General features: G+C 42.8%; 4 protein-coding genes across 10 annotated transcripts; 2 read left to right on the top strand and 2 right to left on the bottom strand.

Annotated features, from left to right (window-relative positions):
• Positions 1-2,911: 2,911 nt before the first annotated feature.
• RBP4 (retinol binding protein 4) lies at positions 2,912-11,369 on the top strand. 2 transcript variants are annotated; one of them, XM_036880145.2, is made up of 6 exons: positions 2,912-2,935; positions 3,230-3,356; positions 3,460-3,596; positions 3,749-3,855; positions 9,435-9,647; positions 11,078-11,369. In XM_036880145.2, exons 2-6 carry the CDS (start codon positions 3,246-3,248, stop codon positions 11,101-11,103), a joined length of 594 nt encoding a protein of 197 aa, XP_036736040.1. In that variant the 5' UTR covers positions 2,912-2,935; positions 3,230-3,245; the 3' UTR covers positions 11,104-11,369. The 2 variants fall into 2 exon arrangements, with proteins under 2 accessions (XP_036736040.1, XP_036736039.1); XM_036880144.2 differs by lacking the exon at positions 2,912-2,935 and adding an exon at positions 3,037-3,139.
• Positions 11,370-14,111: 2,742 nt separating this feature from the next.
• FFAR4 (free fatty acid receptor 4) lies at positions 14,112-35,019 on the bottom strand. Its single transcript, XM_036880154.2, has 3 exons — positions 33,259-35,019; positions 24,892-25,020; positions 14,112-14,780 (listed from the first exon to the last, which is right to left on the bottom strand). The coding sequence occupies exons 1-3, from the start codon at positions 33,823-33,825 to the stop codon at positions 14,391-14,393; spliced, it is 1,086 nt and encodes a 361-aa protein (XP_036736049.2). The 5' UTR covers positions 33,826-35,019; the 3' UTR covers positions 14,112-14,390.
• Positions 35,020-55,863: 20,844 nt separating this feature from the next.
• Positions 55,864-74,215, bottom strand: CEP55 (centrosomal protein 55). Of its 2 annotated transcripts, XM_057506101.1 has the most exons (10): positions 74,082-74,213; positions 73,824-73,966; positions 71,474-71,668; positions 69,367-69,642; positions 66,915-66,983; positions 62,085-62,241; positions 60,482-60,795; positions 59,190-59,261; positions 58,378-58,503; positions 55,864-56,991 (listed from the first exon to the last, which is right to left on the bottom strand). In XM_057506101.1, exons 3-10 carry the CDS (start codon positions 71,654-71,656, stop codon positions 56,791-56,793), a joined length of 1,398 nt encoding a protein of 465 aa, XP_057362084.1. In that variant the 5' UTR covers positions 71,657-71,668; positions 73,824-73,966; positions 74,082-74,213; the 3' UTR covers positions 55,864-56,790. The 2 variants fall into 2 exon arrangements, with proteins under 2 accessions (XP_057362084.1, XP_057362083.1); XM_057506100.1 differs by having other exon boundaries at positions 73,824-74,215.
• Positions 74,216-96,045: 21,830 nt separating this feature from the next.
• MYOF (myoferlin) lies at positions 96,046-255,954 on the top strand. 5 transcript variants are annotated; one of them, XM_036880107.2, is made up of 55 exons: positions 96,048-96,339; positions 114,408-114,463; positions 119,481-119,572; positions 133,532-133,640; positions 136,079-136,157; positions 158,666-158,832; positions 159,492-159,620; positions 162,167-162,229; positions 162,313-162,363; positions 163,523-163,553; positions 164,030-164,145; positions 164,800-164,929; positions 168,040-168,143; positions 169,600-169,668; positions 169,763-169,806; positions 171,021-171,103; positions 172,866-172,904; positions 176,194-176,318; positions 177,437-177,553; positions 185,463-185,640; positions 194,579-194,703; positions 196,409-196,515; positions 198,823-199,015; positions 200,153-200,308; positions 202,927-203,058; positions 205,665-205,828; positions 208,061-208,175; positions 209,652-209,757; positions 210,900-211,045; positions 213,015-213,188; positions 214,092-214,200; positions 215,367-215,444; positions 218,024-218,205; positions 218,296-218,454; positions 218,576-218,674; positions 219,628-219,789; positions 221,697-221,862; positions 224,347-224,423; positions 226,738-226,794; positions 228,243-228,254; positions 229,515-229,613; positions 231,441-231,566; positions 233,438-233,593; positions 234,035-234,126; positions 237,562-237,732; positions 238,439-238,587; positions 240,654-240,793; positions 242,901-242,989; positions 243,077-243,172; positions 246,548-246,689; positions 248,952-249,051; positions 251,198-251,388; positions 253,122-253,231; positions 253,606-253,753; positions 255,196-255,954. In XM_036880107.2, the coding sequence occupies exons 1-55, from the start codon at positions 96,252-96,254 to the stop codon at positions 255,232-255,234; spliced, it is 6,237 nt and encodes a 2,078-aa protein (XP_036736002.2). In that variant the 5' UTR covers positions 96,048-96,251; the 3' UTR covers positions 255,235-255,954. The 5 variants fall into 5 exon arrangements, 4 of the variants coding, with proteins under 4 accessions (XP_036736002.2, XP_036736003.2, XP_036736004.2 ...); XR_005023687.2 differs by lacking the exon at positions 255,196-255,954 and having other exon boundaries at positions 96,046-96,339; positions 251,198-251,404; positions 253,606-253,652; XM_036880108.2 differs by lacking the exon at positions 172,866-172,904.
• The last annotated feature ends 4,484 nt before the right edge of the window (positions 255,955-260,438 follow it).

The raw sequence follows: 260,438 nt of genomic DNA, 5'->3' as shown, positions 1-260,438 counted from the left end.
TTTTTCATTTTTCTTGGCCTCTCTGTGAGGATGTGGATGTAAATGTCAGTTTGTACAAAATGGAGCTGGCTGAAAATGTTTACTTTTTATGAGGGTAAGGACATACATTTCTTGCATTAGCTCCTTTCAATTATGGTAAAATATTTTTCAATATTTCATAGGAGGTAGTGAGTTTTTGGCTGCTGTATGAGTTAAGGTAGCACTAACTTCTGTTATAGATAATCCTCCCAAATCTCAGCAACTTAATCCAATGGAAGTTTATTTCTCAATCACATGAAGTTGATCACTGGCAGGGTCCCAGACTGATGGAGGCTCTACCAGCCAACAGAGAGAGCAAGGACAACTGGACAGGCAGCTTTTATAAGCCCTGTCTGGGAGTGACACACAGCGCTTTGTCCCATTCCATTGACCAGAACTTAAGGACTTCCTAGAGCTGTGGGAAGTGAGGAGGTGCCCTTTGGCAGGCCAGCCTCTTTCCAACAACTGTATACCATAGAAAGGGAGCATGCATTTTTTGGTGAAGGATAGCTAGCCACCTCTGCTATAAGGGCGAAGTCTTGAGAAATTGTATTTTAGAAAGAGTAACCTCCGACCGGGTCTTTTTATATAAATACTTTGTGAAGCTTACCTAAAGTGACTAATTTCAGTAAAACAAATTAAATCAGTGTCTATTGATTGAGCACCTACTATGTGTACATCTCTTGATAAATCCCATGGAAAAGTTGGGGATGGGTGGGTAGCTACCAAGATGAATGAAACATGGTTTGTCTCTCCAGGAAGCATGGCAAGACAATGAACTTTTGTGTATATTACATACAATCCATAAATGTGATTTAAAACATACTTCTGGAAAAAAAGGAAAATGTTTGCAAAAAGAATATTTGTTTTCTTGTCTGATTAAACATTTTCACTGTAGGAAAATTTGGAAAATACACTGTACAAATCCAAAAAACCCTTTAAATGTCCCTAATCCTATCACACAGAAGCAATCATTGAATATTTTTCCTGTTGATATTATACATATCTATATTTAAATATTGTGAGGATAAATGTCAAAGCATTGAAATAAAACACATCAGTTGACCTATATTCAGATATTTATAATCATGAAGAAATTCAAGAGAGAATGCCAAAATAAACTGTTTTTCTGCGCTGGTAGCTGGAACACCAGGGGTCATGATTTATCATTGAGAGAGACGGAAGGTACAACAGCTACACCAACTTTTAAGCATCTAACAAGTGAAAGCATCCTGCTGCAAAAATAATCACCATAAAAATGCATTGAAATCTCCTACATTTATTCGACATATGGTGTGTGCAACGACTACCAGAATACATTTTAGGAGAAATGGTGCAAAGGGCTGGGGGTATTAGGAGAACTTCTGGCAGTAATAACTGTCCAAAGGTAATTAAGCTCAGTCAAGAGCTCCCTTACACTGGAAGTGCTGGAGAAGCTGGAAGATTCATACTCTGAAATGCTGAAGAGGAGATCTAAAGAGATTGGACAGCAGATAGATGCTCCAGTCTTTTCCCACCTACACTGCATAGATATATCTCATACATGGCTACCCACATGCTCCCTGCAAAGCAGCTCTGGAACAGATCTTATTTGAGCTGTTTGGGATTACACATCTGTGATAAAACTGGCCTAATCAGATGATCTCCTGGTTAGCTGGTTGGCCAGAAACGGGGCTTTCCTGGCTCTGAGGGAGTAAGGAGTTAGTGCATCATTACTGGTACTCCAGAGACACCCTTCCCCACTTTAATGGGGAGCAGGAGTGGAAGAGAAGGTAGAAAGTGGAAGCAGAGAACCAAGAAGATAGATGTCCAGAGTTGAAAGGTGACAGAAGCCACAGGTGTCTTCTCAGGAGGCTCAGAAGTAACCCCAATGCCAGTAAAGGGCTGGTCTGTGGACCATCCACTCCTTTCTCTGTTTGGCAGCCTCCCTTCTCTGCCCCCACCCTCTCTTATTCCAGGTCTGGCTGCAGCAGAATAGTCCGAATTCATCTTGGTTCTTTCCAATTTGGGCCGTCGACACACAGCTGACACCATATGGAAGGCGTCTTACGAAAAGATATTTCTTTGCCATGTCACTAATTCTGATTTACTCAACAGCTGCACCTTCTGACTGCTTACATCAGATTAGAGGAACTCTTCAACTCTGAATACTGAGAAAAGTAATGGTCTGTAAATTGTGCCATCACGTAGGCAAAAATCATCTTACTAGTCATAGCATTTTGACTTAATTGACCATTGACGTTAAAGAATTTTGTTCACCTCCCCCTTCTTGTCCACTGGTCAGCCAACTCACCTTAGCCGTTGTGAAAACAAAACAAAACTCCGCCATGGCTTTGAAATAAAATTGCATTATAAACAATTGGTAGGTGTGTTTCACCTGAAAGTGGTCTGAGCAAAGTGCCACAGAGTAAGTAGACGACCACCGAGGTTGCTGAAGTATTTCCTGTCCTGACCAGGGTTGCGTTTCTGGAGAATATTTAACAGGGAGAATTTTAATGCTTCTCAAGATGTTGAAACTAAAGAACAAATATTGACCCAGAGGGCACCACAACTCTCCTGAAAAAGAGTAAAATACATCCTTTATAAAATGAAAAACGATTTGGCTGAAATGTTCCCCAACCCCCTGCACAACGGGGCCTCAGAGGGCGGAGGGGCAGCAGGCGGCATCGCAGCTGCCCTGTCGCCCTGGGAGGCCACGGCCGTCCGCCAGGCCGACGGGAGCACCCAGCCAGAGCGAGCGGGCCCCAAGGGCCCCCCCCAGGCCGCAGCTGGCGGCTGCTGGCACAAGTGCCGGGGAGCCAGGCCAGGGCCTGTTCCCGTGGATCGAGGCCACCCCGCGCGGCAGCCCCAAAGAGCCCCGGGCGGCTCTGGAGGTGAGGCTGTCGCCCAAAGAGACTCTCCCTGCGCCCCGGCGGCGGTGAGTCAGGGCGCGTTATGCAAGTGCCGGCCCGCCGGCCCCCGGCGCCCCCCCCAACCGCGGTCTTTCACCCCCGCGCGGTTACGAAAGCCCGACCCCCTCCCCCCGGGGCTATAAAGCGGCCGCGCGGCCCCCATCGGCGCGCTCGCCTCTCTGGCTCCCGCGCGCCCGGACGCCGCGGCCGGCCTGCGCGCATCTCGGGTGGTGAGCGGCGGGCGGCGGCCGGGCGGGGGCGGCGGGGGCAGGGGGCGGGCGGGACGGCTGCCCGGCGCTCACCGCGCGCGGTTCCCGCAGGGCGGACTCGGGCGAGATGGAGTGGGTGTGGGCGCTCGTGCTGCTGGCGGCGCTGGGCAGCGCCCGGGCGGAGCGCGACTGCCGGGTGAGCAGCTTCCGAGTCAAGGAGAACTTCGACAAGGCTCGCGTAGGTATCGGCGCGGGGGCCCCGGGGGTCGCCGGGCCCCCGCCCTCCCCACTCCCGGCAGCCGGCAGCGCGGACACCCAACCTGTCCCCATCTTCGCCGCAGTTCTCCGGGACCTGGTACGCCATGGCCAAGAAAGACCCCGAGGGCCTCTTTCTGCAGGACAACATCATCGCCGAGTTCTCCGTGGACGAGAGTGGCCAGATGAGCGCCACGGCCAAGGGCCGAGTCCGTCTTCTGAAGTCAGTAGCCCTCGGGCGGCAGAGCCCTTTGCACTGCAGGGTCCCCCTGGCTGAGCGCCAAACTCTCACCGGGGAGGGAAGGGAGCAGCGGGTGCGGTGGAGGGAGGAAGCGCGTGGCCAGGCCTGGCTCAGGATCCCCTTGGCTTTTGCAGTAACTGGGACGTGTGCGCAGACATGGTGGGCACCTTCACAGACACTGAGGACCCTGCCAAGTTCAAAATGAAGTACTGGGGCGTAGCATCCTTTCTCCAGAAAGGAAGTGAGTAGTAAACTCGGTGGGACTGTCTCAGGGGCTGGAGGGCATACCTGGCCAAAGCGCTCGGTTTCTTCTCTAGTGGCACCCTTGGAAAGAAGCAGGACCCCTCAGCAGGTCCTGAGGTTAAGGGGGTGAGATTGGGACTAGCTCGGGCCCCTCTGTGCTTCCACCCCTTCCCTCAGCTCAAAAACTTGGCCCAAAATTAAAAGGACCTTTGAGCTTGTCAAGTGGACTCCTCCTGCTATTTTCCTGTTGAGCCTCTGTGCCAGACAGAGTGTGTAGCCACCTCTGTGCTTAGAGCTCCCACCTCTCCAAGACCCAACCCACATCACCCCTCAACCTGGTTTTGCATTTCCTTTGTTTTTTTGGGCTAAATTCCTGAGACAGCTTGACTACTTGGGGCCCCAGCAGAGGCCTGATCCAAGGATATAGGGAGCCTGCTGGTGCATACAGCGGGCTCACTCCCAGGTGCCCTGCCTGCAGAGGCTGAGATTCAGAGTCAGGCACAGAATCACAGGGCAATGACCTCTTCCCTTTCTCCCAAGCACCAAAACTCAAATGAGGGTCAGGGTGTTGAGGACTCTCAGAAGAGTATCCTAAAATTTGACCTGATTGTGAGAGCACGTTCTTTCTACTTTATCCCTCATTTCTCCCAAGTTTCAATTCTGGAGTCTACTTGGCACCTAGAGAGTAATGCAAACCAGGGGGTACACATATCATGGGATTGTAGAGATGGAGAGTTAGCCCTGCAAAGGGGATTCAGTATACAGATGAATAAGCTGAGGCCAAGAGAAGGTAGTGCTTTGTGCATGGTCATGCAACAAGTTTAAGAGCCAGTGTCAGAAGCCAAGGGTTCCAACTCCCAGGCCAGGATTAGGTGGCCCTGAACAGCAGGGACTCCTAATACAGACCAACTTTTACAAAGTAAATTGTTTGAGCTCTCCTGTGAGATAGGCTGCAGGGGGTCATTCAGGGAGTGGAGGTGGGTAGGGGGAGGACTCTCTTAGCTTGGTGATTCAGGTCAGATATGTCCTTATGTAGCCCATCTGCACGTGGAACACGCACCTTGACTCCCTCTAAAGTTGTGTGTTAGATGAAATTGCATTTTTAAAATCAAATTGCATCTTCAGTATTGATTTATATGGTACAGATGGAGATACTGTTCAACAAGGGGAGAAAAGCTTTATCCTTAGAAGTAATGCAAATTATTTCAAGTAATGCAGTGAACCTTCTAAAGTGATTCATTTACTGTAAAAATATAGGTTCCAGAAAAATCAATACTAGGGGGCACAAGATTACTAATATTTAGAAAGTGTAAACACATCATGCTCTGGAGAATTCTGAGATGCACTTCTTAAAGGACTAGGATTCTGTTGGTAATTGGTTTGGGGAGGGTGGGAGAGCATCCAATGAGGAGGTAGGATTTTGCCTCTTGCCTCCTCCTCCCCCTACCAAACCAGATTATTTCTGCTATTACCTCTTGTACATTGAGATTCTCTTTAGTATTTCACTTGGAGAGAAAAACAACAACATTAAAATCTTGAAAGAGATTGCTACAGATGTTGAGTAAAATAACTACAACATGGAAGGCTTAAGGATAAATTCTGTGTTACGTTACCTTTCAGAAAAGAAGCAGTGCATCTAATGGTTAAGCATGCAGGGTTAGAGTTAGATTGCCTGAGTTCAAATGCTAATGAAACCTACTACCTGTGGGACCTTGGATATGTTCCTTATCCTCTCTGTGCCCTGGTTTCCTGATCTGCAAAACAAGGCAATCATAGCACCAAACTCATGGAGTCAGTCATCTTAAGAGGATGCAGTTGAGTTAGCATGCAAAAGCACTTGGAATAGTGCCAGCAACATACATTCTCTGTAAGTGGGTGATGTTATTACTGCTTAGTTATCTCCCCAGTCATAAAATAATACCTTTATCTTCTGGGTTCAGGATGGGAGGACCCACAGAGGCTATCAGGTTCAAGTCCCTCATTTTACAAGTAAAGAAAATGAGGTCCACCTTAGAGCAGTGACTTGCTCAGGGATACAAGCTGATTAGTAGCACTTAGTGACACCTCTTTGCTCAGGGGATATAAAAGGGTGTGAACCATCCCTCTGTTTTCCAGGTCTCCCATAAACTGTATGATTGGTATCTGCCTGTGTTTTACATGCTTTCTTGGGTGGGGGGCGGTGGGGGCTTACAAACTGCTTACATTCCTCATGTTGATTTCTTTCTTCCTTGACGGTGGTCTGGTATTAAATGCTGACTTGGTCAGGAGGATTTGAAGGCCTCAGAGAGTGGCCATCAATCTTGGTCTGCATTTCACCAAATATGTTTAAAATGAGGCATGAATATGCAGACAAAATAACTCAGGAACAAATGCTCATTACATTTGCTGTCAAATTATTTTAAAATTAAATTTAAGAAATCTCTATGGTTGAGTATTAGGTTTCAGTGTCAAGACTCTGGCATGGCTTGCTGCCCCAGCCCTGGGCATGCTCTGCACCATCCTCCCTCTGCCCCAGCTCCAGCAGCAGTGAGCGGGACGTCTCAGGTGTTCATTCAGGACACCACCATCAGCCTTGGTGGAATACAGGCTTCACCATTGACTAGCTTCTCTGAACTTCGATTTCCTTATCTGTGAAATGAGGATAAAGAATAGTCTCAATTTCATAATATTGCTAGGACGATTAAGAAAATGCATGAGAAATGCATAATAAGGGTTCAACATACATTAGCCATGATCATCATTGCTCTGGGCCCTCCCAGAAAGACCTGGACAAAGACTCTCCTTTGTCCATCTTCCAGATGAAGTCTCATTCTGCTGGGAAAAGGGCCATTGTCAGGCTGAATTACGAATGCAGGCCTGATTTGTCTACGTCCCTGGACCACTTACATCTAGATTAGCCAGGGCGCTTGTTAAAAATGTGGATTTGTGGGCCAAACCCAGACTTCCTGAATCAGAAATGCTTGAAGTGGGGTCTCACAGCCTACATTTTTAGTATGATTGCTGCGCCATGAAGCTTGAGAGCCACAGCCCTAGATAACTCAATCCAAAGGACTATCTCAGCTTCCTTGGGTCTCAAGGCCTCAGACTCCACTCACTTTGTCAGGGCCTATTGAGGTGTTTTGGGCAAATAGTCAGAAGCTACATCACACCCACTGTGTGGCTCGGCTGGACTCTTAGACCTGAGAACTGCAGGGAGCATCTCACCTGGGTTTGTCACTTCAGAGGCTTGCAGGACACAGGTGTAGCGCACTGAAGGAACATGTGCCAAGCCCACTGCAGTGAGTGTCAGCTTTTTAAGGGAACCAAGTCACCAGAGAGAGCTCCCTCCACCGAGTGTTTTCTTTGCTTATTTGACTTGCAGTCAAAACCTCTGAACTGGTCTGTGTGGGTACAGGGTAGACGCAGCTGCAACGTAACCCCACTTCCTGGGCTGGTAGAGGGGAGTAGGGGCTCCCAGCCATACGGCCTTGATCCTTCTGTGTGCAGAAATGTTTGGGGGTATTTGGCCATCCAGGGAGACCCACCCAGCTGCTGGGAATGAGGAGAGTGGAAGACCGAGCTCAGTTTTTTGAGCAGCGCTCAGAAAGTTCATCTCTTGTCTTGGGAGGGAGAGTCTGGTAAAGATTTATAGTCTTCGTCTTTGAACAATTTAGCCAAAAAGAGCCTGGAGATAAACCAAACCAACCTAGGCCTTCTTGTAAAGTCAAGAACAGTAGTCAGTTTTCCTAATCCAAGCATTGAGAATTACTGAGCTCCTATGTCAGAATTCACATTCTGGCAACAATTCTGGAAATAAGTGTTAAGCTGCAGATTTGCTGAGCTAATAGCTGCCTTGATCATGAATAGGGGTAACATTTCAAAGGAGAACGCTCTTGTGTCTGAGGGGTGGGCTGCTGGGGCACCTGTGACTGATGCCGTGAGACCCATACCAGGGAGAAAAGGACTTCATTGGCCAGGAGGACTCTGCCCAGATGCTCTGGACATGTAAGGGGAGCTGGCAGTTAGGTTGCAGCCCAGCAGGCAGCCTGTGGTTTCTGTTTCTGGCCTGCCTGCCGAATAACTGCATGGCGGCTGCTTGAGCAGTCATATGTCTGGGCACTCCCACCCCGGCCTCTGACACTGTCCCCACGGGAAACCCTGGGAGGTGCAGGGGTGGCTCATTCTTCCTCCTGGTGGGCCTGGAGGGAGCTGAAGAGGTCTCCACCAGTCACTACGTGCAGCTCTCCTGCAAGCTGAGGCCGGCACACTGGGGTTCTCAGAGCCACGAGGCACACCCAGGACTGACTTGGGGCGAGCATGAGAGACCTCCCTGAATGCTCTAATGCTGGGGGTCCAGGCTCCTCCACATTCCTCATGGAACCCGACACAGAGCAGAAACCATCACTTGCTTCATGACCAGGGTGTGAGATGGAGACACAAAGGCTTTTTATTTCCCGTTTTTTTCCTGTCTCCCAGTTTACTTACTGCCTGGAGGCAGTGTGGTATAGAGGTTAGGTGTGTGGGATCTGGAGTCAGATTGAATCCCAGTTTAGTCCTGCCCTCTGTGATCCCAGGTGAACTATTTAGTTTCTCTGGGTCTCAGTTCTTCACCTGAGAAATCGGGGTAATAGTGTGCTCTTTGGGGCTGACCTGAGGAATAACTGGGAAAACACAGGAGGTGTCTACACAGGGACCGCTGGTGCACAGTGAAGTGCTCAGAGAGTCTTAGTCATGGTTATGTGGCAACGAGAATGCTAAATTAAGTAGAGATGTAGCACTTTTTACCAAAAATACAGTATTTGGGTAAACCTGAGCATTGTTGTTTCTCTCACATACATTCTCATTAATGTTATTTCCCATCCTGCCTTTGCTGACATTTTTGCCACCTTCATTTATACGTGCTCTTCATGGCTTACATTCCAGACTTCAGAGTAAATATAATCGAAATTCTTCAAGGGCTCAGCTCTGCCTCTATCAGGGGAGCTCTGCAGAGTTACAAGATGCCGGGGGGTGGGCATCTCGTGCCCCTAAGGCAAAAACTAGTCTCTTTTTGTTTCTGCATGGAGAAGTGAGTCAGGTTAGACTAACCTGAAATATAACAACCAGAAATAGAAAAGCCGTGGGACTGAGAGCAGGAGTTAGGGTTAGTGAGCAGAGCGGGAACTGCCAAAGGTCAGGGCAGGGGACACAGCCTGCTCGTGAGGCTAACTATGTAGGGCTGTCAGCCACCAGCTGCACAGGCAGGAATATTGCTGGAAGGTGGCTGGGGAAGACAGTGGTACAATGGCCTGTTCTGTGGTTTTGATGGCCCTGCCTTCTCAGTTATTTGGAAAGAAGCAATCACATTGATTGTCAGGGTGAGAGATCATCATTGAAAGTGAATGAGGACCCCCTCCACTCCAGGAGTTTTTCCTTGAAGGAGACCCTTTCTCCTTTTCCCAGTTTCATAAAAGCTGTCACAATTCTCTGCAGTGTCTTGTTTCCTAATGAAACAAGCCAGTTTCAGGAAGTCTGATCTCTTGGGCCTGGTAGTGTGGTTTCTTGACACCTGAGCCCACCAAGGGAGGGACAATGGCCCCGTGGCTCTCTGGCTTGCAGATGATGACCACTGGATCATCGACACGGACTACGACACCTATGCTGTGCAGTACTCCTGCCGCCTCCTCAACCTTGATGGCACCTGTGCCGACAGCTACTCCTTCGTGTTTGCCCGCAACCCCAACGGCCTTCTGCCGGAAGTGCAGAAAATCGTGAGGCAGAAGCAGGAGGAGCTGTGCCTGGCCAGGCAGTACAGGCTCATCGTTCACAATGGTGAGTGGCTGGGCAGGCCCAGGGCACTGGGTGGCTCTCTCTGAGGGTAGTGGGCAGTGAGCTTGGGCCCGCATACCAGTGAGATGTGCTGCATCTGCATGCAAGGGAAAAAGGGGAGTCTTAGGAGCCCCCTCTGAGTCCAAGTCTTGGCCCTTCTTGACTGCACCTTTCACTGGCCTTATCATGGAGCTGATGCAGAAGGAGTGGGCAAAACCCTTTTTCCAAAACCCTGGCAATTTTAATTAAGTAAAACTGCAGGGGACACTCTCTTCCTTTTTATCTGCTCTGTTAGGCCTTTTGTGCTCACATGATCTTGCTCCTGGGGCTACATTCCCCAAAAATCATTTTGATTGAATTAATATTATTTGGGGATTGAATGGCCCCAGTGAAGAGCTGGGTGACGAATGTGGCCATTGGTGTAAAAGTTAAAGAGAGACATCACCATAGCAAGTTCAAATGGGAATGATTTCAGCAAATGCTTTTCTCTAATACAGAACTAAGTAAGCATTACATTGAAGAGCTGGTTTTCCTCATTTACACTTTTGAGATCTCCTACAACAGCCATTGAGTCTTTTTATGGATATTATCCTTGTCTGATCTTGATTTAAAAATCATTAATGTTCTGGAGCAAGTGCCCAGTCTATTTTGAAATGACACACACTCCCATGGAAAACTAGGTTTCAAAATCCAAACAGGGCAATTCTGAGATGTAGAAAAAAGAGAACAAAACTGAATTTTGCTATTGGCCACCTAACCAGCTAATCCACACTCCACCCAACAGAGAGGAACCCAGACTAAAACCAAAAAATAATAATATTTGGATGCTTCACTCTGGGGCAGCCTAAATGCAAGGCTGGTAAAGGATTTCACCACAGTCAGGCTCCATGCCAAGCCTTCTACCTGCATCAACTCCCTTATTGCTCAGAGACACCTTATGAAGTAGATTTTCTCATTATCCAGCTTTAGGAAGGTTCCCACGATCTCCAGTAGTTAGCTGAGTTGGATGCAAAGCAGGGTTGTTTTGTGACCCCAAAGCCCCTTGTGGCACTGCCTGGTGACACATGACATAGGACACGGTGAACATTGTACAAAACCACTAATAGAGTGGCTGAAGTCAGGCTGACTTGGCCATTTTCTGAAATAGGAGGATGTGCCCCCAACCCTTTGAAAGGCATTGAGGCAAATGTAGGGCAAGAACACTATTTCATAAAGCAGATCCTAAGCTCTTGGTCCCCAATTTCCCCCAGAGAAATTCAAAGGGTTTTAGAAACAGCCTTCAGGATGTTTATGAATTACAACCACGTCTAGCCGTAACCTTACAAGAAGCATCTGGAAAAAGCCGAGCCCTAAGGCCATCAGCATTATCACTATCTACATTTAACACTGAATCCATCTTTCTGTCATTAATGGCTTTGTTTTCTATATTCCAGGTTACTGTGATGGCAGATTAGTATGAAACATTTTGTAGGAACAGGAGGATGTCAAGTTTCATTTGAAAACTTCCCATTAACTCACTCAGCCTTCAAATGTATCTTAGGAGTGTAGTTTGCCCCCCTCACCCCACCTCCCTTAAATATATGTAAAACCTTCCATATGCATAAAAATATGTGTGGGGATAAGTGAATCTGTTTGCACTCAAGTGGATGTCTTTACTAGTTTTCTAAGGAATCATTTGAGGCTTAGGATTCCAGACTTTGATTCATTAAAATATACTCACCTGTTTCCTATGATTTTGGTTTGTATTTGTGTTTGCAGCTGTGAAAGTGACAAGTCCCGCAAATGGTCAGGTAGGGTGAACTCTGTATACCAGGAGAGATTCTTTCCTCCCTGCTCCGTGTGCCCTTTGGTCTGTTCTGCCTAATCTCCATTAATGACGGTGGCTTTTCCCAACTTCCTGAGAAAAGAGATTCCCCATTAACCCAGGAAGGCTTCAACTACCAGCCTGGCCAAGGCATGGAGGACAAAACAGGAGGCGAGTGCAGGCCAGGCCAGGGAGCCAAGGCCTCAGTGGGCTGTCGGCCCAGGAGGGGGACAGGATGGTGGGCTCCCTGACTGGGAGGTGTGGGTTGGGGTGAGCTCTAGGCAACATCCCCAGCCCTTCATTGACTCTAGCACTTAATTCATTTCTTATTTCAAGTATGGCCCAAAAGGCTAAGAAAGAGGAGGCCATGGGCTTCCCTGGGGGAATTGGGAGATGGATGCCTGTCTGTGAGAGGGCCAGGGCGCCCCCTCCCTGGAGAGCAGGGAAGGGCTTGGGGAAGGAGCAGGGCAGGGGCAGAACGCCAGCCCACACCCTGAGCAGCGCCTGGGCGCACTACTGAGAGCCACATGCAAATCCTTTGCCTCAGTTTACCAGGAGTCCCAGGAGCCACAGTTTGTCACCTTGAAAAGGCATCAAGGCTTTGGCACCAGGGAATCTTGATTTATCAAAATCCAGCTTGGCACATATTAGCTGTGTGATTTGGGGTGCGTCTTATGGTTTCTCTGAGCCTCAGTCTTCTCTTGGGAGACATGGGGAAACAGTATCTGCCTGATGGGCCTCACCAGGGCACTGGTAATGCCTGGCTGATACCACGGACCGTGTCAGGAAGAGGAAGTGCACCTCTCCCTGCATGCGGAGAGCTCTCCCGGGTGCCTGCATATCATGGGGCCACGGAGGCTCCTGGGTGCCACCTCAGTGCACTTCCTTCTCCCACCAAAGAGGGCGGAGACAGGTGACCGGGTGGGAGGTCTTTGCCTGTCATGGAACAGCGGGCTGTCAGAACTGGCTCTTTAGCTTCGGTTTGATAAGCCGGGAGACCCATTAGATAGCCACACATCACTTCAGAAAACAGTTTAATTGACCAAATCTATTAACTAGAGATGAACAAAAGATCCCTGACCTCTTTTCTCAAGCTTGTGATCACCACAGATCTTACTTCAAAAGCAAGCTACTCAAGAAATCCCACAAGCAATGGTGACCACAGGTGCTGGTTTACTTGGCCACAAAGATTTGTTGAGCACCTATTGTGTGCCAGGCCCTGAACTACTGCACATTCCAGCCACTGGCCATTGGTGTGTTCCTGGGTTGGTTCCATATTTTTCTCTCTTTCTGTCTCTCCTCTCCCAGGAATATTAAATAAAACCATAGATCTGTAAACATTACCTGATCACTCCCAGCATTGTATCCTCAGGCCCAAGCTCCACATCCCTGCACCCAGCTGCCTACTCTCTATCTGGATCCCACTGGGGTTTCAAACTCATATGCCCCAAATGAAGCGCTCAGCTCTCCCACCTCCCAGTCTTCTCCTGGCCCTCCCCATTTCTGTTGCTTCCCCTACCAACCAACCACTGTCAGGAATCACCCTTGAATCCTCTCCTTCCCTCACCTTCTACATCCTTTCCTTTGATAGATCGTGTGTGCTCTGCCTCCCCAAAGGATGTTCCAAGATCATTTCTCACAGTTCCCCTTTGATGCCCTCCACCTCCAATCTTTCTTTTGGACTTCAGTAGCTACCTAACTGTTCTCCATTTTTGTTCTTGCTCCTTAAAGTCCATTCCCTGCAGAGCAGCCAAAGTAATACTTAAAAAACACCTATCAGGTCTTACCTGTCTCCAATCGCAAACCTTCAGCGGCTACCCGTTGAACACAGAATAAACTCCCTACAATGGCTTCCCAGACCCTCCATAATCCCACCCTGTCGCTTCTCCGGTTTGAATTCCATTCAATTCTCTGGTGGCCTCCTGAAGAGTGCTCCTCTGTCCCAGCATTAAGAGCAGTTCCTAGCGACCCAGTTAACAGCTTGCTTTGCTTTTCCAGTCTTCTTTCTGCCCCACAAGTACACCAGGCTCTGCACCAGCCCCATTCCTCTGGATTCACATCATTGGCTCTTCCTGGTGGTTTACCTTTTGGCCCAATTATCACCCCTTGGAAAGGTCTTCCTAGACTCTTCCCTACCCCATCTAAATTGCCATCACTGTCCTATTTTCTTCATGATGCTAATTCACTCTATAGTGCTGTATTATTTATTGACTTCTGCTTAGCTTTTCTCCCCCAATTAGAAGTAAGCTCCATGAGGGCAGGGGCCATGGCTGTCTGGCTCCCTGCTGTATTCCCAGCACCAAGAACACTAGCCATGGCGTGTGCTTAAGAGGCGTGTGCTTAAGTGGATCAGTGAAGGGAATCACTCATGCTCTCATTTGCAAACATTTTGGAGTCATCCTATCTGCTCTCTGATACCATGACACAGCGTCTCCTAAAGGGGTCCGTGGCATTTCCTATAAATGAAAAGATAAAACCACCTTTAATGGTTCCTTAGGAATTCCTCAAACACTCTTGACATTAATAAACGATCCTGAGGCCTTGCAAATCCAGGCTGGGGACCTAGAGTGGCCATGACCCTTCAGAGGAGAAATCTTGATCCTGGATCTGTTCCTCTTCAGAAACCAGCAAAGTGTGGCTTTACATGTAGGAGATGTCATTGCTGAATGGTTATAAATAAAATTTTATTAAATTCAACCATATTACAAACACACTGAAAAAGTTCATATTTAAAGGAACCCATAACAAATCCTTGGGTAAAGGATAAAGCTGTTACACTGACTGATCACCTCTTAATTTACTGGTGCCATAAATGCGTAATTGCATAGCTTATATTTTCTTAAAGCAGGTACACTGGTGTGATGGTCCAGGAATTAACTCCCTGTGAATATGTACCATGGCTTGCCAGAGGGTGACAAACTCTGACTATAGAGAAAAGTTAATTAGTTAGAAATAATAGACAGGTCATTTTTTCTGACAGATGTGTCTGTAAACATGGCTCCCTTTTCAAGGAAGATGAAACAGTGAAAGATTTTCCTCCATTCATTCCTAAACAGTGACATGTTGTAGAGAATGGGGTTTAGGGCCGAATTGGCAAATGTGAAGGCCACTACCCAGAAGAAGAGGGTCGGCCAGATGACCAGGTCCTGCTTGAAGTTCTGGATCAAGATGAGGAGGATGATGATGATGATCGGGCTCCACATGGTGAAGAAGGAGGCCATGAGCAGGAAGAGGGTGCGGAAGAGCCGCAAGTCCTGCTGGGACACGCGGATCTGGTGACTCTCCGAGTATGCCAGGCTCACCGTGAGCCTTTTCCTTGATGCCTTTGTGATCTGCAGGGACACAAAACAGAGCTGGAGTTACAGTTTACTGCGGGACGTCAGGGGCTTTGATTTTAGAGAGGCAGGGGGCGCAGGAGCTGGAATCTGCCATCCCTCCTGCACTGGGACCATTTGGCTGGGAGACTTGTGTGAAGAGAGCGCCCTTCTCAGAGGCCTGGCACACTGCCAACACCTAGGATGTGATGGAGAAATGGGGTGCCTGGCTGGTCTCCTGAGAAATAAGGCAGAAAACATCCACATTGTAAATGGGGTGAATGAGGGGAAGTGAGAAGCCTGAATTGGATGGTCTAGAAAAGAGAGAATGAGAACAAAGCACATTGCTATAGTCTGAATGTGTCCCCACCAAATTCATATGCTGAGACATAATCCCCAAGGTTATGGTATTAGGGGGTGGGGTCTTTGGAAGGTGATTGGGTAATGAGGACAAAGCCTTCATGAATGGGGTTAATGCCCCATGAAAGAAGCCCAAGAGAGCCCCTGCGGCCTTTGCACCACGTGAAGTGAGGCAGCAGTCTGCAGCCCAGAGGAGGGCCGTCCCCAGCCAGCCATGCTGCCTTGCTCACCTCAGACCTCCCGTCCTCAGAGCTGTGAGAATGTATGAGCCAGCCAGACTATGGTATTTTGTTATGGCGGCCCAAAGAGTTATTTCGCCTTCTGTGCCCTCCATGTCCATTGCCCAGAAATGGCCAAAGTGAACCGTTTCCTGTTCTACCACCAGCTACTTGGAGATCAGAGGCGATGACCAACAGAAGGGTATGATCATCTCACATGGGCCACCATGCAAGAGATCGGGGGCACCAACAGAGCAGCCCACCCTTCTCCTCCCAGTCTAACTCCCATCCTGTGCTGTGGGGAGAGGGAAGCATTCAACTGACCATGACATTGATGGTTTAAAATAAGCAGGCATAACAAAAGTGACTGGAAAGTTCTGGAATGGGACCTAGGTGACATTAGAGCTCTGCCCCACTCAACCAGGAGTTGATCAGAGTGCTGCTAGTGACATTTGTCAAAAAATCAAAATTGTTTCATATTTATGGCCTCAGTTGAGAGGTGACAATTGGGGGTAAACATCCTCATGTGTATCTCTGTGCACCTAGGTTCATGTATAGGTAGAAAAGAAATTCCCCAGAATGGAACTAGCAGTTTGGAACCTCTAGTATTTTGTACAAATGAGCAGGGCCAGCATTATAGTGGAGGGGTTGTAGGCAAGGTTAAGCGCCCTGGTTAAGTGGGTTCAAAGGCAGTTCTGCACTCTCCACTTAGGAGCCCTTACAGGCACTGCTCCCTGGCTCCCCTGCCCTGTCTGAGGGTCTTGCTTTCTGCATCAATCAAAGAGGCTGGTTGTTATTTGTAGGTGGAACGGCCTATCAACTGAGGCAAGATGACCATATTAAAATAAAGCCCTGCATGTCTCTCATCCCACGGTCCCACGTGAAAACGTTTGGAACATACCAACATGTGTAACACCTCAGAACCCTAGCGTTGGAGCTGAGTGGGGCCCTGCAGCATTTCTCAGCACGTCTCAGACTTTACTGTGCCTGTGAGACATACAGCATTACCTTGTTTAAATGTAGATTCTAACTCGGCAGGTCCAGGGTGGGGCTGAGGTTCAGCATTTCTGACAAGCCCCTGTGTGCGGCTGCTGGTCCAAGGACTGCCCTTTGAGTAACCAGGACCCACCCCACATTTTCCTCACACTTTTATAGGTGAGGAAATAGGCCTCCTGAGAGAGGGGTTAGCCAAACAGCTTTGAAAACAGGAAACTCGGAGGTGTCCACTTCAGAAAACAAAAGCGCTATGGAAGCTGAGTCTATGAAATAGAAGACGGGGCTGCCATTCCAGGGTGTCTTCTGGGCCCAGGGTGGTAGGCCAGCTGGGTGAATCTGACCTCCCTAAAGACTTTAAAGAGCCCAGTGCTTGAGCGCTGGCCCCTTGGGGATACACAGCGCATCCTGCTCTTGTGCCTAATTCTAATTGTCCTCTAGGCACAAACAGAAGGCAGAAGGCTGGCTGTCTCTGCTCAGCTTCAATGGTAGGAAGAGGTGGGGGAGGTGGGGGGTGAGCAGGGGCTGGAGATGGGGTAGGGAGGGAGGTAGTCAGGCTGGTGCACAGCTAGCCTGGGATGTGGTGGGGCACTGTATCCATTAGCCTGCTATGCTTTGTTCCAGCCTGTGACCTCCAACCCAGGGAAGAGATCCAATTCAGACCATCGTGGCCATGTTTGTGGTCCTTGCTAATGCCCATTTACTTAGTCTGGCCCTGGGGCCTTCTGCTTTTCCTGCAGGAGCAGCCCGCTGGCCACACAGTGGATGCTTACATGTCTGGAGACTTTAATGACCACAAATCTCATCATTAGCTCTATGCTGGCCTTCTGGGACTATTCCCGCAAGATTCTTGAATCTCAAGAGCAGAAGTGATTATAAAGTAGTTAGCCTTATTCACAATTTAGGCAAGTTTAACTCCCAGATCAGAATGGCTTACAATATTTTCTTTTGAATACTTCTAACTATCTGATTACAGGACAGCTGTTTAATTGTCTTATGAAAAATGTAATTGCTTCTGTGTAGTTTAGGGGCACCTCTTGGTGATGGAGACCAGGGCAACAGATGCTGAGTTAAAAGACCCCCTTTCCTCCCCACCCACTACCCAGGGACAAGAACAACAGGAATCGGGGTCACTAAGCATTATACAGGGCTCCCTTTGTGACAGGCATGATGCTGTATTTTGTCTTAGAAATTGTCACATCTAATCTTCATAACCGCTCTTTGTACTTTTGCTATTATTATCCTCACTTCAGAGATGAGGAAATTGAATCTCAGGACATTTGAGTAATTTATTGAAGGTCACTCCATGATGATAAATGGTCAAAGCCCCATCTGTGAAAATTTAGCTCAGCTGAGCTGAAGGTTGGCCACATCATAAAAGGCTCCAACGGGGTTGATATCCTCTTCAGCCTCCCCTCCACTGCCTGCTCTACAGGGTGGGGTAGCTCAGGAGACATGGCCCACCATCTCAGACCCGTATGCTGGAGGTCACCTTCATACATCCAAGTCTGTACTGCACAGTATCAAAGTTAAAGAGTATGCGGGTGAAAGCTGGTCAAGACTACCTGGGCCCATAGACCTGGAAGAGTAACAGCTGGGCAAGTGGGCAGGCTGCAGGGGAAATGGCACTCCCTCCTGGTAGGGGAGTCCCTCTGGGCCTAAATGCAGCCTGGTAGGCACAGGAGGGATGATTCACAGCAGCCTCATCACTTGCGCTGTCCACATTTCTCTTCCAAGAAGGATGGAGTCCCTGGTATTGTGTCCTATACATAATGTTTGGAATGGATTATGTTGACAGGCATTCATATTTATTGGACACTTACTATGTGCCAGGCCCTGTACATACCACTTAGCTTATCTCTTTAAATTCTCCCAATGATTCTGTGATGTACACACTTGGATGACTGCCATTTTACAAATGAGGAAACAGGCTCAGAGAGGTTGAGGAATTTGCCCTAAAGCATCCAGCTGAGTAGTTGCAGAGCTGGGCTTCAAACCGTGACAGTCTAACTCCAGCCCATGCTCTTAATCTTAAACTAGTTCCTACTCACCCTCTGCTATCTCCATCACTGGAACTCCTTCTGCCAAGCTTAGGACTCGAAGGACTAACACCAGGAACTCTGGGAAGGCTTCCTGGTTCATCCTCCCACCCCACCCTGGCATCCTGTAGGGCTTTATTCCAGGTGTTCACGCGGCACTTGCCACATATACTGTGTGACAGACCTTGAAGCATTCTTCTTACCCCTAGCCCCCACCAGGCTGCAGGCTCCCTGCCAGCTGGGCAGCCCTGTGGCTTCTGTGGCCCCCGAGCTCTTATAAGCGCCTGACAATGACTGGCAGCAAAGAGGCTGACTGGCCTGGCTCATGGGCCAAGTGAGTAAGTGGTTAGGTCTGTTTTTAGTACTGACTGCTGCTACCATTTCCTCTGTCCACAGTTCCCACAACTTTCAGAGAGTGAGAAGGAAAATGGGCCCATTATAAACAAATGTGGCTCCTTCCCTGTTCCCCTCACTACATTAAATGACAAGACTAATCAACTTTCATCCAGGATTTAAAATGTCTCTGGAATTGTGCAGAATGCTTCGTGTGCTGTAAAATTTAATTAAATGCTCAATTATCATTTGGGGATTAACTTTAATCCCTAAAACAAGCCTATGGGGTAGGTTCTGTCTTTACCCCATTTTGGGGACAAGTGACAGGCTCTGCGACATGAAGGCACTTGCTCAGGGCCTCATAGTCAAGTTGGGGGCTGGGGTGATTACCTCAGCAGGAGGCAACCAAGCCCTTCACAGCTGGGGCACGCAGCCACGGGGAGGACGGCACTCCCAGAGGGCGGCCCATGGCTGCCCGCATCAGTCACCCAGCACCTGATCCGACGCAGATGCCCTGGGCCCCATTTCCAACGCTCTGATTCTGTGGGTCTGAGCGGGGCAGGGCCGGATGTACCGGAGGTCTCCCCTTCTCAGCAGTTCCCCAGGTGATTCTCACTCACTCAGGTAAGGGAACCACTGATCTGGAGTTTCTCCCCAATCCTTTGAAGAGAGTCCATTTATTATTTTTATTTTATCAAATGTACATCACAGTGGTTCAACAGCCCCCTTCCCCTTAGTAACCACTAGTCACTTCTCAGTGGCTGTGAGTCTAATGTTGTTTTGTTCCTTCTGTTTTGCTTTGTTTTTATACTCCACAAATAAGTGAAATCATACGGCATTTGTCTTTCTCTGCCTGGCTTATTTCACTGAGCAGAGTCCATTTTTAAACTGTCTTTTTGAGACTCGCTGCCTTCACTCCTGCACGAGTGTCTGCAGGCCATGAGGGAGCCTCTCCCTGCCTCACACCTCTTTGCCACACCATATGCCAGCCATGCTGCTGACAAGGATGTGCTGGGAGAGGTCACTCTCCACCAGCACAACTTGGGCCCCTGGGGGTTGGGTCTTCTGTGGGGGCTGCTTGGTCACCCAGCACCCTCCTGATTAGAATCGTCAGACAACAGACTCCATCGCTCCAGAGGGCCCACCTCCCTTTCCGTCACCAGCAAGCAGGTCCCAGAGCTGGGGAAGAGGGCCAGGCCTGGAGTAAGGGCTGCATGTTCACTGGGTAACACTTTCACGCTGAGCTGAAACAGATTTCCATTTTGCAGTTAAGTGCTGAGACAGGTGAGGGTTTTCCAAGTTCAAGCCACTCACTCTCTCATTCAACAAATATTTATCAAGCCCCTACTACGTGCCAAGCACTCTTACAGGTGCTGGATATTCAGCAAGCAACAAGGGAGCCCTGCCACCATGCATTTCCACTCCAGTGAGTATGTGGGCAATGGGAGGCAGAACAAGAAACATACAAACTGTCAGAAAGGGTAGAAGCGTCTCATCTTGCCATGGCAATGGTTGCTGGGTGACAGTGTAAATGAAGCCCTAACAGCTAGTATTGCCAGCCTGATCAAAGGCACGTGGGAGTGGCAAGGAGACTATTACCCTGGGAAACTGTTGATTGGGAAAAGCCACTGAAGATGTATAGCATGCCTGAGTCATAAGGAAAGAGGAAGCAGGGAGGGCAGAAGCGTGCTGAAGGCCAATGTCCTGAGCATATCAAGTGGCTCTGGCAGGGAAGCGCCCAGGTGAAGCCTGCTCTCAATCCTTGCCCAGGACAGAACCAGTGACCAGGGTGTGGACTTTAGAGCAGCAGTTCCCAAAGAGATTCCATGGGGTACCAGTCCAGAGAGATGCTCTGTGGGGAAAAGGAGGTCTGTAGTAAGATTTAGGAATGCTGCCTACTCTATTCCTGTGTTGGAGAGTCTCGATGTACATTAGCACAGTAAAGGCTCTGAGAAGTCCTGCAGCAAAGAAACCCATTTAACTTTGATTAACCCAGCATTTCCCAAACTCATTTGATCATGGAACATTCCATGGAGTTCTAGAGAGTGCTTTAGGGGACACTTTGCTTTAGAGAAATAAAAGGTCAGGAGATTTGAAAAAGGCACTTCTCAGGCCTACAGATGGAACCTGAGTCAGAGAAACAGTGATAGGTGAGAGGTGGGGCTGGTGGAAAAGGGGTGGGTAGCATAGTTCTGTGTCCTATGGCTTTAAATGATTTGCTATTTGTGTCTTTAGGAATATAGCTGATTAACACTGATACTCAATTGATTTCCTGGGGTTATGCTCTGGACAGAAAAAGCTCAGCAGTAAAGCCGATTCAGTGTCTCTCAGTTACAGATGTCCTCAGAGGGACAGAGATGCCAGCTCTGAGGGCCTGCCCAGATACTCCATCCAGCAGGGAGCTTACCGGCTTCCACGTCACCAGCCTGGCACACCCCTAGGCACAAAGTGAGGACAGATGTCATGGTACTCCTCAGAAATGGGCCATAGTCAGTTTTCTGCTAGTGGGGTGCATAGAAATTTTTTAGGTCTTAAATTTGCATTAGTGCTGTGATTTTCAAAATCACATTAGATTTCTTTCATATTAAAGTCTAACAGTCTGTTCAAAATATTAACATATCACACTCTCATTTTGTTGTGTTAAACAATCCAGAAGGCCCACTTGGCTCCTGAGAAAACTGAGGCCCACTTTAGTTAAGGGACTTGCCAAAGGTCACACAGTAATAAAGTTGGATTAGCATTCAGGTCTTATGCCTCTTTGTCCAGTGATTTTTCCTACCCCCAAAGGAGAAGATGTTATTGGCTCTTTCAATATGATCCAAGGTTTGTGTTTTACTCATTCAATTTGAATGAGTGTTTATTGAGCACCTACCTTGAATATGCCAGGCTCTGTTCTAAGCATGGGTCTACAGCAATAAACAAAGTCTTTCCTCACATTTTAGTGGTTGAGACAGATGATATACAAATAAATACACACAAATGGAATATGATGGGGTTGTAAGTGCTTGGAAGAGAAATCAGTGTAATGGGCTAGAGAATGATGGAGAGTCCCTCTGGGGAGGAGCCTTTTGAGCTGGTGGGGAGCGGAAGCTGGTCAAGAGTGAGCAATGAAATGGTGGAGTGACCCACATAGAAATCTGGGGAAGAGAAAGCCAGGAGAGGAAATGGTAGGTGCAAAGGCCCTGAGGCAACAGTATGTTGGCAAGTGCAAGGAACATTCCCAGGTGAACATGCACATGAAGGAGGAGAAGATGGTGAGGGAGAGGCGCAGGTGGAGGCCAGATCGATCACATAAGGCTGTAAGATGAGGCTTCAGGTTTTGCTCTATGTGTCGGGGAAGGGATGGGATCCGAATTATATCTTTGACTCATGAGTCAGAGTATCCTTTCATAACTGTGAGTCATCACAGATACTCTGTTTCATCCAGGAGCTGTCCTGGGGTCTGTGATAGGAAGAAGTGAAGGCTGGCCATGGGTTTATATGCAATGCGTCTGGAAAGCAATGAACTGTAGTTTCGAGGCAGATGGATAAGAGGACACCCTCCTCAACTCAGCAGGGCTCCCAGGGTCTCCTCAAATATCTCCAGGTGGGTCCTGGACTAAGCAAAAGATGGAGGGGGCTGGGAGACCTTTCCAGAGAATAAGCCAATCCTCCCTCAGAAGGCAGCTGAAAAGTAAGAGGCTTGAGTGGAAAGGGGCAGACCAGAGCTTTCTTGGCCTCTGAAGGAATCAGGGTGGTACTGCCCAAGGAGAGGTCATTCAGACCCTGCTGCCAGCATCTGGTCCGCCCCGAGCTCGCCAGCCAGCCCTGCTACAGGGCTGATTCCTTGCTCCTGCCATGCTCCAAGTCTGGGCCCTGCTGTTTCTTCTTTCAAAACTCTCAGTGGTAGCTTTCCCAGCATTCTCTGAGAAAAGGATTAGAGGAACAGCCTTGGGTAACAAGTAACAACAGACACAATCTATTCATCCCCTGCTATAGGCAGGCATGACCCTGGAGTACCACCAGTCATGACTCCTACCTGTCTCACAGCAGTCTCACACTGTTGGAGTTAGGATCACCACTTCTCAGATGAGGGAACTGAAGTTCAGAGAAGGTAAGTAACTTGATGAAGGCCACCCAGCAAGTAGGTGGCAGATCCAGGACTCAAAGCCGGGTTACCAACATAACCCTTTCATGTCTCCATGTCTGTCTCTCACCTTTTGCTCCTCTGTTATCCCCCATTCATTCCTTACATTTGAGTAGCATTTAACAATTTGCCAAGTGTTTTCACACTGAGTCCCAGCATTGCTCCATCTTGTTTCAGGGTTTGAGGCATTGGCTAGCAGGGCTGTTGTCTGTCTCCTTCTTCCCTTTTGTGTTGAAGCTCCTTCCAGAGAGAGACTGTGACTTGCTCACTCTTGACCAATCTCCACTCCCCACCAGTACTTTGCTCAGAGCAGATCCCTAACAAATGTCTGAGGAATTAAAGTGTTGGGACTCTGGGGCCAGGTGGCTTGGGCTTAAATCCTGATACTGTTGCTGCTTATGAGCTGTGTGACTTTGGGCAAATTACTTAACCCCTCTGTTCCTTGGTTTCCTCAACTGTAATTCTTATTAGGATTGAATACATTAGTTCCTGACACATTGTAAGCACTACATAAATATTTGTTAAATAATTTAATTAAAATATCATTCTACATTTTTCTTCCTTTTTCCTCACTTCCTTTCTTTTAACATAATGGTAAAGGCCTGCACTTATATAACATTTACACATGCCAGGCCTCTGTTTCAACCACTTTATAGACCTTAACTCCAGGCCTGAATCTGCATCATATCCTTGAACAAGCCCCAGGCAGGGTATCACTCAAGGAGATCGCAGGTCAACTGGTGGGAACAGTCTAGGGAATAATCTGGGTGGCCATCTCCTACAGCACCTAGGGATAAGTGAACTCGATGGAGGTTGGCCTGGCTTTGGGTTCTGAGCATCTAAGAAGGTTACAAATCCTCAGCTACAAAGACAGGGCTGTAAAAGTGGCCAGACAGCAAGCAGGACCTACAGGGCCCCACTTCAATAAGTTTGTTTGCCAGATGACACATAATATGCAATAAAACCAAGATTCAACAATCGTAAACCTCTGAGAGTACTCAAAAGTTTTGCATTAAACTTTCTAAAATGAGCATGCCTGCAGGTACATGATGTTTGCTTGGGCCAGCAACATACATGTAAATGGACTTACCTCAAGAAATAGGAAACAGACTGCTAGGGCTTTTTTAGGTCCCTGTACATATTTACTTCAAAGAGCAAGATCATTTCTTGTTTCAGCACACTTTTGAAAAGCACATTCCCTGGCAGTGAGGGTAGTGATTGGAAGGTAACAGGAGAGGGCTTTGGGTAATATTCTGTTTCTCATTCTGTTTCTCGGAGTGTGGTCAGTATGTGAGCTGTGCGTGTCTGCTGGTGGGCTTTTCTGTATGTACATTATACTTCAGTAAAAAGGTTTCGAAAGTGTACATTCTCTATCACTCACGTTGTTTGTGATGGGAAACAATGGACACAGCCCAAAAGCCCATAAAATAAATTACATCACATCTTTATGACAGAAGACAATGAAGCCATTAAAATAATGAGATAGAGATATAGGAACTAATACGGCAATAGGTTACAGTATAGAGTTAAATGAAAAATGAAAGTTATAAGCAGATGTATTATCTCAAATCTGAAAACAGAAAATAAAACACTGAGTTGAACCAGGGTGAATAGTTGATATTTAACCATCTTATATGGTTCCTCATATATATATATGACATATATATATGTGTGTGTGTGTGACATATATATATATGTATATATGCACACACACATATACACATACACATATAGCATAAAAGTATGTATATATGTAAGTTTATAAGAAAAATAATTGCTAACAATGGGAGTAAATTTTTAGTTTCTGTGTTACACATTTCTATATGTCTTAATTTAATTGTTACAATGAGCTTATATTACTTTACTGATCAGCACTGCTACTACTACTAATAATAACCACAATCACAAAGATAGAACTTTTAAAAGAGAATACCAAACTCTCATTCCTCAGGGTTGCAGAGGAGGTAGATCTGGAGTGTACTCTAAGCCAACTTCCATCTGGAAAATGTTAAGATTCCACCTGAAATATCCTGACCCTGAGTGACAGTCAGCAAACATACCTGTAAAATTTTGGAGTAACTGATCACAATAAGCAGTCCTGGAACCAAGAAGTTCAAAGTAACAAATGACACATCCCAGGAGATTTCTCCGGCAACATTGGGCCACACCAGTGTGCAAACTGGGATTTCCTAGTTAAGAAAGAAGAGAACATCATTGACATGGTGGTCTCTTTCGTGGCCTGTAGTTCAGTCCCAGTTGGGGGTTACCTAACAGAACCCCTCACCTTGCCCACACAAACCCATTTACAAGTCATTTGCCTCTGACTTTCAGAATAACCATATTTATTATTTCCATTTTCCAGGGGAGGCAGTTGGGTCCCAGGGTCACAGACTGGTCCACTCCCAGCTGTGACTCCAGGGCCAGTACCCTTTCCACTTCCCAGCACTGGGTGCAAAGAGCCTCTGAGCATTCTCTTCTAAGTCCTTCATTTCACAGGTGAAAAAACTGACCCCTGAAAGGTCCTATAGAATAGAAGTGACGTGCTACACACAAGCATATAAAAGCAGGAACAAGGTTTTAGTGTAGTCACACTACATACACTGAAGGCAAAAGAGTCTATGTTAAGGCATTAAGTGTTCATTTGGGGGATGTTCATATGTCTAAAATATGCCAAGCTGCATCAAAGAAGGCCATGGCTTACTCCAAGACAATACTGGTGCCCAGACTCGGCAACTGTCCTCACATGCCTCTCTGCCAGTGGGGCACACTGGGGCCGCAAAGCAAACGCACCACACAACTCCATCATTTCAAGACATGAGACCACTGGAACGTGACCAAAGAGGGTGACCTTGCTGCTATCACTACGTTGTATTGAATTCAAATGTTTGACACTACTTACAAACCCCAAAGCATCTGGGGACCTTACTGGATAGTTACTAAGAGCTGCTGCAGAAATTTCTTCCAATGAGTAAATAGTTCAAGGAAAAGAGATCTCTCTCTCCTGCCAGACACAAACTTCCTGTCCCCGCTTGACTATAGGAACAAAACTATTTGAATACAAGATGCCCTAAACCCTTGCAGACATGTAGAACAGACATTAAAGAGCACACTATGTGTTAAAAGACTACGTTATTGATTTTTGGTGGACAAGGCATCTTAACCAATGTCCAGAAGTGGCATTATTACCCATGGTGCCATTACTTCATTCACCAATATTTACTGAATGCTACACTAAGCAAAGGCAAAGAATTGTTATCATTTCCCAACATGTATCATAACTGGGTAGTCAAGCTCAAAATCCAGTCAAATAGTCACTTCTTTTCCTATCCAGTAGTAATGGGAAATAGTAACATCTAATATTCACTGGACATTTATTCTGAGCCGGGAAACACTTTACATATATTATCTCATTGAATGTTCACAACCGCTTTATTGGAATCCATGGTACTGTTTGCTCCATTATGCAGAGGAGGAAACTAAGGCTTAGAAACATCCTTCTGAAATAATAAAGGTTCAGTTCTTTTTAATCATACAATATTTCCCCCAAAGAGCTAAGTGGTTATAGAAGTTATCCAGGCATCTGCAAGAACACACTAAGGCAAGTCAAGCAGGGAAAAATGCTTTAATTATATTTGTACCTTGTAAGGAAGGTGAGAATATTGCTTCCTTTTCCTGTTTTGATTAGATGGCTTACAAATGTACTAGGCATTCCAAAAGCTTGTTCCTCCATCCCCATCCCCACTGTCCACACCTGATGGGAGCAAGTTTATTAGATCTTTTCACATTTTGGTGATTGGAAAGAAACTAGTGTCTCTCAAGGATCTTCTGACTATTGGCAGGGTGGTGACCACAGCTCTTTAGCTAAGGCACGCAGCCATGGCTTGTACTCGGGCCTCTGGCCCATGGGCCCTTATTCCAGTAACTGGTGGGTTACACGGACTAGCCGGTGTGCTGGGCAGCAATGGGAAGAACCCGATGCCAGCCCTGAATGTGACTTGGCCTCTAATTCCTATACTTGAGATGGGAAAATGTACAAGGCAGGCAGAAAAACAGATGACCCCAAAACCATTTCTTAAAACCCTCAATAGAACTCAACTCTTTCCAAAAATCCTTTCCATAATGTAGGCCCAAATCTCCACAGGTTTAGCAACACTGTGAAGAGGAAGGTGTAAGAGCAAGGCGTTTTCTCTATATTAGAGGCAAAAATGTAGATACCTTAGGGGCATACCTGTTTTCATTCAGTATTATTGGAAAAAATGTATAGGTGTGAGTGAACAAATACACACTATGCATGCACCCACCCCTGCCACCCCTCACACACCCACACACACATAGTAGGCACAGAAAAAAGACTAGAATGATATACTCCAGAAAATTAACCGTGTCTGTTTCTTGATGGGACTCAGTTATTTTTATTCTTTTGGCTTATCTGAATTTTCTAAAATTTCCATGATGTTCTTATATTATTTTGATAAGAGCAAAAAAATCACAATAAATGTTAATTTTTAAGAGAAATGATGATTAAACTTGAAACATAGATTACCATAGTAGCTTTGAAAACCAGCCAGCTGTTCTCTCAACAAAAACAATGAACCCAGCCAGGAAGCCTCCCAAATCCAGGACTCTGAGGAAGGCTCTCAGCTTTCAATCTGTGGCACTTACTCCAGGCACATAGTGTGATAAGGACGTAAGATAGATCTCTGCACAGCAGCCCCACACATGAACTAAGGGACGGGGGGCTACCTTGTGTGAACTAAATGCTCTTTAGAAAGCTTTATATGGTATCATTGGTTAAATACAGTGTTTATTCTCATTAAAAAATAAACAAACAGGCAACAGGTCCACCATCAGAGATCTGACTTGGTGTTACAATTTTGTTTCTGTGGGAAGATCCATTTGTCTTGAATTGTTTTGATTCTAGGTTTTCTCTCCTAGGCTGTAACTTAGGAAGGAGCTTGGCAATGAGTCAAATCTACAAGGTGGGGGAGTGAGCATTATAATATTCTCTGTACTTTTTCTGCACATTTGGAACGATTCCTGATTTTGAAAAGGAAATTTGAACGCCAAAAATCCTAGGCCTGCTGTGCTACTGAGCTACAGTGGTAGAGCTGGCCCAGTCAACGACAGTGTTCTTTAATTCATTTGCACGGTGGTCACTCACCGACTCAAGCCACGGTGGCTGAGCCACAGCACTGCCCCAGTGGGGGTGGGGTGGGGACTGTGCTCCTCTCAGGGAGGGAGAAAAGCTTTGGCAACTTCAGAGCAGGGCAGCAAGCAGGAAGTGCCCAGAGAGCCACAGGTGAGGGGAGAGCAGAGGCACCAGGGAACCCGGGAGGGGCTGTGTGGGATGTGCCTGGAAGGAGAGGCCTTCAGCCAGGTGAGCTCAGTGTCCGGACCAGCAGGTGTGAAGGCAGGAGGCTCCGTACAAGGGTATTAAGGGTGGCCCAGTGTGACTTGTGTCCCCACCCCAGTGATCTCACCCTTCCCATGGCTCCTTTGTGCAGATGCTACTGCAGTTCAGCTGCTCCAGCTCAGTCTTCTCCTGAGCCCCACGCTCACCCCACTGCCCTGAGGACACCTCTGCGGCATGCCTCCCAGGCGGCCCAAGCCTCCAATGTCCCACCCCGAAGGTTCCCCCTCCTGCAGTCACTGACTCAAGGCCTGGAGCTGCCATTCCCCAAGCTGTCAGAACTTGAGTACTGACCTTCTGCCTTCTCCTTCCTACCTCCCCACTCAGAGGGAACCTCGACTTCTGCCTTACTAGCTACCCAACCCACCCACATATCTCACTCTTACTGGCCCGCCCACTCACAGACCAGGCCGTCTCTCATCTCCTAAGTCCAAACTCCCTAAAGGAGAGTACCTGGTCCTTCTGCAGCTGGCCTCCCACCAGCCTTCCAGCGCCATCTCTTGCCCCAAAATGTGGGCTATTTCCTCTGCCTTTAATGTCCCTCCAACCCCCACATCCGGGTCTGGTTAACTGCCTCTCAACGTCACACTCAGTCAAGATACCACTCATTCTCTCTAAGGCTCCCGTGTGGACGGGGCCATCTATCTACAGGTGCTGCTCAGTGCTGACTCCTCCCCACACGGGAGTCCAGCTGTTTCCTGTCAGCTTCTAGCCATTCTTCCTGGAGTGCCCCTGGGGACCCCTTTGTAAATTGTTTTCCCTGCTCCCCCTCTTCAAACAAAATGGAAGATTTCTCGGTCATTTTAAGGAACTGGGAAACCTAGTTGTATATCTCCTCACCTATCAGCTTCCCAACAACAACGAAAAAGAAAATGTCACCAAAACTTCAATAAAAAGAAAAAATCAATGCAAAAGATGGACTTACTGTCTCATATCTTAAAAGTATCCTCTAATATTAACAAAGGTGAGTGAAATGTGTCTCCTCAGCCAGTCCATACTCAACAGAAACGCAGTGGCCTTCCTGGCCGGGGATTTAGTGGGGGCCAGGCAAAGCAGAGGGACAAGCGCTCCGAGGGAGTGTGAAGTCCCGGGAGACTCAAGCTACGTTCCCATTCCACCTCTTGCTTCTCTGTCACTTTAGGCATTTCCTCCTTTAGAAAATAAACATAAGGACACCTACTTGAGGGGTTACTATGAGGACTGGTTGTGCCAGAGTCTGGGACCATCTGTGCACTCAATACATGCATCTCTGTGAAGAGGAGAGTGTCTTGGTCATGGGGCTCACGGTAGGGGTTGTGGGGAGGGGTGCTCAGTAAATGTTTGTAGAATAAAAGGGCAGCACATTCTGGCCAGGGTGGACAGTCGTCCCCACCTGCCAATGAGGGTGGGGGCCACCCTTCTGGGGCCACGGCACACACAGGCAGGAATCCCTTTGGAACAAGCTGAGCTGACCTGGCTGACATGTCTAAGTTGCTAGGATGTGTCAGTCCTCTTAAAATGGCAGTGTATTATTTTACAGCAATGAGAAAAATTACAGTGTTTGAAGAATGTTTAAAATATTTATAACCAAAGATAAAGAAACTAATAATAGCTGGCAACTCTCGAGCACTTAACTGTGTCTGTGCCAGGTGTTGGCCCATTTACTGAATATTAGTCCCCATGACAATCCTGGAAGGTTACTCCTGTTATCGCGCCCATTTTGCAAATGAGGAATGTGAGGTATAGAGAGGAGACCACCTGCCTCTGTCACACAGCTCCTAAATGGCAGAGTGGGATTCAAACTCAGAACATTTGACTCCAAATCCCATGCTCCTAAAACCGAATTATCCAGCACTTTCTAGCATGTCTGTCATTTCATTCTCTCTTCAGGGAAGTTTTAGAGAGTCTGGTCACCTGGTCTGCTGGGCACCCACTGCCCAAATGTACAAAGGGAACTGTGTTCCCATGTTACTGGGGGTTCGGCGGGGGGAGGGGGGGTGCTTCAGATAAGTGGAAAGTCCTGAGAGGCACTGTTCCCCTGACCAGCACTCCTTGACGGGAGGGAGCCGGTGTGTCCTTGGAGTAAATGACTTCTTCCAGCCGGTGGTTTGGGCAGGAAAATGTCCCCCATCCAAAACCTCCACATTTAGGTCCAAGCGGGAGGGGGCAGGCAGAATTTACAGCCAGGAAGCTGGTAGTAGAGCACTGAGAAAACAAGCCTTTGCTAATTTTAAATGTGAGACTCAGTTTAGTCTAGACCAGATCCTTCTCAGTCTCTTTTTTTAAATGGCTGCATTCCCTTTTTCCCTCCATTTCTCATTTTTTTCAACTTCTTTCTTCAACCACTGCACCTCAGTTTGCTCACCTATAAAATAAGATGTTTACTACATACTCAGGTCACAGACCTTGAGGAACTGGGGAGTTTTCCTGTTTGCTGGCTTGCTGGCAAGTGTATGGGGAAGGGCAGGGAAGGGAGGGCAGGTGGGGGAAAGAAAGGGGGTACAGAGCTGCAAAAGGCTGGCCCGGTTTTTCACCAGAAGCTCCTCACTGCATCTCTGCTAATTTTAGGGAATAGGGTCCCTGCAGCCAATTCACCTGGTGCCCAATCTTCTGAGGTACCCCGTGGGCCCATTCTCTCCCAGTGGCTTTGCCCAAATCCCTTTGCCCAAGGAGGACTGAGGGAAGACACCACATCAGATCTCCTCAGAAGCTCCTTGCAGTACAACTCCAGCCATTCCAGAAGGGCTGTAGAGGGCTCCATGCTCACACACAGATGCCCTACCACAGCAGGACGCAGAAGGTCCCCAGTCTGTGTGAGGGCCTTCTAACTCAAACAACAACCTGTGTCCAAATCAGCAAGCAGTTTTAGGTGTTCGGCCAGGAGGTGACAAGAGCCTCTTTTTAAGTGTTATTTGCCAGTTAAGAAGTATACCTAAAACAGTTCTAAAAAGGAGAGGCACAAGATATATGATTGGAGACATAAGATACTCTTAAGATATATTCTATTTGATGCTTAATTCCCTGAGTGCCATTTTTTCTGTAAGAAACAAAATGGGGAGAAATCCCTCAAGTTCCCTTAACTATACAGGAACACTGTAACTCAGTGACAGACTAACTTAAAAAATCAAAAGACTGACAGCAGAACCCCAGCTCCCAGGTGATTCAGTTGGTGTGATATGACGCCTGGTCTTCCATCTATGTGACCCACCTTAACTCTCAGGTGAATCTGGGTTGAAGGCAGGCTGCCCACTAAGCTAGGGGCCTCGGGCTGCCTTGGTCCTTGGTCAGCATGGCACCCACCAGCTCGGCTAATCCGGGATTTCCTGGACCTCTTTTGAGGGGACATGGCCACAGGCTTCCATGAGGTGGCACTTAGCTAAGTGCCACAGGCCAGCCATGGTTCCTGCCTGTCATTCAAAGCCTTAAAGCAAAACAAAACAAACAAATAAAAATCCCACAATGTATTCCACACAACACATAAACTATTAGGAAAGAGACTTCCAGGTTTGATTTGCATTAAAAAGAAAAAATTGTTACTGCTTACACAGGATGCAGACTTCTCCCCATCCCCCATAAAAGGCCTGTGTGAAAAACTGGTCGGGAACGCCCCCAGAGAAGCCCACCTCTGTGTCCATGCTCTGCAGGACACACACAGGGGGCAGCCCTGGTCAGACTGAGTTCACCTCCATGGCTTGAAGCCTTTCCCCAGGTGGCATCTTATTCTCCACTGCTTCCCCACCCTCCCCACCCTTCTGGTCACTCTGCAGGCCTTTCTTTGGGACTGTGGTTTGTGCCTGGTTTGCTCAGGGTGCCCCACTCTCCGTCGTGGGGTCAGGATTGAGCTTTCTTGTCCTGCGGCTGGAAAAACAGTGACCTCATTAGAGAAAGAGCGCCGGGAAGCCAGCCTCCCGCAGACCCTCGGTGAGTCTGAGCCACGAGTAAGGGCTCCCACCTTCCCGGAGGGCGCACAAACCCACGTCCTATCCCCGCCCCTTCACGAAAGGCGCAAAAACCCTCGCGTACCCTGGCCACAGCCAGAACCGCCGACCACTGTCCTTCACCCGGGTCCGATGTGCCCGGTGACCCTCGGCTGGCAAACCCCCACAGCTGCGCAGCAGAGCAGCAACGCGAACAGACTTGAGCCCGCGATTCTGGACCGCGGGGCTGGAGTGGACTCGAACCAACGTCATGAACTGTCCGCAGAACCTTTTTTAGATCGTGGACCTCTACTATGCTCCTAACAACTCTAGGGGCGCTGCGCAGAGTAAAGCTCATCAGCCCAGGCCCTGGAACCTGTGAAACATTTCCGACTCCCAGGAACTCTGAAGTCACCCATCATCCAAGGCTCCCAAGGTAAGATGCCGTGGTCTAGTCTAACCCTTTGGTCTTGCAGCTGGCAAAACTCTGTTTCCGGATTGGCAAGTCACGACACCCCCAGAGGCAGCACTGGGCCTGGGGTCCCTGGTCTCCACTGCCCTCTCTCCACAGCCCTGCCCGCGGGTTCTCAAAGCGGGACCTTTACCCTACCCGCACTGAATCTGCTGAGCAAGATTTCAGATCCTCCTCGAACGAAGGGTGAGATACCCTGGGCAAGTTATTCCTCTGTGTGCCTCTGTTTCCTCCTCTGTAAAGTAGGTGGAGAATAAGTACTGTAGCACACGGCAAAAAAGCAAAATTCAATATAATGTGATTAGCCATTCTAGATCTCCGAAGTTCTAGCTGGCTGGCCCCTAGCCCTCCCCGTTATTTAATTAACCTGACAATAAAGAGCGCACTTTCCAGGCATTTGTGGGACTCCATTTATAACGTTTTGGAGGGCGTTTACGGGACCTACATCGCAGGGCTCAAGTGGGATTTAAGAAATAGAACTTCACAGGGCCGGGCACAGCGACACAAAGATTAAGTGTAACAAATGGCCTATTACAATTTTGTTGCTTCTGTTAATCATCATCCCAGGTCTCGGTTTCCGTCGGATCTCCGCCCGCCAACCCGCCAGGCCGCCCCAGACACCTGCCTGCGCGCACAGCCCGGGGCTCACCTGCTCGGCGCCGGGGAGCCGCTGCGGGACGACCTGGAAGAAGACGCAGAGCGGCAGCGCGGCCAGCGCCGAGTAGCCCCAGATGAGCGCGAGCAGCGCGGCGCGCGCCCGCCGCCCCGGGCCCCGACCGCCGCGCTGCAGGCGCACGATGCGCACCAAGCGCTCCAGGCTGACCGCCGCCAACGTGAGGATGGTGACGCTGCCGCTCAGGCTCATCACGTAGAAGAGTAAGTGGCAGGCGACCGGGCCCAGCTGCCAGGCCTCGGTCCATCGCACCGCCAGCACGGGCGGAATGGCGCTTGTGAAGAGCAGGTCCGCGCAGAAGAGGTTGAGCACGAGGCAGGCGGTGGTGCCGCGGCGCCGTCGGCGCGCCACCAGAACCAAGGCGCACACGTTGCCCAGCAGCGACACCGCAAAGATGAGCGACAGTACGACGGTCTCCACCACGCTCAGCACCAGCCGGTGGTCGCCCTTGACGTCGGAGAAGAAAGGGAAGCGGGTGCGGTTGGCCCTCTCCAGGCTGCGCGGGGGCCCAGTGCCCGCCGCCTGCGCGCACTCAAGGGACATGCCCGGCGCCCGACGGCCCGCAGCTGCCTGCTAGCGTGCACATCTGGGAGGTGACTGAGAGCCAAGGCGGGGAAAGGGAGGGAGACGGTTGCGACATCGCCCCTCAGAGGGCCCCCTCCCGCCTGAGGCGCTCCGGCGCTGGGCGTTGCGCGCTGAGCCCGGGAGGCGCGGGAACGAGGAAGTGTCCGGCAACGCGGCCTGGAAACACCCCTGCCGGGCTGGTGGCGGTGGCCTACGCAAAGGCCTCACGCCCTCTGTTGGTTTCAGGATTGCCAAAGGGGCCGGGGAAACCCCACCTAGTGAATCCCTAGAACCCCTGCGGGGCCTCTCCAGCCTCTTTAATCCTCCAGGGGTATCCGTGGTGTGAAGCCCTCAATCCAGGGATTTAGCTAAAGTTGATTTAGGAGTTGTCAGAGCTGGGCTTCAGAGATCATTTAGGCCTTTGCCTTTCAGGCTTCATGAAAGAAGCCCCATTGGTCTGGGGGTCGATCTCAAGGCACCATGCAGTCATTCAGTGGGCCCAGATATTTGGTGGGGGGGAGGGACAAGGGGACAGGAAGCATTCTTCATTGCTTAAAAACATATGATTTGGGGTGGATTATTTCATCTCGCTGTGCCCTAGTTTTTTTCACCTATAAAATGGGAATAATAGTAACTCATTGGGTGATTGTGAGGATCATATAAAGAGGTAAACACTTGACACAGTAATTGCTCATGAAATGTCAACAATTATTACTGTAATTAAAAGGCATGTAAATTTTGCATCCTGAGCAACAAAAATTATTTCATGTAAAAAGAGTGGGTCCCCCAAAGAATCTTGAATAAACTTAACACCCCAGTAAGACAGACACTCCAAGGGTTGCAGGCGCACACACAGGTGTGAATGTGCCTCAGGCACCACAGTTTGGGAAGCGCTGGGCAATCCAATCCCCTTAGAGATGAAGAAACTAGGGCACAGCAAGAAGTGCTTTGTCCACAGTGGCCCCTGGTCCCCTGCCCCTGCCCCACAAGTTTCCACCACACCCCTGCTGTCTAGTTTTCTGTTACAGTAAATTAAGCAGTTACAGAATGAAAAGCGTGCTTGTGGCCCTAGACCCAGTGACCACTTCCCTAGCCAGCCACCCTCCCACCACCCACACCCTCACACCCTCTTCCCTTTGCCATACCACCAGGCCTCTCCCAGTCACCCATTCTGTCTTGTACTTGCCTCTGTGTTGGATGATTTGGTGCACCAGCCTGAGGTCCTGGGGGTCCTGCTTTACCATTGTGTCTTGTGGGTCCAAGTTGATAATGTGACCTCTAACCCAAGCGGCAGATTGCATGTCAGTGGGAGATGTTCAGCTTGATCCTTGACTAAATTCAAGTTATAAAACAGAACCAGTTTGCTTCCCAACACAGTTGAAATGGGCAAGAGATTGAAATAGAGGGAACTCAGATGGGATTTGGCAACTGTTTGATTGGGGTCAGGGTATGCTAGTTTTTGTGGAAGGAAAGGAGAACTGTGTACCCACTAGAGTCCTCCCAATGGCAAAATACTGAGTGCAGAGGTTCCCATTATTTCTCCTTTCATATCATCTTCATGGCACCCTTAGGCCATAAGAAACACCTAACGGTTCCATTTATTAAGCAGCTGGGTCCATATGACTTAGTAAGGCATTATGTCCTAACAACTTAGTAGCCATCTGTAAATACAATAAACATTAACTAAAAAAATTAACTAAAAAAATTTTTGTTTCAGTCTTTAACCATAATGAGTTCCTAATGGGATGGGTATGCCTGTTGAGCTCTACAAAATTGGGAATCGATTAGACCCTGCCAATCTCATTTCCTGCTCCAAACTGATTTTCATGTATCTGCCTCTTATCACAGTAACCCCTGAAAACCCAGCTTTATAAATGGGTTTAGTGGGGAAACTGTGAATGACTTAGAGCAGGTAGTTCATGGAGAGTCCAGTAGATTTTGAGCAGCCCTATTTCCTGAGCATCAAACACACATGGGAACAATGGTTAATACGGGCTTGGAAACTTGCCTGCCAGGATAGAATTCTGACTGTACAACTCACTGGGTGACCTTAGGCAAGTTACTTTAGCTTCTAGTTTCACTCTTGCCTTATATAAAAAGGATATAATAATAGTTCTGATCTCACAGGGCTTGGGGGCTTTCAGTGAAGTTCCTGCCTGTAAGGCACTCAGCACGCCTGTCATCCAGTGGACACTGGGGTCAGGCTCTGTGCTCAGCATTTTATATGAACTTAAGGACTGACCACACAACTCTGTTTGCTGAGACAGTCTCAGGTTGTGAAAGTATTATTAGAACCCTCTTCCACTCTCAAATTGCCATGGTTTGGAGGACAAATTATGTGGTCAGCCTAACATGTTTATTAACTCATTCAGTGACCCTGCAAGTCACAGTCACTGGGATTTGCATAGAAGTCATCTGACTCCAGGGACCCTGCTCTTAACCACTACGGCAGTGCTTCTCACCTGGGGGAGACGTGACACACACACTACCGCAGACATCTGGTGAGGCCTGGAGACATTTTGGGTTGTCACTTGGGGGGTTGCTACTGGCATCCAGTGAGCAGGGGAGAGGCTAAGGCTGCTGCTGAACGTCCTATAACACACAGGATAGCCCCATAGCGAAGGATTGCCCAGCCCAAAATGTCAATAATGCTGAGGCTGAGAAACCCTGTACCAGAGGCTTTGTCCTCGTGGCGCCTCACCGGACTTTACCTCTTCCTGTTGATTTTGGTTGTAAAGTCCCACCTAGTGGCAAAAGCCAGAAATGTAATTATTTTCCTGGTGGGAGTTTCGCTGCAAACTCGGTAACCTCTTTAACCAACCCACGTGTGAGGCTCAGCTTTGTGCTCTGGCCCCAGGTATCCACAACTGCAAATCCCCCTGGTCCATGTGGCAAGATGTGGAGTTACTGGAGTGGACCGACCGCATGTGTTCCTTGGAGACTAGACAGCAGGAAACCATGGGTTGAACCCTCCTTCTAAGTGTTATGTTTATTGCTAATGGTCATTAATTACTATTATTACTATAGCTTTATAATACAGTTTGAAATCAGGAAAAATGATACTGCCAGCTTTGTTCTTCCTTTTCAAGTTGGCTTTAGCTATTTGAGATCTTTTGTAGTTACATACAAATTTTAGGATTGTTCTATTTCTGTGAAAAATGCCATTGGAATTTTGGTAGGAATTGCATTGAATCTGTAGATTGCTTTGGGTAATGTGGACACTTTAACAATATTAATTCTTCCAATCCATGAGCGTGAAATATCTTTCCATTTGTTTGTGTCATCTTTCACCAATGTCTTATAGTCTTCAGAGTACAGGTCTTACACCTTCTTGGTTAAATTTATTTCTAGGTATTTTATTCTTTTTGATAAAATTGTAAGTGGGATTGTTTTCTTAATTTCTTTTTCTGATAATTCATTGTTAGTATATAAAAACAACAGATTTTTGTACATTGATTTTGCAGCTTGCAACTTACTGAATTTTTTTATTCTAATTTTTTTTTTTGGTAGAGTCTTCAGAATTTTCTACATATAAAATCATGTCATCTACAAATAGTGAGTTTTACTTCTTCCTTTCCAATTTGGGTGCTTTTTATTCCTCTTTCCTTGCCTAATTGTTCTGGCTAGGACTTCCAATACTATGTTGAATATAAGTGGCAAGAGTAGGAATCCTTGTCTTATTTCTGATCTTACAGGAAAAACTTCCAGCTTTTCACTGTTGAGTATGATGTTAGCTGTGGGTTTGTCACACAGGGCCTTTATTATGTTGAGATGTCTTCCCTCTGTATGCACTTTGTTGAGAGTATTTATCATAAATAGATGTTGAATTTTGTCAAATGCTTTTTCTGTATATTTACTGAGATGATTATATGATTTTTATCCTTCATTTCCTTAAAGCGGTGTATAGTGTAGATTGATTTGTAGATGTTGAAACATCCCGTCATCTCTGGAATAAATCCCACTTGTTCGTGATGTATTATCCTTTTAATGTATTGCTGAATTCATACATAGTTTGCTAATATTTTGTTGAGGATTTTTGAGTCTTTTTTCATCAGAGACATTGACCTGTAATTTTCTTTTCCTGTGATGTCCTTGTATGGTTTTGGTTTTCAGTGAAATGCTGGCTTCATAAAATGAATTTGGAAGTGTCCTCTACTCTTCAATTTTTTGGAAGAGTTTGAGAAGGATAGGTATTAAATCTTGGAATGTTTGGTAGAATTCACAGTGAACTTATCTGGTTTTGGACTTTTGTTTGTTGGGAGGTTTTTAATTTTTCTTACTAAAAACTTCTTACTAAACCTTCTTACTAAAAACTGGTCTATTCAAATTTTTCTATTTCTTCAAAATTCAATCTTGGAAGATTATGTGCTTCTAGGAATTTATCTATTTGTACTAGATTGTCCAATTTTTTGAAATATGATTGTTCATAGTAGTTTCTTATAATCCTTTGTATTTCTTTGGTATCAGCTGTAATTTTTCCTCTTTCATTTCTGATATCATTTATTGGAGTCTTCTCTTTTTCTCAGTCAGTCTGGCTACCATATTAACCAGCAATTCCACTTCTGGGTATTTATCTGAAGAAAATGAAAACAATACCCCTGTGTTCATAACAGCATTATTTACAATAGCCAAGGTATGGAAAAATCTAATTTCCATTTATATATATATATATATGGACCCAAGTACCTACATATACATATACACATACATAAAGGATTATTATTCTAATATATTAAAAAAATGAAATCTTGCAATTTGCAATAATGTGGATGGACCTTGAGGGTATCATGCTAAGTGAAATAAATCATAGAAAGACAAATACCGTATGATTTCACTATATGTGGAATCTAAAAAACAAGACAAATGAACAAACAAAATAAAACAAAACAAAATTCATAGATACAGAGAACAGACTGGCAATAGCCAGAAAGGGGGATGGGGTAGTGTGGTTAAAATGAGAGTTCCTGTGGCCAGGATTCTCACCTGGCCCTGGTTGACTAGCTCACTGCACATGTGTGGGCAATACATGGCTGTTGACTCTATAAAAAGAGCTCCACCCAGTGCTCTGGGCATGACACCGTGGCACGGCTGCATGGCTGCATGGCTGCAGGAGAGCAGAGCAGAGGCTGGAGTGGTGGCAGCGCTGAGGACAGAGGCCCAGAGGACAGCTGTGCGGGATGGCTGTGCAGACAGAGGGGCCCGGAGGCAGAGACTGGCTTGCTGCATCCAGACTCGCTCTGAGTGAACGGGATTTTAGTGACTGACCTGCCACCTGGAAATAAAGTTGGATATAACCCTTTCACCGCAAGAACGTTTTGCTGTTGATTTCTTTGGTCACCCTGAATCCACAGCGAACTTGTCCAGGGCTGAAACCCATTGGCAAGACAGGTAGGGAATGTGGGCAAAATGAGTGAAGGGGCTCAAGATATATGAACTTCCTGTTATAAAATAAATAGGTCATAGAGATATAATGTACAGCATGGTGACTACAGTCAATAATATTGTTTTTCATATTTGAAAGTTGCTAAGAAAGAAGATCTTGAAACTCCTCATAAGAAAAAAAATTTGTAACTGTGTATGGTGATGGATAGTAACGAGATTTATTGTGGTGACCATTTCACAATACATACAAATATCAAATCATTATGTTGTACATCTGAAACTAATATAATGTTATATGTTAATTATATTTTAATAAAAACATAAAGTAAAATAAGTGGTAGGCTAAAAAAATAACTAATATTATCATATTCATTTGCTTCTCTGACTCTAGATAACATGGTAGAAATGGACATGAGGACCCACCAAGTATAAATGCAGACAGTCTAGTTTCTGATCTCACGTGAAGGCCACGTTGAGGGAGGACTTCTGCGCCTGTTTATTTTACACTTTTAACCAAACGGGGGGACTTTTTCTGTGTGTGGTTTTCTTAATTTTCTCCTGGAAAAATTTTATAAAGTTTGTATGGAAATGCTTCCTATCCCATTGTTTCCTCTCTAGATCTCTCTGTAAGTAGTCGTCTACCATCTCTCACCATCTATGTACCTATCTATATCTATCTATCTGATTTAAGACATAAGTCCTCGCAGAGACCAGAGTATCTCTTTGCAAAATCAGGATCTATTCTAGAGCAGAAAGCAAAGGACACTTAACCCTGTGTAAGGATTTTAAGTCTTCCTCCTGCCTCTGCACCTCTGCTTCTCCTACCTTGTCAAGGCAGGTTCCCACCAGACCCCAGGCCCAATTGCCCTGAGCCTTCACAGCTGAGTAGCCATCTCAGCCAGGCAGGGGGCTGAAGGGAAGGCCACCTTGTGCTCAGAGAAAGCATCCTCATGATCCTGCTTCAGGGAGAGCCAAGAGGTCCTGGGTGGACAAGCGGCATTCCAGCCCTGGAAAGGCCTGAGGGAAGATGCCACGCCTGGGAAAGGGCAGGGCCTTTGCGTGCCTCGGGCCTGTAATGGTCTCTACTATCTATATCATACCTGTCAGCCTAAAGAAAGAAGTCCAGTTAGAAACTGGAAAACAAAAATGCTAAACCCAAGAAGGACAAGTGAGCAGCCACCTGGCCAGGAAATATTCACCTACTAGGGCCCAGGGCAGGATCTTTAAATAAGAGCCAGCGGCCCAGCCACAGCTATAATACTGCAGTGCTTCACAAAAATTAGACAAGAAAAGGCAGTCTTTCCTCAGGGCTGATGGAGCCAAGGCTCTGGGCTTGGCAAGCAGGGCCTGGCTGGGTTTCAGCCCCCATGCACACCCTTCAGGCGGCGTCCTCTGCAGGGAGCAGCCCGCATGTTAGTTCAGTCAGGTGCTGCCTCATTGTTAGGGGTCCTTCTCCTGGTCCGTCCTGCCCACTTGATGGTGGTTTCTGGTCAAGCCCTCAAAGTCCACCCCCGCATCCTATTACATTCAGGGCATCGGCTGGGCAAGAGCCACTGTGTGTGTCCCACCGAGCCAGTCATTTGCCTGGGGAATTACCTCAAGCTCCCTTGTATAGGACTCTCACCTGAGGAAATGAAGTGTGGAAAGTAAGTGTTGATCTTGTAGCTACTGTGAGGACGGAGATGTACAAATAGGGGCTGATGTCTCTGCCAGACTTGACCACCATCATGGAGTCCCGCTGTGACTAAACTTTGTTTCCCAAGGCAGATAAAGAGAGTGGGAGTGTCCTAAAGCAGCCCATTTCCCTGAAGGGATCTTAGGAACCAATAAGTCAAAGAGGGATCAGCCTCACTTCTAAGGCAACTTTGAAGGAGAAGGAACAGGAAGAGGAGCAGGTGGACTGTCAGGGTGGGCAGAGGAGAATAATAACAACAGTGGTAATAATAATTACAGTAAGCAAACACATAAGTGGTAATTACCATATTCTAGGCACGGCTTTAAGCACTTACTGGTATTAATTAGTTTAATCTGAGGTAGTGTGGTGCTTATAAAATGTGACTGAAAATTTTTTAATATATTTCCCTTCAAAAGATGGCATTCCTCCCCTCTCACGTGGGCTGGATTTACTTTGTTCTAATGAGTGACTCTTGCAGCAGTGACGTGGTTTGACATCACAGGCCAGGTCACGCAGAGGATGGAGCTTCTGTCTGGCTCGCTCTCTGGTATCACTTGCTCTGGAGGAGGCAACTACCATGCTGGGCGGACACTCAGACAGCCCATGTCAGGGGAAACTGAGGCCTCCTGCTGGCAGCGAGCATCACCTCGGCAGCCCTGTGAGGTTGCCGCTTTAGAAACAGGTCTTCCAGCCCCAGCTGGGCCTCAGGGTGACTGCAGCCCTAGCCCACATCCAACTGAACCTCATGAGAAACCTCATGACTGAGTCACCCAGCTAAGCTCCTCCCTAATACCTGACCTGTAGAAACTGAGATAACAAATATATATTGTTGTGATAAGCCACTAATTTGGGGGTAGTTTGTTTCATAGCAAAAGATAATGAATGCATGTTTGTGCTTTATCTCCACTTTTCAGATGTGGAAACAGAAGCATAGAGAATTCATGCTAAGGTCCTAGTAAATGTGGTCTGAAATGAGTCTGGCTCTAGGGCCCATGCTCTTTACGCCCACGCTGAACCTGCGTGAATCATAGGAAAACAGAGATCTGTACCGGATATAACACTCAGGGTGGTCCATCTCTATTGAGTGGCAGTTTTCCTCTGTGGCCCCTTTTTGGCCAGAAGCACCACTGGCAAGCCTGGTAAGGAAAGTGGGGTCCGTCCAGCACACATTGATGGAGCACTTACCGCAAGCCAGGCACCAGGACCAGCCCAAGAAATGTAAAGACAGGAGGTAAGTGACACCAGCACAAGCCTCAAGGAGCCTCCTGCAGTTCAAGATGTGGCTTCACTGACATTCTGCATGTCCCAAGGAGGTCACTGGCCAAGCTCTTACACAGGGTGTTGCATGATCCCTCTTGCACCAGTTTTTTTTTTTTTGGCCTCTTTATTCATTTAGTTTCTGATTATGAAACAGAAAGATTTAGAAAATGCAAGAGATAACTCAGAGAAAATAGACATAACCATCATTCTTCCACACAGAGGTTATCCCATGGGATTTTGCTGTATAGCCTTCTGGTGTTTTCTCTGAGCATTTGAGGCTATCTGTAGGCATGCAGGTACTTTACAAATATGAGTCAGCACCCACTATTTTGTAATATGCATGAAAAAGTTTCCCTGGCACATTATTTTCTATTGGTCTCCCTTTCCCTCAGTGCATGTGACAGCCCCATGCTGTGTTTAGCGTCTCTCATTGCCCAGGGCCTGGCTGCAGGGTGGAAGCACACACCTATAAGCCAGCCACACGCAGTCTCCAGGAGTAGCTCCCAGAGACCAGACCTTGCTTCAGTTTCCACTGATCTAAAGTGACATGAGAAAAAGAGAGACTACGTAGTTTTTGGTGAGGCTAAAGACAACCATTTTGAAGCATGGGATTATGCCCTGCTGACTTCTTTGTTAAACTTTTTCTTTTAGAACAGAGCATTTGTGGCATTTAACAAAAGAAACAACCCTATGCAAAAAAGTTGACAAATGACCCACACCTATGTAGTCCTGATGGTCAGAACTACTGCCCTTGGACTCCAGAACAACTCAGTCAAGGCATACCAGCCCAGCTCATGGCGATAAGGACAAAAAGATCTCCGAATTTAAAAAACCTTTCACATTCTTGCTCTTATCTCATCTTGAAGCCAGCTCTCCAGGACAGGTAGTAGAGTCTCCTGTTTTACAGATGAAGCAGAAGAAGGGCTCAGTGTGGCAATGGGGGAGGATCCAGTCCACATGGCTTGTTAGGCCCCAGTCAAGCAGACCCAGGCTCCTGAGTCCCATCCCAGTGACGGTGGAGGGGCTCTTCTATGAGACGCAGCTCTGAGGTGACATAGGTCCCACACAGAGTATAGTTGCAGGACCCAACTTGATGGAACATTCTGGAAGTCTACTCTAGGAGCCACAAAGCAACAACACACTTAAGTGGCCAGAAACCGAGGCCTGTGGGTTTCTGCCCCTCCTGTCCATACCTTGGGGCTGTGTGCCTAACCACTCCACACTGCCTTACAGAGGTGCAGACTCTGAGGAGAGTCCTGGGCACGAGCAGCCGCAGGTGCACCAGTGCGTATTCAGAGGACAAGCCTGCTCATTCGGGTGGCAGCCTCCCAGGTTTGCTTCATGGTTCTGTAGCTCACTGCACTGGCTGTGCTCCTTTAGGCAAGGGACACCATTTCTCTAGACCTCTGTTTCCTCATCTGTAAAATAGGAATAATAATACCTCTGTTATGGGCTTGGTTAAGATGACTATCAGGCCTTTAGCACAGTGCCTAGTACATAGTAAGGGCTTTATAATATGATTATGCTATATTTTCAGCACTAGACATATAATCCATGCTTAAAAATATTTCTAATAAATGAGTGATTAAATAAATGAATGAACAAATGAAAAGGAAATTCTGAGGTTTTGTGTGCCCTCCAGATATCTCCCATTGCTAAGGCATGGTCCTTTGCAGTGAAAATGTGTAAATAGGCAGGAGGAGAGGCAGTGAGCCATCACCAGACTAGTATTCTCCCCAACACACACACACACACACACACACACACACACACAAACACAAACACACACACACATGCATGTGCACCCACACACACAAAGAGAGAAAATTAAAAAGTGGGGCTAGAGGAAACGGTACACAAGAGAAGTAAATTTTAAGGGGAAAAGCATGGGTCTTTTCTTTGCTGGGAAATGTAAGCCCAGGTGATGTAGGTACAAAAGGAGAGAAGAGGCACATCAGGGAGAGTTGGAGTCCCATGAGGTCCTGGGTCACCAAACCTGGGAGACCCTGATGAGGGGCGGGGAAGACACAGGAAGCCATGGGTGGTGTGCCCAGTGGTCTGTTCCCTCTGTGCTGAGGGCTTCAGGGGAACCGAAAGCTGCTGGAGGCTTGGCAGCATCAGGGTCTGCAGAGCCTAGGGAGCTGGGTGGCTGGGTGCATGGGCATACACTAATGGAAAGAGTGCTGGACCCACTCAGGAGTCCAGCTCAGGAGCTGTGTGTCCCTGGGCACAACCATCACCCTCTCAGGCCTCAACTCTTTCACTGATGATAATGTTTAACAAAATAAACTCTAGAAATCTTGCCAGCAAGGGTCTAATGGAATTCCGAGGAGTCCTTGGAAAGCTGCTCCGCACTGGCCCCTTGTGGCATTTGGCTACAGTGACCATTGTTCCTCAAAGCTTAAGAGTCAGTCTGACCATCCCATCCCACCCCATCCATCTATCCTCCAGCCAGCCAGCCAGCCAGCCAGCCAGCCATTTTTCCTCTTTTCATTCAAAAACACTGATAGGCACTCTGCCAGCTGTTGGGGATTCCATAGCAAATTAAATGTCGCTGTCCTAAAGGAAACCTCATAAGATATAGATATGGAACCTACTGAGTAAATAGTCCAGAGATCTTGGACCACTATTGTGGCAGAGAGGTGAGGATGGTAGCTGGCTCTCCTGAAGGACTCAAGCAGAATGCAGAGAGATGCTGGTTGGTCATTCAACAGACAAGCACTGAGTGACATGCAGAAATGAATAGGGGAGGGGGCAGGGCAAGCACAAACACAGGCAGTGCACGAACATGGCTGGGAAGGAAGGAGTAGTCATGGGAGAGCTGAGGAAGAAGGGACACGTTCTCCACCCGTAGTTCTGCCTCCCTTGTCCAGACCCTTGGGGCTCCTGACAGGCACATTCAGCTGGGGTTGTGGGGAAAGGGCCTCTCTCAGACATTGCCCTTAATCTGCCTCCTGTACTTTCTAAAGGAGAACTCCATTAGAGCAGTTCCTCGACTCTCTCCTCTAAGGTAGGGTTTCATTGGGATCAAGACCAAAACCCAATGCTTGAAGAAAATTGCTTGTGTCCTTTCATCCCAGGTTTGGTGGCTGAATTCATCTTTGAGGCACTTTAACAGGCATCTGTTTCTTCAGAGGGAAAACGAGAGTTAAGAACTCAGAGGAGAGGATGTGACAAATCAGAACCAACTGCTCTGTTGTTTTAGGGGAAAGTGTCTCCGCCTTGGCCCGGTACATCTCAGAGGAGCGTGTTAGCTCTTCCTATCAGAGTTAGGGGGAGAAAGAGTCCTGGGTCCACATCTGGGGAGCAACAATGACCTGAAGGGGCAGAGTCACAAGGAGAAGGGGAGACCAGGTGGTTCTTGGAGCTTCCGTCTGAACTCAGAGGCGTTAAGGGACACTCACATAGGAGGCTAGGCTCCTGCTGCTGGTGGGGACTCGGAATGGCAGGTCTTGGTGTTTTAAGGATGAAAAGTGCCCTGGAAAGGGGACCTCAAGACATGGATCATATGCCTATTTCATTCCTGTGTGCGCATACACACACACACACACACCACAGACACTATAGACATGCTGCTGGGGGATATATACATACTTGATGGCTGTCTTTCTGAACCCCATTCTGTGACTGGGAAATTTCCCACATTATGAGTCCTGCCTCCCCAAGGTCACAAACTGACACTGGCTTTCCCAGCTTCCTCGCAACAAGGCCTGTAACCTAGGCTTAGCCAATCGGATACCCATGGCAGACTTGGCTCCCAGAGGAGGACATGAGCATGGGGCGGCACAGGCCTGTTTGGGGGCAAGGGTTGAGGGCACAGCTGTGGGGTGTCTGGCATCCAGTGGCTAGCACCAACAGTGCAAGCCACGCTAGGCATCTGTGCGCTGAGGCGGTGACGGTGGGCACCCCTCAGGAGCACCCCTCCCCCAATGCTCCTGACTGGGGAGTCTCCAAGACCAGTTCTCTGGCCCTCCTTCTGAAGTCCTGTGAGGTACACAATGCCCTTTTCTGTTTAACCCAGTAGAGTGGGTTTGTGCGTGAACGTCGCTCCTCCTGTGTGAACATTTTGCTCAGCTTCAGAGCCCTCCAGCCAGGCCTTATCAGAGTCCCAACCTCCCGGGAAAAGAAGCAGCTTTCACTGAGTGTTTTCTGAGGGCGGGTGCTATGATCGTTCCTTCCAGAGCCAACGCAGGAACCAGGCTATCTGGCCTGGCTAACCTTCTTCTAGTTTCCTTTCCCTCTCCCCAAACTGCGTTGCAAAACCAGCCACTTCTGCCAACCGCTCCACCCCCTTCTCCTCCCTCTCCTCTCTGGCAATTCCTGCAGGTCCTCACAACTGCCAACAAAACGTTTTCCCAGGCCCAGCATCACTGGGCACTGAAGAGGGGCCCTGAGTGAGCGGGTGTGAGTGTGTGTGAAAGGTGGGCATGGGGACTACCGTACTGAGGACATGGGGGCCGCCTGCTGCTAGCTGAGCTGAGCCTCAGCCTGACCAGAAATTAAGAAATAGCAACTCCCAGTGGAAGTTATGGACACCACCTTCTCTTTTCTCACAGCTTGCATTGTAGGGATCCATATGTATTTATGCATGGAACACTGTTGTTCTTTCTTTCTTCTTGGGGTGGGAGGGCGAGATATTCTGAATTTAGCTTTTTCTAACTCCTTAAAAATAGTAGGTACCATTTACTGACCCTCAGAATGTGACAAGCACCATGTGCATTGACTCCTGTAAATCTCACAACTGTCCTGCGTAGGAGGTGAGCAGTACTACAGCATCTTCATTTCACGGGTGAGAAAATTAAGACTGGAGAATACAGTTGTTAGAGTCTTTGGTTACATGGAATAGGAACTCAACTCAAATATGTACCAAAAAAAAAAAGAAAGAGAAGGAAAAGAAGATGATGAAGGAAGGAAGCAAGGAAGGAGGGAGGGAGGGAGGGAGGGATGTGCGTATGGCTCAGGGAAAGTCCAGTAGGTGATCTGGCCGTAGGCACACCAGGACCCAAGCACCCAAACACCTTGTCCGGGCATCTGAGTTTGCCTCCCGACTCCTTTTCCTGATTGGCTTTGTCTCCCTGCCAGTCCCCTGATGGGAACAGAGAGGCTGCAGCCGCTCTTGCCTACTTCCTGACAACTCGGCAAAGTCTTTTCTAACACTTTTGGCAGAATGCCCAAGGACGGCTCTCATTAGCTGGGTTGTGGTCACATGTCCACCCCTGGCCTGGACTGAGACTGAGGGAGGGAAGGTTCCACAGAGAAAAGTCAGAGTGCTGAGGCCAAAGAGGGGGGAAGGGATTCTGGGTAGGCTAAAACAATAAGGCAGGGCACAGCAGGCATTAAGTGACACAGAAAGTGGACGTGCCAGTTCAAAGCCAGATGTGACTTTGGTACCTGCTATGATTTCATCTGAAGTCCAATGGCCCAGGAGATCTGGGCCCTAGCTCTGGTTTTGTCAGTAACTAGCTGGGTTACCTTACAGACTTAACCAGTTAGAGCTCATTTTTCTCATTTGCCAAACAGAAATAATAATTTCCATACAATCTTCCTCATTGAATTGTTGTAGAAATCAAAATAGACTTTGAATTAAGAAACAATTTGAAGAGTTAAATAGAAGGTATTATATTATTCCTATGTATACCTTCCATTGGTTTGCTGAAATTAGCTTAAAATTCTCTGTATTTTCCTAATTCCTTTTCTTATTTTCCTTTTAAAAATTCATTTAAAAAGCAATATGTACTGAATTACAACCCCTAAGTAGAATTCGTGCCTCATATCAAAATTACCGAGTATCATAATTCTTCCAAGTGGTAAAGATACCTCAAGACAAATGCTGGGCATAGAAGCCACAGGGCATAAATCTGCAAAGAAGTAAAAAGCTAACCTTTTCAAACAATAAGGCTTCTCTCTCACTTACCAACTTTACATTTCCCTGTATGGCCCCGGAAGATGACTGGATAGCCAGAGACGGGTAAGATTCCTCAAGGGAGGAACAACCTAAGACAGGCACAGTCGCAGGGGGGCCATCAGGTGAGAAATTGGGGATCAACAGAGGTGAGGCTTAGAACCTCATCCCCCCTGTTTTGAGAGAAATCTTCTGCATCCGTGGATGTTTTGTTGCCCTTGTCTAGCTTGGATTAATACTTAGTCTATAGGCACACACCTGATCATCTACATTTGCCCTCTTATAGCACTAAACTATGTTTTCTACCTTTATCTTGCATCTACCTACCACTTCAGCATTTTATTTAAAAAAATAATAATAATAATAAGGGAGAAATGTGGGATTCACATATAAATCAAGTATAAAAATCAAACGAATAATCATAATTGACCTGATTGTTTATAGTTCATGATGCGTGATCAAAACCGAAAGTTTCTGTGATGGTTGCCCTTGTACTGTTCACCATGTAAGAACTTATTCACTATGTAAGAACTTGTTCACCATGTAAAAACTTGTTCATTATGCTTCAGAAGATTGGAGACTGTTGAGGTTTGATTTGGGGTTGATTAATGATTGTGCATTGAGTCCCCTATACAGAATTTTATTGTTGTTAACAACCATATGATCAATAAATATGAGAGATGCCCTCTCAAAAAAAAAAAAGCAATATGTACTGGGACTCTCCTGTCCCCTCCTAGCGTGAGCCAGTAGCTCTTTCCTTTCACTTTATCTCTAAATAGAAGATAGTACCTTGCTCTCCTAAAAAAAAAAAAAAAAAGCAATATGTACTATAAGCAATTTAAAAAGAAAAAAAAATAAGGGGAGAATTACCTATAATCCCACCACTCTTAAATAACTACTATTAACATTTTCATATTATCTTTCTTGTCTCTTAGTCTGCATGAATGAGAATGGTTATGGTTTTTAAAAATAAAAATGGGATATTATAAAACTCTTTTAAAAATCTGCTTTTTCCCATAAATCATGTTGCAAACATTTTATGTGGTATTAAATATTTTTCTATAACATCAATTTCATGGGAGAATGGTCTTCCATTGTTCATCAAAACCTCTCTGATTAGACATTTGGTTTGCAGACATGGTGTCCATGGCTGTAAAACAGAAACTAGTCCTGCCTGTCTGGCCTGCCTCACAGGCTATGAAAGTGAATGAGAAGTGGCTGTGAAAGTCCTTTCTCAGAAGCAAGCTCCCCTGCGGCCCCAATGAAGGATGCTTCCTGGTCTTCATTCCCTTGAATGTAATCCTCTCCCCTTGAATCTAGGCTTGTCCTGTGTCCTATTTTTAAGTAGTAGAAGGCAGTGGAAATGACACCTTGTGATTTCTGAAGCTATGCCACAAGACGGTCTGACTGAAACCGTAGGCTTGGGCTTTGTAGTTGCACAGTAATGGAGAAGCCAAACACCTGCCAGATTTTCTTTTAGTGCCTTGAATCTGGGAGCAAGTCTAAAGCTTAACAGTTAGAGGTTGTCTCTGGAACCAGACAGCCTGGTCCTCAGTTTTTGCCACCACCGTCTCAGCAGCTATATAGTGTTGGGTAAATTATTTTATATTTATTTTATATATAACACTTATTTTAATAAGACTCTCTGAGCCTTATTAAACACATCAACGAACTGGTCATGATGATAGTACCTGCCTCGTGGCACTGCTGAGAGGATCAGATGAGTTCACATAAAGCCCTCAGCACAGTATCTGGCACACAGTGCTTGATATATTTCAACTACAGTGGTGGTGATAATCCTTGGTGATAAAGTGCCTCACTTATTTGGCTTCCTTAATTAAATTTCCTAAAGAGTACACATCAAACTACCCTATATTTTTACTCTCCCCATTCCCTTGGTCACCATCACTTGACACCTTCCCTGGGCATTCAAAGGACTCTGAATACTTCCAGCCTTGGAGATGCAGTTTCGATTTAAAGTCCCAAAGCCAAACTGAAGGTATTCTAAGTGGGTTTTCAAAAACCAGTTTCCTTAAAGAAATATTTTACATATGTTGATGTCATTGACCAAATATTTACTTGATTTATGCGTAGACTCCTGAAGTCTGCTGTGCAGTCTCTTTTGCAACTGTGTTTGCTTGAAGGTCGAATCATACTTCCTGTTCCTCAATGAATCTACGGGAAATTGTAAAGATAAGAGCCAGGTATTTTTTAAGACAAATAGTTGAAATCATTGTTTCTAAAAGACCCTCATTCACTTGTTTGAAAAACAACTATTTAATACCTCCTCTGAGCCAGACCCTATTCTAGGCGTGAGGGACAGGAAGGGAAGAGGACCCAACCTCTGACTTAAAGCTTATAGCCTCTTGGGCGTGGAGTGGATAAGGGGAGAGAGCAACCGGCAAGTGTAAATTTTCTATAATGCTGAGAGATGAGGGCTTTGAAGAGGGAGGCCTAAGGATCATGGAAGCTCACAGAAGAACATTCCTTGCCTTTTCTTTAACCAGGCTTCCTGGCCTGGTGAAGGAGCAGATGGGCATGAGATGGAGCAGTAGACTCCCACCCAGCAGCCATTCCCAATCCCCTTCTTCTCTGACAGCTAGGGGTGGCCATCAGCATCACACGGTGGGATGTGCTCCTCACTCTGTTTCCTTTGCTGGGCGATTGTCCTTCCAGCCACCTTGCAGAAGTATGACCAAGTTCTGCTCAACAGGAATGGGAACAGAGTGCGTCACTTCAGTCGGCACGATTAGGAGCTGGTGCCTCTGCCCTCATCCCCCAATGCAAAGAAGATTGGGGGCCTCATGATTTCAATGGTGGAACTACAAGGAGGGCCACAGACCACAAAAATTGTGAGGTGAGAAACAAATAAACCTGTATTGTGTTAAGCTACTGAGATTTTGGGGCTTACTTGTTACTAAAGTCTAGCCTGGTCCACTCTACTACACTGTGTAACCCAGTTCTAGTCAATGAGTTGTAAGGGAAATATATTGTGGAGTTTCCAGATGGATATTTCCATTTCCAATCAATTTCCTTTCATTGATAAAAGGAAATAGGCAATAGGAGTGCTCATTCATTACCCTGACTAGCTGCCTGCTTCTTGGTTTTGAGAAAAAAGTCTCATTAGATTGTGATGTTTGGAACTGCAGCAGCCATTCTGTGAGAATGAGTATGGGACTAAGAGAATTATAGAGATGACAGCCCAGAGCCTTAATATTTATGAAACTGCTGATCTAAACTGGGGTTAATTCCAGTTTTTAACAAACAATAAAATGTCCTGATGATGTCAGCCTTTTCTGTTACTGATATCCTCCACTTTTCAAAAGTTCGAGTTATGCCGCCTCGCTTTTATGAAAGACTACATTAATACCTGTTTTCACTAACTGAAAGAAATCCAAAGAGGATTTCTGCTTTTACAAGAAAAGGCAAAAAGCAAAAAGAGCATTCAGGGTTTGTTTTGCATGGCACCATTATAGAGGCATGGTGCACCCTGAGCAACAAGAGCTCCTTCCCTGGGCACTACTCTCAGCGTCTCAGCATCAAGCTGCCACAGCTTTGAGCTGTGTCTGTGAGCAGTTGTGCTTTATCTTGATTTATTGTGTGCATCCATTAGCAAGATGTGTCCTGTCCTGTGGTATCAGAAAAGGCTAAGAGAGGTTATTTTTGGAGTCTGGGAAGAATCAAAACCTTTCCCATGTACATTAATGGTAATTGCATCTTCACATTATGCCGTTTCAGCTTACAAAAGTCTTCATGGGAATGCTGTACTTTGGATAGCTGGGGAAATATATGTGTGCATCTGTACTGATACTAGTAGCAAATGAGAATGAGGCATGTGGTTCTAATGGATGAGAAAGATGAGCATAGGTTCTTGGGAGTAGGCAAGTTCACTTACATCTCTTGTCTTCATCCCCATCCACACTATGATCGTTACTGAAAAATTCTGTAATGTGCTGCAATGTGCTACATTTTCTGGCATTACAGTGATAGAAGAATGGCAGCACAATATAAGAGGGAAGATCTCAGTCTTAGAGACAGGTAGATTCAGGTTCAAATACTGGCTCTGCCACTTTCTTTGCTGTTTGACCTTGCACAGGTGACTTGAGCTCTCTAAATCAAAGCCTCCTTACCTGTGTAATGGAACAATTATAGAAACTCCTATGTAGTGTTACAGTGAGGATAAAATGACAAGACATATGTGACATCTTGGCATATTGCTTGGGACACCAAAAACACTTAATACACAGGATTCCCTAAAACAAGTTGGATTTGGATTTTGATGACAGTCTAGGAAGAGAGCTGGAGCAGGCATTAACTATTGTGGAGTGGAGGCTTAGGGAGTTTAAGTGACTTGCTCAAAGTCAGAGCCAGATTTTCATCCCAGGTCTGTTGGTTCCCATTTCAGAGCTCTTTTCAGAGTAACACACTTCATTGAAATTGCCAAAGAAAAAGTATAATTTTGAGATGTTTCATTTTTGATCTCAAACAGAATCATTTCCATAAACTTCTCTCTTTCAGGAGAAGGAAATTACTACTATAGCAAATGTGCAAATGTGAGAGATTGCTAAATTTTTTCTTAATTCTCTAGTATCAGCTTCTTCCATTAACCTCTGCCTTACAAAAATCAGTTGAAAATGCACACCTTCATAATCTATGCAAGGTAGCTTAGGTGTATAGTTCTGCAATATCTGTGAGTCAAACTGCAAAGCTGACTTTTTCCTAAGTCTTTTTCTTCTCTTTCGTGAAAACCTTTAGCTTATTATCTCCTCTGATGTTTTAGCATTTAAAACAGTCTGCTTTCTGTATCTTTGCAGCCATGTGTCTCTCCACATCAAGTCACTAGGCTGTGAAGGAACACCTTTCTGTATCAGAATCTGGATGCATGCTACTGCCTTTCCTCTACACCCTCATCCTTTGTCATCTGAAAGTGACCAATAAAACATAGGTTGTTGTCTTTAAGCTCTGCTAATTGATTCACTTTCAACATAAGTCCAGGAACAGACACTATTAAAACCTGATTCTTTGTTTTCTTAAGCCTAGCTCGGTCATTGCCTCCTTCAAAAGCCTCTCCTCTCTCAACTGTGGGGTGACTTCAGATGGGGCATTTCCCTCACTGTGCTGCCACTAATCAGTGTCGATGTCCTCCTTGCTTTGGCTCTGTCTAAGGTGGGTCCTGCTGCACTCTAGCCTCCACTTCTAGTGCCTTGCATAGCACCTTGCCTGTTATGGGTGGGCTAAATGTTTGCTGAATCAAGTAATGAAATCAGTGCCTTGGACAACCCCTGAAATGGGTGAGATTTCATACCTGTTAAAACTAGTGCAAGATGTGCTGGGTCTGGGGTTCAATTAATATAGTGAGTCCGGCAGGCAAGAAAGTGGTTATTATCAGATACTAACTCATTCTCTTCAGTACATGCCATTCCTTCAGTCTCTAGTTGCTTAGTTTGGGAGACATTGCAGTAATTTGATTCTTCTGAGCGTTGTCCACTTCTGGACCACAGGATGCTCCCAGGGCTCAGTCTTCTTTTTCCCTTTCCTCATCATCTCTCCAGATTCTGTGCAAACCCCTAGCCTGGTCCTGACCCCCCTTTTTTTGGGTGCCTCCACTAGATTGACTGGATGTCTGCTCGTATTTCCCACTCAACCATCCAAAGCCAAAATAGATTGAACCAGACAGCACAGCACAGAGGAAAAGGAAAAATAGAGACTCAGGCCAACGAAGCACTGGATTTCCTTTAGGAAGACAGAGCACTGGGGACCTTGGAAAGAGTAATTTGCTGGAATCATGACACCTAAGCCAAAATGGTAGGGGCTCTCACAACACTGCCTTTGGGAGCCTGGGCCTCCCTAGCTCTTCTGCAAACTCACTGTGTGACCTGTGTAAGTCACTCCCCTTTCTGGGACTCTTTTTCATCAGGAAGTCAAGGTTGGACTGAATGAGTGGTTCTCAATCTTCAGTAAAACTCTAGAATAGGCTGGAGTTTGTCAGTAACACTAGCCACTCCATGCCCCCAGACATTCTGATTGAGATCTGGGAAGGAGCCCAGGGAATCAACATTTTCAACACACTCCAAGGGTCAAGTGATTTCCTGGACCAAAAATGTTGGAGCAGATGATCGCCGAGTTCCCTTCCAGCCTGACATTTCCTCATTTGCTGGGTTTGGGATGCAGAGGGTAGCAAGCAAACACTGGCAGCCAGCTAGTTCTATTCAGAAAGTATAGCCACGAAGATGGCAGATGGAAGGGAATGGTCAGGGAGAGGCATATTCAGTGTCCCTCGGGCAGTGCTTGTTTGGTTGAACTGGACTTGGGAGACCTCAGTCCTAAGAGAGGAGGCAGGACAGCCAGCCTGCCTTAGCTTCCTGACCATTTCAGGCTGAGCTAACTCCTGCGCCTTTTGTCCCATTCTGATGCTCTAAACAGAGGTTACAAACTGCAAATGTTGTTTGGCCCACTCAGGGCTAAATTTTAAAAATTTGTCCCCAATTTAAAAATTGGAAGATTTCACATTTAAATACTCGATTTCTCTTGGAAAGTCTGGAAGATCAGCTGGTCTCATACACCTAAGACAGTGGCTGGAGCTGAGCAGCTGCACCCCCTTTGGGTGAAGGCACCATTTTCCAGCCTCCACCATCTCTGGCTGCTGGGTGCCTCATTCACAAGACCTCCAAGTCCTGTCAGAGGGGACTTTCAAGTTGACTCCCAATTTTAAAATTTGTTGTGGGGTAAGCCAGAGGCTACTTTTGAAAGAGCATCCGCACGTGACTTTTTTTCCCCCTACCCGGAACACTTTAGAAATCGGAAGAGTGGAACTCACTGCTGTTTAAAGCCAGGTTGTTGAGGCTGTGGACCTCTACCTACACGGCTTCTTTCCTGTGAAGGTACCCCTGGAGAAATCTTTCTAGTCTCAGTCCCAGGGTTGCTGTCGTGGTCTTTCTCTTGAAAATGAGCTGTATGTTTAAGTCGTGTGAATGGTGTACAGATTGTTTCTCTGGGCTCAGTACTGGGCTCAGGACTCCTCTCACCACACCATGGCCTACCAGGCGGTCTACCCTTATGAGTGGCTCCAGTTTGCTTCTTAGTCTTGTTTTACTATTGCTTTTTCAATTCATCCTAGGATAAGATTTCTATCTTTGATGAGTCAGACCTTCAATCTTTATAGAATAAGGCAGGGTTTAAATAAGCTCTATCCTATATATACCTTGTTTATAGCACTTCTTATCATGTATTTACTATTCTTTGTAAATGTTGGTCTCTTCTACTAGATGATGAAGATGGGGCTGCATTTTACTAACACTGTGTCACTAATACCTGGCCCAGAGCCTTGCACATAGTTGGCATTTAATAAATGTTTGGAGAATTAAATGAAAGATGTTGGGGAACTGGCATAGCAGGGATTTGTGGAACAGGTAGAGGGTTCGCCAAGGTAGAAATTCTCAGGCCAGAGAGATGGAAGAAGCCAGATGGTGTGTTCTGTCATTTTCTCTTTAACTTAAGAACATCTCATTATTCTGGTTATGAGATAACTTACATCTACTAAGTTTAGAGAATTCAAAAAGGTTTTCTGGCAGGGTAGAGAGAAGATGGGCTTTGGAGTTGACTCAGAGTTTGAGACTGAAGAATATCTTTTTTCTTTTTAAGTGGTTGTGGGGGTTTTCTACACCTTTCACATAGTTTTTGGCACCAATATATATCCTTAACTACCTTAGTACTATACACTGTAGTTTAAACTGCAACTCTTAGGCATTGCTCTCAGGCTAGTATCTTAGAATAACTAGCTATATAAACTAAACACATTAAATAATTTTATTATTTTCTCCTTCATATTACTAACAGTAGCCCAGTGTTAAGTATTTTTAAACAACATGAACAAAAAATTTTTTGGGGTTTACACACATGTAAAATATACACTTAGATAAAGCAAACACCTGCTCATTACATTGCTCAACTTTAAGTAAGAGTGCCAAAAATAAGTAAATAAAATGCCTGCAGATATAATGAAAAGGTTAGATGGTTTTGTTAAAATTCATTTTAACAGTTTGAGCAGAACAACATGTGCTAATGAAATTCAAGTTAAAGTTATAGTCAGTTAATATGAGAGAAAACATCCTTTGGGGCTACTTAGAAGTATTCCTTAAGCAGAATCTGCTTTGTGCTTTGAACATAGCTCGGTTTAGTTTCAACAGTAAGCAGCAATAAAGAGTAAGAAAATTCTCAAATTTCCTAGTAACTGCTCTATAACAGCAAGGAAAAAAAACATAAGACAATATCACCATCCTTTTTTAACAATGGACACTAAAATCACAATTGTAGGCTTACTATTTGGATATAAAATGCTAATACAGACCCTTGGGTAATTACCTTTGATTTTTAAAAACCCATGAAACAGAAGATATCTGTTTGCTGGTGCAACAGTTTTAACCCACAAGCAATAAGCTGAACTATGTTTTCTCCATCATGTACTTTCACAGTGCAAAATGTCAGTCATCTCACAGATGCTGCTCTCCACACTCTGTCACTTAAGCCTGAAGATGAAGCATCTCAGGGCAGCCTTATTGCCAGGGAAAATGTAGAGCAGCCTATGACTGACTCCAATGCCAGAGTCTCAAAGGTAGATAGGCAGTTTCTTATGTAAGAGGTAAAATCAGTAATTCAAAATGTCCATAAGTTAACATAAGATACAGTATTGAATTTTTTGGCACAAAAACAAAGAATAACTACATTGCTACTTTGAACAGTATTCAACATGGAGGAGTAGGTTTCGGTGTTCAGTGGCTGGATACTGTATATTGCACTTGGGACATTCCACCAGGCTTTCATTCAGTGCCACAACGGGGCTTTTCGGTAAGGCGACTTTCCCTTTGCTTTCAGCCTCTCCTTGGACAGCCACAAGTGGCTCTGTGAAGGCAAGCTCACGAAACTGCTTCTGAAAAATAAATGTCAAATGAACAAGGTTTGTATATAAAGCCTCCTGTTCAACAGTTGTAACTGCTCCACAGATACTCCAGCTGCTTCGGCCCTGCAGATGGCTTTTCTTTCGAATCTCTGCTTATTGGTATTATGCTGGTAAATATGAGGTGGTAATAAAGTACTCAGAAGTACCAGGGTTGGGTGTTCATATGGAAAAAATGTATTAAAATGTAAAGGTAGGACTGACTATGTACAAAGCTAACAAAAATCTGCTAGTTCTGCAAGACGGGCAACTTCAGCTATAAAAAACTACATGGAATTAATAGCAGCAAAGAACTTTAGCAGTACAAATAGATTATACACAGAAATGACTAAGATACTGTATACCTTTGTGACTTTAATTTTTCTTGTTTTTTTTCCGAGGAACTTTAAAGAGTTAGTAAAGCTTAAGAATGAGTATTTTATAGCATCCTATGATGATGATGGGCAACAGGAACACAAAAGAAGTACAGGAAAATTATGGATTCTTTCATATAACCTCTGATTTCCTATACTTTGAAAAACAGTCACTAACAAAAATGCATTATGTCAAGTGCAAATTTTATAAATGATCAAAAATCAACAGCATACTAAAGAACAGAGTCAAAAATGTATTTTGTTTTTTATTCATAAAGAATTTACAAATGATTTTTTTTAACAATTGCTTTTTTCTCTTTTGAAAACTGAGGAATTCCATTTGTAACATTTCACCACTGGCAAATATTCTGCAGTACTAGGACAATACATAAAATATGTGCCAATGGGATGTGCACACACAGCACAGACCCTAACAGGTTTGGTCCAAAAGTTTATTAGTAACATGACAATAGGTAAGTCAAAAACCATTTCCTTAGAGAAACAGTATTTAAAAGGTTTATGTTTAAAAGATTATGTGTTCCTGGTAACCCACAAAATGTGCTTAGCTCAATATGGCTACAAGTGTATTAGTGGTAATAGTCCATTATCTCTTAACAACAGCACTTCTTTCTTCCTTTCTAAACCAAAAAACATAGTTTCAGTTCAGGATTTACAACTGCCCTCGCTTACACTCTCCTCCCCCAGGGCTGGACACTGATGAGTGCCTCTAGGACAGCGCCCACTGTGGGTGGGCTGGGGGTGAGTTGGGGAGGGTGAGCCCATGCACTGGTGATATAATCACTACCAGGAAACACATGTCCCCATTCTAGTGCTATGAAGTGATGCTCAAAGGGCAATTGCTTCAAATGAGACACTGCCTATTGATTTGAGAACCAGCAGTTCTTTAAGCTGCATTCTCCTAGCCTGGGAACTGGTTTGACATATAAACGGAAAGATAGCAGGAGAAAGAAGAAAATAAGTTTTAGGCTAACCATTCTAGACTCACCAAGGATTCCAACTGTGTTATCTGACTCCTTGCTTTTCGGAGCTCCTTAAGAATTACATGTAATTGTTGCTGCATATTTTGACGGTCAAGTTTTTCATTTTCAAAGTCTAAAGTACATGCCTGCATCTGCAAAAAATGCCCAGGACAAGATAATTACAGCTAGTACATACTGTCTGAGTCTCTTGACTGAATGTCTGCATTTTTTATTAGCACAAGAGGCAAACATTTGTTATATCATCAGAGCAAGAATTCATCTGAGCAAGTAAGATGTTGATAAATGAAGCTTATGGTTGATGATACTGTTTATCCAAAGAGCAAAGCTATAGGTGAGTGAGGAGCAGCTTAAGAAGTTGCTAGTTGGAATCTGTCCTCTGCATTCCCCTTTACATGGGGAAGTGGGAGAAGAGAAAGAGATGACTGTTCTTTAGTGTTTGGAATACACTAAAAGGCTCTGGTCTATATTCTGAAAACAAATGGTGTCTCTTTGAGTTCTACTTGAGGTTATAAGGTAGCTGTTAGGCCACCGTAGGAACTAAGAAACCATTTGGGGAAGAATAAAATTTGTCAAAGCAAACATCTATCTACCTGTCAAGAAAACTGCCATCTCACCTCAGAGGATCCAATATTAAGCTACAGCCAGTAACAGGAATATATGGTTAGCACAAATAGTCACTTTAAACATTTTTTGTTAAAGCTTTTTAGGAACATTTTTTGCAACTTAGTTAATTGTTTTTCATAGAAAAGTGTGAACATGTGGAAAATTCCATTTTCTAATGGGTTAAACTGAATTTAGGAGCAACCCCAGTGAGTACCTGCTGTTCCAACAGGGCTACCTTTGTTTGTTCTTCTTGCTGCTTTAGCAGAGACGTGTAAAGAAACTGGACCTGTACAAGGTAAACAGAGCCACCAGGTCACATCTCTTATCGCTTCACCTGGAATGCACGAGGCTCCCAAGTCTCACATCTCCACCTGGAACACCACCTGCTAATCGGTGAGTCATTCTAGCTGGCTGTTTGATGGCTGCCTATGTAAGCAGCTGAGCAATGCCACCTGGGCTGGGCATTTCCCGAGGCACAGGCTGAGAGCTCATAAACAGCACTGACCTCTGCAGTGAACGTGCCCACTTTTCTGGAAGTCCTGACATCTAATGTTTCCCAGTAGGACAACACAGGTGGCAGAGCCTTCACTCCTTGGTACAGAGTTGGAGCAAAATTCTTAATCATTTTTGCTTAATCTTTTGTAAGTATCACTTCACACACTAGCAGGCAGAAGTGAGGGTGGTAAAGACTAAGAGGGCAAATATTACAGACCATTTTTCCCCTCTCTCAACCTTTGGAGGATTTAAAATTTCTATTCTAACAGTAGCAACAGCTAACATTTACCTAGCCCTTTCAGTTACAAAGCACTTTTACATCCTCTCAGCTGACCTTCATAGAAGTCTTATGAGTTAAGAAGGTATTATTATTATTATTAATGTGACACACGAATGACCTGCAAGTCAGAGAAGTTTAGCTGAGTTTCCTAAGGACATACATGTCCTGAACTAGAGACCAAGTATTGACCTCAAGTAATGTTTCCTCCATTATTCCATGCTGCCAAGCAAAACTGAAATTAGTTTCTTCTGAAGTAGTACTGAATTCTAATAATCCTAGCTTAGCAACTGCAGCATTAATGAGACCAACATTCTAGCATAAAGCAGTGACTACAATGAGAATATGGAGGGCATCCCCCCACGATTCCCCTCTTGCCCTCACCTCTTCTGGCTTCCCCCGCTCACCTGCCCCCTCCCTCAGAGCGTCTGCGCATGTGAGCGCCGCCCCCAGCAGAGTATTCCCACCCTGGCACCAGGTTTTTGTCCAAATAAATACCTTCTCAGTGAGGCCTCCACCGCCCCCCAACTTCTCTTTGTCCTCCTACTCTGCTTTACTTTCTTTAGTTTGTACTTATTCATGGCCAGTTTCCCTTCTAAATATGAATTCCCACAAGAGGGCAGGAACTTGTTTTGTTCCCTGCTGCCTCCCTGGTGGTTAAAATAGTCCCTAACACTTAGTCACCACGATGAAAATGCTGAGTCTGAATCACGGCACACCTTGGCTGGGCTCACCTGAGATAAGAGCTCTTCAGATCTCTTCTTCTCTTTTTCAAGTTTTTCCCTAGCAAGATCGTTCTCTACCTTGAGCCTTTGTATTTTCTCTGCTTTAAGCCTATCATCTTCCAAATGTTGTACGCCTGCCTTTCTTTGTGAACATAACAGTTGATTTAAATCTTCAACTTCTTTTTGGGTTTCTTCATACTTTCTTCGAAATTCACTAAGTTCAAAATTCAATTGAGTTATGGTTTGTCGTTCAACCTCAAGATCTTTTTTTGCATCTGCCAAGAGACAGTTGTAATATTTTTGCTTTTCTTCTTGAAGATAACCTATGACAAACATCAGGCACAACTCATTTTATAAAACAGATAATATTCCTGAGAAGTTAAATATAAATATGTTTCTATTTTAAACAAGATTACATTATTTCCTCATCTTACATAATGAGGAGTCAAGAGATAGACTAGGTATTTGACAGAAGAAGAAACAGAAGTTAGGGTATATTATTTGAAGTTAAAAAAACTAATAAATAGAAGAACTGAAAACAGTAATATAACTAGTCTATGGAGAGGGGAATCACTAATGTCCAAAGAAGATAAACCAACAAATAGAGTTCACCATTTATAGATACAGAGATAATTACCAAAACCAAAAATAGAAATGTTAAAAGTAGCAGCACTGATGGGAGGAGGAAATAGAGATTAGAATAGGATGGGAAACGTAGGGCAGGGCCTTTCTGTGCTATTAACACACATACACAGAGAAAAGTGTATTGCCAAAGGAAAAAAAGACTTAGCACATAACTAAAATCCTACTTTAATGTGTAATAAACTTATAAAAGCCTACAATAGTAAATTTGTCCCCTTTGGATAAGCAGCTTTGAATTATCTCTAGAGAATTTCCTTTAATATGTAAGCATTAGCTTAATTTTAAACATTCAAATGTGAAGCTCCAAACTTTGAAGGCTTAATTGTCTTTCTTTAGCCTCTTTACATAATTCCAGGCTTCAGTCTGGTTAGGGCTGTTGGTCTTTTGACAAGTGCTTTGCATGTGGGGGCTTCCTGTCTTCTCCTAGTTCGCTACCTGCACCTGCTGAACGTACATCCCCTCTGTAAAGTGAGAATAATGACCCTGCTTGCCCCATCTCTTAGGGTTCTTTCAAAACTCAAAGTTAGGGAAGATGCAAAGCATTTGGCAGAAAGACTGCATCATTCACAAGAAACTTCATCTCAACTCTAAGGTGAGATTCAGTCGCTGCAGAATCATCAGAACATGTAGTTTTTCTCCTGGGTTTGAAATGAGTAAGTGACAGGGAATCCAAGTGAAAAGACAAGGCCGGCTCTTGGGGCAGAACTTTGAAGGTGGGGGAGGACACAATGGGCAGACAAGTTAATGCGCCTTCAGAGCTGCCAGAGATCCCTGTACCCTGGGCCTTAAACTCATTTTATTAGAAAACAATGGGACATCAAACAGACTTGCTAAGATGGTATTTCTTATTTCAGAGCTTAGAAGACTTGCTTATTTTACTTCTTACACACATTTTTAAGAACCTAAATTTGATGCATCTCCCCTTTTGGAAAATGTCAGGCAGCCCTATCCCAATAGAACATTTTTATACCAGCATCTTCTGACTCAGTCTTTTTTGTCTGCTGTGGGAGTGAATGAGCAGCTGTTTCTGATTTCTGTTCCAACTCAAAGATCTTTGCTAGAAGTCCTTTTACGTAGACCTCTCGCTGCTGGTCATACACAAGCCACTGCTGATTTTTCTCCAGAGCCTCAGAGTGAAAAGGAAAGCAAATGAATAATAAAATAAACAAAATCCTAAAAGGTACAAGGGAGCCCAAATGATATTGTTTTTTTCCAGCACATAAACTCTTACGGTTCATATAATAGCATAATTCTAGACCACCACTGTATGGCTTGTGACACAGAAATACAATCTAATATCACATACCTTCAGAATACCTGACAACATGGTGAAGTCACATTTACATGGGGTAAGTTCATCTGTCTGCTGCCTTTTATACAAAACTTGCTTTGTGTCTGTGTCCCTCTCATTCTCTGTAAACTAGAATGTCTCTGTGGCAGAAGTGGAGATGCGTTGCTCAGATACCCTTAAGAAAAAGCTGAACCTAAATAGGGCTCTGCTCACGAGCTCCCCATGGGGTGGGCAGAGGCTCTGCAAGGTCTGCATCCTGGCCTGCCAGTGGCCCTGCCCAATCCTATTACTTCTGCTTTCACAGATGTTGCTCCCCATCGACTGCTTGCATCCTTACCTTCATTTCAGTGTCTGCTTCCCAGAGAATCAATCTTAAAATGCCCCTCTCTTTACCTCCAATTTTCATCCTTTACATGTTTTAGAACTCAATTAAAAATCCCCAACTGGGATCACTCACCCAGTTTGTATAAGGGCTTATAAACTCAGGTTAAGTATTCATTTATCAAATGGAGACTCTGTATTATATGCTCAAATTTAGCTGCCAAGAGAGGTAGTGTTGCATGACTCAAAAGTATGCACATATTCAAATACTTATAAATCATACCTGTTAGATGCTAAAGATATCTACTTTTAAACCAAATTTTAATTGGCCCATATTTAAGAAACATTTTAATATAAGTAACTTAAGTCAATTTTGGATGCTTATGCAAATTACCTTCTTTTGAACGAACCCATCCATACATTATGTTAAGTATGAGCACAGCTACATAGGTTTAAGATTTCAGAGGCAATATTCTAACAGGCCACATGATGGTGATGTTACTCCAGTAAAGCAGTAAACATTTCTATATTCCAGACTTAACTGACTCTACGCCATCTACTTTCTTCTCTTAATAGTACCACTAATAAATGGGTTTGATGGTGTAGTGACCAAGGGCAGGCAGCCCCAAGATGTGCCATTGTGACATGCATTATTTTGGGCTAAAAACCATCAAAACCCAAGAGATTCAGGAAGATACCTTGACCTCCCACCCCTCACAACTGCATAAAAAGAATTTAGATAGAGGAACTACTTCAGGAGAGCTATCACCATACTAGCAATACTATAAAGTAAACTAGGGGTGGTAGACTGGGAGGGATGTGGCTGTTAAATTTTCTTTCTGTTAAAGACTGTTAAAATTTCTCTGTTGCTCCATTGTTTCTGTATGGCCTATCGAGTATTTTGTTTACCAAACATTTACTGTTTTCATATATTCCTGTGAATTACTTTCCTCTTCCTTTGCAGTCTCAGATCCTTACCCACCTCTCCTTGGTTCAGGATCACATACATATACCTCATTCTCCTTGTCTTTGGGATCAGTGTCTGTGGCCTCCCCATATGTATATAATTAAACTTAGGTTTTTTTTCCTTCTATTAATCTGTCTTATGTCAATGTGATCCTTCGAGTAGCTACAGGAACCTTGAAAGGTAGAGAAAATTTCTTTCTCCTGAACAATAGCTATCAGTAAATGTTGATACCGTTTTGCATCTTTAGAATCATCATAGCATTCATTATCTCTTCCAGCTTTGTGTCCTCTACACATTTGTTAAGACATGCATTTAATAGTTCCATCCAAATTATCAATAAAAAATATGAAACAGTGGGCAAAAGTGAAGCCCTGTGGAGTGCTCCCAAAGCTCTTCCTTCCCTTCTAAACTGACAGGGCTCCATTAAATATTCCTTAGGCAAAAATTCCAATGTAGATTTAAGAATTAGCCTATACTAGAGGAATAAAAAACATGGGTCAATTGACAAAACTGAAATATGGATTACAGAGAAGTATAGTGTCCATGTTAAATTAATTAAAGTTGCTATCTACAGTAGTTATGTAAGAGAATCTCCTCATTCTTAGGAATATACATTGGAATATATATATACACACACATACACACACAAAGTATAGATATGTGCTTATATATGTATTGGAGTGTATGTGTATACACATATTTAAAGGGTGGTGGATACATGCAGTACTCAAATGGTTCAGAAAAAAGTATGTGGTATGTGTATGGGTGGGTGCAGATTAAAAGGTGGGGGGTTGTAAAATGGGGCAAAATGTTAACAATGGTTAAACTTTGGTAGAGCACATGGGTGTTGTTCTATGTACCATTTTCATTCTGGTAACTTTTCTGTAAACTGGAATCATTTTTCTAAAGAAAAAATTTTTTAAATAATTATTATTCATATTCCCTAAATTTTACGTTTAAAAACCAGTTTTTTAAAATTAAGAGCAAAACAATGCCTTTTAAATTGCCTTTTAAGCTCTTTGGTTTGAAAGTCACTCACTGAACAATGTTTATAGTATTAACTCCCTGTGATTTTAAAATGTCAGCCAGACCTAAATGGTAGCTGAGGAATGATACCGGTAGGCCTCAAGAAAGGTAAACATAGGTTTTTTTTTGGTTTATTTTACCATAACAAATACTGATTCTTAAAATAGGTGCACAAACTTCTACACTAAGTCTGGTGTGAGCTTGGAGGAGGAGTATGGATGGAAATATTGAGTTCTCAGAAGCCGAATAATATGGCAGTGTGTGGTCTGGGAGAGTGAGGTTGCTCTCTGGCTCCCTACTTCTCCACCTGGTCTAAAAGATCCGCTGAGACTGCACGGGACAACCACAGCTATATCATTTATTTTTCCTCAAAGCTAAGTGAACGGTTCCTCAGACCAGCAGCAGAGGCTGGAGCTTGTTGGAAATGCAGAATCATGGGCCCTACCCCAGAGATCCCTTAGACTCATGTACATAAAGTATGAGAGGCATTGCTCAGTGTAGACCATTTAAAAGTAAGTTTACCAGAGTGGAGAAGCACAGTGCAATCCTTAAATAAGCTGGGAAAATAAAACAGAATAAAAAGAATGGGTATGAATGTAAAACATTTCAAAGTTAATTCAAAAAAAGAACTGTCATTATCTAAAAATAACTTCAGCTGGTATTTGAAGCAGTTAGCACTGAGAAGCCTCAAAATTACATAGAAGTTTAAGACAACAGAATATAGTTTCAGGTACTTTGCCAGAATAGACACAAGTAAAATTCAAGAAACTTCACAAGATTCTATTTGGTCATTCTTCCAAATGTTCAAGACCCCCAGGATAAGCAGTGAACGAAACACACAAAAATCCTTCCCTCATAAAATCTATGTATTCGAATGGAAGAGTCATAAACAAGGTTAAGTAAATAAAATAGATTGTAAGTTTAATGGTAATATGTGATGTGATGAAAGGAAAATGAAAAAGGAGGGAAGGGGACTAGGAATTGTCTGGGATTTTTTATTTTAGACGAGCTGGCCAGGAAAACCTCTGGGTCCACCCTCCCCACTAAGAAAGTGTAACTGAGTAAAGACCTGAATGAGGTGATGGAGTGAGTCATGAAGTTACCAGGGGAACAGTGTTCCAGGCAGAGGCAACAGAAAGAGAAAAGGTGGTGTATGCAAGGAGTAGCTAGAAAGCCAGCATGGTTGGAATAAGTGAGGGGGAGGAGGAGGTGTGTAAGCCAAGTTATTCATAGGTATGTGCAACTAATGGGTAGGTACTGACAAATGCAGAATGATAAGGGTCATTGTAACATATGACACAACTTCTTTTAATAGCTCTTTAAAAATTATGTTTCTTTTTAATTTTGGTAACTCTGGATAAATTACTTTGATAAGGATACTACAGTACCCCAACAGACACTCAACAGATTTAAATTCTTCTGTGGAAGATCAGTTAGACCTCAAGGTACACTTGCTAGATGAAATAAAAAATGAATCTTAAGAGTATGCTTAGATCATGGTAGACATGCCAGTAATATTTCTGGAATCAAAATACCTACCTATTATCTTAATAATTAAATCAAGAATTTTATACTTTGTATATCTGATATTAAAACTTGAAAAAACACTGTGAATAATAGTCCTATGTCCTCAATTTATTCAATCCCCAATGAAATCCATCAATCCACTTAAGACATAAGTTTGAAATAATACAGCTTTTGCCATGAAATTCTAGAGGAAAAAAAATACGGAGTATAAAAAGAATGTGTTTCCTTTTCAAACTATGAAAGCAAATCTTGGTTCCAAGGGAAAAATTTTAAAGTGAAGAGTATCTCTTTTACATGGATAGACAAAGAGAAGATATAATAAATTAAATTACATTATAATAATAAAGTAGTTGGGCAAATTAGATTTAGGTGGAGAAGAAATACTGAGGTCTTGGTAGGATGTGAGATTTCTATGGCTTTCTAGAAATTTCTATGGCTCTCTCTGAAAAACCGAGACCATGCTTAAAGGAACTGGCCCTTTTAAATGTCTGGAAAGAGACTTAAAGGTAGTAACCTAGAGAGATGATCCCAAACCATTCAATTCTCCATCTCCCCAACAGATTTTTTTTTTTTAACTTAGAGCATCAGTGCTGTCAGTTTCCATGAAATTTAAGAATAAATGAATTAGTCCTCTTTAGCCATACTTAATAAAAGGGAAATGAACTTACATCTTTCAGCTGTATTTCCACTTCCTGAATATTATTCATTGATAAGTTAAAGCAGCTTGTAGCCACATTCTGTAAATAAACTAATATTAGTTAACAAGATAAATTTAACAATATAAGTTTCCTCATTACATTTAGTTCCACAATACAGTACACTTCACATGGGCATCCCAGAATCCAGATCTAATACATGCTGGTGAACTATCATGTCAGGTGATGGGGACCAGAGGAGAATTAAAATCTCCTGGAAGCTTCCTGAGATTTCACATCTAATTTGACTTCTGAGGTGTTCTGGACCCCAGGATCACCAGAATACCGCAGTATATATGAAAAACCCAGTGGTTTCCACAAAAGGAGACAGAACCAAAGTAAATGAAATATTAAATGGACTACTTAAATGAAATCAGGAAAATATTAAATTCTCAAATAAAAGGTGAAGGTTGTTTTCTAGAATTATACTTGTATTAGTGATAATATTTATTAGCATTAGTTCATACAGCTTATATGGTATCCAAAACATAATTTCTCTTTTTTTCTTCATCTTCCTCATAGATGAAAAAATAGAAAGTAGGTGGTCAGGTACCCAGGCTAGCCAAAAAAACTCAACTCATGAAAAGCTATTTTTTCAGTCTTTTAACAGTTATAAGAAAAGAGATTTGTGTGAACACTGCCAAGGACACTCAAAGTACTTTTTTTCTCAAAAGGTGCTCTAGATACTTACCCTAGTGCAGCCCTTTCTCCCTCTCAATTTAGTCTTCTAGATGGAAACTATGACAGAGTTCGTTCCCCAAACCCTTTTCCTTTTCCCCCTGGCCACACTGTGGACTACATTTCTCAGCCTCCCTGTCCTTAGTGAGGCTGCGGGACTGAATTCTGTCCAGTGGGATGTGGGCAGAAATGAAATATGCTGATACCAGGCCTGGTCCCAAACCTGCTTCCCCTCCTCCCAATCCTCCAGATGCTCTCTAGCTCACAGCTGTATAGAGAGGATCTGGAGGAGGGCCTACCCTAAGGGATGGGAGGAAGGAACCTGGGTATCTGACTCTGGGGAGCAAAGCCTCCTCCATGCCAGCCTGCACTAGATGATGACAGGAAGGAAAAAGAAGTATTTGTTGTATGAGACTCAGCTTTGGAGGTTGGTTGTTATAGCAATTAGACATGCTGATTAATAGACAATAATAGTGGATAGCCACACAATTACTATATGAATACATTCTTTAAAAATTATCATTTTTACCAAGATTGGCATTTCCATCTTCAAAAGTAGTGAAACTAATTCTGAAGCTTTAAGGAAAAGTTTTAGTCAATCACTTTGGATCTGATTGTAATGCTTCATGATCCTGGAAATTCTCTAGAAAAACAAACTCTTTGAACTCATCTGTAGAAATACTAAACTTCCCATCTATGAGAGTACACATAAATGCAGTTCTGATCATTCTGACTACCCTAAAGGAGATAAAGTACAAAGACTTTTAGCAACATTATCTCTCTCAGAGATTATATCTTACTATATATGCCAGGCACTTCACATATACTATCATATTTAATCTCCAGTATTCTTATCCTGATTTTACCAATGTAGAAACTGAGGCTTAGGAGATGTGAATTCTAGCATTGTGTCTAAGGCTAGATAGATTAAAGAATCTGTTCAGAGTTTGGCAGTTGGCAAGTGGAAGAACCAAGATCTGAACTCAGATCTGCCTACCTACAAATCCTTGTTCTTTCTTTTCTAAAACAAAAGGGGAGAAAAAAGCACATGTAGTCACGAAAAGCATACTTGGTATTATAATTGTGTTTCTTCAATATGAAAAATAGCCAAAAAATGAAGCCCGTTGTCATCATGATACAAACTACAGGAAAAAGAACCCAACAAATCTCTTTGGCTGTTGTAGATACACAGTGGATTCTATATTCTGAATATTCCTTTGATCAAAACAATGGCACAGGATGTGGAGGGAGCAATATTAACCATTTTGCTTATGAAGAGTGTACTGGGCTATAAAAAAAAAAGTAACCTATTAGTACAACTGACCCTTGAAAAACATGGAGGGTTAGGGGTGCCAACTCCCTGCAAGCTGAAAATCTACATTTAACTTTTGACTCCCCAAAAACCTAACTACGAATGGGCTACTGCTGACAGGAAGCCTTACTGATAATATAAATTACCACATATTTTGTACATTATACATATTACACTGTATTCTTACAATGAAGTAAGCTAGAGAAAATATCTTTTCAAATTGTAACAAATTTCCAAAATTTTCCAATACATTTATTGAAAAATATCTGCACATAAGTGGACCCATGCAGTTCAAACCTGTGTTGTTTAAGTGTCAACTGTATACTATACTGCTTAATCATTTGACAAGCAGATTTTAATAAACTCATTCTTCATAAGAATTACAAATTGTATCAGAAAGAAAAAAAAGTCTGCGTTTAAAGAAATTCTTAGTACCTGTGATAAATGAAGTGTACTCTCTTTGCTTTCAAGTTCAGCAAGTTTTGCAGTTGTAGCAGACAACTGCTTTTTCAACACATCTGTCTCTTCCGACAGGGATTTCAACAGCTGTTCCCTCCTTTCGCCTTCCTTTGTCTTCTCTTCCAGCTGTTCAAACAACTCAGTAGTACAATGTTTGGCTCTCAGCTGGTCTCTGAGTAGCTGAATTTCTTTGTCCTTCTCTGTGAGGTGACGAACATACTTCTCCCTTTCAGCTTCAAACACTTGAATTTTCTAGATATAAACTAAGAAGAATCTTAGAACAAAGCCAGGTCAAACATGAAAGTAAACAATATACTATAATAAGCATTTACGAAGTGTTTATTGTATACCAAGTCAGCCTTATACTAGATACCAGGGCACAAAAGAAGATGAAGCCATGGTCTTGTGCTCCGAGAGCTCACAGAGAAGTAAACCAACACATTAATGCAATACAGTAAGTGCTGTGGTTAAGACGTATATACAACGAATGGGAGATGGACACAGAAGGGAGAAACCAATTCTGTCAAGAGTGGTGAGAGAAAGCTAGAGAAAAACTGACCATCACATGAGTATCTAATAATCATCCCTCCTCCATCATACCAGTCCTAATAATCTTATAGGCTAAAAGGAAGTCACAAGACAGATATGCTCACTGATGAACTTGAAGCAATAGAACTTACAAATTACAGAATGTTACAGCTGGATAAAAACACAGTTATTTTTGTTAATAAATGGTTTGGTATCAAATCTAGGTTATCTTCAAAGGAGTATTCAACATTCTCAAGGATTTGAAAGAGAGAAGGCACGCTTATTAAACTGCTGCTGGCATAAGGGAGAAAGCACCGATAGAGAGATGATGGAAAAAGTTAACAGGATGACTTTCCATGCTAAGGTAAAAAACAACATAAAACTAAAAACTTGTATTTTGTTGCCGGGGGAGGGAGAACTAGTTGCTCAAATATAAAAAAGGGAAATTGAGTTGGATGTTTGTGTGAAAATGATGAGGGGATTTTAGTGGGCCACAGGCTGAAGATAAGGCAGCAGTATGATATGGTTACAAAAAAAAAGCCCATACAATTTTAGGCTTCCACAGGGCACAGCAATCAGTGAAAATCACACTAGCATTTCAACCTGTTTGCCACTGTGTAGAGTAATGGGTGCATTACTCTGGAGAGATAGGGACATACCACAAAGTGTTCAGGAAAGTGACCAGGGATAAGAAGCCAGAATAGCTGAAGAAAATGGGGTTTGGTTTACAGAAAAGTAAGAGGAAGCACAATTTCCTCAAATCTGAGAAGCTGTCAATTGGATAAAAGAGATTTGTTCTGTATAGCTTTAATGGGAAAAATTAGAACAAATGAGTACAAGTTACCATAAATTTATTTCAACTGATCTTAAAGGAACAGAGTTGTAATAATCATTGCTCTCCAGAAGTGTAATGAACTGGAAAGAGATCTCTCATGGTAAGCTATTAGGTTCCTTTACCAGATTTTGAAATAATCTTTATGTCTAGGAATTGGTGATAGACCATTTCTCAGTACTTGAGTAAGTATTTACCTCAATTTGTGTTGTTAAAAAAATAATAAATCATTCAGTTTTATGATTACCTATAAAACAGAATTTAAAGGAATCTAATGATACTATTTAATATAGGTCATTCATTTTGTAGGTATGAATTATAAAAGTACTTTTGCAAGATAAATTAAAATCAAATTAATGATCAAATTTTTTATTTCTTCCAGTTCTAACAAATTACTAACTGCTTTGCCAACCATACCATAATATATTGCAAATTAGGAAATGTGATAGTTGAAGAATGCAAATGTATATATGTAATGATTTTAACTCAAAAACTCTGAAAACAAAGATTACTTGGAAAGCAGTCAATATACATGATAAAAATGAGTGTTTTTAACATTCATATTAAAATTTGAATTCCACTTAACACTTTGAAATGATTAGATTTGATTTTTACCTTTAGTGAACCAACAGAAAAACTAGATTATATAACTATTAGGAAAATACTTTCTCATTTCCTACAGTAAAGCTTATTACAATTTGAAGGATTTATAAAGCCATTTACCTCCAGAAGTCTGTGTCTGTCTTTATCAGTCAGATTTCCTTTTCTGCTTGTGATTTCATCCACCGATGTTTTTAAGGCTGTACTTTCTCCCCTAAATTTTTCTAGTGCAATTTCTGATTTGGAGTTACTAGGTTTTAGTCCCCATTTACTTTTAATTAACTCTTTAGGATTTTTGCAAGACATCTCTGTAATTGTCTATAAAAATAAAAATACAATTAGAAGCCTGAGTTTAAAAGGCCAAATCTCAGTTTTACAAAGATCTAATAACCTATTTCTTAAGTAGAAGAATTTTCTATCTAAGTAGAAATGATATAGTGATATAGCCAAACCAGTAGGGTATGGGAGAGTGACTGTGCAAGGCTTCTGGCTTGCTGGTAACAATATATGTATTTTAATCTGAGTGGTAGTTCCATGGAAAATATTCACCTTTTAAAAATATGTCAACTTGTACACTTATTTTTTCTGCAGTATTCTGTATGTGAGTCATCCCTCAATAGGAAAGTTTCATTTAAAAAAAATGGAGGGGTACCCAATGATTAAACTATTAAATGAAGGCTGAAAGAAGTAGATGACAATCAAAGACATATTTTACCCAAGAATAAATTTCAAAAACCAGTGGTAAATAATACAATTCTGAGTATATAGACACTGAAGTGTTGCTCTCTGACATAATGATATGTCTTGATTTATAAGACAGGCTTAGTTCAGATCTTAATAGCTGAGAAAGTGCAGCAGACAGATGTGAAGATCATCCAATATGAGAAGTTTATAGGAAAAAGAGGCAAAATAGTCAAGGAATTCAGGAATGACAGGGATTAAGAAAAGGGTCAAATTAAGTAGGGAGAAGCTTAGTATCGGCTAACAGTGTTAAATGATAATTTAGAAGTATATAATATAAACTCTAGGAGCAAAATATATAGTGAAACATACTGTGCATATATAAAAGTAGCCCTAATTAATTAGGAAGGTTAAAAAGCATTTCCCATCTCTTAGATCCCCAGATAAAATAACAGTGGTATGACTATGGAATCCAAAGGAATATGAGACCATCCATGTATTCAAAAAATATCGGTGAGCCTAATTTACCAGGCAGCATGATAGGTGCTAGGAATAAATTGGCAAAAAGAAACAAAACAAGGCATGTTCCTTTACATCATGGAACTTTTCATCTAGTAAAGGAGGCAGGAAGTAACAAGGAAACAAATATAGATTCTCATGTAAAATAAACGCTATGTGGGAAATGAAAAGCACCGTGGTAAGATACCAGTAAAAATAGGAGAACCTATTTAGATAAGGTAGTACGGGAAGGCCTCTTTGTGGAAGTGACTTTTAGAGTGATTCATATTGGAATCAGAGAGCTTGAATATACTAGAACTGGGTACACTGAGTTGAAGAGACTATCAAAAAGTTAGCCCTGGATTTTTTTTTCATTTTGGTATCATTAATCTACAATTACATGAGGAACATTATGTTTACTAGACTTCCCCCTTCACCAAGTCCCCCCCACAAACCTCATTACAGTCACTGTCCATCAGTGTAGTAAGATTAGGCCCTGGATTTTTGCCCACTTTGAGGTGCAAGACTAAGATAACTAGTAAATCAATTGAGGCGAATACAAGGTTACAGTGTCTCAAGAACCTGCTACCACAGCGAGTTCTTTCCTATGTGCTTCTGTTAATATAACACTGTTGACCTGTTATAATGGGTTGACAGAACAGAAAACTACCTTTCATCCATGTGGCTGAAACACAGAATGGTGGAACTATACAGATCAGTATAACTGGAGCCAAGACCCGACCTTTGCATAGAACTCCTGCAGTGAATGACTATTGTTTCTAGCTTCTGGTCTAGACTGCTAGGATTTCCCAGCTCCCAACCATTTAGTCCTGCCAACCTCCTTCCCCTGTACTTTTTTCTATTCCACTCAGGCCCATATTCAAGGGTTCCCACTGTTCAAACGTTGCCTGGCCCAGTTGCAACTTCTTCAAGAAGCCTCCCCTCTGTGAACACTAGTAAGTGATGGAGTCCACAGGACACGATATGGTACTCAACTGTTACCTCCCAACCCCACCGGCTCTTTTTATTTATTCATCAGTTGTTTCAGGGGCTTGAATTATTTTTGTCACCCAGAGTCTAACAGCAGTCGCTAAAAAAATACTTATTGGTTGGCTGAAGTGACCTACGCCATGCTGGGCAGATGACCAAAGAAACGCTGCAACCCAGCCAACCGCGCAAGGCACCTGTTACAGGCCACGCTGTCAACAAGTGGAGGCAAATCTTACAAACTCCGTCACATGAGACCTCACATGCGGAGACAGGCAAAGAAAAACTGCGAACACTTTTTTCTCACCTCTAAAATGAAGACGTTTGTAGACTAGGCATCAAAGTGCTTGCTGATCGGCAAAATGCAGTACGAACGTTAGACCTCGGCCCAGACCCTTGGCCTCTGCGCCTGTCTGAAAGGGAATGATGATAATAATACCCACCGCGAAGCTGAAAGGAAGGATCGAAACGACTTCGTGATGCGCTCAGCCGGGTCCGCGGCACGACGCGGGCGCCTGGGAAAGGGGGCAGACTGAGTCCGCGCGGACGCGACCTCCCCGCCGACCCTGCCTCCGTCGCTGTTCCGCTCGATCCCTGGGCTGCGGGCCCTGGCCACCCTCCGAGGCCGCCCGCCCGCAGCCACCCAGCGCCTGAGGCGAAGCGCGGCGCTCGCTTCCACCCGGTCACACCCTCGGCGCGGACGCCGCTTCCGGGAGTTTGAATCCCGCGGCTGTGGGGCGGGGCACGTCACTGCCGGCGAGGGCGTGACTCTCCGATTGGCTGAAGCCCCCGAGGGGCGGAGCCCAGAGTCCGGGATGCAGACTAAGCCCGGCAGGGAGGCGAGGCGGAGCGAGGCAGGGACTGAGTTGGCGGGTTGAGATTGGGGCCGGGGACCGGAACGACTTCTCCTGGGTCCGCCACCCTATTCTGGGGCTGCCTCTGTGTTTTTCTGAGGTCCCAGACCTTGATCTCGGTGTTTCTTTGTAATGAGCTAATTTATGTTTATCCCCTTTGAGGATGAAGCAAAGCTCAGTGAGATAAACCCGGTGACTGAACTAGGACTAGCTGGTTCTAGGTCCTTGAGCATAATTCACCCATCTAAGTACCAGTTTTATCCGTATAAAACGAGAGAGCCGAATTCCTTAAGGGAAGACACCCTCCTTGTCTTTCCGGTGGGCTGAGCTTTTATCCTGCCCAAAAATCAGAGGTGGAGCAATAGGACATATCAGGTGGCAGAAGTGGGCACGTCCAGAGTGAACACTGAGATTCTTAGTCCTAGAGGCTACGCAGACTTTTGCTCCAGATTGCTTCCTTCCGGCGTGATACCTATTGGTTAAGTCTGGGTCATGGTTAGCCGCCTTGAAGACTTCATTACTAAAACAAAGATGCACAGGAAGTGTTTGGTAGGACTTACCTTTTCTGTCTTAGACCAGGCATGATCATCAGAGACTTAAAACAGTAGGTAAAGGGATATAGTCACAAAACATTTTCCTGGGAAACTGGTGCTGCATGCCTTTAAACTCTAGATTAGGACTGAATGTAGCTCCTTACTGCCTCTTACTTGTGTGATCTTGAGTAAGTTATTTAACCTCTCTGAGCCTCAGTTTCTTGGTCTGTAAAATGATGCAGATAATAATACCTCTTAGGGTGGCTATGAGGATTAAATGAGAGAATGCATGTTAAGTGCTAAGCATTTAGTAGACACTCAATTGATGTTAGGTGTTATTCCACAAAAAAGCAACAAATGCCTATGATACTAAATAGAATGGGTGAAAACCATGTAGAAATTTTAAAAGAATTTTAGAGCACCAGTCCTTAGCCCTTGGTTCAGTCCACAATTCCATGTTGAGTTCCCTTTGCCAGGTCCAGTACACAGTCCCTATTTATCCCTCACTGTTTTAACCCCTTCCCTATAGCCAGTCCGCAGCCTCTAGGAGGGAGTCTGCTGGTTTAGCCCATTTTGGGAATTGTTGGTGGTGCACACAGGCCTTCTCTCGGCCATCCTGCAGTAAAGCTTAAACCCCAACCCTTGATTTTTCCCTTGGATTCCATGTTGGAACTGCTGATAGTCTGGTCTTTGGAATCCTATTTCTTTGGAATCCTTCCCCAGATTCTATATCATGAACTGTTGGTGGCAACAACAGTTCTCCATTTGTCTGTAATCAGTCCACAGTCTGCATTCTTTTGGGACTGGTGCTGGTTCAATCCTGTCCCTAGTTTGTTGGTTACTGCTGGTGTTCACAGTTCCAATAACTCAGTTTCTGCTGGTTTCTGTTAATGTGCATATGCAGTAAAAGTTATTGCTGAGTGGTATCTCAGAAGCCCAAAAGTTTTGTGAGATGACTGGTGTGTCTCTGAGTTAACCAAAAGGCCTCCCTAGCTAAAATAAATGGGGTCCTTTATATAGAGATAGTTGAGCATTGCTATTTTTTGGCACACCTGCTTATTTTATGTATCAGAACTATAGTCCCAGGAGTTTCAGATATCTAGCATGATGGCAAAATCTACTAAATACAGCTTAGAATTACAATGGCCATTACGGGGAATGTTCCAATTAGGTAAATTCATTTAAGAAGTACACTTGAAAGCAAAGGTTCCCAGATTAAACACACATAATGGGATAACATTTTAATTGGCATGCAGAAGCCTCCAAAAGGTTTCAAAATTCCATAATAGTTTCACTGAAAGATTCATTGCAAAGGCTAGGGAAGAATCAAAGAGGTAAAATGTACCTAAAATGAAACACTAAGACTGACGTATAGGAGTGATGTAACTCCAGCTTCTCTCTCTCCTCCATTTGAATACTCATTCTAGTTTTGTTCCATCTGCCTTGTTGTTTATAGAGACTGTTAAACAGTTACCTTATAAGATAAAGACCACCTGAGGTATAGATGATCCTTTTCAGATACCTGTTCACTTCTTGGTCAAAGGCTGAACTAAGGGCCATAGTTAAAATTTTGTTTTAAACCCAGGGAAGATCCTCAAAAGTTTTTGGAAATAGATTACCTCCTGAGAAAAGTTGAGAGAGAGAAATAAAATTTCATGCTGCCCCTTCCTGTGCAAGTCCAGACGAGTTTGTTGTTGATCCTTGTTCAATAGCCATTGCCTTCTTACATGCTCACTTATGGCTTGACTTTCTGTCTGTCTGAGATACGCTTGACTTTCTGTCTGAGATATGGCTTGACTTTCTGTCTGTCTGATTGTAGGTTCTTTCTTTGCCTATCTTTGGGAGTGACTTTAAATCTTGTAAAGATAATATCATTTTCACTGTTTTTGAGGATGCCTTTTGGGTCCATGAAGTTGTCTGATACTATCAGAAATAATGACTGTTCTGGCTGAAACAAGATGTTTCAAAGGATTTAATAACCTCCAAATTGAAAGCTGATACTGACAGCCTAATAGGATTTTTTAAGGACTTTCTCCCTAATCTTAATGTACCCAAAGGGCAAGAAAAAAAACATTCTGACATTGGGGAATGGGTTTGTTAGTCCTTTGACATCACTTAGGTGGCAACCCAATTCTTTTAAGGAATTAAGAACAATTGTCCTTGTTTTTTGCAAATCTAGTCTTTTAAAGTAGCTAAATCTAGCTACTTCAGAGGTGTAGCTCCAATAATAATTCAAAATCTTCCAATCCCAAAACCTCCCCTATTTATTTCAAAAGGCTTGTCACCTCTCTAGGAACTCTCATTTAAGTCATCCCTAGCCTACAACTGAAGAAAAAAAAGGGAGTGGAAGAGGCCTTTTAAAAATACAAATGGCTATAGAAGCACCCTGTCCCAAAATCTAGTGCGCAGTTTCCATAAGGTTACCTGTCAAGGACAAATACAAATCTTAGGTGTCTTCTCCACAAACATCAAAACTATAATATCTCTGTTTGGGTTCTCTGTCTGTATGTTCAAGTATGTCAACATGTATGTCTAAATGTGTCATATTTTTCTACCTTGGGGTGGTATAGCTAAAATTAGTTTATAAGAGAGCTCTTTGGTTGGTTTTAAGACAAGCCCTTGTAAGGACTGGAAGTTCTAAAATGGTCACAAATTAATCCAAATATTTTTCAAGTTCACATGATCTGGACAACCTTTGGTGAATTAAAGGTAGTTAAAGTTTGTTGAATTAATTAAAACAAGCATGTCTTTAGAGTTATCAGCATTGAATATAATGTAGATAAACTATTTTATTCTACATGAGTTTAACATAGCACAGATATGCTTCTGGGGAAGCAGAAACTCAATTACATAGGAGCAATAAGCAAGCCACTTGGCTTAGAGGATGACTCCTTCAATGGGGTCTTTCTGTGATTGATTTGGGTCTGGGGGACCATGGCTCCAAAGTGTATTCCAAACATTCCTGCTTATAGTTATCCTAATAATCTCCCTGGTGCATTATAGTCTCTCAAAGGCTTTAAATGCTTGCCCACAGCTGCTGGCCACCAAGCAAATGATCAAAGACTGCAGTGTCAAGAAGGAACAAGAGAATGATTGACTTCCATGACCTGTGAGTATCACAGAGGTAAAGCAAGAGCACCATGACCCATAGACACCACGGAAAGGAACAACAAAAACTACTTCAGAGCAATAGCTGAGAGTGGTGCTAATTAATACCTTACATTTTGAGCACATCTTTCAGTTAAGCTGAGAGTCTAATCAAAAGGGAGGAATTGTTAAACAGAAAAACACAGGCCCAACATGGGGGCACTTCTGCTGGACCAAGCCACCAAACTGGAGCTTGATGCCTTACCTAATAGCAGTTTGCACCTCTTCCAGGAGTGGAATATCAAGCCAATCAGTCTAGAATTTCCTGATCACTAGTGAGGTCATCTGCATAAGATCCCCCTGCTCCTCTTAAGGGAGGGTGACCTTACCTGAAACAATCCCTAATCTCTCCTTTTGCTCCTAACTTCTTGTCCCACCCACCACTCGCCTGTCTATAAAAACCTTCCATTCTGTACAACTCCTAGGAACATTTCTCTACTTGCACAATTCACCTATCTTAATAAAACCAATAAACTTAATAAAACCAATTAGGTCTTCAAATTTACTTGGATCAGTTTTGTTTTTTAGCACATTGTTAAGCCTGAAAATCAGAGTCTGAGGCACTGGTAATTTGCACAAGGCCTCACAAGGTGATGGTACTTTGATATTCACTCAGGGAATCCTGGTACAAGGATTCAAGATTCATCTTCATTCATTTACAGAGATTCATGTAACAGCCAGGAAGTCTGGATATTTATCTCAGCAGCTTAGCTCATTTTATTCTCAGTAGGAAAATTTTGTAAAAACAAAACAGTGTCAAAAACCTGCTGAATGGGTTTACTTAATAAAAGGAAATGCTGGGGCTATTGAAGATGAATGTGCCCATCACCTTTGAAGGGTTATGTCCAAAAAAGGAACTTAGGGCCTTACCGGCGTATACATCTGTGCTTTCCAAAGCAGCTTTCTGCCCTGGTAGAAAGGTTCCTTCTGCTCTATCCTATATGGTAGCACAAGCCACATACGGCTGTTGAGTGCTTGAAATTATGGCTACTGTGATTGAGGACTGGAATTTTTTATTTTACTTCATTTTAATTTAAAAAGTGATTGTTGATTCAGTTATTGGAAAACTTTTAAGTAGGTTTGGAACAACTTGGGTATGTAAATCTATTTTGTCAACTGTAAATTTTATGAAACCTAAATAGAGAAGAAATGTTTCTGATGAAAATTTTGTGCACCTTCTCAGGGTAGACCCACTGCTCTTTCTTGGGTATAAGTTCATGTTTAGCCGGTACAGGCTGCATTTTAGATCAGTAAATAAAGAGACACCATCAGCATCTAGCTGAGGCTATAGCAGCCTATCAATAACACATTTGAAAGGCACTTCAGAGGCAGGATGAGCAAGCTTTCTCTGGCTGGCTGATCTCATTTGAGCCCTTCAGTGATACTTCCTGACACGGCCTACTGGGAGAGGGCAGCTCTCTGCTCTGCCTGTTTTAGCTTCCTTTGAAATCTAATTTTAAGTCTGTGATTATTAAGATATTTCATTTGTATCCAGAGTATTGGTGTGCAACTCAATCATTTTGTTGCTTCCCTGCTGAAAAATGCATCCCTAATAAGTCCCCACTGCCACTGAGGCCTGGGGTAATGAGTTAAGAGCATAGATTCTAGAGGAAGACTGCCTGTGTTTAGATCCTGGCTCCACTCTCCGTGAGAACTTGGGCAAGCAGATTAACAAAACTAGGCCTCAGTTTCCTTATTTGTAAAAAGGGACTACTTTTTATAAAGTACTACTCACTTCATTGGATAAGACGGTGGGGGGATTAAATGAGACAAAACAAAAAGTGTAGGATAGCTTCTGGCCTGTAATGAGCCCTCAGTAGATGGTAGTTGTTAACAATAGAGCGAACAAGGCTCTGAGCTGGTGTGTGCCTAGGCTCGCTGCTCTACTGCCTCCCCTCTTACAGGATGGCCCACCAATATCAGATGGTTTGAGGCTCCCAGTGCTCACCGTGTGTATTTGTTTAACTTTATTTCAGATCACACACACACGCACACACGCACCAGTCCAACCAATAATATTCATTCCAGCTGTCACCTCCCCCAGGAGCCTACCTGCCGGCCCAGCCCTGTCCTATTAGATAGCTGCCCCCTCTGTCTCCCTCTATCATTGCACCCAGTCCTCTGTGCTGAAATTGTCTGTGAGCTTCTAGCAGAGGAAATGTGTCTTATTCATCTTTGTAGTTAGCATTGTGCTTGGTACCAAGTAGACTTTCAGTGTTTGGAGAATAAATACTTGTGTCCTGAATGAATGAAGACTCAAAAAGAGTGGCTGGGAAGCATTTTGATGAAGAATTATCGTTTCCATAAAAGTGAGCACAAGGCTTAAAATGATTCCTCTTTTCCCTGATATGTTTTTTTTCAGGTTAATTTTAGAAAATATGTTAATACTTGAAGAAGATCAGATTCATTCCTATCTTATGTTTATCTCTTCCAACTGCATTGAATAATGACAATATGATGGTGCCAAATGTTATGAAATATTTTACCCTCTCCTCCTTCCCATGTAGACTCAGTCACCTGCCAGGCACTTTTTGAAAGACACAAAATTCAAATATACTATATATTAAGGTATTTAAAAATAACATCCAGTGCTGTGCAAAACCCTATAATTAAGCTACTAAAAATTGTGTTTTAGTTCCAAAAAGCATTTTAATTATCAGTCAGCATAATTCTTAAAGAAGCATTTCAGCAAACAGATCCTAACATTGGACCCTCTCTGTGTGCCCATTTAAAAATTGCTGTTAGGTAACACCTAAGATTCTGTAAAACTGGAATTGGAATAATCTATTATGAATCTATCTTCATTTCTCTACTGCTCCATCCTCTTTGCCACCCCTGTTACTTTGCTCCCCACAATAAGATTTTTTGCTAAGTTTCTCCTCTCCTCTAAATACTTCTTGTTCTCTATCCCTTTTGCCTCAATGCTCCAGGGCAAGCTTAAGGCCACTCACCTAGATCAATGCATGACTTTCTTATGGAAAAGGTGAGAAACAATGAAACAGCAAAATATGAGGATCTCAGCTGAAGTGAAGTTAGGAAAGGAGTAGGGCTCAGAGGACATTGGGTTTGACTCCACATTCTAGTCTTTTTAAAAAAAATTTTTTATTAAGGTATTATTGATATACACTCTTATGAAGGTTTCACATGAAAAAACAATGTGGTTACTACATTTACCCATATTATCAAGTCTCCACCCATACCCCAATGCAGTCACTGTCCATCAGTGCAGCCAGATGCCACAGACCCACTATGTGTCTTCTCTGTGCTACACTGTTCTCCCTGTGATCCAGATTCAAGTTTTTGTCTCTTCTGAGCCTCCACTTTGTCAGCTGTACCGATTGGCCCAGGAGTCCTGGCTCCCAGGGTTACTGAAAGCAGGTGGTAGTAGATGTGTGAGACCTGGCAGGTGGTCTCCGCAGGCTGGGGAGCCCCATCTGGTCAGAACCTGGGCTTATTCTCTGCTGAAGCCCCAGCATCTAACACATAGTCCTTGTAGACTCTCAAGTATTTGTTGAACAAATAAACATATTATTGCTGAATAATTAATTGGTTGATCACTTTGATCAACTTGATCACTTTGATTTACTCTTACCTCTCTTACTGTTCCTTGATTTTTCCAAAGGGAAATATATTTTCTTAAGTGTTTTTCTGGAGGTATATGTTGAGATCTTATAGATTTATATCTAAAACCTGATTGTATAAGGAAAAGAAGCCCTGTTAACTTTTTTGCATTTGACAAAGTTAAGAGAAATCTCCCATCCTTTCTGTCTCTCTCCCTGTCTCCAACTATAACACCAGTGAGTGTGTGTCCAGGAAAAAAATAGTGACCATCCAAAGAGAGGCCATTGAAATTGAGGAAATGTGGGGTTAGCACCTTCCCAGTCTCACAAGACATAGGAAAATCCCAGTGCCCACCAGAGACTGACACTGTTACCTTCTGGGCGCTAGGAAGCTGGAGCACTTAGAGGACGAAAAGACCTTGAGGGCAGATGGTGTCCAGCGGCTCTGGTTATGATGCACCTTAGCGTATTGAGGGAGGCTGCAGTTGTGCCCAGGATGTATGGAGGCTGCAAAACATGCTGTAAGAGATACATTCCAGTCTAGTGTGACAGGAAAATCCGTAACAAAGTGCCTGAGGTTGGATCTCAGCTCCTCCATTTACGAGCTGTAACCTTCAGCAGGTTACATAATCTTTCTGTGCCTCAGTTTCCTTACCTTATAAAGTTGAGGTTGTCACAAAAATTACCTCACAGGATTGTTGTTAGAATAAAAATAAAGCACTCAAGGAATGAGCAGCCTGTGGAACAGGGCTCCTGGAACCTGTGGGTGGGCCAGAGGTGCAGTAAGAGGAGAGCAAGGGTTGGTGGTGAGGATGGTGAATAAGAATACAAGAATTGCCTTCATGCGAAGCTCTGCAGTCTCTGAACATGTGCTCATACTCCTGCCACTGAATCATCTCCACCCAACACCAACACACACACACACACACACACACACACACACACACACACACACACACACAAACACTTTACAAGGTGGAGTGAAGTCAGACTGACTGGCAACCTCTGAGCTCCTCTGGCCTTCTGCAAAACCACCCACCCTAGTTTCTGCCACTATCTCCTACTCGCCTTGGGTCTTAAATCTCCCACTTCAGTCTTACTCCCCAAGGAAACACAACTCATGGCTCTCCCTGAAATCTGAATCCCAGTGTGAGTCTCTGGCTCCACAGTTCTCCCTGAGAGCAGGAGAGAACGTCTGACACTGGCCACACCCCTCAGCTACCAGCTTTAGGACCCCAAGTATGTTGGGTTTCTTTTCAAATATTTTTTCCTGAGAAGGAGGGTGAGGGTGTTTCCTTTCATGTCAAATCCATTGCAAACTTGTTAAAAATGTCCCTTTACTAGGTTCTACTTTTACTGTTTGGCTCACTCTCTCCTACCTGTGCTTATTCAAGGTTATATAAATCAGTGCCAGATAATGCTTCAGGAAATGCTAGGGACTGGAAAGTTAATCCTTTTCAGTACTTAACAATTTAACAAAATCTTACTTTTGGATATATCACAACAGATATACTCAAGTGTACCTTGTGCCACATTTAAAATAATTTTTTCTTTTTGCTACAAAAACTTTGAAAGGATTTTTTTTTGATAATTATTTTTTATTGAAGGGTAGTTGAGGCACAGTATTACATTACATTAGTTTCAAGTGTACAACACAGTGATAAAACATTTATATACATAATTCTAGGTTCCAGCTATCACCCTACCAAGCTGTTACAATATCTTGACTATATTCCTTATGCTATACATTACATCCCAGTTACTTATTTATTTTACCATTGGAAGTCTGTCCTTTTTTCTTTTTTTTTTGTGAGGGCATCTCTCATATTTATTGATCAAATGGTTGTTAACGACAATAAATTTCTGTATAGGGGAGTCAATGCTCAATGCACAATCATTAATCCACCCCAAGCCTAATTTTCGTCAGTCTCCAATCTTCTGAGGCATAACAAACAAGTTCTTACATGTAGAACAAATTCTTACATAATGAATAAGTTACATGGTGAACAGTACAAGGGCAGTCATCACAGAAACTTTTGGTTTTGCTCATGCGTTATGAACTCTAAACAGTCAGTTCAAATATGAATACTCATTTGGTTTTTATACTTGATTTATATGTGGATACCACATTTCTCTCTTTATTATTATTATTTTTAATAAAATGCTGAAGTGGTAGGTAGATACAAGATAAAGGTAGAAAACATAGTTTAGTGTTGTAAGAGAGCAAATGTAGATGATCAGGTGTGTGCCTGTAGACTATGTGTTAATCCAAGCTAGACCAGGGCAATAAAACATCCACGTATGCAGAAGATTTCTCTCAGAACGGGGGGGTGAGGTTCTAAGCCTCACCTCTGTTGATCCCCAATTTCTCACCTGATGGCCCCCCTGCTACTGTGCCTGTCTTAGGTTGTTCCTCCCTTGAGAAATCTTACCCGTCTCTGGCTAACCAGTCATCTTCCGGGGCCATACAGGGAAATGTAAAGTTGGTAAGTGAGAGAGAAGCCTTATTGTTTGAAATGGTTAGCTTTTTATTTCTTTGCATATTTATGCCCTGTGGCTTCTATGCCCAGCATTTGTCTTGAGGTATCTTTACCACTTGGAAGAATTATGATACTCGGTAAATTTGATATGAGGCATGAATTCTATTTAAGGGTTGTAATTAGGAAGGAAGAAGAAAAGCTATAGAAGTAGCAGGCAGAAGAAAACATGGGAAGATTGATTATTTCTTTGACATATCTTCTTGTAGAGTAACTTCAGCATGTATAGGTTTTAAGCTACTACTTAAATTGCACACACACATTAACATAATAAGAGTATAGTTACATAACCAAAGCATATCTGTAATTACCAGCCATCTCCAGTGAAACCAAGAGAACCAGTTAGGCACCTTAGGCATTTGTGAAAACTTATCTATGATATGGTGGATATTGTCCAACTGAACTTGAACAGTCTGAGAGAAATCAGACAAATTAAAACAACCCATTCCTGGGAGTGTTCACATCCCTTATGTTCTTTTAACAGTAAATAGTCTGTAGTTGTAAGATTTTGGAGCGCTACAATTGAAAGGATTTTTAATAATTGTTGGAAATTTGGGTTATGAGTAACTAACTTGTGATAGGCTATAATTTATTGGCAATTATGCATACTCAGAAATTCTTTTATAGTTTGAAAATCTAATTACAAGTTCTTTCCAACTGAAATGAAAATTTTATGAATACTAAAAACTTACACCAATGAATGAACCAGGCATTTGGTTTTGTTCATAGACTTTTTTTTATTAAGGTATTATTGATATACACTCTTATGAAGGTTTCACATGAAAAAACAATGTGGTTACTACATTTCTTCATATTATCAAGTCCCCACCCATACCCCATTGTAGTCACTGTCCATCAGCGTAGTAAGATGCCACAGAGTCACTACTTGTCTTCTCTGAGCTACACTGTCTTTCCCATACACACCACGTGCACCAATCATGATACCCCACAATCCCCTTCTCCCTCCCCTTTGGTAACCTCTAGTCCCTTCTTGGAGTCTGTGAGTCTGCTGCCATTTTGTTCCTTCAGTTTTGTTTCATCATTATATTCCACAAATGAGGGAGATCATTTGGCACTTTTCTTTCTCCACCTGGCTTATTTCTCTGGGCATATCCTCCAGCTCCATCCATGTTGTTGCAAATGGATTTGTTTCTTTCTTATTGTTCATAGACTTTTAACTAAACAATTACTGTTTCAACTTTGACTCTTCTTTTTTACATTTCTAGGACAATATTTACTCATTTATTTCACTTTAATTTTTCTTCTTTACATATTATTTTGAAATAATTTTAGATTTACAGAACAGTTGCAAAGAGTAGAGTTTTCTTACACCCTTTATTCACCTTCCCCTAATGTTAACATCTTACATACTCAGGGTACAGCTATCAAAGCTAAGAAATTTAAAAAAGTACAATACCATCATCTAAAGTATAGGTTTTTGGACTTTTCCATTTTTTCCATCAATGTCCTTTCTCTATCCCAGGATCCAAGTCAGAATATTACCTTGCATTTAGTCCCCATGTCTCCTTTGTTTCTTTTGATCTGTGATAGTTTCTCAATTTTTCCTTATTTTTATGACCTTGACACTTCAAAAAATTGTTTTAATTGAGGCACAGTTGACATAAAATATTATATTAGTTTCAGGTATATCACACAGTGATTTAACAATTATATACCTTACAAAATGCCCACCATAAGTGTAGTTACCACCTGTTGCAGTACAAAGATATTACAATATTATTGACTATATTCCCTACATTGTACTTTCCATCCCTGTGTCTGGATTTTATTTATAACTGGAAATTTGTTCCTAGTGATCCCCTTCACCTACATCACCTATCCCCAGGTCTTGCTCTCCTCTGTCAACTACCAGTTCTCTGTAGTTATGAGTCGGTTTCTGCTTTGGTTTTTTGTTTTCTTTGGTTTTTTAGATTCTACATATAAGTATATTGTCTTTCTGTATCTGACTTATTTCACTTAGTATAATACTCTCTAGGTCCATCCACATTGTTGTGAGTGGTATGATTTCATCTTTTTATGGCTGAGTAATATGCCATTGTGTGTGTGTATATTATACTTATATACATATACACATATACACACATGCATATACATATATATATATGTATGTATAAATGTGTGTACATATATATCACATATTCTTTATCTTTTCTTCAGTGGACACCACTTGGGTTGTTTCCATATCATGACTATTGTAAATAATGCTGCAATAAAAATAGGGGTCCTTGTATCTTTTCAAATTAGTGGCTTTGTTTTCCTCAGGTAAATACCCAGAAGTGGAATTACTGTGCCATATGTAGTTCTATTTTTAATTTTTTGAGGAGCCTCTGTACCGTTTCCCACAGTGGCTGCACCAATTTACATTCCCACAACAGTGTAGGAAGGCTCCTTTTTCTCTACATCCTCTCCAGCACTTGCTATTTATTGTCTTTTGGATTGTGGCCATTCTGACTGATATGAAGTGATCTCATTGCGGTTTTGATTTGCATTTCCCTGATGATGAGTGATGTGGAGCATCTTTTCTCATGCCCGTTGGCCAGCTGTATGTCTTCTTTGGGAAAATGTTCAGGTTCTCTGCTATTTTTTAATCAGATTATTTGTTTTCTCAGTGTGAGTTGTATAGATTCTTTATATATTTTGAATATTAACCCCCTATCAGTACATCATTTGCAAATATATTCTCCCATATTGTTGGTTGCCTTTTTATTTTGTTGGTTGCCTTTTTATTTTGTAGAGGAGCTTTATAGGTTGATGTAATCCCGCCTGTTTATTTTTGCTCTTGTTTAGCTTGCCTGGGGAGATATATCAAGAAAAAATTGCTAAGGCTGATATCCAAAGGCTCACTGCTTATGTTTTCTTTTAGTTTTATGGTTTTTCAATGACCTTGATAGTTCAGAAGGGGACCGGTCAGGTGTTTTGTAGAATGTCTCTCACACTGGCTTTGTCTGATGTTCTTTCATTTTTAGCCTGGGTACGAGTGTTTGGGAAGAATACCATAGAAATCATATCATTTCTCAATGAATTCGTTTCATTATATTTTACCTTAATTTATTGTATGTTTTGCTTCATACACTTTCTCAGGCCTCTGAGGCCTTGTGGAACCTGGGAACTGCCTCTCAGTTACTTTATTGGTCCGCTTTCTCCAGGCTGTGCTGCCATATAAAGAACTTCTGTCTCAGCGGCTTGAACAACAGTTTGAATTGCTCCCATCTTCTGTGCTTGCCACAGACTGGCTATAGCTCTGCCCCACCTTTCTTCATTCTAGGACCTTGATTAAAGGAGAGGCCCCCAATTGGGACATACTGGCCTCAAGGCAGAGGGGAAAGAATAAGATAACTGGCAAAGACATGCCACAGTGACTCTTAAAAGTCCTACTCCAGTGTGGTTTACCTACTTCTTCTCCTTGCAGGCTGGGTTCTCTGGAAACCAGGCTCTGAGGTGGGGATGAGTATGGAGGGTGTTCCTTAGGAGGGCCCTTACTTATGGTAAAAGGGAAGGAATATCCCTCATTACCAGAGCTTTTAACCACAGGTCAAGGACCTGTGGTGGTTTTGCCTGCAAACCTGTATGGCTATTGTAGTAATATATTCAGAAACTGGAAATGACAGAGGATTCATGGTGAAACAAAAATTCTATTTATTACCTGGCCCCCACATGCTCCCATTCTAATGAGGGAGGTCATGACAATATTTGGGTGTCCAGGCATCAATGTCAATTTGAACCTTGTATGCCAAAGTCTTTAAAATGTTTGGGTGTCTCCTTCCCCAGCAGACAGTTACCTGAGAGAATGGGCATGGGTGCCTGGGTTCCTATTAAGGATGGGCTGCAGGAGTCCTTCTCCTGGGGACTTGCTGTGCAGATGAAGGGTCTTTCCCCTTGCACACCTGACCCTTCCCTCCTTCAGTGGCATATGTCCTCGGGCTGGCTCAGATCTGGAAATTGGGCAAAGGAATGTGGCTTTTTATTTGGGTGATTTCCCTTAGTCTTCTGATGTGTTTTGATTGTACTGATTGAACAGGACCCTTCTGCTGCCTGTCTGTTTGTCTTTGGGATGCTGTGCTCTGTCAGTCATCTCCATGGTTCTCTGTGAGTTAGGGTGCTTGCCACTTCAGTCTGGATGTTGTCATGGTAATTGCTCACATCTGGCTTCTGACAATTGGGAGCTGCCTCCTGGCTGCTATTGTTTTGGGGTCTCACTGTTCCCATCGCTATGAGCCCAAGTCTGCATCAGTATCTCTGACCTCAGACCTGGCTGACAGAGGACTGACCTGAGTGAAGCTGGTACCTCTCTCCCCAGCACATTCTTTATTGCTTTGGTAAATGATGTGTTCTATAGGCCCTGCAGCACTCAGTCATTTGCTGGGTTTCCTGGTTTTACATATTGTATCCATTTGATCATGCTCACTATTTTGGGTACTTTAATCCCTACTTCCCACAGTCTGCCAGAGCAGTCCAGCCACTGCCTTTCCATGCTTCTAGAAGCCACCCTAGCAGTGTGTTCACACCATCTCCAGGGGCCTTGAAATATGTAAATCCAGGAGCCCAGGAGCATGTGCACAAACTGATAAACTCTTTTTTTCAAATTTGTGTTCCTGGGATCCTGAATAAAATAAAATAAGGCCTCTTGATCCTGCACCCTTAGAACCCAGTCCTATGTGTACTCTTCTGTCTCCTGCTAGGACACATTGGCTGTGTCCTGCCATTTATTCAGGACATAGTACCTCTCAGCCTTCAGCAGGCCTAGAACACCCTCAGCAAAATTGTGTTGGTACTTAACACTAGATACTGGCTTAGTGGCCAGGATGGGGGGTGGGGGTGAAGGCAGATCCTGAGGGAAGAACAAGTTTCTTGCACCAGAGAGACCTCTGCATCGTCTCCCAGCAAAGCGGAGGGGTGCTTGTCCTTAATAGGGAGAAGCATGCCTCTCTTGAAGGCCCAGGGGGTTCAAGGAATCTGGAGGTTCAAGATTCTCAAGGGTATCATCCCAGACATCCCTATTGCATGTATCAGGGTCCCATTGTTTCCCAAACAGGGCTCTACTCAAGAGCTGTCTTGGGTAAGAAACAGGTCAGTTGTCTTTGGAGCTTGTCTTCTTTTATGACCAAGACCTAGTCCTGGACCTGGTCCTTAGCTTTTCATGGCCTTTTGCTGCTGCAGAGGACGGACTTGAAGTATGCTACCAAGGAGGCCTCTGACTTTCATTCTCAGCTTTTTATTGCCAATTAATCACTCTCAGCTTTTTGTTACCCTCTTCCAAAGTGTCAGTTGAGTTTAGCAATGCCCACCCAAGTCCAAGGTCTTAAAGTTACTGTTTTGTCCATTTATCTCAGTGACCTGGCATACTGCACTGATAAATGCATCCCCTTTCATTGGTATACTAGTCCAGCTCACCCCTGGCGACCCTTCTTACAATTTACTGTGTCAATGTTCTACCTATCACCAATGACAGGTCCTTGTGGCCAGCTGGGTGGTGGGTGACTGAGCTCCAAATCTCATCTTAGCATCTGTTTTCTTGGACCACTCCTGGCACCCAATCTGACTGGTTGGGTTCTCCAGAGAAAAATTCTGAGTTGGATGTTAGCATGTAGGACATATCTTAGGAAGTATCCTTGAGATCATCACCATAGAAGGGAGGAGAAGGAATCAGGGTTTTCAGTAATACAGTGCCAACACCAGCTTGGGCTGCCGATGGGGAGCCCTGGAGCTGGGATGACCCTATAGATTATCACCACCTGGGGCAATGGGGCCAAGACTTTGTACCCCTGCATTAATCAATCATGGGAGGTAGGCTGCTCCTGGAAGGAAATATGACCTTGGACAAGGCAGTTTTCTTCAGTGTGGGCAATCCCCAAAGAGGGCTGACAGTGGAGGGACATTTTCTGGCAGCCTTCCCAGCAGCTGGGGTAATAAATTCTTCATTCCTGGAGGGGGATCTGGATGGTGTATCGCAGTATCCACCACACTTTCGTATTCCACTAAAGCTGGTCCCATGACATGACACATTTGCCGTTACCAGGGTGATGTAGAACCTGCTTTGCAAAGGAAGGCACTGTGAGGCACACAAGGGGGATCTACACGGGAAGCCAGAAGACAATAGAACAACACTTTCAAATTATGAGAGAGAATACTTTTGAACTTGGAATTCTGTACCAGCTAAACTGTCAATTAAATACTGGCAGTCAATTAAACATGGTAGCTCTATTCAGATAAGGAAGGTATATGCTGCATCAATACAAGAAAGTAAATGGAGACATGGGATCCTGAATAAGAGCAATACAGGAGGGTAGATAAAAGGAAGGGAAGCCCGGGATTGCAGCCACATAGCTCCAGAGCAAAAGCATCTCAGATGAGAGCCATTTAGAAGACTCTAGGAGTGGTTTCTTAAGTAGATAAAATTGATATAATACCTAATATGGATATTGAGAGATTTACACAATTTGGGGAAACTTAAAGTACAAAAGACAACAATGAAGTGTAAATTAACTACCAAAAAAAGAAAGAACGGTCAACATGTTGTATGAAGCACACCATGGATCAGTTGTGAATAGCGTTTATATAGTCACAATAATGTAAACATATGGTCTAAACAAAGTTATGACATATCTATATTGGGTGGATGGGATGCAGGAAATGTGTGCATTCATGGGTGGTGAAGAAGGGAGGAAGGAAAGTTAAGTCCTCCTTTTCTTTGTAAGGAAAAAATAGGTACTACCTCAAACTGGAAAATTAAAGAAATTAGATTATGTAATGTGGAGATATAGAGATAAATACCAAAGAATCAGATGAAAGAGTTGAAAGTGGGACCTGTAGGGGTAGAAATGCTACTAGAAAAATACTGGAGGTGAGGAAAGGTAAACTGTTAACTTTGTGACATGCCTGATAGGATTTCTTGATTCTTTTTTTACAGCTTTATTGAGATATAATTGACATGTAACATTGTGTAAATGTAAGGTGTGCATGTGTTGATTTGATACACTTATATATTGCAAAGTGACTACCACCATAGCATTAGCTAACACCTCCATCATGTCACATCTTGATTCTTTAAAATATGGTGTGCCTTTTATAAAATAACACCTTAGCAGAAGAAATATTTCCAAATTCACAAACTTTTCCAAAGAATAGGGAAGGAGGGAGCAGCACTCCCCAACTCATTTTATGGTGCTAACATAACCTTGCTACCAAACCCGAACAAGGACTTTGTGAATAAGACTATAGGTTCCCTTCCTCATAAATAAGGTTACAAACTATTCACAATCCAAATTCAGCAATATAAAAATATAAAATAGGACAACCAAGTTGGGCTTATTCCAGAAATGCAAAGTTAGTTTAATATTAGGAAATGAATGTAATTCATGACATTCAACATAAAATAATATGACTATTAATAAAGTAAAGCAATCTGGTAAAATGCAACTTCATTTGTTATAAAAAGTCTTGTCAAGGTAGAAATGAAAAGAACTTCTTTAATCTTAAAAAGGCTAATTACAAAAAACCTACAGAAAAAATCATGCCTAATGGTGAAATATGGAAATCTTCCCCCTTGAATTAGGGAAAAAAGGTGAGGATGTCTGTTATCACCCCTAATCGATATTGTCACAAAAGGTCTTGCCAATAAAGTAAGAAGAGGGAAAATAAAGTGAATGGAAAGATTGGAAGGAAGATACAAAACAGGTGTTATTTGCAGATTATATAGTTATAGTGGCAGAAAATCCCTAAGAATTTGCTGCATTTAAAAAATTAATGTAAGAGTTTATCCAGGTTATTGGACACAAGGCCAATCACAAAAGCAAATGTATCTCTTTATACAAACAACCATTAAAAACTAAAACTTTTAAAGTGTATACTTTCTAATAGGTTTCTTCCAAAAATTTAATGAGGTGGGAAAAGAAGTCAATTGTGGGAGACTGGTCAGGAATAAAAATGGTCAAAGAAACAAAACAGCCAAATGTACAAACGTGTTACATGAATCTTGATTTTAAAAAATAGAAAACTATAAAAGATATTATAGTGTAATTAGTTACTAGCATAATTGAATAATTTGAATACACACGTATGTGGGCATGTTACAGTGCTATTATAGGACAATGTCCTCCTACAAGGAGCATGCTTTATCATTTAAGGGTAAAATTTCAGGATGTCTAGGATTATTTTAAAATAATATTATTATTTTTTAAATCTAAAAAGGTAGATAACATGATCATGCCAAATGTTAATAGTTATTGAATATAGACAATGGGCAGAGAGGTGTTAATTGCATTATTTTCATTTTTTTAGGTTTAAAAATGTTCATAACACAGAGCTGAAAGAAATGTGAAGTTCTAACATCTAAAAAAAAGGATGTTCAAGGACTTAATGGGATGTTGTAAAACTTTACTGCAAAAATGTTTAAAAAATCTAAGTGAATGAAATGATATAGTATATTCTTGGATTGAAATACTTATCTTCTAATGATATCAGTTCTCCAAAAATTGACTTAGAGACTTAATGAAATTTAAAACAGAATTCCAACAGATTAAAAAAAATATTTCTAACTTGATAAGCTGATTCTATTATGTAGATTAAAATGCAAAAAGAGCCAAGACACTTGAAGAAAAAAAACAAGATTGGAGAGTTTACTCAAAATCTTATTATGAAATTTTTATAAGGCTGTAATTAACACAGAGTGGTCTTGGTGCAGAGATTGGCAAATAGATCTGTGAAACAGAATAGAGGGCATAGATACAGACCTAAACATATCTATACACCTGATATGTAACCTAGACTTGAGGAAAGGAAAACTTCAGTAAGTAATACTGGATCAACTGAAAATCCATATAGGAAAAACAAAACATGACCTCTAACCTTACATGAGCATAATCAATTATAGATGGAGTGTAACCTACAAAGGACTAGTATTCAGAGCACATAAGCAGCTCCTGCATATTAGTAAGAAAACACAAAGAACTCAATAGAAAAATTTAAAGATTTGAACAGGTACTTCAAAAGTTGGAACATGTAAATATAAAAAGGTACTCAGCTTCATTAGTAATCTGAAAAATGCAAATTAGAACTCCAACGATTTTATCATAAACTCACCAGATGGACAAACATTTAAAAAATCTAACATTGTCAAGTATATGAACAGGAAGTCTCACATACTGCTGCTGAGTGTATAAATAGTACAACCACTGTGGAAAACAATTTTGAATTACCTATTAATCCTGAAGAAGTACATATACCCTTTGATCCAACATGAATGATCCAAACTCTGAATAATCCAATGTCCATCAACAGTAGAGTGGATTGATAAAATGTGGTGCCCACATACAATGAAATGCCATATAGCAATGAGAGTAAATGGAGTAGAGACACATGGATGAATCTCACAATGTAATGTTGAAAAAAGAAGCCAGATGCAAAAGAATTCATACCATAGGATTTCATGTCTATAAAGGTCATAACATATCAAACAATTCATACCATATGAATATATGTATGTGTGTACCTATACATAGATAAAACATACGTATATAAAGTTCATAATATATAAAAGAATTCATATGGTCATATAAAGGTCATAATTAAGCAAAGCTAAACATTTGGGGGATAAAACTATAAAGAAAAGCACAGAAATTATTACCATAAAAAACAGAATAATGGTTACCTCTTGGTGGGGAAAGAAGGTGGATGTGACATATAGGAAATATGAAGGCTTCTGGAGTGCTGACAGTGTTCTCTCTCTTGAGCTGGTTGTTAAACTGTCACATTCATGTTGTATGCACTTTTATGTAAATATATTTCACAATAAAAAGGGAGAAGTAAAAACCAGCCAAACAAAATAAACACATGTTGTCTATATTTCACCAAAATATAGACTGTATTTAGTCAATGTGTCTGCTAGATATAATAAAGTATACAGTATTGGGTCCATTGGTTCTTTATATAAGCCACTGAGAAACTCACCGAGACAGAAAAATTCTAGTGGGTAAACTATACATTTTCAATGCACTTGAAGCATTTGTTTACAGATGAATCTTCCAGTTGTATGTTGAAAAGCAAAAGGAAGCCCTCTGTTTCTTCACCATAAATTTTAGCCATTTCTTTTGAAACACAAAGAGATCCTGATTGAAAGCCAACGTGTGTTAACAGAAACGCTTTCAATCAGGAATAAGCATGAACTTCTGCTTGTGCATGTGTGTAACTTACTGCATGCTTTGTGCCACGCTAAGACCTTTATCCTATGACAACCTTTATCTCCATTTCACAAATGAGGTAACTACAGAAGAGAGGGGTTAGAGACTTGAAAGGAGCATAGCTCAGAAGCGATGGAGCAGGACCACACTCAGGTCTGGCTGGCTACTAACCCAGGCTCTTCTAGGGATTTTTTTTTTTTTTTTAAGCAGAGTACAAATTTTATTTAAAGTTACTTAGAGAGAGAAAAAGTACAGGCCACCTCAGCAAGGAGAGGTGCCCTGAAAGGTTGGAGAGAGAAAGTTTAAAGTTAAAAGGTTATGACCTTTGAAAGTGTGGGCGACCTCAGAGAGAGGAGTGCCCCAGAAGGTTGGGGGTTCCCCCTTTTAAGGATTCTTTGGGAATGTTGATGCTGGGGTTCTTGTTTGCAGAGTCGATGAATGAACTTAGCAAACAGTCAAGGTAGGAGAGCAAGGTACAGGCTTTTATTTAGAGATAAAGTGAGAGGAAAGAGCTCCTGGCTCAGGCCAGGAGGGGACAAGAGAGCCCCTCTTCTAGGGATTTTAATCACCAGGCTACACTGCCTAACACACTCTAGGTCACAAAGATTCTTTGTTGACCAGACTTCAGTTAGGTTCCTGAACCTTCAGCTAGGCCCCTCTGTGCACTTCCTTGTAAATTTAGTTTTAGCAAGAACCATGCTAAGTCAGTTTAACACCCCCCACCCCCCACCTGGACCCTCCACCCTAACTGATCACTCTGATACCTGATCACGTCCCTCATCCTCCACTGGCCCCCAGGGGATGTCTGGCCACCCTGACCTATGTTCATCAGGTCTGCTGGTAGGTGGGTTCAGCCAGAATCACCTTTTTCTCCTGAATTTTCCTTCTAGCAATTTTCCAGCCACTGGGCCTCCACTCTGCTCCTTGGCTATAAACTTCTTGCTCATTCTCTCTTCCGAGTTGAGGCCATGTCTCTTCTCCACTGCAAAATTCCGTGTCAGTGGTGCCTTCGTCTACTGCAATGGTCCGCCTCCCCTTGAACAAAATCTTTCTTAGGGTGCTTTAACAAGTCTCATCGAATTTTTTCTTTCTTTAACAAAGGAAGGGAAAACACTGCTCAGGTTTAGGTGCTGAAAGAGTGGAGAGTAACTTCTCCGTTTTCACTGAAGCTTGTGATGGATAAGGACAGTTTAGGTGTCTCATCTCTTAAGGGGTTTGAAGAAGTCCTATGGTGAATCCTTTTATAAAGCAAAGGATGGGTCTCAGTACACCAATTTTGTAAACTCAGGTTACCGCCTCCGGATCAGGTTTGCTTGAAATAAACCCAGTTATTCCTCTGCCATACAGTAGGGGGCACCCTTTAATTAATTTTTAAAAATGTTCTACAAGTGGTTACAGAGTCAATGTGATCAACAGCATTAGACAAGAAAAGGCAAAAGTAAAATTAAAAAATAAAAAAAGACTAAAGTTTTAAAATTCCACGAAGCTCCGAAAAGAATGAAAGGGGTGGCAGAAACCAAATTAATTTGTCTTCGCGAATTGTTGCTGAAAGGCAGCAGCGTCTTAGTGGTCTCCTGACCTGCCCACATTTATTAGCCCCAAATGCATTTCAGTTTCATTTGTTGCACATAATTATTTTTAGTTGAGGTTGTGTCCTTTTCACTTCCACATTTCTCCAATTCATAAGTGGGTTCTTGCCGCATTGCGGAGCCTCAGGGAGTTTGGGTATCAGTTTACACAGAGCCTTCAGTAAATAATCCGTCAGAGATCCACGCCTTCGCCGTTCCCCGCTCCCTCTCCGCGGAGAAACCCTCCGGCACCTTCTTTCCTGCCGAGGTGCGGCCCGAGCTCCCGCGCGCACGTCTGCTCACTTTCCTCTGCTAACTTGCTTTCTGCCCATGAAGAGCCATGCTTCGAGTGATTGTGGAATCTGCCAGCAATATCCCTAAAACGAAATTTGGGAAACCGGATCCCATTGTTTCTGTTATTTTTAAGGGTAAGGAAAAGTTTTCTTCTTTTTCTCAAGTCTTGTTTTGGAATTTTAAGTTACGTGGGTCACATTCTATCAAAGTTTGAGCTTAGGCGATTTACAAAGCAAACTCCGACATTAGTTGGAATTGGTTACCAGTGCAAGTCAGGGGAGAAGACAGATTTCAGTGGAAGGCTTTTAAAATTTTCCCAGGGTTTTGAGAATCATAAAAGGACCTGGTATTTTAAGTCTAGTAAATGTGATTTCTATAAGCCCGTGGAGGAGGAAATGTATTTTGTTGACCCCCAAATTTCATTGGTTAATGAATGTTGGTTCAGAGTAAGAGTTTCAGGGGTCTTAACATGCATTTTTATTGTGTCTGCCTGTGAGAAATGGGTAAAGGAGCAAACAGCACAATTAAATTGTTCGAGCTACCATTACTCTTAAACAGCCCACTGCTGCTTTTATTGTCACTGGGCTTCTGGGAGGTGGGGTAAAGTTATTATTTCAGATTAGCTTGCTTTCATGGTATTTTGTGCCTCTTTATAATTATTCTTCATCTCTCCAATGTTGACAATTTTTTTGTTTATTTGGTATGTTTTGTAGCTTTTAAATTGCTCATAGAGGAAAGAGCTTGGAACAAAACCAGTCTGTAGTATGGGCCTCTAGTTTGCTCTATCTGAATGACCTTGGTCAAGTGACCTTATTTCTCTGGATGTCAGGTTCCTTTTCTGCAAAATGGGTGAGGAGGGATCATCTTTACAAGGCCTGTAGTATTCCGAAGGTTGTTTTCTATGCCATTTAATTGTGGAGAGGGCTAGGAGTGGTTGGGGTGATGGCACGCTCCCAGGCATTGTAAGTGATTCCAGTTTAGGCTGGAGAGAATGTGTCTACATCTGAGTGTAGGAGCGTTGTCATTTTCTTTTGGTTCAAGGTCATTGGTAAGATTGCCAGCTCACATCTAGGCAGGAGGGATGAGGGTGGGAGGGGCGGGCAGAGAGATCAGAGCCCTGATGGGCACATGGTTCGTGACCACACCTTGGCGCATTTCTCTCTTCCTCCTGAAGCTACTTCTCCCTTCCTGTTTCTGGTTTATCTGCATTTTTCTCTTTTCTTTTGTCTGTTTTACCTCCCTGTTTCTCTTTTCAAAACATCTCTGTATGAGGATGAGCAAGAAAATTAAAGAAATGAAACCCAAAGCTATCAAATGACTTTTAGTTAAAAAAAAAAAAGATTTGGAGGGAAAGGTCTTCTTCAAGGACAATGTGGTTTGAGAATCAGTGCTCACTTACATGTATTAATTACGTTTTTATTTTCCTTAAGGCAATTGCATAATGGGGACAGAACGTGAAAAGTGTGTATCCTTCACCATTGATATGTAAAGACCTGAGAAATATATTGGGTTCAACCTGGTGATGTCATTACCCAAGGTGCTTCCTGGTATGGAGTCAGGACGTAGAATGTGGAGAGTAAAATGTGGTACCAAAGAAAGCCCCTGTATTTACTAAAATGTGTAAATTTTTGCCATTTGAGTACACAAGACAGCAAGGTCAGGGCAATAAGCAATTCTTTGCAAACTCTGAGATGATGATAAGACTGTCCGAGTGCTGGGCACGTTAATGGCGATGCCTGTAGTGACGCTGTGAGACGCTGTTAGACTGTAGCTGCACTGCTGTCGGGAATGTGCTGCCCTGCCAATCAACTGGTTAAAGTGGACCTTGGTTTTTTATGTCCAAACCCCTTCCGAGGCTGACTACCAAACTTCTCAGGATTTGGTGTGAACCAGGAGGATCTAGGGGTTACTGGGGTCCCTGTTGTACAGACGTCCTTGATATCTAGCAGAGCAGGAGTAGACCGCAAAAACCACGCAGCCCGTCTGATGTTTCCCATCCTCAGCACGCACCACGTTCTGTCGGGGCAGCGCCGAACGCTAAGGCCCGAGAGCCTGCAGGCCAGAGACGCCTTCTCCGAGTTCCCTACAAACAGCCAGACTGAGAAGCTGCAGTTAGCTGCGATTAGATTAGTCGGAGCTCTGAGACCTCTCTCAACTCTATAGACAGTGATTCCTCCAAACATGACAGGTTTTTAAAAAAACTTTTTAAAATAATATAATATTTAAAACATTCTTTTAAGAAAAAGGTAATGCCTGTAAAAACAAAACAAACTAGGAATCCAAAAGAGATTATACAACAGAAAAGTGAAAATTCTCATCACACCCCTCCTATTCTTTCTCTCTTTCCACTCTTCCTACCTAGTGGTAGCCACCCTAAACAGTTTGATATGAATTCCTCCTTACTTTCTGCTATAGACATGTAAGTCCAGTTGTTCCGTTAGCAACAGTGCTGTGCTGCAGGAACTTAGTGCATATCTTGTGAATTTGTTTCTACAGGACAGATTCCCTGGTCTTTGTGTATTTTGTGGGGCTTTTCCCCCTCCCTTTGTCTTTTCTTTTAAAAATAGTTTTGCTGGATATTGCCATGGATTTTCATTTTCCCTTTGGCTCATCTCTTGCTCTGTGTCAAATCTTTTGAAAAGATTGGTTGAGAGGAAATTATCTTGCCTCCTTTTATATTGCTGTGCTTTTATATTGTGGCAACATTGCGTTCATGTGAAACATGACTCCTAGGAAACATTAATTGTTGCAACTTTAGCAGTTTTCTCATTCTGTCCTTAGAATATTGTCCACTCCATCAGCCAGCATTTTCTCTCACTTTCAGGCATGTGCAGATCTTTGCCTTGTGGAATGGCCACTGCAGTTGTCCAGATAGTCTGTCCAGATAGTCACCAAATACTTGTAATGCTATTACATATTTTTCCAGATACCTGTTACTGCATTTGGAATGAAGTCCTTGATATTTCTAAGATCTCACTCCAATAAGCTTGTCTTTGTAGTCTTGAACAAACCACTTGATCTCTCTGAGAATCCTTTTTTTCTTCTACTCCTGAAAAATGGGGCTATAATAGCTTATTTGAAAGGAAGTAGATTTGTGGAGATTCCCAAAAGCTGTGATTTATGCAATAGAGAATATCCTGCTTTTAGCAAAAAGTACTTGGCTACTTGAAAATTTACTGTTCAGTTAAAAAAAAATCTTTTAAATAAGTGCAAAGCGATGAGATTCCATTTAAAAATGGTGAAGTATGTGAGAGATCTAATATGGCTCATTCACTGTCATCTGTGTAGGCACCTAGTGAAGGGCTCACTTGATGACTTGGTTTACCCAAAGTACACCACAGGACTAGTCAAGAAGATTCCCGACGGTCAGCTAACAATCATGCAATATGGGTATTACCATGGAACCATTGTTTTATATTTATAAAACACTCAGGAAGGCAAAAGTGTTTAAGCTACTGAGTCATTCCTGTCACTTCCGGAGTATGGGGCTTGGAGACTCACCACCTAAGGAAAGTGGCCCCACCCTGTCGAAGCATGGGTACTCTCAAAGGCACTCTTCCCATAGGCACATTTTACAGGCTGTTATCTACAAAGCCACATTTGCCTTTTAAACATCAGTTAAGGTGGCTTGTTTTCCTTCCTGTCCTCCCTCAAGGTGTGCGCAGGTGCTGGTATTTCTCTGGTTTGGATTTACTACTGAGTTGCTCCATTCTCATTCAGTCCCTCAGAGGATTTTTATATCCTCTGCAACATCTAGCACATCACTGATGTTGAATACATAGTTTAAATGTTGACCATGAGGCAAGAGCTGGCAGGAGATTTGAGACATCTTACTGCAATTAAGTCACTGATTCTAGGTTCCCAAAGGGACCCTTAAAAGTCTGCCAGTCTCCCTTCTCTCAGGAAGAATTATACTGAATATTCTCTCAGGTGCTTTGTGGATGAGGCTTGGCATCTCACACCTTCCTGAACACTGAGCATAACAAATTCCCAGCACCTGCTACCCAGAGACAGATTGGTGCCCTAGTACTTTTTACATTCTTGATTCTGGCAAGGAAATTGTGAAGCTGCCAGTGTTAACAATTCAAAATGAAATACCCAGTGGTCTAATAATACACAATGAGTGTGCCATGAAGGCAAAAGTCACCTTCCCTGCTGTGTTTTTTCTAATAACACCTCTTTTGTTGAGTAGGGGTGTGATTTGAGTGGGTCTGAGCAGTTTTCACTTAAGACAGCTGCTTGGAAATCTGGCACCTTGAGCCTCTTCACCTAACTTGGCATTAGTCATGGGTCCAGGATGCAAAGGCCCCAGGTTTTAGGGCCACAGAGTCCTTACTGAGAATCCCAATTCTTACTCCTTACTTCCTGTGTGCTCACGAGCAAATCAATTCAAATCTTCAGCTTCAGTGTTCTTAATAACACTTCCTACCTTGCAGGGTTGTTTGAGGGTTAAATGAATTGCACATGGGAATGCCTAAATTTCCTTCCCAGTTTGATGACATTTACTTCTGTTTTTGATGATGCCCTACAATGTACCAGACAGTATGTCAGTAATTAAGTCTAGGAAAATATACATAGCATGGTTTGGTCTTCTAGGCCTAGGAAACCAACTAGTTAGGACATAAGAATGAGATACTAACCAGAGTAAACATACAAAATTACAAGGCAAGAGCAGATAGAAGAGTGAAACGCGTTGTGGGGAAGGCGTCACTTGGTTTGGTCTTAAAAGATGAGTGGAAATAATGAGAAGACATTCCAGGCTTTGGAACAACACAGAAAGGCCAGGGAGCTGTGGGTCTGTGTGGTGAGGTTCACAGAGGAATAATCTGGCATGATTAGGGAATGCACTTTTCTCATAAACCAGCTGGGAAGGATAGATTACTATTAGTCAGGGAGACTAATTAGAGGGTTTACTGGTTGAGGCAGATGCTTTCCAGATCACTGTGAGGTCATTCCAGGGCTAGAATGAGAAGGAAGATACTAGTAAGAAAGAGTCTAAGGAAGCAGCCCAACTGAATTAAATTAACAGGAAGACCTCACTGGGCAGGTTAATTGGGCCATACTTCCTCACACTTTCCTGAAAGTGTGAAATGGGATGTCAGACCACCTAACTCCCAGCCTGAGTGGTCACCCTGTGGGTGAGTATAGCCTGGTGGGGTAGCTCTGCAAGAGGCCAGCTTGAGGGCATTAGCTACCCAAGACAGGGCAGGGAGGCCACTAGGAGACAGAAGAAGGGCATAGAAATAGAAAGTGATATGAAAGAAAAATGTTGCTGTTTTTTCGAAGGTCAAATGGGAAGCATTTCTTTAACGAGGCTGAACTGTGGTCTCATTCACATAAGGTCCTTCTCTCCCTTCCCAGTTGTCCCACCTGAAGGGTAAGGTGTCATGGGCAGGAATTGTTGAATTACAAGGAACACAGACCCCCAGAATGTGTATCTCTTTTGCATCATTGTAATGTTGAAAAATTGTAAGTTGAATCATCATAAGTCAGGGACCCCCTGGAATTGTACGGCAGCTGCTCATTTCGTCGCCTTTTATGCTGCACTCCTTCTGCTGCTGCAGCACACGTGGAACCCTGGGGGACATCCGAGGGGTGGCAGCCTGGGCCTAGATGGATAAATGGGACACATTGTTGGCTGTGGTGCACAAGCAGCTTGCAGAGCCCATGTCTGATTCATCTGTGAGAGCACATTGTAGCTTCTACACAGTGCACATAGTAGGTTCTTTGTTTTTTTAGTTATTGTCAAATAAACATAGCACGAAACTTACCATTTTAACCACTTTTAAGTGTACAGTTCAGTGGTGTTAACTACGTTTACATTGTTGTGCTACCATTACCTCCTTCCTTCTCTAGAACATTTTTATCTTCCCAAACAGGAACTCTTTATCCACTAAATAATCATTCCCATCTCCTCTCCCCCAGCCCCTGGCAACTACCATTCTACCCTCTGGCTCTATGAATCTGACTACTCCAGGTACCTCATGTAGTTGACTTATTTCATTTAGTGTGATGTCCTCAAGGATCATCTGTGTTGCAGCTTGTGTCAGACGTTTCTTCCTTTTTAAGGCTGAGTGATATGCCATGGTATGTATATACCATGTTTTGTGCATCCAGTCATCCACCGATGGTCACTGGGTTGCTTCACATTTTGGTATTGTGGATAATGTTGCTATGAACATGAGTGTAAAAATACTGTTTGAGTCCATGCTTTCAATTCTTTAGGGTATATACCCAGAAAGGGAATCACTGGATCAAGTGGTAATTTTATGTTTAGTTGTTTGAGATACCACCACACCACTTGTCCTAGTAGCGGCACTATTTTAATAACATTCCCCCCAGCAGTGCACAAGGGTTCTGATTTCTCCCATCCTCACCAACACTTGTTATTTGCAGGTTCTTCTATATATTTTCTTATGCTAGTCATCCTAATGGGTGTAGACATAGCAGATCTTTAGCAACTCTCTGTTGACTTGGCTTTTCAGCTCACACTTACCTCGTTAACTCAGAGCGAGGATAACTGCACGGTAGTCTGCAGCCTCCATGGTCAGCAGCAGGGTAGCCTGGTGGGGCCTCCGCAGAAGCCTAAGAGAGCCTGATGGCCTCTGGCCCTGTGCTGTCAGTGTGGCCGGGGTCATGCTGAGAGCAATAGCAGAGATGAAGGCAAGTGGGAAATAGCCTTGGTCCCCTGCAGTGCCAGGTCTTCCTGTTGGTTGGGGCTCCCCTGGGAGTATTGGAGCCAGGGGTCACCATGCTCCTCCCAGCAGTACATCCTGTAGCCCTAGATCAGGGTCTCCTTGTACCTGTCTCTTTTAACATCTTTTACTCCTTCATGGCCCTTGTGAGAACATACAGTTATATATTTGCTGTTTTTTTTAATTTCCATTTGCCTCCATCAGACAGTAAGCTTCATGAAGGCAGGAACTCTGCCTCTTTCCTGGCACATAGCTCAGTGCTTGGCACATAACAGATGACCAGTAAGTAGTTATTGATTCTGGCTCCTCCCTTCATTCAAGTCAGGACCTCAGAGACCAGACAGACTAGATGGGACCAAATGGGACCAGATTCCTCTGCCCACAACTATAAAAGTGATGTTGAATATTTAGGACTTGAGAGTTTTCACAGGCTGGTTAGGATCCAGTAAGCTGCATCTTAGAGGAAGCTAGAAGGCAGGGGAGCCTCAGCCAGCTCTGGCCTTAACATTAAGGCTTTGGTCTTATTAATTGCAAGAACTTTCTCTGAATCTCAGTTTTCTCAGCTGTGAAGTGGGTACGAGACCTGCCTCTGAAGGTTGTAGAAGGCAAATGAGATAATGTATTTACCACGCCTCACCTCTTGAAGTCAGGCCCTTTTTTGCATGCTGCAAAGTGAAAAATTCGTGGGCTAGGTTAGGGACTAAAGAAATAAGAAGTTTCAAATCAAATGAGGACAGTTAATACTGAAACTTTATGCTCTCTTTTTACAAGGTTAAGTGACAAATCTAGAAAAGAAGTCTAGATTGGGTTTACATTTTGTCAAAACAGTGAGTCAGTTTGGTGAAAGTAAGACGGACCGTTTTACTAATTTTCTTTACTTTATTCAGCAATCATTGGTTTATGTGCCTACTGCGTGCTTGGTTATTTAGAGCAGAACTATCTAATAAAACAATCTATGATGCTAGAGATGTTGAAGATCTGCCTTGCCTATTATGGTAGCCACTAGCCATATGTGGATACTGATCGCTGAAATGTGGTCAGTGTGACTTGAGGAATTGAATTTTTAAGATTATTTAACTTTGATTAGTTAAAATGTACATAACCACATGTGACTAATGACCAGGTGGGGCAGCACAGATAGTGGTTGCTCTCACTCACTATTACCCAGCATCTCCAAACCTCAGTTGTCTCATCTGCAAAATGGAGAGGATATAGTCCCTGCCTCAGAGCGTAGTTGTGAAGATTAGCATGAGCACAATGAAAGCACACAGAAAGTGCTTGAAGTGTTGGCTGCTACTTAGGGCTTCTGGAGATCGTGGCATGGACGGAGAGCCTGAATACCAGCCACTGCCTATACCACCACCACCATCTATTGAATTCTTACACTATATGCCCATACGTGTGTGTATTAATCTTATTTCATCCTCATGTACTTTTAGAAAGTAAGTATTGTTATCATCTTCATTTTACCCATGGGGAAAGTGAGTCAGGGGCAGGTCAGGACTCAACTCAGGGCTGAGAGCCGTGTGTATTCCCTGAGGTCCTCATTGATGAAGAGATAATACACAACTTGTGCCGAAAACAACCAAGTTAAATTATGAATGCTTCCTCCCCACTCTGAACTGACTGAGTTGCTCAGCGTGTTGGAACTAGTCTGAAAGAGGACATGTACCAAGAACAAAAGAACTTAAAAAAAAAATAAAGAAACCTACCCTCCACGGTGAGTTTCCACAGATAATGGAGGCCTTTATGACATGCTGTGTGTGACTAAGAAGCTCAGAGCTGACATAGTTTAGCAGTGAATCAGTTCCTCTTCTAATCAAGTTGGAGCCATTTTATTATGGAGACTAAAACTCTAATGTATGACATGTAAAGTATTAAAAACCTAATGTTGGAAAGGCAGGATGAATCTCCACTTCACCTCACCCTGGTTCTCTGGTTTATTACCTTTAGCATCTTTACATCCCAATAGCACACTTAGAAAAAAAAAAAATCCATTCCCTTATCTCTCTCATTCCTAAAAAATAAACTCTCTTTTTGCTTACCTCTCTTCACTGTCAGAATTCACTGCCTGGACAGTCCCTGTCTCCCTCCTTCCTCTCTTGCACTGCTCCTTCCTACTGCTTCTCTAACAGGAATTCATTACTGATCAAGAGTGCACTCTGCCAGGCTGTGTGCTCAGCACTGCTGGTCAGATGCGGACCAAGCCAGACTCCGCCCCTGCCAGCATGCGGTTTATGTGTAAATCCAGTGGGAGTTCCTTGAATTCAGAGTTCAGTGAGTTTAAACTCCCTGAAAAAAGGTATTATATTGATGATGAGAGCTTACTCACTGTTAAACACTGCACTAAGTGAGTCACATATATTTATTCACCTGATTTTCACCAAAAAATGAATTCCCTCATTTTACAGCTGTAGAGACCTGTAAAGTCTTGGGGAGGGTGCGTGGCCATGTTCAAGGTCCCACCTGAGGTTCAGGCAGGCGCGGAGCTGGGACACACCCCCACTGCTGAGGCTGTAACACCCCTGTGTCATGAGGCTGGGTCTTGGCCGAGTCTACATCCGGCCCACCCTGGAGTAATGTGCATGGGCTCAGATCCCTTCAGTTGACATCCAGGCTCTATCTCCTACCCGCTGTATTTTCTTGGTAGGAAATTCAGGTCTGGGGCATTTGGTTAGAGTAATGCCAGGACTGGGGCAGTGGTGCCTTTGGGCCAGACCCCACTGGGGCTCCAGTGCCCTGCGGGTGGTCCGGGGGGCTCTGAGTGCATTACAATGACTGAGTGTGTCATGGCTTGAGGAAGGGGCCTCTCCCGGGCGCTTTTGGTGTAGAAAGCCCTTCCCTGGGCTTGATCACAGTCATTCTTCACAGCAACCCTAGCAGGTATTCAGGGTGCATATTGTTTATACTCATTTTTCAGATGCAGAAATGAGAGGCCAAGAACCAGCAAATGCTGGGCAGCCAGGAGGAGGCCAGAAAAGATTAGAACCCTGATCCTGAGAATATCAGTCCCATGTACTTTCTCACTGCTGTGTGGGTATCTGGCTTTCTTTGTGTCTGGCATCTCTTGCTTAAGTCTGCCTTCCTTCTGCATCCCACTAACAAGCAGCAATCCACCAACACTCCTGATTCCCAGCTCTGCCTCAGACCTGGAGCAACTGACCAGCCTAGCTCATGAAAGAGCCCAGGGGTCAAAGCCATCTGCAGTATAGGGATGAAGGCTGAGGACAGTGGTTTAAAACTGCTGGGAATGGCAAAAATCCCATATAAAGAGATTATTAATGATGGGACCCGAGGATCTGAGGCTGAGCATAATTCAGCTAGAAGTTTGTTACCTTGGAAAGATATGATCAAATTATCAAGATTTTGCCTCAGTGCATTGTTCTTTTTCTGTGACTTTTTTTCTGATACTATTTCTTGAAGTCAAGAGAAGGCAGAGGAACTGGATCCTCTCTCTGTTGTCTGATGGAGGTAGTTTATGATTCTGTTTCTGATCCATTACTTAGATGTGTCCCCTGTGCCCTAGACATTCTCAGGTTTTCTTGTTTGACCCTCAGTGTAACCATGCGAGGTGACCTTTTTCATCCTCTCAACAGGATACCAGGCCTTAAGAGGCCCTTTTGAAGCTCTAGGAACTGTATCTTCTCAAACTGGGTTCAAAGTGAATTTGCTGAGTACCAGCCTTCATTCATTTGCTAGCAAATTATGTCACAGAAACATACCAGTCTTAGGCAGAAGAGGTTAAGAGGCTTAGGAGCCAGAACACCTGCATTCAAATTCTGGCTTTGTTTCTTAATAGCAGGTGACCCTAGACAGCTACTTAAATTGATTGTGCTTCAAAGTAAGGATGATAATAGTAATAGGTAACATATACAATGGCCTTGAAAAGTGCCTGACATATTATACACCCTGTATAAAGTAACTATTACTCCTGGGCATTAGGTACCAATATTTGTTAACAAAGAAATCTAGACTGGGAGTTGGAGTAAGTGGCCCAAAGTCATGGGGTCCGTGGTGGTGGTGAAGAGCACAGGTTTGCAAACAAGGCAGACATGGAGCTGCATCTCAGCTCTGCCACATACTGGCTCTGGGATCTCGGACAAGTCTGTTGAACCTCAGTTTCCTCACCTGTAAAGCGGGAATACTAATACCTACCTCATAAGGATTAGATGTGAATGTGTTTATAGTGCCTGGCAAAGGGTGAAGGCTCACGTGCAAAATGAATGGGTGAACCAGAGGCACATGGGTCAATTCCCATGAAGGCAGCCAATCCAGGTGCCTGGCCGACCTGGGCTACTACCTCGGTCTCCAGCTGGGTGGTTGGCAGAGCTGGGGTGTGACCACTCCCCTGGGTCAGCTTGTAGGGGTCGTTCAAATCGAATGGGCTTCATCACAGTTCCCTTGAAGGATATGGTTTTGATTCAAGAGCTTGTATGCCTGAAAGGGCATCTCAAGAGGCCAGAGGGGTGCTGGGTGTTGAGAACAGAGCAGTAACCTGCCTGCCTTTTGTGTGGGCGTTCCTGTTTATCAGCCTTATCAGTGACTGTTTCAGAAAGTTACAGACAGCCTCACTTTGTATCTCAGCTGTCACTTGGCCAAAATACCTTTCCCCTAGAACTCGTTTGACAACATCTCCTAGAGCAGTAAGGCAGCCAGGGTTGGAAAGCAAAAAGCCAGATATTTTTTTGCCAGGCCCACCTGGATTGGGCCATATGTCTCCATGCTCCCCCCAGGTCCCTGTAAGTCCTGAGGGCTGATGAGTCTCCTTCTGGCCCTTCCAAGAGCCTTCTCTGTCCCCTGGTTACTGTGAAAATTGTCTCAGAGGCTGGTGGATGCCAAGAGGAGCTGTCACTCCCTACCTGCCAGCTGCCCTGGGTGGGCCACAGAGGTCTAGAGTGGAGCCATGTGACAGAATTGCTCCACCAGGGCTGTGTCTAGTGTACCTGGTCACTTCCTCTGGTCACTGGGCTGCTGGCCAGGTGCCATAATAAGTTCCTGTTGGTTAGTGCTTACTCTGTGCTGGGCCCTGTGCTGAGCACTATGTATGTATTCATTCTCTCAATCATTAAAGCAGCCCTAGTAATAATACTTATATGAGCTTATGAAGTCCAATTAATGTAAAACATGGAGAAATTATTATGTGGTAAGCATTCTGGGAAGAATAACAATATTTATAAAATACAGATACAGTCTTAGCCTTCAAGGAGTCACTATTTGGTCTTAAACCTCCACCTCCAACTTTGGAAACTGCTCTGTGTCTGTGTGCCAGAATATGAATCCCAACTCTACCACTCACTGGCTGCGTGTCCTCTGATAAATTGCTTAACTTCTCTGTGTCTTGGTTTATTCCTTTATAACTGGGAGTGATCATAATAAAATTTACCTCTTAATGTTGTTGTGAAATTAAATGAGGTACTCCATGGAAAGCACTATGAAAAGTGACCAGTTCAGAGCCCTTAACAACTGTTAGCCATGCATGGATGGGCTTCACAGGGCCTGAAATTCTATGCCAAATAGTTAGTGACTCTGTGTATGTGTGTGACTGTTTCTCAAACAAAGGGACAATGACTTGGGGGACCCAGAAAAGATGAAGCACTTCTGAATAGGAGGTCAAGTTTAGATGCATGGCTGGATCTACTTTGCCCACCAAAAAGTTGCATTCCTTAGGGAAGCCTTGTAAATAGCATTCCCACTTCTCCTGGGGCCATTTCAGTATGACAGCCATCTGACCAGTTTTTCCTTGAGGGGACTTCATCAAATGCATGTACCTGGAGGAAAACTTAAAAGTCACCTAGTCTAAATTCACCTGTTTATTCATGAGAAATTTTGAGCTTGGTGGTTGAAACTGACATCTCCCAGAGATATAAGAAATGGAGAAGTCACTGATTTGCAAGTCAGTCAGAGGACCTGGGCCAACACCTCTCCTTTTCCTGGCAAGATTGTTAGGATCGGTGAGATGGTGTGTTTTGGGAAGTGTTTAAAATGTGTTAGCATTTGAGGTGTTATTAGTTTTAGGAGTACCTGGTGTTATTTGTTGTATTAGGGTTCTCCAGAGAAACAAAACCAATAGGATATAAGTATGGTATGTGTGTGTATGCACACACACATATATATACAAAGATAATTATTGTAAGAGGTTGGCTCATGCAATTCTGGCAAGTCTGAAACTTTATGGGGCAGACTTACAGCCTGGAAATTCAGGTATGAGTTGATGTTACAGTCCTGAGTCCAGAAATTTATAGGCCAGCAGGCTGGAAACTTGGGCAGGATTTCTGTGTTATGGTCTTGAGGCAGAATTCCAGGGCTTAAGAAACCAGTTTTATTCTTAAGGGCTTCAGCTGTTTGGATGAAGCCCATCTACATTATGAAGAGTGATCTGCTTTACTTAAAGTCAGTTGATTGTAAACATTAAGCATATCTACAAAATACTTACACAGCAACATCTGGACTAGTGTTTGACCCAACAAATGGCACCAGAGCCTAGCCAAGTTGATGCATAAAATTAACCATCACACTGGTTCTCTCAGCAAAGATGTAGTGATCCAGTGTCAGGAAACAGGGTGTCTCTCAAGTCTTTTCAATAAGAGTCCAACACATAGGCAGGTAGGTGAACAGCAAAGGAAATGGTTCTGTGCAGGAGGGCGAGGTAACTTGGCAAAGAGTGCTTGTTCAGTTCTGAGGAAACTTTATTCATAGGTTGGCATGTGGGTTAATTACTACAATGGTGACCTTCACTTAACTGAGAGAGAAACAGGCCTATCTAATAAAAAAACAGGAAATGTCCCAAAGACTGTTTTGAGTTGTGATCCAAGTCTGTATTCTGCTTGATTCAGTTGTTATGTTCTGGGTTAAAAGTATTCAATTCCTTTCCATAGAGAAGAAGCACTCATTTCAATAAAATTAGAAGTGATAACAGGGGGAGGTAGGGGATGTGGAAAAGGGGAAAGTTTCCCATAATTTAAGCTGTTGTTTAGAACTTAAGAAGAGGTGGAATTGAATAATTGAATAATATAAATATGTGACTCTGTGGCTACTGATAAAGGAATTTTTTTTTCTGACATGTTTGTGTGTGAGACTGGGCTTTCAATAAAATGTAATGTGTGTACATTTTGATAAAAATCAGAGCCTCCCTCTTAGAAGGGATTGAGCTGGGGTTCTCCAAAAGGGTAGGAGCTCATACCAGCAGCTTAATCTTTGCTTATTAGCTAGGGAGATAGGAGGTTCAGTGGTTAAATGTGTGGGCTCTAGAGTCAGATTAGACCTGAGTTAGAGTGTTTCTTCCCAGCTCTGTGATCTTGGGCAAGTCATCTAGCTATTTGGGGCACACTTTGCTCATCGGCAAATTGGGGATAGTAACAGTGTTTTTCCCAGCCTTGCCAGGAGAATTAAATGAAATGTTGTATGTGAAGGACTTATACATGCCTGGCTGGGAGTGAGCACACCCTGGAGGGCAGCACCATGGGCATGAACCTCATGCTCAAGTGCCAGAAATTGCAGGAAGTTACACTTGAATAGTCCCACCTAGTCTGCGGTCAGCCTGCATCTGCTGGCACTCAACCAGTTCCCTTTGTTCTCAAAACACAACTGAATCCTGTGTTCAGGCACATGTACTGGAAGAGTGGTGGGGCAACTTGGTTTTTCTCATTGGATTATGAGCTTCTTGAAGTTATAAAGTCCGGTGTCTCACACCGTTCTGCCCACCAGCTTGTGTCAGCCCAGTGAAGCCTAGCCTGGTGGTCACAGTTTCACAGTGTGACCATAACCTTCCCACACAGCCTGGTCGCCTCAGCTCCCTTCCACATCCTTTGGTTCCAGCTAATTGGACTGGGCAGTGTTCCCAGGCTGACCTGTTCTCTCCTCCTCCATGGCTGATCCACCCACCCTATTGCCCTCACCTGGGGTGACTTTTCCTTCCCACCTCCACATTTTCTCTCCATCCTTGTCCTTTGATTCTGTGCTCAGGCTCTTCTTCCTCCATGAAGCCTTACCTGGTGCCCATGTCCTGAAGTCACCACCTCTTCCTCTGAATTTTCATTTTCACCTGTAACCCTTCTGATGGCAACTGAAGCCTTCTTTCGGTATCAGTCCCCTGTGGTCACATCTACCTCCCCACAGGACCATCTGAGGGCAGGAACCGTGTCTTGGGTATCTTTGTATCTCCCACAGTCTAGTCTAGTTAGATGGAAGAAGGAGGAAGTTGATTAAAGTTTGGGGCAGAACTCACTTAGCAGACCATTTTCATAGGCTGAGCCATGAGATCCCTTTGCCCGACCTGACCAGCCATTATTCCCATTATTCTTTCTCTTACAGGAAGGAACTCCAACACGAGAATGAAGCAGGCAAGGGCTTTTGGCTACTTGGTGAAAACGTGCATAAAGATTTGTTTTGTTCCTTTATTCAATTGCCCATAAGCTCTATTTGTGGAACATTTTAAGACCAGGATCTATCATACACTCTTCTCTTTCCCCAGTTACTAGCAGAGTAGGTGCTTAATGAACGTTCGAAAAAGAAGGAATGAAAAAGTGACCTTTTTCACACTCCTTAATTGATGACTCTGGAGCAATTTTGGCCCTTCAGGTGGGGGGGGGTCATAGCACCAGGTTCAGCATCCAGATGGCCTTGCAGCATTTCTTCCTGTACTCTGTTTCCCAGGCCAGGAACCAGGCTTGGGATTCAAGTCAAGTGAGCAAGTACTGGCTCTTTCCTCAGTCTCTCTGGAGCCCTTATCCCTGCCTAGAATCTTGGGCACTTCAAGAATGGAATTTTGCTTCAATATCATCATCCTTAGATGAGCCCAGTCTTCCTCAAGTCCCTGCAGCCAATTTCTGTAAATTGTTTGTTGCCTTCTTGCTTTACTTACTTGCTAGAACTGCTGGGCAGTTGCCCATCTTCTTTCTTGAAGATATGCATGGTCTTATGGTCCAGATTCACTCCTTCCTGACTCACTTCTCTGCCCGCTTAGTTCTGGTTATGGCAGCAAGGGTGCTGGTGAGCTGGTAGAAGATTCATGGTACCACTTCATGCATGTCAAAGACAGGAATTCCTGACCTTTTTCAAGGTCGGTCATGAACTCATTTGAGAATCTGATGAGAGCAATAAACTCTTCCCCCTGAAAAACTCACAGATACAATATTTCATAGTAGTAAATAGTCTTTTTATGTACAATATCTTCTATTTGTAAATGGTCTTAGAGAGTGTCAGCATACCCTGAAACCTGACCTTGGACTTTCCTGTGACCATTGCCCAGGATACCAAGCCCGCCACACCTATTATATTTGGGTGTCTTTGTCTATCGTTTCCGACAGTTCCCAATGAGACACTGCGATGTGGTGGCAAACACACACTTAGTTTCCGAGCCAGGGAGTCATAGGTTCAGATTCTGGGTTTGTTTTTTTATTTATCTTTATTGACGTATCACTGATATACAATCTTATATTGATTTCAAATATACAGCACAGTGGTTCAACAGTTACTATCTGCCAACATAGGAAGATATTACAGAATCACTGGATTTGTTTCTTAATGGCTGTGTGACCTTAGACAAGTTAACCAGCTTCTTTATAGGGTTGAGAATGCTTACCTTGCAGGATTGTTAAGGATTTATGGACCCTGTAGTAGAACGCATAGCCCAGCACCTGGAGACAGGTACTTAGAAGGAGCTGCTACAATTGTGGGTAGAAGTGATTTTGTCCAGTTCCATTGATTTAAAAATCCTTTGCAGTCTTTAAAATCTTTCTCTCAAGAGCACTTTCTCACACTGTAACCAGAGGGAAAGTTTGAGAGATTGCTGTCGGATGAGCGGCGCAATGACTGGTATCCGTATGGAAGCGTGGGAGGGGAAAGCAGACCAGCTTCTAGGTGACATCAGAGTCAGATCCAGTGCGGGGCTCCACAGGCCACATAGAAGGTCCATGATCAGAACTAACCAGTATGGGTCCAGGCAGGAGCCACTGAGAGGGTCATGCTGAAGCCAGTTGGGCTGTGGGAACCACTTAAGTGGAAAAGTTAATGCTTAGCAGAGGGAGGGCAGTGACTCATGGCTTTGCTACGCTGAGGTCTCTGAAGAATGAGGCGGTTAGTCCCACAGCTGGTGTGTGCCAGGAACCTTAGTTAGCAATGTGACACCAAGCTGAACAAAACCCACTGCCTCCTACATTCCACAGCAGTAGCGGGTAAGCTGAGGAGTGTGGTTCAAAGTGTGGCCACAGCTGTGACACAGCAACACTGCCTGGGTTCAAAACCTGTCGCTGCCACTTACTAACTGGGTCACTTTGAATGTTACTTCTCAGTTTCGTTGGCTGTGAAAGGGGGATAAAAATAATTATACACGCCTCCTAGGGTTTGTAAGATTAGATAGTGTGTGATAATCTACCTCTAGGCTCCCCCTTCCTTCTTGGCACAGAGCTCCTAAAACCCTTGTGATTTCCTAAGTGATAAAGGCACTAAGAGCATTTTTTGTTCTAAGGAGGTGACTCTGGGTGGCTCCTGGATGGGAGCTGGTCACCAGAAACAACAGGCCACAATTAGAACCTTGGAATTTCCAATGCTGCCTCCCAGTTCTCCAGAGAGGGACGAGGGGCTGGAAATGGAGTCAGTAATTGATGGTGCCTACATGAGGAAAGCCCTATAAAATCCCAATAGTACAGAGTTTGGGGAGCTTCCAGGTGGATGAATATATCTATGTCCTGGGAGGGTGGCGGCCCAAATCCATGCAGACAGAAACTCCTGCATTTGGGACCCTCCCAGACCTCACGTTATGTATCTCTTCATCTGGTTGTCTATCTCTATCCCTTACCATATCCTCCACTAAACTGGTAAATATGTTTCCCTGAGCTCTGCCAGCTGCTCTAGCAAATTAATCGAATCTGAGGACGAGGTCATAGGACCTCAGATATATAGCCGATTGCTCAGCAGCACAAGGGAACAACCTGGACTTGCTGTTGGTATCGGAAGTAGGGGGCAGTCTTGTGGGACTGAGCCCTTAACCTGTGGGACCTGATGCTGTCTCAGGTAGAATTGGGTTAAGTTGTAAAACACCCCAGTGGTGTTATAGAAAATTGCATGGCTGGGGAGCCCTTCCATCCCGTACATCTGGCATCAGAAGTGTTGTGAATGTTGTGTGATAGTAGAAGAGACATCCAGGAGAAAAAACTGTTTTTTTTTTGGAAAACAGATGAGGTAATGCTTAAAAGCATTTTGTACTCCCATAAAAACATTAGCTTTTATTTTGCTAAGTATTTGGAGACTTAGGGACCCAATAGAAACACCTGCTCTTTGGACTTCACTCCAAGGCAACTTTAAGCTCTAACTGGTTAACATTTATTTATCTAAGGTGTACTGTCCATTTTGGAAGTCTTTGATTTGGGTAGTCCCCGCTCTAGGCAGATGAATGGGAAAATGTGAGTACATAGTTGGCCCTCAGGGAATATTCTATGAATGAACAAATGAATGGTATATACTCTATACATATTTCTAATTGATTGATATCTCTTACTTTTTATTTGCAGATGAGAAAAAAAAAACAAAGAAAGTTGATAATGAACTCAACCCTGTCTGGAATGAGGTGACTTCATTGTTTTTTCAACTTTTTTAAATGGATAAGCTACATCTGATGGTGCCCTAGTTGGTCAGAGATTAATTCTTCCCTTTAGAAGGAGAATCTCTGCATTTCACCCACACCCACTCCACGTCCTTTTGTGGCCTTCAAGATAGCAGAACAGTTCAAGGAGTCATAGTACAATGCTGTCTTCTATACAGTAGAGGTGTGCTGAGTGGAGTCTAGATGGGAATGCGGAGGGAGGGCTGGGTTAGCCTAGAGCAGCCCTGAGCGTGCTGTGTGACCTCTATGTTGCCTGTCTGGAGCACAGAGATTAGATCATCTCTGGAGCCCCAAAGGGAAAGGTCCATACTTAAAAACAAACCTGCCTGTGACTGATCAAGAGTGTATTACATGATACTTTGTGTATCTGAGTAATGACATTTACTGTTTTTTATGTTGATAAAAATAATATATACTTAAAAGAGAAATTTCAAAAACCTTAAGGTCAACATAAAAAAATTACCATTTGTCCTAGTATCCAGAAGCAACTACTGTTAACATCTGGGATGTAATCAGCAAATGTTTATTGAGTGTATATATATAATAAAATATTATTTTTTAAAATTAGCAAATTAGCATCATGTAGCAAATGCGGTTTCCTATCCCATTGTTCTCTTACTATTATATCTTGACCATATACCCTATCATTTCACTCAGAAGTATTTTTAATAACTATGTAATATTCTATTGAAGGGATATAACATAATTTAACTTCCCCACTGTTGACTTTATTTATTTATTTATTTTTAGATAATTATTTTTTATTGAAGGGTAGTTGACACACAGTATTACATTAGTTTCAGGTGTACAACACAGTGATTCAACATTTATATACATGATAATTCTAGGTACCAGCTATCACCATACCAAGTTGTTACAATATTTTGACTATATTCCTTATGCTATACATTGCATCCCGGTTACTTATTTAGCCATTTTACAATTGGAAGTGTATACTTTTTTTTTGTGTGTGTGTGAGGGCATCTCTCATATTTATTGATCAAATGGTTGTTAACAACATTAAAATTCTGTATAGGGAAGTCAATGCTCAATGGACAATCATTAATCCACCCCAAGCCTAATTTTCATCAGTCTCCAATCTTCTGAAGCATAACAAACAAGTTCTTACATGGAGAACAAATTCTTACATAGTGAATAAGTTACATGGTGAACAGTACAAGGGCAGTCATCACAGAAACTTTCGGTTTTGCTCATCATTATGAACTATAAACAGTCAGTTCAAATATGAATACTCATTTGATTTTTATACTTGATTTATATGTGGATACCACATTTCTCTCTTTATTATTATTATTTTTAATAAAATGCTGAAGTGGTAGGTAGATACAAGATAAAGGTAGAAAACATAGTTTAGTGTTGTAAGAGAGCAAATGTAGATGATCAGGTGTGTGTCTGTAGACTATGTGTTAATCCGAGCTAGACAAGGGCAATAAAACATCCACATATGCAGAAGATTTCTCTCAGAACAGGGGAGGTGAGGTTCTAAGCCTCACCTCTGTTGATCCCCAATTTCTCACCTGATGGCCCCCCTGCGACTGTGCCTGTCTTAGGTTGTTCCTCCCTTGAGGAATCTTACCCGTCTCTGGCTAACCAGTCGTCTTCCAGGGCCATACAGGGAAATGTAAAGTTGGTAAGTGAGAGAGAAGCCTTATTGTTTGATGTTGACTTTATTTTATGAATTGTTCCATGTTTAATATATTTATAGATATATGAAAATTTTCATTCTTTCCACTGAGTAGATTTTCCTATGCTAATTTTTTAAGAGTTGATCATCAGCTCTATTGTTTTTTCCAAAAGCCAGATCAGACCTTCCTGGATAAAGTCTTTGTTATTTTCACTAAGTCCCCAGACTGTGAAGTCTTTCCTCCAAGTGCAAATCCCTTCTCCTCCTAGCTGGTTTCAATATCTCTATAAATAGAGACTATACCTTCTCGCTAAATGAGGTGAAGATGAAAGCTGCTTAACACTTTTCTTAAAAGCCCTGCTGGTCTCACGCAGGTCGAGAGGGAATTCCACTTCACTGGAACCCAGAACAGAGCCAGCTGGACTGCCAGCTCGGTGAGAGCAGGAGGCCAGTCCCGTCGGTCCCTGTGTATACTGCAGATCTGAGCTCCTCACACAGTGTTCCGAAACTAAAACAAATAAAAAGTATATACATGTATCATGCCTCATATGGAAAATTACTGAGTATCATAATTCTTCCAAGTGGTAAAGATACCTCAAGACAAATGCTGGGCATAGAAGTCACAGGGCATAAATCTGCAAAGAAGTAAAAAGCTAACCTTTTTAAAGAATATTGCTTCTCTCTCACTTACCAACTTTACAATTCCCTGTATGACCCCGGAAGATGGCTGGTTAGCCAGAGATGGGTAAGATTCCTCAAGGGAGGAACAACCTAAGACAGGCACAGTCGCAGGGGGGCCATCAGGTGAGAAATTGGGGATCAACAGAGGTGAGGCTTAGAACCTCACCACCCCCTGTTTTGAGAGAAATCTTCTGCATCCGTGGATGTTTTGTTGCCCTTGTCTATCTTGGATTAATACTTAGTCTATAGGCACAGACCTGATCATCTACATTTGCCCTCTTACAGCACTAAATTATGTTTTCTACCTTTATCTTGCATCTACCTACCACTTCAGCATTTTATTAAAAAAAAAAAATAAGGGAGAAATGTGGGATTCACATATAAATCAAGTATAAAATCAAATGAATAATCATATCTGACTTGATTGTTTATAGTTCATGATGCGTGATCAAAACCGAAAGTTTCTGTAATATGACTGCCCTTGCACTGTTCACCATGTAAGAACTTATTCACTATGTAAGAACTTGTTCACCATGTAAGAACTTGTTCGTTATGCTTCAGAAGATTGGAGACTGTTGAGAATTAGGCTTGGGGTTGATTAATGATTGTGCATTGAGTCCCCTATACAGAATTTTATTGTTATTAACAACCATTTGATCAATAAATATGAGAGATGTCCTCTCAAAAAAAAAAAATGGGCAGAGCAACTGAATAGACATTTTTCCAATGAAGACATGCAAATTGGCAATAGCTACATGAAAATACATCACTGATCACTAGAGAAATGCAAATCAAACCCACCATGAGACATTAACTCACACCTTTAAGAATGGCTATCAAAAAAAATACCAGATATAACAAATGTTGGTGAGGATGTAAACTAGTACAGCCATTACGGGAAACATGTTGGTGAGGATATAAACTAGCACAGCTATTATGGGAAACATTACAAAGGTTCCTCAAGAAATTAGAAATAGAACTACCATAAGATCCAGCAATCTCATTTCTGGGCATGTATCTAAAAGAAAGGAAATCACTATCTTGAAAAGATACCTGCTTTCCTATGTTCACTGCAGCATTATTCACAAAAGCAAGACATAGAACAACCTAAGTGTTCACTGACAGAAGAATGAAGAAAATGCTATATATACATATACATACATATAAAGTATAATTCAAACACATTATTGGAATGGAATATTATTGTTATGGAATATTACTCAAGGAGGATATCTTGTCTATTATGCCAACGCGGATGAACCTTGAGGGTATTATGCTAAGTGTAATCAATCAGAGAGAGAGAGAGCCAGATACTGGATGGTCTCACGTTTATGTGTATTTTAGAAAAGTTGAACTCATAAAAACAGAGTAGAATGGTGGTTGCCAGGGCTGGGGTGGGTGGCAGTGAGAGAATGGGGAGAGGGTACAAACTTCCAGTTTTAATATGAAGAAATTCTGGAGATCTAATATACAGTATGGTGACTGTAGTTAACAATATTGTATACTTAAGAGTTATTAAGAGAGTGTATCTTACTAGTTCTCACCACCCACATATAGATGAAATGTAACTAAGTGAGGTGATGGATGTGTTAACTAACCTTATCACTATAATTATTTTATACTGTATATGTATATCAAATCATCACACTGTATACCTTAAACTTATACAATGTTATATGCCAATTATATCTCAATAAAGCTGAGGGAAAAAAAAAGTATATACATGTATGCATTTTGTGCTTCAGGTTTTGAATAATCCTAACAGGCCCCTTTATATCTGAGGTCAGCCCATGTGGCTGATGGCAGAGAGGTGTATGGTCACACGAGCAGGCATGTCCTCTGCTGGGTACCCTCCATCTTACCCCTTTTTGTCTCCAACATGTAGGGTTTTAAATTGCAAATGTAACTATTAATTAAACTTCCCAACTGCAGTTTTATAACTGAAACCTAACCCAAATGAAATGCCAACCCAAACCCATTGGAGTTAGTGTTCTAACAGGAGCTATGAGGCACATTCTCCATACACTCCAAACCCATCACAAGAAGAATCAAATCATCAGTAGACACTGCCTTATTTAATTCACTTCTTACACAATCAGTTGAAGGCATCAGTGGTGCTATTTTTACATTTGCCATTAGATAGAAATTAACTGCATTAAAATGAGTTTCATCTGACTGTAGACTGACCGTTGTGGAATTTAAGAGGGGTGGGGGGTGCATTTTAGAAAATGTTTTCTTAGATTATTCATCTCTTTGATAATAATATAATTGGGAAGAACAAGTAATTTAAAAATAACCATTGAAGAAAGTATTTTCACATGTGCATTTTAATTCATTTTTGCAAAAATTGTGGTGGGCGTCAAGTCAGCTCTCTGACTCAGATGGGTTTGGTAGCTTGTCCAGAGCCACAAAGCCTGGAGCGTGGGAAGCCAGGAGTCACCTACAGGGCATTTGAGGCTAAGTCTGGTTTGCTTTTCTGCAACTCAGCAGCCTGCAGGTTTAGAATTTAATCACTTCCATCTAGCAATAGAATTGAGTAATTCGAATGATTGTCACTGGTGAAGATAGTGACCCGATGCTTGGTGTCAGTGCAACTTACTATATTTACAGATCCTTTTAACAGCCTTTTTGTTTTCATAACCTTTCTGTGTTCAGATTTTGGAGTTTGACTTGAGGGGTATACCACTGGACTTTTCATCTTCCCTTGGGATTGTTGTGAAAGACTTTGAGACAATCGGACAAAATAAGTAAGTTGATTTCAACTGTTTTTCTAATTTTACATATCATCTTACTATTGTTTATTTTGTTCAAGGACAAAATATCATAATATGATTATTTTAATTAATTATATTATATTATTATATAAAATGTTGTATTATACCGTTTTTTAATACTTCCACTTTTTAATTGTGCTTTAATTCCATGCTGCCTCCTTCTGAGCCAATGTCAGAGGCTGTTAATCAGTCACAGTGCTTTTTCCCAAACTTCTGTATAGTAGTCCCCCTTTGTCCCCAGTTTTGTTTCCTGTGGTCTCAGTTGCCCATGGCCAACCAGAGTCTGGAAACAGGTGGTCCTCTTTCTGACATCATATCGTCAGAAGGTCAATAGTAGCCTGACACTACATCACAGTGCCTACATCAGTCACCTCGCTTCCTCTCCTCACACAGGCATTACCATCTCACATTATCAGAAGAAGAAGGGTGAGTACAGGACAATAAGACATTTAGAGAGAGAGAGAAAGACCACATTCATAAAGCTTTTATTACAGCATGTTGTTGTAATTGTTCTATTTTATTATTGGTTGTTGTTAATCACTTACTGTGCCTAACTATAATTAAACTTTATCACAGGTATGTATGTATAAGAAAAAACAGTATATGTGGGGCTCAGTACTATCCATGGTACTCATGGTGGCACTGAGGGTTGTCCCCTGGGGGAAGCTGGGGGCTTCCTGAACAGGTCTCTGTGGGACAGAATGACTTCATTGTATTCACCTGAGTCCTTGTTCTGGACTTTGGCCTCCTAGACTCAGAAATCAGTTATAGGTTACTGATTCTGGCCAAGCTCACAAGAAACCAGTGCTTAAAATGAGATTACTTGTTATTTCCCAGTGAAAATAAATGTGTAGTGAGAAGACATTCCTACTCTGATCAACGAATTCTCCTTCATGTCATACAACAGGGGAAGCCACATTACTTTGTATCCTCAGTTGTAAGATGTCATTGACCATAAGATGTACTATTAAATTAATAACAGATTGGATTGGGGAAGCCTGATATTAAATGTCCATATCAATTTTAAGAAGCATCCCAGTTTTTAGTAATGTCAATACATTTAAAAATGTCTTATCATCAGGCACATGTGGTATAATCAGAAGGCTGAAATGAAAAAGTAAATTAGAATGAATTCTTTGAAGTAGGGTGGCCATATGCCCTGATTTGCTTGGGATGACCCTGGTTTATTATCTCAGCACAATGATTAAAATGCTACTTTTGCTGCAACAGTGGTTTGGTTTAGACAGTAAATTAGATGGTCACCCTAGTCAGAGGGGTCTTCTGATTAATGTACAAAGAGAGCCTAGACAGACATTTACCCCCTTAGCAGTGCTTTGATAGGTACTCCTATGTTCATCTTTGTTGAGATCCTTTTTCCCATGTTCCGTTTCTGACCAGTGTCCCTTGTGATTGATGCATTTGTTCCTTAAGCCGAGTAAATGCATTCTGGGAGGTTTGGTTTCACTCTCTTGGACTGAAGACCATTCTTGCCTTTTAAGGTTATGTTGCATTTCTCAGCTTTGAATCAATTATATGATTATCTGTCTCCCACTCCAATTCCTGGAAGACAGCTTTATTTTCCATATTCCAAAATTCTGGGGAAGTGGGTGGTTGAGTCTCATGTAGCCTCCTATAAGTTACTAATAACAGTCCCTTCTCTTCTTTGCCCTCTTCCTCTGCAGATAGAAGAATCTGTTTATATTCTAGACCAGCCTTCTCTAATAGAAATATACTGCAGACCACACATGCAATTTAAAATTTTCTAGTAGCCACATTAAAAAACAAAAAGAAATAGGTGATGCTAATTTTAATAATATATTTTATTTAACATATTACCATTTCATATGTAATCAATATTTTAAAAATCACTGAGATATTTAATATGCATTTTTCTCATACTAAGTTTTTGCAATCCAGTATGTCTCTCACACTTACAGTGCATGTAAATCCAGATTAGCCACATTTCAAGCATTCCCTGGCTACATGTGGCTGGTGGCCACCATATTAGGTAGCACAATTCTAGACCACCAGGGTCAAAACCTCAGCTCTCTCTGAATCCTCTCTCTCCTTTTCACATCCTACCTAATCTGCCGCCAGATCTTACATTCTCTTCCCTTCCGTTGTTAGTGCCATGTGTTTCTTACACATAGCTACTGCCACCAGCCTGATTCAGGCCTTTGTCACGTTGTGCCTAATCTATTTTAACTGGTGACAAAGCCTGGCAGGCTGTCCTTGGAGCCCTCATCTATGTTTCACACAAAGTAATTTGCATTCCTTGCATTCCTGAAAGTAATATGCTTGAGGGTCAGGAAACAGATATATGAAGAATATATATTGGGTCAGGTACAGTAGAATACTATAAGCTAAGGAGGAAACTGTGAAGAAAAAGAATCAAGAAAATAGCCCATGATGAAAAATAAAGCAGAATAAAAGGATAGAGAGTGAATGATGGTGGGGAGGGAAGATCCAGTGTTATATGAGGTGATGATGAGCATAAACCTAAATAAAGTGAAAGAGTGAGCCATGTAGCTACCTGGGGGGAAAGAATATTCTAGGCAGAGAGAACAGCAAGTGCAAAGGCCCTAAGGCATAAGTGTACTTGGGGTGTTGGAGAAACACCAAGGAGGCTGGTCAGGCTGGAGCACAAAGAGCAGGAGGGGCTGGGAAGCGGGAAGGAGATGAGATCAGCAAATCCACTGCATAGCACAGCACAAGTGGCTTTGTGAGCCAAGGCCCAAACTTTGGATTTCATTCCTAGTAGAATGCAAATCCATTAAAGGGTTTTGAGTATGATCTGATATGTTTTAAAAGGATTGCTCAGGCTTTCTGTGTGGAGACCGTATGTAGGCATCAATTAGGAAAACAGTCCTGGGAGACCATAATACAGTCATTTACACAGTTGAAACACGTAGGACCCTTGGCTGACAACAGTCATGGGGAGAGGACAAATCCTAACCCAAAGGCTCACCGTGGCACTTATTTTGGGCATATGATATGCATTTCTGGAGTTAGAGTTGTGCATCTGTCTGATACTAGACATTTTTCTTACTAATTTTGAAGAAAAAAGAAAAATCGGTCCTGTTAAAAGAAGGTCCTTTCAAAGTTTGGGGTTCCATGCATCTGGTGGGATATGTTGCACTTGGCATTGTGGTATCTGCTGAGCATAAAGATCAAATGATCAGGCCATTACTAATGGTGTTGTTAAAATAGGAGAATTTTTTAGGCCTAACAGAAAAAGGTAAATTCTAGGCAAAATGTGAAGCTGGTCTTCATTACTCTCAACCTTTTCCTCCTGCTCAGGTCTGCCCTCTGAGCCACATCCGCACCTCTGCCAATTCTTTTCCCCAACAAAACTTATCTGTCCTGTGTCTCAGTCCTTCAAGGTCCCACTGGTTGAAAGGAGCTTTCTGAGAATCTGATCTGAGTGACAATAATGCCTGCTGATAGTTTACTGTGTAACATCCCAGGGACATCGATTTGGGGACTGAGGCCACTGGTGACTTATCTGAAGGAGTGCACAAAATGGGAATTTTAGGCCCTATGTTAAGGTCACTGGAGGAGGTCTTTTTATTAGGAGAAAGTTCTCTGTCCAATAGATTTCTCTGCATAGTTGTTTACTGTCTTCCAGTGAAAGGCCAACCTGAGACTGCTTTGGAATGAACAGTATGTAAGAATAATGTGCCCGTGTCACCTGTGCTCTTACTGTATGAGCTGCATGCTTCTCCACCATCAGCCAGGAATCATGACCTCTGGCCTTGTTTCCACCAGCTAAATGACATATAGACCTTAGTCAAATTACCTGTATACGCATTGCAGGAATAAGAAAATCAAAGCCATCTGAAAATAAGCCGTATTATTGTCCAAAATATTTGTGTATTTTGGCCCCAGATTTTCTTCTTAGCTTTTTTACTAAAGATTTAGCCTTTAGTAAAAGCCTTCAGCTCACTGCTCAGTGCGGGCCCCTCCCTCACCTGGCAGGGAGGGGCAGAGGATTTTTCTACCAGCTGAAGGAATGTCTTACCTATTGACTCTCCAGTTGCCATGGAAACTGGCTGTGCAAATAAGACTCTCACTCCACATCTGCTGCTCCGGGACCTGTAAGCAAACAGTGCCAGGCTGCCTAGGTTTGCTGTGCGCCCATGCCCACACCCACGGTGGACTACCCTGGTCCAGCCCAAGCAAGCACAGGGCTGGTGCACCAGCAGCACCCCTCCTTGGGTGCTGGGAGTGGGCTGGGCCGTTCAGTGCAGAATCTGTTTTCCCTCACTGAACAGTCATCCAGCCAGCCAGCCAGGCTGAATGGGGGTGAGAGAAGAGCCAGAGGAGCCTGTTGGTCATGTGAGGAAAATGAAATTGTATTTTTAGCTGACATGCCAGAGTGGGACTATTTTTCCATCTGCTGAAGAATGAGAGTTCCCTCTGCAGACAGACAATAACACCGAGTGAGGACTCAGGAGTGCCAAGGGCTATGCCAAGCCCTTTGAATGCATTATCCCACTTAATCCTCCCAGACAACCTATGAGGCAGGTCCTGTTTTTTTCCTCAGAGAGGTTTAGTATTCTGCTTAAGGTCACACAGCATTTATGTGTCAGAATCAGCATTTATGTCCAGGCCTGTACTCTTTACTTTAATGTTACACTGAAAACCTCAGACCACCAACAGGAAACCAAAGTGTAGGAGGAATGATTTATTATATTTTGGCTAAAATGGAAGTAATTTTTCTAATTTTGCAAAAAAAATTGCAGAGGCCTCCTCTTCACCCTGCAGCTGAGAACTGATCAGTAGGAAAACTATCTGAGGCAGGGAAGAGAACTGAGCTGTCGGAAGGGAGCAGACAGAACAGTCCTTGGAAGGCACATATGACTGGGAGTAGTTGATGCTCCCACCAGCCACTGTGGAAAAACCTTCTAATTCATGAGCACTGGGTAGAGTACTCAGAAGGATTTTATCTCACTAATGTGAGAAAAAAAACCAGATATATTATTAGACGATATATTAGTGGGCATGGACAACGAGACAAGTATTACAGTTATATTCCATAGGTACAGGAAGGTAGAGGAATGCTTGAACCTGGAGGATGTGAAAAAGATCCATACTGAACTTCCAGAGATGCAAATTACCATGTCTGAGATAAAATGGCCATAATTATCTAAGAGCTGGCATTTCTGGCACTCTTATTTTTTCCCTTCATATGTGTGCACTTGTACGTTCAAAACCACCATCACATTTATTCCCATATAAACGCAGAGCCAAGTTAGAAACACCATCTGACTCTAAATGGACTGTTTCATTCTAACATGAGTAAGAAGAATGTAACCAAAGACCTGACAGTATACCTAGGAGGAAATTTACCCAAGTTCTTGCATAAGAGTAGGTGTGGGCAAGTGGTCAGCTGTATGATCACAAGGTAATTTGATTTTGGTTCTGCTCCTTACTGGTTGGGTGACTCATGGCAAGTTTCTTCATCTTATAGTGGGGGCTGTGATGCTTCCTCAAGAAATGGTAGACATAAGGGTAGATTTAATATAATTCAGGAAAAATTACTTAAATATCCTGATGAACAATATAGCAGCTAATATCTATGGTGGGCTTAGCATATGCCAGGAATTGTGCTAAAACTAATTTCACACATTAACTGCTTTTGATCTTTTTAGCAACGCTGAATCAGGCTTATCCCCATCTTACAGTTGAGAAAAATATGGCTCAGAGAGGTTCACCAAATTGCTTGAAGTCACCCAACTCTCTAGTGGAAGCACTTACTTATCCTATTTATGTTAAAATCCCTTACAAAAAGCCCAGACCTTCCCAGGTCTATTCCCGATGTGTGTGTGTCTTTGTGTATGTGTGTTTTTAGGTTGAGGGCCAGGGTGCCAGGATGTGACAGTGAGAGAACAGTGTAACACACACACACACACATACACACACACACACACACACACACACACACACACACACACACACACACACACGGGGTCCTGGGGCTACAGAATTATAAGAAAAGGAAAAGAAAGCTTGGGCTATGAAATACATGAACTTCCTGGGCAAAAGGTTACTGTTGCTGTTTTTAAACTAGTGAAAACAGAAAGACTGGTTTGGAATGAAATTAATGTGACGGGACAGTAGCATATTGCTTATGAGAGATTTTTATTTCCTGGTGTACAGAAGACCTTATCTACAAGCTTTCAGAACTTTTACTTCCTCTGGTGATGAGACTCACTGTTGCATTGCTATGTGCAAGTGCAGCCTTGGGGTTTGTCTAGGTGCCCCCAGCACCTCTCCTTTCCCCGAGGTGGTCTGTGAGGAGTGATGGGCAGCCTGTGGGTTGAGGCAGGTGTTCTAACTGGAGTAGCTATTCAGGCTGGGGAAAAATCTAAACCAGAAAAAGATGTTACTGTGGAACAGTATTCTCAGTTCTGATTTTTTTTTAGATTCATATTTTCAGTAAAGTGGTAAAACTATGAAAAGATCAAAGCTGTTTTGAGCTGGCCATCTCCAGGTCCTGGAGAGGCTGAATCCCACTATTTGGGGTGACCACGTAAGCTGCCACAGTCCTGCTGGCATCCTTAACATCTCATGAGTGAGTAAAGGAAGGCCACAGCCCTGGAGAAAGACATCCAGAGAGACTGGAAGAGAAAGGCACTTCATAATGACAAGAGCTGAAATTATCTTCTAATTGCACTAGGAGGGCCTTCTCTTAGGAGAGGAAGCTTAATAACCTGTAAATCATTTGCAAGGTAATTGAACTGTCTTCCAACATAGGTCAGTAATTTATTCAACAAACATTTGCTAATACGTACCCGGTGTCAGACACTGTTTTAGGCACTGGGGCTGCTCCATGTCTTTTGAGGGGCTTAACATCTGAGTGGATGGAACAGATAATAAGCAAAGAAATCCACATATAGTATATCAGGTGGTGATAAATATGATGAAGAAAATTAAGCAGGAGAAAAGAGTACAAAACAACAGAGTAGTGTGTGTGCGTGCATGCGTGCATGCATGTGTGTGTGTGTGTGTGTGGTGTGCTAGATCAGATAGGGTTTTTGTATAAGGGTTTGTTTTGGGGTCTGTTTATAATGAAACATGAGATCTATGGCCATAGAAACTTCATTCAGATTCTGTTAATTGGATTTTATGAGAAGTTATCTACAACTGAAGTTCACTGCTGGCCTAACCCTGAAAATAAAAATGGTTTTCCAGACAAATTCATGTTATGTATAACATTGATGGTGAGGAGGGAGCTAGTTGATATATGTAAGAGAAAGTACTGGTTCTAGAAACTGCACAGTGATTGTGTAGAAATGGATGTAGGTAGTTACAAAGGGTTCTTATCAGTTCATTCATGGCCACCTACACAGCCCCTTGCATAGATCATCCTGCCTGCCTGGGATCTAGGCTGTGCATTAGTTCAGACTAGCTTTCCCTCAAGTGCTGGCCTGGAGTCACATGCTTTTTTAAATGCCTTTTTTAGAGTAGTTTCTGAAATAATAATAAAAGGTGACTGTTAAACATTTACCACATCATCCTTTTATCCTTACAGCAATACTTTTAGGTAGGAGCTGTCACCCCTAAAATTTTACAGGTGAGGAAATGGAGGCTCAGAGAAGTCGAACAATCTGGCAGCAGAAGGATGAATCTGCTTTATTCAGCTCTGCCTAGCTCCAAGTTCTTAATCACTGTTACACTGTCCCTCTTACCTTATAAGGTCCTAGTTCTTGATGAACGAGTGAATGAATGAATGAATGAATGATACTACCTTGATTCTAATGGCCAAAGGGATTAGACAAAGAGTGAGCCTGGGTGCTCCACTAACCCATCCAAACAGGAAAGCACAGATTCTGGTTAGGTAAAAATGGCAAAATGCAAGTTAGAGTCATTTATTCAAGAAATAACTACTGAGCATCTTCTATATGCCAGGCATTAGGCTAGTTGACCTGCTTCTTGCAGACATAAAATAATTGACTCTGGCCTTGGAGCCTCCCTCACCAGGGAAGCTTTGGTGTGGAGACCCTGGGTTCTACTCCTCTCCTGCCCTTGTTACAGTGATGCCATTTGGCAGGGTTGGGAGGGGCTGTAGAAAAGGGAAATCTTGCTGAGCCTGAATCCTGCAGATCTGCCACAGCCTTCAGGCTAGATTGGTGATTCCAAAATCCAGGAATGGAGTTTGTTAAAACTACAGGGCTGAGCCCCACCCCAGGGCCTTTATACAGCCAGGTTTGGGAAACACTGTGCAGACCAGTGTTTCTAGTTTTCTGAAACCTCTGCCTCCTTTTGATGAAAAGGCCAGAGGTCTCAAGGATCTCTGACAATCTTGATGTGGAGTAAGGAGGGGAAGCCACAGGAGAGGCGCAGATAACTAGGCCTGCCAAGTAGAGTTTAATGGAGTTCTGCTTAGTACTTTGTTCTATTAAATAATTGGATTTCTAGCCCATTTCTCAAATGTGAACCTATGTTATTACATTGAATATACTTTTAAAAACTATACATGTCCCCCTTTCCCCATATCTGGCTCTGCCAGCTGACTTCCCTATCCCCAACCCTCCACCCGCCCTCCTCAGTTCCTGCTGAGAATCACTGTTCTAGACTGTTGTTTCTCAAACTTCCTGGATATAAGAATTAACTAAAGAGAAAGTCTGACTCAGGGTAGTCTGAACCATCTGATTCTGCTACAGGGAGGTCTGGGGAACCACTCTGAGAAATGGTTTGTGAGCTAATCCAGAGGGCAGGGGTGGGCCAGTTGGGAAATTCAAGAGGGTTCCCTGCTGGTGAAGTGGATGGGAGATCCAGGGAGGTGCCCTTTGTGGGGGTTTCGCTTACAAAGCCTTCCTGTGATGGGATTCGCTGCCATGGCTGCCCCTGTCTCTTGCACCCATCTGGTTGAAATCAAAGTGCATGCTGGGCATGCCCACCTTTTGGTTCAGGGGAGGGGGCAGGAGAGGAGCTTGACAGACACTGGTCCATGGGAAAGTGTGGGGAAGGGTGACAGGGTCCAGGTGCAGAACCCCATGGGCCACACAGGGTGACAAGGCTCAGCTGGCTGAGGGCCCAGCACTTCAAAGGGTGGGCAGGCCATGGCCCTTCCTGGATTTCTACAGGGGACCTGGGAGATGCTTGAAGTATTTGTCCCCAGCCCAGTTGGAAACTGTTATTCCCCCCAGAGAGTGGGGACTTGGGACTGCTGCAGTCTCTAGGGGCAAAACAGTGCAACATGTGACTGACTTTCCAGCTTCCAACATATTTTTCCTTTCCTTCATGAAGGAATTTCCAGTAAATCCTCCTCCAGTAATGATGTGGGCTGAGTCCCTGCTGCACAGAGGAACAGCTTGATATATGTGAACTCCCCTGATTAAGGACTCTGGCCAGCAAAGCCCTTACTCACCACAGTGGCATGCGACTGTTAACTCTTACTTGCATGCTAATGGGGAGAATGTTTTCCACATCTCTTTTTTAAATACACTAGACTGCGTTTTAAGAAGCAGTTAAAGAAATTCTTAACCAACCCTTGCCTGACTAACCTGACTAGTTTACAATTAAACACCTTCGTTTTTCCAATCATAACATCAAATTTTCAAGCAGTTGCTCTCACTGCTTAGAATGAGACCCAACTCAAAACTCTATGGATTTCACGGACTGAAAGGAATCAGGAGCAGGACTGGCTTGCTCTTCAGTTCAGAATATATCTGCACTTTATTAATTCCACAAGTAAAGCTGGGAAGCCAAAGGGCTTTGAGGTTCTTTCACTATAAGGGATTCTTCCACTTTTGAGACATGGTCCATCTGTTTTAGTGTTGGGTGGAGTCCATGGGGAGACTCTTGTTTTTGAAAACACAAGGCAAAGTGTCCCCATGACTGTCACACTGGAATATGTTAGCATATCTGAAGCATTAGTAATAAGAAAGAAAAAAGGTTCTTGGTTTAGGGTCACCTCCTTTAAAGGAAGCCAGCTTGTGGTCTGACTGAACCATTCTTATCCCTGTGTAGGAGGCCAAGTAATCATTTCCCAGTCTCTCACAGTATTTTGTATCCAGGAAACGTCACAGAAAACCAGCCAGGCCAGGCTGGGTGTGTCCCTGGAGTCCTACAGAGATCAGACTTACCCGTAGGGTACTTTTCTTCAGCTACAGTGAAAGCTCTCAAAACTTGTAACTGTTTGTCCTTCAACGCAGCCAAGCCATTAAACGTACCTGGTTCAAGAGTCTTTCCAGGCTTTCATCTAAACATACTATCTTTACTTCAGAAAAAAGAAAGTCAGCTTTTCTTTTACGCACCGTCCTCCAACACCACAGCATCAGAATTTTATGATGAAAACGTGAATCTTAAGAAATGGGACTAAAGGTTTCTGAAAGAAGGAATTGAGATTAGATTTTGTGATTGCTGCTTTTATTCTGCTTCATTCCTGGTCCATTATCTGTTATCACCCTCTCTCATCCTCTCATGGGGAAGGGACAGCAGCAAATATTGGTTGAGTCAGAATGGAGGTTGTAAAACCATAAAGGGCAGGCGGATGGGCTTTGTGTTTTAAGCAAGCCTAGTCTCTCCAGTTAGCCACAAGCCGTACCACTCCCTATTGTCTTACACATCACTTACTGTAGTCCACATTTCTATTATCAGCCTAACCTTTTCTCCTGACATGTTATGAACTTAAGTTTGACCCATGACCTTATAGGCCAATACCACTGAAGGCAGAAACCCTGCCTATATTCTGGATTGTCCAACATGGACATATTCTAGGATATATTTTTCCTAAACCGATGAATAAGAACTTTAAGAGAAAAGAAATATTTAACAAAGGGTAGTTTCCTAAGTAGATACATGTAGAAAATATCATATATACAAGCCTACTAACAGACTTGTAGAGCTGAAAAGGGCCTGAGATATTTCCTTCAGTCTGCTCATGTGCAGATAATGAAGTAGGCTCAGAGAGTTAGATGATTTAGCCAAAGCCTTGAAAGACATTGAGACACTGAGGTCAGGCAAGAACAGGAATCATCTAGCCCAGTGGTTCTTAACTGGGGTCAGTTTTACATAGCAGGGGACAATTGGCAAGGTGTAGAGATGCTAGTGGGTAGAGGCCAGGGATGCTGCTGAAATCTGACAAGGCGCAGGACAGCCTCCCCAAACAAGAATTGTCCAGGTCAAAATGCCAGTCGTGCCAAGGTTGATAAACGCTGGGCCAGCACTAGGCCACCCTTCTTCTCACTTCCACTTGCCCCTGCATGCTATACTTGGGTTTGTTCCAAGAATTATTTATTGCTGGTACAGATTCAGGTTATCTTGGCTTTAGTAAAAGCAAATCTGTACATGTTCAAGTGTGCAATGCTGTTATTTTTATCATAAAGTTAGGTTATGAATCATAGAACTGTGAGAAAAAATATCTGGTGTGTTTCCACATCTTTCAAGGTGAGCACCTCATTTAAATATTTAATACCAGTCAGATGATTTAAACCTGTAGTTTTCATAGTTTATTCTTCTGAAACTCAGTTAAGCAACCACCTGGCTGACTGTCCTAATTTTAAAAAGTGGAAAGAAATTTTCATCAGGCTTACACCATGTGGGACTGAGGGAGATGCAGAAAGCATTTTGTCAGGATCCTCACCTGGTGTGGGACGTTCAGCTGGGAGGTTTCGCCTGGTGGTGATGGAGTCATGTGTGTGGACCCTTGTCCTCAGTGTGTCGGGGGGATAAAAATCCAAGTAAGGAGAGGGCTTACTCATGTAAAAACATCTAACACACCTACTGAGTGACCATACTCATCTGAAAAATCACTCCACGAAGATTCGATCAATTCTCAGCATTGACTGTGTGACCTTATTTCTGTACTGACCTAAAAAGGCTGAAAGTTCACTCTTATCCCCTGGAGGCCGAGTTTTCCTTTTCTGTTGTCAATTAGTGGCCATACTTGTGATATGATAAGAGATGAGAGCCCATCATGGTTGTTGAGCATCTTACGTGATGCTTTATCCAAGCAAGTGTACCTCCAAGAAATCGCGTGCCAGTGGTTCATACCATTGGGTAAATTGAATAAAGCAGGGTGCTATAGCAGTTTCCTGGTCTGTGCAATATATATATCTGCTCAGAGAAAACAAAGTCACTTACTCATATTTGCAGAGTCATCGGACATGTGTGGTTGGGTGACAGACCACAGATCCACAGTCTAGTCCTGTTTCTGAGGTCTGAGAGTAGGGAGAAGAAGGTGGCTGCATGTCAGTTCAAAAATGATGTTTCCATATTGACATCAGCTTTCACTTCCTGATTTGTAACGAAACTGTACTACATTTTAAAATAAAATGAGTATTTCTCCACAAGATGAACTTCCCTTATTATTATTTCTGCCCGGAAGTCCAGAGTTAATGCTCTGTGCTCAGCTGTGGTTTCTTCTCACTGGATTTTTTGACACAAGGAATCTCTTCTATCACTTTGAGGACTTAATGCTTAGTTTTCTGTTTTTATTTTAATAGTATTCCATAATAGCATATCTTCTATTTCTTTGTATAAGTCACTGCAAATGTAGGCAAGATAAACAATACTTAATAATATTTTAAGACTCTTATCATTTCTCTTTTCCTTTTTCAGTATCTGTCCTGAGAGCACACTACTGGGCCCTCTTTGCTTTTTTTTTTTTTCTCTTATAGACAAAATACGATTAGAATTTATTTTTTAAGCCAGTCTGGCAATCTCAGCCTTTTGATTAGATTGTTTAATCCATTCACATCTGTGATGGTTAATTTTTTTTTTATCATTTATCTACAATTACATGAAGAACATTATGTTTACTAGGCTCTCCCCTTTACCAAGTCCCCCTCAAAAACCCCATTACAGTCACTGTCCATCAGCATAGTAAGATGTTGTAGAATCACTACTTGTCTTCTCTGTGTTGCACAGCCCTCCCCTTTCCCCCACCCCCCATATTATACATGCTAATCATAATACCCCCTTTCTTCTTCCCCACCCTTATGCCTCCCTTCCCTCCCATTCTCCCCAGTCCCTTTCCCTTTAGTAACTCTTAGTCCATTCTTGGGGCCCTCTTTGCTTTTTAATTGCATTTTACAAAGGGAATTCCTTCACCCTATCCTCTCGCATATCATGCTGCATGTTACAACCCCCAATTTACAAACTACATGTCATGAGTTGCATTTTTATTTTGCCTAACTCCCTGGGGATGTGTGTTCTATAAATTCTATTTTGATCATGTGCCCTACTCCAAAAATGTTTTCAGTATTCATTCTCATTGTATGTAGACTTATTTATCCTTTGCTTCATTCAATAAATATGTATTAAGAAGTGAACTGTGTTCCAGGCACTGGGGTTATAGTGAACAGAACAGGCAACAACCCCCACCAGTGGGCAGGGGCATATGAGTGCTTCTGCACCAATATGTTTTGTGCACTTAGAGTTAGGTGAGTAAGGGGTGGAGGCTGAATGTAATCCCTCAGGGTCCAGGAAGAGAGAGAAGTGCACAAATCCAACTTTTGGATACTGCTCCAGTGTATGACTTAGAAAGTTGGCCCCATCCAACAACCTATTCACACTTGGAGAAGGGCTATTTGGGGAGATGTTTTTACAGTGGGCAACGTTTTTTGGGCCCTTTAAAATTTCTATTACAGAAGAATGCTAGGATTTTGTCCTACTTGTCTCCCTTCCTATATTCTGGGAGGCTGTACTCAGTCTTGGCCTCTACACATCCATCTCATTCAAGACTTGAAATTTCATACACACCATAGTTTGACTCTTGAAATGACTACTCATTGCAGAAAAGCGATGGCTGATGTGTGATGTTTACTGCCGGAACACCTGCTAGGTTGAGAACAAAATGGTCCACATTTCATTATAAGTGATTTTAATGATAACCCATGAACAGGAATTGGGAGGCTCAGTGAGTAAACAGAAGCCTGCCTCTTATTCAGGTTGCTGTGCACTTTCTTGTTTCCCCTGCAGATTAATTGGCTCTGCCACTGTAGCACTGAAGGACCTGATCGGAGACCAGAACAGAACACTGCCATACAAATTGATCTCCCTGCTAAATGAAAAGGGGCAAGAGACTGGGGTGAGCATTCTCCCTCTTGTTGAATGGCTTTGAAGTGAGATAGTTGAGTGAAATACACACACACACACACATACACCCCTACTGACTTTAAGGTAAACAGGTCCATTTGCAAATGATATGGCCTTACCCTATATTTGCAATTACTGAGCTAGCAAATTAAGTAAAATTGACTTTCTGTTACAGATGCTACTGAATGAGTGGGACCCTCTCTTGGTGTAGCTCCCTGTGTATCTACTTAGGTTTTAACATTTGTATGGTGAGCATAGCTCTGTGTATCAGACACTTTTGAAACATTCTAAAGAAGGTAATTCATTAATATTACCTTGGAATATCAAGATGCTAATATTATGACCTTTATTACTGTACTGGCAGCTGAATGTTTTCTGATAAGTGCATATCTCTCTAAATAAGTACACATCTATTGATATTGTCTGTTTAGAGAGACCAGGTCTCTTTCTCAAGTGTGCTTTAAAAAAAATTGACTCAGGAATCACAGCTGTAAGATTTCATAAGATTGCTGACAAGCGCTCATAAAGCTACCATGCTTGCCCCATTAACCTCTAACCCCTTCATTTTCCAATCGATTTATTTGGCTTGGGAGCCTGGGCAAAGGGAGAATATGTTATACTAAAATAGTCCATCCCCGTGGGCAAGAGTGCAGGTTAGGCTTCTCAGTGCCCATTAGGAATATCAATTCTGCTGGCTAGTCTCCAAAACTTAAAGACTGGCTGTGAATTAGCATTCAAATCCTAAAACAAGACTCAGAATGCATGCTATCATCTGTCTACCCAAAACCTGGCTGAGAGAAATGACACTTAGGAAAGATGGTACAAGTCTGTAGTTTTTCCAGCTGGCTTTAAAACATGTTTAAAGCACAGAAGAACCCTGAAATGGCTGCACCATGGTGAGTGAGTGGGGTAAGGAAGATTAAAGGCCTCAAGACTTCCCTCCCTGGGATCCCCCTTACCCCTGTTAAGGGTCCCTGCAGCACTTTTGGGAATCTTGAGGTTATTTGGAAACCACTGACCCAGAGGGTAGACCATTTGTGGGCCCGTCTAGGTTTTCAACTTTGATAAAGTTTGGCAGTTGAGCCCTTGAATGCTCCTTGTGCTCTGCCTACCTGAGTCTTTAGCATAGGTAGCCCTGAATTGCTGCTCTTAACAATTCTTTATTTGTCATGACACTGTTGTGGGGATGTAATTTATGTTCAGTGTCTCCCAAATCAGTAGTTCCTAGGTTGGCCACAGAATGTGCTGATTCGTGAGAAGTATTCACTGATGAATAGAGAGATGGGAAAAAATAAGGGTGATAAGGGTGACTTGTGTGTGTGTGTGAGAGAGACAGAGAGACAGAGAGTTTACCAAATGTAGCAAGTGAAAGTATGGGATTCCCATTTAAATTTGAATTTCAGATTAACAGTGAATGATTTTTTTAGTATAACTATGTCCTAACATGTTTATATTTTAACTGGTAACCTGGGTGTGAGGTATGTGGGTGTATACGCATGTCATCCTTATTTGCAATGGACTTCCTTTTTTCTGAGGTTTCCCTTCCTCATTTTTGCTATTAAAATTAATTTCTTTTATGAAATGACTAAATAGTAGATATAGATATGTGCTAGTATCCCTGTGTTGACTCCCCCCAACAAACATTTTTGGAATTTTGTAGGTTCATGAAATATAAAATATAGGGAACTCTGCCCTAAAAAAGCCCCATGTGAGAAATTTATGTCATATTTTAAAAGTGGGAATCACTTTATCTTCTCAAAGCAACTAGTATGTTCCTTCCTTTCTGGTAATGAAAGTTATGTAACATTTTCTGTTCTCCTTGTCTTGGTACCTAGCTATCTTGGGGTCATGCTTTATGTAAGAGACAATCACTTTGAACTTCATGATTTGCATATTTGTCTCCTCTTTATTCAGACTTAATTCCCTTTTATATCTTATTTTATGAATCACATTGTTATATAATTTTGTTAGTCACTCAAAGTTCTTTTTAGAGAGAAGTGTGAAAATAAATCCCCGCAATTTAGAAGTCAATGCCCAGAGAAATAACTTAATCATTTAAAAACTGATTAAGCCTCTATGACTGTAATCCTGTGACTGGAGGCCATCACCAATCCAGGATGGAGGCTAATTACAATTTCATGCTCACTTGTCAAAACTGTCCTCCTGTTTCTGAAGTTGCCCCTTTGCAATGATATACTTGGCAACCTGCAACAGGTAATTTCTTTCCCAGGTTTTCCCTCTCATCTGGGCTCAGATGTGGGAAGCTACAAATAGTGGAGCATGTGTTATCCTTCTTTTTCTCTTTTCACTTTCCTGTCTCCATCCTCATTCCTTCTAGAACTTGCATTCCTGCTGAATTGGTTTGCATTGAGTCAATAGCGTTGTGATGCCTTGCACTGATTCTGTCTGTAATGACTTATTTCTACCCAGGCTACCATTGACTTGGTGATTGGCTATGATCCACCTTCAGCTCCAAATCCAAATGACCCCAGCCTGCCAGTCGTGGGAGGTAAGCTGACCCCTCTGAAGGTCCATCCTATGTCAGAAGGAATCTACTAAACACACTTAAGGAGTCTTCAAGGAAGCCTTCCTTGTCATTATAGTGTCTGTAGGTCCCAGCCCACCTAGGCAGGGCCCTGTGAGCCAGGTGGAGCTGCCCTGTATTGGGACATTAGAACTGTTTGCAAAATGCTCTTTGAGGGAGAGGCAAAGAGTGAGACAGCCCCTTACCGACCAGCCTCACAGTGAGATCATCCAGCATAAAAACTCTAGCAGAAGGTCCCTGTTATGTGTTCTTGCATATACAACAACAATAATAGTAATATACACAGCAATAATGGCAATATAACTTTGTTCAGGTTCCTGGACCTGATTCCAATGTCTGTATGTGTGTAGGAGGGGGTCTTCCCACACATAACACCAAGCAATTCTCAAACACCAGCAGGGTGTTGGAGAACTTAACTCAATTCTGACGTTCTCTGCCCAGGGACAGCCCCAGATTCCCAGGTTAAGGGCTCTGTCCTACAGGACTGCCCTCCACCCCCTACTCCAGATGCCGGTTGCAAGCCCCAAGCTTCTGACCTACTAGCTACAGATCGGAGGTTCTAACGACCTCCCCCTTAGGTTCGATTAATTTGCTAGAGCGGCTCACAGAACTCAGGAAAACACTCACGTTTATCAGTTTAATGAAGTTTAATAAAGGAAGGATGCAAGTTAACAGCCAGATGAAGAGACACAGAGGGCAAGGTCCCGAATAAAGGAGCTTCTATCCTTGTGGAGCGTGGGGCCTGGCTCAGTGGCTGGCACACGGACATGTTCTGGTTCCTCAGGCATGGAAGCTCTCTCCCACAGAGAAGCAGGATCCAAGAGAGTGATATTTCTTTTCAGGGGGTTTTGTGAAGGCTTCATTGCATAGTCATGAATGACTAAATTATTCTTGGCCATTGGCTGATTTAACCTCCAGCCCCTGCCCTTGCTGGGGTCCAAAAGTCTCTCATTAACATGACAACACACCCATTTCAGTTTCACCTTTAAGACTGCAGTGTTTTCAGGAACTGTGGATGAAGACCATACATACCTGGGAAATATATATTTGGTCATATGAATGACCAACTGTGTATTTCTTACTACATTATATGGCAGTCCCAAGCAGGGCTCTGCTTTGGGTTCACAGTTTCCACCCAATACCATGCCCCCTGGTTTAAGACTCCAGTAGTGGCCTCTACTCTCTTCATCTCCTAAATGTGTGATTACCAAACTTTGCTCTCAGCTGCCAGTCTCGTGGCCATGCCCTTGGGTTGGAGCCTCTTTCTCTTTCTCCATTGGCCTTGACCTTCTCTCAGCCCCTGAACTGCCTGTAAGTAGACTGAGAGTTCACCCATTTGCTAAAATTGTGTCCTGTCCAACAATAGAAATAAAAAAAATCATTCATAGTCAGACTTCACCACTTCAAATTTATTTCATCCCACAGATACCAAACTCACTGTGCTTGAAATTAAATTCAATCCAGTTTAGAAAACATTTACTGGTAGCTACCTGTGAGGCATACAGGTGAGAAAGGCTTCATTTGCCACCAAGGAGCTTTCATTTCAGTAGAAAGGTAAGATATAAACATGAATAACTATAGGCCAGAGCTGAATATGATAAACTCCTCAAGAGAGGACTAAGCATATTATTACATGGGAAACAATTTCTTAGAGAACATACTTTTTCAGCTGTTTATTTCAACTGTGTATTCTTAGTACCTAGCACAGTGCTTGGAAAGTCATAATTGTTTAGTAAATGCTTGGTTAGTTGAGTGAATGAATGAATGAATGAATGAATGAATGAATGAATGAAGGATGGGCAATGGATATGGTTTAAATTTTTCTTTTCAAGAAGGGCATTTGTGTGTGGGAAGGAGGTGACAAAAAGATGGCAGAGAAGGAAGCAACTACAGCAAATACAACTAACCCTGAAAATGATGTGCAGACTATAGAACAGAGCATCTACACCTGGTGAAGAAGACAAGACCATGTTGAAAAGGATAGAGGTGCAGAGCCATGAACGACTTGGACTCAAGCCTTTCCCCTATCCCGGCTCACAAGCGTGAGGGAGAGGAACAGGCTGGGGAGGGGAAAAGCACTCAGGAACCTGGCCCACTTGGCCCTGGAGAACTGCTCCAGGAATATGAGTCCACATTGCACCGGGCTTTGATGATAATGGGGACGGACACCAGGGAGAGTTAGAGCTCTATGGTGGTGAGGGGGGAGCCGACACTCCTGTCACTTGTGGAGGACAGGAGTACTCTACTGGTCCCACTCAGACCCAGTAAAGAGGCAGAAGTTTAAAAGGTTTACTAATAGCAGGGAGTGTGCCAGAAGGGTGGGGGTGGGAGGGGGCTCTCTCTGGAGGAGAAAGGGCAGGTGGGTGATACCTTCCCAGTCCTTCCTCAGCTTAACTGGTTGGGCACTTGTGGGAGCTAGATCTGAAATTCTCCATTAGCCTTGCTGGTAGCTCAACCCCCCAGCAGCACTTCCTGCATACCCAGCCCACTCTGCCTAGCAGCAGTCCAAGTCTGCTGACTGGCAGATGGAGGGCAGATGATACTCTCCCTGCTTTCCTGGCCTTCCCTTGGCTCAGCTGGCCAGATGCTTGTGGGAGCCAGCTCTAAACTCTCCACCTGCCCCACTGGCTCAGCCCCAGTGCCCCTGCCTGGCACTGCTCAGCCCACCCACAACAAATCCCCCGAGAAGCACCTCACACCATACAAAGGGCACATAGAGGCTAGCCGTGGGGCTCAGCCATTGCTGGAAAACCAGCAGAAAGGCAGGTCCTGCCCACAGCCAACCAATAGCAATTGTGGCTTAGCTGCAAAAGAGAGAGAGAGGTGGACAGTTGCTTCTAAGGGAAACTCTGTAAGGCTGCCAGCAGATTTCTCAACAGAAACTTTACAGGTCAGAAGGGAATGTCATGAAATATTCAAAATATTGAAAGGGAAGAATCTACAACAAAGAATTCTCTACCCAGCAAGGTTATCATTCAGAATTGAGGGAGAAATTACAAGTTTCCCAGATAAATGAGGGTTAAAAGAGTTCATCACCACTAAACCAGTCTTACAATGTATGGTTACAAGAAAGGAACTTCTTTAGATGGAAATGTTCTTAAGTCTTAAGGTTTTTTTTGTTTTTTGTTTTTTGTTTTAGAGGGCATCTCTCATATTTATTGATCAAATGGTTGTTAACAAAAATAAAATTCTGTATAGGGGACTCAATGCACAATCATTAATCAACCCCAAGCCTAATTCTCAACAGTCTCCAATCTTCTGAAGCATAACGAACAAGTTCTTACATGGTGAACAAGTTCTTACATAGTGAATAAGTTCTTACATGGTGAACAGTGCAAGGGCAGTCATATCACAGAAACTTTCAGTTTTGATCATGCATCATGAACTATAAACAATCAAGTCAGATATGATTATTCGTTTGATTTTTATACTTGATTCATATGTGAATCCCACATTTCTCCCTTATTATTATTATTATTTAATAAAATGCTGAAGTGGTAGGTAGATGCAAGATAAAGGTAGAAAGCATAATTTAGTGCTGTAAGAGGGCAAATGTAGATGATCAGGTCTGTGCCTGTAGACTAAGTATTAATCTGAGCTAGACAAGGGCAACAAAACATCCACGGATGCAGAAGATTTCTCTCAAGACAGGGGGGGTGAGGTTCTAAGCCTCACCTCTGTTGATCCCCAATTTCTCACCTGATGGCCCCCCTGCGACTGTGCTTGTCTTAGGTTGTTCCTCCCTTGAGGAATCTTACCCGTCTCTGGCTAACCAGTCATCTTCCAGGGCCATACAGGGAAATGTAAAGTTGTTGAGTGAGAGAGAAGCAAGATTCTTTGAAAAGGTTAGCTTTTTACTTCTTTGCAGATTTATGCCCTGTGGCTTCTATGCCCAGCATTTGTCTTGAGGTATCTTTACCACTTGGAAGAATTATGATACTCGGTAATTTTCGACATAAGGCATGAATTCTACTAAAGGGTTGTAATTAGGAAGGAAGAAGAAAAGCTATAGAAGTAGCAGATGGAAGAAAACATGGGAAGATTGATTATTTCTTTGACATATCTTCTTGTAGAGTAACATAAGCATGTATAGGTTTTAACAAACTACTAATTAAATTGCGTACACACATTAACATAATAGGAATACAGCTACATAACAAAAGCAGACCTACAATTACCAGCCATATCCAGTGAAACCAAGAAAACCAGTTAGGTACCCTAGGCATTTGTGAAAACTGACCAGTGATATGATGGATATTGTCTAACTGAATTTGAATAGTTTGAGAAAAATCAGACAAATTAAAACAACACATTTCTGGGAACTGTTCACATCCCATATGTTCTTTTAACAGTAGATAGTCTATAGGCGCACGATTTTGGAGCACTGCAACTTGCACTTCTCCTAATTCTTGGTTGAGTTCCAACAGTATAGATCCAGTCAAATTTGTTGTTTTACTGTATGCACAGACCAACTTAGATATCTCCTTCTTCATTCCAATGGCAAGTCCAGGAACCGGTGGGATGAATGCAGCTACAACTGCAACAGCACCAGGATCTTTGTTGAAGTTTTTTGATGATCACTGGAATGACTCTTCCAGAGGATGTTGATGTTGGAAGTTCTTCTTCATATCGTATCTTAATTCGTTTTCTGGGTAGCCAAATTAGGCTTTGATCCTCTGTATAAACACAAACAAACCCTTTGCCCACACTTTGATATGACCTTCATACCATTGTGAAGAACCTATTGGAGATCACCACACAGGAACTGCTTTTTTTTTTTTAAGAGAAAGGAATATTATCAGAAAAATGTACTTCCATAGCTGATCATCTGACACCCTTTAAAAGATCAAAATTAAGGATATGTAAAGCATTCATTAATCATTGATTTGCAGTTAGTTTTATCTTATCAGGGAGTAATCCCCCTTTTCTTTCTCTTTTTTTATATTTGTTATCATTAATCTACAATTACATGAAGAATATTATGTTTACTAGGCTCTCCCCTACACCAAGTCCCCCCCACAAACCCCATTACAGTCACTGTCCATCAGCATAGCAAAATGTTGTAGAATCACTACTTGTCTTCCCTGTGTTGCACAGTCCTCCCCTTTCTCCCACCACCCACATTATGCGTGCTAATCATAATACCCCCTTTCTTCTTCTTCCCCCTTATCCCTCCCTACCCACCCATCCTCCCCAGTCCCTTTCCCTTTGGTACCTGTTAGTCCATTCTTGGGTTCTGTGATTCTGCTCTATTTTGTTCCTTCAGTTTTTCCTTTGTTCTTATACTCCACAGATGAGTGAAATCATTTGCTATTTGTCTTTCTCCACTTGGCTTATTTCACTGAGCATAATACCCTCTAGCTCCATCCATGTTGTTGCAAATGGTAGGATTTGTTTTCTTCTTATGGCTGAATAATATTCCATTGTGTATATGTACCACATCTTCTTTATCCATTCATCTACTGATGAACTCTTAGGTTGCTTCCATTTCTTGGCTATTGTAAATAGTGCTGCGATAAACATAGGGGTGCATCTGTCTTTTTCAAACTGGAGTGCTGTATTCTTAGGGTAAATTCCTAGGAGTGGAATTCCTGGGTCAAATAGTAAGTCTATTTTAAGCATTTTGAGGAACCTCCATACTGCTTTCCACAATGGTTGAACTAACTTACATTCCCACCAGCAGTGTAGGAGGGTTCCCCTTTCTCCACAACCTCTCCAACATTTGTTGTTGTTTGTCTTTTAGATGGTAGCCATCCTTACTGGTGTGAGGTGATATCTCATTGTGGTTTTAATTTGCATTTCTCTGATAACTAGCGATGTAGAGCATCTTTTCATGTGTCTGTTGGCCATCTGAATTTCTTCTTTGGAGAACTGTCTGTTCAGTTCCTCTGCCCATTTTTTAATAGGACTCTTTGTTTTTTGTTTGTTGAGGTGGGTGAGCTCTTTATATATTTTGGACGTCAAGCCTTTATCAGATCTGTCATTTACAAATATATTCTCCCATACTGTAGAGTACCTTTTTGTTCTATTGATGGTGTCTTTTGCTGTACAGAAGCTTTTCAGCTTGATATAGTCCCACTTGTTCATTTTTGCTTTTGTTTTCCTTGCCTGGGGAGATATGTTCAAGAAGAGGTCACTCATGTTTATGTCTAAGAGATTTTTGCCTATGTTCTTTTCTAAGAGTTTTATGGTTTCATGACTTACATTGAGGTCTTTGATCCATTTCAAATTTACTTTTGTGTATGGGGTTAGACAATGGTCCAGTTTCATTCTCTTACATGTAGCTGTCCAGTTTTGCCAGCACCATCTGTTGAAGAGACTGTCATTTCCCCATTGTATGTCCATGGCTCCTTTATCAAATATTAATTGACCATATATGTTTGGGTTAATGTCTGGAGTCTCTAATCTGTTCCACTGGTCTGTGGCTCTGTTCTTGTGCCAGTACCAAATTGTCTTGATTACTATGGCTTTGTAGTAGAGCTTGAAGTTGGGGAGTGATATCCCCCCTACTTTATTCTTCTTTCTCAGGATTGCTTTGGCTATTCGGGGCCTTTGGTGTTTCCATATGAATTTTTGAATTATTTGTTCCAGTTCATTGAAGAATGTTGCTGGTAGTTTCATAGGGATTGCATCAAATCTGTATATTGCTTTGGGCAGGATGGCCATTTTGACGATATTAATTCTTCCTAGCCACGAGCATGGGATGAGTTTCCATCTGTTAGTGTCCCCTTTCATTTCTCTTAAGAGTGACTTGTAGTTTTCAGAGTATAAGTCTTTCACTTCTTTGGTTAGGTTTATTCCTAGGTATTTTATTTTTTTTGTTGCAATTGTGAATGGAGTTGTTTTCCTGATTTCTCTTTCTGTTGGTTCATTGTTAGTGTATAGGAACGCCACAGATTTCTGTGTGTTGATTTTGTATCCTGCAACTTTGCTGTATTCCAATATCAGTTCTAGTAGTTTTGGGGTGGAGTCTTTAGGGTTTTTTATGTACAGTATCATGTCATCTGCAAATAGTGACAGTTTAACTTCTTCTTTACCAATCTGGATTCCTTGTATTTCTTTGTTTTGTCTAATTGCTGTGGCTAGGACCTCCAGCACTATGTTAACTAACAGTGGGGAGAGTGGGCATCCCTGTCTTGTTCCTGATCTCAGAGGAAAAGCTTTCAGCTTCTCGCTGTTCAGTATGATGTTGGCTGTGGGTTTATCATATATGGCCTTTATTATGTTGAGGTACTTGCCCTCTCTACCCATTTTGCTGAGAGTTTTTATGATGAATGGATGTTGAATTTTGTCAAATGCTTTTTCAGCATCTATGGAGATGATCATGTGATTTTTGTCCTTCTTTTTGTTGATGTGGTGGATGATGTTGATGGATTTTCGAATGTTGTACCATCCTTGCATCCCTGGGATGAATCCCACTTGGTCATGGTGTATGATCCTTTTGATATATTTTTGAATTCGGCTTGCTAATATTTTTTTGAGTATTTTTGCATCTACATTCATCAGGGATATTCGTCTGTAATTTTCTTTTTTGGTGGGGTTTTTGCCTGGTTTTGGTATTAGGGTGATGTTGGCTTCATAGAATGAATTTGGGAGATTCCCTCCTCTTCTATTTTTTGGAAAACTTTAAGGAGAATGGATATGATGTCTTCTCTGTATGTCTGATAAAATTCCGAGGTAAATCTATCTGGCCCAGGGGTTTTGTTCTTGGGTAGTTTTTTGATTACCACTTCAATTTCTTTGCTCGTAATTGGTTTGTTTAACTTTTGTGTTTCTTCCTTGGTCAGTTTTGGAAGGTTGTATTTTTCTAGGAAGTTGTCCATTTCTTCTTGGTTTTCCAGCTTGTTAGCATATAGGTTTTCATAGTAGTCTTTAATAATTCTTTGTATTTCTGTGGAGTCTGTCATGATTTTTCCATTCTCATTTCTGTTTCTGTTGATGTGTGTTGATTCTCTTTTTCTCTTAATAAGTTTGGCTAGAGGCTTATCTATTTTGTTTATTTTCTCAAAGGACCAGCTCTTGGTTTCATTGATTTTTTTCTATTGTTTTATTCTTCTCAATTTTGTTTATTTCTTCTCTGATCTTTATTATGTCCCTCTTTCTGCTGACTTTAGGCCTCATTTGTTCTTCTTTTTCCAGTTTCGATAATTGTGATTTTAGACTGTTCATTTGGCTTTGTTCCTCCTCCTTTAAGTGTGCCTGGGTTGCTATATACTTCCCTCTTAAGACTGCTTTTGCTGAGTCCCACAGAAGTTAGGACTTTGTGTTGTTGTTGTCATTTGTTTCCATATATTCCTTGATCTCTATTTTAATTTGCTCGTTGATCCATTGATTATTTAGGAGCCTGTTGTTAAGCCTCCATGTGTTTGTGAGCCTTTTTGTTTTCTTTGTAGAATTTATTTCTAGTTTTATACCTTTGTGGTCTGAAAAGTTGGTTGGTAGAATTTCAATCTTTTGGAATTTACTGAGGCTCTTTTTGTGACCTAGTATGTGGTCTATTGTGGAGAATATTCCATGTACACTTGAGAAGAATGTGTATCCTGTTGCTTTTGGATGTAGTGTTCTATAGATGTCTATTAGGTCCATCTGTTCTAGTGTTTTGTTCAGTGCCTCCATGTCCTTACTTATTTTCTGTCCAGTGGATCTATCCTTTGGAGTGAGTGGCGTGTTGAAGTCTCCTAAAATGAATGCATTGCAGTCTATTTCCCCCTTTAGTTCTGTTAGTATTTGTTTCACATATGCTGGTGCTCCTGTTTTGGGTGCATATATATTTAGAATGGTTATATCCTCTTGTTGGACTGAGCCCTTTATCATTATGTAATGTCCTTCTTTATCTCTTGTTACTTCCTTTGTTTTGATGTCTATTTTGTCTGCAACCCCTGCTTTCTTCTCTCTGTTGTTTGCCTGAAATATGTTTTTCCATCCCTTGACTTTTAGTCTGTACATGTGTTTGCGTTTGAGGTGAGTGTCTTGTAAGCAGCACATAGATGGGTCTTGCTTTTTTATCCATTCTATTACTCTATGTCTTTTGATTGGTGCATTCAGTCCATTTACATTTAGGGTGACTATTGAAAGGTATGTACTTATTGCCATTGCAGACTTTAGATTCGTGGTTACAAAGGTTCAAGGTTATCTTCTTTAGTATATTACTGCCTAACTTAGCTCACTTATTGAGCTGTTATATACACTGTCTGTAAATTCTTTTCTTCTCTCCCTTCTTATTCCTCCTCCTCCATTCTTTATATGTTGGTTGTTTTATTCTGTGCTCTTTCATGTTTCCTTTAACTGCGTTTAGTGGGTAGTTGATTTTATTTTTTGTCTTTAGTTAGTATTTGGTTGGTTTGCTTTCTTTGCTGTGATTTTATTTTCTCTGGTGACATCTGTTTAGTCTTAGGAGTGCTCCTGTCTAGAATAGTCCCTCTAGAATACCCTGTAGGGGTGGTTTGTGGGAGGCAAATTCCCTCAACTTTTGCTTGTCTGGGAATTGTTTAATCCCTCCTTCATATTTAAGTGACAATCGTGCTGGATACAGTATCCTTGGTGTAAGGCCCTTCTGTTTCATTGCATTAAATATATCATGCCATTCTCTTCTGGCCTGTAAGGTTTCTGTTGAGAAGTCTGATGTTAGCCTGATGGGTTTCCCTTTATAGGTGACCTTTTTCTCTCTAGCTGCCTTTAAAACTCTGTCCTTGTCCTTGATCTTTGCCATTTTAATTATTATGTGTATTGATGTTGTCCTCCTTGGGTCCTTTCTGTTGGGAGTTCTGTGTATTTCCATGGTCTTTTGATTATTTCCTCCCCCAATTTGGGGAAGTTTTCAGCAATTATTTCTTCAAAGACACTTTCTATCCCTTTTTCTCTCTCTTCTTCTTCTGGTACCCCTATAATGTGGATATTGTTTCTTTTGGATTGGTCACACAGTTCTCTTAACATTGTTTCATTCCTGGAGATCCTTTTATCTGTCTCTGTGTCAGCTTCTATGCGTTCCTGTTCTCTGGTTTAAATTCCATCAATGGCCTCTTGCATCTTATCCATTCTGCTTATAAATCCTTCCAGAGTTTGTTTCACTTCTGTAATCTCCTTCTGGACGTCTGTAATCTCCCTGCGGACTTCATCCCATTTCTCTTGCGTATTTCTCTGCATCTCTGTCAGCATGTTTATGATTTTTATTTTGAATTCTTTTTCAGGAAGACTGGTTAGGTCTGTCTCCTCAGGTGTTGTCTCTGTAATCTTTGTATGCCTCAAATTTTGCCTTTTCATGGTGATAGAGATAGTTTGCAGAGCTGGCATGAGTGACGGTTGGAAGAACTTCCCTTCTTGTTGGTTTGTGGCCTTCCTATCTTGGGAGAACAGCGACCTCTAGTGGCTTGTGCTGGGCAGCTGCGTGCAGATGGGGCTTCTGATTCTTGCCCGGCCACCATGGAGTTTATCTCCGCTGTTGCTGTGGGCGTGGCCTGCCTCGGGCTGCTGCTCCGATATGGTGGAGCCGCATTGGAGGGGGAATGGCCAGGAGGCTGTTTATCTCCATGAGGGGCCTCTGAGCTGCCCTGCTATCCAGGGGTTTAGGGTGCCCGGAGTTGTCTGCTGCTGGACTAAGTGTCCCAGGACGCTTCTGTCAGGCTGTAGGGTCCCTGTCCCTTTAAGACTTCCAAAAAGCACTCGCTTTTCTTTGTCCCTGGGGCGCCGGCTGCAGGGACCTGCTCACAGGTCTTACTGTCCTGTGTCCCTAGTATCCAGCACCCCACGCACTGTGTGCCTGCGCTGTGGATGCAGATGCCTAGAGCTGGGTGTTTAGCAGTCCTGGGCTCCTTCTCCCTCCCCATTCCGACTCCTCTCCTCCCGCCCAGAGCTGGGGGGAGGGGCGCTTATGTCCCACTGGGCTGGGGCTTGTATCTTACCACCTTCGCTAGGTGCTGGGTTCTCGCAGGTGTGGATGTGGTCTGGATGTTGTCCTGTGTCTTCTGGTCTCTCTTTTAGGAGGAGTTGTCTTTGTTGTATTTTCAAAAATATACGTGGTTTTGGGAGGAGATTTCCGCTGCTCTACTCATGCCGCCATCTTGGCTCCGACCTCCAAGTCTTAAGTATTTTTCACCAGTGAAAATAAACCAGTAGTAAAGGTAGTAGACCAATTACTTAAGAAGTTAGTATAAAGTTCAAAAAACCAAAGTAGTAAAATCAACTGTATTCAAAATTAGTCAAGGGATACACAAAAGATATAGATTATGACATATATGAAGTGTGGAAGAGAAAGAAAAACAGAAAAGTAGTACTTTCAAAATGTGCTAGAAATTGAATGGGCATTAATTTAACTTAGACTGCTATGTATTTAGGGAAACCATATATGAATCTTGTAACCACAAACCTAAAGCATGTAATAGATCCACAAAAAAATTTTTAAGAAGGAGTCCAAGCATAATACTAAAGAAAATCAAATTACAAGAGAGGAAGAAAGGAACAGAGAGAACCTACAAAAACAACTGGGAAACAGCTGATAAAATGACAGTAAGTACATACCTATCAATAATTACCTTAAATGCTAATTGAATGCACTAAATCAAAAGATATAGGGTGGCAGAATAGATAAAGAAACAAGACCCATCTATATGCTGCCTACAAGAGACTCATCTCAGACCTAAAGACATACATAGACTGAAAATGAAGGTATCGATAAAGATATTTCATTAAAATAAAAGGGAGAAAAAGCAGGAGTAACAGTACTTATATCAGACAAAATAGACTTCAAAACAAAGAAAGTAACAAGAGAAAAGAAGGACACTACATAATGATAAAGGGGTCAGTCCAACAAGAGGCTAAAACAATTGTAAATATGTGTGCACCCAACAACAGAAGTACCTAAATATACAAAGCAAATACTAACAGACTTAAAAGGAGAAATAGACAGCAACACAACTATATTAGGGGATTTTATCATCTCACTTGCATTAGTGGCTAGATCATCCAGGCAGAAAATAAGGAAACAGTGGTGTTGAATGACATATTAGACTTGTTGGACTTAACAGATATATACAGAAAATTCTACCCAAAAGTAGCAGAATATGTATTTTTCTTAACTGCACATGGTACATTTTCCAGAATATATCACATGTCAGGTCACACAAAAAAGTCTCAATAAATTTAAAAAGATTGAAATTGCATCAGGCATCTATTCAGACCACAATGGTATGAAACTAGAAATCAATTACACGAATAAAAAACAAACAAACAAATCCAAAACACATGGAAGGATAAATACCATCAATGAGCAAATCAAAGAGGACATCAAACAATACATGGAAACATGAAAACAGAAACACAATGGTCAAAATATGTGGGATGCAGCAAAAGTGGTTCCAAGATGGAAGTACTATAGCAGTACAGGCCTTCCCCAAATAAACAATCTAGCTTCACAACTAAAGGAACTAGAAAAATAATAATAATGCAGGTAACTGTCAAATCACTATGTTGTATACTTGAATATAATGTTGCATATCAATTATACTTCAGTAAAAAATGTATTTAAAAAATACTAAATAATGGCAAAAAGAAAGAAAGTGACTGTGAACCAGATAAATATATTTCACTAAACCAAAAAATACAGAAGAAGAACATTTGGGGGAACACTAGTGAATAGACGAAAGTGACTGGTTCATTCAGAAGTGTCATAAAAGGGAAGCATGTTCCTGAGGTCTGAGCATTCCAGGCTGAAACATATGTCCTTGATAGACAGATCACAGAGATCCATGGCATGCTTTCTGAACAAGGGACTGACTTGGTCAGAACTGAACTGGAAAATGATCTATGTGTCAGATGACGGTTGTAGGCACTATTTCCAAATTGGACTTGTATTCAGCCTATTTTTTTCCAGGATATTTAGGAAAATCAACAGGATCATAATAGACAAATAGTTCTTAAATTTTAAGCCCAGTAAAATCATCAAGGGAGATCTTGAAATGTGCAGATTTCTATTACCTTCAGAGAATGTAACTAAACTAATTTGAAGGAAAAATACCCAATCAGGAGGCAGATTTCAGAGCTCACTTTGAGAAGCCGTGGAATTGAGCATTTTGCCTGGTTAACTTTATCTTGATAAGACTCAGACAGAGCTCTTTGGGCAATGTTTCCTAGACTGGCTCACAGCTTGGTCGATCCATAGCAAATGCTACCAAGATTTCTCTGCAAGCCTGTGTTTGCACTCCTGTTTGGTTAGAGGCTCTTCCATGGTACCTTTGCTCTAGTCTATGTATTGGAACCATTCCAGAAGATTCTTAGCGCATATTTGCCCAAGAATCAGTAGAGGTTAATGAATTGCTTATGGTTGAACACATTTATTTATGTAACTTGTAGCATGTTGGAAATCCAGAAAAGTTATTGTTCAACATTCCCACTAATTCAGCATGTTTTCTCTAAAATGTTTTCATGCTTAGAAACTCTCTCTCTCTTTTGTTCTGCTTTGTATTTTTTAACTTACATGGATGACTATACCAGCCCTTTGCTCTGATTTTACAATGACCTTTGGCCCAAGCTAATTAAATTCTGCCTTAACTAGTACCTCCACTTAGCAAGACTTCGTCATGAGAAGCAAAATTAATATCACAGGCTGAGAATGACATTCTAGGACTCTAGAAAAACAGGGTTGCGGTGGGGAAATAGCAAATATTGACCCCTCCCACACAAAAAAAGCATAAAATATTCCAGAAGGGACACCATCAAAGAATGGAAGAGAATTTGGTGGGATGGTGGCCCACTTTGAGCTTGGGTGGAAGAGATGAGAGGAGTGGAAGGACTGTTTGGGTAAGGGAGCCTGCTGGCTGGGGGTGGGCAATCTGTATTCTAGCCAGGAGGAAGCCAGGGGTGGCTGGCAAGTGTCCATCTTCCCCAGCCATTCCTAGGAGTTGCCTTCATTGGGAAGCTCTAACAGGACCTTCCTCTGGTTAGATGGGAGTGATGGAGGTAGGGAAGGGCTGGCCTCCAGATCTGGTGACATCTGAGTGACTGGTAGCCCATTCTCTTCTGCTTGGTAGGGAGAAGTGCTAGAGGAAGGTGGCATGGGGGCATGGAAGAGGGAGAGAGGTTGGTACCTGCTGAAGAAAGGCACAGCTGGGCATGCCAAAGGCAAACCCCACTGTGTCATAAGGTCACCTAGGGCCACCAGCTCTTCGGCACTGGGTGGACGGACAGAAGCTGCATAGGGACGTGTTACTGTCACAGGTGACACACACAGGGACAGTGTATGGGAACATTGCCACTGAGTTCTGCAAAGTGGCCAGCTGTATATCTCAGGAATTATGAAGACTCATTTTGATAAGTTCCTGAAGCTTTGGAGAGCCATTCTTGAGTAGTAATCAAAGCATCACTTGTAATCAATGTGTGAGTCACATGGGGAGTAATGGACATTCAGAAAGAAGACAGGTCAGTGTTGACTACAGTCAGATGCTTGGTAGGCTTTGACTGAGTGACGTGGTAATTGTTGGAGAGGCTGGGTGGCAGTCAGACAAAGGGATTGTAGAGAGTGTGTCACAGCCAGAGGTACAGTAAAGAGGAGCAGGAAAACAGAGCAGTAACTAGAGGGGGCATTGTGGAGTCAAGGAACATTTTGTTTTTTTAAATTATAGGGCACATTTCAGCATGTATACATCTCGATGAGAATGATTAAGTAGAGAGGGGAACTGGATGAGTTGAATCAGAGGCAGAAATTACAGAAGCAAAATCCTTGCATATCAAGAGGAGATAGGATCAGTGTGCACATGAAGTATTGGCTCAGGTTGGGGAGCAGTTAATTCAGTGACTGTAGCAGGAGGGAAGGAAGGCAGCAGACGCAGATATAAGGGTTGATTTGGAGTTGTATGGATGTGGAAATTTCCTTCTGATTGCCTGTTTTCTCAAGGAAATTAAAAGCAAGGTTATTAGGTGATAGTGAGGAGGATAGGGTGTCAGAAGCTTTCAAGTTGCAAAATAGGTGGGAGTTCAGAAAGGTCAAGTGATTGGACTTTACTGGCTAATTAGTGACCATCTCAGACTAGGAACCAGGAAAACTCTGAAACAGATGCCTTGGAAATGTGGTAGAATGGCTGGGAGAGTCCTGCTATCCACTTAAAGTTTGTGATCACAAAATTGAAGTGAGATTAGACAGTAGAGTATGGATTCTTCTCAACCAGGTTCAGCTGCCTAGGTGAAGGCATGGAGTAACTGGAGCATTGAAACAAACAGGTGACTACAGAGAAATGAGAGAAGGGAAAGGATTGAGGAGCGTTTGCAATGTTAGACCACGGAACCCAACACAGGTTAGGAGGAAAGCAAGGACATGAAGGACGTGGGGGACAGGGGAGGTGAGGCAGTCAGTGGATTGGGGCTGCCTGTGTGGCTGCAGACCCATGGACTGGAGTAGTAGAAAAAACTGGAAAGATAAAAAAGATGGCCTCTGTAGTGGGTTAATAGCATCCTTCCAGAATCTCTGTCTACACAGATCCTTGGAACGTGACCTTCTTTGGAAATAGGGTGTTTGCAGATGCAATTAGTCAAGTTAAGATGAGGTCATTCTGAATTAGGGTGGTCCCTAAATTCAATGACAGGTATCTTATAAGAAGAGGTGAGGACATGCAGACACACGGGGGAGAAGGCCACATGAAAACAGAGGCAGGTTGGAGTGGTACAGCCACAAAGCATGGAATGCCAACGACTGCCAGGAGCCACCAGCTAATGAGGCAAGTGAGGATTTTTCCCTAGTGGCTTCTAGAGGACCATGGCCCTGTCAACACCTTGATTTGGGACTTCTAGGGTTCAGAACTGTTAGAGAATAAATGTCTGTTGTTTTAAGCTACTCAGTTTGTGGTACTTTGTTACAACAGCACTAGGAAGCAAATACAACGAGCAGCCTCCTATTCAGTCAATGGCTCGCAGCCTAACGTTGCCCTCAGTAGTCATGAAAGTCACCGTTTGTAGATCCCTTTGGCTGTGGTTCAGGTTCATGCCTGGGCCTCATTAATGGGGCATGCCAGTACAATCGCTAACATTTCGGTAATGAAACAGCTTGTGCAGAGGGTGTGTTCGCCCATGCCTGGAGGGCCCCCCTCATTCTTTACGGAGCACTTAGGGGTAGCATTGTTTAATCCTGCACAGCTTCCTGCCACATAAAGGCACAATTTCCTACTCCAATATCCTTTTGCTGCTATGTAACGATGATGGTAGCTGTGACTGAGGCTGGTTTTCTCTGATCCATCCCTTCAGCCTGAAGTTTGAAGAGCAGGAGGTATTTCCAGAAGAAATGGGCTCTTTATTACCTTCAGTCTGTTTCTGGAGTATCCCTCAGGAATTTAATGAGGACTTGTTCAGAGTCCAGCCCTGCAGAGAGGTTTGATTTACCCTGCCCTCTTCTCTTGCTTGCTGCCACAAATAACTACCAACCCCAAATGGAGCAATACACAGCAGGGGGAATCCCCACTTGGGCCCAGGATTGTGGGGGAAGTTTGTCTTAGTTGTTGGAACTTTAAAGGCCCCTAGCCCAGCATCGCTTAGAGCATGGTGTGCAGAAGGGGAGCCTGACCCGCTGTGCTGCCCTGCAGCTGGTGCTTGGTTGGAGGAGCACACCTCCAGTGTCTGGGTGATCTTTCCTGAGAACTGGCAGTAGCTTTGCCAAACTTCTGAAGAACTTAATAAGGCATGTGAGGGGTCAGAATCCCCTCATTCATTTATTCACTCCTTGTTCATCCAGCCCCTGCCATGTACTAGGGTTTGTGTTAGGCCCAGGGGCAGAAACAGAAGAGCAAGCGCCCTGCTTCTGAAGAGCATATGGTAGTGAGGGGGCCAACAGGTCAACAACAGGCACAAGAATAGGGTAAGGCAATGTGTGGCAGGCACAAGAAAGTATGACTCACTCCATGTGGGAGAGGTGGAAGGGCCTGCCCTGGGACCGTGTATTTCATCTTCTGAACTTGAGGGAGTTGAGGAGCTCACTTGGTGAAGAACAGGAGGAAGGACAATCCAAGATCCAGGCACCCCAAGAGAGACAGCAGATGAGCCCTTCTTTTGAGGCCTCTTCAAAAATAAAGAAGAAAGACCCAGATTATCTTCAGAGGGCAGAGGTAGCTATTCCCTTCCTTTGGCTTGTATGGTGTTTCCCAGTGTCCTGGCTAAGATGTTGAGGAACTAGGACTGTGTCTCCTTCACCTGCTGCCTGGTTTTAGATCTAGTTGTAAGCCAGTGAGGTAGGGTGGAGACTGGACCTGGTTTCAGCTCAGCTTCTAATTGCAAGCCACTTCAGCCTTCTGGACCTTTTTCTTTCTTATTTTTTTTTAAATTTGTATTAAGGTATTATTGATACGCACTCTTATGAAGGTTTCACATGAATAAACAATGTGGTTACTACATTTACCCATATTATCAAGTCCCCACCCATACCCCAATGCAGTCACTGTCCATCAGTGCAGCAAGATGCCACACATCCACTATGTGCCTTCTCTGTGCTACACTATTTTCCCTGTGATCCACCACACCACGTGTACTAAACATAATACCCCTCAATCCCCTTCTCCCTCCCTCCCCACCCTCCCTCCCACACCCCTTCCCTTTGGTAACCACTAGTTCCTTCTTGGAGTCTCTGAGTCTGCTGCTATTTTGTTCCTTCAGTTTTGCTTCATTGTTATACTCCACAAATGAGGGAAATAATTTGGCACTTGTCTTTCTCTGCCTGGCTTATTTCACTGAGAATAATGTCCTCCAACTCCATCCATGTTGTTGCAAATGATAGGATTTGTTTCTTATGGCTGAGTAGTATTCCACTGTGTATATGTACCACCTCTTCTTTATCCATTCATCTACAGATGGACACTTAGGTTGCTTCCATATCTTGGCTATTGTAAATAGTGCTGCAATAAGCATAGGGGTGTATATATCTTTTTGAATCTGAGAAGTTGTATTCTTTGGGTAAATTCCAAAGAGTGGGATTCCTGGGTCAAATGGTAATTCTATTTTTAGTGCTTTAAGGAACTTCCGTACTGCTTTCCACAATTGTTGAACTAGCTCACATTCCCACCAGCAGTGTAGGAGGGTTCCCCTTTCTCTGCATCCTCGCCAGTATTTGTTGTTCTTAGTCTTTTCGATGCTGGCCATCCTTACTGGCATGAAGTGATATCTCATTGTGGTTTTGATTTGCATTTCCCTGATGATCAGTGATGTGGAGCATCTTTTCATGTGTCTGTTGACCATCTGAATTTCTTCTTTGGAGAACTGTCTCTTCATATCCTCTGCCCATTTGTTAATCAGGTTTGATTTTTGGGTGTTGAGGCATGTAAGTTCTTTATATATTTTGGATGTTAACCCCTTGTTGGACATGTCATTTACAAATATATTCTCCCATACTGTAGGATGCTTTTTGTTCTGTTGATGATGTCCTTTGCTGTATGGAAACTTTTAGTTTGATGTAGTCCCATGAGTTCATTTTTGCTTTTGTTTCCCTTGCTTGAGGAGATGCATTCAGGAAGAAGTTGCTCATGCTTATATTCAGGAGATTTTTGCCTATGTTGTCTTCTAACTTAGTTGGTTGGTTTGATGACTTACATTCAGGTCTTGATCCATTTCGAGTTTACTTTTGTGTATGGGGTTAAACAATGATCCAGTTTCATTCTCTTGCATGTAGCTGTCCAGTTTTGCCAACACCAGCTGTTGAAGAGGCTGTCATTTCCCCATTGTATGTCCATGGTTACATTATCTTATATTAATTGGCCATATATGGTTGGGTTTATATCAGGGCTCTCTAGTCTGTTCCATTGCTCTATGGGTCTGTTCTTGTACCATTACCAAATTGTCTTGATTACTGTGGCTTTGTAGGAGAGCTTGAATTCAGGGAGGGTAATCCCCCCAGCTTTATTCTCCCTTCTCAGGATTGCTTTGGCTATTTGGGGTGTTTTGTGGTTCCATATGAATTTTAGAACGATTTTCTCTAGTTCGTTGAAAAATGCTGTTGGTATTTTGATAGGAATTGCATTGAATCTGTAGATTGCTTTAGGCAGGATGGCCATTTTGACAATATTAATTCTTCCTATCCATGAGCATGGGATGTGTTTCCATTTATTGGTATCTTCTTTAATTTCTCTCATGAGTGTTTTGTAGTTTTCAGAGTTAGGTCTTTCACTTCCTTGGTTAGGTTTATTCCTAGGTATTTTATTCTTTTTGATGCAACTGTGAATGGAATTGTTTTCCTGATTTCTCTCTCTGCTAGTTCATTGTTAGTGTATAGGAATGCCACAGATTTCTGCGTATTTATTTTGTATCTTGCAACTTTGCTGAATTCTGATATCAGTTCTAATCGTTTTGGAGTGGAGTCTTTAGGGTTTTTTATGTACAATATCATGTCATCTGCAAACAGGGACAGTTTAACTTCTTCCTTGCCAATCTGGATGCCTTTTATTTCTTTGTGTTGTCTGATTGCCATGGCTAGGACCTCCAGTACTATGTTGAATAGAAGTGGGGAGAGTGGGCATCCTTGTCTTGTTCCCGATCTTAAAGGAAAAGCTTTCAGCTTCTCACTGTTAAGTATAATGTTGGCTGTGGGTTTGTCATATACGGCCTTTATTATGTTGAGGTACTTGCCCTCTTTACCCATTTTGTTGAGAGTTTTTATCATGAATGAATGTTGAATTTTGTCAAATGCTTTTTCAACATCTATGGAGATGATCATGTGGTTTTTGTACTTCTGGACCTTTTTCCATCTGTAAAATGGGGTTAGGAGCAGATTGGACTGGGGATTTCTAAGGTCACTTCTAGAGTAACATTCTGTGGTTCTGTGACTCCTTGAGGGACTGCAAAGTGTAAATCCAGAGACTGTCTTGTCAGCAGAGTAGAGGGCTGAGGTCAGAGTGGAGGTCACACATTGGGAGTAGGAAATGAAAAGTGGGGTGAGGGGTTGGTTCACAGAAGAAAGATTCAGTCAGAGTGCCAGGAGGGGAGCTGCATGATTCAAAGATGTATGGGCCCCAGAGTCCAGTGCCATGTTAGACTGAGCGTGGGGATTCCGAAAAGGGTCTGGGCTTAGCCAGAAGAGGTCACAGTGACCTTTGCAGAACAGATGCCAGGTTTGGGAGGGCTGAACCTCAATAAAGGGATGAGGAGGAGAAGGGTCCTCCCTGGGCTAAACTCTGAAGCAGCACATCAGAAGACTTTTACCTCCTGTGGTTGCCCCTTCCTCACTCTGTGCCCTTGTCCCCGACTGCACCAGCCTCACCCACCCTGCCACCCTGCCACTACTGCTTCCTGGGAGTGTTCTAGGGTTCTGGGCTCCAGCCAAAACTGACTTCTTAATAGTAGCAACAAAAAGTAATTTGTTGGAAATGCTGGTGAGGATGTGGAGAAAGGGGAACCCTCCTGTACTGCTGGTGGGAATGTAAGGTAGTTCAACAATTGTGGAAAGCAATATGAAGGTTCCTCAAAACACTAAATTTAGAAGTACCATTTGTCCCAGGAATCCCACTCCTTGGAATTTACCCAAAGAATACAACTTCTCAGATTCAAAAAGACATATACACCCCTATGTTTATCGCAGCATTTTTTACAATAGCCAAGATATGGAAGCAACTTAAGTGTCCATCTGTAGATGAACATATAAAGAAGAGGTGGTACATATACACAATGGAATACTATTCAGCCATAAGAAAGAAACAAATCCTACCATTTGCAACAACATGGATGGAGCTGGAGGACATTATTCTCAGTGAAATAAGCCAGGCAGAGAAAGACAAGTGCCAAATTATTTCCCTCATTTGTGGAGTATAACAATGAAGCAAAACTGAAGGAATAAAATAGCAGCAGACTCAGAGACTCCAAGAAGGAACTAGTGGTTACCAAAGGGAAGGGGTGTGGGAGGGAGGGTGGGGAGGGAGGGAGAAGGGGATTGAGGGGTATTATGTTTAGTACACGTGGTGTGGTGGATCACAGGGAAAATAGTGTAGCACAGAGAAGGCACATAGTGGATGTGTGGCATCTTGCTGCACTGATGGACAGTGACTGCATTGGGGTATGGGTGGGGACTTGATAATATGGGTAAATGTAGTAACCACATTGTTTATTCATGTGAAACTTTCATAAGAGTGTATGTATATCAATAATACCTTAATTTAAAAAAATTTTTTTAAAAATAATGTTGGATGCTGGTCTGTGCCAAGCACTGTGTTAAAGGCTTGCATAGAGATTAATTTTATCTGTACAATAATCCTGTGATAAATACTACTATTTCCCCCTTTTTAAAAATGAGAAAATTGAAACAGAAATTAAGAAACTTATCAGAGTCATATGGCTCAAAATTGGAATTAAACCCAGGTAGCATTGCTCTAGAGCTCCAGCTTTAAGAGCTATGCTGCATGGCAATTGGGTCAAACTAATTCATACTATGATGTGTGTGACTGACAGATGAGTCTGTATGGAAATGTCTTTTACATGATTTTGTACTGTAAAGGAGGAGTTTCAGAATCTAAAGGTAGGGAATTCAGATGATGGGTTTTAGAGAAGGTGGCTAGCCTTCTGGGCTCTCTTAAATTGTGCAGATTGTACAGAACCAGGAATTCACATTTTTTGTCTATTAAGACAGGGAAAGCTAAAGTTTGTCAGTGAGTTTCAAACAGTTTGTGAATAAAAGGAAAGGGAGATGTAGTAGGCAGAGTTGATTTTTGTTTTTATTTTAAGGAGAAAATTATCTGAGTATTTGAAGGCAGAGTATAGGCCCACTTGGGGAAGGATCCACTGGAGGTACTTGAGGGGAGGACATTTGTGAGATTCCCCATAGAAACAGAAGGAAGTGGGCTTTGGGGCATGGGCGGGGGGTTCTTTCTAGTAATCTGGAGACTTTTTCCCCTGAGTTGTAAAGGGAAGCTAGGGGGATACATGAGGAGACGGATGTGTGTGGAAGGGACAAGGGAGAGTATGAGGGCTGTCTAGGTCTGCTTGGCAAGAAAATCAGGGGGGAGTTTCTCATCTGCCATGAGGGTAGAGAGGGCATTTATGCCTGAGGAGGCTCAAGCCGAAGGGGGACAGTACCGAAACCTCAGGAATAGATCTGTAGAGAACAGACCAGTAGCGGGAAGGGTGGAGTTTAAGTCTCCTCTGCAAGGCTCCGTTTGTCACGGCATTTCCACGTCTCTCCAGCCTAACCACAGAAAGGCCCCTTGACCTCAGGCTGGCTTCCAAGATCAGAACCAGGTGATTTCTGCCTGGGTCTGACAGAGCCACTGCTCTTGCCCTCTCCCTGGTCTCTGGTGTTCTCCTGGCCACTCTGAAGGCAGCCTGAATGAGTGCCCTGAGGTACCATGAGCATATGTACATAGAGAAACTGTATCTGAGTCACAGTGCCTCCCAAGTCACTGTCACCAAGCAGCGTCTCCTCCATTGGTTGCCTCGGGAACACTGAACACCCTCCATGTCCAGGAAACCTGAGTGTTCTGACATTTACATGGTGGGGGCCATCTCTGACTGGATTCCTCGTGTTTTAGGAGAAGAGGAGGAAGATGGAGGTGATGAAGACAACCCAGACAGTACAGCCAGGGTCCCGGGGCCCAGGGGGCCAGGCGGGACAGTGTCAGAAGCTCAGCTTGCCCGGAGGCTCACAAAGGGAAAGAACAGCAGGCGGATGCTGTCTAACAAGCCACAGGACTTCCAGGTAGGAACAGCCCGGGTGCCCTGCATTCCTGTTTTACCACCATAATGTCCAGCTTCTGGCAATTACAGTGTTGTTGGGAAGGATGTACTCCTAATGGCAGCGGCTCAGTGAGGAAAAGGGGATATTAGAGCCAATCCTGATGTGAAGAGCTCTCCATTGCTCTCCTGCATGCAGGAATAGATGTAGTCAAGCCAGATGAGGCTCTTCAGAGAAACAAAACTATGTATCTCTCCTTTGCTTCAGTGGTGGGAAAGAACTAATCCAAGATTAGAAGCACAGATACTGCATTTTTCATAGTTCTGGGTGCTTCCTTGGGAGACAGCTGTGAAGTGAGTTAGGACATCTCAATACTCTGGAAGACCAGGTAGGAGCCTAAGGTCTGAGCAGTGGCCTCTGCCCCACCTGCCCTACCCTTTCCCAAGCCAGCTCTGGACTATCTCAACTCCACAGTTGCTCTTGGGTTCTGCACCACAACCCCAGGGCCCTAGTGAGCACGCAGAGGTGGCTGCTCCCAACCCGTGAGCACCAGCTATTCTACAAACACGCCCTGGCCTGGTTTCAGCGATCCTTACAGGTGACCCAGCTCACACAACACCTGAGGATTCTCTTGCATGGCGCACTGGGAAAGGATCATAACAATGCCCTTTCTGTGCTTGCAGATCCGTGTCCGAGTAATTGAAGGCCGGCAGTTAAGTGGCAACAACATAAAGCCTGTGGTCAAAGTTCACGTCTGTGGCCAGACACACCGAACAAGAATCAAGAGAGGGAACAATCCATTTTTTGATGAGGTAAATGGGCAGAATGCATGTTTCTGCTCAGTGAGTCTGTTCTATTCATATGCACCTTCTGCCTTCCACCCACCTCTTCCCTGTCCCATGTGAGAGGGGAACTCCTGTGCAGACTTCACTGGAAGAGACAAGGCAAAGTTCCAGTGGCAAACATGGTAACCACTGGATCTAGAAATCACCTTGCCTGCTTCATCATTGGTTCCGAGGGCCAGTATCATCCTGGTGTTTTTGCAGCTTCCTGACAGCTGTTCCTCGTGGATCCTGGCACCCTTTCTGAGGTCACCTACATCTGCCTTTGCTCCTTCTGATTGTTAGCAGGGTGTCTCTGACAGATGACTCTGTGTGACAAAGTAACCTGACTTTTTAAAGATGTCAAAACCTATTTGACTATAAAAATAATGTACATTAAAGCAAGCAGTTATGAGCAAAAAGGGTTTTCTCTTCTCTCCCTTCCTGAGAACATAGCCTGGTTCTATCGCCCTCTTCTGTAACACTCCTCAGACACATGGAGTACCTGAACAGACGTGTCAAGCACCACAAAACTCCATAATTAGGGCTGTGAAGATAAGTGATAAGTTTGGGGAAGTTTTGGAGTCTGGTCTTGCTCTGCTTAGGAGACCCATTTCTGAGATTCCTCAGGGCTGCATCTCATGCCCTGTTCCCTGAGGCCAGGCCTCTCCTATTGGATTTCCTATCACAGTCCCTCTTAGCTCCCTGTAGCTTCTGATCCCAGCCTCTACTTCAGCTTTGGTTTGTTTTCCTTTCCACAAAAGGGACTGGTTTTTTCTGTCTGTCTTCCTGTTTCTTCTCCTTTGCTCAAGCTGACCTCCAACTTCGCAGAAGTCTCCATTTCCTTCTTACCTCTAACTTCTCCTCCTTTGATGAGTTGCAGACAACAGCATGGAGCTAAGCAGCATCAAAGCAAACATAGGAGGTTGGTGTGCACTGAGATGGGCACTTGAAGTGGGCTTCAGGAATGGCTGGGAGAGACTCACATTGGAGGACCTACTGGGTTGCAGGGAGGACAGGATACTGGATGGCCCGATGCCTGAGGCATAATGTATTTATTATGCAGGATAAATATTTGCTCAACAACATTCTGCAGAGCCCAGCATAATCTCCACCTTAGAAATGTCTCATGTTAATGATTTTTTTAGATTAGTTCTCTTGGCAAAGGGAAAAATCAATAACTGAACTCTAAACAGACCAATTCATAAATTCATAAAAGAATTTACTAAGAAATCCTTAGCTTGCCTATATCATCTTAGCCATGTGATTAAACTTGGCTTCACCTGTAATGGGACAAATGGCCTGTGTATCAACACCATGTTGTCAGATGTTTCTTGTCAGATGGCCAGCTTGCGTCTAACAGAGAGGAAACATTCACAGAAAATCCTGATTGTATGATATTTTACAAAACAGCTGGTCTTGATAGAAAAACACAAACAAACAGCAAAAGTAGGCAGGAGTATGGTTCTTGATAAAAGGAAACTAAAGAGACACAATAGCCAAATGAAAGGCATAATCCTAGATCTTTCTTTAAAAGCTGAACAGAACGTTTTTAAAAGCAATTTTAAAGGAATTTAAAACTTTGAGATTTTAAAGAAATTTTAAAACTGACTATATGTTAGATGTTAAATTTCCTGGATGTAATAATAGTATAGTGATTTTTTTAGAAAGATGTCCTTGCTTTTAGGAGATGCATTGCCAATCTATTTTTAAGGAGCGGAGTGTAATGTCTGTAGAACTTTCAAATAGTTCAGTAAAAAAAGAGAGAGAAAAGCAATGTCCCAAAATGATAACAATTGATAAACATAGGAGAAAGACGGTGTTATTTTGTCATTCTTTCCATTTTTCTATAGATGTGGAATATTTCTAAATTAAAAGTAGGAAAAATGTCTCAGTTGAAATAAATGCTCAGTCTTTCTCTTTCAGGATTAAGGTTTATTGGGCTGACATGGTACAACCTCTGTATACCCAATATTGCTCCCAAGTTTCAACCTTTGTAAATTTAGCTGTTATAGTGAGTTAAAATATGGTCAATATCGACTCTACTGAGGCACTAACATTATCTAATGGGCAAAGTTGGCTTTGAAGGTGTTTTGTTAGAAATAACAAAATTAGAATCACTAGACAAGTGATAGAGTTAAAAATGGTAGAGAATTAAACTCTACTTTCCAGGTCATGCAAGCCCTATAGCATCCATTTTAGTAAGACTTGCAACATGAAATAACCCAGGATCTTTCCTTCATTTAGCTAGTGGATAGATGGTCCCAAATGGACAGCTTTGTTTAGTTACATAAACACCATTGTTACTCTGCCCTTTTTGCTTTTTCCAACGTGCAAATGTGAGTTGCCATGAAGCTCATGAAGCTTAAGCATCCGGGCCTTTTCTGAGGCTCTGCAATATGTTCACATGACCAAACCTAATTGGGGGTTTGTGTTTTATATTTTTCTAGGAAGGCCCCCCAAATTATAGCATCATCCCACTATACCTGAGTCTACCTCTTCTAACATTCAAACATGTTTCTCTTTTGTTTTGATAGTTGTTTTTCTACAATGTCCACATAATCCCTTCAGAACTGATGGATGAGACCATCAGCATCCGGGTAAGTGGCTGTAGAGGAGGAAGGTAGTGCTCCCTCACGCCAGGTACAGCCAGTAATTTTTCCATGGCTCTTCTTTCTTCCAGGTTTATAATTCCCATTCTTTACGGGCAGACTGTCTCATGGGAGAATTTAAGGTGGGTGTCAACAGTTTGTTTCATGCAACTTATATCAAAGATGGTCACTTTTATAATGAGGAATCAGATGCAGAGTCTCAGGGTGCCCATCTTGGTGACATCTGAAGGTTACATGGAAGGGGTTGATGCCAGGATCCTTGCTGAGGGCTGAAATGCCAGCAGAACATGAATGTCATGGAAGCCAGAGATCCTCTGCCCTGAGTCTAGTTGACTTCCCAAAATACACCACTTCCTGTGCCCTAAAGCAAGGTGTCTGGGCGCTGCCACCTCTGGGCCCTTCCCAGTCTTCCAGCTGTCATGGAAGCCAGCGCACTGTTACAAAGGGAAGGATGCTTGACCACAGCAGGTGGGCTGGCAGCCAGCTCCACTTACTCACAAAGCCAGTAGTATAAATGTGGCTTATGAAAGGCAAGCCAAGCCTGGGAAGAGAATTAGTGCTTTTCCAAGTAACTCCCATTAGAATTAGAGACAAATACTTGGCTGGGGCTTCCAGGCAATTCTACATGGAATGGGTTGATTCTTAAAGGAAGGAGCTCCTGGTCATTAGAAGCCCTAGAGAATGTTCTGGAGTCAGACATGCAAGTGTTCATACCCTGTCTGCCACCAACTAGCCACATGTCAACCTCTCTGACCCTTAGTTTCTTCACCTATAAAATGAGGTCATTGTGAAGACTAACTGGGATAGAATATGTAAAACAGTGCTGGGCACATTGAAGTGCCCGATCAATTGTTATATTGATATTAGCATTAGCATTTGGTGGAGGAGAGGGAAGAGGAGTATTGGATAGGAGGTTGGACCAGGGGACTTCCCAGAGGGTGACCAAAGTCCAGCTTTGCTTGGGATTTCACAAAATGTGAGACGTTGTGCGCTGCAGGAAAGTCCCAAGCAAACTGAGACACACACATTGGTCACCCGACTTCCATAGTCTGTTCCAGCTCTGAGACTAGCTCATTCATTCAAAATGACTGATTGAAGGTCTTCTCTGCATCACATATCAGGCAAGACATTGTTGACAGAGAGGGTAAGTTGGGAATGCTGGGTCTCAGAGAAATTTAAGTCTAGCTAAAACCCTTATATTTAAATATAAAAATGATGTTTTCTTTGAAGTGACTAAACTGATTTCATCTACTTGAGCTACTTTAATTTTTTTTTTCCTAGATCGATGTTGGCTTCATTTATGATGAACCTGGTAAGTTATGTTCTCCCTATGAACCTTGAGACTCTGGGGATCAAGGCAATTTAGGGCATCAGAATAAAAAAATTTTTTTTTCTTGACTGAGGTGAGGGAAGGATACTTAGTGGGAATGAATAGTAGTATATAATAGCTTAGTATGGATGTCTTTTTTAATCTAATGGTAATTATACTAACATTCCCAATTAGGTAATTTCTCTGTTTTGTGAGGCTATCTTGATCTTATCAAAATCAAATTACAAAACCAGTTAATGGAGCTTAAAGAGTCTTGTTTGAGTCACACTAGGTAGGTTGGGGGTAGGGGGTGGTCAGTGCAAGGCAGAGGACATTATTATAGAGACCTACTGGGGGACTTTGGCTTGTCATGATGAGACCTGGCAGGACATGTGTGTTCATCTTACAGCAGATAAAATCACAGACCTGTCACCTTCTCTTTAGAGTGTCCCTGTCCTTTTACTCCTTCTTTATTTTAGGTCATGCTGTCATGAGAAAATGGCTTCTTCTCAATGACCCTGAAGATGCCAGCTCGGGTGCTAAAGGTTACATGAAAGTCAGCATGTTTGTCCTGGGAACTGGAGATGAGCCTCCCGTGAGCCTCTACATTCTCTATCATTTACACTTTTTCAGTAAAAAAATATAATCAAGTGTTAAGCAAGTGGGCATCTGTAATAGTGAAATGGAGCACAGCTTCCAGGCAATAGCCCCAGCCCTCCAATTCCTCCTGCTTTTCAGAAGCTCTTCTTTTTTTCATGACAGAATCATTATTCTAGCTCTCTTAAGCTCCTCCCTGGTGTCTCTGAGCAGGTTTTCCATTCAGTAAAGGTAGGTGTATTTTTAAGATATCCTTGGATCCTTTTACCTGGACAGAGTGGCTTACTACCTGAATCAGGCATTGCTACCTCAGGGAAGGTTGTCACTCTAGGAAACTGGGCTGCAAGCTGGGGAAAGTACGTGGCCAAAGAGAAATTGGAAGAGCTTCTGGATCTCTCTTTCTCTACTATTTAATGCTTATAAAATTATAAAAGTTCAGAATATATTCTTGTGGTGTATTGATTGAAGAAACATATGAGCTTTGATTTTTGTAAAGCAGTTTTGAGACTGACTTGGTAGCTGAACTCTTAAGCCTGAAACACAGGAAATCCTAATGGAAACAGTTCTGATTGGTTTCATTTTACAGGCATCGGTTGGTTTCTTACAAGTGCTGATTTTCTGTGTATAATTTGTAATCATGTGTCCCCAATAGCCTGAGAAACAAGACCGTGATAACGACAACAGTGATGATGTGGAGAGTAATCTGCTGCTTCCTGCTGGTATCGCCCTCCGGTGGGTGACCTTCTTGCTGAAAATCTACCGAGCGGAGGACATCCCCCAGAGTATGTACTGATTTGATCCTGCCCTACGATTATCAGTTACCTGCATAATTAGATGTGTTAACTCATACTCTGAATAGTGAGTGCTGCTCCCTACTGCATGTTTTTCTTCTCAGAGGCCTTCATGGACTTACGTTCTTATGGCTCCATTGAAAGCCACCTGAGCAGGTTCCTGGGGCAGCCAGTTGGTCACTGATCCATGCTCCTTATTGAGCCTTTGGCCCTTTCTGCTCCACTCCTTCTTTCTTCAGGGTTCCACATTTTCTCCTTATTCAAGAGAATACTCAAGAGAGGTCAGAGTTGACCCTTTCAACTCCTGTCATCCCAAGTGAAATGTGAATTTTTATAGATAAATAAATGGGTTTATTATCAGATTATTAAAAATGGCTAAGCAAAGGGTGGTTAAGTGTCAATAACTAGAAGTCTGTCAATATTGTATGATGAGACGTGTGTACTAAGAGATTGGATGCATTTAAGAGAATCACTCACAGTGATTAGTCCACTACTCCTCACCCTCTGCCCTGCCCAGCCTGAGGCCGCTCCTGCTGGGCTGAGGGACATGCACCCTCTCCAAGTCCCCAGGAGGCAGCACCCAGTGTACAGGTCATGGATCTCTGCAGGATTTGCTGTTTTTCCTGGGAACAGCCTCCTGCCCTTCCCACCCTACCTTTTTAACACCCTATAATGCCTCCCCATACCATCTTTCCCTCAGAAATATCTTAAGAAGTAAATAAAGTAAACTTCACATTATGCTGCCTACACAGACCTGTTTCACTCATCTCCGTTCACTTTTGAGTTTGTTAAGACAGATGTATACAGTTTGTAGTTGGTTAAATGTGCTATTTATGATTATGCCAAATTTCCTTGAATTTCTCAGAAAAATCTAGACTGTGCCTACATCATTTTGACCTAAAGCATCTTTTCCGAATTGAAACCAGGCCTGAGTTTTTGAATTGCCTCTTATCCTATCTGGATGGACTTTCTTTATTCTGTATTTTTTCTCATAAAATGATTGATTCTTAACATAATGCTTATTGATTTCTTTTTCAAGGTGCTCCTGTTGATTTTAAAACTTTGTGGGGAGAACACATTTTCTTTCTCAACTCAGACATAAATGATCTCTGTGATACTAAGCTACTCATGCTTGCCACTTTTTTTTTTTCATTTTATGATTTCATTTTTTAAATTTTTTTATTTTTTGAGAGGGCATCTCTCATATTTATTGAACAGATGGTTGTTAACAACAATAAAATTCTGTATAGGGGACTCAATGCTCAATGCACAATCATTAATCCACCCCAAGCCTAATTCTCGTCAGTCTCCAATCTTCTGAAGCATAACGAACAAGTTCTTACATGGAGAATAGTACAAGGGCAGTCATCACAGAAACTTTCGGTTTTGGTCACACATTATGAACTGTAAACAATCAGGTCAAATATGAATATTTGTTTGATTTTTATACTTGATTTATATGTGAATCCCACATTTCTCCCTTATTATTATTATTATTTTTAATAAAATGCTGAAGCGGTAGGTAGATGCAAGATAAAGGTAGAAAACATAGTTTAGTGCTGTAAGAGGGCAAATGTAGATGATCAGGTGTGTACCTATAGACTAAATATTAATCCGAGCTAGACAAGGGCAACAAAACATCCATGGATGCAGAAGATTTCTCTCAAAACAGGGGGGGTGAGGTTCTAAGCCTCACCTCTGTTGATCCCCAATTTCTCACCTGATGGCCCCCCTGCAACTGTGCCTGTCTTAGGTTGTTCCTCCCTTGAGGAATCTTACCCATCTCTGGCTAATCAGTCATCTTCCAGGGCCATACAGGGAAATGTAAAGTTGGTAAGTGAGAGAGAGGCAATATTGTTTGAAAAGGTTAGCTTTTTACTTCTTTGCAGATTTATGCCCTGTGACTTTTATGCCCAGTATTTGTCTTGAGGTATCTTTATCACTTGGAAGAATTATGATACTCGGTAAATTCGATTTGAGGCACAAATTCTATTTAAGGGTTGTAATTAGGAAGGAAGAAGAAAAGCTATAGGAGTAGCAGATGGAAGAAAACATGGGAAGATTGATTATTTCTTTGACATATCTTCTTGTAGAGCAACTTAAGCATGTATAGGTTTTAAACTACTAATTAAATTGCATACACACATTAACAAAATAGGAATACAGTTACATAACCAAAGCAGACCTATAATTACCAGCCATCTCCAGTGAAAGCAAGAAAACCAGTTAGGCACCCTAGGCATTTGTGAAAAACTTATCTATGATATGGTGGATATTGTCCAACTGAACTTGAACAGTCTGAGAGAAATCAGACAAATTAAAACAACCCATTCTTGGGGTCTGTTCACAACCCATATGTTCTTTTAACAGGAGATAGTCTGTAGTTGTAAGATTTTGGAGCGCTACAACTTGCACTTCTCCTAATTCTTGGTTGAGTTCCAACAGTATAGATCCAGTCAAATTTGTTGTTTTACTGTATGCACAGGCCAGCTTAGATATCTCCTTCTTCATTCCCATGGCAAGTCCAGGAACCGGTGAGATGAATGCAGCTACAACTGCAGCATCGCCTGGATTTTTGTTGAGGTTTTTTGATGATCATCTTCTGGTATGACTCTTCCAGAGAGTGCTGATGTTGGAAGTTCTTCTTCAAATTGTATCTTAGTTCATTTTCTGGGTAGCCAAATTAGGCTTTGATCCTCTGTGTAAACACAAACAGACCCTTTGCTCACACTTTGATATGCCCTTTATACCCTTGTGTAGAACTCATTGGAGGTCACCACACAGGAACTGCTGCTTTTTTTTTTTTTTTTAAGAGAAAGGAATATTATCAGAAAAGTGTACCTCCATAGCCGATCATCTGACACCCTTTAAGTGATCAAAATTAAGGATATTTAAAGCATGCATTAATCGTTGATTTACAGTTAGTTTTATCCTATCAGGGAGTAATCCCCCTTTTCTTTCTTTCTGCTTGCCACTTTTGAGAACAAATCCTGTTGCAACTGTTTTCATGTACAGGAAGAAAGTCTTAGTTTTGCCAAGTGATTTCTATTCTTTTAAGAGAATCAAATTTAATTTGTTGGGTGTGATTTGTTGCTTTCCAGTGGATGATGCCTTCTCACAGACCGTAAAGGAAATATTTGGAGGCAACGCAGATAAGAAAAACCTAGTGGATCCTTTTGTAGAAGTTTCCTTTGCTGGAAAAAAGGTTTGTACATTATCTAAATGTAGATGCCTCTATAAATTAATATTTAAACCACTGTGCTTTCTTGGAGTGAATTTCTGCTTATTCTTTGTTAAAAAAGCTCCCTGATGAGCCAGGCACTCTGCAGGCACACAGATTATCTAAGTCTGAACATGCCAGACTTCACAGGTGTATTTTGGAGTGGAAAGTATGCTTGACTCAAAGGAGAAAATACAATTTTTTGAAAGATTGGAGTAATGAAAGTACCACTGAATTACTTTGATTATTTTCCAGATCCAAGCATTATCTTAATCTCGTCAAGTTCCCCAGCCAGCAACAATAATCCCTGGTCAGTGTCATAGAGGAGAGCCCCCCACCACCCAGTCCTCACACCTGCCATGTTTCTCCCCTTCTAGGCCCTAAAATCCTGCTGAGATGGAGAAGCAGGCAAGGGAGCCCCACCCCAGTCCTCTGGGAAAACCAGGGAGACTCTCAGTGTAGAACACCTGTAACTACCACTTTTACCTACAAAGATAGTCGAAGGTTGGAGGTGGGATTCCACAGGAGAATAACGACATAAGACAGACAGCCTTAGGCATGAAGAGCTAGCATCTTCTACAGTTGAATCATTTATGTATGAAAGCAAAATGTGGCAGACCTCACACCTATGGATCAGATGTTATTTTCTGGGAGAATCAGTGGGTGGGGAGAGGTGGAAATACCCTTAGTTCTGGAGAGAGATTTAAATCCAGATTTCAAAAGGAGACACATTTTCAGTGAAAGAATGACCATGTGACTGGAGTGGAGCGAGCAAAGGGGAAAACTAAGGGACGAGGTCACAGAGATGTGGTGACGGGGCAGGTAGGCTCTCCCAGCCCGAGCGGGGGTCTGGACTTTATTCTGAGTGTACTCGGAGAGCTCACTGAGGTTGCATGCCACAAGGAGTGACATGGCATATGTGGGATAGGATCATATAGGAGTCAGGGGAGATAAGCATCTGTGTGAAGATCAGGGTGTCAGGATGGATTGGATGAGACGTGGGGGGCAGAGATGTGTGGCTGACTCTGGCTCTATCCTAAACACCTTGGTGAACAGCAATGGAAAGACTGGGGCAGGAGCTGGTTTATGAGGGGAGGGGTTTACTGGGCAGGATCAAAAGAGCTGGACATGTTTATGAAGAGGTGCTTATTAGACAGTATGTAATAGTGCTCAGTAAACATTAACTCCTGCAGCATTGTACCAATCCAACGTTAGAAATCTGGCAATTGAAAACATTCAGTGCATAGAAGAAGCAAGATTATTATTAAAGATTAATGTCATATTTTACCAAATTGTTATCAAGAAACATAAACTTTAACCAGGTCAGAGCATATATAAATTCTAAGTAAACTGGTAGACTCATAATCTAGGAGGTATATACTATGTACTTAAAGAAATTAGAAACCTGAATACTTACTGTTTTGCTCTGGTGATTTTACAGGTTTGCACAAATATAATTGAGAAAAATGCAAACCCTGAGTGGAATCAAATTGTTAATCTTCAGATCAAGGTTTGACTTTCTTTTCTTTCAGAAAAAGAATAATTACTTTGGTAGTTACCAAGTCGAGAAATAACTACTTTTTTTTGTTGTTTCTCTTTAACAGTTTCCTTCAGTGTGTGAAAAAATAAAACTAACAATATATGACTGGTAAGTTAAAAAAGTAGACTGATGTCTAATACAAAATTAAAGAATCAAACATTTGGATAGTGAGGAACATCACTCTAGTGGTCTAACTCTTACTTTTCAATATAGTTACTTTTCTTCCAGAGAAGGAAATGGGCTGTATTCTTTCAAAAAAATTAATAATAGTATTGTAGGAAAGCATAGGATATCTTGGTTCAATTGTTCATAAACAAAAGAAGGGGAAAAGAATCTGAAAATGCCCCAAGATAAGAACTCAGTGATTTAAAGACCATTAAGCTGTCCAAAATGGTTTACTTAAGAAATAGTTTACTCCATTTCTTGGGAAGAATCACCAAATCATTCTGAGAGCTATTCTTTGTTATTGTCAGAAACAGAGGTGGACAAAGCTACTTGTCTGAATGCAAAGCAAATTCACTGAAAGGTTCTGATGGAATTTTAACTAGACCAACCTCCTAGCAATCATTGGCCACATTGAGGCCATTCTTGGGTTGGCCCCAGATCAGTTGGCAGCCTGTAGCTCCCTGAGAGTGGAAATGGCAAATATTATCATCATCTGTGGTTATTATCATTTTAGCTACCATTTTTTGAGCACTACTAAGTTCTGTGCCATGTGCCTTAAGTACAATATCTCATTTAGTCTTTAGAATAACCTGATGGCATAGACTATTACTGGTTGATTTTACAGACAAGTACGTGGCGGCTCAGAGAGGCCAGGTAACCTGGCCATAATCACTCAGATAGTTAGAGGCCCATTTGAGCCCCCACCCTGCCTGGCTCACTGCATAGTTTTTTCCTTTGGCCAAATGCGTCTCACTCCCATGTTAGCACCCTCTTGGTGCTATGGCCAACGGGGCAAAGAAGCAAGGAGGAGGACAGTAAGTCTCATTTTGTTCAATGGCCACATCACAGTTAATTGAGGGCCATGGAGGTGCCTCCCAGTGAGTGTAAGCTTGATTTAGGGCACTTGGGGCCCTCAGGAAACATTCTGAAGGTGCTTCAGGTCTGTCAGGAGCCCTCAGGAGTGTGGGTTTGGACCCCATGTATAGTTCAGGTGACCACTCTGGGGTTTCTAGGTGATTCTTAAAGTACATTACAGCTTGAGGTCCGCTGGACAGGATGGTTTCTGAGGTCTAGGGTCTTTTCCATCTCTACCGTGTTGTTGTTGAGATGAAAATATATCTTCCTAGGTAGAGGTCTGAACCTGTTCTTTTACACAGGGACCGTCTTACTAAAAATGATATTGTTGGAACAACATATCTACACCTCTCTAAAATTGCTGCCTCGGGTGGGGAAGTAGAAGGTAAGTCACTTAGCAGGGCTGGAATAAGACGGGGTGCAGGATTTCTGGAGAAGGAATGAACTGTGGTAGCCACCTGGCAATGGACTTGGTTCCTTAAAAGCCAAATGTGATGAACCTAGCAAACCATTTCAGTGATGTTTTGGTGATGACCAGCAACACAATTAATTAATGAGTAATAATTGAGGCAACTAACAGCTTGAAGATGTTAACTTTCTTGCTTCTATCAAAAAACTCTTTCCCAGTAGTGATTTATTATAAATTGTTGAGTTCAATACAGAACTCTAGCACCTTATTTTTTAGGGTGGCACTGACACAGGTCCACCCAAATAGAAAATAATATTCACTTCTCAACTGACTCCTGTGGCAGGAACAGGGGTTCAGATGGCAATGGACCATGTTATCTTTATTCCCTAAGATAATATGTATCTTATTCATTCATAACAGATACACTTTTCTTTTTATTGTTTGCCATACAAGAACTACTTGCCTATACTTGGTATTATGGTTGTGTACATATGACAGAAACTGTAATATAGAAGGAAGGAAAAAAATGAAAATGATAAGAGAAAAAATTCAATGTTAGCACATTTATAATATCAGCATTTTATTTTTTGTTACCAAAACAAAAATAACAAAAATGTTTGTAATTGCCAATAGATTTAACATAGTGAGTATAGTGAGAGAATTTGGTCTCTGCTGAATAGGCATAGGGGACCATGTACCACAGAAAATGTAATCATAACATTTTCCTTTTCTCTGCAGACAACAATATTTATATGGTTGCTATAATGTAAGCACTATTCATTGTTTTCTGTTTTTTTACTAAATCTATAGCCAAGACTCTGAACTGAAAGTAAATGTCATTGCCCATTATTACAATATAATCCTTAAAGTACAGAAAATAAAGATTAGAGGTAGAGGAAGAAGGAAAGTGGAGGGAAAAGGTAGGCATTTTTGTGCCTCTTCTTATCAAGTGAGGTATCCAGATATAAAGACTAGGTTAAATCATAAAGGTAAGCCATAGAGCAATTAAGAAATCATGCTATGACTATATAGGTAAGGGAGAGTCAAAGTGAGTTAAATCCATTTATCTTAAGCAGGGAGTCATTAAAATATTACCTTGAGATAATTATTCAAGACATGTTGGTATAAGCATTTTTCCTAGTGATATGGTGGTGACGTGCAGAACTAAAATGGTTACAAGCAGTTTCCACCTGCTTCTCTGAGAACTTCTCTCATTGCAAGCTCTGCAGACAGACAGTTACAGGGTCTCAAAATAACAGTGAGCAGCAGGCATCCCCGAAAAAGGAAGCAAATAATGTACCATAAACCATAGGCCATTGCTTACACAGTTTCAGACTAAATTAACTTTGACTTTCTCGCCTTGGTCCCAACTAACTCATACTTAAGACAAGTAAAGTAAATGTTTTATTGAAAGCATGAAGTGTTGGTGACTTCACCAGGTCTCCTTTGACAGTGAGAAGCTAGCTCTTCTCAGATGCCTCACTGCCTAGAAGCTGGAGACATTGGTTTATTTCATGGGTGGTGGTTCTGCCAGTTGTCACAGGTTTGAGCCATTTTGCATTGAATCATTGAGATTTGTATAAATTTAAAAAGAGTCAATGTGATTTCGGTCTGAATTTGGAATTTCTCTGGTGTTGCTAAATCACTTGCCTTGCATTGGATTTGATTAACATTTTCAATGTCTCTTTTATAATGCCTGTGTTTCTCTTGTTTAACCAATCATGTTTTTACTATATAGATTTCTCATCTTCGGGATCTGGGGCTGCATCATATACAGGTTTATGCTTTGTAATTTTGCTATACATTTTCCTATTTTCTATTATCTTATTAAGAATTTATCAATTAATTGCCTTTAGAATTTTTTCTTTGATATTTTGCTGTCCCAAATAGTTTTGCTAAAGTCTTAATTTTTCTATTAGTGCTACATGGTTGTCCTGCATGGCCAAGCTTAAAACAAATGTGCTGACCAGGCTTTGCTCTGTGTCTCATGTTTTCACCTAGATGCATTCCATCCTATTTGGCTCCATTGTAAATAATTGTTTGTGAGATACAACACTTTTTTATTATTGTTGTTTATGTTCAGAAGGTAAAGATATGGGGGTTACTACAATTGTTGGAAATGTATGAAATAACTTTCCCCCACTTTGAACATGGATCTCTAGGTTGGAAGATACTGAATGTTTTCCACTTTGTACCTTGAAAGTCTTCATCTTCCCAATATGAGGGATCATAATATGTCCTTTGTTTTGCACAGCACTCACCATTCTTTGCAAGTTTGCTCAGTGACCTCACACTTGACCTTCACAACTCTCCTAGGGCAGATGGTATTGTTCCCCTAATAAATGAGGGCTCTAAGGTTTAGAGAAGTCTGCCATCTTTCAAATAAACATGATAATCCCTGCTATGCTAACCAGCCAGGATTGTGGTGAGAAGGGAGAGAGATACTGCATGTGAGAAAGCTTTGCAAACTGATGCTCTGTGCAAATATAAGGTATTTTCATCTGCCTTTATGTTATCCGTGCAATGCCCCATTGTTATTTGTTTTTAAAAATCAATATCCTTATCTTATAATCAAATTTATATGACTATTAAGTTTGTAACAAACTTGGCAGATTTGGTAACACTTCATTCCTTCATTCATTTGTTCAACTAATCACAGAATATTTCTGTAGTAGTAATCCATAGTAGGGCCAGTACTGGGTGTTAAGGAAATCAAAATAAAACCTGCTTGAATCCTGCCCCACCCACCAAAGTAATTTATAATGTAGGCACAGAGATAAGCAGCTATTTAAGGTTCAAAATTAAATTAAAGTAATAAGGTATAGAAGTTCAAAATGCAAAGGAATCTCAGAGAGGCGAATGGGAAAAATACTGTTTGTAAAGTGTGTTGTAGCTAAAGAGCTAAGGAATTTTTGTTTTATTTAGAATAGGCTTTTGAGGAAGATCATTGGGAATTTTGATGTGACAATTGTGCATAAAATGGGTTAGAAAAGTTTGGGAGAGACTTAGCTTGTTGGAGAATAAGCCTTCCCAGGTGGCCATGCTGAGACATGAGCACACAGAAGGAAGGTTTTCCGTGTTAATACATAACCAAACAAGTCAAAGGGTTTTAAATACTGAAGAAAGAGATTTGGTTGGACAAAATGTATTAAGCTCTTGATATCAAGATGACATGCAGCAGATCATACTGAACAAAAATTTGTGTCTTCACCCTTGGAAATCTTTGCTGAAGAGCAAATATTTATGACAAACAACACAAAAAGTCCCCCATGGGAACTAGGAGGGGTTGAGGTGGGGCTAGACCAGAGGAATGGATGGTGCAGTAGAAGGTACCCTTGTCTGATCTATAAAACCAAAGATCTGGCCCTAAATCTGTCATCTTGAGGAACCCTTGATGAGTCATGTACCTTCTGTGAGATTCAGCTAACCCATCCATAATGTAGCATGACTACATGCAAGAGTTTCAACACCCAGTTTTACTCGAACATTCTGTGATTCGACTTCTAGAAGTGACTTCCTTCTCACTGTGGATCTCTGCTTTAATTCTCTATTCCCTCCCAACACCCCCTCCCCCACAGCAAAATATTCTACCTGAGGAAAGAAGTCTAAATAAAGCCTTCTGGTTCATGGGTTAGTTGACCTATAAGTGAAACCAATGTATATGTTCAGATACAGTGGTCTTTTGTTTCATCCTACTCATTGGTGATGTAGTAACATGATTCAGAGAAATCTCTGTTGGAAAAATTCTTGGTCCCTATTTGGGTTTCACAGGAGATTTCTAAACAGGTGTGAAATAAGTCTCACCCTTAAGCTGTCAGTTATTACTTTCCTACATGTGAATTTAAATGTTCCTTTTCTCTTGCTCTCTTTACTGAGATTGCAATTCAGCTAATTTCGGCTAGTGTGCATGGTTCCTCCTCTCCTCAGAAATGCCCAAGACCATTTACACATGCAAGAGAGCCTCAAATAATGAAAAATATTGTGAAACACATGTGTATAGAGTTTGGTCAACTGTTTATTAATGGGCTTTCTGCTCACCTGCTACTCTACATTTGTCTTTCTTCTTTAGACTTAAAAACAGAGTTGGAAAAGACCATAAAGGTGATTTGATCACCCTCTTACCACAGAGGAACTGTCATAACAATATCCTAAAAGACAGGATGAAGTCTTGGCCTCAACATTTCCTATCCCCAATGCAATCTCTCCCATTGTTTGACATCTCTAAGTCATAAGATTTTCCCCACACTGAATGAACCAAAGTTGGCTTTCTTGTAGTTCTGCAGTGGTCCTTACTCTGCTTTAGAGACAGATCCACCCCTTTTCCATATGAAAGTCATTCAGAGGGTTGGAGGCAACCCTTCATTTGCCCATCTTCACCCACAATCTCCCTTTGGCTCCACTATTTCCTTACATTGCCCTCAGTGCCCCTCACTGGGGAGTAGTCTTGCTGAGAACAAGTAGCAGAAATATGGAGCATATTAGATGCTCATCAGAGATAGAATGTCATGAATGGGGACTTCCTATTGCTTATGAATTTCAAACCGTCATAACCATAGGCAGGCAGTTAATTGTCACATACAAAATTTTTGAATGCCTTATATTTTTAACAGCATCTGCCTGATTTACACTAACTACATGAGACCTAATGGCATTTTCTGGGAACAAAGTTAATCTGATATATATAATTTAAATGACTTTCAATTAAACAATATTATCTTTTATCCAAATTGCCAATGACATGTTTATTACAATGCCAATTATAAACTTGCAAAAAATGTGAAGATCAACTTGAAAGTCTTAATATTCTTTCATATGAATAGCATTGTCCTTTTGTAATAGTAACATAACCCCAACTGAACTAACCCCAAAATGTTTTTTATTTAATATTTTATAGCAGTAAGAAAAGGGAAATATGTCAAATCTCACAAGTGCTTATACTTTGCACTAATACAACTAACTCACAAAGTTAGAAGAAAAGAGTCTCACAGAGCTAACTAATGACTAATATTTATTTCAGTAGATTGATTGTTAAAAGCCTAATGTCTAATTATGATGTTCTATCTCAGCAAATACAGGAGAAACAGAAGTGGGCTTCGTTCCAACATTTGGACCTTGTTATCTGAACCTTTATGGAAGCCCCCGAGAGTACACAGGATTCCCAGACCCCTATGATGAGCTAAATACAGGAAAGGTTAGTTTCTCTATTAAGGTTTTCTTATTAATGAGTACTACTTAATGTGATTCTTTCTTTAAATGGTTATAATTAAGTCTCATATTTAGGGACACACACACACACACACACACACACACACACACACACACACACATACACACACAGACCAGCCATATGACTGATCAAATATTGAAGGATAGAAGTCCCATGCTCCACAGCCTTAAGGTGCAAGAATAAGAAAGGATCCTGGAGATTATCTAATTTGGTAATTACCAATGCATAGCATGGCCATTCCCCCATCCTACTCTTAGGGCAGAAAGATGTCAGTAATCAAGGCTGACTCTTTGCTAATAAGCAAATGTGCTGCCTCAGAATTCTGTTCAACACCATGTTCTAGGAGTTTACCAAATGATTGGAGGGGAGATGCATATTGAAACTTTCTGCTATCCCTGATCTGATCAACCTCTTCATTTTATAGATGAGGACATGGAGACCCAGAGATGGGAACTGCTCTTTCCACCGCAGCAGTCTCTTTTTGTTGGCTCCTAAACTCAGGAAAGGGACTAAAGTAGAGAGAAAGCCTGGAGGGTGGGGAGATGGAAGCCTTCCCTGTCTCTCCAGAAGATTCTGTTGCCAACACTGCTGGAAATGGTGGAAGGAGTATCTGCTCTTCATCCTCACGCCCAGCCTCACCCAGACATCTTCTCTTCTATTTCCTCTGAGACTTGCTCTGGTTGCCAACAGGGCAGCCTCCTTATTCTGAGCAGAGGAGAATAGGAGCCAAGTTAACACAGATAAATGCAGGGCTGCTCTGCTGAAGCAGGGTGAGGGAGACTTGGAGCCCCTCCCCTCCCCCCAGCCTCTGGGAACCCCTCCTGGAAAGCCTGCCTGCACTCATGGCTAAGGCCTGTGGCAGCCCTGCCTTCCCTGGCCCTCTGGGATCCCTCCTGAAGTCACTGGCTCTTTCAGATACCAAAGACCTGGATCCAGCTGAGAGAGTTACTCACTGATTCATTTGGGAGGTTAAGGCCATGAAAGGGGAGCCTTTAAGCCGTAACTGGGTTAGCCTGGCTAGAGAGAGTTCTTTTTGCTGTTGTTCATGCCTAGATGAATAATCCTATACTGTTGGCTTTCAGGGGGAAGGAGTTGCCTATAGAGGCAGAATCTTGGTTGAATTAAGCACTTTTCTTGAAAAGACACCACCATATAAAAAGCTGGAGCCCATTTCAAATGATGATCTGCTGATTGTTGAGGTAAGTACTGGGTGTGGATAAGACTTGGTGTGGAAAGGGTGTCTCTTCAGAGGACTGGGGATGGGATGGCCAGTACTGGCCTGCCAGATCTCAATCCAGTCACTGTTCACCCTGTAAGAAGAGTCGGTTGCACATTCTTCCCAAGGCTGCCGCTGTCCCCAGCCCTCAGCCTCAGGAGAGGCCACTCACATCACAAGAGCCACAGGACGTCAGCCTCACTTCACAGAGGGAAAGAAACATTTCTTCCCAAATTAGCAAGGATTATAACATAGTCCTGGCTAAAACATACACTTAACAGTTCATGTTCCCAAATAGAACAGTCGATTTCAGCTTATTTAATTTTTGAAAGAACCGTGGTAGGCATTTGTTTTATAGTATAGTTAAAATTCTATCCAAGGAATTTTCCTAAAGTAAAGCCAGTAGTCTGCCTCAAACGTGAAATCACATCTCTACCTCTAGAATCAGAAATCGCTTACAATTTTTAAGTCACAGTTTTTCCAGTTTGTATACATCAAGTGTATTCAATAAACAATCTTAGGGCAGATCTTTTGCTGAGTCAGCCTCTTAAACAAGTGGTTATAAAGGCCAGGTTGTTACAATAACTCACTGGGAGATAAATCTTGAAGAAATTATCAAGTAGCTCCCATCACCCTGCTCCTCATCTCCTCTCTCCATCTCCACTGATACACAGGCATGTAAGTAATACCATTTTGCAATTTATACCATAGTAGCAATGGTGCCATAATATCATTCTTGGATTTAACATTAATGGTTTTGACTACTCTTGAGCTATCCCAATAATTCTGATGTGTAGTTAGGAGTGATGTTGCTGAGGTGGGAATTCGCATCAGATATGCAGAAAGGCAGGTGTGTCGAAGCTGATGAGGGCGCCTAGCCAGCCACCAGGTCTGCATGACTCTGAGAATGGGGCTGTGTGGTTTTCAACTCCTGACATTGGTGCTGCAAGTCTTATTTAGGGCCTAAAGGAGTCCCCCAGTGTTTTCAGTTATTCTGTTGCATTTCATGGAGGAAATGATAGAGTATTGTTATTGAATTTTAGGGTTTGCTATGATTTCAGGAAGATATTCCTTGCAATTGATGAGTCTGCCATAATATAGTAAGAACAGGGACAATTGAAGGCCTCAAGTGCTGGTCTTGTCTGACGTTTCAGACCTTACTCCTGCAGCACAGGTTATAAATCAAAAAGAATCCCTCTAAGGAGATTCCATGGGTTTATGCTGTAGGATCCTGCAGTGTAAACTTGGTTTGTTTTTCACTCGTAAAGAGACACAGAGCTAAATGCAACAGATTTCCCCTGGTCAGTAAGATCCTGGCCAGTCTTACTATTCAGCCACAACTATCAAGTCTGACATCCAGGAATTGTAATGGATTTTAAGGACAAAATAATAAAAGGGAAAGAAGAGAAAGTGGTTAGAAAAATGGCACAGCTTACATGATATTTACTGCCAGTGTCATGCAAGAGAATGGGCAGAAACCACCCAAAGGCATCTATGTAAATACATGGTGATAGCATGGGTGGTTCTGAAGTTGAATAGTTACAGATCAGCTCTTTTGAGGTTACAGATGGGTCAGCTGGAACTGGGGTTGGGCAGAAACTCTGTCATGGGTTCTCAGCAGTTACAATACCTCTTTCTTCCATCATCAGAACACAGTTTAAGTCCATGATCCTTCTGTTTTAAGCATTCATAATGGACAGGGGAGGGGGAGGAAGAGAAAGATGCCCAATGTAGTATAAAGGAAAAACCCTTTAGTAACTAGAACACAAAACCAAATTAGTTTTTCCTTAATCCAAATAATTATACACAGGCAAGAAGCTTATGTCATAACTTTAATAAAAATATAAAAACAAAGAGCCCACAGTATATATAAACAATATAAAAGAACAGCTTTTTATACACTGAAATACAAAACAACATTAGTTTTCTTTGTTCCAAATAATTGACAGCAGTCAACCTGGATGGCATCACGGCCCTTGTCCAACTTACAGAGATCCTGTATTCTGCGTCAAATGCAAGTAATAAAACTTTCTGGTAGACAAAGAGTAACAAAAGGGAAACTTGGTTGCTGTGAAATGACAGAAAATATATATTGGTCTCTGCCCTAAAGCCCTTGTAATTTCCTAAGTGACACAAGCACTAGGAGCATCTTTTGTTCTAATAATTTGGTTTTTGACCCTGGTGCCTGATACTGAGCTCCTAAACCCCTTGGGATGTGCTGGGTGATAAGAAAGCCTTTTGTTCTACTGAGACAACTCCTGGTAGGCTCCTGGATGGGGGCTGGCTATGAGAAAGACCAAGCAAGCTGTGATTAGAAGCTTGGAACTTTCAGCCCCACCCCATTCTTTAGAGAAGGGCTGGAAATTCAATTAATGATCAATCATGTGTATGTGATGAAGCCTTCATAACAATCCCAAAAGCATGGGGTTCAGGGAGCTTCCAGGTTGGTGAACATATGGAGGTGGAAGGAGAGTGATGTGCCTACAGAGGGCATGGAAGCCCTCGTCCTACATTCTTCACCTTACACATCTCTCCCATCTGACAGTCAACTGTACCTTGTATCGTATCATTTTATAATAAACTGGTCAACAGTAAGTGAACTGTTTTCCTGAGTTTTGTGAGCTGCTCTAGCAAATTAACTGAACCCAAGAAAGGGGTCATGGGAATCTCCAGTTTATAGCCAATGGGTCAGAAACACAGGTGACAACCTGGACTTGAGTTAGGCGTCTGAAGTGGGGAGCAGTCTTGTGGGCTGACCCTTAACCTGTGGGATCTGATGCTGTCTTCAGGTAGATAGTGTCAGAATGGAGTTAAATTGTAGGACACCCAGCTGGTGTCACAGAACTGCTTGGTGTGGGAAAGTCCCCCCTGCATCCGGTGTCAGAGTGTTGAGACTGGGATAATAGTGTGAGAGTAAAGGAGGAACACAAGGGAGTGAGTTTTTCCTACTCAACTGCCAAAGAGCCCAGAGCTCCCCCATCTCCCTTAGGCCAGTGACAAACTATTGCCCCCAGGTGGCCTGGTCAAGAGAGCCTGAGAGAGACGCAGCAGGATTCAGCATGGCTGATGCCAGGGTTCTTGTTTGCGGAGTCGAAGAATGAACTTAGCAAACAGTCAAGGTAGGAGAGCCAGGGAGGCTTTTATTGAGAGATACAGTGAGAGGACAGACAGAGCTCCTGGCGTGAGCCAGGAGGGGACAAGAGAGCCCTGGGAGGTGTGTTGTCTAGGGGATTTATAGGCAGTTGAGGACTTTCGGGAACTGAGGGCTTAGGGTGTGGACTTGTACCACCTGCCCTGCCCCCAAGGTGGGCTGGGTTGTTGTCAGTTTGCTAGGGCTGTTTACAGTGAAGTCAGGGGTTATGCTGAGATACACTTGCGGAACACTCAAAAAACATTCCAGGCCAAGTTGCTCCTGGCCTTTTGACCTTTAACTGATCTCACTGAAGATGTCTATATTCCTAGTCTGGTATCTTTACCCTAGAGAATTAGTGTGACCTTGACTTTGCATAATGCTGAACACAGAGTTTCGATAGGGACTTTACATTGTTACATTGCTTTGACTGTAAATATCTTGCCTTGCTTTTTCCAGAGGCCCTCACCCTACTCTGTCTAAGCTCATGGCCCCTGTCTCATGGCCACTTGCCTAAACAATCAGGCAGGTAGAGAAGCACGAGCATTGCAAACCCAGCATTATTGAAACCCACGTGGCCTCCTGGATCTCCCGCCCAGCCTGAAGGACTCCATTGTTTGGCCCACCGTCGGGATCTGTTCCTGGACCACTTCCTCCCTGCTACTTCCTTCCCCATCTCCTTGAGTGTGACCTAATATGTCTTGGGAGCCTTTGTTTAACAGGCATTCTGTCTCTGCTCAGAACCTTCTTGAGATCTCCCAGTGGTCTGGCCTACATAAAGCACTCGCTAAATATTGCTTGACACAACACATTCAGATTATTCTACCAGCTCCACCAGTTCTCAGCTTTAGGAAGGAGACCAAAGGTGGCAAGTTGGGCAGTTTTCTTTGGCACATGGCTTCCTTGTCACTGACTTAATACCCCACAACCACTTTTAAGAGCTGTTACTTGCTACCTTTTATTACTATTCTGCTCAGCAAAAATCACCTCCTTCCCCAAATTTACTTCTGAAACTCTACCCTGTACCACCTCCATCTACTAGTCCTTGTTGATCGGAAAGAGAGCCCCAAGGCCCTACAAAGTCAAAAAAATAGCCATCAGTGTTCCATAGACTATAATTTACATTCTTTAACTTTCCCTGTTGTAGGCCCTTTGCTCCAAGGCTAGTAAGGGAGGGCAGGAAACAAAAGCTGAGACCCCAAACTTATCTAAACTGTGTTTATTGTTCCTTCTTCTCTCCACCCCTTTGTGCCCCAAAGGCACTGGGGAAGTGGGAAAGGGTGGGGTGAAGGACAGAATTCTCAACATCACTAGTCCAGGACAGCCTGGCTGTAGGGCAGGTGAGCAAATGGCAGGAGGTAGAGGTGCCCCTCGTGGAGTTTGGGCCTGCAAAATGGTCCAGGGAGCTGCTCCGTCTTGAATGATCTGCTCACAGTGTGTACCCACTCTGTTGGGAGTTGTGTTAATGGCGAGAAACTCCAAGTATTGTCTTAAAGCTCAGATCTTCCCAGGTGAGGGTCCTGTCAAGGCTTCTGCAAGCAACTGCGAGTTATGCACAGGAAGATCCAGTGACCTGTAATGGAGTCACAGCCACATGGAGGTGTGCAGGGCAGAGCCAGCCCAGCCAGAGCAGCCTCCTACCCCTCTGCAAAGTCTCCTCATGCAACTTCTCTCTTCTTTGCATCCCCTGCATTAACAGATAGTTCTGGCTTAAATACTGATCCTTTTTTTCTGGGTTCTGACTTAGGTCCCAAATTGTTTCATATTTTTTCTCCTTCCCTTCCCTGATACTATCCTAGATGCTTTACAAAGAAGTTACGCTATATATGTAAGTTCTGACTAGTACAAATAACTTCCTACTTTGTAATTTTCAAGCAGCAATTCAAACCACACCCAGAATTTCCACAGCAATCCTGAACCATGGATAGTTCAGGGGGCTTAGTTGTGGGTGGTTAAGGAAGTTCCTGAAAAGTGACAAAAGTTCTCCAAGCCCCTTTCTACCAAAGTGACAGTGGACTAAGGGAAGTTTTAAAATGCCTAGGCAGAATCTACAGGAGGTGGGGTCCAGATGTAAGAATTAAACTCTTCATGTGATTTAATGTGCAGCTATGTTTGCAAACCAGTGTTCCAGAAGGACTTTCAAAAATGTTTGAGATTCAGAGGGATTTCTGATTAAATCCTCTTGGAGGTTTTGATTACACCATGTCAAAAATTCCTTTAACCAAAATGGAGATTTATAATAGTGGGCTGTCCCATTGCTCAAGACAAGCTACAGTCGCTGTCAGATGTCCTCAGAACAGTCCTGGAGATGTTAAAAATAGAATTTCCATATGATCCAGCAATTCCCTGCTATGCTGAGAATTGAAAGCAGAGACTCAAAGTGCCTATGCATACCACATACATATATTACACACCCATGTTCAGAGCAGCATTATTTACAATAGTCAAAAAGTAGAAGCAACCCACAAAACCATCAATAGATGAGAGGAAAAACAAAATGTGGTACAGACATACTGTGAAATTTATTCAACAGGGAAGTCTTTAGGCTGAAGTGGCTCTAATGCCTTGGCAGCCCATGTCAGCAAACCAAACCGTAAGCTTCTACATGCCTCAAGGTTAAGAAATTGAAACTGAAGGACAACAAATCTCATATAACCAGAGGTTTCCAAATAAGGCAACCGGGTGGCTGAGAGCCAATCTAGTAATTTCCTTGCCTTCCCTCCGTCTGCTCTATAAGTCTTTCCCCACCTGCTGTCCCTGGAGCACTCCTAACCACTTCCTTTCTGGCACTGCCCAATTCCAATAGATGTTTGCTCAAATAAACTGTAAATGATTTTAATATGCTTCGGTTTATCTTTTAACAGTACTATGCCGTACTATTAGCCTTCAAGAGGAAGGAAATTCTGACACATGCTACCACGTGACTAAACCTTGAGGCCTTTGTGCTAAGTGAACCAGCCAGTCAAAAAGGGACAAGTGATGTTGAGTCCACTCATGTGAGGGACTTAGAGTCGTCAGACTCGCACAGACAGAAAGTAGGGGAGGGTGTGGAGATAGTGTTCAGTGGTGCAGAGTTTCAGTTTTACAGAATGAAAAGAGTTCTGTGGATGGGGGCTGTGGTGGCCATGACAGCATGAATGTACGTGATGCCAGCAGCCTGGACATTTAAAAATGGTGGAGATGGTGAATCTGATGTTATGTATGTTTTACCACAGTTACAAAAAAAGTTTTTGTTAGCAGTTGCCTGAGTACTTTTTTAAATGAATGACCACATTCTTGCAGCACACAGGCCAGGAGGCCTACCCATGAAGGTGATTCATTTATAGAATAAAGGCTATGTGTGGGTGAATAGCAGAGGAAAGGGAAATCAGTTCATAAATGTCCTACAGGGGTCCAAAAAATTTTATTAGCTTCCTAGAAGTAAAAGGTGTTCCTAGCTGGCTACCTAGATAATGATACACAAATTATAGCAAGGGAGCAATGGGAAAACAACTATAACAACAAAGATCTCATCAGAGGCCAAAGCTGGGTAGCTATGTGGCCTCTACATCTCAAACTGAAGGACCACAGAGCTGGCCGTTCCTTCCCTGGGAGCTTTTGGGGTAAACTTCCTACGTGAGAAATATGTCAAGCAATTTGAGTGTTACCACTTGTGGGTCTCACCAGTCCTGCAGTGCAGCTGCACTACAGTAACCATGGATGTTCTCACTCCCAACCTGGGCAAGTGTGTACAGACTGGTACCAACAAGGCCTGGGAACAGACTCTAGATGTGGGCAGTATTAAGTGGCAGAATCCCTTGGACATAATGAATGCAGCACCTTAAATCACTGTATCATTCTGTTTGACTGAAGAAGGTAAAATGCCCAAAGGTCAGTAGGGATGTGACCCATAAAAGGAGAGGTGCCATCTGAGCAAAGATTGGGGCAGGATTGGATTCAAGAGACTTCATGTGCTTGGAGAAGAAAGGCCATGAAGGGCTCACGGTCATTGCTGCTAGGCTGACAGAGACCCCCTGGGGCCATTGTTAGCCCTATGTTCAACTCCCCTCCCCCCCTACACAGTCAGTAAAACGGTAATTTTTTTAAAAAGAAAGGAAGAAATGATGTTTGATTTCTATTTCAGAAAAATAAGTTCATCTAATTTCACTTATTTTTAAATCTGACATTAAAAAACTTGTTTCTGATGAGAAAATTAATACCTAAACAATTCAAACTATTAGAAACATATAATTTAGTAGTTATCCATAATTTCTCTACCTTTCCCAACATAACTGTTAACTATCTGATTTATATTCTCCCAGACTTTTATCATACATATGCCAATATTAGAATATATATTTAATAGGCTCACATAAAAAATTCCTGTTTTCCATGTTTGCTCATATGGATCTACTAAGTCTTTTTATGAACTTTCATAAAAAATACCTGTTTTCCATGTTTGCTCATATGGATCTACTAAGTCTTTTTATGAACTTTCATTCCATTATTTGGTTGTAACATAATTTGTCTAATCAGTGGCCTATGAATAGACATTTGCATTGGTTTTTTTCCCCCTCTATTTCAGCCAGCGCTACAGTGAACATCCCGGTCCTTCTGTCTTTGCCCACTTGTATGAGCACAAGAGAAACTCTAGATTCAAGGACATTCTTTTCACTTAATTCAACACTAATTATTATATTTAGAATTACAGCTTTTAGAAATCCAAGAGGTGAATGAGAGCAAAAGGAATCTCACTGAGCTTATGTGTGTTCATACTTTATAGAAATACCAGCGGAGGCGGAAATACAGCCTGTCTGCTGTGTTCCATTCAGCCACCATGTTGCAAGACGTTGGCGAGGCCATTCAGTTTGAAGTCAGCATTGGGAACTATGGCAACAAGTTTGACACGACCTGTAAGCCTTTGGCATCAACCACACAGTACAGCCGTGCCATATTTGATGGTAAGACTGACGCCAACCATTCCCTCCATACACATGTACAGTGGGTGCACACGGGACAAGAAGCATGCAGCATATTTGCCCTCAGGTAGCCATTGTCCCCAACTTATGCTTGGTGGAAAGGAAAAGGTTGAATGGGGAAGAGAGGTGGCTGAAGGTCAGGCACCTTCAAGACTGGTCAAACTGAAAAATACAGGCCCTTTGACAGGGGTTGAGCCCCAAAGCCCCCTCCCATGCCTGCCTTTAGCACTGGCTCTGTTTTGTACACACACACAAGGTGGTGACTTGCTGAACAATGAGCTCCCTGCAGACAGCTTCTGACCCCTGCCCACCTCTGCCCTGTTAGGGCCCGGAGTCGACCACCTCTCAAATAGACAGAAGACACTCACGATAATGCAAGTCACACAGCGAGGTTTATTTCCAGCTAGCTGGGGTCCAAGTGTCTGCCCAACGCAGCGGGCTTCAACAAGGACCCCGAGCACTCAAAGCTAAGGGTTTATATATCATTTTCAAAGCACTTAACTCACAGTAATTTTCCACAGTTACATATTATTTTTAGCAAGAGCAAGATAAGACCACTCCCCAATTAGACAGAGTGGTGTTGCAAGATAGGGGCTAAGCAAGAGCATGATAAGCTGACCAAGGCCGCAACTGCGCACAACCCAGTGTCTTTGATTAATTTGTTCTTCAAAACTTGTTTATCAAGCCTTACCCAGTCCCTCCTCCCTTGTAGTCCCGTACTCAAGAAATGGCTTTTCGTCCCTTAAGATGGCTATTCTCATGCTAACTCATTCTTACATTACCCCCTTTTTGTTGTTACAATGAGGAATCTTGCTCATTTGTAGGGTAGCCATAGGGGCCCTCAGGAGGGGGCAACTTTTCGTATTGTCTCAAGAACAGGAGTTGTACGGTATTGACACGGTTTTTTACAAAATTAATAAGTTTGTTTAGGATGCAGGGGCCAAAAGTTAAAATAAATATAAGTAAAATTAATGGGCCAACTAGGGTAGAAACTAGGGTGGTGAGCCAGGGAGACTTATTAACTAAGCTTTAAACTCTTGTGCTTTTCTTTCTCTCTTTCTCTTGGCAAATTCTTCTCTTACTTTAGCCATGGATTCTTTTACTACTTTTGAATGACCAGTGTAAAAACAGCACTCTTTATTTAGCGCAGCACATAGTCTCTTTTGAATATTAAAAATTAACTTAACATAAGGAATTTTCTGCCTTGATTTTTCTCTGGGACACCGGCACCTGGGTCCGGGAGCATATCAAAAGGCTGCCTGCCCAGCCCCCAAGGTGGGCTGAGGTATTGTCTACTTGCTAAAGAGTCTTGCCTTTTGAACTTCCTGGGTGTTAAAATGCAATCTCATCTCTAAGATGGAATTTTCTTTGCCCTTTACTATGTTATTTACAGCTGGGTCTGCATGCTAAGCTAGTTGCTCAGTTTGCAAAATTACTCTGTTAGGTCTGAAGGAGGAAAGATAGCACACAGGCCCGGGCCTTTCAGCATGCTAAAGTGAATTCTTTACATGGTTACAAATGATTAGCATAACAAAACATGCTACTCTTCTTTATCTGGGGAACACCAACTGATTTCACTGAAGAGTAATTCTAGAGCTCAATGTTTAACATAGAGTTTCAGCAGGGGGGTTTCTTTGCATGTAGCCACACTGCTCCACTGCAAATATCCTGCCCTGCCTCCTCTAGAGGCCCTCACTCTATTCTGTCTAAGCTCACGGTCCCGTCTCATTTTCCTCTCTACAGATAGAGACCCTAGCTGCTGCTTGGGAAAAGGGCAATGACCACTCTGGCTGCTTCATGCTGAGAGGGGGCGCAGTAAGGGGTGCAGCCAGGTCTCCATCAGTGGTCAGTTGACAGGGCCTCAGAAGATTGGCGCCTCCACTCCAGGTTCCATTTCCACTACTATTTGCAGTTTTGTGACTTCTAGGCAAGACAGAACAGATTATGCCATTAAGTTAAGTAGCAATATTTGGAATTGGACTCCCTCACTCTGGAAAGACAAACCTGATGAGACCAAGAATGCATGGTTGAATATGAGAACTAGAAACAGAAAAATTTTAATTGTAATGATAGGAGAAAACTAAAACATCTGGAAAATCATAGCCAGATATTTTGAAGAAGCCTGAATTCTGGATCTAGTCCATGTCTCAGTGACCAGTACTAGGACTCAGCATGGACAAGGCTGCACCATTGAAACAATACCCCTCTCTAAAATCACTCTCATTCTCACTAGAAGTAACCAGATTAAAAAAATAATCAACACTTGGCTCTATTATTTGCATAAGTGCAGCAAGAAGAGCAATTGATTACACAGGCTCTTTTAAATGTGCTTTGCTGGAACTTTTTGCAAGGAATTTCAGATCGAACTTTTAAAGGCCACTTGCAGCCAGACAGCCAAGCCAGACTTGCCATCAGGTTTTGCCTGCAGTACCTGTAGATTTGGGTGAATTCCTCTCTTTTTGAGGTCCCCACGACATCTTGAGGTTCCTGCACCTGCCAGGAAGTGACCTTCTTTACTCACCTGGTAAGGCTTCTGGGAACTCTGTAAGCAAGGTACTAGGCCAGTTCCTCCAAGGGGCTTTGTTGGCTTTATAAAATCAACCTTAGTTCCTTAAAGCTGTTCATATCTGAGTTAATGCACGTGTCTCTCAGGTATGACATTCCAGTTAAAGCCTTGGTAATATAACCTGTATTTTTAATTGGTCCTCTTACAAGGAAAGCAGGTTCTTATTGAACTTATGCAAATAAACATACTGCCATGAAATATAAAAATAGTCAATGAAAGTTTTTAAATCCTGGAGGGATCAGGTAGGGAGAAAGATAAGTTTCAATTCTGCTTATAAAGATTAGTCATTTACTAAACTGTTGTCAGCGTAAGAGAAAAAGCTTAAAACATTTTATTAGCAACATTTGAAATAAAAAGCCACAAAATCATCTTCTTTAGTTTACTTAATCTTATGTAACTAATACTTGTTCTGCTGAAATCTAGTTCTTTACTAGTTTAGGAGTAATCAAACAGTGACCATAAATGACAAAAGACTTATAAATGACAATGGTTAAAGATCTGTTGAGAGCTTACTATAAGATGGCTGACATGGAAATTTCAACATTTTTGTAACACAAAACATTCAGTAACAAAGTTTAGCATCATTCCTCTTGACAGTGCTTCCCAGACAATCAAGCAGGTAACTATATATTAGATAAATAAGCCAAATTAGCCAAATACTTTCTCCAATGAGAAAAAGTTCTTCTGACATGTTCCAGGGGCCTTCTGGAAAATATTAGAGTTAATTAGAGATAAAAAAATATTTTTTAAAATTTGGTCTTGGGAAGCCGTCAAAAGTTTTTAAGACACTTGCCTAAATAGAATGATAGTTATTAAATAACACTTGTTATTTAACCAGAATGATAATAAGAAGGCTTAAAAGCAAATACAGAAGGTTACACAGTTGTTAACAACACTTAGCAGCTTACAGTCCTTTTAATATTAAGATCTCATTTTCTCAAACACTCAGACAAATCATTGAGACTTTAAGCATAAGAAACTGTCTTAATAAACAATCAGAAAACTTTTTATAATCTTTCAGCATTAAAGGTAGAGTAATAAACCTTTGCTCTTCTGGCAAACAAAAATTCTAGTCTTGCTGTGCACTCGACATCAAGATTTATTTGCTTTAATTTCACATAGCATTACTATATCAATTTTTTAATAAACTTTTTACAACTTTCCTTTTATATTCAGTGTTCACTGTCTTTAAACAAACAGCTGTACTTTTGAATAGCTATCTTCTTTTACTTTCAGTACAATGCAGTTCTATTCCTTATACCTTCTCCTATAAAAACATGCACTTTTTAGCATTCAGAAATGTTTTCCTTATTATATCAAGTAGTTTTTATTATAACTTAAAACCATTTGGTACTCCAACCTTCAGTGAACACTGAAAAACAGGCTACCATAAACTGTCACACCAGCATCTTTCAGATTGATACATTTATGAACATATCTTATCATTTTTGGAAATGTGCCTTATAGCACAATCTCTCATTAAGCATAAAATATGTCTATATAACTTAGCAAACTTTAAGAATTTTGGTTACCACAAAAATTATCAGGCTGTTTGCAGATATATACACTGTTATACATTAATACAGTATTATTATTAAGATGTTTATTTGCTATACTTGTTTACTTATTTTTAGCAACCATGCCAGATCACTTATTAAAGTTTTACCAAACATCAGACAAAGTCAAGCTTTTTTTTTTTTTAAGCATCTTCTTGAAACATTTAACAGATCACATTAACTTAAATGACTTTAAGCAGACTTTGGCAGCTGATAACTACAAGGACATGGCCGTTTCAGTTAACCTTAAATTAGCATTAATGCTTAATATTTTTTAATTAGATTTTCTGGAAGTTTTAGAATACCCAATTTTCACAAGTGCTTGTTTTAAAATCAATTTTTACTAATACTATCCGGAGGTAGGAAAATATTTTTCATCCACACATTTAGACACACAAATATACAGACTGAGACATAATGACTACAGTTAGCAACACTCTTCATAAAAAGAACATATACACAGACAGACAAACTGACACAGAGACTTGAGTTATTGATATTTAATTGCCTTTCCTTTTATCTTATTTGACTAAAAGTATCTTAGTCTTCAAGAATATACTCTACTGTTAGGGTCCAGGACTCCGGGGCTTCTCCAGAGAACAAACCATACAGGCAAGGAGATGTAAATCCAAGCAAAGTCTTTATTCAGCCAGCTAGCTGGAGCCGACAGCACCTCCCCTGACACGCAGGTCGAGTCCGAGCTGTCGACCCCCAAGCAACTTTAGGTATAGATTATATAGGATTTCCACAGCCATTACACCAACACCCATACATCACCACAACGAATGAAGTTAAAACACACCCCATGCTTTAACCAATAAAGTTGAAACGGGGACCCGCCGCTTGCCTGAACTTTGCACGAGCATCCCTTAACGTCTTGTCATGAGTTTCATCCCCACGAGTTTCATCCCCCTTAGGGTATGGAAACTGGGTGGCTCTCCCTCTAGGGTGTTTCTTGCATTCCCTTACACTACAGGCAAGCAGTTTATATAACTGGGTTAAGGTTTAGATGGCCCCAGACTAACAGGGCCAATGAAGGCTCTGAACTGATAGGGACTGTGTGTGTCCAGGGGGCTGGAAATGAAATGCAAGTACAATTCTAGCTCCGGTCATTTAAATCCAGGCTGTATTGCAGAAGATATATTTCTTTTATTTCAGGGAGTCTAGTTAAAGAACTTTTCAATTTTTGAAGATAATGAACCCAATAAATAGATTTCTACTAAAATAATTTGCAAAACTAGTTCCACACTGTAGTCTATGGGACTGTTGACTATTTTCCTTTTTTGCATTAAAATAAATTTAGCTGCATAACTTTATTATATTGCATACTTCTCTCAGGGGCTAAGCCTCCCCATTAGAGAGTTTGTATTGAGGCCAGGCTTGTGTGCAGAAGATAAGACCTTTCTTCTTTTTCAGGGTCTGGGGATCAAAATTGCTCTAAGTTCCTCAGAATGCATGCCAGAGGCATATCTGGCTTTAACCTTGAAGAGGATGCTCCCATCTGAAAGAGAGAGAGAAAGACAGGTGTCCAGCACCTGGTCAGCCTCTCTCTCTGTGAAGGCGTCCCCTCGCTTTGGAGCTTAGGTGATAGTGGTCAATCACCCCCTCTGCCAGGCCTACTGGATTTAACCACTCCTTGCTAGTGTGGCCTGCACCTTGCCTTGATTCTCCTCTTGCTTTCTTACTCAGCAAGAGTCACCTCGGAGCTCTGGATTTAGTGGGACCTTACTAGTGTGCTCCTACTTACGCCTTTTGGGAGTTTCCCTAGTTTTCTCTGCACGAGCTTTCCTTGAGAGCTCCCTGCCTATCAGATAAGTGCAGGGACTGTGTGACTTCTTGCTGCCAGGGCCCTGATCTAAGTTACAAGCCTGTCTTGCTTTCCCAGGGCTGCAGAAAAGGAAATTCCTAGCCCCAGGACGACTGCCTCTAAGGAAAGGAGATCAACAGAATAGAGCCATTTACATGTTGGTCTCAGGTTTCAGCTTGATTACTTTACAGACTTCATTTACATTACACAGGAGAAAGTGGCGCAGGCCTAAGAGGACTGCTTTGAATGGAGGGCAAGGGAACTTTTTGCTAAGGCCAGAAATAAAATTCAGGGGCTGCCACAGACATTTGGCCGGTGGGGTGGGCGGGGCCTATACTCTCAAACACCAGTTTCTGCCACTGCCTGGAAATTATATTACCAGTCACCCACTATAACAAATCTGATCACTGAAACAAGAGGTCGGGGGTCATCTGCGACTCCCACATAGGCAGCAGCCTAGCTAGAGGTTCACTCAGCGCCATAGGATCAATCAGCCAGAGCTGAGATCTCAGGACCACTATCTACTAGTCCGGTCTGCCCTCGGAGTCCGTGGGAATGATCAGGAAAATTTACAAGGACAGCAACCTAGCGGGTGGCTCCACTCTGTCTCACACCCCTCCCTCCTCAACATAAACAACACTACAATGATATTAATTTACGAAGTGGCTCCCCTCTGCCTCGCCTCCCTCCCCAACCCAAACAAACAAACAAACAAAAAACACTCCCTTGGTTTTCCCGCTCTGCCGAGCACAGGTTTCCAAGGTTCACTCCCAAAACTCCCTCCCCCTTGCCTGCTCACTTGCTGTGCACATAAGAATGTTACAAATAAAGAAGCAGAAAGGTATAAATTGCTCCCTTTTAACATTTGAAGGAGGAAAGTAGGAAATCGGCTCAGCCACTCCCCGACATTCCCATCCGTCCAGAGGCAGGGGATCAAGGAGCAGCAGACACCGGGAAACCTTTCACCCGAGACTTAAGACTGGTAGCCTGACGCTAATCATCTTTAAGTGGCTAACGGGTGCCCAGACACATTTTTATGAGATAAAAAGTGCAGCATTTAGTCAGGAATAAGAGCTAAGTGTAGGTCTCTTACCTTGTGTCGGTGAGCATCAGGTTCCATGAGATTGACGAAGTTACAAGGTGTTATTTGAGCCTGTCTCATTATATATTACTACAAAAGAAGCCAGAAAAAGACAAGGGACACAAAGCCAGCAAACATACAAATTCGAACTGAATTTTCTAACACCACCAGCCGGTCAGCCACACCACATCCACAGGCGCTGTCTCACTCACACAATGCTCAGGATCCTTACCTAGCCGTCCAAACGGCGTCCACTGCGGACGTCGTTCTGGTACCCTTTTGTCGGGGACGTCTCCCACGACTTTCAGTAAAGAAGCCTCCAGGGTTGTAACCCGCTCCTTTCCTTTTCATGAGAATTCTCAACTGGGACTGGGCAGAGACCTGTTTCAGTCTCTCCAGTCTAGGACCTGTTTCAGTCCTCCCCTCTTGGAGGTGGCCAAACCTCCTTCCGCGGCTTCTGAGCAAACCTCGGTATCGGGGGGTCGTCTGTCTTCCCGAGGAGGGGTCTAGCGATCCCAGACAAGCCCCCAAAATGTTAGGGTCTGGAGTCAACCACCTCTCAAAGAGACAGAAGACACTCACGATAATGCAAGTCACACAGCGAGGTTTATTTCCAGCTAGCTGGGGTCCAAGTGTCTGCCCGACGCAGCGGGCTTCAACAAGGACCCTGAGCGCTCAAAGATAAGGGTTTATATATCATTTTCAAAGCACTTAAAATCACAGTAATTTTCCACAGTTACATACTATTTTTAGCAAGAGCAAGATAAGACCACTCCCCAATTAGACAGAGTGGTGTTGCAAGATAGAGGCTAAGCAAGAGCATGATAAGCTGACCAAGGCCACAACCGCCCACAACCCAGTGTCTTTGATTAATTTGTTCTTCAAAACTTGTTTATCAAGCCTTACCCAGTCCCTCCTCCCTTGTAGTCCCGTACTCAAGAAATGGCTTTTTGTCCCTTAAGATGGCTATTCTCATGCTAACTCATTCTTACAGTCCTACCAGGCCCCAAATCACTCTTAGATTGAGTGGTTTAAGTGGTTGGGACTCTGGCTCAGGCTCTGGAAAATCAAGCTCCTAGTCTTCATTCTGTTACCAGCACTACAACCTTAGCCACGTCACTCAGTTCTCACCTTCAGTTTGTTCATCTCCTCCAGAGATGCTGTGAGGATTAAATAGCTGTATTTGAACAAAGATGGATGAGAAACAGTCTCTGCTTTTAATGAGCTTATATTCTAGTGTATAAAGCCAATCATAATAGAAGGCAGAGAATGCCCGAATAAAGGTATGAACAAATGGTTTGAGAGCATAGAGAAGGAAGAGAGAAATTTGAATAAAATGTTCTAATAGGATTGCCATAGTTTTTACCTAACTTTTTTACAAGCAATGTTAAAATACAGAATGTGCAAGGAAGTGTTAGCTAATAATTCTTAATCCCTATAAGGCTCCAAATACTAAACCCTATGGACTAAGGCTTTTAAAAAACAGAAAATTCTTTTTTCTTGCCCCACTTCCAACAAAAATATTTGTTTAGAATAGCAATTTTCAGGGACAAACACATACAATCTAATCTGTTTTCTCTGTATTTTCTGCTGTCTTCTCTGTATTTTCTGCTGTCATGTTTTATAATCCTTAGGGATGTTACAACACATAATCCCAAATCACTAAAAGATCCTAAAATTGCTGTGTTTTGTTTTCTAGGAAATTTTAGAGAGATTTTTCAAAACAGGCTGAATAAGAACTTTCTATCTATCACTCAGTTGCTTAATTGAATAAAATTAAAGAACCAGACCACCCAAACCATACCCCCAGGCATACAGATTAATCAGTAGCCCAGTTTGCACATCTTTTTAATGACATGTTGTTTTCTTTAAGTGTCCAGTGTTCACTGACCCTCGGTGTTCTCCTCCAGGGAACTACTATTATTACTTGCCTTGGGCCCACACAAAGCCAGTTGTTACCCTGACTTCATACTGGGAGGATATTAGTCATCGCCTGGATGCGGTGAACACTCTTCTAGTCATGGCAGAACGGCTGGTAAGTTTATTTTTCCTACAGGTCCTTTTCACCAGCAGAATGAATTATGTGTTAGGATGCAGGCTAGCCCACCATCACACAAGACCTCAGACAGAATATAGTGTAAGCACTGTAAAAACTATTTCTTTAATAACAGTTGAGATAGGCGACCTAAGGCCAGTGTGGAGGCTCCGTGGCATTGGGATCCCTTGTTGTTCTGCCACCACTAGGGAGTTGTGTCTGCAAGGGAGAGGCAGCCCACCACTACACCCCCCTCTAGTCCAGGGAAGGGGAAGAGAGAGCGATATGACAGCACAGGTCTCTCCCTGGAAGGGAAAGATGCAGAAGCTACACACTTGATCTCCTCTCATTCTCCATTGGCCAGAATCTAGTCGTACAACCACATCTTACTATAAGGAAACAGGGAAATGCGGCCTTATGCCTGGGGAGGCATGTGGCCAGATAAAACTTATCTTGTGGAAGAGACAAGATGGATAGTGAAGGGACAGCTCAGTTTCTGCCACAATTTGCATGTGAAGTATGGTGTGGAGAATGGTTCATTCCAATAAAGATATACAAGCCTTAGAGCTTTGCTGTTAAAGCAATAGAAACCTCCACTATGGGGCCTGCCCTCTTCCTCTCTTGCTGTAGACTAGGGAACTGTCCTTGTTTGGAAGTTGGGAGTTCCCTCTGGTGGAAACTGCAGAGACGTGGTATCTGTGCTCATCCATCTAGTTGACATTGATGTGACGAGAAACATGTTTGGGATACTCCTAATTAAGTCAGAGATACTAAGGTACATCTATCAAGTACATCTTTTTTCTAAGATCCAACCTCTGTCAGGACAGATGCTCGAAGTGACAGCAGTATGTTCTGGCTTAACTTGTACCTGCCCAGCCTGGGAATCACCATTTCTTGTAAAATACAGGATCTGGGTATTAGAGTGCCCACTGCTACTGAGATGCCATTGCTTCTAGGTCTTCTCAGCAGATAAACTTGTACATATATGCACACATACATACATTTATTTGTACATTTATTTTTAGATCTACTATACCAAAAGCATAAGTTTATAAGGATAACTCCAGTTCCACTGTAATATGACAGGGTTTCTTCTAGTCTTCCCTATTTCTATATTCACAGCAACTCCCTTTACAAATAGTCAGAAACCTGGCTTCCATTATCCTCAATATATTTACTCATTTGTCCAATCCTAAAATCCATCAGTAAACCACTGTAAAAAAAAAAAACTAATTAGAATTTGTTATGCTTATGGTTCTTTCTTTCCCTGAAACTAGGGTATATAGTCAAAATATATTGTGTTCAAAAGTTACTTGGATTAGTTCAGTATAGTTATGATACTCATCTGAAATATATTAGGTTCATTTGTTCCTGTTTTATATTCCCCTTTAGGATTCCTTCCCCCATCTTTATTGGTTTTATTTTATTTACTTTTTGAATACATAAAATATTTGCATGGTTTCAAAGGTCACAGCTATATGAAAAGTTTACTCTATTACTTAAATTATCAGTGTTGATTGCATGTTGAAGAAAAATAAATAGTGATAGTGCTCAGCTATGGTGAGCATTATTAAACATTAAAAAAAACTGGTTTTTCTGTTGTCTTTCTGTGTATTTTTTCTCAAAAATAAGAGTTAAATCTTTACTGGTTATAACAGCATACTATACAATTACCAGTCATTTTCTCTCTTTCTAAATTCTTCAGCAATCAAACATAGAGATCCTAAAATCCGGAATACAAGCTAAAATTCCTGCAAACCAGTTGGCGGAAATGTGGTTGAAGCTGATCGATGAAGTTATAGAAGACACAAGGTAAAGGGATGCCATTCCCATCTCAGAGTTCCCAGCCATACTCCCCTCCCTGAAATGGTAACCCCAGAAAGAGTCTCTAGAAAACTTTTCATTGTTTGCCCAAAAAATGAATTTGAGTCAGTCAAGCTTCTCACAAGGCTGTACTGCAAGGAGTCTCTGAATCCCCACCAGGAAAAGCCCCACTTTCGGATTGGCCCCAATTCTAACATAGCCTGGGGAGGCCTCGGGCCCCCTCCAGGAAACAGCCCCACTGTGGCCTTGGCCGGAGGAGGGAGCAGTTCTGGGCCTCTGCCTCCCGTCAGTCCTTGTTTGCCCAATACCCCAAGAAAGGTGACTCCTGGCTCCCACAGAGAATGGGTCAAGGAGTGGAGCACGATATTACCAGGACAACATTCCTGATTCATAAACACATCTTTAGAAGTAGGCTTTTTGCTTGCTCTTCTACTGTATGTCTAATGAACACTCTGGCCAAGCCTATTTTAGGTGAAACCCGTAGATTTGACTTGAGCCAGAGAAACTTTCATGACTTATAATGTGGGGAAACAGCTCAGATCTCTAGGCATTTGGAAATCAAAGGGGAAGATGACTCATTCCAAACTCATTTTAAATGTTGGCTAATAAAGCACTGGATAAGGAAGTTCCAAAGAAAGGCATTTTGAATACTTGGCCCAAGCTGCAAGAACCAGGACGTTTCCCCACTGGGCTGATGCCCTTAGTCTCCCTGTCTTCTTGTGCCTCCTAGTGGTGAAGCTGGGCAACTGAAATGCAGCTGATAAATTTCAGTTGTGGGTGCTCACCCAGGATGAAGGACTGGGGGCGCTCCTTTACATTCAGAGAATTTAAATCTGGGTCCTCAGAAGTCATCTTTTCCAGTCTTTATATGAGGGAAAACAGAAGCCCAAAGAGGTAAAATGACGTGTCTGGTGCACAAAGCTCCTTCTCCTCTATGTTCTACACAGTGAACATCTATTTACAGGAAGTCTCTCATGTGACTGTTGAGCCAGTGACAGAAGTATGTATCTTTGCCTTAAAGAATCATTCCAGGGACTTCACCCCAACAAGGCATTGCTAGAATTACTAATGTAACCAAACAGAAACATTTCCTAATACCTCTCATGTAGAAAATGTCTGTGAAATTTAAGGTTCGCTAAACAAAACACACAAACACCTATTTACACTGTTTCTTGAAGAATCAAATTGATGTGACTTGTTTTTGAAGAATCAAAGTGGAATCTTTTTAACTTCGTGTAACAGGAAATTCGTGTTCAAGGAAAGTCATGCTAGAATTTCCTTCATTTAGGAAACTGGGTGAATCAAACCAATGGAAATTCTAGGTGGACACAATATGAGTAGAACTTCCTGGAATTGGTGACACATTTACCCTGCAGCAGCTGCCGTGGTGAGAGGAAGCCCTGAAAGAAGAAAACTAATTCTGGCCACACCTCAGCTGTTCTAGATTTCTCAGTTTGTAGGGAGCCTGGCCTACACAGGTGGCTTTTAACCTTTTGGGAACTAATGGGCCCCTTTGAGTTTCTGGTGAGACAAGGGTAAGATGATGCTAACAACGGGATGATGATGGTGAGCAGCATTACTTAGGGTTTACTCTCCTGTAGGCATTGCTCTAAATGCTCTCCACATATTAACACATTTGCGTCTTACAACAACCCTAAAAGATAGGTATTATATCTCCACATCTGAAGATAGGAAAACAAGAGATTAACTGGTGAAATTACAGAGCAAGTAAATGACGGAGCCAGGATTCATATCCAGATTTGGCTCCGAAGCCCGTGTTCACCCTTACGTCACAATGCACGTCCACACAGACATACACTTTTTCTTTTTAAGTTCTGGGAATTCGTGGACCTCCTGAGGCCCACCCACAGACTGCCTCGGGGTACATGGTTCCTAAGTTAAGAACTTGTTGGCTGAATGATCTCTAATCTCCCTTCCACCTCCTTCATTTTGTGGGTCTGTACAATGATTGTAGGAAGCAAAAGAAGGGAAGAGGCCAGTTCCTCCCAGATGCTGCTGCTGTTTCACCTTCTTTCCAGTGACTCCATCAACCTTGTCAAACTCAAGGCTTGTTTTGTCAGTTTAGTCCCCCTGTGTTCCTCCTGCACTAGGAGAGTCTGTCTGGCAGATCTCGTCTGCCAATGCCAGACACACTCAACTTCAGCTTAAACCTGGTCGTGCTTGTGGAGTCAGGAAATTGGTGTAGTTTCCAAGATGCAAGCAAAACATAAATGAATTTGATAGTTCCAAAGCCTAAAAAGCTATTCTGAAAATTCTGTTATTTATTTTTTTTAGATACACATTGCCTCTCACAGAAGGAAAACCGAATGTCACAATTCTTGACACTCAGATCCGAAAGTTGCGATCCAGATCTCTCTCCCAGATACATGAGGCAGCTGTGAGAATGAGGTCGGAGGCCACAGAGGTGAAATCCACATTGGCAGAAATTGAGGACTGGCTTGATAAATTAATGCAACTGACTGAGGAGGTAGGACTTTTAAATTACATGAGCATCACTTGATAATGGAGGAGAGATTCTGTGGAATGGCACCAAGGATGGAGATGGTGGTAGGAAAATCTTGTACATTATTTTGGATATTAGGCAGATCGGAGGGATGATGAAATCAAGATGTTACTTGTCTGGGATGCTAATGGGTAATGGGGGTGGGCGTCATTGAAATCAGGGCCAGAGAAGAATTTGGGGTTGGTGGTCCTAGAAGGGTCTTCAAAGTAGATAATCATTATCATTATCATGTACAGTTGGGATATTTCGAGTAGGGCGATCAAGTAGCCAATCTGTGTAGTACAGATGATTAAAATGCCACCTTTGTTTGGGTTTGGGAAGACCTGGCTTTCAGTCCCGAATCTACTGTGTGTAACCTTGGGCAAAGCATTCAACATCTCTAAGCCTCAGTTTCCCCTGTGTGAATTGGAGGTAAACACAGTACTCACTTCACAGCATGGTTTCATGAAGATTAAAGAGGAGGGTGAGTGTAAAGGGCCTAGCACAGTGCCAGACACATAGTGAGTGCTGGATAAACGTTGGCTGTCATTAACCTCTGTGGATAGAACAAGGGAGCTGAAGACCCTGACTACGGACCTTGAGAGATTGGGGGGTGGGCAGTAATATATTTGTGGGTAGAAATACATTTGAAAAAAACACATGTGATTACAGGTAACTTTTATTCTCTACTTTATGCTTTGGTAGTTTCGAGCTTTTTTATAGTGAACTTATATCACTTTTATAATAAGAAAAAGGAAGCTTTTAAAAACTAACATTTCAGATTTGGCAAATACTGAATTGTGAGATGAACAAGCTCTTTGTTCTATAAGAGCTGGAACCTGTAACTCTTTGAGTGCTGTTGATGTTCATGGGCAAACTAAAAGGGGGTATTTCCTAAAATGCCTCCCAGGCCTGTGTACGTAAGGGCTTTTGTTAGGTGAAGCTCACCCTTTGCTTCTGCCTATTCCCTTTATCCAGCCGCTGCCTGCCTCCCAACCCTGCAGGCTCTCAGCATGTCCTAGAAGATGTGAGACTCCGGGATTTGGGACTGCAGTGTCTCCAGTCCCTCTGCATTTAGGCTAACTCTAGCTTTGCTTCCTTTGCATTCATCCACATGACCAGCCCCAGAACAGTATGCCTGACATTATCATCTGGATGATCCGGGCAGAGAAAAGACTGGCCTATGCACGCATTCCCGCTCATCAGGTTTTATATTCCACCAGCGGTGAGAATGCATCTGGAAAATACTGTGGGAAAACCCAAACCATTTTTCTGAAGGTATGGCTTCATCACCATGTAATGTGAATACTGAAATGAAAAACCCATATTCCCAAGGCTGCTTTATAATTTGCCAATCATTGAATGGCTAGGGTGATCATGATCCATTCTAACCCATTCTGGCCTTTTCCTCTAGGGTGGTGATTCCAGAGAGTGGTCTGAGGTTTGCTGGCATTCAGTCAAGGACACTTCCTTAGAGGTGGTTACAATACTAGGAACATGGAGATGTGAATGCATTGCTTTCTGGCATTAATTTTCCACGTCTAACGTCTCATGCAAAGAGATGTCTTTCTTCTCTTCCTTTGTAGTGGGTGCTTGGAAAGTAGAAAAAAAGGGAAGGTAGTATAGATATCCCATGGTATCTATGCCCGAACTGAATAGGCCCTCAAATTGAAAAATTTTGATAATTGCTGCTTTAGAGCAGGGGTCCTGAGTATTTTTAGTCATGGACTCCCATAAGAGCCCAATGAAAACTGTTGGTCTTCTCTTCCACGCAGCTCAGGAGCTTCACAGGACCCATAAGTCCAACTCCGGACCCTGGATTGAGAACTGTTCTATCTGTGCATATAGAGAACTAAGGGAGGGGCCTGGGGCTGAAAACAAAGGACTCAGAATAGTCCCTGCTGCGTGTTTTGAAGTCCCTCTCCCTGGCCTATCCCAACCCAGTTCTTTGGATTTGCGGAAGAAGAATAAAAATTGAGAAGTGAAAAAGTAGTCAGGGGAGAGTGTTCTTTTGAAAAGAAGGAGCGATCTGCTAACTTTTAATAAATGGACTCATTGCTCTTTAATCAAGAGGGTGAAAATAGAACGAGAATAATTATCTTCTTTCAAGTATCTCCTGGTGGAATAAATTTTACTTAAGATAGAACCACAATTATAATTGACCTCAGCAGTGGGTGAAAGCAAACTGATTAATAAATAAAACTTCACAGGGGGTAGGAGAGGAGGCAAAGTGCTGTTCTCTGTGTTAGGTTTTAGAACTCAGGGGATAAACAACAAAATGCTTTTAAGAGTATTTATTAATTTACAAAATGCTTTTAAATGTATTTATTAATTTTTGGTCATATTCATTACCCTGTTTAGGGAAACATTTAATTCAGTGGGCTTTTTGTTGGTCTTGGGACCCTGTTTTTAAGAGTATAACTCTTAAAGTATTGAAGACCCCAGAGAGCTGTTGTTTATGTGGTTTATATCTATCAATTTACTGCAATAGAAATTAAAACTCAGACATTTAAAAAATATTTATTAATTTATTATGAAATAAGAATAATAAACCCATAACATGTTAACCTAGATTATATATTTTCATAAAATACAACTGTATTATCTTTAAAAAATCAGAGAGCAGAATTATACTGTTTTATATTTTTACAAACCTCCTTAATGTCTGGCTTCACGGAAATATAATTCCATCTCACATATGCTTCTACATTTAATCTGACTGAATAAATTGTTTGGTTGAAGCATATGAAGCGAATCCAGCCACACATAGATACATAAGTGGAAAAGGGAAGAGTATTTTAATAACCTTTTCAGATAATTATGGATACTCATCTTTGATAGAACACCAGTCAAGTGGTAGCTTTTAAAAGGCTAATTGCAATATGGAATCTGAAACCATATCAGTGAACTTTTCATTCCCTAATACATTAAAAGCCATTGATTTATCTTGCACTTTGAATGGCTTTTTTACCCACACATGATTTTGTATCATTAAGCATTGATCATTTGGAAAAAATTGGTTCATTGAGTTACATAGATCTTCCTAATGTTAACACATTTCATTATACAATACTGAAAAAAATTCATCATTATCACTCATCAGAAAGGTCTTTATGTATTGGGAAGCTATCAAGCTCACCATGACAGATTCAAGTTTTCCAGAATTCTTATTTTCACTTGAAAGCTTGAATTTTATCTTTGGCAACAAAATATACAGTCACTTACTGTCCTTGAAGCGACATTTGTTTATGTTCAAGAAAACATCTACCCCAAACCCAATTCTGAATAACCATATTTGTCTGTCAGTTGCTATTTCAAGTAAAAAAAAATGGATCCTGTTCACTAGTTATGCACAACTCAAACAATTACACAAGAGCTTTTTCTTAATATACACAATAATACCCACCAGAAGTGCTTTGTGTATACTACCCATTTCATCAGACAAAAGATTAAAAGACATGTACTCAAGGACTGTGATTTAATAAGATCAGTAATTTTTACCGCTTTATCAAGGGAATTCATAAGTAAAACAAGCAACTGTTTTCTTCACTGAGAGTGGTGAAGAAGGCTTTTACTACCAGTTCAGTTTGGTGTCACTGCCTTGATTGCTGCTTTGGTGACTAGAGTTTTATCCTCCATTGTTTTTGTATCATCAGTGCAAATGTCAATATGGTGAAAAAGATGAGTAATATCTTAGTATTACTAGGAAAATAGTGCTGACCCCATAAAGCCCCTGAAAACATCTCCGGAACACACAGGGTGCTATGATCACATTTTGAGAACCATGGCTTTTAACTAAGCACACATAAAATTAGAGAGCAATGATTAGATGTTCAATCTGCATGTCACAGCCTGTGCTATGTCCGGTGTGACATATGTTATTGTGCGTCTCACAGTATCCACAGGAAAACAACAGTGGACCCAAGGTACCTGTGGAGTTGCGAGTGAACATCTGGCTGGGCTTAAGTGCTGCTGAGAAGAAGTTCAATAGCTTTGCAGAAGGAACATTCACCGTCTTTGCAGAAATGGTATGGTTAATGCCATGACTCTCCTTCTGTGCAGGGGTGGGGGGGGCACTTTCGCTTTGCATCCTTAGGGAAAACATTCATGTATCAAAAACAGCTAAAACCATCAGCACTACCTAAAATCCCACCGAGGCACTTTAACTCAAGGGGGTAAGGAAAGATTGACTTGAGGTTTTATTGTCAACCCTGGGACACAGCCAAGTAATTCACACTCAGCACCCCAGGAGTGAGGGCACCTGAGAGGGGCAGGTCGTGAGAAGCCTGCTTGGGGTCAGGAGTCTTAAGCCTAAGAAGAATCATTGCTCACTTAAAGAAAGCCTCAGGTGGGTTTGCCCAAGGGCAAGGAAAATGCTGCTTGAATACTGCAAAAAGAAGAGAGATCATTTCTAAAACGTTCACTGAGTTAAAAATCCACTTAGTTGATTAAAAGTCTCATTACAGTTAAACCAATGAAAAGGGTTCAGGATTGTGGTTCTGATCTGCTTGCTAGGAAAGAAAAACTATGGCCATCTTTTATTTTTATTTTTACTCATTTAACAGTACCTGGCACATAGTAGGTTCCTATAAATATTTATTGAATAAATAAATAAATACCAGTGGCAGAATTTATCCATCTACCCATCCAAGCCTTCAGGGAAGAGTGGCAGCTTTATGCCAGGCACAGAGGCAGGTACTGAAGAGGGTAAGGAAGCATACCCTGCCCTTGATGACCTCATGGTCTAGTGCAGTGATTGTAAAACTGTGTGTCTTGTTAAACATGCCAACAGCCAGCGCCACCCTGGGGATTATGATTTGGTAGCTGAGGTAGGGATCGGCTCCAGTAGCAATTCCAGTGTGGGTGGATGTGGGACATCGGTGGATCACTTTGAGAAATGGGGAAACACTCGGGCGACACACACAAAGTCCTTACAGTGCAGGCCTGGAAATGCTACTGGAGATAAACAGAGGGTGTGCTGAGGGCACAGGGAGGCCCTGAGTGGTGGCTGTTGATACCCAGTGAGCTGGGCAGTGTGGAACAAGGACATCAGGGCACAAGCGGGAGAGCCCAATTTCTGCATTCTTGCAGGGTTTCTTGGCATCCACCTGCCCTCCAGCTCCGTGACTGGAGCCAAGCCAGGAGAAGCTACACTGAGCAAGGATTGACCAGTCCAGGCTCCCTTTCACTCTTTCGCATTTCAAGATCCCTCCCTGCATAGAGGGAATTCTATTTTCAACTCATATAAAGAGGTGATCCACCATTTCAGTTTTCGTGTGATTCTAGTTTATCCAGATTCTGACATTCTGTGAGTACCAGGGGTGGCATGTAAATAACAACAACGAAAACCTCGATGGTTCTTGCCTTCCTGTGCTAATATCAGACCTCAGTTCTTTGCAAAATCTGCCTGATACCGATTTCTAGATGTTTCTGAGGTGCTTCACATGTGCCCACGGTCTTGCCCACAGCTGCTGGTTAAAGGTCACAGCCTCAAAGCCATGTGAGGCCCCCTCTCTATTGCTGTTGGTGTCTTCTTGCCACACAGGCTCCTTGCCAAGATTTTACTAGAGCCATGCTGGCTTCCAAGCAGGAGTGGCGGGAACGCCTTGCTCCTCCATTCTGTGTCCTTGTTGCTTGGAAACCGAAGAAGCTGTGCACACGGCCCAAAGTCTCACAGCCCCTTGTGACAACAGCTTCTTTAGCTGCTGCCTGAAGCTCATCTCCTCCCTGGGCTCAGAGCCAATATCTAAGAGACACTACTGTGTCCACTTGAACCTGATTTCCTCATCAGACCCCCACTCAAACTTCTTCCCTTCTTCGGCCCAAAACTCACCTCTTACTTGGGCAAATCCTCTTCTCAGAGCTCATCAGCAGGCAAATGGAAATTTCAGCTTGGATCCAGACAGGGACACTCACCACTGGCAAATCTCAACACTGTGATGGCTGATATAGCAAAGAGCAGACCATTGGAGATTAATAACTTCTAACTTAGAAGGGAATGCCCTCTGAGTTAGACTCTGCGTTGCCACTAAACCTGCTTCCAGAAAGGTCTTGGTTTGCCTGCCACATTCCAGAGGGCGTGAAGGCTCAGAATTTTTAGGCCCTATAATGGCTGGGTGCTAAAAGGCCTTTAGATTTCAGAGGTTCTTTGTAGAATGCCTGAGAAATGTGCCATCAATCATAATATTGTTTCTCTGGTGAAATCTGCCCTAAGTTCTAGGCAGTAGACTTAACAGGTGAACTTTTAGAAGCATGCATATTCATAAATTGAGGAGTTTTACAGGTATTTAAAAGATAGGTTCAGAGAACTATTTGGAGCCATCCAAATAATAATAGAAACAACTAGCATGGTATACCACTGTTTACAAAACATGTTACAATCATTCACATGTTTGAATATTCTTTAAGAATTGGTAGTAGTATCCCCAATTTATAGGTGGGAACACAGAGTCTTAGAAAGATGAATGATTTACCCAAAATTGTCTAATCAGTAGTAGCCCAAGTCCATGCCTTCTGAGTATAAAGCTTTTTAACTTTCTTACTTGTTTTGCTTAAGTCCTAGATGGACTTAAAAATTTTATGTGCTTTCTTTCTTGCTCTCTGATGGTGTGTTTCTTCAATTTTTTTTTAACAGTATGAAAATCAAGCTTTGATGTTTGGAAAATGGGGCACTTCTGGATTAGTGGGTCGTCATAAATTTTCTGATGTCACAGGAAAAATCAAACTCAAGAGGGAATTCTTTTTGCCTCCAAAAGGCTGGGAATGGGAAGGAGACTGGATCGTTGATCCTGAAAGAAGGTAAGGTTTCCATTTTCTGAGAAAAAATGGATGGCAATGAAGCCTTTCCCTAGAATTGCTAAATGAATCTACTCTATCATCATTCTTGATAGTATTTATGTAAAACCCACTGAGCATGCGTAAGTCCATAGAAACTCATAGAAACTTTAAGGATATCATCGGTGTCCCATAAGAAGACAAACAAATGTAAAAAGCACCAAGTACTAACATACATTGAAACTTATTTGGTGTAAATGTGCCAATCAGTGTGCTGAGCACCCGCATCATCTTATGGAATCTGGACTATATTCCAACTATCAGTTTCATGGATGCTGGCAGGAGACACAGGACTCCTTGGTCAGAGACAAAGGACTTTATTGCCCACAGCAAGAGCAGTACCAGTATCAGCGTTCATTATAGTTCTTGGAGCCCCAGTTCCCAAAGGGGACAAGAACACGGTCAGATGACATTCACACATGAAGTGGATTTTGTAACAGGAGAGGAACCCTGAGCTTAAGGAAACCAAGTCTTTCATAATAGGTAGCAAGGTGCTTGCCTTCTGCTTAGGAGAGAGATACTGTCTCTATCCTCCAAGGTTATTGCCCAGGAGAACATCTTGAAAAGACAGTCTAACAAGGTTATGGGGCCTTTGTGCAGAAATGCCAGAACTCATCGGGAATTGTCCCCCAACAAATAATAGCATTGTCTCTGCTTTACAGGTGAGGAAATTGAGACCTAGAGAGATTAATTAACTTGTCCAAGTTATATAGGTTGTAAGCACAAGTCTAGCCTGGGTGCCAAAACCAGGACTTAGCTATTATTAGGCTGGGATGTCTGTAAGAAACAGGAGAGGCTGTGCTTCAGGTGGGTGAATTGTATGGTATGTAAATTACATCTCAAAGCTGTTATTAAAAAAGAAAGGAAAAAAAGGAAACAGTAGAGGAGGCAAGCGTGTTTCCTCTGCAGTTGAGGGGGAACCAGAGCCTGGCTTCTGAGTATTTGCCGAAAGCATCGGAACCAGACCTCTCTCTTCGCTCCATTCCAGGACAGTGGACTTGAGCTTGGAGGAAACAAGTCTGTGAAGTCGAATTTTAAGGCTTCAAACTAGAGTTTGCTCTCTCTGTCCACATTTGTTTCCTGCAATCACATAGGCATCGGGGAAGGAGGAAAATGAGTGCCTGGGTCTGGTCTGTTAAGACCCAGTGTTTGCCCATGATTGCTCCGAGCCCATGAGAGTTTGCTTTGGATGGAGTTGGGCTTGCCAATGAGAAGGGAAATGGGGTTTGAGTTGGACAGAAGGAAGGAAGGTTAGTTAGGACAGGGAAAGGCAGGGGGCATTGTGATTGGAAAAGCAGAAAGTTAGAGCATGTCAAGGCTGGAGGGGACCCCAGAGGTGGCTGCCAGGTCTTCTCTGGGGCCCAGAGAAGTGACAGACAAACCAAATTTATACAAATGGTGGCACTATTTGCTTTCTGACTCCTTTCCAGTGCTTGATCCTAGGGGAGGATACAGCAGGGAAAAGATGTAGAGACAGTAAAGGGGAAGGAACCCTCATTGGAGAGGTTGCCTGGCAGAAGACTTCAGTCAAAGTTGGACAGTCTGGGCTTTCCTCTGTGGCTTGTCAAAAGTAATTCCAAATCTGAGAGAAAAATTGGCATGGCAGAGAGTCAGTATGGATATCCAAGTGTCCAAATGGAGTTTGGAGTCTTAAATGACCTGGTTTGGCTGCCTACCTAGGAACTATCCAGAAAATTAACTCCTCCCTTCAGTCTCTGTTACATAAACCAAGGGAACCACAAGTAAACATTTCCTCACTTGATCTCATGAGACTGTCTCCCCTCCATTTCTAAACATAGGGGGAAGGAGGAGAGACAACTCTGTTCTTTTGAACTGTTAGCCAAGAGTTTTGCTGGGAAAAAGCTGAACGACCCTGAACTGAAACAGAAATACGGAACCCGAGGTCTCTCTAATAATGTGCCCCTGCACGGTTTCCCCAGTCCCCACTCTGATGACTGGGGAGCAACCGTGCTAATTTGAGGCGTTCTCTGTAATTCAAGCTCATTGTTCCAGCAGCGCCTTCTTCAGAGCAAGTCAAAAGCTGTTAGTACCAAGGGGAGTTTGGAGTGGAGACCCCACAGGGGTAGAGCCGGGAGGGAACTGGTGCCAGCCCTGGGGTGTGTATGTCCCCCACTCTGGGCGGCAGCTGGGGCCCTGTTACCCTCTCTCCTTTGGTAACGCGAGCCTTGCCCGCAGCTTGCTGACCGAGGCGGACGCAGGTCACACAGAGTTCACGGATGAAGTGTATCAGAACGAGAGTCGCTACCCCGGGGGCGAGTGGAAGTCAGCCGAGGACACCTACACGGACGCGGTGAGCTGCCTCAAGATGAAGCGTCACGCCTTACCAGTTTGGAGCCGTGATCCGTGACTCCACTGACCACAAGGCCCGGCCTCCCCTTCTCTTCTGCTCCATCTCCTGTTCTAAACAGCCTTCCATTTATAACTTAAGGCACATCAATGCAGCTGTAATTATTTTCTGTAGGAAAGACATTGGGCCTGTTTAACTAGATGTTAGAACATGGTCAACTCTGAGTTGTGTGATTTTTTTCATGTAAATATTTATTTACTATTCAACTGGTTTTAAAATCATAACAAATTGAATGCTTATATTTCTAAAATACTCAAACGGCGCAAAAGGAAATGAAAAGTAATTCTGCTCCCTGACTTATGCTCCACCCCACCCCCTGCAATGATAACTATTGATGGCACTTTTCTGTTCATATTCAAATATGTGACTTCTTTTTTGCCCTACCTAAGTAGAATTGTGTTGTATGCACAATTCAGCAACTTATTTTTTCACGTAACAATGTATCATGGATGTCTTTTGATACCAATACTTCTAGATCTGTAAACTTTAAAAAAAAAAAGCCTGCCCAGCATTTTATTATATGCACCCACTATAATTTATTTACATAATCCTCGCCTTGTAGGCATTTAAGTTTTTCCCAGTCTTTGGTTTTTATAAGCTATGTGACAGTGAACATCCTTAATAGTTCCGTTTTTACTCACTTGTGGAGGTTTATCTATAGGAGAGATCCCTGGAACGGCTTGGCCAAGGTTTCAGTTCATATAAATTTTGATAAGTATTGCCAAATGGCTTTCAAATAGGTTGAATACATTTATATTTCGAACCACAGCGTATTAGAGGGCTGTCTTCCCAAACACTCATCATCCCACTTCAATAGCTTTGTTAAATCCTGAATAAATGGTATCCCGTTGTTATTTCAATCTTCACACTCTTAATTTAAACTGAAGCTGAGTTTTCCTTCATGTTTATGGACCACCTTTATTTCCTGTACTGTGAACTTTTTTTGATGACTGTTTTAATGCAGAATGTGTCAACAATATTTAACACAAACTTTGCTCAGTCTTACATGAGCATCTAGAACTTGCAGTAACATTTCCCTGTACTTGGAAACGTGTTTTTCACACTTTAGCCATCTCTGATGGCTTCTTCGCAATACAACTCCTCATAAAAAGAGTTGCACCATTTCATAATACTAAGTTAAACCATATGAAATTGCTGATATTTATCCATTTTTGACCTATAAAAACCATTTCCCCTTTCAACCTAACATACTCCATAATAGCATAAAATAGAATATATTCTAAAAACTAATTTTTGCAACTATACCTAAATACAGATTGGAGATTTTTTTCTAAGTCAGGTTGACCTCTAAGATGGTATCCAAGTTAGTGTGTGAATACTATCATTAAGAGTGAGTCCCACCCTGCAGCTTATTTGACACTATGGCTTACTTCTCTTCTGCTTTTTTTTTTTTTTAAGAATGGTGATAAAGCAGCATCACCCAGCGAGCTCACTTGCCCTCCAGGTTGGGAATGGGAAGATGATGCATGGGTATATGACATAAATCGTGCAGTGGATGAGAGAGGTAACATTCTAGATCTCTTAACCCACAGGGTCTCTGCAGCAAGGCCTTGGGTAACCAGAGAGAATCTCCTTGGGAGGAAGGAGCCTTACCCCTGCTGGTCTAGGACAACCAGGTCATGTGGTGTTACCTATGACTATTCAGATACAAGATCTGAAGGACAGTCAAGTGCAGGATGGGGGCTGTTGAGAGTGAAAAATGCTTGATAACAAGGGACTTTGAGATGCCAGGGATCAGGATGAGAATTTGGGAGGAGAATGGAGCTTAGATTTCTTCTATTCTAATCACACTCATAACTTCCCTGGGAACATCATCCTCAGGGCCCCCTTGGCTTAGAAACTGTAAAATGCCTTAGAAGTCATCCTATTCAGCAATAGCGCAGATTATTGACATAGCTTCTATTAATGGTGTTTATCCTTTTCTATGAACAGTAATCTAAAGTTCAGTGAACAGTAATGTTCAGAATTCTCAAAAGAGAAAATTTGATTTTGTTTTCTTATAAGAGGAAGTAGTACATGGTAAGAATGAGCATTGATGCATAAGATTTCAGTGAGGTTATAAATTCCTTGCTGATCTTGATGTCCACACTGGGCCTTGTAGTAATAATTAGCATTGATGGAGCATGAATCATGGGCTAAGCATAGTCTTAGTGATATGCATGCATTACTTTGATTACTTCTTTTTAAAAAGGTACGGTTACCTTTATGCTGGGGAAAGTGGGCTATAGGCAGGTATACTAATTTGCAAGAATCTCTTTTAGTGAACAGCCAGCAAATGGTGGTGATGGGATTTAAACCCAGGCTGGGTGACTATACAGGCCACACCACACCCTTCACCACTGTCCTCATTTGCCTCTTATACTGTGTTTTATTCTTAGATGCATTTAATTACCATGAATGACTGGAGGTATAAAAATAGAGGAGGACCCCATGGCCCCAAAGGAAGCTTTCTGAAGAGGAATCCAGGGGATACAGCTGTATTCAGCTTGGCTGAATTGCAGCAAAGTGGAAAGAGTAGTGGCATTCAGTCATGACAGGAGAGAATGTTTGGGGGCAGACAGAGTGACTGAATGTTTCCTAAAAGTTTATTTTGGCCATCTGGCAAGTGCATCTCTTGTGGATAACCGTTTGCAAACTCTGTTTCAGGCTGGGAGTATGGGATTACCATTCCTCCTGATAATAAGCCCAAATCCTGGGTTGCTGCAGAGAAAATGTATCACACGCATAGAAGGCGAAGGCTGGTCCGAAAACGCAAGAAAGACTTAACACAAACCGCTGCAAGTACTGCAAGGGTAAGAGGAGCAATGGGAGTGAGCTAGGCTGGGGGCTCTGCCCTCTGGACCACACAGAATTCCAGAGGACTCGGCTATTTCTACACAAACCATTTGCCAGTCAAGGGCCAATGCCCTGCTCAAGGGTTCTCAAAATGTGCCCCCCACAAATCCGGGCAGGAATAGCAGCCCCCTCGGAGTCAGAAGCGCCCCAGACCTACTAACTCAGGAGCTCTGCGGGTGGCCCAGCACTTGGTGTTCCAGCAAGCCCTCCAGGTGATTGTGCAGCCCCTATACTGTGAGAACCACTGTGGAGGCAGGAACAGAAACAAACTATTCTGACAGCATGCTGTAGGGACAGCAGTAATGCAGGACTTGGACTCTGATGTACAGGGATTCAAATCCCAGCTTCATTTCCTTTCTCATCTGTAAAATGCAAATAATACCAAGTTTTTAATTAGGGCACTTATTTAAGGCTTACATGGGCTGATAATAATAAGTTAACTGGAACAATAATACTCATAAGAATGAGTGACATGTTTTGTGTGCCTTCTATAATGTTAGGTACTGAATATGCGTTATCTACAGTCCACAAGGTCTGCACTTCATCCTCGTTTTCCAGATAACCTTACAGAGGTTAAATAGACTTGCTCTAAGCCACGTGTCTAGTAAGTGATAGAGCTTGTGTAAACCCACGCTAAGCTAATCCCAGACCGGATCTCCTTCCATTCCGCAAGGTGCCTGACTTGTAGTAGGTGCGGTGCAGTGCAGTTAGTTTTCATTAGATAGTGAACTTCTTGGGCACAAAGATGGAACCGAGTCATCTTTGTGACCTTCTTGCAAGGTCAGGAAGTTATTCCTAATAAATAATGGAGTAGAACAAATGAGCTGATCAATGTTTGTTTGTTATTCAGTTATCCCTGTTCTGATGGGGTAAGAAGTTTCTAGAGGCACTTTCTCCTTCCGTGTGAGAGTACCAATACGAAGTGGAAAGAACACTGAGCCACCAGTCAGAAGAATGGAAAGCTGGCTCAGTTCCACCAAAGAGCATTTTAGAGACGTCGATTATATTCCCTGACCTGTCTCACTCCTGAATACATGAAATATTTCAGTGCCGCTATCAACACTACAGGTCAATTAACAAGATTATGCTTGACCTGGATTTTATGTTTACTCGAAGTTGAAAAAATAGCCCCTAGAATGATAATAACCTACAAGGAACTCTTACTGCTGAGATCATAAGTATTATTCAGTATTATTTTACATTTATTAAACCTAGTCATACTTTTAAGATATTTGCATAGCATTTCCACCACTAAAAAGACAAGGATCCTGTCCGTCTTGTTCTTCAGCGCTTTCTCAGCTCCTAACACAGTCCTTGCCACATAGGAGGCCCTTGTATTTGTTGAATGAATTGAATGAAACATGAACAACTAAGATCATTTATATATAAATAGTTTTTTAAATAAAATTGATTCTGCTTAATAATTTTTACAGAAGTAATACCCCCTGATCTAGCCTTTAATTAGTTATGACTGTTATTATCTTAGATGGGACATCTAAACCCTGGGGAAGGTGATGTCATTGTTCTCTATATTTAAAGTGGAGGTAATAATGTTTTCCCAACTATAGCACAATAGCAGTGTTCTTATGAGCTAACGAAGTGAGAAAATAAAAAGCAATTTGAGAAAGAATCCATTTGCCTTGCACCAGCCCAAGTCTGAATAAGGTGGCCCCCCTGATTGTAACACTCTAACTGCCTGGTTATTGCTCTGTGTTCCCACAGTCCATCAGCTCTACAAGGGCAGGGAGCGTGTCTGTTTGTTCTTTGTTGTGTCATTTGCTCCTAGCACAGTGCTAGGCAGAGAATAGTTTTATAATACATACTTATTTGCTGATTGACCAAATAACTTGCTTTATCAATATAAGTAATATTATTATTACCACTACCATTATCATTTTCATTATCAAAGTTTTACTTCTGTTTTAGGCCATGGAAGAATTTGAAGACCGGGAGGGCTGGGAATATGCTTCTCTAATTGGCTGGAAATTTCACTGGACACAGCGTAGTTCAGACACCTTCCGCCGCAGACGTTGGAGGAGAAAAATGGCTCCTTCAGAAACACATGGTGCAGCCGCCATCTTTAAACTTGAAGGTGCCCTTGTAAGTAGCCAAGGATCAAACAATATTGATACAAGGAAAATGTGAGTGTTGGATACACCACTGTATCCAAGAGTCCTGTAATGGTCTCTCCAGTCCTGCAAGACTGCAAATAATTTGGGAGAAAGCAACACATCTTAGGTGCTCAATAATTCCTGTTGAATGAATAGATTCTTGACATGTGAAAGGTTCTAAGAAGGCCTACTGCAGACACACCTGTTTAAGAGTTCACATTTAACATCATTTTACCTAGCATTTTCCAATATATCTGTCCCAAAACCCTTGGTTCATGTAACATCTGTTAATATCCCACACACAGGTTCTTTGGATCATACCTTGGATACTACAACTGTTTTCAACAAGCCAAGAAAGTTAAATATATGGATGTGAGGTGGAGGGAAACAGAAGGATGCTCACAGAAGTAGAGAACAATTCATATGGAAGCACAATTAGGAAGGCAGGGAGGGAAAAAGCAGAAAGGTGGAAGGAACGAATAAGGTAATGGTGATGGTTCATGTAAAATAGTGCGGCAATCAGGAACCATTTCCAAACACAACTTATGTTTGTATTTCTGCATGCTGACCCTGCTGTGTTCTTCCACTGCTCTTTGTCTTCCTCCTCCCATCCTTTTAATCGCCTTATTTATCCTTTATATGTTTCCTTTTTTTAATTTTCAGCATCAGGGTTTGGTAAACCTGGACTGGAGGCAGAAAGACTGGCTTCAACTTCCTGCTCTGGTGCTTTCTGGCTAAGTGACCTTGGGAAGTCACTTGCTGTGCTGAGCTTTTTCATCTTTAAAAATGGAGTGATTGGATAAGAAAAGTCTCTTAAAGCCACCATTCCGTTTGTTTCTGATCCTTGCCTCTTTGTTTCTCGGCATTGTAATGGGTTTTTCTGCCTCTGTAGGGTGCAGACACCACTGAGGATGGGGATGAGAAGAGCAAGGAGAAGCAGAAGCACAGTGCCACCACCGTGTTCGGGGCGAACACCCCCATTGTGTCCTGTAATTTTGACAGTAAGTTTTGAACATGTATTCATGCATTCCATTCTATGACTTTTATCTTGAGAAAACTCTTCAAATCACCAAATATAATTTAAAAAACCTCTTTGTGCCCATGTGACTTTGTGCACATAAGACATCTTGGATGAAGAAGATGTCGTAAAATAGCTTGAGAAATCATATTTGGGGTGGAAGGTGGTAAAATCATTGACTTTAACATAGTCTATCTTATATCTACTTACTCTGCCTCTGAAACCAAAAAAAGATTATTTTAATTAGAAAAAGAGTTTCAAAAAGTGAAGTAAAGTTGGTTTCAGTGATAATCTTCAGGAATTTTTGGCTGAGGCAAAGCTGCTCTACAATAATAATACTTTATTACAATTATATTTTATGTAAGTATATAAATTTATTTATATAATATATAAAAGTACATATAATATTATAATTTGTTACAATAATAAAAATGCTTATATAAGTCTTCATGTATGCCAGGCAGTGTACATGTATTCACTTGTTTAATCCTCACAACAGCTCTAGAAGGTAGGTGCTGTCATAGTCCCCATTTCACAGGTGAGGAAACTGAGGTGTAGAAAGGTTCACTTTCCCAAGGTCATACAGCTTGTAAGCACTAGAGACAAGATTTTAATTAAAGTCATCTGGCACCAGGATCTGTAAACTGAATCAAAATGCTCTGCTATGTCTTGGATTGAGGGAGTGGGGGGACAGAAGACTTAATATGTATTAATGTAGTAATGATAAGGTGTATAAAGATTTTGAAATATCAAAGAAAGTTCTAACAGGTAACTGTTTCCTAGATCTGGGTTTGAATAGTATAGAAAGCCCTCTTTCTTTAACTCCTGGAGACCCACCAGTTTCATTTTAAAAGTCTGCAATGACAAGCAGTCCTCTAAATCCAGGTGGTTTGCCATGTAAGTAGCATTCTCCCCACTGACACACTTACTCTGAGCTTAGTAGAGTATTTTTTAAATATGGTTCATTCTTCAGGAATGGAACTGCTTCGGGGGGGATATGTCATCACCATTATGTGTGTACTTTACTGTGGAGAAGCAGATTTGGCTGACCCATTTATCCAAAACACATATAATCTCCAAATATTACAGAAAAAGAGCAGTTTACAATGTAATGTTTCTCGTAAATAACCTCCATCCTGTTCCTTTTAGGAGTCTACATTTACCATCTGCGCTGCTATATCTATCAAGCCAGAAACCTCATGGCTTTAGACAAGGATAGCTTCTCAGGTAAAGGAAAGAAATTCTCCATCTCACACATTATTACGTAGCAGACAAACTGATTCTACGTTTCGTCCAGTGGATGCTTTTAGTTATTTCTAGTCACAGCCAAAAGCCTTTTCATATTGAGATTAGTTTGATATGCATGAAATAAATTGCTCAGTTGTTTAGATAAATAATCACTGAGTATGTTGAATACAGGTGCTGGGTGCTAGAAATACAAAAAAGACACATGATGGTTTAATACTCACAATCATTAATGGATTAAGTAATAAAAAGCGCCAAGAAGAAAAGCAGTTTCTGCTCTCTGTTTATACATAGAGTTGTATACCTATGCCTTGGGCTCTCTGGTTCATTTGTAAATTACGGTCTGTTACTTTTTTTGTAGCTCTCTTAATTTGACAAAAAGATCACACGTTCACCCATTTGCCTACAGCATCAGGCTTGAGGCAGCGTGGAGTCCATTTTGACCTCCTCTGCTGCCTGCTGCCCCAATTCCCAGCAACGCAAAACCAAGAGGCTTCCTCACCCCTTACACGGACAGCCCAGCTGGTTTTGTTCCTCTGGACTGATTCTAAGGGGAAGGCCCCGAGAAGGGAAGGGGAAAGCCTGGGCAGAGGGGGAGCCGCTGCCTGTGTGTTTGTACTGTTGCTTCTGGGACCATGAGTTCTTCAAGGGACAGGTGGGCTCTCCACGGAGATGGCCACTTCAGGACCTTCCCTGGGCCTTCTGTAGGAAGGGAAGACCTGTAGAAACAGCTCTTAAAGCAGTTGCCTGACGCTCTACTATGCTCCCGCTAATTGAGGTGTGTTCCAAGTACTAATATTAACTATTGTGAACGGTTTCCTTTTCTCACAAATTAGAGCAGATTCAAGGGTATTCCTACAATATACATCTCCAAAATGGTTTTTGAAAACATTATTGAATACTTACCACCAGGGGGCACTCAATCATCGGAAGTCAGAATCTTATCACAATTCTTGATTAGAGTTGTGTAAAATTGTAAACATATTCCTCACAGTTTGAGATATATATCATCACATCAAAAGTGTATAATGCTGCATTTCTGAAAACCAAGCACCCTTTTGGCTTATGCAAGAGCTTCAGGTTAGACATTAGTTATTGCTCAAATAGGTCATCTCCCAGGCAATTGCAAGTTTTGGTGAAATTATGTAGCATAGAAGAGAAGCAGATTACTTCCTTTTGTTTCGTATCTTTATTTAACTTTATTGAGGTATAATTGACAAATAAAGTTGTAATATATTTAAAGGGTACAATGGGATGATTTGATATGCATATACATTGTGAAAGGATTCCCATCGTTAATTAACATACCCACCACCTCACATATTTACCTTTGTGTGTGTGAGAGAACATTAAAGTTCTATTATTTTAACAGATTTTAGCTATACAATACAGTGTTATCAACTGTAGTCACCATGTTATACAATATATCTTCAGACCTTATTCATCTTATAGCTGAAATTTGTACCCTTTTACTAATTTCTCCCCATTTCCCTTACCCCCACCAACCCCTGGCAGCCACCTTTCTACTGTTTCTAGGAGTTTGACTCTTTTGTAAGGGGGATACCATGTAGTATTTGTCTTTCTCTGTCTGGCTTATTTCACTTAGCATAATGCTCTCCAGGTTCATCCATGTGTCACAAATGGCAGGTTTTCCTTCTTTTTAAAGGCTAAATTATATATACCACATTCTCTGTATCTCTTCTTCCATCTATGGACACATAGATTGTTTTCATACCATGGCTATTGTTTCCTTTGCTGTGCAGAAGCTTTTTTAGTTTGATGCAGTCCCACTTGTTTAGTTTTTGCTTTTGATGCCTTTGTTTTAGGTGTCAAATTTTTAGAAAGTCATTGCCAAGACCAATGTCAGGAGCTTACTACCTATGTTTTCTTCTAGGAGTTTTATGGTTTCAGGTCTGATGTTCAAGTCTTTAATCTATTTTGAATTGGTTATTGTGTGTATATAAAACAGGGGTCCAGTTTCATGCTTTTGCATGTGGATGTCCAGTTTTCCCCACACCTTTTGTTGAAGAGATTGTTCTTTCTCTATTGTGTATCTTTGGTGACTTTGTTGAAAATTAATTGATCATACATGGTCCTGGGTTTTCTTTTTTTGGGAGGTCTTTGGTTACTGATTCAGTCTCCCTTCTCATTACTGGTCTGTTCAGATTTTCTGTTTCTTCATGGTTCTGCCTTGGGAGGTTGTATATTTCTAGGAATGTACCCGTGTCTCCTGTGTTGTCTTATTTGTTGGCATATCTATTATCCAATTTGTTGCACTCCTAATGGTGAGTGCAGTGCCAAGAAAGACTGCGCCCAGTGAAACTTGGTGGGGACATACTCCGGAGAGACAGCTCTCATCACGCTTCAGCTACACTGACAGGCCCCATCAGCAGGCCAGCCTGCCCCTGGCACATCCTGATTGCTGCAACTTCCGTCTCCCGGGTGGGTGGTGAGAGTCCACGATCAGTGTAACTGGAGGAAAAGCAAGCAGCTGAAATGCATGGTCCCAGGGAGCTAGACTTTAGCCATGGCCCCACTGCTATTCTCTTTTTCTGTTGTAGATCCATATGCTCATGTCTCCTTCCTGCATCGAAGTAAAACCACTGAGATCATCCACTCAACTCTGAATCCCACATGGGACCAAACAATTATATTTGATGAAATTGAGATCTATGGGGAACCCCAAATGGTTCTTCAGAACCCACCCAAAGTTATCATCGAACTTTTTGACAATGACCAAGTGGTAGGTAACGTAGAATTCCTAAGAAATGGGAAATGATGATGATTGGTAGGGATGCTCGTTATGGAATTTAAGGACGGCCTGTTTTTCTAGGGCAAAGATGAGTTTTTAGGACGAAGCATGTGCTCTCCTCTGGTGAAACTAAATTCAGAAATGGACATCACGCCCAAACTTCTCTGGTACCGAGTAATGAATGGAAACAAGGCCTGTGGGGATGTTCTTGTAACTGCAGAGCTGATTCTGAGGCACAAGGTATTTGCTGAGTTCTCACTCATATATTCTCTCCGAGAAGCTGCTTAAAACACTTGTTAATAACTCAGCACTGTTTACTTAAACTAAAGGGATCCTTCACCTTTGAATATTTGTTTCACAGGATGGCTCCAACCTTCCCATTCTTCCATCACAAAGGGCACCAAATCTGTACATGGTCCCCCAGGGGATCAGGCCTGTGGTTCAGCTCACTGCTATTGAGGTATGCCGCTCTCTGTTACTCATCAGATCAAATGGATGTAGCTGCAGAACTGGAACCCTTCACATAAGAAATGGAATCTTGCTGAATATTCTCTGGCTGTCTTCAACTTCCTACAGAATGGTCCAAAAATTTGAAATGTGCTTGGAAATAGACAGCTTGTTGAAGCAACAAGAGCAGGTCAATTCCAACTTTACCAAGGGATTCTGAAGTTCTCATTTACTGGAGGCCTGTTGATTTCTGAGTTTCCCATGTCACCTGGATAACTGGGAGAGGGAAGGTGGATGCAGAACAGTGTGTCTGTGTGTGCAGAGAGCAGGGGACCCAAGCAGAGGCAGAGGCAGAGAGAGGGAAGGGATTAAATAGAAATGGTGACCTGTTGGACAGTTGGAGCAGCTGTAGGCGGATGGAGCGAATTAGGTAGCTTGATGTACAGTGTCTGGCTGACTCTTGAGGTGTGTCCAGTTGAGGGACTGTGACCTGGAGATTTCCATCCTCAAGTGGTCTTACTGAGTTCTCAAAGACTGAGGCAGTTGGCTTTAAGCAACAGCTATCATTTTTCAATGCTTCCGTATCAGACACTGTGTTAAGAAGTTTACACTTGATCCTCAAAATAACCCTGTGATAGATAAGACTGTCAGTCCTGTTTGTAGATGAGATACAGAGAGGTTACTAACTTGCCAGGCAGGGTTCAGACTTACTATGTGGCACAGCCAGGATTTGATTCCTACACTCTTACCTGCTCTATTTTTTAGCAGCTCAGGCAGAAGGAAAGGAGCAAACTGCTTCCCCTGCATGACTCACAGGTTTTCAGGGTAACAGCCTCAGAGATTTTAGGCAAATCCGCACCTGTCAACCTTAAAGAATTTACCAGTTATTAAGGACAAATGTTTCCTTTCGAACATTATTTTTAATGTATTGGATTTCCCTCCCTTCTCTTTATTTTATGTTCTTAGATTCTAGCTTGGGGCTTAAGAAATATGAAAAACTACCAGATGGCTTCTATCACATCGCCCAGTCTCATTGTGGAGTGTGGAGGGGAAAGGGTAGAATCAGTAGTGATCAAAAACCTTAAGAAGACACCCAACTTCCCAAGTTCTGTTCTCTTCATGAAAGTGGTACAGTATCAAGACTCTGGAGCAGCCTGCGTGTGCTGAGTAGCTGAATTTTATTTCAAATATGAATACATATATATGTGTATATATGTGTGTGTGTGTCACACAGTGTATATATTTCCAAAATCTGACAACAAATAGGAAACCCTGACTTGTGTTCAGCTTGTTGGTGACTTCCCCCTTAAATTCTCACACTCTAGTGACAGACTCTGAAAGCTTCAAACATCCCCAGCAACACAGAGATATTTATGAGCAATTCTTAGGTATTTCTCCAATAAGCTGTCCATCTATTCAGTTACCAATTACAGGCTCTTGGTCAATCCCCTGAGGGCAGGATTTTAACCCTCTGCCACACCCCTGCAGGTATACATGAACCAGAACCTTCTAGATAGGGGCTGGCTGGCTAGGGAAGGGCAGCTGTGGGGGAACTCATTTGCGGTGATGGGGCCATGTCCTGACAGCCTGGGGCTGTGCCCCACCTCCAGGTGCCCCTGGCATGGCACCCACTTTGTTCCACTAAAGTTACCCTCTGGTTACTAGAAATTCGACAGTATGAGTGCTGGTTCATGGTCCTCTGCTGTATACCTCACAGTATTTTGGAGCAAAAAGAGGTCACCCAGTCTTTCCATTTTCAAAGCAATTAAATCCGTAATGTTTTAAAGAAGAAAAATCTATTTTTTACTCTGCAATAGAAAATAGATAAAAATAAAGGCATTTCCTCAGTTTGATGGGGTAGAAGGCCCAGAACCTTCCCATGCCTTTCCCCTGGTCATTTGGGGTCTCCAACACCTCACTCTTGAATTCTAGGTCCATGTGGCTTAACTTCTCCTTTTACAAATGAGGAAACTGAGGCTGAGAGAAGGGAAACACCTTATCCACGTCCTATAGTGAATGTCAGGTCACGCCTGTGCTGCAGTGATCATGACAGGCAGCGGCAGCACGCCTGGTGCTAGCTGCAGTCATGCGTCCTGTGTTTGCTCTTTACCCTAACTTGCAGAGCAGGTGTTTTCACCTCTCTTAACTCCACTTTGGAGGAAACTCAGAGGTTAAGTAATTTACACAAAGGACCCAGCTACCAAGTGGGTGGCCCCAGTCGGGTGGCCCCAGTTGGGAGCCCATGCTCTTGCCCTTACATGCTGTGGACTGCGATGAATGCTCTGAGCCAGAATCCCAGAGTCATCGCCCCTGGGCCCCTTCACCCATCCTTGCCCACTCCCCAAGCCCTCCCCCTCTTACATCCTAGACTTGAATCTGGTCTCAGTCCACAGACAAGGAAAGCCACTCAGTCAGCCCCAGCTTCTATTCCTGTGCAAGCCCAGAGATGGAAATTCACCTGAACCACATCCCAGGCTGGCCCCAAGACCAGCTCGTGATTCCCCAATCAGCCAGGCCACCAAATTCCACGTGGATGAACTAGGAGGAATGTGGAGAAACTAATGAGTATCCTTTTTGGGCACTGAACTTCCAGGGCTAAAAGAGTCCCATGACACAGTTAATTCCCTTGGAGATTCAGTTTTATTTCAGTCACTTCTAAATTCGAACTAAATGTTGTCTACTTCCTGTTACAGAGCAGAGCCAGGTCCTCAGGTCCTATTTCTAAGCACTTCACATGTATATGAATTGAACGAGCCTATTATTACTGAGGAGATAACACGCATTACTAATTTGCCTCCAGTTGTGCAGTGTCTAGGGGCAGAGCCAGGGTTTGATCCTGCAGACTGGCTCAGAGCTCATGCTCTTAAGCACTGTGCTGCTTGCCTAGAACTAAATTACTGAACAACTTACTGGGAGTCCCATGGGCTACACCAAATGGGCAAAAAGGGTCTGGTGGTCCCTCTGGGGGAGTTATTGGCAAAGCTGCCCTTGTCAGGTCTTATACAGAGAAGTGACGGCTCCTTTCCAACCCCCAGTTCTTGCCCAAGGAGGAACTGTATATGCCTCCGCTGGTGATCAAGGTCATTGACCACAGGCAGTTTGGGCGGAAGCCTGTTGTGGGCCAGTGCACCATCAACCACCTGGACCACTTTCGCTGTGACCCTTATGCAGGAAAGGAGGACATTGTGCCGCAGTTAAAAGGTAAAGTGCAAGTCTATAAGTATCATTTTGGGGCTTTCCATGCATAATCTGATTTAATCTTTACAAACCTTCTCAAAGGAAGTATTCGTTGTCCAGATTTTGCAGATGAGGAACCAGTTTGATTTATAATGGCCTGTATAGCTTCCCAAGCTAATATAGTTGGTAAGTGGCAGGGCTAGATGTGAGCCCTCACCTCATTGTGGAGGGACCCAGCACTCAAGCTATTGCCTTCTGAAGTAACCTGTCCCTGGATGAAATAGAACTTCTCTGTAGGAGATGTTTAGTGCTCCATGAGCTTGTCATGTAGTCCAGCAGAGAAGACAGACAAGGAAATGAGTGTTTGCAGTCCAGTATGAGAAATACAGGGGCTCCCTAGTGAGCACTGAGGGAGGGAGTATTTTATTTTAAATTGCTTTCCATCTGTTGTCCCACCTCATTAACGTTTCACAACATTGTGATGCAGGTTGAAAGAGATTATTTTGTTGTTACCCACAGAGAAAAAATGACACCTGCTGAGTTTAAGTAACTTGCCTTTGGTCACATAATGAGTGAGTGATAAAGCGGAAGCTAACACTGACCTTAGAGTTTTGTAATAAATAATAACGAATGAATAGCATTTTGCTCTTGTCTGTTCAGTAATGCCTTGTTTTTTAGCTTATCATGTGCCAAGGTCCGTGTTAGAGGCTGGGGACTGGGTCACATCAGTGAACAAGATCCCAGGGATTCTGGCCTCACACCCACTAGAAAACCAGCACAGGCTCAGTGAGATGATCATTGGTAGCCTCAAGACTGAAACAGATGTCTTCTATTTAAATAGCTGTGCTGCTAACCAGTTCTATTTAATCTTCATTAAGGTTTGGTACTGATTTTGCAGAGTCTCTGGAACTCATTTGCTTTGCGGGTTTGAGCATCCTATATCCCCGATTCAGAGAAGAGGAAAAAAATGAAATCCTCAGTCACACTTGAGCAAAAAGCCTACATGAGTTTATTTAGAAATTTCCCATGCAAAGCATTTTGTGCTGAATTGACGGTGCCTAAAATTGCAACATATTTAATAACAAGGATTATTGTAACTAAAGGCATTGTTTTATTCGGGGTTACTAAATGGAGAGAAACCATTGTCCTGGTGCTTTCCCTACTGCTTTCATAAAAGAAAGTTTGTTGATCCAAATATGTGAAATCATTAGGAAGGTACAAATCCTGAAAATTTCCAGGACTGCTTGTGTGGGCCTGTTTGCACCTGCTGGTCAGGGGTTGCTGGGCCTGAAGCAGAGGTCTCCTGGTGAGTCTGTGTAATTCATTACAAGTGTGGTCAAGGCTTCAGAGAGCCCCTGAAGAGGAAAATCCTTCAGGAGTCCATACTTAAGTATGGGGGAGCATAATGTTCCCAAGACCAGAATCTATTATTTTAGATCGATCAGATATGTTCTGAAAGTGAATGATAGGGTAAGAGTTGTGAGATGCACTTGGTTGGCATGATGTTAGAAGCACACAGAGTAGCTTTTTCCTCCTGTCCCTAAGGCTTTGTTTCCACGAGGATGGAAAGTGGAGAAATGATAATAGAAGGCCCTTGCGTGCAGTTGTGTTCCCACGTGCCTGCCCATCTGGCTGTCACGTTCTCATTTGCTATAGTTGTCAGGAGTCACTGCGGTGCCTGTCTTGCAATTGGAGAAACTGTTGATAGCCACGGAGGTGCCACATGCATATAAAATGACCTAGCAGAGCAGTGGGGGTATCATAGATGCTTAGTAAATGTCTCTGCTGCCTCCCCAGTATCCCCCCAATCATTTCTCTCACATTATTGAGAGGTTACTCTGCTCTGGGCTCTGGTATGATGGTGAAAACACAAGCTTTGGGGTCAGACAGACTTAGATTCCTTACTTCCACTTACTACTGATTATTTAATCAGAAGCAAGTGATTTACTTTCTTTTAGCCTCAGTTTGTGTTTAATCTTTATAATGGGGATAATGGTACATATTGAAGGATTAAATGATAAAACACATGTAAAGGGTTTAGCCTACTGCCTGGCACATGGTGGGTGCCTAAGATATGTCCTCCCTCCCCTCCCTTATGTCCCATTGTCAGTTGTCCAGGTGGATTAAACATGAAGTTCTTCCAGCTTGGCTGAGTGTGTTCTGTCTGGGTTCTAGCCTCCTGTTGAATGTCTTTCTGCCTGATGCCTTCTTCCATAAAGGGTAGACATACCTCTCATCCCCACCCCTGCCTTAGACTAATTGTCCAAGACAAAAGAAAAGGGGCCATATAGTGCCCTAAAAATGTCTAGAATTGTATCATATTTTGGGAGAAGTGATTAACTTTGGCGTTATTTTCTCTATTCGGGTGTGCTCCTCTCCGTGGAGTACGTCTCATCCCGGAATAAATGTTACCATTCACTCTGTGACTGTTAAACTGGGAGTAGAATGTTTACCACTTCTCTGTATTTTTCTAAGTCTCTTGTCTTAGGTGATTAAACTGTCTTGCAGCCTCCCTTCTGTCTACTCCACCCTGCCGAGAGGTCATTATTGAAATAGAAGACACGAAACCATTACTGGCCTCAAAGGTAGGCTTCAAAGCTCATTGTCAGATAATGCCAGTTTTATCTTCCAGGTGTCTTAAGTTTTGGGTGAATTCAGTCAAACTACTCAAGACAATTAAAATAACAACAATCAAACCAATTTATCAGGATAAAGAATTTGAATCTTGCACTCATCAAGTTAGATGACTTTGTAGGCTAGTGTCCTCTGCCCTCAGCTACCCAGGATATATACCATAGTACCCAGGCTCAGGCCTCACCCTCCAAGAGGAAAAGGGACCTAGACATCAGTATATTTGAGTGATTCTAATGTGCAGTCAGGTGTGAGTGAAATGATTTGCCAGAAAGAGAAATTTCAAGAGCAATTTCACAGCATTGCACATTCGGAAGAAAGGAGCATGTAGCGGAGCAGTTTTTTCCCCCTTATATAAACAGAAGCATCAGGGATTTTTAATGACCCTATTTGTCAGTATATGGGTATCCCAGATTTTAATATTCATTGTGGTTTTAAAATTAAGAAATTGGTGAAAATGCTACTTAAGACCCTATTTTAAAACCATTCCAGGCAATTCTACAAGGAGAGGGGAAAAAAGCTTCCAGCCCAGAAAAAAGAAAATATTAAATATCTCCCTGCTTCTACTGGCATTTATTATGGACTTTCACAGCATGTTTTAATGTGCAAACTGGCCAAAAAATGCACATGATTGCACTTTAATATGTTATGTCGATAAACAGTCCTTTAAAAAAATCTACTTCCTTCCCACTGCATTAAGCATACTCACAATTGGACCATATTAAACGCATTCTCCACAGCCAGCACTCTGTGGCAGTCTGTTTGATTCTATTCCCCGGGGATTCCTCAAGTCACAAATGACAATATCAAATTTGTAAAACTATCATATTCACTTTCGAAACAATCCCAAATACTCCCAACAAAACAGTAGGCACCTAGGGAGAAGTAAAGTGCAATATACTTAAGATTCTTTGTGTACCTTTTCACAATTACTGTGGGAAAAAGCAGTTTAAGATCCTCTTCTATAAAGTGCCTCCAGCTTTTTTTGTCAATCAGTTCTTAATTCATGCCTACTATGTACTCGGTAGCCCCTAGGTATGGAAGAATCAAGAAGAATAAAGCAATCTATGCCCATGTTTTCACTCATTTCTTAGCACTAGTTAACAGATGACTAGGCTACTGTAGTAACACATTGTTAAAGTTCAGTTAACAGCATAGAAATTTGAGTTACAACCTAACAGTGGGGTAGTGGGGTTGGTAGTATCAGTCATTCCCACCGTCCAGCAGTCCCCCCTTATTCACAGTTTCATTTTCCGTGGTTTCACTCTCTGCGGTTTCAGTTACCTGCAGTCAACCACGGTCCAGAAGCAGATGGTCCTCTTTCTGATACTGTCAGAAGGTCAGTGGTAGCCTAAAGCTACATCACAATGCCTATGTCACTCACTTCCCTTCGTTGCATGACGTAGGCATATTATCATCTCATGTCATCTCAAGAAGGGTGAGAACAGTAAAATATTTTGAGATGGAGTCTACATTCACATAACTTTTATTACAGAATATTGTTATTATTGTTCTATTTTATTATTAGTGACTATTGTTAATCTTTCATTGTGCCTAATTTGTAAATTAAACTTGATCATTGGTATGTACATATAGAAAGAACAGGATATAAAGTGTTAGGTACTCTGCAATTTCAGACATCCACTGGGGGTTTTGGAATGTGGCCCCTGCAGATAAGGGGGGACTGCTGTTCTGTAAATAACTTCAGTCAGCTTGCTCTCCTAACACCTAGTTGAGGTACACTGTGTTGATGGGAAAGGCTTTGGAATCTCCCTTAAAAACTGATTCCACCTGTTCATCAAGGAAGACAGTAGCCATCTATGCAAAATGAAATGAGCAAAGTTGAGCTTTGGCAGAGCCAATAACAAGCTTGCTGATGTCCTGGATTACATGTACATGTAGTATACATACACACAGGTAGTATACATGCATGCATGTGATATGCATGCATTACATGTACATGTAATGTGTATGTCATGGACATCTATTACTGTTAACTCAGTCAGGTTTTGTATCTGGGTAAATTGAGAGAGTGACTCAGAACTGACTGTGCTGTTGATGGGAGCTGGAGGCTGTGGCTTTGGGTGACAGTCTCACACTCACAGAAACTCACACCAGTACCGTGACGACTGGGAGTTCTTAACAAAAGGGCTCAGTACAACCACAAGAAAAGCAAGAAATAAGTATTTGGGGCAAATTTGGTAAGGATTAGCCAGACAACAGGGACATTCCTACATGGACATTTCAACAATTACCTTCCAATTCCAGTGTTTAAGCAGTATGTCAACAGCACTCAGCAAAATGGCTTCTCCAGCGACAGTGCATGTATGTATGACAAGCAAATGCATGAGGCTGCCTGGGACTGCGGGGGCTTCAAGCTGAAGACTTGACTTCTCCTTTCAGATTCTTGCTACTAGCAGACTTTGGAGGGAAAGATGATCTTAAAGCAAATGTGATTGTTTTAAGCCTAAGGGGAGAATCTTCTGTGCCATCTGGAAATGAAAAAGCAAATTACGTCAGTTGCTTCTGTTTCCTTCCCACAGGAGCAAGTGGGCTTGGATAAATTCTCCCATACTAATCCTAAATTTTAAAATCAGTAGTTTGTCTTGAATAATGCATTTTCAAATCATGAACTATTCTTTTCTTTGAAATGATTTTTGAATAGCTAAAGATAGATGTGAATAAAGAGTTGAAAAATGTGAATTCAGGAACCATTCATAATGTCAAAGCATTTTTGGCATAAAATCTCTCTCCAAAATCTCAATTTGGCTGTGATGATGTAACCTTTAATCCCACTTTAGTATGAATCTAACAGAAAGAATTTATATCTGTCTCTCTCTGCCTCTCTTGGAAATTCCGTGTGCTGAACAAAAGTCAACCCAGAAAATCCCAAGGGGTGTGCCTCTCCGAAGAAGCCCTGTGGCTGCCCCCCCCCACCCCCCACCCCCCACCCCACGCACAGCGCTGCAGGGAGTGCCTGCAGGGGGAATTGTTCTGTCCTCACATTAGAAATCAGCCTGAAGTTAGGATTTCTGGAAGGGGGCCCAGAGAGCAATTCTTCAAACTGCCCGTGAAGGCAAACTTGGCCAATGTACCAGCAGGTGCTAAGAGAAAACTCCAGCCCAAACATCCTAGCTCCCCAGTCTGTGATCTCCTGATGTTCTCTGAGATCAGGAGTGGGTTCTCCATGCAGAAACTCAAATGGAAGGATTTGGCTAATGGGAAACTTGACATCTTAGAACAATTTTGATGGATGAATATGTATTTGGTGCTTTTAGACATAGGGTAAAAACAGAAAAAGGTTCCTACATGATGCTATCATGGTTGTACTGGACATAACATCTTGTGACAGGAGATTTTTGAAGGGATGAGAATTAGGCCAAGTTGGGATATAATTTAGGAGCGAAATGGAATGAAAGGTTTGAAGGTGGTGAGAATAGCAGCTGCACCACTGCCTCCCTTTTGACCACCGTGCTGGCAGATTGTCTTAACTAGGAAACATGGGATGTGGGTGGCTACCACCAAGCCTTTCATTTTAATACTGTTTGTAATTCTTTTGTGCATTTTCAGAGAAGAAACCAGTAAGGTGTGTTTAATTATGAGATCTTCTTGAATTGAGTAATTTAATCCATCAAAATGTTGATAGTATACAACATGCATGAAACATAACTTCTCCTCTTTTTCTCTTTACACCTAATGCTCATGGGGGTCTCCATATCCATGTGACCTGTTCCATGGCTTGTCCCCTTCCTGTCCATACATGTGATGAGCAGCTAACAGAAAAGGTAACTATTGTACACATTTTGCTAGATTTAAGATTCATGTGTTTTTGTATTTTCTGCCTTTGGCTGGTACATAAAGAACTTTGTTTTCATAAATCCAGGGTTAGGTTACTGATCCATAAAGGGGAAATAATTGTGTGTGTGTGTGTGTGTACATATATATACTGTACATAGATAAGAAAAAAGCTCTTCTTAAGCATTCCTTCTTCTGTCCCCCCAGACTGAATTGGAGGCTATGTTATAGGTGACACTGTATTTTTGGCGACACCATTCTTTCCCAGGTTGATTAAAATAAACAATGGGTAGTTCTAATGAGGGTCTATTCCTGTTACATATCTGAGTGGGATTGGTAGCAGCCTTTTATAAGTTACAACCTTCTGCAGTTTGGAAACGTTGCACAGGTGACTCTGCTGTGTTGTCCCTTCTGCTCAATCAGGAGCCACCCAGCTGAACCAGATGTCCTCAGCATGGACTACCCACTGGAATCACCTGGGGAACTTATGAAAGCAGGCAGGAGGTCCGGGTCTCAGACTGATTGAATTAGAATCTCTAAGGATAGGTTGGGAGTCACTAGTCTGAATGAACCACAATGCCTCCCTATTTTTTGTTTCATCTTTTATCATTTTCAAAGCTCTCTTCCCTAATGGTCTTATTTGATTTCCAAAACAATTGTCTAAGGTAGGTGGAGACAGCTAGTGTTACTATCCCCTTCAGTGGGTGAAGAATTGATCCTCAGATGTTCAACCACTCGCCCAAGCCGGTATGGCTTGTAACATAGGGGTATGGCTTATAATGGGTAAGGGATGGGACTTGAATAAGAACCAGTTTTTTCCAACTCTTAGCTCAGTCAGTTTGGTTTTTTCTCTTTGTTTGTTTGTTTTACAATGCATTGCTGGCTAAAAGGTCTAAAGGAAATGAAACAGTAGGAAACATGTTGGAAGTTTTATTTTAATTTATTTGTATATGTTAATAATAAGCTAATAGGATGAAAAAAGTAAAAAAAAAAAAAGTAAATAGATTGTGTCTATAGGGTGTAAGAGAATTATCTTGTATAGCTGTAGGCCAAGGATGATCATTTCACCTCCCACTTCTGGGTAGAAAGACCATGAATGCTTTATCCATTTTGCATGTAAAAAAAAGTCATATAATCTCTATTTCAGGTTCAGAAGTACCTATTTCTCCTCTTACATATGTTTTTTTTCATTGATTGGAAATCCAGGTCATCACTAAAGATTTTTTTCATTTTGACATGTCTTTTCTTAGGAGGAAGAAATTGTTGACTGGTGGAGTAAATTTTATGCTTCTATGGGGGAACATGAAAAATGTGGACAATATATTCAGAAAGGCTATTCCAGACTCAAGGTACCTGGCCCTGAGCTGCTGTGGGAAGGGGATCAACACCCATTAAAACTGGCCCCAGGCAGACTGAGTAGAAGGCTAGAATGTTGGATGGTATGGGCTGATGCGAGGGGCCAGCAGCTCTGGCCTCCTGGAGAGCCCTCTTGCAATGGGTTTTGGCTTTGCCAAAATTCCCAGGGCTTACTGACAGTTACTGATTGATGGTTATGTGACTGCTACTTTGGAGTTGTGGGGCATCTGGCAGAGAGTTGGGAATGGGTCAGGACCGGTTAGTCCAATAATTGTCCATTTTGACTCAGGGAGACCTAAAAGTCATGGTCCTTTTGCAAAATAGCATGAAATGTCAACATGATTCATTCTGTCTTCCAAATGGGCATCCGTTTCACTAGCTGAAAAGTTGATTCTGTTACATGTATGCAGCATAAGTCACAACATGGGCACGTGTCCAGGAGGAAGACAAAGTATTGAGCTATGCAGATCTGGCTATTATCCTTCTATTAAGGTTTTGAGTTTTCCAATTCTTCATTTAGTTTTTCAGACTGCAACGCACTCAAGTAGAAGCAAATGCTAAAGTTTTCCAAACAGTATCTAGGAGGAAAAAACTTTCAAATGAGAACTATTTAGCCACTAAAATGATTTTCCTCATGAAAGTGGAAAGAACCCACATCCTTTTATGTTATTGTCATCACTTCTCAATGTAGCTTAAGAAATGCCAGAATGTAAAGAACCGCTTATTTAGAAAAATGATCCATCTGGCCTGTGGATCAGTCCCACTGCCTCTCCTCCCTCCCTCCCTCCCTCTCTGCTTCCTTCTTTCCCTCCCCATCCTTCCTCCTCTCTTCTTCTAGTTTTTTATTGAGGTATATTTACATTACAATAAAGTAATCCACTCAATGATTCATGATAATTATATATATCTATGCAAACCACTATCCAAAATAAGGTAAAGAGCATTTCTATCCCTGGAGAAAACTCCTCTGTACCCCCTTCTAGTCAGTTACCCACAACCTTCCATCCCTGTAAGAGACAGTGACCTGACCTCATCAGCCTGGATTGGTTTTGCCTGTTCTCTTCTTATAAACGAGCTCATATAGTGTGTGTTTTGTGTGTATCTTGCTTCCATAGCCCAGCACAGTAGTTTGAGATCCATCATATTGTCATGTGCATCCATGGTTTGTTCCTTTTTATTGTGGAGTGGTGGTGGTGGTGGTGGTGGTGGTGTGTGTGTGTGTGTGTGTGCCCAAATGTCTTAAACCATTTTTTTAACAATTTTTTTATTACGGTATTATTGATATACACCTTATGAAGGTTTCACATGAAAAACAATGTGGTTACTACATTCACCCATATTATCAAGAGCCCCCCCATACCCCACTGCAGTCACTGTCCATCAGTGTAGTAAGATGCCACAAAGTCACTACTTGCCTTCTCTGGGCTACACTGTCTTCCCCGTGATCGCCCCCACACCATGTGTACTAATCATAATACTGTGGAGTGATGTTTTGTTGTATGGATAGACCACCATTTGTTTAGTCATTCTTCTGATGATGATGCTATGGACATTACTGTACCATGTGGACATGTTTTCATTTCTCTTGGACAAATACTCAGGAATGCAATTTCTGCATCATAGAATATGTGGATATTTAATTCCACAAGCAACTGCCAGATATTTTCCCGAAGTGATTGTATCATTCTACACTCAACTAACAATGTCAGAGTTCCAGTTGCTCCATCCACATCCTCATGCCCATTTGGTATTGTCAGTATTTTTTATTTTAGACTTACCTGTATTTCAATGAGAAATTAGAGTGTGTTGATGGTTTTCAGGTATATGACTGTGAGCTGGAGGAAGTAACAGAATTTGAAGGCTTGACAGACTTCTCAGATACTTTCAAGCTGTATCGAGGCAAATCAGATGAGAATGAAGATCCCTCTGTGGTAGGAGAGTTTAAGGTGAGTAAAACTGTGAGTTTGTCCTCTTTAAAACCCACCTTTATTTTCCTTATAGAGCTAGGATAAAGGACAACCTGCCTTTAGAGGAGGAACATACACGCTGACATCTGAAGAATGCCAGGAGGTCCTAACAAGGAAAATGACAGTAGGGTCAGGGCAGAACATGCAAAGCCATTCTCAGCAATTTTCTCCCTACTCATGCCATACAATCTTGAGTCCTGTGGACTCAAGCTCAGAGAGATCTAGCCTCCCTCCCTGCCGCCGGGCCCCCACTCTGAGGCCCTCAGCAGGAACACTGCAGCAGCCCCTCAACTGATGGCCCTTGTCACCTTCCTCATCCCATTCCAGTCCATTCCTCGTGCAGCAGATCTGATCATATTTCTTGACTGCTTGAAGATATTGCTTGGGTTTCCTCTGGATCAAGTCTCAACTCCTTCCTAAGGTGGAGCTGGCCTTTCTTAAGCTACTTGTCTCCCCTGCCACCCCACCCTCCTGCTCGGGAGGACCTGTCGCAAGCCCCAAACACGCCTCGTCCTCTCACAACTTGGAGCCTTGGGACAGACTCTTCTTCCTTCCCTCTTTGTGGTCTGACAAACTCCTACTCTTCTTTTAAGTACCAGCTCAAATGTCACATTCTTTGTGAAGTGCCTCCTGATGGTTTTTGGCAGGGACTCCTGCTCTCGGCTCCACAGGTCTGGGTTCCTGCCGTTATTAAAGCACCTTTCCCATTGTAAGCATCTCCTTTCGTGGCCTCCCCTCCCTCCAGCCACAGTTGGCAGATCCAAGGCCCCTGTGCTGTTACTCCCTAATCCTTTCCAGTAGCAAATATTGCTAATCGATCAGGGCATATACACTTCACATGGTCTCAAAATCCCTATGATGGCTTCCCACCAAGCAATCAAAGACAGCATGAGTCACAACTTTATAATATCCCTGTGCCAGACTGGGTTCCTTCACTTCATTTTTGGGTCCCCAGTGCCTGGCACATAGTAGGTGCTTATTACTTCATGCTACTTTACTGCATGAATGTAGCTGGAACCAAGGCCCACGTGCTCTGATTCCAACTTGAGTAAATTTTCTCATGTACTTAAGCTGGTTTCAGGATAAAATATATGGCCTCTCAAGCTAACCTGGTGAATTACTAGTTCAAAAAATATTTATTGTGCCCCTAGTAGATGCCCATCACCATATTAGATCCTGGAGATAGAGTGATCAGCAAGACATAATTCCACCTTCAGGAAACACAGAATCTAGTAAAGACTATAAAGTAAACAGACTCTCAAAGTGCAGGGGCCAGTCAGTGCGTGACAGGGGTGAGTGTGGGGTTGGTTGGTAGGATACACACCCAGCTGGAGTCAGTCAGGGAGGTTTTGTGGGAAAGGTGACACCTTTTAGCTGAGACCTGAGGGATGAACAGGAGTTTGCCTGGGTGTGGGAGCAGGTTTACAGGGGTGATGCAAGGAAAAGGACATAACCCTTAGTACTTCAGTGGGTTCCAAAACAATCACTTTTATTCCTATCTTCAAAATACGTGCAGAATTTCACTCCTCACTATCTCCTTTGTCGTCATGCTTTGGCATCCCATCTTGCCTAGATTTTTGCCCTGTCTCCCTGCCTCTGTCCTGCCCTTTCTTCTCCCCTTGACCTGTTAGTAATTACTTTATCATCATTTCACTTTCCCTGCTGTAAATACACAAAGTGCAATAAATGTTCTTTCACAAAAAGGAGCCCGTCCCACAGGGAGGGGCTGTCACCCAATCCCACAGCCCCTGTGGCTGCCCCAGAGTGTCCTGCGGGGGAGGGCACTGCCCAGGAGCCCTCAGCCCAGGTCTCCAAGGGCCCTGTGAGTAATCGGTGTGTCTCTGTCTTAGGGCTCCTTTAGAATCTACTCGCTGTCGGATGACCCCAGCGTGCCAGCCCCTCCCAGGCAGTTCCGGGAATTACCTGACAGCGTCCCGCAGGAATGCACAGTTAGGATTTACATTGTTCGAGGCTTAGAGCTCCAGCCCCAGGACAACAATGGCCTGGTAAGAGTTTGGGTGTGGGGCCTTCTCCTGTAGCAAGATAATTACAGTCATCAGCCACAGTAATTGTCCTGTTCTTTCTTTTTGGGCGTCTGTTATCTCACTAGGGGAGAGATACTCTATCAAAACGATGTATTCAGGAGGATTGTCCCAGTGGGGATTTATCTGCGAGCTGGAAGGGGCTTGGATCCTCTGCTTCATGCTTCTCACTTTACAGCTGTGACCTCGGAGGAGCTTTTCTCTGTCACTCCTCCCTGCCACCCTCTGCACCCCACCCGGCTTCTCTGAAGGCGCGCTGGCTGGGTGCCTCTGAAAGGGAAATACTGCTCAGACCTCGCCAGGCCCGCGAGAGAGGGTGTGGAGGCACCCCTGAGCCTATCCCAGAAACCGACTTACACTTGCACCACAGGATGACAGAGCATGCCCTCTCTTTTGTCCCCACAGTGTGACCCTTATATAAAAATAACGCTGGGCAAAAAAGTAATTGAAGATCGAGACCACTACATTCCCAACACGCTCAACCCGGTCTTCGGCAGGTAACGCAGATTTCTAAATTTTTTTGTGGTTCATTTTTTCACAGTGTATGTATTGAGGATGTGCCAAGCTGTGTTCTATCCCCCAAAACTTGACTGCAAACTAGACAGACGTTCCAGTCACCAGAGCAGATAATAGAATATGAACTGCTCGAGTGGAAGTGAACAGGGCCATGAACATAGTAAAACCATGTCAGGAGATGGGCTTCTCTGCTCTGAAGCCTGGTAGGGGCGTGTGATGGCGCCAGGCGTTGGGGGCCCAGGGGGTGCCAGCGCAGGGTTTCCAAAAGGCCCAGGAGTCTGCTAAGTTGGAGGGTTCTGGGCAAGAAGGGTGGGAGGAGTGACTTGCCTGTAGCAACGTTTGTGTTCTCATTGCCTGAATCCAGTTTGGGTTCTGTTTTCTGGATATCTTTGATTCCACAGTTGTGATGTGAATGTGTTCATGGCCTGTTTTCAAAATTGAGGAGGAGCAGAAAGTGATGGGGGCAAAACACCCTGCTCCCTCTGTCACCTGTTTCCGAGGATTCTTGAAAAAGCATTATTTTCTTCATCATTGCCACTTTAGACTTGTTTCTGGAATTACATTAGTCTCATCAGAACCTTCTCAAGGGTTAGGCAATTCCAAGTCACCTTTAAATAGGACCAGCATTTTTCAGCTATAAATAGTGTCCATATTTAATTGAGCTAACATTTGCTGAGCCTTTATAGTGTTCATGAACTATGATATACCGTTTATATACAAAAAAAACCCCTCAAAAATCTCACAACTCTGAGGTGCTATTGTTATCCCCATTTGACAACAGAGGAAACTGAGGCACAGAGAGAATCCGTTCCGAATGCACCCAGCTGGTAAGAGGCAGTCAGACCCAGACTTTCTGACTACAGCGTCCACGTGGTCTCCACACTCAGCTCTTTGCTCTGCCACCATCTGACTTCATCTCCATGCAAACCTATTAGCCGGGCAGGGCAGTGATGAACAGCCTTCCCTTACAGGTGAGGGAAACGGCGCCGGAGCTCGGTTGCCAGAGCTCGTACATGGCAGAGCCAAGATTCAGGTAGAAATTCCTGATGATGCCCCAGGCTTTTCCAACACCCTTGGTAATGCTCCGTACTCACGGCAAAGCTATCACTTATGCAAAAATGTTGTTTATATAAAACATTTGTGAAAAGTGTTATTTTCCCAGAACCACGCCAAGCAGAACACTGCTTGTTTGACACGTGGCCTGTATTTTACCTTCTGGCTTTATTATCTTGCTCATCTTTTCTACTCACATTGGTCTGTGGCCTTACCCATTCCTTCTCTCATGCACGTGGGCCTGTGTGCACACACACAAGGAAGCCTTGTCGCTCAGTCACGGTCTCTCAGGTTTGCACCCACTGTTCACCCCTACACATTCCCACACCCTGTAACACACACAGGACCTCACACCCCCCTCAACTCCTGGACACGTGCGCACACACATGCACCCCGAGGCTGATGCCAAGGCCAGGGAGGGGAAGTAATCCTCTGGCATGGCAATATGATCGTTTTCCTTTTCTTCCGCTGATCCAGCCCCCGAGGTCTAGACAGGAAAAAGCACACAGAGCAGGAAGAAGGCTCCATGTGAGGGAGACAGGGAAGTGGGAAAGCCAGCTTTTATGGGAGAAAGGCAGCCCTGTCTGAATTGTTCGTCTCAGAGGAGCCAAGCACAAGCTTAATGAAGTGGCAGGAAAAGTGTTGCTTGGAGCCTTTCCGGGAGGAAGTGACTCTGTCCGGCTGCACTCAGCCAATCCCTGTACGGTGTCTGTGCAGACTTCCCCCCGTCCAGCAGGTGGAGCCACAGACACATCAGCTCTGCAACCCCTCCCACAGTTCGGCTGCCTGGCTGCAGTCTTCAGGGATGAGTTTCAGCAGAGACCCTCAGTTCTGAGACAGGAATTCAGGAAGAGGCAACCTTTCCTATGTGCTCGGCTGTCATTAATTGTATTCCTATCACATCAGAGCATCCTCCAGATCACATTCACAGGATGTCTGCATTTTGCATAAGATATTCTTTGGTGTTCCAAGAAAGACAGTATTCCTTCATCAAACTAAGATACCTGGATTAAAAAAGATAGTAATTGTGGGATTTCTTAGAGTCTTTAGTTTGCCCAGAGGAACTTCCACAAGAGGTGGGTTTCAACCATGTTTGACCAAAGAACTTTCTGAAGGGACACACCTCATATGTCCCTGGGAACCTAGTATTACAGGTGTGGTGTTATGGGGCACGGGTGGCTATAGTCCTTCATATGTAGTCATGATTAAGCACCTTTTCTCATGTGGCCACCTGCCCACTGCCTGGCTGCAGCAGTCTAGAAAAGTTACTGAAACTTATGTAGGAGACATCCTGGGGCTTCTCTCCAGGGCCCCACTGACACACCCTTCTTTCCAAATGGATTAACATTCCTGGCTCCTAGGGCAGGAACCCGTCCACACGTAGAGTGCAAGGAGAAGGGGTGAAGGCACAGAAAGAGAGGAGGGGTGGGAGAGGCCTCCTGCAGTTTCCCAGCAACATAATTTCTTGAGCACCTGCTTTGGGACCCTTCCACTGGGCAAACACAGAACCAATCCCTGCCCACCTGGAGCTTGTGCTTTTCAGTCTACTGGCCCTCAGAAGGTGCACCACATTGCTCACCTACCACAGGAAGCTTGATTGTTTAGCTCAGAAGTGTTTGCATTTTCATACAGAAAGCCTTCAAGTGGCACACCCAGAGGGCCAGGGGTGAGGGAAGGAGGCCTCTTGGTGCCCCGTGTTTCTGCCCTGTCAGTGCATTCCAGCCACACCCCTGCCTGTGCTCTTGTGCAGTGAGTCCAGGATGTTCCATGGGGTGGTGGTGTCTGCTGCGGCAGAGGAGGGAACACAGTAGGGGCACAGCTGGAGGGCTATAAGCCAGGGTACTATGCCTTGCTGATGTCCCAGCTGGGTAGACATGCCTGTACCCCAATTAATAGGCATGTGATAATAATGTGAATAATCATTATTATTATAGCTCCTGGGTTTTGAGCACTGCATTCATACCAAATGGGACCCATTTAAACATGTCTTCACTTGACCCTTATAATAATACAGAACAAGAGGTATTATTTTCATAATCTTACAGGTGAGAAAACTGAGCCCAGATCAAGTAATTGGCATAGGGTCCTACAGCTGGCAAGCAGCAGAGCTGTGATTCAAACTTACATGTTCAAAGCCCATGCTCTTCTTCTGAGCAAGTGTGCATAATCCCATACTGTTCTTATGACTAACATGGACTACTTGTCAAGAAACCCCAGCCGGTACCATCCTCCTAGTTTCCCTAGTCACCACATTCTCCTCCAGCAACCAGAGCCACCATCTGTGGATTCTCTGCACGGAGCCCTGGATTTTTTGAAATGCCTGCATAGGATCATGGAGTCTAACCTTGCATTTGTTTATTTAGGATGTATGACCTGAGATGCTACTTACCTCAAGAAAAAGATCTGAAAATCTCTGTGTATGATTATGATACCTTTACCCGGGATGAAAAAGTGGGAGAAACGGTTATTGATCTGGAAAACAGATTCCTCTCCCGGTTTGGGTCCCACTGTGGCATACCTGAGCAATACTGCATGTAAGTTGCTACAGCGTTAAGTATGGACAGTTTGCTCCTTCTGACATTAATACCTGAAGAAGCTTTGGCTTTCTGCTGAGCCACGCCTACTTTGAGTCAGACACACATCATTTTAATGATAGTTAGGGAGAGCCAGGGCCATAGCTCTGCCTAGCTCCAGGGGGCACCGTTCGCACTGTCTCCTGTGTAGAAGGCTGGCTCCGGAGCAGTGCGGTGGGTGCTCTGCAGGGTGGCACAGCTAGGAGCCCTCAGCCGCCTCTCTCCTGTTCTTCAAGCCTGTCTCCTTAATGCCAGGGACAGGGGCCTGGCAAGGTTTGATAACAGGAATCCCTGATTCCTGACCGATTCCTGACCGATTTTGTGGTGTCCCTCTTTCCCTGAGTGCTATAGGGTATATTATCTAAGGAGATAGTTTGCAGTTTTTCATCGTTTATGAATTTGCCTATTATGATTATAGTGATCTCAGCTAAACTCATTTTCACAGAGGGGGAAGTTAAGGAGGAAAAAAACGATCAACTGGCTGACACTCCAAAATAATTGTGGATTTTAGTCCTTTGAAATAGATTTCTATGCAAAAGCTACAGTGCAGAGCATATTCCCTGTTCCCTCCTTACATAGGAGCACCTATAAGTATGTGAGTGTGTGTGTACAAATCCAGGACAAACCTGTGTGCCTGCAGTAACTCGGGTGTGGATGTTACTTACAGTTCTGGAGTGAATACCTGGCGAGATCAATTGAAACCAACACAGTTGCTTCAAAATGTAGCCAGATTCAAAGGCTTCCCACCACCCATCCTTTCTGAAGATGGAAATAGGATCAGATATGGAGGACGAGACTACAGTTTGGATGAATTCGGTAAGCACATTGTCATAAATTGTAAGCTGGCTACAAAGTATAGCAAACCATTTACATCACTGGGTTCGCTTTTGGGAGGGGGTGGATAGCGCAGTACCTTAATTATGGCAGTGGAGACTGCACGCACGACCAACAAAAGCCCCATTGTAGCAGAGTTTTGCTGTCTTGTCAGGTGTCAAAGTATACACATTTTCTTGTCTGTCTTAGGTTTCACTTGACCTTTTCAGGTCACAGCCATTCAAGCTTTGAACACCAAGTTCTAGTAATTAACTAATTTCCATGTAATGCATAATAAGCTCAAAAGTGCTCAGATGGTAGTATAAGAATTTCTCTTCCAAGCTTATTCCATCATCCTTCCAGCCCTTCTCTGCGAAGACTCAGGGATGCTGGGGGTTGGTTGGAAGAATCTGCTGAGCTACGTCTGGCTCATGTCTGAGTTTGGGGTCTTGCTCTTTCCCAAGCACTAATTTATAATACAATCCGTCCTGACACATGAATGGCTAGCTGCACTATGACAAAGACTGAAGTAAGCTTCACAGTGCATAAGAGCTGTGGTGTGATTCAGTGTTTTGTAGGGAGGGAGGACTTTCCAGAGGGGGCGGCACAGGGGCTGGCCTTGAAGGGTGCACGGGATATCCAGAGAAAGCTGAGCAAAGACACATGGGACTCAGTGTTTCCTGATCCTCAGCCATTTATTCTTGAGATTGCAAGAAACCATGTTTTGTCTTTCCATTGGAAGAGGACTTAGTCAATATCAGGGATGATTAGATGTTAAAGAAATGTGGATGATGCTGCTAACCTGAAAACGTGCAAAAAGGTGTGGGAAACTGGCAAGCAACATGACTTGTGCTTAGGAGTACCCCCAACTATCAAACCCCCAAAAGATGTATCAGTCACAAGGATTATTCCAGTTACTACTGTTACTTAACAGCACCCCAAAACTTAGCAGCTGGAAACAGCCATTTTATTTTGTTCACAGTTTTGTGGGTCAGGAATTCCGGGGGGCTCAGCCGGGCAGTTCTCACTGGAGCCACCTGCGTGATTGGTTGCTATCAGGTGAAGGCTGGGGCTGCAGTCACCCAAAGGCTCGACTGAGCTGGATGTCCAGGATGGCTCGTGCACGTGGCTTGCAGTTGATGCTAGCTCTTGGCCAGGAGCTTGGCTGGGGCTGACGACCACTGTTCAGCTGGTGGGCACCCATTCAGGCCTTTCCAATAGGTCAATCTCTGGGTACGTGGCAATGGCTTCCCCCAGGGCCAGCATCCCAAGAGGACCTGGCAGAAGCTGTGTGGTCTTTTGCGCCTCACCTTGGAAGTGGCAGAGCATCCTTTCTTGGATATGTCTCCATATTCAGAGAGAGGACATAGACCCCACCTCTCAAGGGAGCAGTGTCAGAACATGGACTCTACATTTTAAAACACCAAAGTAACACTAGCTTCTGTAACTGAACTTAGACATTTCAGTGGCTTAACACAATAAAAGCTTATTTCTTATAAATTCAAAACAGGGATTCCTGCAGGTAGGTAACCTTCTTCCAAGCAGTGCTGCTTGGACTTAGGCCCTTCTGACTCATGGCTCTGCTATTCTGCAGCTCAGGCATCTAAGGTTGCTGTTTCTTTGGTATCCAAAGGGAAAGGCATGTACAGTTTCCTTTGTGAGAGGGTTTTAGGCACCAGGTCTAGAAGTGGCACACCTGTCCTTCTACCTATGTTACATTCTAGTCAAATTTGGTCTCATGGCCACACCTAAGTGCAAGGGAGGCTGAGAAACAGAGTCTGGCAGTAAGCCTCTGCCACAAAAGTAAATACAGGCTGCCTTTACACATTCTGTGTGTTCTGGCTCCTTTGCTATTTGCAGCCCACAGGGCAGGTGTGAGCCTGGTTGGGGCAGTGTCCCCAGTCAGGAGCTGTTCCTGTCAACAACTCCTTCACAAGGCAAAGTTTACACTCTGGAATGACCTGTCTTTTTTGCAAAGTCTAGGATGAAGTGCTGCAAGCTCTTCAGGGCAGTCTGGCTGCACTGTTCCCAGATACCCATCCCTCTTTCAATGCCGCTTTCCATTCCAGAAGCCAACAAAATCCTGCACCAGCACCTCGGGGCCCCTGATGAGCGTCTTGCCCTTCACATCCTCAGGACTCAGGGGCTAGTCCCTGAACACGTGGAAACAAGGACTTTGCACAGCACCTTCCAGCCCAACATTTCCCAGGTAAAGGGGCTGCCACCTTTGGAGACCCATCACCTACATGCCAAAGGCAGTGACAATAGCTGACATGGATTTGTGCGTCTTTTATCTCTTTTGGATACTACTAGTGACACAAGAAATAGAAATGAAAGGCAGATTAGCTTCAATTCAAAGGGAAATTTATGGTAAGAATCTTTAGGTAACTCACTAAATCCACATAGGGGAGAGGCTATGACTCAGAACAAACTTGGACTGGCCTCCTGCCTCTCCGGTCTCTTGTCTGTTTCTCTTTCTGAGTCTATTTTAGTCTCTGTGCTCTTCCTGTGATCACCTTCCTGAACATCAGAATATGGTGGATGGTTTCTGAATATTTTTGTGACGGTGTAGCCGCCAATACTTCCAAATGTGGAAAGGAGCGGTTGGCCCAGCTCGGCCCAGTGGTTCCCCCACTGGACCGCTCAGCAGCAGCCAGGAAGGCAGGGTCTGAGGTGGCAGTTGCACGTGGCCCAGCGTGGGGGAGGTGCTCATCTAAGACCAGAGAGCCAAGGAAGAAGCTGGGGCACAGTGCACAGGCAGCTCATCACAGGGACCGTGTGGATCGGTGGGGAGGGGTTCACGGAAGCCGAGGGACAGTTTCCAGAGAAGTAAGAGGACACATGGCAAACAGCAAAATAATCCATGTGGAAGCTTGTTATAATGAAGACTCCCAGGCTGGCCTACAGAGATCCAGCAGGTCTGGGGTGGGGCCAGGAATCTGAATTTCAGCAAGTACCTTGACCACACTTAAAGAATATTAATTAATGGATGCAAATGCCATGGACACTGACAGCAGAACCATGGACTTAAGTCTAAAAAGTGGCCACAAGTGACCTGGGCTTATTAGGTTATTAGGTTGTGTCGCTCCTTGCTTTTATTCTATTCCACATTTTCAATTCTTCCCTTTCTTATTCTTCCTCCCCCCAGAGAACCCATTCCTCCTCCTCACTCCCTTCCCACCCCTCAATTTTAAAAAGTCTCAAGAAATTACAAAGTGAGGAAGATTTCTCCCTGGGAATCCGCTAACCCCCTGCGCCCATCACCTCTACCAACTGCACTGGACAGACTGTGGCTGGGTCTCAGGAGACACCTGGATGCCTAATGTTCTGCAGTGTGCTTGATGTAGTGTGGAATCTTGAGCCCTAGAGATTAGTTGGAAGAGAGTCAGGATCAGTGAAATATATCCCTTTTCAAGAGCTCCAGTTAACGCATTTTGATCACAATGTATTAGGAAGCCAATCTAGTGGTTTCCTTGGCAACCTTCTTAAAGTCCAGTCTGTTTTTGTCATGAAGGCAGAATCTACAGAACCTCCAAAAACAGCTTGGGGAATTTAAATTGTTCATATGGTTGATATCATTGTTAATGGCATTCCTAGCCTGTCTGGAAGGATGTTCCAGTTGCATAGATGGACCTGGTCTGTGGCAGTCAGAGACCTGAGCGGGGCCTCACCAAGACGGTGGCATGGGGGCCAGTCCAGGCCCTCACCCTCCCCTTCCCGTGGGCCTTCTCCCGGGCCGTGGGCGCAGGGAGTCCTCAACTTTGGAACAGTAATGTTCTGGTCATTGCTGGAGTCTCTCCTTTGAAAGTGCCATGTTGTAAGTCTTTCTTTATAAAATTAGATACCATTTACATTAATTTGATTTTCTATATGGAGGTAAGTGGAGAAACCCTTGGGCGTCACAAATCTGGGACTGACACCAAGTAGGCAATGTGATGATGAATAGGGACAGCGTGAGAACCATTCTAAGAATGATGGGCCCAACTTTAAATGTCTGTGAGAAGGTGTGTGAGTGTGAGAGCATTTGTGGGTTGGAGGTTGTGTTAGTGGCGGGAAGCCCCTTGTCTTATTCACCATCAGCCTGTGAGCACACGCAGCATCGGAGACTCCTGGGTACGAGTGGGGAGTGTGTGCGTAAGTGACACTGAGATAGATGATTCATATTGGTTCACTCCTCTACTCCATCTTTTTGCCTTCCATATGGACTAATAATTTAGCAGGCCTGGAGAAATAGTTCCACCTAGGAAATATGAGAATTATAGTGTCTGCCACCTATAACATAACTTCATTTCTCTTTCCATTTGTGAATGGTTTAGGGAAAACTTCAGATGTGGGTGGATGTTTTCCCCAAGAATCTGGGGCCACCAGGCCCTCCTTTCAATATCACACCCCGGAAAGCCAAGAAGTAAGTAATCTTGAGCCCCGCTGTATTGGACTGTGGTCTTGTTGCAGGGTTAGAGAAAAAATCACCTTCAAAATGTACTCCTTTCAGATACTACCTGCGTGTGATCATCTGGAATACCAAGGACGTTCTCTTGGATGAGAAGAGCATCACAGGAGAGGAAATGAGCGACATCTATGTCAAAGGGTAAGGTTTGCAAGAGCCTTTGACAAATGCAGACAATGAAACAGGCTCTCTCCTTCACTGGTTTTCATAACTGAAGGTGTCCCCTATAGGCTCCTTGGGTATTGGATGCTATTTTATCTCATTAATGCACTTTGTGCAGGAAGCTCTTGGGAGACAAAGGGAGAGAGAACAGAAAGAAAAGAGAAATCTGTATGGCTGTTGTTTATGAGCAGAGGTAGCTAATGACTGTAAGAACTGATAAATATTTCTTCATTTCTCTCTTAAGAAAGTGGGTTTTGTTCAGTTTATAAAGCAGATTTGTTCTTCCTGAGACTTTTAAGTCAAGGAGTTAATTTTTATTCCTTTTTGATACTTGGAATAACTAGCCTGAGAAACATAAATAAGGCTTCCAAAATTTCACTTTCAATATATTTTATTACTGGCAGCTAATGTCCATGGAAAAGAGGAAACATTGGCATACTCATTGATTCCACCAACATTTACTAAAAGTGTGCATCCACCATGCAAAGTGTCGTAGTTATTCGTTACTCTGCTACTTGCATGATTCAAGTCCAAATTGCCCATTTTAAAAGTAGTTTCATGTTATGCCTTAATCATAGGTGTTGAGTACAGAATGGCATAATGATTAAGAAGCCAGACTCTGGAATCAAACAACTTGGGTTAACATCCTGGTGTTTTCCCTACCATCTGGGCGAGTTAGTAAACTCACTGTTCTTCATCTGTAAAATGAAGATAGTGAAAGTACCCCCTGCTCTGGGATGTTTAGGAGTAAGTTACTCAGAGTATTTAGGATAGTGCATGATTCTCCAAAAAAAACAGAATAAGTAGGAGGTGTGTGTGTGGACAGAGAGAAATAGACAGACAGAGCTTTATTATGAAGAATTGGCTTACATGATTATGGAGGCCAAGACATCCCATAATCTAGCATCTGCGGGAGACCCAGGAGAGTTGGTGGTATAGCCCTGGGACCAGGGGAATCGGTGGTGTGACCCCAGTCTGAGGTCAGGCTGAGAGGAGATGAGATGTCCCAGCTCAGTCTGTGAGGAAGAAAAAATGGGGTGAATTTCTTCTTCCTCTGCCTTTTGTTCTCTTCAGGCCCTCAGCAGATTGGATGATGCCCATACTTCCCTGAGCCCACTGATTAAATCCTAATCACCCCCAAACACCCTCACAGACACAACCAGAAGTAATGTTTCATCTAGACACCCCATGGCCAGTCACACTGACACATAAAATTAACCATCACACTATGTGAGTGTTGGCCAGTATTATTATTATTACACACAAACTTTGGTTTGGTTCCTTAATATGTAAAAGATAAGATTTGTTGAAATTTAATATTCATAAGGTGAGAACAAAGTTTCACTTATGATCCCAAGTGGCCTTCAATCAAAACTTTAAGACATAATTAATATCATTTACGTTCACTATAAACAGGGAATGTTTCATCAAGTTCTTCATTATTCTTTCTCATTTCAGGATCTTATTACCATTCCCCAAGGAAAACTAATCCCAGCTAATTATATATATGCAAATTATTTACTATCACAAGCATTGCTTTTTTTTTCAAATCAGAAAAAAACAAACTCAAGTAATACTGGACTGAGAGAAAACTCCTCTAACCAAAGAATAAAGTGCAGTCTATAAAGTACCATGTCATATTTGGAATTTAAATCTAAATACTACATGTAAAATGAATAATGCATAATTAACATGACTAGCACCGCACATATATGGGTATTACATACAAAGTTATACATATATGTACACAAATACATGCACTTTGAGTAGTTGTTTAACTTGTTTTAAAATTAAAATGTGAAAAGATTCATATTTAAAATGATTCAGGAAAAACAGAAGGAAGAGCTGCGGGGAATGAATGGTCTGGGGGAGGATGTTGGTGACACTCTGGGGACGTTGTCAGGACGTAGAACCAACTAGGTCATAGCTGAAGAGTATGATGCTTCAGTTAGTTTAAAAGCTTAAAAGTTAACAGACCAAAAACATCTTTCAACTAGTCTGCCTGGTCAGTTCACTGACTAGCAAAAAGTAAAACTGTTGTAGTTGGTTCATATTAACACCAGTATTAATAATTAGAACCTAATATTAGCACGTGACTTTCTGGTCTCCATGGTCCTTTGAGGCAGAGTAATAGGCCTGGACTTTGGAGTCAGGCTGACCTGGAAGTTATACTTAATTCTGTCCATTACTGGCTGTGTGACCTTGTGGAAGTTATACCTCCTTTCTGAATCTCAGTTTCTTCATCTGTAAAATGGAGATGGTTATACAGTTGTCAGGAAGATTAAATTAGGTATGCTAAGTACCCAGTTGATAGCAGATGACCATTAATAAGAAGTTAAGGATTTCTCCCTTCATCCTCTGGCCCTTCTAAGCCATGATCTCTCATTCTGTCCTCATGTTGACCACATGAAGGGAGCACATATCACTAACCTCATTTTACACATGGGAGATGAAACACTGAGAGTTAAGTGGCCAAGCAAGTTCACAGCCAGGCCTGCCTCCTACCAAGAATCTCGATCTGTGGGGTCCAGGCATCACTATTTTTAAAAGATCCCCATTTGATTCCAATGTGTGCAGAGAACATTCATGTTGAGAACCACACATTCGACCACTTTACCAGTCTAACATCTAGTGTCCCTGGTTCCAAACTAGAAGTCTTCCCGATAGCAGGCTGATGTGACAACTTCCTCCCAGGCATGATCCTTCCTTTCACGGACCTTTGTGCTGGGCACAAGCCTGAGGAAACTTTTCAGATGTTAAAAGTTAAGATATTAAATTGTTTATGGAAATGACTTCATAAATATGCATATGGAAATAGCAGCTGACATCTCCCTTTCTAGTCTCATCAATATGATCATAGTGAATTTAAAAATAACAAAAAAGGAAGCTGTAAGGTGAGCCATGCCTGCTTTGTTTGCTTAAGTAAAATATAGAAAAGGAAATGCTAAAATCTTGAATTAACTCATATTCATTGAGCCTATCAGCAGTGATGACAGACACTGATGAGTTATAGTTATGAACACTAACATCATAGCCAGCAAGAGCCAATATTCCCAAAATAGAAGCTAAGCTGTTGATATTTTCCAGAAAATTTCACCTTATCCCTGTTAACTGAAGTCTAAAGGGTTTCCTGCTTTGGTTTTAGAGGAATTATATTTTATTTGGCTACAACCTGTGTTGGATGCAACAGAGCCTCCCCTTCATAAATCACCCCCCAGCTCCATAGATAACTGGAACCTGCCCAAGAAACGTGCATTAATTCTTCTGCCTTCACTCCCCTCATCACTGCACAATTTTGTGGCTAGATTACTTGTCAATCACGAGAAGCTAAGTCTGTTTGCTTCTGCTTTTCAGCTGGATTCCTGGCAATGAAGAAAACAAACAGAAAACAGATGTGCATTACAGGTCCTTGGATGGCGAAGGGAATTTTAACTGGAGATTTATTTTCCCATTTGACTACCTCCCAGCTGAACAACTTTGTATCGTTGCTAAAAAAGTGAGCTCTGAAATGTGCCAGTGGGAAGTCGATGTTGTGGGTCTACCTTAATGTAGCCACTCAGAGAATGTCAGAGCTGCTCAGCACCTCAGAAGTCACGAGTCCAGCTCCCTCTTGGTAGAGATGGGGAATCTGCATCCTACAGAGGTGTACATACCTGTCCAGGGTCACACAGCTGTGGCAGCTATTTGTGTAAATAAGAAATACAAGGAACACAACTTTCCTTCCATTACATGTTGACAACAAGGTGAACAATCTGGCGAAGGGTAGATCTGGGGGTCTTGTGTCATGTATACACCAACCCAAGTGTGTTTTTATGCCACAGGGAGATCGATCTCTTCCCATGATAAGCAGAACTATTTGACTTATTAACCAAACAGGTAAAATATTCAAGTAGGTGAAATTTCCCTTTTACCTTCCTTATTAAACCTCAGCTCCTACCTTACCTCCTTCAGAACTTTGTGAGTGTTCGTGACCCTCATGGTCCTAATTAGTGTGTTCTCAGTTGCAGAACTCAAACTAGTTTATGCCAAAAAAGTGATTTATTGGTTCACATTACTAAAAAGTCCAAGGTTGTCTGGCTCAAGGAATGCCTGGATCCTAGGTTGGACTGGTGTCTTCAGAATTGTCCTCACTTTCTCAGCCTCTCTGCTCTGCCTTCTCCTGTGGGCCTCATTCCCTGGCAGAGGCAAGAAGGCTGCCAGTGGCCCCAGCTCATGTCCTGCCCTCCTGGTGACCTCAGCAGCAGGAGAAGAGCTAACCCCAATAGCATCAACCAGAGTCCTGGAAGTGGGCCTCAGTGTCTCTGCCTGTCTGGGGTCATGTTCCCATCCCAGAACCAACCACTGGTTCGATGCCTAGGGGAGGCGATGCTCTGACTGGCCCAGCTCTGGAATTAGGGATGGAGTCCATTCCTCCCAAATTGCAGGAGGGGGTCTTCAAGGAAGAGCCAGGTGCTTTCATCCCACAAAGGAGCCTGAAACCTGGGCGGGCAATAATAACAGATGGCTTTTCGTAGGTCACCCGTGCCATCCCTGCCCCCACCATCTGTGCACTCGCCCTAGCTCTGCTGAGTCACCGCCTGTCCTCACAGATCAAAATAAACCTGCCTCATGTCCCACCTGGCCAGACCCTGCCCTGTAGCGGCCCCACTCAGTGCTCATGTGGCAGTGAGCCCTTTTTCTGTGGGGTGAATGCTTTCACGGGGCATTTCTAGAGACACAGAGGCTCACCCTGATGTCGAGTCGTGCACAAACGGTGAGGCAGACGCAGGGCGAAGGGGACGGATTCGGGAGAGTTACCTTTCCTATTTACCCACATCTGGTGTTGGGCCTCCCCATGCTGTGAGTGGTGCTTGGACCAGGACCCCACGCAGCACAGTCAGGTGGAGCTGAACAACAGCAGAGTGGGCTTCCTGGTCCCTAAGAGCCAGGCCTCCTGAGTCCTGCAAAGGGGAACATTCTTGGAATATCATTTGAAAACAAGAAACAACCCAACCATCTTCCTTCAAATTCATGAAGCACTGGGGGAATTCCATTCTGCTGGGCCAGAGGAACTTAGGTGTATTAGGCTGAGGAGGTGGTGTTTTTCTTGACTAATATTGTCTGGGCAGAGGCAGGGATCAGAGGTGAGGATTTGGAGGACCCTTACCCAGTCCTCCCTCCACCTAATTCTATTATGAGGGACTTGAGGGTCTTAGTTGACCACAGCATGTAAAGCCCAGCAATATTTTTCAAAAGCCAAAAATGTCAGGACATTTTAAGTCTGCCTGGATAAGAGTGAAGTCTGGGCCCCAGTCTCCTCACCCCATGTGAAACGAGTGTGCTCAGACATCCATGTGAAGTGGGCAGAAGGTCACCGAGCAGAGGTGACACTCCAGCAGGAGACAGTGTGGGTCGGCCTAGAGTGGCCTGGCTTTTGGAAGATAATCTAAGCAGGACATTGTGGTCTTAGGGGAGAGATACAGTCACTCCCCAAGCCGCAGGAGTGGCAGCAGGAAGTCACACTGATAGGAACATGGTAGGAAGGAAGCCTTCTGTTTGAGAATTGCCTGGGACATCCTTTTTGTCACCCAGCTGGTGACCTTGAGATTTCCTGGGGAACACGACTGCCCTCCATACACGGGGTGGAGAGGGAGAGCCAAGGGGAGTAGGTGTTGGAGGTGCCGAGGAGAGGAAAGGCCCCATGCCTTGATGCCGAGGTTTCAAGGGGAAGGTTTCAGAGGCCAGTAATCAGTGTCATTCCGTCTGTTTCTTATTTCAGGAGCATTTCTGGAGTATTGATCAAACTGAATTTCGGGTCCCACCCAGACTGATCATTCAGATATGGGATAATGACAAGTTTTCTCTGGACGACTACTTGGGTAGGGCTTCTATTTGGATTCTTTTCTCTAAGGAATTGTACTGTGAATTAGTGAAATCAAGTAAAACTAGGAATCAATTATTTCAATCTTCAGTACTATGGATAATTGGGTCTGGCGGACACTCACTGCCAGGACGTTCTCCGGGCATTGTGGCCCGCCTGTCTGCTGCCTCAGGTCCTCTGAGGAGTGGGCGTGGTGAGTGCCACCCCATAACTGGGCCCCACCCACTCTCGGGGGGCCCCCACGGAGGCTCTGACTCCTACTCCTGTCTTGCTCTGAAGAGTCAAGTCCTGTTACCATCAGGAGATGCCAGCTCCTGCCTCCACTCTCCGACCACCCTCTCTCCTCGGGGCCTCAGCATCGGCTCCCTCCTCCCCGGTGCTGCTCTCAAAACTCACTGAGATCCCTAGTGTCCCCAGCCGTGTTCTTTCCTCTGGCACATCCTCCTCGGTGGCTAAAGGAACTTATTAAGTGTTCCCCCCACTTCCCCATCCCCAAGGCACAGTGCTCTTCTGATTTTCCGGGATGTGTAGCCTGACTGCTCTCAGCGCCTGATGCATTGATAGGAAACTGTTCTGATGAATCATATTGCATCTATCGGTATATCAGATCAACAGGTTTTACGCCTTAAACTTAGACAGTGTTATATTTCAGTTATACCTCAGTTTTTAAAAAGAAACTATCACGATGATTACTGCCAATTCCTCACCACAAACTTTCACCTTTATGTTTAGCTGGCACCTTACCTTTATCATGACTGAAATCAAACTCAACTTTTCTTCCCTGACTCACCTGCTCTTCTCATGAGCTGCTTTTGCTGTTCAGGGCCTCTCCGTTGTCCCAGCCACCCAGTAAAGCACCCAGAGTCCTCTGTGGGTCCTCCTCCCCTTTCCCCAACTCAGTCCTAGTGCTGTAATATGCTTTACCATGCCCACTTATATTCTTACTTCTATGATCTCTGCCACTTGCCAGTTCAGACCTCATCTTCTCTAGCCAACTGTTATATAGTGGCCCTGACGTGTCTCCCTGCTTCCACCTTCTCCCAGGGCATCTTTCCTGGCAGAGGAAAAGCCCACCGTGGCCAATGGCCATGTCTTGTTCATCCCTTTTCCCCTCACAGCACTGAATACAGTGGCCATGACTTAGCTGATGATTAGTCAGAGTTGAACAAACACATGAATATGCAATTATGCTAACTTAAAGAGCATACAGGCAGTAAATTCTAGAATAGTAGACAGTTCTCTCTTGGAATTTAAGGAAAACACCTGACAAAAACAAAGAAAATGACTCTTTGAAAAAATGGCCGGTGAGAAAATGGCTATAGTTATCACCAGAAAGGAGACAAGATAAAAGCAGGCATAAACTCAAGGAAGGCTGACTAAATGCATTACAGATCCATTATAAAATGAAGGGCAGCTTCTAAGCCTGACAGTGTGAAGAGAATCTGCCATAACCTCCCTGTGGCTTTTTGCTGCTGTTATTGAAGACCAGCTCCTGTCGCAGGAGTCCATAGACAGGACCCCACACCTCATTTAGGAAAAGGGCTCACAGGAGTTCCCGAGCAGAAAAGACGGTCAGTTAAAGTAGTACTAAAGAGCTACTGCTTCATGTCAGGAAAGAGAAAACATGCTTCTCCAGGTACCTGCTCTGGGCTTCCTAGTTCCTGGAGAAGGTTTTCTGTTGAGTCATTATGTTCCTTCTCAAGCTCCCCTTTCTGAGATTACACTAGGAGAGATGTGGGCGTGACTATTGCAGGGGGCTTGCCGTCTTTTGAGTACCAGTTGTCTGTACCCAAGGCCAGATGACTCCTGTGTTCAAAATCAATATGAGCAAATTTCAAATCTGACTTCAGTAGAAATCTTGTCTATAGATATTTCATTATTTTGAGTTTGTAGAAGTGCTATTTATGCTCATGTCTTTAGAAACAAAATGTGTTCTCTGTAAGATGCAGAGCAGTGGACAGGTATTTCTTTTGCCACTTTCCATCTTATCCAGATTTTTAAATGTCTGCCAGAGTCCCTTTCTCTAACTCTCCCATCACCTGTTCAAATTGGTCTGCCTCCCCTCTGACAAGAGCATTCTATTCACTTGTGAACAATGGCTGATCCACCTGAAGCTTATTTGGTTTTCATGTTTCCTTGGCTAGGTTTCCTGGAACTTGATTTGCATCACACCATCATTCCAGCAAAATCATCAGAGAAATGCAATTTGGACATGATTCCAGACCTCAAAGTCATGAACCCTCTTAAAGCTAAAACCTCCTCACTCTTTGAGCAGAAGTCCATGAGAGGATGGTGGCCGTGCTATGCAGACAAAGATGGCACCCGTGTGATGGCTGTATGAGCATTTCCTGGTTGGGGTCATTTATTCCTTTATCGTTTTGGTTTTTCCCTTTGTCAGTAGATTTACTCCAGGTGAGACAAAGAAGGATTAAATGGGTGGGACTTGAAGTTATGGGAATAGTTCGTGCTGGGATTCCAAGAGAAGGTGGCACATGCTGTGAGTTTGTGTTTGAAGCTGAGTGGAAGGTGGACGGATTAGAATGGTGGACAAATTGGGAGCCGGAGTGGCTGCACTGTGTTTCTTCAGCACCCTCCTTCACCAGGAAGGCCAATTTATCCTGAGCTTCCAGTACAGTTCTGTACAGAAAAAGGATCTTCAGATTCGAGTTCTTCTCATTAAAAAACTTAAATTTTAAAAAGGTGGAGGAAGCAGGGAGTGCCGACATCCACTGAGGAAGGTTGTAACTTACGAGCAAGTTTGGAGAACTCAAGAAAAATTGTGATACAGAAACATAAGTGTGGGGTGCCACACCATGTCACAAAAGACTACCTAATTCACTATGGATTATTAATAGTAGGTAACATTTTAGATCACTGATTATGAACCAGACAACATGCTAAGTGCCTTGCATTCATAATCTTATTTTTAAAAACAACTTTGAGATGTAATTTATATAAGATAAAGTGAACCCACTTAAAATGCACAATTCCGTGAGTTTGGGTAGATGTATACACTCATGAAACCACCATCAGAATCAATTTATGAAATTCCCCAAATCTATGAAATTACTCCAAAACTTTCCTTGTTGGCTTTGCAATTCATCATCCCCTCCGCCCCTGGCTTCAGAAACCACTTACCTGCTTTCTGCTCCTATAGATTAGTTTGGACATAATCTCATTTACTTCTGCTGACAACTCCATGGAGTAGCCATTATCTCCATTTTAGAGACTCAAAAAGCAGGCTTGGAGAGATGAAGCAACTTGCCAGAGTCAGGCATCCAGTTTTGTCTGACCTGCCAACACAGGAGTCATGTGGGCTCCACCACCTAAACTATTGTTTGGGTTGGGGGGGTTCTCCAACTGCTGATGACCAATGGGCAGCCCAGCATACTAGAAAGCCTGGTACCAGCCTGGGTAAGCTTGGCTGAAAAAGTGGGCACTTTTCTAGATATCTTTAGCCCTAGTGTCCTCAGGGATATGAGGGTAATAATAGCAGTACTTTATAGGGTTGCCATGAGAAATACACGGGATTATTCATAGAAAGGCTTAACAGTGCCCAGCGCATCCCCTCAGAATGCAGACAGGGAAGAGGCATTCACCCACTGCCTCATTCACTGACTTATTGAGTGAGTGTACATCAAGTACCCCTAATGCCAGCACTGTTCGGCGCACTGGGGCACCATGGGGCACCTAGAGCCTACAGGTAATGCTCCATAAATGTCAGGTATCGCTATTAGCAGTGTTTAGGTTCCTCTGGGTCTGAATAAACTTACACAGGAGGCGAGAAGGTGAGGAGATGGATGTAAGGAAGAGGGACGGGAATACAGAGAACAAGAAGCAGGGAGCACGAGGAGGGACAGCGATTTGTTCTTTCAGCTTCCCACAAAGAGTCAGTGCAGAAACACGTGGAAGAGGAAATGTGATGAAATCTCCTGAGGAAAATTTAAGGCAATCTAAGGATTGTCTTACAAGAATAAAAATCATTGCTCAGGAAATACTCCTTGGGTTGAAGTGAAAATATTTGTGAAACATGATGTCATGTGTTTGACTTGTTCTGCTTTACTGAAGGGGAAAGTGGAAATGACGTTGGAAGTGCTCAATGAGAAAGAGGCAGACGAGAGGCCCTCTGGGAAGGGACGGGATGAGCCCAATATGAACCCCAAGCTGGACCCCCCAAAGTAAGGCACTCTCTGTTCTCCATGTTGTCTGATCCCAAAACCCCTGCAGTCTGGAAGGCCCCCTTCCAGTCTGCTTAGTGGAATGAATTATCTCTTGTCTTAATTTTGCATATAAGGGGGGTGAGGGTGGGAGTGGAGAGACTGGTGATTTGGCTTCATTTTAAACATTCTCCTTTCCCATGAAAAGTCCAGTGTGTCTTCAGCATCTTAGGAAGGTTAAAGAAAAGGCTAAAGCATCTTTCTCAGCCAACTAAGGGAATAATATCTTTTCTTGACTTTGTAAATGTTATTCATTATTCTTTAAACTGTGTGATGCTCTGAGGTGAAATATCTGTCCCTCCTGAATCGGGTAAGACCATTTCTTTGCAATGCAGCCGACCAGAAACCTCCTTCCTCTGGTTCACCAACCCCTGTAAGACCATGAAGTTCATTGTGTGGCGCCGATATAAGTGGGTCATCATCGGCCTGCTGGTCCTGCTGGTCCTGCTGCTCTTCCTGGCCGTGCTCCTGTACTCCCTGCCGGTGAGAGTCCTTGGCTTCTTATCTTGGCATTTTTGTGTGTGAATTATGGTGGGTCATCTAACTTGGTACTTGCCTTTATTGCTGCTCAGTAGAGTGACCTACTTAGGAATCCTTTAACCTTTAGAGAATTTAAAGTAATGTGTCTTGTGATTAGAATTACATTTTTAGGCTTTCACAAATCACTGTCAGAACATCACGGTCTGAAAAAAAATCTTTGGTTTCAGGAATTCTAGGAGAAATCTCTCAGGCCTTAATAAATGTGTGTTTAGACAATAGCCAGCATTTCCCACAAATCCTGTCCTCAGACTTTCTTCCTCCAAATGATCCTGCATCCTAACTCCTTATCCTAGAGTTCATGGATTCCCAAATCTGAGTTCATTACAGGTCTACACAACCCCTGAACACCACTCAAACTAGATATTTGGACCCCCAAACAATTACTGTCCTTACCTCCAGAATCCCTTTGCCAGTGTGTTCTTTTGCTCATGTTTTGTCTACCAAAACCTTATTCATTCTTTGAGGACCACATCACATACCTCCTCCTTAAATTTCTCCTATTCACCCCATCATAAGAGGGGGCCAGAGGGGATGTCTGCCAGTGTGCCTGGAATTAGTACCTTCATGCCTCCAGGGAATTTATTGAGCATCTACTGTAGGTAAGAAATTGGGGTGTAGAGATGACCAAGGCATGATTTCTGCCCATGAGCAGTTCATAGCCTGGGGACAAGCAGACATACAAACAAGTAAATTACTATGAGAGGAAAGCTGTTAAAGAGATATGAACATATGACTATGGGATCCCATTGCTGAGAATGATTTCACCAAGGAGGGTCATTTAAGCTCAGTTAGCCAAGTAGAAAAGGGACAGTCCAGGCATTCAAAAGCTCTTACTTCAGTTCATTTAAACAACAATACAGATCATGTGAAACCTTCATAAGAGTGTATATCAATAATGCCTTAAAAAAATAATGATAATAATACAGAATAGTCTGTGTTCAGAAGCATAGTCATACAACCACAATAATGGGGATTTTTATGTTTCCATTCTTCCCCCATATAATACTTCAATTTGTTAACTATGAGTATATGCACACTAGTTTCTAGTTGCAGGTCATCCAATCGGTCTTGACCATTTACAAAACTCCTCATAGTTATTTCTCCTTCCTGATTTAGATTCTGTTGGTTTCAACCAGTGATTCTCACCTGGGGGTGATTTTGCCCCCCAGAAGACTTGGCAATTTCTGGAGATATTTTGGAGGTCATAACTGGAGGTGCTATTAGCAGCTAGTGGGCAGAAGCCAGAGATGCTGCTAAACATCTTGCAGTTTACAGGACAGTCCTCAGCAAGGAAGAATTATCTGGTCCTAAATGTCAATAGTGCCAAGGTTAAAAAAACCCTAATTTAAATATACACATAAACATTGTTTCTGTTTCCTTTTCAGAACTATTTATCGATGAAGATTGTGAAGCCAAATGTATAATGAAAGCAAAGGCTTCTTTTCAAGAATCTTCCAGCAATGAGAGAATTCTGGCTCTGTTTATGGACCAAAAACCAAGAGAGCTTCTGTGTCCGAGACTACATTCCAGTGGCATGTGACACTACTTCACCGAGGACCATCAGCTCCCAGAGGGGCTAGGTCCTGGGAAGGCAGGCCAACAAACAACATAGTTTTAAATCTTATTATCTTTTGGAGTATTAAAAGTTTTAACTATATTTTCCGGATATTTTTAAGGTGGCTGGCTCCATTTAAAATTAATTGTTTATGTGTCGTTAGTTCTATAATTCAATTTTTGGAAATTGCTGAAATTGAATTTGAAAATTTCTGCACCTAGACTTCATATATTTCTTATTTGTAGTCAACAAAAAGGACTGTGCATTATACAATAGTTAGAATACTTAGAGTAATTCTTATTTATACCTGCAACCATTATTATATTTTATATGGATAAATGTCATGAGACTCTATTCAGCCTCTGTGATGAACTCAAATAAAAATGTTCACCTTTGACCCATAGGTGCTTGTTGAAGCTTGGGCCAAGTTGGGAAGGGGACGGTTAATAGTACTCTGGGTCTCAGTGGATGCAATGCCACCGGCTATCACTTGGCCATAAACCCTTATACATGTGCTGCCAAATCTTGGCCAGTGGGTCAAACTGAGGCTAATATAATAAACAATAAAAGCTAACACTTATTAAAAGTGCCTATTCTATGCATAGCATTATTTTGCTTTATCATATTAACTCACTGAATCCTGAAGGTAACCCTATAAAGTGACATTATTAACCCCATTTTACAGTTGAAAAAATTGAGGGACAAGAAAATTGAGTAGCTTGCCCAAGGCCACACAACCAATAAATGGTAGAGCTGGAAATCTGGACCCCAGCAGTCCACAGTCTCTCCTTTTTAACTTCTCTTAACTGCAGTACTATGCCACCAGTGGGAGTGCTGGCAGGATGAGCACAGAGCTGAGTGATCAGGTAATGGATGACAGCGGCTATCCAGGATGGCTCCATGCCAACACCAATGGTAGTCAGCATGTTCTAGAATATGTGAGAACACTGTCCTGTTAATACATGAGATCACGGTCAGATCAGCAAACAGTTCCATTCAAAGAGTAACACAGAACCAAAGGGAGTAAGAAATGATGTGATATTGGTGATGCTTTTTGACATTTAGACAATGTTACACCAAAATGGTGACTATCTTGACATTGTTGAGCAGTTTCCTATTTTGAACATTTCAGTCCCCTTTAATGTCCTGTCAAAAATCTTAGCATTCAGAGTGTGCTCAATACATAAAAAGCTTGAGAGACACAGACACTGATTATAGTCTGATGTTCTAATTCCAGAAGTAGAACTATGAACAGGTTTCCTTTTTTTCCTTCTAAGACTCACTTGACAGGAGAAAAGCAAGATGTAAGGCTCTCTCCTACCTTCTCAAGACCAAGAGAGAAGGAAGGGCGGGGGGGGGTCCCAAGTTCAGGGGGGAAGAAAAGACCATTCTTGCCACCGCAGGCATTATTGTGCAGGTTGATGTTGGGGGGCGGCAGCAGGGCCATTGCACTGCCCCAGCGGGCTCAGGCTGCCCCCGCTTGGGGACCAGCAGGCCCTCCCTGTTGTTACGGGCTTGACTTGCTATCATCAGGGCTCTCATCATGATCAGCCAGCTGTTCAAGGGTGAGGCTCCTAAGTGCCCGCAACTGTCTCACCTTTTCAAGTCATACTGTTCCTACACCTAAAATGCTATTTTCTAACAACATCACATCATCTTGCTTAAAATTAACAGAAGGTCTTCAGCTTTTATTTAATATATGGAACACTTTCATGATGAAAGGAAGACAGTTTTATTTAAAATGGAATTTCCTTAGGGAAAAAAGAGGCTCCACACAAGAGCATTGTTCCAGACAAGGTTGCTATTTGAGATGTTTTAGCAATCACTATGGTGCTGGCACCCACCTATCAGCACATAATGCTTCATCCCTTCACAATGGACAATGGCTAGAAAAATCTAGAACAGCCATACCAGCATGAGCAGGCTGAATATTAGCCTTCCTTCCAGGGAACCCACCAATGCACTTTTCATTCACACCTCACTCAAGGAATAGTTGCTGAGATAAATGAATGGCCATGAGGAAAGTCTCTTCCTCCTTTGCCTTCAGCATCCCTACATGGAATCCACTAGTGTGGTTCCTTTGAGTAAGTGGCAGCAAAGCTCTGTTAGGAATGAAATAATTCCCCGAGAGAGTACTGAGCTGGGCTTTCTGGGTAGCACCCCTCCTTCTCTTCCCGTTGCCCCAGAAAATGCTTCATCTTGTCAAAAGATAATGGTCCCTCATTTGAGGCTGTTAGCCGCCTGGTGACCTATAAATGATAGCTAAAAGCTGGAACTAATCACAGTTCAGTCAGATTGTTGCTTCACTGTGAATTAAGTAACACTTAGTCCTAACTGATTCTAGCAAGGGCCACCATTAGCACTGGAGCCTTCATTAGGAGAATAAATCTCCCGTCAATGTCTTGGGGGTGACAAGCAACTGAAAGTCCTGACAGGCTAACGCTTGATTTTGTTTGTTCTTCCTCTCTTATTTTAAGGTTACCGGGGAAAAAATGTCATAATTAGACCTGCATGTTGCTTTAAAGAGCTATTTAAGAGGTGGGCAGAGTTCTGAAACCCATTTTTAGAAAGGAACAGTGGGGAGCTGAGTCGTATGGTCTTCCAGGTGCTGGCAACTGGCAGCTCTTTGCCCCTCTAAGTTCACCCCAGCTCGGGAGATTGTTTGTCCAAAGGTGGGAGCTGCCTTGTCTCCCCACTGTTGAGCAGATGTCATTACAAACATAACTAGAAGGTGAGGGTGCTTTCCAGAAACTGCTGTTCAGTTCAGGGAAAGTACAACTTGACTACCATATGGGGAACCCACATTGACAATGATTTCAAAGTTTAAAACCCTCCATAGTTTAAATAGTTCATGCTAAATAGATTCCTTTGTGAGGCCAATACATTCAGTACTCTGGACCATATGCCCATAGCCTCCCAAGGCAGATGGGAATTCCATTCTGAAGCCTGCTTTTCAAAGGCTTGATGTGGAATTAGTTCATAGAAGAGTCGATGTTGTAAATAGATTAAGCACCCGCCATCTTTGCAGCTGAGTTTTGTGTTTGTTCAGCGTTGAATGGCAACTCCCTAATCTTCCTTAGGTTAAACATAATGGGGTCCCACAGAATATCAAAGAAAGGCCGCTTTTCCCTTGGATATACATCCCCAAAATGAAATGCCAGAGTTCATGAAGTTCAAGAAAAACACAAGAGAAACGTGTAACACGGACTAACTGCAAAACCTAACGCGTCAGGAACATAATGAAAAACACAGGCCCACCATATGTACTGTAAAATCCTTAACGGCGGGGTTGCAACTTTGTGGGGGATGCAGACTTCAGATTTTTACTATTTAAATAAGCTTAACAAGAGAGAAGAATTGTAATTTTTGAAGCAACTCCCTCACAGGACATTGAATGCTTCTCAGGGCAACCTGATTTTGCCAAAATTTATCTCAACTTCTTAAAAAGGCCTATTGAGCCCTTGACTAATATTAATGTGCTACTTCCATGTGTTCTCACAAAATCCTAGTGCCAAATCCATAATCCTCCCCCGTCATATTTCAGCTAAGTCCTGCCCTGGTAATTATCAGGAGGAGGACCAGGAATATCCAGCTGGACTCCGAGGCAGCACGGCAGCTTCTCAGATGAAGTTTCACCTGGGTCAACAGGATAAACAAAATGAATGGATGGAATCCTATCTTAGAGGCAGCAAGAGCACAGGGCCAGGCAACTCCAGACGTCTGGAAGCCTGGGAGCTCACCCCAGCTCAGCGCAGCATAATGCTGGGACTTCTGGCATCTCCTCCCCGGCTTCCTTTCCCTCATCTGTGAAGGTAAGCATTGAATTACACGACCTTATTCATCCCAACATTGTTTTATGGTTCTGCTTATCTGTGGCTCAGTTTCCTCATCTGTAAAATTGGGACAATCTTCATAGAATGATTGTTAAGATAAATGATACATGCAAAAGTGTTTAGAACAGTCCTCAGGACAAAGTAAGCACCTAGTGTATTTTACATCTTGTCCCAGTCATCGCCACCACCATCATCACAGCACGAGAACAGTCAGTTAGCAGCCAGAAGAGTTCAGATATATTCAAAAATGCTTTTGGAATGTAGTCTTAGAAAGGAGGTGAATCGCCACTATCCAAAATGCTGATTTTCCCTCTACATTCTAGCTGCACATTCCTGATTAGAGAAAGCAGGTTAAAATACTAAGAGAATAGGGAAGATCCTCAAAAAACTGAGCAGAGAATTACCATATGACCCAGCAATTCCACTTCTGGGTACACACCCAAAGGAGCTCTCAAACAGCTATTCGTACACCCATGTCCTTAGCAGCATTGTTCAAAAAAGACGGAAGGTGGGAGCAGCCTGAGCATTCATCAGAAAGATGAATGGTCAACAAAATGTGCTCTGTATGTACAGTGGAATACTACTTAGCCTTAAAAGTGGAGGAAATTCTCACACATGCTCCAGTATGGATGATGAACAGTGCTTGGGACACATCATGAAAAACCTGTGCAAAGGTGAAACAAGCCAGACGTGAGAGAATAAATACTGTATGATTCCACTTCCATGAGGTACTGAGAGTAGATCAAAACCACGAAGATAGAGGTAGAAAGGTGGTCGCAGGGGCTGAGGAGAGGGGAGACAGGGAGGCGCTGGTTAATGGGTACAGAGTGTCAGCTGTGCATGATGAAGAGGTCTGCGGGAACAGGGGTGGCACCACGATGGTGCGAACGAGCTAGACGCCACGGAAGTATGCACCTAAAACGGTCACATTTATGTCATGTACATTTTACCACAATCAAAAACGCTAAGGGATTGAAAGGTCCCCTCAGACTCCGTCATGAAGTCAGAGACCTGCTTTGCTCCTGTTCCCCGTGGATCCAGGCATCAGGAGGCAGGCAGTATTTGCTGACTGACTGAGGGGTGAATCCTGTCTCGGGTCCAAAGCACAGGTCACAAAGGGGCCACTGGCGGCTAAATCCAGCATCTACAGACCCAGTTTATTTGGCCCAAAGAGCCTTTTTTTAAAAATTAGCTGTCAATATTTAAAAATTGGGAAAATTCCTATTAAAAACATCTTGTT

Source organism: Manis pentadactyla, chromosome 8, assembly GCF_030020395.1.
Source record: "Manis pentadactyla isolate mManPen7 chromosome 8, mManPen7.hap1, whole genome shotgun sequence".
Lineage (NCBI taxonomy): Eukaryota > Metazoa > Chordata > Mammalia > Pholidota > Manidae > Manis > Manis pentadactyla.
Note: the sequence above shows the minus strand (reverse complement) of the source record. Positions and strands in the feature narration are given on the sequence as shown.

Coding starts and splice junctions, on each gene's coding strand:
- RBP4 (XM_036880145.2), top strand. CDS start 3,246: ATGGAGTGGGTGTGGGCGCTCGTGCTGCTGGCGGCGCTGGGCAGCGCC. Junction 3,357..3,459: donor AGAACTTCGACAAGGCTCGC/GTAGGTATCGGC, acceptor TCTTCGCCGCAG/TTCTCCGGGACCTGGTACGC. Junction 9,648..11,077: donor CAGGCTCATCGTTCACAATG/GTGAGTGGCTGG, acceptor TCTATATTCCAG/GTTACTGTGATGGCAGATTA.
- MYOF (XM_036880107.2), top strand. CDS start 96,252: ATGCTTCGAGTGATTGTGGAATCTGCCAGCAATATCCCTAAAACGAAA. Junction 185,641..194,578: donor CAGCCGTGCCATATTTGATG/GTAAGACTGACG, acceptor GTTCTCCTCCAG/GGAACTACTATTATTACTTG. Junction 243,173..246,547: donor AGCGACATCTATGTCAAAGG/GTAAGGTTTGCA, acceptor TCTGCTTTTCAG/CTGGATTCCTGGCAATGAAG.
- FFAR4 (XM_036880154.2), bottom strand. CDS start 33,825: ATGTCCCTTGAGTGCGCGCAGGCGGCGGGCACTGGGCCCCCGCGCAGC. Junction 25,021..33,258: donor GGCTCCCCGGCGCCGAGCAG/GTGAGCCCCGGG, acceptor TTTCTTAACTAG/GAAATCCCAGTTTGCACACT. Junction 14,781..24,891: donor GTTACTCCAAAATTTTACAG/GTATGTTTGCTG, acceptor GTGTCCCTGCAG/ATCACAAAGGCATCAAGGAA.
- CEP55 (XM_057506100.1), bottom strand. CDS start 71,656: ATGTCTTGCAAAAATCCTAAAGAGTTAATTAAAAGTAAATGGGGACTA. Junction 62,242..66,914: donor TGGAAATACAGCTGAAAGAT/GTAAGTTCATTT, acceptor TTTCACTCTGAG/GCTCTGGAGAAAAATCAGCA. Junction 59,262..60,481: donor CTGAAGAGCTCTTATCTCAG/GTGAGCCCAGCC, acceptor TACCTTGTACAG/GTCCAGTTTCTTTACACGTC.